The sequence below is a fragment of the Carcharodon carcharias genome, chromosome 15 (genome assembly GCF_017639515.1).
Source record: "Carcharodon carcharias isolate sCarCar2 chromosome 15, sCarCar2.pri, whole genome shotgun sequence".
NCBI classification, from domain to species: domain Eukaryota; kingdom Metazoa; phylum Chordata; class Chondrichthyes; order Lamniformes; family Lamnidae; genus Carcharodon; species Carcharodon carcharias.
Window position 1 is genome coordinate 71,137,857 of NC_054481.1, and position 288,358 is coordinate 71,426,214.

The 288,358-nt window shown below is 41.5% G+C and overlaps 3 protein-coding genes across 4 annotated transcripts; 2 read left to right on the forward strand and 1 right to left on the reverse strand.

Annotated features, from left to right (window-relative positions):
• Positions 1 to 1,696: 1,696 nt before the first annotated feature.
• Positions 1,697 to 22,223, reverse strand: ubald1a (UBA-like domain containing 1a). Its single transcript, XM_041205635.1, has 3 exons — positions 21,907 to 22,223; positions 21,746 to 21,805; positions 1,697 to 3,229 (listed from the first exon to the last, which is right to left on the reverse strand). The coding sequence occupies exons 1-3, from the start codon at positions 22,024 to 22,026 to the stop codon at positions 2,939 to 2,941; spliced, it is 471 nt and encodes a 156-aa protein (XP_041061569.1). The 5' UTR covers positions 22,027 to 22,223; the 3' UTR covers positions 1,697 to 2,938.
• Positions 22,224 to 30,310: 8,087 nt separating this feature from the next.
• On the forward strand, positions 30,311 to 224,728 carry LOC121288071 (E3 ubiquitin-protein ligase MGRN1-like). Of its 2 annotated transcripts, XM_041206368.1 has the most exons (17): positions 30,311 to 30,733; positions 72,072 to 72,190; positions 79,001 to 79,089; positions 84,844 to 84,990; positions 100,912 to 101,029; positions 137,408 to 137,474; positions 155,875 to 155,918; positions 171,804 to 171,851; positions 191,239 to 191,307; positions 192,398 to 192,557; positions 194,125 to 194,234; positions 195,932 to 196,155; positions 196,972 to 197,092; positions 200,897 to 200,942; positions 211,389 to 211,490; positions 217,021 to 217,066; positions 222,428 to 224,728. In XM_041206368.1, exons 1-16 carry the CDS (start codon positions 30,646 to 30,648, stop codon positions 217,059 to 217,061), a joined length of 1,593 nt encoding a protein of 530 aa, XP_041062302.1. In that variant the 5' UTR covers positions 30,311 to 30,645; the 3' UTR covers positions 217,062 to 217,066; positions 222,428 to 224,728. The 2 variants fall into 2 exon arrangements, with proteins under 2 accessions (XP_041062302.1, XP_041062301.1); XM_041206367.1 differs by lacking the exon at positions 217,021 to 217,066.
• A 27,664-nt stretch (positions 224,729 to 252,392) lies between these two features.
• Positions 252,393 to 279,003, forward strand: foxj1b (forkhead box J1b). The gene is made up of 3 exons (XM_041207178.1): positions 252,393 to 252,454; positions 252,938 to 253,515; positions 278,200 to 279,003. Exons 2-3 carry the CDS (start codon positions 253,000 to 253,002, stop codon positions 279,001 to 279,003), a joined length of 1,320 nt encoding a protein of 439 aa, XP_041063112.1. The 5' UTR covers positions 252,393 to 252,454; positions 252,938 to 252,999.
• Positions 279,004 to 288,358: the final 9,355 nt, after the last annotated feature.

The window sequence follows — 288,358 nt, forward strand, 5'->3', positions numbered from 1 at the left end:
CCACATTATTTGGAATATTGACATTGTCCAAACAGCTCTTGATTTGACCCAATTCATTTAAGCTCCCAAAGCAAGTGAATAACCAGTTTGAAAAAACGCCTGAAAATTCCATGTTCTAGGAGAATGGAATTATGGTTATATGTAAAGTATTTAATGACCTAAATCTCTTATAGATAGCTATTCACCATTTTAAAGAAATTAAATATTCCATGTTCACCATATTTACTCTGGGATTTGAGGCCTGAATGATAATTTTACTCAAACCAGTCCTCAAGGTCTCTGATCACTTGCATGCAGTGGAAATGCCAAAACTTTTGTAATGGCCACAAATTGTTCTATATGTCTGTAGCTCTAGTCAAATTATTTCAGAAAAATGACCATAAAAACATCTTGCTGGTGGGATTGAGGTGACTGGGTCCGATACAACTGGATATGCATGGAAGTGTGGTGAGAAAAGGATTCCCCCAGCTCTAGGAGGAAAATCCAGCTTGCCCTTTCATTACCCACTCTGTCCCAATCTATCCTCATGGGGACTGGTCTTAACAGATAACTTTACAGAGGGAAATTCAAAAATGCAAAATAGTAAACCAACAGAATTTACTGATGCCATTTCAGAATAAGTCTTTGTGGGATTGTTCCAGATTCTGAAATTAGGGAGTGGTCTGAAATCCAGAACTTTCAAACTTTTCTGTGTTGGAAGCCACGACAACAGGGAGTCCCTATCCTACCCTGTGACAGGGTCACTTTACCCAAAAGGACAAGCAATGCTACCGTCGGAGAAAATGTGTTTTAATATAGATAGCAACAGTTGCTGTTACTAAATGCTGGTAAAAGGATAAATAAAACGAAAAAAATCGGTAATTGTATGAAATGTGAAACTTCTGGGCTCATATGACAGAGTCTATGGAAATGTTTGTAAACCTATACTCTTAAAATACTTAAATTCAAACTCTCAAAAATAAATAATTCAGAATTCTGTTAACTTAAACAAGGCACCCTCAAAAGAAAATTGTTTTTCTTGTAGGTGTGCAGATGGGCAAGAGGAGGAAGATGTTGCACCGGAACTCACCTGCTGAATAAGCATTACTGGTTTATTTATAATGGATGACTACTGAGCCAACCAAAAAGCACAGAAATTATAGGCAGAGAATGCACATAAACAAGGATGCCAGTATATACTGTATTTGAGAGATAAAAATGTTTAATGTTATTTAATCATTAAGCATTTTAAAAATAATTACTTGACTATTTCCAACAATTTCACTATGTGAAATATCAAGCCACCTCCAAACCAGCTCTCCAAAGCTGCACAACTACATCACTCCCTTGCCACAGATCTCTCAGCACACAATTTGAGCGTGCATTTATTCTAGTAGGAATTGCAATAATGTTGTATCCAACTTAATGAAAATAACTTAAAAATGTCACTTTGAAAATTGCCCAATTGTACTCAATTCTTGCAGAAAAAAAATCATCAAATTGGGCTACATGAGTCACATATATCCTTTGGGCTTTAGAGTTATGCTCCAACAATACTACTTTTCAGTCTGCCATGTATCCTTTATTTAGCAGAACTAGCTTCTGCTATTGGGGGTTTGGTGTGGCGGTAGGGGTGGGGGGCTGTGGAAGCCTGCTGAAAACATATGTATGCTGCTTAAAACTAGTATAATCGAACAACTGAATCTTCAGATACACATCATTTCAATTCATATTTTATTGTGCTTCAGAATTATTAATTTTTTTAAACTGATGGCATACTTACCATCTGCTAAGGTTAAATATAAGATCAGTACAGGAGGAGTACCATTAGTACATACAATATTTAGCAACACAAAGATAAGTTAATTATTCATCAGGTACTCCACAAATATTGTGGAACAGTTACCATTAAAAAAAAATCAATCTATTCAGAACAAGCAATCCTTAAGAAGCATGAAATCTCCATTTAGAAGTAAAGGAAACAATTTGTGCAAAGATTTGTTTCGCCATCTTGGGTTTCTCTTGACCATAAAACATTCCAGAATGAGGGACATGACAGCATAGAAGGACAGCAATGAGAGGAAGTGATAAAATAGATAAAACAATTCTAGAAATAATCGGTACTCCCTGTCTGTGCATAACGTAGTACAAAAAATTTATATAGTCCAAGTTTGACAAAAAAGACAAACCTGTATCCATTGCAACTGTTGCTAAAGTGAATTTAAATTCTATCACACGGTTGTTAAGAGTAGCAAAACACATTTTTTTTGTTTTTTTTTTAAAACTTAGTTTTTTTCAAGGTTTATATTTTAATGTACAGTATCATGCAATGGCACTTTTTTTATAAAACATTAAAACCTTACTGTAGTAGTCTGTCTGCAGTCAGTCCACTATTGACTGCTTTCCTAGCTCTCCTTTTCCCCCAAAAAACCTCATTCACAAACCAAATACAAAGATAAACAATGATTCGAAAACCTAATTTGCAATCCCTGTATTAAAGTTTATTATATTTCTTTTATTGTCCGTTGTTGCAACTCCGTACACTCCCACCCTGTAATTCATTAAACAACTGCCACAATTTTACTGCAAAAAAAGTTACGGAGTAATCTTTAAAAACCATTAGTGATCTTCATGGTTGTCTCTGATATAGCAGCTAATCACTGATAGGTTCCTTTTGAAGGGTCAACGATCAAAAACAAGTTTCTTAAAGTTAACAATTCCATTTTGAAGTCAAGTTGATGGTCTTGAAAGTCTTTTAATTGTGTCACACACATGCAAACTCCAGAAACAATGCTTTGTTTTGAAAACTGCTGGACCCATAATTCTTCTGCAATGAAGTTGAATCTTGCCTATTGTATTCCTTCAGTTCAGATTAGCTGCAGCACAATACAACAGAAACTATTTCATATTGACCCATGCAAGATTTTTCCCGCTTCATCTACAAAGCTTTAACTGGGCCTCATCTTTCAGCCTCCATGGCAACATTAACCTTCTGTTCTGAGGTGGTTTGTTGAGACATTGCTCCTGGCCAGCCAGTATGTGGAGTTGGTGATGCTGGAGTCCACATGCCCTGCTGGTTTGGAGGAGACATGGGCCAGCCTGAGTTGAAGTTTACAGGAGGAGGAGATGTTGCCATCGAGGCAATCGGGCTGCTACTGTTGAAGCTTTCTGAAGCTTTCAGCCTTGAGAACATTGTAAGTGCATCCGGAAAATTAGGAGGCGTTGCAGGTGTGTTAGCTGGAGTGCACATCTGTAAAAATATAAAGACAAAAGTCAACATCCAACTCAACTAATGATAATTTAACTAAAATAAATAAAGTCACTTGAATAGTAAAGTCAGTTTTTAGCCAAGTGCACTGTAACTAAACATTTCACAACTGAGATATTTATGGGCAGCAATTACTTGGTTCAAGGATTCTTGTTAAAATAGGAAAAAGGAAAACAAGCATTGGAGGAAGTCCATGTCCATTGTTAATGTCTACTGTACACATCTTAGGAAAGCCAACCTGGTTGTATGCTATGTCAGAAACTAGGTGATCTTTAATAAACATAGCTATAGCTGGACAGAAACAAATCAGTTATAGTTACAAGTGGTCCCAAATAAAATATTATTAAAGTGAGAAATGATGGCTGTTGAAATCATTTAGCTGAAATCTGAAATAACTAGAACATAAACTGCCCTGCAATAATGTGCATGGCACTCCATGCTGGGAAAAAGGAAAATCTCATTACTATGTGTAGAAGTATTCAAATGCCTGGGCTGAACTTTCCCAATGGTTCAGAGTTAAACCTACAGCAGCTGAGCTGCAGAGTAGGGCTACCCCAGGTCGGCACTGAATTAGCTGGGGAGCTCCAACTGCCTGAAATATTTGTGGGAACCTACACCAGAAGGGCATCCACAACTTCAGTACAAGGAGAAAAGAGACACTGGGATTTTATACAACAGTCTGCCAGTTTGCTAACTACATTATGGTCATACTTTTCTATTGGTTTAAAATGAAGCAAGTAGGCATGCAAATCACCAGCATGCATATAATGGGGCAAAGAGGAGAAAGCTGGGATAGGGTAGCTTAAATGCATGAGGAATACTGTCCCAGTGAAACATTTATATCCAAAACTTTAAAATTTGCTGTGTTACCATTTACAGGTTAACCCATCACCAATCCAAAGAGGACTTTGTGTTATGCACTATACGCAATGTCATTTTCACTTTTCTAGCAGTGGTTTTGGTTTATATTTATGAATGGTTGCCAGTGACTCGATAACAAAAAATTGCTTGTATGTAAAAATGGACTCCAGTATTATTTTTCTTGTCAAAACATGAGGATGGTAAGTGCGTGCAAGGGAACTACAATTGATATCTATGGAAATTCTGGCAGGTTTTCAGAAATATACAAGATACTATTACAAGAAGCATTTTAGCAAGTGTAATTGTAATGCATGAGCATAAAATATTTTGCTACTTGGCTACAAGGCTCAGTAAGTAGATGAATCACCTGGAGATGCATTGAACAATATAGGCCGAGATGGTCCAAGATTTGATCCCTTGTACGTGGTAACAGTTTAGGGGATAGAAAGGAAAGGACAGCCAGGAATAGTTCACAAGAGTTTCTAATTTTGATCATAATCCAGACACCAGGGGTAGAAAATATGCTTCAGGTGATTTTCCCTACAATCAAATAGTTTCAAGATACTCTTGCTCTAAGCTCTTAACACGAATTACATACTGAAACAAGCCATTTTGCTCAAACATACAATGCTGGTGTTTATTCAATGTACAAACAATAGTCTTAATCCCATGTGTCTGCTCCATTTCCATATCCCTTTCCTTCAATAACTTATTCCTAAAAGTTAACTAAGTCTCCGCCTCAATCAGTGACTTCAGTAGTGTATTAAAGTCCCCTGTGTAAATGGTCACTTGGCAGAGTACTGATGTCTATGAAACTGTACTCAAATATTTATGTCACAATCTCAGAAAGGGTGAGAAGTGAAAGTATCTTCTAATTGCAGACAAAGAACTAGCGCGGGGTGAGGAGGATAATGCTCCTTGCACAGATCACTTTGAATTGAATGCAGTATATGCCATGAAACTTGCAAGGTGTAAAGTGTTATTCTGTTACCCCGATAATTCTATTCCCCGACAGAAAATTCTTCCTTTGGAAATTCTGCTTCATGATAATCACTTCTTGCAGCATAATCTACACTCCAGCATATACCTGGACTTATGTTCATTAACAAGAGTTAAAGATTGCTTGCACAATTCACAGGGCTATCCTTAAGTTTTCAGCTAATAAGTCTGAAAATAGGCAATGAAAATAAATTGTTCTGCTATAAATGAATGTTGAACTACTGATTAATTCTGTAGTTGTTCAGTAGTCTACAGATCTTTCCTAGGCTGATATGAAGATTTATGTTTGACTAAAGTGCATAACTTCCCCAAGAATTATAGTTATCGTACTTTGAAAGAAAGCATATAAAGAAGATCTTGTCCTATAAATGTATAAATCTGCAAAGCCATTCAATTTCTATAAGAAACAACCTTTTATTCTGCTTGTGATGGGAATATAGACATACCATTGCAATATAAAAGACATTGGTGGCTTTGCCAAATCTTTTGCTTGCCAATCTAGTGAACTGTGAAATTATTCAATAAGCCGAATGTAATGTTGTATTGCCTATGTACAGGTGATCCAAGGCAATTCTGGCTCTGTCCCAATCCCACCTGGAACAATTCTGAAATTTGTGAGGAATCATTCCTCCTTCAGCAGTTAACTTGTTTCCAACTTTTTATGAAAACATATAGTCAGTCAGTACCTACATTCAGATAAAGCACTTTGCATAATTTAATTTGCCAATTAAAATGTATGTGTAACAGCTACCTCCACTTAAAAAGTGGAAGAAAAAAGTATTGATATAAATAAAGGAAACAGCACATACACTATATTTTCTGAGAACACAAGAGTGCAGTTAGAACTTCAGCGATCTGGACTTTGTATCTAGTAAATTTATATTGGCAAAAGTAAAATGAGGATTTTGGCCCAATAACTTAAAGAAAATGAGCTGTTTTTGTGTACTTGGGCTTATTCAAAGCAAAAATCACCAGCATGAAAATAATGTTTATTTTATTAAACAAGTCGTCTTACAATACACAATGTTTTGGCTAGGAGAATATAATTATTGAAGCATCAGGGTTTTAGTGTCTTAAGAAGTGTTATGAAACATTTTGGTGCATAAATTTGCAATCCCAACAGATGTCTACCAGTTTTATTTTGTCTGGAAACCGCATTTCACATCTAGCTCAATCAAGTACAGTACAATATGTTCAGTGTAAAATTCACACCAACCCAGTAGGACAAATATCACGCACTAATCTCTCCTTGTTGCTGGGGCAACAACTGAAAACTGGTTGCTATCTGGACATTGTACCTATATTTACTTTTTATAGTAGAGTGCCTTATTAAAAGCCTGTTTTTAGTTTGGTTGATGTACTGATGGAAATAACAGTTCAGTGAAAGATTTTTTTTGGTGCTTTTAATAACTTGGAACAACAGTGATTTTAACAATATAAATGTCCCTCCTCCCCCCCTCTAATCATGTTGAAAAACTCTCAAAATTAGATTCTTTGTTCTAGCTTTGAACATGCAAATTTCTACATGGATTCAAAGTGGCCAAAAATGCATGAAATTTGTATTATAACCTCAGCAGTTTCTAAAACCTCTAATCCAAGTTATTGTTAACTACAGGGTATAGTTGAATAGAAAATATAAAAAAGTTCTGAGGCACTATAGCTATAGTTATCAATCTCCCCCAGTAACATGATGAGACAGAAAAAGCTGAATGCATTATACACCACCCCAAAAAAATTACATGCATGACTCAAGTGGCAACTTAAGTGGGACGTTTATTTGACCACAGCTAAACAGGAAACAGTATTGAAAATGACTGTGCCTGAGGAAATTTTTCATCTAAATTTTATGTTCTTGTTAGGGACCCCCATGCCCAGACATCAGATTCAGATTGTTTCATTCCCAGATTCTCACTCAAATGTGAATGGTGAGTCAAGGTAGAAACTTCAAACATGTGGCAATAATTATTTTCCTTTTTTTTTTGCTTTTGCTGGAGGCCACAACTTAGCAACCAAATCAATGAAAATGTTAATCAAAGAACTCATGGCATTTTTTTAAACTTTATTTTCAATGTTTTGAATTTATGGATTCACATTTATTTACAAACACATCTGCTACAGATGGCCAAGCAGCTCAGCAGGGGTGCATTGAAAGTATCATTCATTGAATTTAATCCAGCAGTTGCTGGCTAGGTTACAAGGTGGAGTACTGGTGAGAGAACTGGTGAAACTGGTTTCTTTCCAGTCATTGATAGAGCAGGTCTGTAATTGACCAAATGAAGTGTGGTGGCAACATGGAGCAGGTGGTGATGTAAACACCGGCCTTTTTTTAAAAAATGGAATTAAGTTTCCAATGTTGCTACAAACTGTAAACAATTTACAGGATTCAGCTCTAAAGTATTGCACCTTATACTATGTATGTTTTTCCCACAACACAACAAAGCCAATAATTATGAATGAAGGGCGCTGACATTGCTTTTTTCAAAAAGCGAGAAAAGAAAGAAACTAATGGGTAATCAAAAGCAGCTCACACACCTCTTGCCCTGAAGAAATGACATATGCTAAAGCATGGCACCATGGGTACTGGCAACACTTTGGTATCTTTCCACGTGGCTATTTTAACCTACAATGCCCTAAACAGTAATGGCCAGAATTTGATGGGAAAATAACAATGAGTATAATGCAAGTGCTGCTATTAGTATGTAGATCATCCAGAAACTTGAGGCAAGGAAGAGATACCCCATTAGTTGAAAGTTACCTCAAACTTTTGGAACCTTTGTGCTGCTCCACGGTCAGTCTCGTGAAAATAGCAGCGCACCATTAACTGCGCAGCGAGTTCAGAAAATGCTGCATTAATGACTAGTTAAGCTTGCCACAAAGTTATGGCTGGTACTTAAAGGCACAAGGTTAATTATGAACTTTGTGTTTCTAAGGTGCTACCCAATATCTCTGGCCCAGAGAGGGAATAACTGAGTTAGCGGAGTATTATTCCCACTGAGAGCAAATTAATCTTAAGATATTGAACAAATTGAATTAATTTTACCTTTTCTGTCAGAAAGGTGAAGGAAAAGATCTAACAGGTCTTGCTGCAAAATGTCCCACCCCAGCAAACTCTGGGCCAATGAACTGCCCAAGTGTTTCATTAGCAGGGGAGCAGGCATCACGCCAATTCCGATTGTGTTCTTTTCTGGCTCTCTCAAATATTTCCAGCAGGGGGTGTGATCTAGACCTTTGCTAATTCTCTACCCCCAAAATCTGGGTTTATTAGTGCCACATGTGATAGCATTACGTTACTCTGAATTAAATGAGCTAATCCAGCACTCGAGATTAATCCTGGGATTTCCATGGTCTGGATGGTTCAATTACTGACCAGAGCTGACTGATCAAAAGAACATTCATTTTTAGTTAAATGAAGCGATTTGGCATTGAGATTTTAAATTTTCTCAATGGTCTGTCAACTTCGGTGATATAAACGCAAATTACAGCAGATGCTGGAAATCCGAAATAAAAACATAAAAATGCTGGAAAGACTAAACATTCAATGAAAGGTGATCAACCCGAAACATTAACTGTTTCTCTCTCTACAAATGCCACTTGACCAGCTGAGTATTTCCAATATCTTCCATTTCTATTTCCGTTAATTTCAGTATTCTATGTTGTTATCTCATGAAAAAGAAGAAAGTATTTTCAAATAAATGCTGCACTTGCTTAACTGATTAAAATGGAAATCTGCCCAAATGCAGCAAGAACTGAATAACATTCAGACTTGGGCTGACAAGTTGCAAGCAACATTCTCACCACACAAGTGCCAGGCAATGACCATCTCCAACAAGAGAGAATCCAACCATCTTCCCACGACATTCAAAGGCATTACTATCGCTGAATCCCTCACTATCAACATCCTGTGGGTTACCACTGACCAGAAACTGAACTGGACTAGCCATATAACTACTGTGGCTACAAGAGTAGGACAGAGGCTGACAATTTTGTGGAGTCTAACTCATCTGATTCGCCAAAGCCTGTCTACCATCTACAAGGCACAGTCAAGCATGTGATGGAATACTCTCCACTTGCCAGATGAGTGCAACTCCAACAACACTCAAGAAACCTGATACCATCCAGAACAAAACAGTCCTTTTGGTTGGCACCCCACCCACCACCTTCAACATCCACTCGTTCCACCACGTGGAAACAGTATGTAACATCTATAAGATGCACTGCAGCAACTCACCAAGGCTCCTCTGATAGCAGTTTCCAAACCCATGACCTCCACCACCTAAAATGCCAAGGGCAGCAGATGCAAGGGGACACCACCAACTGCAAGTTCCCCTCCAAACCACTCACCATCCTGTCTTGGAACTACATCACCATTGCTTCACAGTCGCTGGGTCAAAAGCCTGGAACTCCCTCCCTAACAGCACTGTGGTGTACCTACACATGGACTGCAGTGGTTCATGGCAGCTGCTCACGATCACCTTCTCAAGGGCAACTTGGAATGGACAATGAAAATGCTGTCCCATTAAAGAATTTTTAAAAAGTTGGATTTTCTAACAAGCGGTACTAACACTGCTGGCTGGATTCAGTCACGAACTAGCAAAATACAGGCAATCACTTCCACCCAGTCTCTGTAGCAAACTCTCCCATTAAATGTTTCTATATACACTGCTCATGTTATTTACTCCCACCCAAATACAAGTGGGAACTTCATTCTTCAAACACACAAAGGGTCTGCGTTCAGCCTGCCGACGCTCTCCACATTTGGGTGGATACTTTCCCTTGTGTTATTTTTGCCCATTTAAACCCAAGTTTAAAGATAATCTGCACGATCAAGCCACACTTAACAGTCACAGGCCATTGGATGTAATTTCCCTGGTTTCTGAAACACAGCACAGAGGAAGTGTTTCTGACAGTAAACAATCATTGGCCGAATTGTCTGTTGTATCAAAAAATTCCTCGTAGTTCAATAAAACAGCACGAGGGAATCTGGAAAATGCATCCCACAATGCTAATACTCATTTCGCTTCCAAGGTGCAGGTGCAGAAAGAAGCTCTCAGCGAAACAATATTACCCTACAGATTCTATGCATTTTATCCCAATGGAGCTAGGCTTCCTAAATCTTACACTTCCTTTAGATGCTCCCCCAGTGGCAGGAGGGTGAGATGGCTGCCTGCTGGGCATCAGGAGGAACCTCTTTAGAAGGGGGGATTTTACTCCCTTCTGCTGGGTCAGAGAGCTCTGCAACTCAGCTATTGCAGTAGCTGTTTTATCATGTTTTCAGCAAAATGCCCTCATTTTAATGAGGCAGGGAAGTCACCTGGCTGTATGTATTGTTACACTAAGGGAGCAACCAGGTCCATCCCCACCCCAGTCCCCTCATTACAGCCTTGTTCCAAAGATGGACAAAAAAAGTTGCATTCAAGAGCTTTTTAAAAAAAAAAGCTTTGACAGGATGTGGGTGCCGCTGGCCAAGCTAGCATTTGTTACCCTGATTGTCCTTGGGGTGGTGGTGGTGAGCCACCTTCTTGAACATCCACATGGTATAGGTACCCCACAGTGCTGTTAGGAAGGAAGCTCCATGATTTTGATCCAGCAACAGTGAAGAAACAGTGGTGTAGTTTCAAGTCAGGATGATGTGTGGCTTGGAGGGGAACTTGGAGGTGGTATTCCCATGCACCTGTAGCCCTTGTCCTTTTAGGGGGCAGATGCCCTGAGTTTGGAATGTGCTGTCAAAGGAGCTTTGGTGAGTTGCTGCAGTGCACCTAGGAGATGGTACACACTGTTGCCACTCTGCATCAGTGGTGGAGCAAGTAAGTGTTGAGCGTGGTGGATTGGGTGCCATCAGGATTGCTTTGTCCTGGACGGTGTTGAGATTCCAGAGTGTTTTTGGAGCTGCACTCATCCATGCAAGTGGAGAATATTCCACCCTACTCCAGATTTGTGCCTTGTAGATGGTGGACTTTGGGGAGTCAGTTGTTGAGTTATGCCAATCTTCAGCAATTCAATTCACTCCACGTGATATCAAGGAACTGCTGAGGGCATTGGACACTACAAAGGCTATGGGCCCTGGCAACAGTCCCGCAGTAGTACTGAAGATGTGTGCTCCAAACCTAGCCACACATCTAGCCAAACTGTTCTAGCACATGTGGCACCTACCTAACATTGTGGTAAATTGCCCAGGTGTGCCCTGTCCATATCCAACTGGTCAATTACCACTCCATCACCCTACACTCAATCGTCACCAAACTGATGGAAAGCATTGGTGAAGTGCTATCAAGCAGCACTTGGACAGCAATGATCTGTTCACTAACGCTCAGTTTGGGCTCCACCAAGGCCACTTAGCTCCTACATGCGAACGTACGAACTAGGTGCAGGAGTAGGCCATTCACAGGATTCGGCCCTTCAAGCCTGCTCTTCCATTCAATAAAGTCATGGCTGATCTAATTGTAACCTCCTGACCTCATTACAGCCTTGGTCCAAACATGGACAAAAGAACTGAACTCCAGGGGTGAGGCAAGGGTGACTGCCCTTGACATCAGCAAAGTGGAGTTGAAACCACATTCAGATCAGCCATGATCTTATCGAAAGGTGGGGCAGATTTGAAGGGCCAAGTGGCCTCCTCCTGCTTCTAAGTGCCATGCTCCTAACACAGCCATTGACTGTGTGGCATCAAGGAGCTCTAGCAAAACTGAAGTCAAAGGAATCGGGGGAAAACTCTCTAACGCTTGGAGTCATACTCAAGACAAAGGATAACAATGGCTGTGGTTGTTGGAGGCCAATCATCTCAGTCCCAGTACATCGCTGCAGGAGTTTCTCAGGGTAGTGTCCAAGGCCCAACCATCTTCAGCTGCTTCATCAATGACCCTCTTATCATCATAAGGTCAGAAGTGGTGATGATTCACTGATGATTGCAATGTTCAGTCTCTTTCAGGCTCCTCAGGAAATGAAGCAGTCAATGTCCATATGCAGCAAGACCTGGACAACACTGAAGCTTGGGCTGATAAGTGGCAAATGACATTTGTGCCACACAAGTGCCAGGCAATAAACACTTCACCATGACATTCAACATCACTGTCATAATTTTTAAAAAAATCTGTGCTTCAGGTGAAAAGTCAATAATCTGCCATGACCATTGCTGAATCCCCTGCCATCAACATCCTGACAGAGTTACCATTAACCAGAAACTGAACTAGACTAACCATATAAATACTGTGGCTCCAAGTGCAGGTCTAGGAATCCTGCGCTGAGTAACTCACCGCTCGACTCCCCGAAGCATGTCCCCTATCTACAAGGCACATGTCAGGAGTGTGATGGAATACTCTCCATTTGCCTGGATGAGTGCAGCGCCCACAACACTCAGGAATCTCAACACTACCCAGGATAAAGCAGTCTGCTTGATCAGCACTCTACCCACCATCATGAACATTCACTCCCTCCACCACTAAGCCAGTGGCAGTAGTGTGTGGTAGTCGTGTGTATCTACAAGATGCACAACTTGCCAAGCCTCCTTCAACAGCGCCTTCCAAACCTGTGACCTCTACTGCCTAGGACAAGGGCAGATGCATGAGAAGACCACCACCATCTGCAAGTTCCTCTCCAAGTCACACAACATCCTGATTTGGAACTAGATTACTGTTCAAAAACCTGGTACTCCCTTCCTAACAGTATTGTACCTACACCACAGACTGCTGCGGGTCAAGGCGGCGGTTCACCATGACTTTCCTGAATACAATTACGAATAGGCAACAAATGCTGACTTGCCAGCACTCATTCCATAAAAAAAAGTAAAGTCTTGTTGCTAGGGATTCAATTTAGCACAGTGATCTGAATTGAAGTAAGCCAAGGGGCAAAACCCCCTGAATAATAGCTCACTCTAAAAAGTCCTCAGTATATTGAACGCAGACAAGGTAGCCTATTGTAAGCTGGACTCAAAATTAATCCAACTGGGTCTGGAACATGTATCAGTGGAAAGCTCTGCAGCCATAAGGCCCTACATACACTTCATGGTGGACTGAGGTGCCAAGAAGCCTTTGTGTGCAACTGAGACTAGTGAATTACTTCACACTATCAGCACTTGCAGGCTGTTTGGCGTGTCTATAAATGGGTGAATAAAACATTAGGGCTCATAAGTATCCTCATAAATACTGGCACCATGAAGTTTGAATCCCAGGGCTCTGCAGCTAGGGAAAGATGCAACCTGACACTCCTGCAAGTTCTCAGTGCTTCCTGATGTGCCCCATTGAAACTTACTATCTAAACTCCCAAGGTAAATGTGCTTGTGCTTGCAAGAGTAGTGAGTAAAGCAGGCTGCTCAAAGGTGTTGGTTTCTTCTGCAGCAGTGGGACTGTATATCGATTCTTGTGTGATACCTATTGGAAAGGGAGAGGAACATGAGTTACAATGCTAGCTGTGTGACATCCGTTTAAGCACTGCCTGCCCAGAGAATAAAACAACCTCAGGGACAGTATATTAATGAATAAGATCAGAAGACAAACGCAATATAGAATAATACAGAACATCTAAATAGGAAGAGGGCAAGCTAGGATAAAATGGAGCCAGAGACAGACAGGGAAAAATGCAATGGAACAATGGGTGACCTTTAAGTGAGAGATGCTTCAGGTACAGGCTAGGTAGGTTCCAACAAGGGTGAAAGGCAAGGGAGCCAAAAAACAGGGCCCCTTGGATGAGGAGGAAGATAGAGATTATGAAAGAATAAAAGGAGGGTATGATGCATGTTAGATTAATTCTTCAAGTGACAACCAGGTCAAATAGAATAAGTTGAGAGCGGAGGTGAAGAGGAAAATAAGGCTGCAAAGACAGTGTATGAAAGCAGAACAGCAGTTAACAAAAGGAACCCAAAAATCTTCTACCAACATGTAATTGGTAAACAGGTAGCAAGAGTTGGAGTGGGTCCCAAAAGGGACAAAGAGGGTGATAAATGCTTAGCAACGCAGGGCAAGGTTAGAACACTTCATGAGTTCTTTGTGTTGCTGCTTATTTGGTAAGAGGAATCTGACAAAATAATGGTAGAAGCAGAGGCAATGGATAGTATAAAAATTGAAAAAGGTGGTGGTGTTGAAAAGGCTGGCTATGCTTAGGGTAGATAAGTCATTTGGTCTGAATGGCTTCCATTCCAGATTGTTAAAGAAGTGGGGGTGGAGATGGAAGGGCTTCTTAATCTTTCAATCTTCCCTAGATATGGGGGAGGTGCCAAAGGATTGGAGAATGGAAAATGTGGCACCTCTATTCAAGAAAGGGCATAAGGACAATCCTAGCATCTGCAAGCCAGTTAGTTTAATGTCAGTGATAGGTAAGGTTTTGGAATCCATAATGGGGGGAAAAATCAATAGGCACTTGGAGAAGTTTGAGTTAATCAAGGAGAGCCAGCATGGATTTGTAAAAGGCAGTTTGTGCTCGACTAATGAAATTGATTTTTTTTGTTGAAGTAACAGAGTCGATATTGTCTATATGGACTTTAAAAAAGTTTTTGACAAAGTACCACATAAAAGGCTGGTTAACAACATTGAGTTTTATGGAATAGGAGGGTCAATATCCAATTGCATAAAAACACTGGCTTAATGACAGAAAGGACCATATCATGGTAAATGGTTGGTTTTCTGGATGGGTGGTAGACAGTGGCGTGCCCCAAGAGTCAATGTTACAACCATTGCTTTTGTTGCTAAATATAAATGACTTGGATTACTGGAATACAGAGTAAAAATGTCATAATTTGCCGATGATACTAAGTTTGGAGGAGTGCCAAACACTGAGGAAAATATGAATCACAGCAGGACATAGATAGGTTAGCAGAATGGGCAGATGTTAATTCAATTCAGAGAAATCTGAGGTGATGCTCTTTGGCAGAAGGGACAGGGGTAAGAGAGGGATTTAAATGTATAATTCTAAAGAGTATGCAGGAACAGAGGGATCTGGGGATGCAGATACATTGGTCTTTGAAGGAGGCAGCGCATATTTAGAGAGTGGTTAGCATAGCATATCGGGTCCTGGGTTTCATACATAGAGGCATTGAGTACAAAGGCAGGGAAGTTATGTTGAATCTTTATAAAGCTCTGGTTAGGTCCCACTAGAGTTGTGTCCAGTTCTGGTCATCTGACTTTAGAAAAGGTACAAAGGAGATTTACTAGAATGGTTCTAGGATTGGGGCAGGGGGTGTGGTGTTTAGTCACAAAATTAGATTAGGAAGGCTGGAATTGCTCTCCTTGGAGCAAAGGAGATTATGGGGAGATGTGTGCAAGATGAGCCTTAGATAAGGTAGACAAAGAAAATCTTTTCATTAGCTGATAGTACAAGGACTAGGGGACAAAGATTTAAAGTTTTGGGCAAGAGATGCAGGGGAAAAACGAGGAAGAACTTTCTTTTCAAGAAACATAGTGACTGTTAATGACTTAGAACTCACTGCCCATGAGGGTGGTGGATGATCAATGATTTCAAAAAGATGATGGATGGACTCTTCAAAGAAATAACTTGCAGGGCTACAGGAGTCGAGCTGGGGAGTGGGACTGATTAGACTGCTATATGGGGAGCTGGCATGGACTCAATGGCCTGAATGGCCTCTTTCTGTGCCATAAATGACTAACAACAAAGATGGTACAAACCGTGTTTGGAAAGCTTGCACAACTTCACCTTCTCAATGCCCTCTGTGCTAATGATTTCCAGTAAGGCATCTTTTCAGGTTTTTGGGCTTTGCATTACAGGTTCTTTTTGGGTGAAGCTCAGTGTGAATGCAAGTATAGCAAGAATAAATAGGTATAAGCTATTGTTGCAAACTGTGCTGTGCTGCAGAATGGGAAGCAAAGTACTGCAAGCTGGCCTGAGTGGGAAGAAAAACCTTTGGCATGCAGACATTGCCAACGTACTTGATACAAGGTCATGGTAGATATTCTTACCATAGTTGAATTGCTGTGCTCTTTAAACAACTTCTGTATTTTCAGTAAGGTCCTCTTGCCTTGTGGAAGTGACTTAAATGGGAAGCACTTTGTACCTGTACTTTTTGAGCTCACCTGAGTAGTGTCAAACAGTGCAATTTCCTCTTCCAATGCAATATGTAACTTTTCTACCATATTTTCCTGCATAGGCTATGTAAATGCAAGTTCTCTCTGTCACATTTCTTCAGCAGCACCTCTACTAACCCATTAATAAAGTGGGGCTTTTGGATATGGAGCAGAGACAAATTACAACAGTCAAACATTCAGCCATTAGAAATACCATCTCTTTTAAACAGCTGCTGTTTCTAAGTCCCTTCAGAAGCTTCCCCAAATAGGGAGCCCCAAATAACTGGTGTAATATGCATGAGGAGCTTGTTGTGAATACATAATTAGAACTGATCCAGAAAATGTTGTAAGTTTAAGCGTTTGCAAAGATTTCCCACTCAGCCTGCAATTTGTATGCTCTGATTATTTATAATGTTACAAACATGGCTGCAGGCTTTTAGGTCCATTCTATACTTAGTACAAAACAAAGTCAGTAGGTACACCAAAACCCCTGGGACAGCTTCCTAGATACGCATACAGAAAACCATTATTTGACAAGATTTTTTACAATATTACATCATACTGAATTTCCAATTGTCTCCGTAATTTTACAACTAACTTGTATTAAATGCCACAGACTTTTCCTTTTGATTTAAGATGTGAAATTTTACAACAAATCACAAGACTTGTATGACATTCTTGTCTGCAAGGCTATCTTACATTCCCAACTGGCTCCTGCTACCCTGGAAGTTACTCATTATTTTTTCCCTTGTGTGCTGTCTTGTCTCTGGATTGTTTCTGCCCTAGATACTTTTGTTGGTTTCAGGGATAAGCTTCTCTTACATTTAACCCTTCATCTTCCTCATTTCAAGTGTTTACCACCACACCGTGCACTCCTCCCCACCCCCCCGCAACAATTATGATTTCTGCCCTCTATTTTGCCTTCATCTCCAATGTGAAGAATAAATAAATAGTTAAAAAAAATTCAACGTAAATCAGGATAAACAGGACAAAAGACATCATCTCCACAATGAAGGATACTACAAGGATTTTTGAAACTACAAAACGTACAAGTTCACTAGTAATAAAACAAACATACCTGGACCTGTGGTATTAACAAAAACAAACAGAAGTGGTAGATTAGGAAAATAAATTGTTTGTGGCAACTTAGTTGACTTGAACCTATATCATTGGGGCTATACATCCCTACATCATTCAACACTTTATTCTCTGGAATTCACCCAATGTAAGTCTTCTACCAAGTTTAGTGCTGCTGTTTGTTTAAAATGTCTGCCATCACACTTCAATAGGACAAAATTTAAACACAAGGCTTGATGTTACATTATCATAAAATATACTTTCATAAAACAAAGTGCAATTTTGCAATTGTTCTGCTATCCAACATTACACATACATCGTGTGCTACTTTGAATAACAACTGTAAACCATCTTTATATACAATAATAAACGAGTTCCTCAACAGACCTGGTCATATTGCTACAAAAGGCCAATTATGCCCCTTCTCCCACTACAACTTTGCAGGTTAATGAATACCTGTTACCAAACAATACAAAGAATTCATGCTTTCAATGAACCAACTTGTGCCTTACAATACCAGTTTAACTCACGGATAACGGTATCTCATCTCCTTCAATTATCCTATTAACATGTGTCCTCTACTTGCCACCACCCCACCCAGGATCACCTAAAAATGTTGCAATCGTTGTACATCTGGATATATAAGTAGCCCATACTGCTTCATGTCATTCATCCTTGTTTGCTTTTCTCGCATGATGTGCTCCTCTCCTTGCCATTGCTGCCACCATATTATTTTTCCACTGACCTAAGGCAAAACTTAAAATTGCTGTAGAGAAGAACTGAATAGTTCTATTTTTAACTGAGGACCACTTCACTGTATCGAGTTTATCCTGCAAGAGCCCAAGGTATATAATTAGGAGAATCCAGATTTAATCCACAATTTGTGTAGAGTTAACCAGGGTGTTAGGAGCACCACAATCAGTCCCAGTGCCCAGGATAAGGAAATATTTTGTGGACATAGTGAGATTGACTGTTGCATCCACCCACCCCACCTTCCAACTCCCACCCAATTGTGGACATTCACATGCAAGACTGATTACTTGGCTGATACACCAGTAAAAATGTCACTGGATTGTACATCAGCAAGGAGTCAATGTCTTCATTTCCTATTTTCTCCCATCACCCAGCTGAAGGAGAAAATAAACTCTCAATGCCTTCTTCAGTAAAAAGTAAATAAACCTCATCATAATGCAGAAGTCACCCAAGTTAACTGCAAGCTCCCAAATATGAAATTATGGGTGTTAACAGACCAGCAATTTCAGCTCAACACTGTTTACATGGTCCGGTGAAGCACCTAAAACTTTACTTACAAATCTTTGGGAAAGTGGGTATATAGTTGACTGCATACTCAAAGCACAAAGGGCGTGCACATGCGAAGGTGAATTTTCAAATGAGTTCTGAACAATTCAAAACACACTGGAGCTTCATTAAAACTAGCACTCAAGTGAACTTTGCTATAATGTTAATGTTTCGTATTAATGCAGCTTCAGTCCAAACAGTAGGACGAAGTTATAAATTTGAAGTGGAAACATAACTCATATCTTGAGTTTTATTTCTATATATAAATTCCATGTCTCACAAATTTGTTTTCTTTTGAATTTAGTTTTCTAAGTAAAGGGGGGGGGGGGAGAGAATAAAAATCAAAAATGAAAGACAAGTGTATCTTGATTAGAATAAATGATATTCCACATCAAGGGAAAAGATCATTCCTTTTAAAAAATATGCCTGTCATTCCATTTTCCCCTTCATTATATACACTGTTCACCTTCTAAACTCTTTTTCAACAATATTTGAACATTGAAAAATCAGTAAAAACTAAACCCAAACATCTGGCTTTTTGTAAATACAGAGAGCCCTTTGTATCTACAAAACGTCTCCATAAGCATTATTTGTTTATAGTAACAGCTTCTACTTTATGCCGAACCCCATCTTTTGCCACAATTTTGATGATATATTTTTATGTCAATGAAGAGCAGCTGACGCCAATTTAACACTAAGCATGTGTTTTGCTTTTTTTCACAGCAAGAAATCTGAATGGTGATCACATCATTTCTTTCATTTTGTCAGCCTTGCAGTTAATCCACTAATGTCTGATTTCCAGCAAACTCAGGCTGCTCTGGCAGACGAGACTAGGTTGCTTGAGGTTTGGCTACATCTGATGCAATTGAAATGGCAGGTCACATCTGGTTCTCGAATAAGCACGGATATCACTTCCAGATCTAAAGCCTCTATTCATAGAAATCAGTTTTCCATTCCCAAGCCCCAAGGAGGACAAAATTCAAACACTTCCCTGCATTCTACAGAAATTCTAAGTCCTGGACAATCTCCCAATCACAGGAAGTTTTTAATTTTACCTACCTCCTTTAAGTTCTTGCTTAACAACATCATACATTTTAAGATTGCACTTTACTAGCAGGCAAAACACAACAGCAATGCTTTTTGACCACCTGCACATGAAAAGTTATTATTGAAGCTAACTGCATCACAAAGCATTGTACTTACGACTAGTATTCACATACTATAAATAATACAAAATGGAAGAAATGGCAGTCATGTAATTTTTATTTCTTTGATTCAATTACTTGGTAATTACAATGTCCATCTATCCCTACAACACTATCTTCCAGAGGCAAACTTCAAAACCTATAGAAGTGCTGTTTCAGAGGGAATCCATTTTAGTTCAACTTCCTGACAAATGGGAAATGCCTGTGTTTACATGGAGGACAGAGAGAATTGTCATGTGGGGGAAGGGAGAAAAACGGCTGGTAGGAAACAAACATGGTATCACAACACAGACACATGGTGACATTAGGGGCACATTAAAAATGCCCTGTTCTTTCCCCCAATTCTATCTTTTCATGCTGAAAATTACTAAAATCCTTAAGGCAAAACCATGTTGTTGCTCGTTGTTTTTTCTAGACAATAGCATTGTGCATAGTTACTAATGGTCCCTTGAAAGCTGTTGGAGGTGATTCAACAGAAATGAGGGGACGGCACATTATTTAGTAGCCCCATTTGTAGAATGTGTAAGGAATAAAATTCATGAGACTCCTTTAAGATTTTGTAATATATAGAAGTGTTTTAAAAAGCAAAATAAGGCACAAACATTTTACTAGAACTGTTCAGATTTTTTGTTTGAAATTTCCCTCCCTGGGGATCTTGCGCAAACTAGAAAGTGAGTGAGTAATTTGGAAATAAGGCAAATTGTACTTTGGCCTGGAAGAAAAAACAAGCTTTGTTCAAAATTTACTCATTTTCTACACAAGCTTAAATAAACAAGATTCTTGCGACAGTGATATTCATCATTTTAAATGGTTAGCCATCGATAAGATGCACGACCCACCCCACCAAAAAAACTGTCTTAGTAGTTTCCAGACTTTCAAAACATACTAGTTATCCCTTCCAACCTAAAAGGAATTCATATAACTAAAAACAATGGCGAAAACTTTACACTAGTGTGCAGATTAACAATACAATATTAACACATAAGGACTGTGCCACATGTTTGCGTATAACCAATATTTTACGTTAAAGTAGATTAGATTAAAAATGGCTGCCCCATAATCTTCGACTTTCTAAATACAATCTACATCTCTATAAAAACAAGCCAGCCTCTTCATACTACTTTACTTCATTTGTAACATGTTTGAAAATTAATATCGAAATATGTATTTTACTGCACAACCACAAAAATGAATTACATATTACGAAAATGAAAGTTACATCAGCACACAGGTAGGATACACATTTTAAAACAGACACAATGGATTATTAACTGACATCTAATACGTTAAAGCACAAGATTAGGCCAAACATACCAACAAACCCAGTGACATACATACCACACCGTCCCTTTCAAATAAAAACCCACGAAAGGGCGGCGTTGGCCACACATGAAGTAGGGGTGCAGCAACAACTTGAAAATATTTATTTCTGGGGCTCAAGATTGAGAGCAGAAAACAAAAGTGGGGAAGCAGCAGCTTCCAGAGAGAGAAAATAAATAAATTCTGGTGATCTTGAGGAGGTTTAAACGTGGCGAGCGGAAACCATAACAATACGATAACAACATAGACGGTGACAAACTCTTGCCAACAAATACATTGGCCGTCGATGGAGAAATGTGGGGGCGTGAGGGAAACATTGAGGTTATTCCAACTGGGAAAAAATGTGCTTTTTAATAATGGGGGAAGGTAAACACATTTAATAAACTCTAAAGGGGAATCTTTCTTCTCAGTGCACCCTCCCCCGTGTAGTAGATGAGTGCAAGCAATTATTGTGAGGGCTCTAATCCGGCTCGCTATGCTGAGTCGGACATGATGAGCCGGCTCTCCCTCTGTTTATTTTCTGTCCGATCCCAACATGGCGGCGCCGGCCGGCCGGCCGGCCCTCCCCCCCACCACCCCCCGGGGGGGGGGGGGGGAAGAGAGTGTGTGTAAATCCCACCCTTTACTCTCTCACCAACTCCTCTCACCAACCCCCCCCCCCCCCCACCGGGGTGATCACCTCCCTCCGCCCCAAACCCCTCTCTCCCCAACCCCACAAATAAACCGCTTACCATCTGATGGTGATGATTGTACGGAACGTTGGCTTCCTGAAAGAAGGCGCTCAGGGCCGTCTAGAGAGAGAGAGAGAGAGAGAGACAGGGTCACTCACTAGCCTGTATGAGCTGGGTCTGAATCACCCACCTGCCAGTATCACCGTCTCCCTCGGCCTTACCTCGAACTGCCAGTGCGCCGCCTGTAAGAGCTGCTTGGCCTGGTCGGCCGCACAGCCTGCGGTCAACACGAACTGATTGATCATCACTTGGTGCTTCAGCTCGTCCATATTAACGGACATCCTGCCCGCACTGCTCTGTAAAGATCTATGTGTATTGATATCAATGATGTGGGAGGGTGAGTGTCGGGCCTGCCTATCCCGCTGCTCTTGTTGTTGTTATTTTCCGCCCCGGCCCCAGCTCTAACGTGCTCCCACACACCATGGGCTCCCAAACACCAATACAAATATTTACCAAGGCGCTCAGACAGCCCGGCCCCGCCCCTCCGCCTGACTGACGCCTGACGTCACCCCAGACCGTCCCTCCGCCTGACAGACCGTAACGTCAGCCCAAACCCACTCCGCGCTTGACTGACGGAGAAGGTTAGCCTAGTCCATCCTCCTGATTGGTACGGCTCTCGCATCGGACCCGCCCCCTCCTTCTGATTGGCAGAAACCTCACCCCTGTACCACCCCTTCGCCTGACTGACAGTAACGTCTCCAGGACCCCGCCCCCTCCATCTGGTTGAGAGTAACGTCCCCCTGCCCAGCCACTCCGCCTGACTGATAGCTGACATCACCCCGGCCCCTCCTTCAGATTGGCAGCGACTTCGCCCCAGCCCGGCCCCCTCCACCTGACTGACAGCTAACGTTTCCCCGGCCCCGCCCTTCCGCCTGACGGACAACTGAAACCGTCCTGTCCCGGCCCCCCCATGACGTCAACACCCGATCTCCCAACGAACCCCGGGTGGAGGAGGGCCGCTTCAAATTAAAAATAATGCAGTTCCACTCTAGCTTCCTCCACGCAATAAGTCACGCTCTTGAATGATATAGAAACGTGTTCTGTACTCCACCCCATTCCACTGCAAGCTTTTTAAAAAAACTTTTTTGTGGGAAGAAAGAAATTAATTTTTAACGACGGGCCCCGCGCATGCTCGAAGGGCCGCTTCCCCGGGAATGGCACCATGGAGATGTTCAGCAGCTCGGTAACGGGTCGAGGCCGGCCAAAGAGTGTTTAATACGAAAAAACCGTTTCGGGAGGGAGGCAACCCGAATGAAATGTGGGGGATTTACTCGCGCTCCCAGCATTCCGCTTGCCTCTTGCGGCATTCCCAGCCCGACATGGGGATGACGCAGATTGATTGGCAGATTGGCTCCACCTATCAGGAGCTGAGTTGTGTGGGTATCTGACCATAAAAGGCAGCCTTAGAATGGAGAAGGTAAACACGGGGGCTGCACCAATAAGGATAGCCGGGAGGCGGGGCCCGGGGCCGGTTATTTTCCCTCAAAGGCAGCATCAGCCCACATGAGTCAACTGTTAATGTGCAATCCAGGGAGGGTGTGGTAACTAATTGAAATGCACTGTTGTAATTGTATTGTTTTTTGCTGTGACAGATCAATATGGTCAAACCTTAATCAAAAGATATTTACATCATGCTGCCCTTCATTTCAAGTCCCTTCATTATATACTCGTCTTCCACACCAATATTGTGAATAGGATTGTGTATACTTTCACGACCTCGGTATAGGAACTTCTGTTTTTGATCACGCTGCAGGGACTGAACCCAGCTCAGTTTCTAACTTTGAATATAGTTTCTTTGACCTTGTACTATACTCTGTACAGCAGGAGCACAGCTTGGAAAAATACTTTTGACCCACTGACATTGTCTTTGGAATTGTTTTGCCACTTACTTTCAAATAGTCATTCGACTTCCTTGGGGCACAGATTTTGGAACTGTAGGAATTTGACAAGGCCTTACAGAATTCCGGAGATCTGCATTGCCAATGGAGAATACCCTATCCATTTATAGAACTATAAGAATTGCAAATCCAAATGCAAAGGGCAACAGGCCAGAATCACTTGGAAAAAGAGCCAAATATATTGGAAATCACCTGGAAACCAACCAAAGCAATGTATAAATACGCATTAAATTGGCCCTCAGCACAAGGACATTTTTAGACATGAAAGATCATTGTCTTTCAATGTCAATTTAATGTAAAGTAAAAGAAAATATAATGAGTTTTCTTTAAATTATATGAGATTGAAGTAAAGTAAGTTTCGGGGAGGCGATGGCATAGTAGTATTGTCACTGGACTAATAATAATGCTCTGGGGACCAGGGTTCAAATCCCACAGTGGCAGATGATGATGGAATTTGAGTTCAATAAAAATCTGGAATTAAAAACCCATCTGGCTCACTAAGGAAATCTGCTGTCCTTAACTGGTCTGGCTTACATGTGACTCCAGGCTCAATGTGGTTGACTCTTAAATGCCCTCTGAACAAGGGCAATTAGGGAAGGGGAAAGAATGCTGGCCTAGACAGTGATGCCCACAAATGAGCATTTTAAAAATATTAATGCTGTTTTGGACAGTCTGAATATTGGAATTATTGTGTATGTTTCACATTAATAACTGTGATTGGATATTTGATTATCATGTAGAGTAATAGTAGAAGGGATATTCAATGATAAACATGAGATGTTTATACTAATATAAAATTAAAGCTTTAAAAAGCTTATAAACAAACCGATGCACTCTTTCTTAAAACTTATAGTAAGGGCATGCATGTGATTAGTTAAATATTAAGAGACCTATTGCTCTGAATCAGATATTAAGTTTCAGGCTCTTAACAAAAGAAGATCTTATTAATATTTATCACTTTATTACCCCCATATAAGATAATTCTAGACAAGAATACATTTAAGTTAAAATCAAATTTATTTATTTATGTTCTGTACCTAGATTTGCAAAAAGCCTTCAACAAAAAAGACACAAAAATATTGGCAAAGATTTCACTGCCTGTACTTAGGACAGATATCTGTCGTGGAGAAGAATGGGTCATTGTAAAAGCTGAAAGCGGGAGTAAATTATAGAACAGCATTTTTTTTTGTATCAGTCCAGATTTCAGTGTTTAAGGGCAATAGAGTTAGGTGTGAAACCGTAATAAAAAATGCAAAAACAATAAAGTGGTACATCACACCTAATTACTTACCAACAAAGGGAACATGTGATCTGCACTTTGGCATCTTGCAAAATCTGCTGAGAAGTGCGTAGGAATGGCCAGGATAACTCACCACCCACCTATTAATGGCCAAGTATGCGGTAATTAATCAGATACAATTTGATTCTCTTGGTGTGATTTTTTTTTAACTAGCATATGCCTATGGCATAGCAGACATGTAAAATCTCATAGACTTTGCAATTGTATTGTCTGAATATTAGCATTTGAATGTAAATTATGTAATGCCTTGACTGAACCAGAGTAAGCACAAAGAAATTTCAAGCTATTATTTGTACCATATAATTTAAAGCCACACATATTGAATCTCGTGGATTTTGATGGTCTCACAAACTCAAAAGAAAAAGTCCTGATGTGTTTTTGTATGCTATAAATATTAATTTCAACCATATAATTGCCATCAGTTACATTGTTTTTGAAATAATAATGATATTATTAGAGGTGACTGTGGTTCAAGTTGCTCCATTTAGATGAAAACTGGAGGGGGTCATTCAGAGAGCTATTCAATAAACCTTGAGAACCTGAGTCATACCTGTTGAGAAATGTGTAAATTGAAAGTATTACGGACAGGAGGGGGTTTAATTAAGAACAGCCCTGATTTCTCCACTCACTACCCATCTGTGATCTGCTTTCTCAGAAGTGATGACTTCCATAATGGAAGTAGGCAATTAGAGATGAACTATTCTTGTAAGCACAGTTAGAGAAGTTCAAATGTTCCTGTAGAACACAGTGTAGTTGAGGGCCAGGCAATTTAAATCTGGGCAGAGCTCTTTTTGTTGCTACCTGTTAGGTGGTAAATGGTCCACTGAGGCAGGCTGCTGGCCTGGAGTTCTGCTTCTCTTCAGAGGCTAAATAGTGATTGAAGATAGAATACAAAAGCTGCATAATCAAACCAATTCAAACAGCTCAAGTTTCGGTCATCTGACAGGGTGGTTTTGGGTGGAGCTATTCAGCGAACGAGCTCCCTTGTTAAAACTCATTGTGTTTTGAGCAGGTACTTGTAGAACCATTAGCACAACATTGGAGATAAGGAGTCCCAAGAGATCTGCCTTTGTCCAGCACTGGCTGGCGCAGACACCTTGTCTACTAGCCCTTTGTATTGGCTTGGCTGGAATTTTTATACAATGCAAAGAGTGTTACATTCCAAGAATTTGATGAGTTAGCCTTTGCCCATTTTTAAACTGCTCAGAAACTTCCAGAACTACCATCATGTGGTCAGCAGCAGCCATTTTATCAATCCCGCCATTTTTCCAAAAGTAATACGTTATAAAGTAGCCCGGATGATATAGATATTTTTTTTTCCTTCCTGTCTTCTGGTCATGACAAAAGGTATTGAAAAGGTATAGTCACTGTCCTTGAATAGTCAGTTTGTGATTTTTGCATACATTTTGATGGAAGGGCTGAAGTCAGATAGCTGAGGGTGTTGACAAGAAGAATAGGACATTTATTTAAGTATTAAAAAAAATCATAGCTTTTTTGGCTGTACCATTAATTGAGAATGAAAGAATAAAAGTAGACAATTTTGGCTTTATTAAACGTTTCAATCATTGCAAAGCGAATAAAATGCATGTGTCATTAGTTAGACTTGCTCTTGCTATTCAATTTTTTTGTGTGGCAAGTTGATGAAAGTGCAAGCTGATAACATCACAGCAAGGTTAACTGGACATTTGTGAACAGGTATGTTTCTCCTAAACCAATCAGATTGGAAGATTGTGAAATTAAAAGTGTAGGGACTGAGAAGGAAGTGTAAAATAGAATGAGTGAATTCAATGTCAAATCAGATTTATAAGGAGAAGGAAAGAAAGATTGAATTAAGACAGAAGAACAAAAATAAAGAAAAGTAAAATATTAAAAAAATACATTTGCCATTTAAAAAATTCCTAATAATTATTATTACTTGAAAGAAGGAGACTTTCAACAGTTAATTTTCAGGACCAGAAAGATTATTTGGCAGTAATGATCACTTACCTTGCCGTTAAAAGAGAACTTAAACTTGAAATTACTTGTCTTGACTTTACGTGATGAGTTTAGTTTGTATATACTGTGGAAATACAGCCAGTTATGTCAATGGTGAGTCAGATAGCTAATGATAGCTAACAGCGATTTATTTCCAAGTCAGGATGGTGAGTGACTTGGAGGAGAACTTCCAGGTTGTGGTGTTCCCATTTGTCTGCTGCCCCTGTCCTCTTAGATGGTAGTGGACGTGGATTAGGATCCTTTATTATTTTCCTATTTCTAAACTATCATATTGCTTGTCCTACATAGAGTACTGGATAAGAAGACTTTGTCCAACTAAATATTTGGAACTATTGTCTTTGGTTGTAGCCACAAACTCCTTTTATAAGCTCCATCGTTGGCTCTCCCTGGCAACTGTCTGAGACAACCAGACTGTTCGCAACCTCAGTGTCGTATTTGACCCTGAGATGAACATCCGACTACATATTTGTGCCATTACTAAGACCACCTATTCCCACTTCAGTAAATTTGCCCAAACCTGCCCCACCTCAGTTCATCTGCTGAAGCACTCATTCATGCCTTTGTTACATATAGACCTGACTACTCTATTGTACTCTTGATCTGTCTTCAACATTCTATCTTGCATAAATTAGAGGTCATCTAAAACATTGCTACCCATGTCCTTGCTCGCACAAAATCCTATTAGCTCATCACCCTTGTCATCGCTCAACTACACTAGCTCCCAGTCAAGCCAGGTCTTGATCTTAAAATTCACATTCTTGTTTTTAAATCCACCCATTGCCTCACTCCTCCCTACCTTTGTAATCCCCTCCAGCTCCACAACCCTCCAAGATATCTACACTAATTTAATTCTGGCCTCTTGAGCATCCCGATTTTAATCACTCTACCATTGGTGGCCATGCCTTCAGCTGCCAAAGCCCTAAGCTCTGGAATTCCCTACCTCTTTGTCTCGCTATCTTTCTTTCCTCCTTTAAGATGTTCCTTAAAACCTACTTCTATGACCGAACTTCTCACCTGACTTCATATCACCTTATGAGGCCCGATGTCAAATTTAGCTTTATCCCACTGCTGTGAAGTGCTGTGTGATGTTTTATTACATTAAAGATATGTTTTAATATAACTTGTTGTTGGTGTTGTCTGAACTTGCTGAACCAATTGTGCATATATAATGATGAGCGTCAGTAGCTTCACTGTTACTTTGATGACAAATTAGGATCCTTTATTATTTTTCCAAAGCATTCAGTAAAATGCAAATTCTTCTTAATGAAGATCAGTTTTGGTACTTGGCAGCTCTGTATTTGCAGCCCACGTTTTCAACCTCCAATCTCCATTGGCCATGTCATACACACAGTAAGAAAGTTCTATCCATGTATGAGAAACAAAACCTGAAAACATGATAAAGTTCAACCTAAGCCGCAGAGAGCATAGAATGGAAACAGGGACAATATAGTTCTCAAAGAAAGACATGCATTTATATAGAAACTTTCATGACTTCAGGGCATCCAAAAGACCTTTGCAGCCAATGAAGTGTTATCACTTTTGTAAGTAGGCAATGTGGCAGCCAATTTGTGCACAGCACAATCCCACAAACAACAATGAGATAAATGACCAGATAATCTCTCTCAGAAATGTTGGCTGAGGTATAAGTAATGCCCAGGCACCATGAAAAATGTTCTTGCTCATCATTTTCTTTTATATCCATCCGAAAAGTTCAGTTTGATATCTTATCTGAAAGATGACAGGGCAGTGGGATTAGTTTTGGATTGCTCCACCAGGACAATGAAATAAGTGACCATTTTCTGTCCTGTAAAGTTCAACAGTATTCTTTTCAGGTAGGATCATTGGGGCATTAAGGGACTAAATTTAATCTGAAACCTTGATGTTAGTTGCTTAACTTGTGTTTAAGGTGTTGCAGTATTTGTATTTGTTGTAGCAAGAACTATTATGCGCTATTTTGAAAGTAAGTTTTAATTAAGTAACCAACACAAACAAGCTATTTTTTAAGACAACAGCAAATCCTTAATTAGTAAATAACAACAAGCAGAAAGAAATGTGGGGATCCTTCTCTGCACCACTGGAGATTTGTGTGGAGGGTGTTGAACTGTGTAGTGCCATTAATATGTTGAGTCACTTCATACATACCAAGGCCACTTTACAACATCTGCACCCTGGGTGGGAAGAGCTTTTTGTGGGTCTGCTGGGTTTGGCAAAAATAATGATTCACAGGTTCTGCAGGAGGGAGGGTTCCTATGGCTGCCTGCCTCTCTTCTGCAGCTTTAGCTGTGTCTGGGGAATCCCGTGGGAACATATGAAGTTGAGGCCTTCTGTGAATGGTGGGTGCTCCAGGCCATAAACTATTTAAATCAATTATAATGTACAATAATATTATGATTTAACATCGAGATAAGTTTCTCTTAGTTTGATTGGACTAGTTATTGTGTAAGTAAGGAAGGTGCTTCCTTCTAGTTCTTTGGCCCAGCGTCATCTTTTATTCGTCTAATCAAATTAGGTCTGTTCTATTTGAAAAGTATTTATCCAAATAGATTAATAGGGAAATGTTTGCAATTTCATATTAACTTATCTCTGGTAGTAATTTTTTAAAATAAGGTTCATTTCACATAAGTCCCAACATTTACAATTAAGTCTGCCCAAGGTGTGGCAGTGCACACAATACAGTATGTGTAAACAGGGCAAAGTATCTTCCATGTAACCTTCATTGATAAGACTGTGTCCTAGGAAAGAATTGTTCCTTAATGACTCAGCAAATCGTTTCTGTTAATAACTGAGCTACATAGATGAGGACATTTTGAGTGCTGTCCAGTGACTCCTGCTGGATGTGTTGCTATAGCATCTGGCAAGCAGACTTGTGAGTTCCTACCCCTTTACTGCCCAGCAAAGTGTTAAGGCTCAGATAAGAGTAAAACAAAAACAGAATTACCTGGAAAAACTCAGCAGGTCTGGCAGTATCGGCGGAGAAGAAAAAAGTTGACGTTTCGAGTCCTCATGACCCTTCAACAGAATTGAGTGAAATTAGGAGAAGGGTGAAATATAAGTTGGTTTAAGGCGGGGGTGTGTGACATAGAGATGCGAAAGCGAGAGGTGGGGGGGGGGGGTGGGGGAGTGCTGGTGGTGGGAACATAATAAATCGTCCCACAAAGAGCTGCCAGGATTTGCAGAGCCAGTGAAGGAAGCCTCGGCAGGATGTGAGGGGCTGCAGTGCGTCCTGGGTATTGTGGTCTTTTCCGTCGCCGGCCGCGGCCACAAATCGCGGATGTGAACTACAACTCCCGTCGTCTCCTGCGCTGGAACGAAACCTCCGATCGCTTCCCCGCACTGGGGGAGGGGGGACGGGACTACAACTCCCACAATCCCCTAGCCTGGGGACAGGGACTTCCGATCGGGAAAGTTTGCGACCGTTTTATGACGGAACAGAAAATGTTCTTTTGTTGGTGTTTTTCTGGGAAGCTGAATTAGCCTTTGTTTGATGAGGGCTTTCTGTGGTTTCTGTTTTGAACAGGGAACGGCCGCCTCTCAATAGTGTCTCCCTTGTTGCTTTATTGGAGTGTGGGTTTGTCAGGATTGAAGCGGTGGCGGGGCCTGTGTGAGGGAGGCAGGCAGGCTTCACCCCGGCCGGGCGGGCGGGCAGCTTCAACCCTGTCTGCCTTCAGGCCGCACCCCCACCCCCGTTCTTCACTCAGAGGTTAATCATGGGCTCGGTGCTCAGCCGGAGGATCGCAGGAGTCGAGGATATCGACATCCAGGCCAACTCGGCTTACAGATACCCACCAAAATCCGGTAAGGGAGTTGACACCACCCGGCTGGGGATCATCTTCCCCATCGGAATCGCACTAAATGATGAATTAGATGTTTGCGTGTTTTTCTTTCCAAATTGTATGTGAACCTGCCCGAGAATTCCCAAGAAGGTAGCAAAATGTGTCTCACAACCATGTCAGTTTAATATCTTTCAATGAGAAATTACATATTTAAGTGTTTAGGACAGATGGCAACAAAGTGGCAGGTGGAGTATAATGTGGGAAAGTGTGAGGTTATTCAATTTGATAGGATAGAAGAGCAGAAAGGTGTGGAATTTGTAAACGTTGATGTGCAGAAGGACATGAGTATACCTGTATAAGGAAGACAAAGTTAGTACACAAGTACAACAAGCAATCAGGAAGGCAAATGGCATGTTAGCCTTTATGGCAAGAGATTGGAGTACAAGAATGGATAACTTTGGCTAGAATTGTACAGGGATTTGGTGAGACAGCACCTGGAAGAAGAGTCCTATCTGACTCTAAACATGAACTTTGTTTCTCAACAGATGCTGCCAGACCTGCTGAGCATTTCAAGCATTTCTCTTATTTTAGATTTCTAACATTGTAGTATTTAGCTTTTATTCTGGAATACTGTGTGCACTTTTGGCCTCCCTATCCCAGGAAGCATGTACTTGCACTGGAAGCAGTACGGTGAAAGTTCACATCCTGGGATGAGAGGGTTAACCTGTGATGAGAGGCTGAGTAAATCAGGCCCATACTCTCAAGTTTAAAAGAATGAGAGGTGATCTCATTGAAACATAGAAGTTTCTGAAGGAGTTTAATAGGGTAGGCACTGAGAGAACGCAAAAATAAAATACGTTGGATGCTGGAAACCTGAAATAAAAACAAATACTGGAAATACTCAGCTTGTCTGGCAGCATCTGTACAGAGAGAAGTAAAGTTAATATTTCGAGTCTATGACATTTCATCAGAACGCCATAGACAGTGAGAGGCTGTTTCTCCTGACTGGGGAACCTAGAGCACAAAAGAGACAGCCTCAAGATAAGGAGTCGATCATTTAGAGCTGAGATGAGAAATTTCTTCACTTAGTTGGTTTTGAACCTTTGAAATTGTCTACCCACGAGGGTTGTGTATGTTCCATCATTGAATATATTCAAGGCTGAAGAAGATGGAATTTCAGTCTCTGGAGGAATGGTGGGTTTTGGGGAGCAGATAAGAAAGTGGTGTTGAAGTAGAAGATCAGTCATTGTATTGGATGGTGGAGCAGGCTGGGCAGGCATATGGCCTACATCTCATATTTCTTATGTAATGAATTATTCACCATTTATTTTGCACAGTGAGTATTGTCTCAATTGGGATTGATATCAGATTTGGCTATTTCGGCAATTGCATTGCTCCAGTATCCATGATTCTCATCTGTTACTGACCAAATCATATTTTTCTTTTTTGATCATTTTGGAAAGAGATTTTAAATATAACCACTGAATAGTTGCTAAGTTAGACTATGTAGCCTTATAATTTTGTGTGGGGAATTTTTGCTGATTATTCTGGTGATTTAGTATCCTGTTGGGGGTTATTGAGATAATCACCTTTAAACCAGAGTAACATGATTCAGAAGCCTGGTTGGATTTATTCACAATCCTGGTAGCAATTTTTGTAGGTGCTGTTGAAAAATATCACTTCTCAAAAACACCCTTTCGAAAGTAATGGCCAGGTGATTGATTGAAATTTCTAATGGGTTTTTTTGACTGTTGCACATATGCAGAAAACACAGTTAACTTTAAAGTTGATATATATACACGTCATGTCATTTACCTAATTCATTTTATACCTTACATCTGGAAAATACTATTCATTGATTGTATCTCACATCTGTAAACATGTTTTAGATATTGCTGCAAGAGTTGATGCCCAATTTTGATTAAGCACAACAAAATCTCAGTAAGAAGAACTGATAAATTATGGCCATTTTCACTGACCTTCTAATCCTAAGTGCTTTCCGTCATAAGAATTACCTCCTTCCAGCTCAATCATTTCTTGCCTTAGCCCATCTTGCATTGAAATACTTGTACGTGCTTTTGTCACCTCCAGACTTGATTACTGTAACACTCTCTGGATTGACCACGCATCCTCCATGCACTTCAGCTCATCCAAAACTCTGATATATCTGGTATACAATCCCATACTAAGATAAAAACAAAAAAACTGCGGATGCTGGAAATCCAAAACAAAAACAAAAACAGAATTACCTGGAAAAACTCAGCAGGTCTGGCAGCATCGGCGGAGAAGAAAAGAGTTGACGTTTCGAGTCCTCATGACCCTTCGACAGAACTTCAAATCATACTAAGTCTGGCATTTCAGCACAAGGTTGCTTGATGCTGCCATGGTGTGTCAAATATAAATATTTTCTTATTGTTTTTAACACCTTCCTTCCTTCCTTTCTCTAACCTTCTCCACCCCTGGAACCCTTGTCCCCAACCAATACTTAATTAATCTGACTGCAATCTCTTGGACATCTCCTTCACTCCCCCACCTACCCCGATTGGCAGCCATGCCTTCAGCCACCTAAGATATCATTATTGATTATCTCCCTAAACTCCACCGCCATTTCCTTCTCCTTAAAATCCACCTCTTCAACCGAACTTTTAGTCATCTCTTCAATCTTTCTCTGCCTCTGTCCATTTTTCTCCTGCTTCCTCTGTTAAGGAACTTGAGATATTTTTCTGTGTTTAGGGATGGTGTATATAAATGTCATTGAGTACACAGACCAGAGACTTGATCGACTAAGTGTGTGTGTGTGCGCACGCTCCTAACCAGTGGTAACTCTTTCGAGTACAAACACGTTTCCATCTGTTTATTTCAGATGAAGTTACATTGTTTCATAGTTTGCCATTGTGAGCTTTGAACTCTTGATCTTGGGGTTACAAGCCCAGTACCATAACCACTTGGCTGTTTAGGCCAAGCCCTAAACAGTGGTACCACAACTCAACATGATCAACTAGTAATTAAGTAATGTCATGTTTATGGAAGATATGATGATTTTAAACTTGTAATGAATTTAAGTACTAAAATGTTTTTATAAAATACTCCTGAGCCCTACAGATCAGGTAATCCAAAATTCCACCCCCTAAACTCTGCTTAGTCAGCTGATTTCAATGGTGATGGTGATTGAGACATTGAGATGGTAGAGGCAGTGGTGAAGTTTGAGTTTTGATGCTTTAAGGGATGGGGAAAATCAGTCAAGGCTTCACCTCTTAATCACTCTCCAGTGCATGTTTCTGAGGATAGTTTGGCACCGGTAGAACCATACCTGACTAGGAATCAATACCTTCAGAAGATAAGAGCAGGAGAATGGAAATTAATCACAGTAAAGATAATGCACCCATTGAAAGTACGTACAATTTGTATCAGAACTGTACACTTTAAATTGTTTTAATATTACAAAGTTGCAGTCAGCATTGCTAGTTGTGCTTGTTATTTAAATAGGATATTTTGTTAACCAATTTACTTCCCTGAACTTTGGTGAGTCCCAGCAAGTGAAGTTAAGTTTTCAGGCCTCTGAATACTGGGTTGGCACCCAGCAGGTTAGTCATGTTTGGGAGTGGGATGGTATCTGGTTGTGTTTCCTGGTAGGAGGTTTGAGCCTAATAACTCACAAGGCTGTTTGCTATGGAATTATTTTTTTTTTATTCATTTATGGGATGTGGACTTGGCTGGCTATGCCAGCATTTATTGTCCATCACTAATTGCCCTTGAGAAGATGGTGGTGAGCTGCCTTCTTGAACCAATGCAGTCCCTGTGATGTAGGTACACCCAGAGTAAAAGAGGGAAAAAAAATTTCACCCCGAGTGTGGTTGGAGTCTGGAAAGAACTTCCTGAGAGGCTGGTTCGACAGAGGTTTTCAAAAGGCGATTGGATTGCCATCTGAAAGGAAAGAATGTACAAGATTATGGGGGTAAGGCAGGGGAGTGAGACTAAATGGAATGCTTTTTCAGAGAGCCAGTGCAGACTAGATGGGCTGAATGGCTTCCCTCTGCACTGTAAGGATTCTGTGATGTCCCAAAATAACCCACACTGCGATCTGCTGGTTGTAAAAAGCAGTGGAAGAAATGAGTCTGATCATGTACTACTAAGCCCAAAAGAGTAAGAATTTTGGATAAGATGTTAAACATTGAAGTCTTGTCTACTTGTTTAAGTGAATTTAAAAGTTTCCATTATGTTTTTCAGAAGCACAGGGGTGTTATTATGTTTATGGGGCCTTCCTATATGCAAATTGGCTGCTGTGTTTACCTTAAGAACACTGTTGACACTTCAGAAGTGTTTCCGTAGCTGTGAAGTCCTTTGGGACATCACAGAATCTTTACAATGCAGAAGGAGGCTATTCGGTCCATCTAGTCTGCATTGCTCTCTGAAAGAGCATTTTATACAGACCCACTCTCCTGCCTTATTCCCCTAACATTCTCTATTTTTAGATAGCAATCCAATTCCCTTTTTGAATACCTCAATCAAACCTGCCTTCAACACTCTCAGGAAGTTCATTCCTGACTCCAAACACCCTCTGGGTGAAAAAAATTTCCTTGCACCACTTTTACTCCCTTTGCCAATTATTTTGAATCTGTGCCCTCTAGTTCTTAATGCTGTCTTGTGTGGGAACAGTACCTCACTATTTATCCTGTCCATACCCTCAGGATCTTGAATACCTCTATCAAGTCTCCTCTCAGCCACCTTTTCTCCAAGAAAAATAGTCCCAACTCCTCCAATCTATCCTCATTGCTACAGTTCTTTATCCCTGGAACCATTCAAGTGAATCTCCTCTGTACTCTCGGCAATGCCTTCACATCATTTGTGGCACCCAGAGCTGAATGCAATATCCCAGATGAGGCCTGACTAGCGTATTTTACAAGTTCAACATTACCTCCTTAATCTTGTAATCAATGCCCCAACCATATGATTTATTAACTACTCTCTCAACATGCCCTACTAGCTTCAATGACTTCTGTACATTTACACTGAGGTCCCTCTGTTCCTGCACATTCTTTAGAGTTTCTCCCTTTATTTTATACCTTCTCTCCATATTCTTCCTACCAAAATGAATCACCTCTAACTTCTACATTGAAATTCATCTGCCACTTGTCTGCCCAATCCACCAAAATGGTTGTGTCCTTCTGAAGTTCAAGACTAATTTCATCACAGTTGACAATGTTTTCAGTCCTTGTATCATCTGCAAATTTTGAAATCATGCTTTGAACACCACAGCCTACATCGTTAATATTTATCAGGAAGAGCAAGGGTCCCAACACTGACCCCTGGAGAACTCCACTACAAACTTTCCTCCAATCTGAGAAACAACCATTTATCACTACTCTCTGTTTCTTTTCACTCAGCCAATTTCTTATCCAAGTGCCTACTTTTCCTTTTATCACATGACTAGAATTTTGCGCACAAGTCTGTTGTGTGATACTGTATCACATGCTTTTTGGAAATCCATATACACCGCATCAATGGTGTTGGCTTTACCAACTCTGTTACCTCAAAAAACTCCAATTAGTTAAACATGATTTTCCCTTAATGATCCTGCTGGTTTTCCTTAATTACACTTGTCTAAGTGACTATTCATTTTGTCCCAAACTACAATTTCCAGAAGTTTCCTGACCACTGAGGTCAAACTGACTGGTCTATAGTTGCTTTATCCTTGTACTCCTTTTTGAACAAGGATGTAACATTCACAATTGTCCAGTCCTCTGACACCTCTCCTGTATCTAAGGAAGACTGGAAGATTATCACTAGCGCATCTGCAATTTCCACCCTCACTTCCCTCAGTACCCTTGGATGTATCTCATCTGGTTCTGGTACCTTATCTATTTTAAATAAATATAGCCTTTCTCTTTTTCAGTTGTAAATTCTTCCAGTTGTACCAGTTACCTCCCCTCTCACTCAGCTAGAGTAGCATTTTCTTCCTTTGTAAAGACAGATGCAAAGTACTCATTTAACACTTACGCTATTTCACCTGCTTCCATGTGCAAGTGACCTTTTTTAATCCCTAATCAGCCCTACTCTTTCCTTACCACTCTTTTGTTATTTATGTGCTTATAGGAGACCTTGGGATTCTCTTTTATGTTTGCTGCCAATCTATTTTCATACTCTCGCCTTGTTTTCCTTATTAATTTCTTTACTTCTCCTCTGGTCCTTCTATATTTCACCTGATTCTCCATTGTATTTTCTACTTGACATTTGTTGTACGCACACTTCTTCCTTATCATCACCTCTATCTCTCTCATCATCCAGGGAGATCTGGATTTATTTTTCCTATCTTTCCTCTTCAAGGGAATATACCTTGACATTGTCTGCAATAACTTTTCTTTGAAGGTGGCCCATTGATCAGCCACTGTCTTTTCTTCCAACATTTAACTCCAACTCACTCGATTCAGATGCAATCTCATTCCATTGAAGTTGGCTTTCCCCCAATTAATTATCCCTGTTCTGGATTATTCCTTGTCCTTTTCCATGGCCAACCTAAACCTTATGATACAATAGTTACTGTACCCTAAATACTCTCCCAATGATAATCAATCCACTTGGACCAACTCATTTCCCAGAACCAGGTCCAACAGTGCTTTCGCTTTTGTTGGACTGGAAACATGGTGTAATTTCTTTGCAAATTTGTTTCTCTACATCCCTTCCACTAGTTGGTGGTCTATATACTATACTAATCAATGTTATTGCACCTTTTTCAATCCTTACCTCTAGCCAGAGAGATTGTCCTTGACCTCTCTGGAACATCCTCTCTCCAGTTCTGTAATGCCATCTTTAATCAATACTGCCACTCACCGTGCGGCCGCCCCCCTTCCTTTCCTGTCTCTCCTAAGCATCTTGTTCCCAGGAATATTTAATACCCAGTCCTGCCCTTCATTGTGTTATAGCAATAATATCATAATTCCATTGCCAACTTGTGCCTGTAGTTCACCATTCTTATCCTGAAGTATTGTCACACAATGTGCTGTTTTCAAGGCAATTGGCTTTCCTGAATCGGGTATTTTTAAAACAAATGGTAGTGAAATATTTATTAGCTTAATTATTGTAATCTGTATAATTGAATGTCTTGCTTCTTAATAGGACTTGTGCACACCTTACTTCTGCCAAACTTGAAAATATTGCAATAATACAAAAGCAAAATACTGCAGATACTGGAAATTTGAAATGAAAACCATAAATACTGGAAAGACTCAGTGTCTGAAAGGTCACAAACCTGAAATGTTAACACTGGTTTTTCTCTCCATAGATGCTGCCTGAACTGAGTATTTCCAACATTTTCTATTTTTCATATTGAAAATATCTCACACACATTTGAACCTAATTGGCTCAATTATCACTGATGAAGGAAAGAAATCACAGCTGGATAATTAGCCCAAGTAGTAAGCAGGTATAAAGGCTACAGTCAATAAATACCTCCCAATACAACATACGAAGAAATGAACTGATGGAATGACCAACTGTTTTTATGAGTAACTCAAGGGCATAATACTAAAAATAACATTCCTAACATAATCACGTCAAAATTGATAAACATAGCCTTAGAGTTGTCACCTTTGTGTTTGCAATCTATCCAACAGTTTTTGTCTCACGCAGTGTGACCCTATCTCAAGCCGGGAGCAATATTATAGTATTGCTAATAATGCCATTTTAATTCTGGTTTTTAGCATAAAAAAAACCTCTGCCCTACTGTGCAAAAATTTTAAATCCTATAACCTATGCGTATACAACCAAGCTGCATTATCTGTGGGACCTTAAACATTTTATATTTTTATAATTTTCCTGCAGTATTTAGTTTTTTCTATTATTTCCCCCTTCATTGCAGAAGTGGATTGATTTTGTTCAGCTTTCAACCACTGAGTCTGTCCGTGCATCATTGGTCCTTGCTATCCATGCAATTTTTGCTTCCTATTTATTGTATGTTTATTTTTGCATTTCTTGGTTCTTTCATTGTGGATTCCATTGTAAAAAGAAGCGCTTGTCTGGGGCTTTATTGCCCCCTCCCCCCATCACTCCAAAACCACTCGCTGAGAGGTAGGTGGACTCCTTTTTTATTCAGTTTTGGAGAGTGGGTGTTGCTGGCTGGGCCAGCATTTATTGCCCATCCCTAGTTGCTCTTGAGAAAGTGGTGGTGAGCTGCCTTCTTGAACTGCTGCAGTCCATGTGGTGTAGGTTAGGGAGGGAGGTCCAAGATTTTGACCCAGCGACAGTGAAGGAACGGCGATGTATTTCCAAGTCAGGATGGTGAGTGACTTGGAGGGGAACTTCCAGGTGGTAATGTTCCCATGTGTCTGCTGCCCTTGTCCTTCTAGATGGTAGCGTTGTGGGTTTGGAATGTGCTACCTAAGCAGTTTTGGTGAGTTTCTGCAGTGCATTTTGTAGATGGTATACACTGCTGTCACTGTTCGTCAGTGGTGGAGGGAGTGAATGTTTGTGGATGTGGTGCCAATCAAGCGGGCTGTTTTGTCCTGGATGGTGTTAAGCTTCTTGAGTGTTGTTGGAGCTGCACTTATCCAGGCAAGTGGAGAGTATTCCATCACATTCCTGACTCATGCCTTGTAGATGGTGGATAGGCTTTGGGGAGTCAGGAGGTGAGTTACCCATTGCAGGATTCCTAACCTCTGACCTGCTCTTGTAGTAACAGTATTTATATGAGTGGTTCAGTTTAGTTTCTGGTCCATGGTAACCCCCAGGATGTTGATAGTGGGGGATTCAGCATTGGTAATGCCATTGAATGTCAAGGGGCGATGGTTAGATTCTGTCTTGTTTGTGATGGTCATTGCCTGGCACTTATGTGGGGCAAATGTTACTTGCTACTTGTCAACCCAAGCCTGGATATTGTTGCATCCATGTATTTTAAAAGTGGTTTGAAGCTATAAAAGGAGCCTGCCATCTAGCTCAATGTAAATAATACCACATGAGAGCTGCTGGTATACTGTAAAATTGATGAAATGTGTTATATATATTTTACAAAGCTGACTATCTTAAAAGTAAACAATAAAATATTTATTTTTATCTGCATCCTCTTCAGGCTCTAGTTTCCATCACTACTCTTCAATTTCTATTTTATGGTTGTCTTTTTATTCTTTAACTTTTCTTTATACTTGCTAAACACAATTTTAGGGTACTCTTATCATTTATCCCAGAAACACCCCAAGCAGCACACGTTTTAGTGGTTTTGGCAAGGCTGCTTTATTGTTCATCATTGATTGTTTTTGAGAAGGTGGTGGTGAGTCCATGTGGTGAAAGTCCCGTAGCGAATTTCAGGAATAGGGCCCAGTGACAATGAAGGAAGGACGATACATGGCCAAGTTAGGTTGATGTGTGACATTGAGGGAAACTTGGACGAGATGATATTCCTATGCAGTTGATGCCCTTGTCCTTCTAGGTGATGGAGATTGTAGTTTTCTGATGTGCTGTCGAAGAGGCCTTGGCGTTTTGTTGCAGAGCATCTCGCAAATGGTTCACATTGCAGCCAGTGGGGGAGGTGGTTGATGATTAAGCTAGTGGAGCAGGTGCCAGTAAAGTGGACTGCTTTGTCCTGGATGGTGTTGAGTTTCTTAAGTAGTGCTGCAACTGTATCCAGCCAGGGAGTGGAAAATATTTCATCACATGACTTGTGTTAAGTAGGTCGTGGAAGGGCTTTGGGGAGTTGAAAGGTGAGTCACTTGCTGCAGAATACCCCCACAGCAAATTACTTGAAATGCAGTGATTGTTCCATCAACAAAACTGTTAAGTTTATTCATATTCCTCTTCTTCCATTAATCCACCGTTATCTTTTTGGAAGCAAGATGACTTTGCTGGAAATCTGTCTCTGGCTGAAAAAAAGCTTTTCTGTTACTCAGAGGATGGTTATTTAAATTTGCTATCTTAAAATCAAGCCTTAAAATCAGAGCGCTAGATTGAACTGCTGATGTTTTCCAGAGTTAACGTTTTGGGTTGTTGACCTTTCATTAGAAGTTCTGATGAAGGTTCATCAACCTGAAACATTAACTCGGTATTTCTCTTCACAGATGCTGCTGAGTATTTCCAGCATTTTCTGTTTTGATTTCAGATTTCCCGCACCCACAGTATTTTGCTTTTGTACTGATGTTTTCCCCCTCCTCCACTGACTGTATTACTTGAAGCTGACAATGTTGTGCATGATGTATGATGTATGTCAGCTGTGAGTCAGTTGGTAGCATTCTCTACTCTGAGTCAGAAAGTTGTAGATTCAAGTCTCACTCCAGGACATAGTGGCTGGAACTGCAGCATGGTTCTGAGGAAGTGCTGCACTGTCAGAGGTAGCATCTTTTGGATTAGACGTTATACCAAGGTGTTGTTTGCCTTCTCAGGTGGTGGTAAAAGATCCCATGAAGAAAAGAGTTGACGTTTCGAGTCCTCATGACCCTTCAACAGAATTGATCTTTCTTTACAAGAAGAGGGAAATATAAGCTGGTTTAAGGTGGGGAGTGGGGGGAGAAGTGGAGGGGGGGGTGGTGTTAGGATAGGAACAGATCATCAAAAGATGTCACAGACAAAAGAACAAAAGAACGCAGGTGTTGAAGTTGGTGATATTATCTAAACGAATGTGCTAATTAAGAATGGATGGTAGGGCACTCCAGATATAGCTCTAGTGGGGGTGGGGGAGCATAAAAGATTTAAAAATAATGGAAATAGGTGGGAAAAGAAATATCTATAAAAATTATTGGAAAAAAAAGGAAGGAGGGAGAAACAGAAAGGGGGTGGGGATGGAGGAGGGAGCTCAAGACCTAAAGTTGTTGAATTCAATATTCAGTCTGGAAGGCTGTAAAGTGCCTAGTCAGAAGATGAGGTGCTGTTCCTCCAGTTTGCGTTGGGCTTCACTGGAACAATGCAACAGGCCAAGGACAGACATGTGGGCAAGAGAGTAGGGTGGAGTGTTAAAATGGCAAGCGACAGGTAGGTTTGGGTCATTCTTGCGGACAGACCGCAGGTGTTCTACAAAGCGGTCGCCCAGTTTACGTTTGGTCTCTCCAATGTAGAGGAGACCGCATTGTGAGCAACGAATACAGTAGACTAAGTTGGGGGAAATGCAAGTGAAATGCTGCTTCACTTGAAAGGAGTGTTTGGGCCCTTGGACGGTGAGGAGAGAGGAAGTGAAGGGGCAGGTGTTACATCTTTTGTGTGGGCATGGGGAGATGCCATAGGTGGGGGTTGAGGAGTAGGGGGTGAAGGAGGAGTGGACCAGGGTGTCCCAGAGGAAACGATCCCTACGGAATGCCGACAGGGGCGGGGTGAAGGGAAGATGTATTTGGTGGTGGCATCATGCTGGAGTTGGCGGAAATGGTGGAGGATGATCCTTTGAATGCGGAGGCTGGTGGGGTGATAAGTGAGGACAAGGGGGACCCTATTATGTTTCTGGAAGGGAGGAGAAGGCGTGAGGGCGGATGCACGGGAGATGGGCCGGACACGATTGAGGGTCCTGTCAACGACTGTGGGTGGAAAACCTCGGTTAAGAAAGAAGGAAGACATGTCAGAGGAACTGTTTTTGAAGGTAGCATCATTGGAACAGATGCAACGGAGGCGAAGGAACTGAAAGAATGGGATGGAGTCCTTACAGGAAGCGGGGTGTGAGGAGCTGTAGTCGAGGTAGCTGTGGGAGTCGGTAGGCTTTTAATGGATATTGGTGGACAGTCTATCACCAGAGATTGAGACAGAGAGGTCAAGGAAGGGAAGGGAAGTGTCAGAGATAGACCACGTGAAAATGATGGAGGGATGGAGATTGCAAGCAAAATTAATAAAATTTTTCCAAGTCCCGACGAGAGCATGAAGCAGCACCGAAGTAATCATCGATGTACCGGAGAAAGAGTTGTGGAAGGGGGCCGGAGTAGGACTGGAACAAGGAATGTTCCACATACCCCATAAAGAGACAGGCATAGCTGGGGCCCATGCGGGTACCCATAGCCACACCTTTTATTCGGAGGAAGTGAGAGGAGTTGAAGGAGAAATTGTTCAGTGTGAGAACAAGTTCAGCCAGACGGAGGAGAGTAGTGGTGGATGGGGATTGTTCAGGCCTCTGTTCAAAGAAGAAGCTAAGGGCCCTCAGACCATCCTGGTGGGGGATGGAGGTGTAGAGGGATTGGAGGTCCATGGTGAAGAGGAAGCGGTTGGGGCCAGGGAACTGGAAATTGTTGATGTGACCTAAGATGTCAGAGGAATCACGGATGTAGGTGAGAAGGGACTGGACAAGGGGAGAGAGAAGGGAGTCAAGATAACGAGAAATGAGTTCCTTGGGGCAGGAGCAAGCTGACACGATCATTCTACCAGGGCAGTTCTGTTTGTGGATTTTGGGTAGGAGATAGAAGCGGGCTGTCCAAGGTTGGGCGACTATCAGGTTGGAAGCTGTGGGAGGAAGATCCCCAGAGGAGATGAGGTCAGTGACAGTCCTGGAAACAATGGCTTGATGTTCAGTGGTGGGGTCATGGTCCAGGGAGAGGTAGGAGGAAGTGTCTGCGAGTTGACGCTCAGCCTCCGCGAGGTAGAGGTCAGTGCATCAGACAAAACAGCACCACCCTTGTCAGCGGGTTTGATGACAATGTCAGGGTTGGACCTGAGAGAACGGAGTGCAGTAAGTTCAGAGAGAGAGAGATTAGAATGGGTGAGAGGAGCAGAGAAATTGAGACGACTAATGTCACGCCGACAGTTCTCAATGAAAAGATCAAGAGAAGGTAAGAATCCAGAGGGAGGGGTCCAAGTGGAGGGAGAATATTGGAGGTGAGTAAAAGGATCCGTTGAACGGGGAGAGGACTCCTGCTCACGAAGTGAGCCCGGAGACGAAGACGGTGGAAGAAGAGTTCAGCATTGTGCCGAGCCCGAAATTCATTGAGATGAGGGCGTAAGGGTTTGAAACTAAGTCCTTTGCTAAGCACTGAACGTTCAGCGTCGGAGAGTGAAAGGTCAGGGGGTATAGTGAATACACAGCTGGGGCTGGGATTGGAAGACGGGGTGGGGACGGAGGGACAGGCAGTGGTGGAGGGCCCTAGATGGGTGTTGGTGTCGATGAGTTGCTGGAGCTTGTGCTCCTTAGCACTTGAGAGAAAGAGAAGAAGTTTCTTGTTGAGGCGTCGGATGAGACGAAGAATAAAATGAAACTTGGGGCACGTGCAGCTTTGAAAAAGGGTACGGCGGTGCTGCTGTAGGGAGAGGTCAGTGTGTTCATATGGTGGCACATGGCACTGACTGTGGATCTCAGAGTGTGACCGGAACAGCAGTCCGAGAAATGTTTTATGTCCCGGAGATACCTGTAATCCTGGGTGGGTTTGAAACGTGAGGCGTGGAATTTCAGTTGAAATCCACGTGGGGTGAGTCGGAGACGGAGCCAGTCGCTGAGAAAGGAGATATGGCTGTGAAAGCGGGTTTTAGTAAACACTTTGTCAAACACCAGGAGAGAAATGGAAAGCAATGAAGGTGAGCAAGGCAAAAGAGAGATACGGAAATCTTGTCGCAGAGACGAACTGCGTGTGCCCCCAGTTTCATTTTATTCTTCGTCTCATCCGACGCCTCAACAAGAAACTTTTTCTCTTTCTCTCAAGTGCTAAGAAGCGCTAACTCATCGACACCAACACCCATCTAGGACCCTCCACCACTGCCTGTCCCTCCATCCCCACCCCGTCTTCCAATCCCAGCCCCAGCTGTGTATTCACTATACCCCCTGACCTTCCCCTCTCCGATGCTGAATGTTCAGTGCTTAGCAAAGGACTTAGTTTCATACCCTTACGCCCTCATCTCAATGAATTTCGGGCTCGGCACGATGCTGAACTCTTCTTCCACCGTCTTCGTCTCCGGGCTCACTTCTTTGGGCAGGAGTCCTCTCCCCGTTCAACGGATCCTTTTACTCACCTCCAATATTCTCCCTCCACTTGGACCCCTCCCTCTGGATTCTTACCTTCTCTTGATCTTTTCATTGAGAACTGTCGGCGTGACATTAGTCGTCTCAATTTCTCTGCTCCTCTCACCCATTCTAATCTCTCTCTCTCTGAACTTACTGCACTCCGTTCTCTCAGGTCCAACCCTGACATTGTCATCAAACCCGCTGACAAGGGTGGTGCTGTTGTTGTCTGATGCACTGACCTCTACCTCGCGGAGGCTGAGCGTCAACTCGCAGACACTTCCTCCTACTTCTCCCTGGACCATGACCCCACCACTGAACATCAGGCCATTGTTTCCAGGACTGTCACTGACCTCATCTCCTCTGGGGATCTTCCTCCCACAGCTTCCAACCTGATAGTCGCCCAACCTTGGACGGCCCGCTTCTACCTCCTACCCAAAATCCACAAACAGAGCTGCCCTGGTAGAATGATCATGTCAGCTTGCTCCTGCCCCAAGGAACTCATTTCTCGTTATCTTGACTCCCTTCTCTCTCCCCTTGTCCAGTCCCTTCTCACCTACATCCGTGATTCCTCTGACATCTTAGGTCACATCAACAATTTCCAGTTCCCTGGCCCCAACCGCTTCCTCTTCACCATGGACCTCCAATCCCTCTACACCTCCATCCCCCACCAGGATGGTCTGAGGGCCCTTAGCTTCTTCTTTGAACAGAGGCCTGAACAATCCCCATCCACCACTACTCTCCTCCGTCTGGCTGAACTTGTTCTCACACTGAACAATTTCTCCTTCAACTCCTCTCACTTCCTCCGAATAAAAGGTGTGGCTATGGGTACCCGCATGGGCCCCAGCTATGCCTGTCTCTTTATGGGGTATGTGGAACATTCCTTGTTCCAGTCCTACTCCGGCCCCCTTCCACAACTCTTTCTCCAGTACATCGATGATTACTTCGGTGCTGCTTCATGCTCTCGTCGGGACTTGGAAAAATTTTATTAATTTTGCTTCCAATCTCCATCCCTCCATCATTTTCACGTGGTCTATCTCTGACACTTCCCTTCCCTTCCTTGACCTCTCTGTCTCAATCTCTGGTGATAGACTGTCCACCAATATCCATTACAAGCCTACCGACTCCCACAGCTACCTCGACTACAGCTCCTCACACCCCGCTTCCTGTAAGGACTCCATCCCATTCTTTCAGTTCCTTCGCCTCCGTTGCATCTGTTCCAATGATGCTACCTTCAAAAACAGTTCCTCTGACATGTCTTCCTTCTTTCTTAACCGAGGTTTTCCACCCACAGTCGTTGACAGGACCCTCAACCGTGTCCGGCCCATCTCCCGTGCATCCGCCCTCACGCCTTCTCCTCCCTTCCAGAAACATAATAGGGTCCCCCTTGTCCTCACTTATCACCCCACCAGCCTCCGCATTCAAAGGATCATCCTCCACCATTTCCGCCAACTCCAGCATGATGCCACCACCAAACACATCTTCCCTTCACCCCCCCCCTGTCGGCATTCCGTAGGGATCGTTTCCTCTGGGACACCCTGGTCCACTCCTCCTTCACCCCCTACTCCTCAACCTCCACCTATGGCATCTCCCCATGCCCACACAAAAGATGTAACACCTGCCCCTTCACTTCCTCTCTCCTCACCGTTCAAGGGCCCAAACACTCCTTTCAAGTGAAGCAACATTTCACTTGCATTTCCCCCAACTTAGTCTACCGTATTCGTTGCTCCCAATGCGGTCTCCTCTACGTTGGAGAGACCAAATGTAAATTGGGCGACCGCTTTCTAGAACACCTGCGGTTGTCCGTAAGAATGACCCAAACCTACCTGTCGCTTGCCATTTTCACACTCCACCCTGCTCTCTTGCCCACATGTCTGTCCTTGGCCTGCTGCATTGTTCCATTGAAGCCCAACGCAAACTGGAGGAACAGCACCATATCTTCCGACTAGGCACTTTACAGCCTCCCCGACTGAATATTGAATTCAACAACTTTAGGTCTTGAGCTCCCTCCTCCATCCCTACCCCCCTTCTGTTTCTTCCTCCTTCCTTTTTTTTTCCAATAATTTATATAGATTTTTCTTTTCCACCTACTTCCATTATTTTTAAATCTTTTATGCTCCCCCACCCGCATTAGAGCTATACCTGGAGTGCCCTACCATCCGTTCTTAATTAGCACATTCGTTTAGATAATATCACCAACTTCAACACCTCTGTGTTCTTTTGTTCTTTTGTCTGTGACATTTTTTGATGATCTGCTCCTATCCTAACACCTCCCCCCCACCCCACCTTAAACCAGCTTATATTTCCCTCTCCTTGTAAAGAAAGATCAGTTCTGTTGAAGGGTCATGAGGACTCGAAACGTCAACTCTTTTCTTCTCCGCCGATGCTGCCAGACCTGCTGAGTTTGTCCAGGTAATTCTGTTTTTGTTTTGGATTTCCAGCATCCGCAGTTTTTTGTTTTTATAAAGATCCCATGATGCTTATTTGAAGAAGAGCTGGAGAGTTATCTTGTTTCCTACAATCAACATAAAAAGAATCAGATAATCTGATCATTATCACTAAGTTGGATTGCAAGAGCTGAGGATTTTGTTATACTGCGCTCTTTGCTGCCCCCTCTGTTGGGGAGGTGTAAACAAATTAAGTTCAATCGTGGCTGCTGGCTGAGAGTCCCTACATGTTGTTCTTTGCTCAGTGCAATACACGACAGAGAGATGAAGTTGAGGCTGGGATAGAATTCTTTCTTTATATTTCATTTGAGAAGTTAAGGACTGAAGAACATTGTCCACAATTCTGGAACTCCTGAAGTTGACTTTGAGGAAGTTTGAAAGATTGCTCCTTGACCACATAGTGTTCAGGTACACAGTAAGTCATCATGTTATGTATTTGAAAAAATGGCACTGAAGACATATTTGGGATAATGGGGGAATTTAACCCTAACAAAGAGCACTTGTGTAATTATGAATGAAAGTTATGCTTTTGGCTGAAAGCGAATAAAATAGGAGATGAGGATAAAGTAAATGTTTTCCTTACCATGATGCTTTTGAGGTGGTGTCTAATGTTGCCTGCCACACCTCATTACTGTGGACTATGGTGAAATTAATGAGATTCTGAACTCATATTATGGCATGGCTAAGAATGAGATTGCACTGAGTGTAATAAGAAGCAATTGCTAAGTGAGACTGGATTACATTCTCAAATTAAATAAACTTTTGTCATTGTGGCTATGGTGTGAACTTAGAATCGACCTCTGAGACACGTTTGTAGGAGACCTAAAGAACAGTAAAATGCAGGCCAAGCTTTTGAGCAAAGACAATAAACTGGCTTGGAAGGAGATTTGTGATGAGGCCATGACCATAGAAATGGCAGAAAAAATTGCAAATTGGAAGGGAGCCAGCAGGGGAGCTCCATTGGATTTCAACAAGATCCAGGTCATGACAGGCAAGTTCACAGTCTGAGTCAGAAATTTAAATGAGTTGACATGGTGTACACCAACCATTTAAATGCCCCCATTTCCATTCAAAGTGCTATGCCCTTTTTTATTCATTCATTCACAGGATGTGGGCATTGCTAGCTAGGCCAGAATTGTTTGCCCATTCCTAACTGCTCTTGAGAATGTGATGCTGAACTGCCTACTTGAACTGCTTTAGTCCATGTAGGTACACCACAGTGCTGTTAGGAAGGGAGTTCCAGGATTTGGAGCCAGTGGCAATGAAGGAATGGTGATTTAGTTCCAAGTCAGGATGGCATGTGGCTTGGAAGGGAACTTGCAGGCACTGGCATTCCCATGCATCTGCTGCTCTTGTCCTTCTAGGTAGTAGTGGCCGTGGGTTTGGAAGGTGCTCTCAAAGGAGCCTTGGTGAGTTGCTGCATACATCATGTGGATAGTGGCAGCAGTGTGTACCATGTGTCGGTGGTGGATGGGGTGCCAGTCAAGAGGACTACTTTGTCCTGGATGATGTCGAGCATGAGTGTTGATAGAGCTGCACTCATCCAGGCAAGTGGAGAATATTCCGTCACACTCCTGACCTGTGCCTTGTAGATGATGGACAGGCTTTGGGGAGTCAGGAGGTGAGTTACTCGCTGCAGGATTTCCAACCTCTGACCAGCTCTCATGGCCACAGTATTTATATGGCTCGTCTAGTTCAGTTTCTGGTCCATGGTAACCCTCTAGGATGTTGATAGTGGGGGATTCAGCAGTGGTAAGGCCATTGAATGTCAAAGGGAGGTGGTTGGATTCTGTCTTGTTGGAGATGGTCATTGTCTGGCACTTGTGTTAATGTTGAATGTTACTTGCCACTTATCAGCCCAAACCTGAATGTTGTCCAGCTGCTGCTTTTTAAAAAATCTTTATTCTTTCATGGGATGCTGACAAGGCCAACATTTGTTCTCCATCCTTAAATGCCCATGAACTGAGTGGTTTGGTGGACCATTTCAGAGGGCAGTTAAGAGTCACCATGTTGCTCTGGGTCTGGAGTCACATATAGGCCAGAGCAGGTAAGGACAGCAGATTTCCTTCCCTAAAGGACATTAGTGAACCAGATGTGTTTTTACAATAATCAACAATAGTTTCACAGTCACCATTACTGAGTCTAGCTTTTCAATTCCAGATTTATTAATTGAATTTAAATTCCATCAGTTGAACCCGTGCCCCCAGAGCTTTAGCCTGAGCCTTTGGAGTACTAGTCCAGTGACATTACCATTATGCCAACGTCGACATAACAGTCAGCACCATTCACAACTCTTCAATATCTGAGGAGTTGTGAATGATGCTGACTGTTGTGCAGCTATCAGCGAACATCCCCACTTTTGATCTAATGATGGAGGGAAAGTCATTGAAGCAACTGAAGATGGCTGGGCGTAGGACACTACTCTGAGGAACTCCTGCAGTGATGCCCTGGGACTGAAATAATTGACCTCCAACAATCACAACCATCTTTGTGCTTGGTATGATTCCAACCAGTGGAGAGTTTTCCCCTTGATTCCCATTGACTCCAGTTTTGCTAGGACTCTTTGATGCCACACTCTGTCAAATGCTGCCATGATGTCAAGGGCAGTAGTTCTTGCCTCACCATTTGAGTTCAGCTCTTTTGTCCTTGTTTGGACCAAAGTGGTAATGAGGTGAGGAGCTGAGTGTCCCTTGCAGAACCCAAACTGAGCAGGTTATTGCTGAGATAGCGCTGTTGACCACCTTTTCCATCGCTTTGCTGATGATTGAGAGTAGACTGATGGGGTGGTAATTGGCTCTGTTGGATTTGTCCCTTTTGTGGACAAGACTTAGCTGAGTGCTTTTCCACATTGTCGGGTAGATGCCAGTGTTGTAGCTGTATTGGAACAGCTTGACTAGAGGATGGCTAGTTCCGGAGCATGTTTTCAAGATGTTGTCAGAGCCCATAAGCTTTGCCGCATCCAGTGCCTTCAGCTGTTTCTTGATATCACAAGGAGTGAATCGAATTGCCTGAAGACTGACAGCTATGATGCTGGGATCCTCGGGAAGAGGCCAAGATGGATCATCCACAAGGCACTTCTGGCTGTAGATGGTTGCAAATGCTTCAGGCTTGTGTTGTGCACTGAGGTGCTGGGCTGCCTATGGGAATGTCAGTCGTCCAAATGGCACGCAGGAGTAGAGGAAACAGTAATGCTCCAGGTCGCAGCCATGCACTGGTTCAAGGTCGTGGTCAATCTCAAGCTAGTTCAGGAAACTGGAAATCCCCGAATGCGCACCTGAAAGATATGGCCAAACACAAAGCTTTAGCAACTGGATAAATATTGATTCCATGCCCAATAACACAAGTGCAAAAACTACTGCAGTTTTGAGAAGTGGGTTTGCAATTTATGGGTAGTCTGGCAGTCATGAAAAGTGCTATAGAAATGCATGTCTTTCTTTCTGTCTTAGCAGCCCAGGCTGGAAAATGTGTCAGTTTTTAAAGTGAAAGATTGCATCTCTGGAGCCTTGGGGATCTCATGTCCCCTGTATATTTAGTGATATTCCTCAGTGAAAGTACTACTTGGAGATATTTTGTGAATAGTCAATTGGCGCAGAACTTTCTGATATGAAATAGCACTTGGCAACTGCCCTAAATTGGAAGGAGTGGCCCTGAGTATATTTTCCATTTTGTGATGTCACTGAAGTAGAACTTCATGTGTTGAACCTGTGGCGTAGAGAGTTCTGCACCAAGTGCTTGCTTGTTGCTTTTGGTTCCATTTCCGGTTCAGTTCATAATGGGCCAGTATTCTCCCTAGCTGGGAAAATTAGCCATTCATTAGACTTGACTGCATCCATTTAATTTCTGTGACCTTTTGCACTATAAGTTACTGCAAGTTAGAGATCCAAACTATGATGCCTTCTATGGCATCTGAGATTTTTGTGAACAGGACAAACAATTGGATTGAAGAATTGCTGATGAACTGTGCAGTCTGAACTAGGAAGTGTAAATTAGAATAGTGAATGCAATGTCAAACCTGGTACAGACAGTAAAATAAAGAGAGGGAAAGAAAGATTGGATTGAGAAAAGTAAAGGAAAAGTAAAATAAATTGACATTTTAAAAAAATCTCCAAAGCCATCTGAATGAGTCTCCACAGTTGTAAAAATTAATTTTCAGCGTCAGAGAGATTCTTTATTAGCAATTAAGAGTTATCATGCCATTAGAAGCTCTTAAACTGAAATGGAGAAGCCCTAATTCCTGTGGCAAGTTTAATCCACATCGATGAACTTAACACCTTTCAATACATTTGACAAATTTATTCAAGTTTTTGGAGGATGTGACTGGTAGGGCAGATAAAGAGGAGCCAGTAGATGTAGTATGCTTGGATTTTCAAAAGGTATTCATTAATTTGGCACTCAAAAGATTAATGCACAAGGTAAGGGCTCATGGAGTTCGGAGGAATATGTCAACATGATATTTGAATAGGGAGCCAGGTGGAATGACCTTAATTTTTTTTATTCATGGGATGTGGGCGTTGCTGGTTATGCCAACATTTACGGCATATCCCTAATTGCTGTTGAGAAGGTGGTGGTGAGCCACATCCTTGAACCACTGCAGTCCATGTGGTGTAGGTACACCCACAGTGCTATTAGGGAGGGAGTTCCAGGATTTTGACCCAGTGACAGTGATATATTTCCTAGTCAGAATGGTGTGTGGCTTGGAGGGGAACTTGCAAGTGATGGTGTACCCATGTATCTGCTGCCCTTGTCCTTCTAGGTGGTACTGGTCATGGGTGTGGAATGTGCTGTCTAAGGAGCCTTGATGAGTTTCTTCAGTGCATCTTGTAGATGGTACACACTGCTGGTCCTGTGCATTGGTGGTGGAGGGAGTGAATGTTTGTGAATGTGGTGTCAATCAAGTGGGCTGCTTTGTCCTGGATGGTGTTAAGCGTCTTGAATGTTGTTGGAGCTGTGCTCATGCAGGCAAGTATTCTGTACATTCCTAACTTGTGCCTTGTAGATGGTGGCCAGGCCTTTGAGGAGTCAGGAGGTGAGTTACTCGCCACAGGATTTCTATCCTCTGATCTGCTCTTGTAGCCACAATATTCATATGGCTTGTCCAGTTCAGTTTCTGGTCAATAGTAACCACCAGGATGTTGTTAGTGGGGGATTCAGCAATGATAAGACCATTGAACATCAAGGGGCGATGGTTGGATTCTCTCTTGTTGGAGATGATCATTGCCCAACACTTGTGGGGCATGAATGTTACTTGCCACATGTTGGCCCAAGTCTGGATAATGTCCAAGTCTTGCTGCATTTGGACATTGTTTTCACGCAGCTTACTTGGTAGCAGTGTATTTGAGACAGGAGCTTCTGGATTTTTGATGTTTACTTGCCTGAAGTTGCTCTTCAATTTGTGCATGAATAACATTGTTATTAACCTCACCATTATTTCTACAGTAAATTTTTGCCAAATACTGAGAAGTACCTGAGTGACAGCAGTCAGTTTATAGCTACTGTCAATGTAAGATTTGGGTCTAAGTGATGATGCAATATTAAATTCCCCCTCCTACTCCATTGAAAGGTTAGAGCTCATAGCCAGTTGTTACTGACACCGCAACACTGAGGTTTCAACTGCTCTGCAGTATCATTCCAGTCAGCCAAGGGAGTTGGAATTAACATTTTATATATATTCCTTAAATTAGATATAAAAATAGAAAGCGCTGGGAATACTCAGCAGGTGTGGCAGCATCTGTGAGGGAGAAACCGAGTTCTTCTTAAGAAGAACCATATTCTATTCAAAATGTTAACTATGTTTCTTTCTGTGCCAGACCTGAGTATTTCCAGTGCTTTGTTTTTATTTCAGATTTCCAGTGTTAGCAGAATTTTGCTCTTAAAATGAAATGCATTATAATCATGATCAAAGTTTTGAGGCTTTGCTGTACTAAAGCTGAAATCCCACCAAGCTGAAAATATTGGCTTCCTTAGTGATGTTTGATCATAATGAATGCTCCATTGTTTGTTCTGGAGTAATTGGTCAAAGCAGTGGCTTGCAGTTAACACTTGAACACAATCTCGTCCTCTCTTTTTCTTTTGCTGGACAAAAATATCTTGCAAGGATTATTGTGAACTACTAAAATCTAGTTTCGACAAAAACTCTTGGTTTTAATTGTATTTTAGGTGAAGTAGTATAAAGTACATGATCAAATTGAAATCAAAAACTGTTCATCATGGCAAAATATTTTGGATGTTTTTTTCAGTGTTCCTAAAGCAGGGATAAAACTTAAAGGCTATTGACTTGAATCGTTAACTCTGTTTCTCTCTCCACAGATGCTGCTGGACCTGCTGAGTATTTCCAGCACGTCCTGTTTTTGTTTCAAATTTCCAGCATCTGCAGTATTTTAAGAACATAATAAATAGGAGTAGACCATACAGCCCTTCGAGCCTGCTCTACCATACAATATGATCATGGATGATCTTTGGCTTTAACTCCACTTTCCCACCCACTCCCCATATTCCTTGATTCCCTGAGACACCAAAAATCTGTCTCAGCCTTAAATGTACTCAACGATGGAGCATCCACAATCCTCTGGGGTAGAGAATTCCAAAGATTCATATCTTTTTGAGTGAAGAAATTTCTTCTCATCTCAGTCCTAAATAATTGACCCTTTATCCTGACACTGTGCCCTGGGTGTTCTCGAAGCCCGAGCGAGGGAAAACAATTTTTCAGTGCCTACCCTGTCGAGCCTCTTTAGTATATTTTATGTTTCGATGAGATCCTCTCTCATTCTTCTAAACTTGAGAGACGAGTTATGGCACATTGGATGGTAAATGCTGAGCTGCTCAAATCCCAGAGGGAAATTTGAAACAGCTGTTTTTTAATTTGTATATTTATTTCAAGATGCGTACCTTGAACTCAGTAGTAATACGACCACTGGGTCTTAGAGGATTTTTTTCAAAACTAAACGTTTATCAATAAGAAATGATTTTAAGCACATACATTGGTCTACAGATTACTACTATAATAACCCCTAAACCCGCTCATTAATCTAGCTCCCAGTTACATCTCCATTAAGGTAACAGTAAATCATCAGACCCAGGCAGAGCACACAATATGCTGGACAGCGATATTTAAAGTGAATTCTCTCAGCTTTGGTTCCTGGAGACAGTAGCTTGGTACATATAGGCTGGAGGCTTTTCACACTTGTTAGATATTAGAATTCCTTCTTCTAACACATAACCTCATCTCCTTTATACAGGTTTCTCCCATTTTAATGTAAATCCCATTTTTCCAATATGTCTTTGCAACTTTACTTTTTCCATAATATAAACCTTTCATAGTACTCATTATCAGTAATGTTTAAGTGAAAATAAACATACTGTTTGACTTAGCCTCTGTTGTCTAACACCTTACTATCTCTTTGAAATTCATGACTCTGGTTTATCTAAAAATGCAAATGTTCTTCATACCTCCCATTCTAAAACTTTAACCATGTTTAGCATTTAGCATTTCAAACCTAGTTTCCCTTCTGATACATCAAAGCACCCAGACCAGCTGTCTGTAGTGCACTTAAAACCTACACACACTAATCCAAATCCCACTATTAACCTAACTTGACAAATTGCAGTAATATTATGGAAATTATTATATTTTCATGACAAGACTTTACACACAATTTACTCAGCCTCTCACCCTAGAACAACCATGTCATCCCAGGGACCAATCTGGTGAACTTCCACTGGACTGTCTCCAATGCAAGTATGTCCTTCCGTAAGCATGGGGACCAAAACTCTACACAGTATTCCAGGTGTGGCCTCATCAAAGCCTTGTACAATTGCAGCAAGACTTCTTCATTCTTGTACTCCAACCCCTTTGCAATAAAGGCCAACATGCCATTTGCCTTTCCATTTGCTTGCTGTACCTGCTTGCTAACTTTGTGTTCCTTGCCCTAGTGCATGAATTGCAAAAGGCTAGTATGCAGGTACAGCAAGTAATTACTAAAGCTAACAGAATATTATTGTTTATTGCAAGGGGAATTGAATACAAAAGTGGGGAGGTTGTGCTTCAGTTGTATAGGGCACTGGTGAGACCACATCTGGAGTATTGTGCACAGTATTGGTCTCCTTATTGAAGGATGTAAATGTGTTCGAAGCAGCTCAGAGAAGGTTTACTAGACTAATACCAGGAATGGGTGGGTTGTCTTATAAGGAAAGGTTGGACAGGCTAGGCTTTTATCTGCTGGAGTTTTGAAGAGTAAGATGTGACTTGATTGAAACATAATCTTGAGGGGCCTTGACAGGATGGATGTAGAAAGGATGTTTCCTCTTGTGGGAGAATCTAGAATTAGGGGGTCACTTTAAAAATAACGGGTGACCCACTTAAGAGAGAGATGAGGAGAAATTTTTTTCTCTGAGGGTCGTGAGTCTTTGGAACTCTTCCTTAATAGGCAGTGGAAGCAGATTCTTTGAATATTTTTTAATGCAGAGATAGATTCTTGATAAGCAAGGGAGTGAAAGGTTATTGAAGTAGGCAGGAATGTGGAATTAAGGTAACAAATAGATCAGACGTGACCTTATTGAATTGCGAAGTGGGATAGAGTGGCCGAATGGCCATTCCTCCTAATTCGTATGTTGTATGAGTACACCCAAACTCCTCTCAACATCAAGATTTAGAAGTTTCAAGCCTTTTTTAAATAAAGAAATATTTTCTATTCTTACAGCCAAAGTGAATAATCTCACATTTCCCCACAATATACTCCGTCTGCCACCTTGTTACCCACTCACTCAAGCTGTCTATATCTCTTTGCATCCTCGGCTTACGTTCCCACTTATTGGCAAACTCAGAAATGTTATTCAACAACAAAAACAAAAATACCTGGAAAAACTCAGCAGGTCTGACAGTATCTGCGGAGAGGGATACAGTTGATGTTTCGAGTCCGTATGACCCTTCATGGAAATATTACTCTATGTCTCTTTGTTCAAGTTATTAATATAGATTGTAAATAGCTGAGGCCTGAACATGAAGCTCCACGCAAACTGGAGGAACAGCACCTCATCTTCCGACTAGGCACTTTACAGCCTTCCGGACTGAATATTGAGTTCAACAATTTTAGATCATGAACTCTCTTCTCCATCCCCACCCCCTTTCCGATTTTCACCCCTCCTTTTTGTTTTTTCCAATAATTTATATAGATTTTTCTTTTCCTACCTACTTCCATTATTTTAAAGTATATTTCCAACCATTGTTTTATCTCTACCTTTTAGCCTATTTCGATCCCTTCCCCCCCCACCCCACCCCCACTAGGGCTATCTGTACCTTGCTCGTCCTGCTTTCTACCCTTAATTAGCACATTCCTTTAGATAATATCACCAGCTTCAACACCTCTTTGTCCTTTTGTCCGTGACGTCTTTTGGTTATCTGCGCCTATCACTGGCCCTCTATCCAGCTCTTCTTGACCCACCTCCCCCCCACCTTAAACCAGCTTATATTTCGCCCCACTTCTATTTTTACTTAGTTCTGTTGAAGGGTCATTCGGACTCGAAACATTAACTGTGCTCCTATCCACAGATGCTGCCAGACCTGCTGAGTTTTTCCAGGTATTTTTGTTTTTGTTTTGTCTTTCCAGCATCCACAGTTTTTTGCTTTTATTTATTTACCTGAGCATGGATCCTTGCTGCATTCCACATCTTGCCAATTTGAAAATGACCCGATTATTCCTACTCCCTCCTTCCTGTCTGTTAATTATCCTTTATCCAGGTCAATATATTACTCCCAACTCCATGAGCCATTACCTTGCATGTTAACCTTTTGTGAGACACTTCATAAAATGCCTTTCGAAAATCCAACATCTGTTGGTTCCCCTTTATATAGCGTGTTGGTTAGATCCTAAAATTAACTCTGAATTTGGTCAAACATGATTTCCCTCTCATAAAACCATGTTGGGCTCTGTCTAATCAAACTGCTTTTCTGAGTGAGTTGTTAAGACTTCTTAATAATAGGATTCCAGCAATTTTTGGTTTTCTAAAACTTTCTCAACAAATTTACATGTGGTATTTCTCTCTTATTTATTCTAACTTCTACTGAAAAGTAGTGTAATATGACAAAGAATCATGGAACAGCATGATAGTATTGTCTAAAAAGGCTGATAGTTTTGGATACAACAATGTTACAGCCATTCCAGGAGAGGAGAACAATTTATTGACTAAATGCACAGTACAACTATATTTATGTATTTAAAATAAAATCAGAATTTGCATGTAAAATGTCTGCGTTTTGAAATTTTTGTCCAATTTTGTTGAAATGTAGCATTAATGCAAACAGGGTATGCTAAAACTTTCTATCAGTATGCTGATTTAAGGAAGCTGTTACCTTGTTTGATCATTCAAAACAATGGAACAAAACTGGTTGTGCTTTTTTTTGACAGATTTTATGTCCATGGAGTAGTAAAGCCTAAGGTTATTGTGAAGATGTAGTATTGGACTTCAGTACCTTTTTTTTAAAATAGAGAATTATGATTACCTGTAACAACCATGATATCACAGTACAGTCCTTTTAAATAATTAGACACTTATTCTAATTCAGACCACTGTCACTATCCGGTATGGCAATTTCTCCACCTGGCAGTTTTTCTGATTATCACTATTCTTTAACACTGAAACAAAAGATTAAACTGAAAGGGGCTCAAGGTAATATGTGGCTAGATTTGACTATTTATTGAAGTTTCCAACACAATCCCTCCCTCTGTCCCCCTCCGATCCGCCCTTCCTGCTCTCCGCCCCTCCTGCTCTCCGCCCCTCCTGCTCTCCGCCCCTCCTGCTCGCCGCCCCTCCTGCTCTCCGCCCCTCCTGCTCTCTGCCCCTCCTGCTCTCCCTCCCCCTGCCCCCACCCGCTCCCTCCCCCTCTCCCGTTCCCACCCGCTCCCTCCCCCTCTCCCGTTCCCACCCACTCCCTCCCCCTCTCCCGTTCCCACCCGCTCCCTCCCCCTCTCCCGTTCCCACCCGCTCTCTCCCTCTCTCCCGTTCCCACCCGCTCCCTCCCTCTCTCCTGCCCCCCCACCTGCTCCCTCCCTCTCTCCCACCCCTCATCCACTCCCTCTCTCCTGCCCCCACCCGCTTTCTCTCTCTCTCTCTCTCTCTCTCTCTCTCTCTCTCTCTCTCTCGCCCGCCCTCCCCTTCTCTGTCTCCCTCCAGCCCTCCCCTTCTCTGTCTCCCTCCAGCCCTCCCCCTCTCTGTCTCCCTCCAGTCATACAAGATCTCTGCATTCCTCCAATTCTGGCCTCTTGATCATCACTGATATTTATTGGTCCATTATTAGCAACGTATGATTAAGGCCCTAAACTCTGGAATTCCCTCTCTATCTCTTCTTTCAGACGCTCCTTAAAACTTACCTCTAATGACGTTTTTGATCATTTGTCCTGATAGTTTCTATCTGTGACAAATTTTGTTAGGTAATACTCCTGTGACGTGTCGCGGGATATTTGGTATTTACTGAGTTTTTTACTGGTAACTCTTAGAAAATTGCATGTTATAAAATGTTGGTATTGCCTACTAACCAAGATCTAGTAGTTATATCTTGGCATTTGCATCTGCTGAGGATTGGGACAATGGTATCTGCAGTGTGGTGCCATTTTACAAAAGCCTTGCAATATTTAACTTAAGTCAGGCAAACAAAATAACTTGAGGTAGCTCTTCCATAAACACTCATGCTGCCTGATGAAAATTTGTCATCAGAAATCCATAGCCACTGATTTGAATGTTCGTTATTATTGCAACTCTGGATATTGAGTTGATCATTTTTCAATTCTGATTAATTCTAAATGGTATCATGAGGCTATTATCAATGGTGACTTAAAAAAGAAAGATTTGCTTTTTATATAATGCCTTTCATAGCCACTGGACGTTTCAAGTGTTGAGAGCCAATAAAGTACTTTTGAAGTGTAGTCATTGTTGTAATGCAAGAAACGTGGCAGCCAATTTGTGCGCAGAAAACTTGCACAAACAGCAATGTGAAAATGACCAGATAATTTTTTTTAAGTGATGTTGATTGAGGGATAACTATTCAGGCCACTGGGAACAGCTGGCTTCCTTTTCTTCAAAATAGTGCCCTGAGATCTTTTATGTCCACCTGAGAGGAGCTACAGTTCAAAGTGTCATCTGAAAGACGGCACCTCCTGGGGTGTCAGCCTTGACTTTTTTTGTTCAAGTCCTTCTGACTCAGAGGTGAGGGTGCTATGAACTGAGCCACAGCTGACACCTGCTTCCTGTTGTCTAAATCTCACCAGGTGCAAAATTGAAAGAATTACCCCCCCTTTCCAGAAATATCAAGGGTGAGCACTTTATACCGAATAACAGATGTTTTGCAAGTGAATAATGAGTTTAACTGGATTACCGCTCTGAGCTGGAATTCTGGTTTTTCCTCCCCTTTCCTTGTGATTGGGGTGCCTCTAGTTTGGAAACAGTATATTGGGTGCTGGAAGTCTACCAAGCTATTCTTCCTGCAGCCTTTAGGCTTTTACAACTTAAGCTTTGTTCACCTAATTACTGCTTCTTGATTTCCTTTGAATTTTTCTTAAACCTTGATGGTTTCCAGTACCATGGGACTTGAGCAAGTGCACTTTCTCATAAGATTCCCTGGGTGACAGTTGGAAGTGAGCACTCTGTATCTCTGCATTCCATTGTAAGGATGCAGAGGCCAACCATGGCATCCCCATCATGGCTCTAAATGAGACCAATAAACACTGGTTAATGCGCCAGTCCCACAGGAGTCAGCATATTAACCCTGTGTACCATGAAGGAAGCTCTGAGATTACAGCTTTGGCATTACAAAGGTGCTTTTTAATTTTACACTGATACATTTCAAAGATGGTTTTATTTGATTTTAGGGGGAAGAATGGGACTGATGATTTATTGTTAGTAGATTCCCAGTTGCTTTGAACTGTGACAATATATAGGTTATGATCTCTAGGGAGACCATTAACTTTAAAAAGAAATTCAAACTCCCACTTATTAACAGAGAATTACACCACACATTTTAAACAGAAACTTTTACTGTACAAGAGTTAAACAAAGCAAGTATGACTAAATTTCATACTATATTTTGTAAACACTTATTCTTTAGGTCGGAAAATCTCAACAGAATGCTTCCAGTCCTCCTCTTACTTGTACCCAAGAGTTCCCCAATACTTTACAGGTTCTTGAGAATCCTTTCACTTCTCCTGGGACCAAGCCAAGGTGTACCTCAGCTCTCTTGAATTCACTTGGATTCTCCTGCTCTCTTGAATTCACTTGGATTCTCCTGAGTGTTCCTGCTATTCTTCAAGGTGTGTGATTCCTTGGGGTCTTTCCGCTAACATCTGGTACAATACCCTCCAACTCTACTTAAGCACCTCACAAAGGTGGTCACCCCAATTCAAGCATGAACCTCGCTGTTTTCTTGCTCAATTACTCCAAAATTAGAAAACATCCTTGGTTTCTGATAGCCCTTTTGCTATTGGTCTACATCTTATGGCAAATTCTCTTTCGCTGCGTCCCAAAGCTGCTTCCTGGCTCCAATTGCAACTGCCTATTTCTGTGAGAAAACATAACAGATAAAACCTAAACCCAAGAAAACCACCACCTTGCAAATCCCATGGCAACGTGGCACCCTTGAGAGGTTCCAGGTAGAGATTTCAACTCATCATCTGTTCCAAAACATTGTTTGTTCTGGGAAACCATATGAATACATTAAACTCCTTATGAAGACAACTATAGACATCTTGTCTGTACCAAGACTTGTAAGGGGCCACCCATTGTTTAGTATTTTCCCACTTCCAACTCTGACCTTATTAAATAAACGTTGGCCACCCTTTGAATTACATTCACTTTAAGTTTGCTTACCAGCCTCCTGTCAGGGGTTTTCATTTATCTTACATTTAAAACTTTAACCCCCAAACTAAAAAGTATACTCCCAAAACATATGAATCATGAAATTAGACATTTTCACTGTGCAAGATTTAATCTTTTGTACTAGCATTTTTTTATGGGAAGTATTGATACAAAAGAAATTAAATACACATTTTTGTACTAAAATAAGCAGTGTAAAAGGGTAAGTGTGGGTGGAATATGTATTCTACTGTTCAGTTTAATTGATGCAAGTGTATTAAATAGCAGACCAAGTATGTTGGTCCTCATAACGCAATGAAGATTTTTATTGCTGAAAGAGGGGATTGGATTTTAGGAATGGGGGAAGAGGTAGAGAAAGATCTGCTCAGTGATGATGTAAGTATTTCTTGATACATTCTTGGAAAATGGATAAGTAATGTTTTACATGATCCCTGCCCCCCTCATCCCTCTTGCCATGTATCAAAGCTGTACATCTTATAACAGGTGCAGCTTTAGCTGGGACATTAAATGGAGATTCTGTCCCATCTATTAATGATGTGGGATTTTATCATCAGGATCAGAAAATACCAAATTTAAGATTCCAGTAGTATTCACCTTTACTAAGAATCTGTGTAATAATATGTAATAATGTGTAATTCTGAATCTCCCTGTAAGTTTGAAGTATAGCACATTCCTACCAGAATTGAACACCTCTATTATTTGTGATGGCTTGGCATAAATTCAAGGTGCAATCAGGCAAAAATAGATGCTGAGCCAAAAGAGAAATTGGGAAGGTTGGCCAAAACCTTTATCAAAGTGGTAGATTTTACAGTGAATCTTAAAGGAGGTGAGGGGGTAAAGAAAGGATTGGGTTTAGTGGCAGGTTACTATACATAGAATTACATAGCACAGAAACAGGTCAGTTAGTGCAACGCGTTTGAAGCCTAGACACCAATGAAGGGACCAAGAGAGGGGCACTGGACAAGAGGAAGAGAAGCAGAATATTGTGGGGTGGGTAGGTGGTGGGAGGGATCCAAGTAAGGCCACAGGAGGTTGCAAAGATGGGGAAAGATGAGGCCATGAAGAAACTTAAACATGAGGATAAGAACTTTAAATTGAGGTACTTGGAGCCAATGTAGGTCAATGAGGCAGGAGTGACAGATGAGTGGGTCGTTGTACAGGATATGATACTGATTGCAGAGTTTTAGATGAGCTTAAGTTTCGAATGTGGAAGTTGGGAGGTTGGTCAGTTAGGAGACCTATGGAATGTTTGTCTGGAAGTGACAGGCATTAAGATTTGTTATAGATGGGCTGTGGCAGATCCTCAGGTGTAGTGGACGGTCTTGGGATGGAGAGAATACAGGGTCAGATATTCGTCTCCAGATCGAATTGGGTGACCGGATTGCCAGCTGTCCGATTTAACTTGAGCTGTGGCTGAGGAATGGGATGAAATCCGTGTTGAGTATATAGAGTTTGAGCTGAGGGCTAACGGTGATGGTTTTGTTTTCCCAGTATTAAGTTGGGAGGAATTTGTGGTTCATGCAAGACTGGATGTTAGACAAGCAGTCAGACAACATTGAAGCAGTGCATAGGCTGAGAGAGGTAATGGAGAGGTAGAGCTGGGTGTTATCTGTTTATGTTTGGAAGCTGACCCCATGGCTTTGAGTGATGACATAGAAGAGGTGGGGACCAAGGATAGATCCTTGGGTGACTCTGGAAGTAATAATGCTAGGGCAGGAAGAGAAGCCAAATAAAAACAGAAAATGCTGGAAATACTCAGGCCAGGTAATACCTGTGGAAAGAGGAACAGTGTTAATGTTTCAGGTTGATGACATCTCGTCAGTCATAGAAATGTCATAGAATTACTCTTCCAGTGCTGTGGCAGAGCAGAAATCTGATTGGAGAGATTCAAATAAAAGATATGGAGCTGCTGCAATCAGTTAGGATACATTGCAAAATATAAATCAGAATTAAATTATGGCAGAATTTCAATTGCAAAGTGCTATTTGTCGTAAGTAGTGTGTTGTATTTGCTAAGTAATTAAATCTCGTGATACAATAATACATAATTTTCTAGCAGCTTCCTCCCAATTGTGCTTTACCTTACTTTGAGGTTTTCCACTTATAAAAAGACCCTGCATATGCACACCAACTTATCATCTCTTTCCCCCCCACCCACCCAAAAAAAAGCCTGGGGCACAGACCAGATTTTGAACTCTCATCAGCCAGCCTGACTGAGATCAACTAACTCAAAAATAATACCAGAGAATGCTGGATATTCTCAGCAGGTCAGGTAATATAACTTAACACAGTACAGGGCTTTGAACTTGACACCTTCCCAGTTTATACAGCTGAGCTGCTTTCTGGATAAACACTGTGTGCTATTTGGGGACTGCCGTTGGTGTTTTGAGCAATTTGAAAAACACCCGCCTACTCTGCTTTTTTAAAAAAATGGCTATTCATTTCATTTTACATCAAAATCTCAAGAACTTGAGGTGTAATGACTGGCTGAATTGTTTTCAATACCATAACATAAGGAATTTTAATAAGCTGCAGTTTAATTATTAACATGGAATTTTTCATTAGCATCTGATGAAAATTACCATTGAAGGACGCAAACCGGTAATAACTAGTGTAGAGGCAAAGAAGAAATATTTGACTCCTGCTTGGAAAACTTATTTCACATTTTGTCCTATTGATCTGAAAGTGATCTCAATGCCTATTTGGTGTAAGTTGATTCAGCTGTAATACTTTTTACAATTGAGGATGGGAGATTGTGTGTCAAACGGAATGGAGAAATATACTGGAGGTAAGATATTTTCTTGTAATTTGGGGCCAGAATTAGATTCTGTGGTATTTTAGGGACAGAAGCAGTAGGGCTCGTCAGTTAAAGCACCACTGTTTCACCTCATTGTAACCAATTGAGATACTAATTTAATTGGTTTTATTTCCCCCCCCATCCATGAAGTCAAAGGAATGCTCTAAAATATTTTCAGTTCAGTGATATATGCATGTCTTCCTTTCCTTCCCTTTTTGCCCGACTGCTTTTCCACAACCTTTTCTGCTCTTTGCTTAAAATATGCAAACATTTGACCTGTATTGAACTTCAAAATACATTTCAGAAAGGTGAGTCCAATTGGCACAATCCTGCATCTGATATGTGTTGGAAGCCTATAGTAATGTGTAAAGAAAAAACTTGAGGTTACATGAAGCAGACCATTTTATTGTGGAAAGCAAGTTAGATCTGGTAATGTGCATCTTTATTATAATAATAATACATAGCTTTTGTCTGCCTGGGCTGTTTTGATTGGTCAGATGTTGATCCAGTGAAATTTTGCACCTGTGGGATGACACTTGACTAAAAAGATATTGTAAATTTTACTACACGCTAGGGGGAGGCATTGGAAAGGGGTGGAATGACACACTGAGGTTTGGAAAGGCATGTATTTTGGGGGGGTGTTGGGGGTGGGGGTTTGGCATGGGAGATGGGGATGCATTGAGGGGATGGAAGATGTGATGGAAATGATATGAGAGTGATGAAAAGAGTGGGATGGGTATGTCACGAGAGGGATGGCATGCAAAGGATGGAACAGGATGGGGATTTAAAGAAGTGCTGTCACTAAAATGACACTAAATTCACCACAATGTTTTGCAGGTCTCTGCTAGTTTTATATTAACTGTCATAAGCCAGGTTCCCCTATAGGTCATTGGGTAAATCTATTGCCCTAAGTGGATTATCTGATGTGGCATTAGGGCACATAAGCAAGTAAGATTTCAAGCTCAGTTGCTTTTCTGGGTTAGTGATCTCAGCCAGATCAGCTACCAGGGTGTGAAATGTCTTATTGACCACTGTCAGGCAAGGTGTTGGAGGCAGGGGTGGGACAGGACTTATGACAAGACTTAGAATAAACAAGTGTATTTTACTGCAAACAAATTTTATTTAGACATCAAACTAAAAGAGAAGTTATATCTATTTACAGAGTCTATTTAAAAAGATTCTCCACGACTGCAGCGAACAAATTCCTGCAAAACTGTGAACAACTTCTCCGGTTAAAAGCATGCTAAATTCTTCACCAAAATGCAGAGTAGAGGATAGTTACACACAATCATGAATAAAATTAATCCATCACTTGCGGTCAGGTGTGATTGATAGGGGAGCTCCCCCATCATCTCTACTGTGGCCAGCAAATGTCATATATGTGTAGCCATGGGGGTCCGACCAAGGAAAAACGAAGCAGCTAGAGTTTCCACTGCACTTCCATTGGCACTGAATGAGGATAGGAGGCAGCCATGATTTGAATAACTTGGCAAAATTTTGGTCTATTAAGTGTGAAATGTTAGGTTGGCCTGGTGGTGTCCACAAACCGACACAAGTCAATGTCTTCGGGGGGAATAAATTTGGAAAAGGAAGCAATACTCTCATTTTTAAAACTAAGTTGATAGAAGGAAAGGTTTTTTAAAGGTTTGAGGTTAAGAGTGTTGTTGCTGAATGCATAACTCTTGATAAAGGTTGAGCTCATCCAAAACTCTGCTGCCAGCATCCTAACTCGTATGAAATCCCATTCACCCATTACCCTTGTGCTCACTGATCTACGTTGGCTCTTGGTCTGATGCCTTATTTGAAAATTCTCATCCATGTTTTTAAATCCTTTCCTGCCCTTCCCCCTTCCTATCTCTGAATCCTCCTCCAGCCCTACAATCCTCAAGGATCTCTGCACCCTTCAATACAGGCTCTTTGCATTATCCCCAATTTTAACCATTCCACCATTGGCAGTTATGGCCTCCCTTGCCTTGGCCCCCTCTGCCTTTCCTGGTCCTCATTTAGAAAGCTCCTTGAAACCTACTTCTTTGACAAAGCTTTTGGTCACCTCCTTATGTGATGCTAGTTCAAATTTTTTTTTGATAATTGCTATGAAACTGCTTGGGGCATTTTAATAAGTATTAAAGACACTATGTAAATGGAAGCAGCTGTTGGTGTAAATGTAAGTGAACAGTTTCTGTGGTCAAAATGGCATTGAATGGAAAATCCATTGCTGCCTTTTCAGTACTGAATCTAAGCAGAAAAACCTTTGAATATTTTACTCCTAGCATTTTGACTATAGAGCTGAAAATCTTAGTACTGATGTTTGGGTTTTCTTGGTCTCCATGTTGATAGTTTTGTTTTGTTAAGTGCAAAACACAACAGTGATCTGATGTGTACAAAATCAGCTTGTTCCATTCTACTTATTGTTACATTTTCTAGTTTTCAACAAGTTGCTGTGTATCAACAGAAATATCTAGCACCTTGTTAATATAGTAGTGCTTTTCTCTCCATAAAAATATTTAACTATTTATTGTAAGAAAAATCTTAAGTGGCTGAAATAGAATAAAATGCCTACTTTCAATGATTTTTTTTTCCTTGCATGCTACGCTGAGCTGATTAATGCAGCTCATAACAGATCTTTAATTAAAAACACATGGAAACAGGGAATTGGATTTGAAATCCCGATGGCATTTACAAAAGAGATTACGATTGTTTACTGGCAATTTTTCAAGCTCTCAACAGCTCGTTCGTAGAATTGCAAAAAGAGAAAGCTGGTAAAGCATGTTAAATGTTGAATCAATGAAGCACCGTCAAAATCCACTGGTTTTCAATGTGATAAATTTGGAATTTAAGTTCTGAACATTTTTTATGGGTTGCATATTGGATTGCTGCTGCCTAAATTCAGTAGAGTTAAAATATCTCTGTGAACAGAAATTTGCACTTCCTACTTAGGTCAACAGGTTTGAAATTTTTTCTGTAAATATCAACAATCCCGAATTTCTGAAGGATGGTCCCAAATTTCTGAAGAAGGGTCATACAGACTCGAAACGTCAACTCTCTTTCTCTCTCCACAGATGCTGCCAGACCTGAGTTTTTTCAGCATTTTCTGTTTTTGTTTCAAATTTCCAGCATTCACAGTATTTTGCTTTTATCCTGAAGGATGGAGTTAGTCACCCAAAAGAAAACAGTGCAGAAATATTTTTAAATTAATAAACAGCAAAAGAAATATCTTGCACTAAGGGCTAAAATGCAGAAACTTGATCTTTGATTCCCTAGTGGGGTCTTTTAATCATCCTTTGAGTGTCATTTGAAAACCTATGATTATGGATAGGATTGCTGTAGTCCTGATTTGCTATGTTTTTCTTGAGTTTATTATACAGTTGTACTGGGCTGAAATCTTAATGTACGTTTCACATCAGTTTATTGCAGTAATCTGGTCATAATCTCTCACTATTCAAACACATAAAGACCAATATATAATTGACATTTGCATTAATCACCTTGAACTGGAAATTTGTTTTCCATTGACCTTAATTTTATGAAGTATCAATATATGTATTATATTGGTGGCTAAGCAGATATAGTTTGGATATATTATATATAATATACATTTTATGGTACAGGAGGAGGCCATTGTCCAACCTAATTCCACTTTCCAGATCCTCCTCCATAGGCTTCAGCACTTCAAGTCCATATCTAAGCATTTTTTAAGATGTGAAGATGGTTTCTGCCCCCTCTCCCCCTACCCTTTTCAGGCAATGAGTTCAAAACCCCTCTGGGTTAAAAAGTTTCTCCTCAACTTCCCTGTAATCCTTCTTCCAGTTACTGAGTCTGTCCCTGGTTATTAACCTCTCTGCTAAGGGGATATGTCCTCCCAATCCATTCTATCTACAGTCCTTATAAATTTAGACACCTCAATTAAATCTCCCCTTCTTGCCCTCTGTTCCAAAGAAAGCAACTCTGCATATTCAATCCTTCTTTATAGCTAAAGTTCTTTATTCTTGGCAAAATAGAATTATAGAATGGTTCCAGCACAGAAGGAGGCCATTCAAACTGTTGTGTCCATACCTGCTCTCTGCAAGAGCAACTAGCTAGTCTCATTCTGCATTTTTCCTGTAGATCTGTAATTCTTTTCTCTTCAAGGGCTTATCTAATTCCCTTTTAAAAACCTCAATTGAATCTGCATCACCACAGACCCTCAGGCAGCGCATTCCAGATCTTAAGCGCTTGCTGCGTTAATTTTTTTTTCTCCATGTTGCTGATGCTTCTTTTGACATTCACCTTAAATTGGTCTCTTCTGGTGCTTGACCCTTCTGCCACTGGGAACGGTTTCTCCCCATCTGCTCTGTCTAGAGCCCTTGTGATTTTCAACAATTCTATCAAATCTCCTTTCAATCTTCTCTTCTATAACGAGTACAACACTGCTGTAAAAAAAAAAACAGCATTCAATGGCACTGAGTCAAAATGCTAATTTGGAGAGCTGGTGCAGACATGATGGGCTGAACAACTTCCTTCTGTGCCGTAACAATTCTGTGATTGTGTACAGCAAGGTGCCACAAACATATGTGATAGATGAACTCCAGCTTCTCCAATTTATCCACGTAACTGAAGTCCCTCATTCCCGGAATCATTCTTATAAATTTTTCCTGCACCCTCTCTGAAGTTTTCACTTCCTTCCAAAAGTGCAGTGCCCAGAATTGGACACATTACTTCAGTTAAGGCCAAGCCACTGTTTAATAAGGGGTCATCGTAACTTTCTTGCTTTATACTTTGTGCCTCTGTTTATGAAGCCTCAGGGTCTCATTTGCCTTTTTAAACACTTTCTCAACCTGCCCTGTTGCCGTCACTGATTTATGTATATTCACCCCCAGGTCTCTCTGCTCCTGCACGTCCTTTAGAATTGTACCCATTACTTTATATTACCTCTCTTTGTTCTTCCTACCAAAATGTATCACTTTACACTTCCCTGCATTGAATTAATCTGCCACATGTCTGCCTGTTCTACCAGACTGCCTATCTCTTCTTGAAGTCAATTGGCAAATTTTGAATTTGCTCCCTATACACCCAAGTCTAGGTCTTTAATATATATCAAGAAAAGCAGTGATCCTACTACTGATGCCTGGGGATCCCCACTCTATACCTTCTTCCAGGCTGAAAAACAGCCATTCAGCATAGTAATAAAAGCCAAATGCTGGAAATTTCTAAAGAGTCGTATTCGACTCAAAACGTTAACTCTGTTTCTCTCTCCACAAATGCTCTAGACCTGCTGAGTATTTCTAGCACCTTGTTTTTATAAACTGTTCACCAATACTTCTCTTGCTGTTTTCTGTCCTTCAGCCAACTTTGTATCCATGTTACCACTGTCCCTTTTATTCCATAGGCTTCAACTTCGGTGGCACGCCTATTATGTGAAACTTCATCAGAATTCTTTTTCATGTTCACGTATACATGTCAACAACATTACCCTCATCAGCCCTCCCTGTTATCTCATCAAAAAACTTGTATCAAGCTCTTTAAACACAATTTGCCTTTAACAAATCAGTAGTGGCTTTCCTTATTGTCCAATTTATTAATTTTTCCTGGATTATTGTTTCTAAGACTTTTCCCACCACTGACTGGCCTGCAATTCCTGGGTTTTTCATTGCACCCCTTTGTAAACAAGGGTGTAGCATTTACAATTCTCCAGTCCTATGGCACAATCCCTGTATCTCCTTAACCACGATGAGTGGAAAATCTTAGTTTAAAAGCTAGAGTTTTGCTTCAGTCTGCAAAAATATGGCAGCTGTTGTTTGTGTCTGGCAGATACTTTTAAATCTGTGCAGTAATGTGTAAAATGTTTACAATCAATTCCCAGCGATATTGGAACTCCCCTGAATTGCCAGTTATTTTCCATGACAAGAGTGTTATTTTGTGTTTTAAATAACAATGGAGAATGATTGTAATTTTGTTTTGTGGCATTTCCCACCGCCCCCTCCCTCTTCCCCCCCACCCCCCAACCACTTTCCCACTGCCCCCCCCCACCCCCAACCACTGTAACTTATTTATATAACCTTATGTTGCTTTTAACTACAGCTTTGACACTGTTGCTTCAATACCTTTGCGTTGCTGCAGTGACAAATTGCAGAATGAAATGGACATAAGCACATCTTTGTTGAATGTTTTACTGGTAGTAAGACCATCTGGCAGAGCTAGTCTAACATGCGTAACTCTGTACTTGATATGAAAGAGAAGCCCAAGTGAAGTAAGCCCAAACTTTAATGTTAAAAAGTTGAAGCAAGCCCTGGCCATTGCGCTGCCATTCAGTGATTGACAAGAGCTGAGTGTACCGCCAGCTGTTTGGATTTATTAAAAACCTCATTGGAGGTCAAAAGCGAGTGTAAATCACACTGTGCATGTGTGGAACTCTCCAAATTCGCAGCAGCGTAAGCGAGCAGTGTAATTGTAGCTTGCTGTTGACTTTGAGGCTTTTCATTTTTTCTTTTTCTCCTTCCTCCTCTCTGTAGAGCTCAACAGTCCAGGAGAAATTGTATCCTTTGATGTATTTGATTAACATGCTCTGTATAACCTTCAGTGCCACCCCACACCGCAATTTATTTCTTATGTATGATGCTTTGCAGCCATTTGATATCAATTTTAATCCCTGGATTCAAATGCCTGCAGTACCTAGGAATTTTGCTATGAGAAAACCTGACAAATTATAAATTTACTTAACTCAGGCCAGTTACAATACCATTCAGTTGTTACACATTATTGCAGTGGTGAGGTGAACAGGAAAAAATCCTGAATCCTCTATCCAATTTCAGGGATTTGTTATAAATTTGGCATTGGTGCAGGAACTTTGCTTGAATGACCTCAAAAAACGGAAAGGCACAGTAGAACATGTGAGTAGTGCTGTTCGCTGATGCCAGTCATTCCATTATTATAATTAGTGGATTAGATATGTGCAGAAGGGTGACAGATCAATATTCCTCAGTTATGCATTGAGCTACTGCAAACACAAGACCAGTTATAGAATCTGAATTAACAACAGTAATAGTAAATAAAAAAAAAGGTACTGTTTTCATACTTGGCACGTAAATGAGCAGTCCTGTGACTGTGTTTTTAAAAATATTTTATATACAGTATGTATTGAATTCGGAGCTGCTCTTGTGCAATCTGGTGGAATCTTAACAAGATAACACCACAATTTAGCAATTCCCTCCTGTCTCCCATTTGGTGCATAAAGAGCTGCTTCGTGTTGTCTTAACATTTCTTGGAAATATATCAAAGAAATGAGGCATTGATATGAGTTGCAAGGCAAAAGGATCCTAAATATTGATTTCCATAATGCCTTCCAAAAGTCAAAATGCTGCTAAAACTGTGGCTAAAAGAGATGACTTGGAAAATGTAATTAATATTGGGACTGATTGCTGCACACGGGCATTTGTTGGCTTATGTGAGGATATGTTGGGCCCCCAGAGGCTGGATAGAGTTCACAATATAGAACAGAGGATGTATCTGGATACTTAATGTTTGTGGAAATGGGTGCAATGGGTGTTGAATTAGGCAATATAAGGTTTTGAAACCAAATCTCTAGGTAATTCTGGATTTTTTATACTTTTAAATTATACTGCATATTTATAGGAGAATGAAATAGGTTGTTGAGCATCCAAGTTTTTTTACTGCAATATTTTGGGCAGAACATTGCAACAGAGGAAAGTTTTGCACAAGACTTTTTGTAAATTAAAGTCTCAAATAGTTAATCAGAAAGGAGGAAAAAATGAGCTCCCAAGTAAGGAGGAGTAAAGATACTTAGCTGATTAGAGGGAAGGGAAAGAATGGCAAGCAGGCAGGATGTAAATTATAAGTTTTATTACAAAGATCAGTTGTTCTGTGGCATTGTGCATAGTAAGTGCTGACTGTTTTTTGATTGGAGCATTATACCACGTGATAGCCAATATATTCTTCTGCTGTGAAGATGCAGCTGCATTTAAGTTTGCCTATGCTCGTCAGACCATGAAGTATAATTACCGCAAATAAACAGATTGAGTTTAAACTGGTTTAATTGCTATTTAGTAAGGGATACATGCGCATCAGGGTGCTTTTTGGCTTTATCACTAAGCGGGGGGGGGGAACTATGAAATTTTTTATTAATACTTGTGATACGTCAACGTATGGCATCTGAAATTACACTCTGTGATGGATACTCCCAAACATTTTTATGGGTTAATGTTATCCTCATTTCCATAACAGCCAATCTTGTGGGCTTTGAGTGAGTCAACCAATTTATACCATAATATAGTTGATTAAATACAATTATTTCTGAATTTTATTAAATACTAGCTATCTTCACTTTCTAATATTGAAAACTACTTTTACAATATTGTTTATAACTGAGTTACTATTTGATATTCCAGGGAATTACTTTGCAAGTCATTTCTTCATGGGTGGCGAGAAATTTGATACACCACATCCTGAGGGATACCTGTTTGGTGAGAATATGGATTTGAATTTCTTGGGAAACCGCCCTGTACAGGTATTGTATCTTTTAGTACAGCCATTAATCTGGTGCAATAAGCTAACAGTGCCAAGCAAGAATTTAGTAAATTTGCAGGCCACTGTACTCACAAGAGGACATTGTTGTTTAAAAGCACTTCTCTTTTCCTCTTCTGCTACCCCACAAAGATGAAATCCCTTCCTTCTAGTTTCGTTTCAAACACATGTAAATGCAGACTCATAGTCAGCAACAAAAGCTTGCAATTGTGTAGTATCTTTACTACTATAAAACATTGCACAGTGCTCAGAGAGACAAATAGAAATAAACGCTGAGCAATTGTGGGAGAAGGCATAATTAAGAGAGGTTTTCAGAAGGCTTTTGAAGGAGGCTTTTAGGGAAAGTACCCGAATTGGGCTAAGGAAACTGTAAGTTCCATGATGGAAGATGGAACAGAGGATGATGAAAATGAAGCCAAAGCAAAAGGATAGTGGTACATGCAGGAATATGGAACTAGAGGAGGTCGCAAAGATATGGAGGGAAGAGGCCATAGAAGAACCTTTGCTCGGCAAGAATGATTTTGAGATTGATGTGTTGAAGGAGAGCTGATAAATGTCAAACAGGATGGTAATTTGAAGTTAGTGTCAGGAAAGGGTATGAGAAAGAGTTTTTGGAAGAGATGTAATTTGTTAAGGATGGACCTCATTAAGTCAAGATGGAGAGTCTAGGTGACCAAGTGGATAGGTCTTTCAGTGGCATCAATGAGTAAGGTAGAAATGAAGATGAATTGTGCTTGGAGATGGTTTTGGTGGATTTAGAGTGTGGGATTGAACAGGATGCCAAGTTTACTTATTATTGGGCTTAGCATGAATAAACTGCCAGGAACGTGGATGAAGTTGAGGAAAAGGGTTGATTTTTGGCACGAGTTGAATTGGATGGTTTTAATTATGCATACATTGACTGAAGAAAGTTTTCACTATCCAGTTGGTACATATCATCAGGATATTTGTGAAATCTAACCCCATGTCTGCAAATGATGTTTCTGAGGGACAGCATCACGACAAAGAAAGAGAAAGGCCCAGGAATGGAGCATTTGGCTACACCCATGATGATATGGATGGAATGAAAAGCTTTTATGGAAGATGTGCTGGCATCATTGGAACAAGTAGAAATGGAAAGAACCTGATGTGGCACGACAGTAACTTTTATGTTGTGGAGACAATGTGCAGCAGTAAATGAATAGTGGCAGTGCCTGACAATGAGTGTTAGTTTTGTTACTGTAGATGAATAATTGCAAGTGTTATGAACCCTTCTTAAAATTATTTCATAATAATTACTTAGTTTGAACCCTATAACGTTCTCAATGATTGGGGTGCTTTCTACAGATGTGGTGAAACTAACTCAATTTCTGTACAGAGTAGTGCAAGGGTACTTCAGCTGCTCAGTCTGACAGCAGTCATATTTGTTTGACTCCTTTGTTCCCAGCGTCAGTACATTTGCTTAGTATTGCAAGTAATGATTCTGCTCCTTTCAGAAGTCTGTTGTTACAAATGCTGAACTTTATAAGACAATTATGTTTTAAACTATGTCCTTTAATTCAAGGTAAAATGGAGTAGTTTAGAGAAGGGAGTGTGACCTCCTATGAAATATATTTGGAGCTAAACCCATGTGCCCTCACACTAAGTCTGCTCGGAGGCAAATCCATGTGACCTTGTTATGAAGACATAAACTCAAATCAAAACTTGTTGAAAGTAAATTAAAAGTTTTAACACCTTAGCACAAAGGAGGAGGCAACTGGCCTTGCTGCATACAGACTCTGACTGTCAGAGTCAGTCAGTTAGAGAGATTTGGGGAAGAAGAGCCACGACAGGTGTTGGTATGCCAGGCAGAAGAAAAGAACAGAGTGCTGGTGAGGATGAATCCCCTGTTCAAAGCATGAAACTTAAGGAGTTGCCAGAGTGCCATGCTACTGAAAGTCCATTGAAGAATGCTCAGAAGATTGAGTGAAGGAGACTTTTTTTAAAAGGACACAGGAAGATCCGCCCTGGTGGGGCAGGGAGAAGAAGCAAGAATTAAAGCCAGGAAGAACTTGAGACGTTGAACACATGACTGCTTTTCTACTGAGAGTCTGGCGTAATGTATAAACATTGCATGGGGTTTTTGGCTGTTAAGTTAATCAGGAATACCTTTTCTGTAGTTTTAGTGTATCATTTGCCTAATAAGTAACATTTAGTCAGAGTTGATTTTAGTTTGTTTGTTGCAGGATGCTGCCTGGTCTGGAGGTTATTAGCTATGAGGAGAGGTTGGAGAAACTCGGATTGTTCTCACTAGAGTGACGGAGATTGAGGGGCGACTTGATAGAAGTTTACAAAATTATGAGTGGATAGTCAGAAGCTTTTTCCCAGGGTGGAAGAGTCAATTACTAGGGGACATAATTTAAGGTGAGAGGAGAAAACTATAAAGGTGATGTGCGGGGCAAGTTTTTTACGCAGAGGATAGTGAGTGTCTGGAATTCGCTGCCAGAGGAGGTGGTGGAAGCAGATAGTGGTGTTTAAGAGGCAGCTTGACAAATACATGAATAGGATGGGAATAGAGGGATACGGACCCCGGAAGTACAAAATGTTTTAGTTGACAGGCAATATGATTGGCACAGGCTTGGAGGGCCGAAGGGCCTGTTCCTGTGCTGTACTTTTCTTTTCTTTCTTTCTTACAAGTTGTAAAATGTGAAACCTTGTCATGTGATCCTTTGCTTCAGTCACTGGGAAATTCACACTTTTAAAAAAAAATTATCGGTCTCTATGGGGATCTTAACACTTCACAATTTGAGTACTCATTGCCTGTGAGTTCAGTAGTTTTGCATGTCTACTGCCAACTACAACAGGAAGTGTTGGCAAACTCAGTGTAAAACTGACAGACATGATGAATGAGCCTCCTATTCTTATTTCCAGACAACAGCAGAATGTCATTTGTATATGAAGGGCAATTTTTTTTTTGGTTTTTGCTCTGTGATTGGATTTCAGAAGTTTATGGTCTGACTCATCATGGAAACACATTAGAAAATTCACATTTCTTTAAAAAGAGAGACAGTATCAACAGTTACTGTGCCATTTGTTTATGGCACCATTCCTTTTGTATAAACTATTTTCCTATCCATTCATTCATTTTAATGCATTTAAACAGTTGAAGTCCATTGAGGATGATTTATACTCTTTCTGCTGTTAGGAATGGGAACAACTGAGGTAATTAATAAAATTCAGATGACTTGGTACCTGTTTGTCACTACCATTTTGAGTTTTAGTAAAGTTGGAATAGACATAAATTCATGAAGTTCCAGGGAGACTGAAGTTCTTTTCAACCTTTCTGTTCTTAAGCTGCTGATTCATGCTGGTATACAGTATTACTGTTACCAGCCACACTCTGCTCCTTCACTTCAGTGACTTTTATTCAAATGTGAGCCCAGATAGTGAGTCTGTAGGGACATTGTTATGCGTCTTCACCTGATATCCATATATAAGCACTTTTCACCAGGAGTCATTTGATAGCAATCGGGAGTGGAATCCCAACTGCCTCCCCCCCCCACCCCAGTCCGGTTTGTAAAGGCCAATTCTGGTAGTTCTATTGCTAGTTCAGCTAACTCAACTCAAACCAGTGGTTGTACTTGGACTGACTAATTTGTTTAGCTCAGTTCTGAATTAAAGTGCTTGCCAGCTGAGGCATTGGAGCACAAGGAGTCTGTGCTGCCTTGTCCATTCCTGCCCTTAGTTTGCCAGAGGGAGAATCTGGAGTTATGGTGTCACCCATGGCTTAGTTGGTAGGCCTCTCACCTCTGAGTAAGGAGGTTGTAGGTTTAAGTCCCAGTCCAGAGACTGAAACACAAAATCTAGGCTGAAACTGCAGTACTGAGGGAGTCTTGAACTGTTGGAGGTGTCACCTTCCTCAGAGGAGATGTTAAACTGAGGTCTCACCTGCCCACTCAGTTGGACACAAAAGATCCGTGACATTGTTTTGGAGAAGAGAAAGGGAGTCCTTACCAAAATATATAAGACCATAAGACATAGGAGCAGAAATTGGGCCATTTGGCCCATCGAGTCTGCTCCGCCATTCAATCATGGCTGATAAGTTTCTCAATCCCATTCTCCCACCTTCTCCCAGTAACCTTCGATCTCTTTACCAATCAAGAACCTATCTATCTTGGTCTTAAATATACTCAATGACCTGGCCTCCACAGCCTTCTGTGGCAATCCCTTAATTAATATCACTAAAGCAGATTAACTGTTCATCTATCACACATCCTGTTTGTGGCACCATGCTGTACACAATCACAAAATTGTTACAGTGTAGAAGGAGGCCATTCAGGCCATCATGTCTGCACTGGTTCTCCGATTGAGTATTATGACTCCATGCCATTGAATGCTGTTTTTCTTTACAGCGGTGACTGCAATTCTTGAGTATTTCATTGACTGTAAATTGTTTTGGGACAACAATGAGCATTTTTTTCAGAATTTGGGCGATTTGATTTAACAAAATTAAAAAGCATTTTGGATTTGTCAAAATGGTGAAAAATAGTAAAATGCTAATCATTTTCAGCTTGTAAATCATTTTTATTTTGAGCTTAATTCATCATTGTCAATTTATTACACTGAGGGCAGTTACATGTAGCTTTTCATGTCAAGGCTCAAGCTGAGAGTTCTCTTCCTTGTCCCAGCTACAATGGAAAGGCTGCTGAATGGCAGCTAAACACTGAATATGAATGAGTCTATTTGCTCCGTGGTGCCATATGCATTCACATTCCACCATTACTGGTAAGGAGTAACACAATTCTATTTATTCCCTTTGCTTAGAAAAATACAGTGATCTCCCTTCTCTGAGTCCTATCATATATTTCATATATAATCTTTGATTGAACTGCTACACACTCGTAGACATTAAAAAACAGCTGAAGACACTGGATACTGCAAAGGCTATGGACCCTGACAATAGCCTCGCAGTAGAACCGAAGACTTGTGCTTCAGAACTAGCCGTGCCCTTAGCTAAGATGTTCCAGTACAGCTACAACACTGGCATCTACCCAGCAATGTGGAAATTTACCCAGGTACATCCTGTCCACAAAAAACAGGACAAAGCCAATCCAGCCAATTACTGTCACATCAATCTACTTTTGATCATCAGCAAAGTGATGGAAAATATCGACAGTGCTATCAAGTGGACTTAAACTGCAGTAACCAGCTCACTTTAGGTTCCGACAGGGCCACACATCTCCTGACCTCATTAATCTTGTCCAAGCCTGGATAAAAGAGCTGAGCTCGAGATGAGGTGAAAGTGAATGCCCTTAAAATCAAGGTAACATTTGACCGAGTGTGCTAACAAGGAGCCTGAGCAAAACTAGAGTCAACAGGAATCAGGGAGGTGGAGTAAACTCTCCACTGGTTGGAGTCATATGTAGCACAAAGGAAGATGGTTGTGGTTGTTGGAGGTCAGTCCTCTCAGTACTGGGACATTGTTTCAGGAGCTCCGTATATAAGATGCACTGCAGTGACTCGCCAAGCCTCCTTCAGCAACACCTTCCAAACCCGTGACTTCTACCACCAAAGAAGAACAAGGGCAGCTATGCATGGGGTCACCACCACCTGCAAGTTCCCCTCCAAGCTACACACCATCCTGACTTGGAAGCATATTGCTATTCCTTCACTGTCACTGGATCAAAATCTTGGAACTCCCTTTCTGACAGCACTCTGGGTACACCTGCAGGAGATGGATTGCAGCGGTTCAAGAAGGCAGCTCACCAGCAATTAGGCTGGGAACAAATGTTGGCCTTGCAAGCAACGCCCACATCCCATGAAAGAATATTATAAATCTATAGGTTTGAACAAATTACTAGCTTTTGAGTATTCAAAGATTAGGTTTTTAATTGGCTGCTCCCGTGCTCTTGCTTTTATAGAGTTCAATTTTATAAAATCATGGAATCATATAGTACAGAAGAAGGCTATTATTGTCTATGCCAGCTCTTTGAAGGAGCAGTCCAATTTGTCCTACTTCCCTGTTCCTTCCCTAGAGTAAATCAGAATTTTCTGTTAAAAAGACATCCAATTTTGTTTTGGAAGTTATTGCTGAATCTGTTTCCATCATCTTTTCAGGCCATGCATTCCAGATCAGCGTAATTTATTGTGTTTTTAAAAAAAAAATTCTCCTCATTCCACCGTTTGGTTCTTTTGCCAATTACCATACTTGGCGTCCTCTGGTTATTGACATTTCTACCATTGAACACAGTTTCTCTCTATTTATTCTGTTGATACCCCTTAAAATTTTGAGCGTTAATAAGATCAAATCTAAATTAAATTTAATCAGACTAAATCTTCCCTTAATCTTCTCTGGAAGAAAACAATCCTAGATTCTTTAATCCTCATATAACTGAAGTCCCTCATCCATTTTACCATTCTAGTAGCCTTTGCAGAAAGCAAATAATGTTGTAACATTTATTCCAAAGGGATAAGGGTGTAAGCATGAAGTCTTTGTGCAGTTGTACTAGATGTATCACACCCGAGTACTATAAAAGTTCGGTCTCCTTACCTTAGAAGGGAGATGCTTGCCTTAGTGGGAGTTTCTCACAATTTTTACATTTCTGAGTTCCATGTCAAATGTAGACTTTGCAGTTATGCCTTCCATGCCCAAGTTTATGTCATTACTATATATCATACTGAGCAGTCAGTGGTCCTTACACTGATCCCTAGGGGACAACACTGTATGCTTTCCTCCAGTCTGGAAAATAAACCTTTTTTTTATTGTCTTGAATTTTATGTTCTGCTTTAAACTATTGGGTTTGTATATTGATATGACATTTTTTAAAAATCTTAGTTTCCATACGTGACGCCAGCTGCTCACGAACCTGTGAAGACCTTGCGCAGTTTGGTAAATATTCGTAAAGACTCTCTTCGCTTGGTCAGGTCAGTACCTGCACAAAAGATTCAAAAAAAAAATTAATGCTAAATTTTTGTAATACTGTTATACTTGCATTTGTTCATGGTTGAGTTTGATTATGTCTATGTTGGTTACTTTGTGTTGTAAAACAAATTATTACACTGTTTATTCCATATTATTTGGCAAGTTGCCATAATGCTTTTGATGTCTTTTCAAATTACATATTTCTCCCCACCCCCACATTGTCCATGTAATATTCTTTCAACTGCAGCATCCTAAACTTAAAGTAGACTTCTGTCAGTATAGGTGGACAGTATAGTTGACTTAATAGTTTGTTTTCTTTGCTAACCTGACTATTTGATATTTCCCCCTGGAAAACTGGGTACGTTGGGAGCTGAAGGAGTGTAAAATTGTCCATGTGAGCTCATATTTATCATACCATGGCATTTTGCACTCCTGCTACTGCTTTTTATGAAAGCAACCTGAATATATTTTGACTGCTTATGGATGAATCACAAGACACAGGAAAAAAATAATAGAAGTGTAACTTTTATGAATAAAGTTTATCTCCCACACCATCAGTAGAGACGAAGGACAAACATGAGACATGCATTAGAATATTGGAAACAATATTACAAGGACAGATATTGAAAGCAGGGGAAAAAAGTAGTAAGACTGGTGTAGGGAGGGAGTTAGGAGTCCAGGAGGAGAGAGACTTGTATTTGAAGTATGAACTGCATGGTAAAATGGCTAGATTGGGAGAGGTCCTTTCTCCCAAGTAAATTTGTACTTTTCCGGCATCTACTCTCCTAAACCTTTTGGTCATCCTTCAAATTCCATTATATCACTCTTCTATTTCACCACCTTACCCAGATTTAAGACATATATTTCCTCTATCTTCCTGCTGAGCTACTGTTACAGCACCTGGGGGGTGCATTTTTCCACAAACCGCTAGCCCTAAGCAAGAGAAAAACCTCTGCTTTCTTTTAAATTATAAGTTGGCTTTCTTCCCCCATTTTTTTACTTAGTTCTGATTGTGATTTCAAAATTGGTTGATAATTAAAGCCAAGTCATTGCTTCTGTTATTATTAAATTAAATTAAATCAAATCAATAAATGTTATTATTGAATTAAAATTCAAGTTGTGTAAAGTCATTGAGCCAAGACCTGTAAAAATGATGATAATTATGCTAGTAAAAGTCGCAATAATCATACTTGCTGAAAAAAGAGACATGCTATTGAAGCTTTTCATCTTGCACTCATCAGGACAGCTTGTAAGACAAACCAACAGTAAAAGAAACAACAATTTGTACTTTTTATTTTAAAAAAATGCTGATTGGTTGGCAAGTGGACTCTGGTAGATTCATTGCCATGGAGAATGCAGCAGAGAACATTTAACTGCCAAGTTTTTGTTCAAATTCAAACCAGGCAGGTCGACTCTGATTGGTCAAGGCATTGCCTTGGGAAATGAACCATGGACTGGCTGTCCCCCACGCTTTTGTTTAGTTGGAAAAGACGCAATGCTTGGACATGCTCCTTTTGTCTCCAAAAGACAGGGCCCTCTGTGTGAACATATGTGGCTTCCAGCATGCATAAGTGAGCCATGCTGTGAGCCTGACTGACAATCTTAAATTGGTTTTCAGTGTAATTCTTAGCACAATCAGGATTGTTTAGCAAGTGTTGTCCAATCACGAAACCACATCCAATGTTGGACAGACTGTTTTGAGTTTTGCAAGCGAGGGCAATGCCTTGACCAAAAGACCATAAGACGTAGGAGCAGAAATAGGCCAAGGGGTCCATTGAGCCTGCTCCGCCATTCAATGAGATCATGGCTGATCTGACAATCCTCAACTCCACTTTCCTGCCTTTTCGCCATAACCCTTGATTCCCATACTGATTTAAAAATCTGCCTGTTTCAGCCTTGAATATACTTAACGATTCAGTCTTTACAGCCCTATGCGGTAAAGAATTCCACAGATTCTGTACTGTCTGAGAAAAGAAATTCCTCTTCTGGCTTAAATGGGTGACCCCTTACTCTGAGATTATGCCCCTTGGTCCTAGACTCTCCCACAAGGGGAAACAACCTCTCAGCATCTATCCTGTCAAGCCCCCAAAGAATCTTTATCTGTTTCAATAAGGTCACCTCTCATTCATCTAAACTCCAATGAGTACAGGCCCAACCTACTCAACCTCTCCTCATAAGAAAATCCCTCCATACCTAGGATCAACTTAGTGAACCTTTTCTGGACTGCCTCCGATGCCAGTATATCTTTCCTTAGAAAAGGGGACCAAAACAGTTTGCAGTATTCTAGGGGTAGCCTAACCAGTGTCTTGTATAGTTTTAGCAAGACTTTCCTATTTTTCTACTCCATTCTATTTGAAATAAAGGCCAATATTCCATTTGCCTTCCCTATTACCTGCTGAACTTGTATGTTAGCTTTTTGGGATTCATGCACGAGGACTCCCAAATCTCTGTGCTGTAGCTTTCTGCAGTCTTTCTGCATGTAAATAATATTCAGCTCCCCTATTCTTCCTGCCAAAATGCATAACCTCACATTTTCCTACATTACATTCCATTTGCCAAGTTTTTTCCCACTCACTTAACCTTTCTGTATCCCTCTGTAGACTCTTTGCGTCATCCTCAACACTTGCCTTCCCACCAATCTTTGTCACCTGCAAACTTGGCGATAGTACATTCACTTCACTCATCCAAGTCCCAATCAGAGTCTACCTGCCTAGTTTGAATTTGAACAAAAGCTTGGCAATTAATTGTTCCCTGCTGCATTCTCCATGGCAATACCTCTACCAATTGGAGTCCACTTGCCAACCAATCAGCACTCTCTTCTCATGCAGTATAAATTGTTGTTCCCTTTACTTTTGGTTTATCTTCAAGCTGTCCTGATGAGTGCCAGATGAAAAGCTTCGATAGCATGGCTCTTTGTTCAGCAATACTCAAGTTCTGAACTACCAAACGACTATAAGAATCATAATGTTAAAAGGATTGAACATAATGCTTGACAATTGATTACTGGATATCACTTTTGCTTCATTGAGCAATAAGTCAAAAATGGCAATCAAATTGATATCTGCGAACACAATTCAATTGCAGGGAAATCCAGTTTAGGGTAAAGTCAGTTTGTAAAAACTATTCAGGCAGTCCATTGGACTTTGTGGACTCTTGAATATTTCCTGTGCAATAATTAAAAATGCTACTGACCACTGTGGTAACATAAATACATTGCTGGGAGAACAAGGACCAATCTTGCTCTTGGAGAGCAGTGGACAAGTTATAACTCAAAGTATAACTGCTTATCCATCTTGCACCAAAGCTGTCAGTAGTGTAGTATAACTAACTGCCTTAAGTATTCTTGTTGATTGTTTGCACTGTTCTTTAAAAGTTTATCAATTAGTAACACTTGTTAGAGCTGTTATACCCTATTTTCCAATGTTACGTGCACTATATTAACCTGTAGCCTGTCCTGCTAAACATAATGGAAATCAACACAATGGTGTTGGCCTGTATAACCTTCTGTTGTGTGGTCAGTTTGCTCATTCTTCCTGCAGTCCCTCTTCTCGCCCACATAGGCTACAAGAACATCGAACCTGTTGGATAATTGCACGGGCTGAGACTCCTTCATTTCTACCTGGTAACTCTCCCTCCCAGATGCATCACAATGTCTGAAGCTTGGACTCAAGCTCATAAACTCTGAGCTGAAGTTCCTTGAGCTGCAGACATTTACTGCAGCTGTGGTTGTCGTGGATCTCACAGGTGTCCACCAGCTCCCATGTGTTACAGCTGCAGCACACCTCCTGTCCTGCCATCTTTTTTTATTTAACTAAATAGGTTTCAAGTTTAAGGATATCACTCAACGATTATTTGTGGTTATAAGTAGTTTATCTAGTTAAACTATAAATTTAATATAATATTTACATATTTCCCATACCAGATAAACCTGCTGCTCAGTAAATTAATGCATCTAGACCTGCTCTGTTCTTACACTCTTATTCATACACTTCCTGTTATCATCACTGATTTGAAATTGTTAATTTCTCAGCTTGAAGAGAAAAAATACTCACCAACCAATCACTTAATTATTTCTAAAACAAAAACAGAATTACCTGGAAAAACTCAGCAGGTCTGTCAGCATCGGCAGAGAAGAAAAGAGTTGACGTTTCGGGTTCTCATGACCCTTCAACAGAACTTAATTATTTCTATCTGATGTCACAGTGATTTTTTTTCAACAGTGGATAGGCAGTTCTGCACTAACTTGCAATTAGAGAAAATAAATGGTTGCATGGTCATAGAGACAAAACCTAATTTGGAGGTAGAGATAATTATTGGGTAAGATAGATCAATCTGTTGGACAGTCTTAACCTTTCCTGTGAGGATGAGATGGCATAGTCTGATGGCTTAGTTTTCTTGTGCCAAGTTCAGAAACCATCTGTGGTGGTGTATTACAGATCACTGAGTCTGAGTTGCTGTGGCAACATGCACTTTCATGTGCACGTTGTAGTCTGGAGCTATGGCTAGTGATGTAGAGACTCCAACTTTCTTTCCATCACATGGCTGATCAGGAATCTCTCCCACTCTTACCACCTGTCATTGATATGTGTTGGAAGGATTCACAGATTGATAACCAGCTGTTAAACCATCAAGTCCTGGGGTGAGACTCTAATCCAGAGCTCCTGACTTAGGGGCAGGGACACTATCCACTGTGCCACATGAACTATTTGTAACCAATGATTGAGTATTCTCCGTTGTGTGAAATTGGAGAAAATGAATAAACTAGAGGAAGTTTTTGGGTATCTTCAGACTAGGCCAATAATACTCTCTCCAGGCTTTTGATGTGTAGGTTACTTCTAGGATCCTGTTAGCCTTCTATGGAAGCTGCGTATCCTCAAGGGTTGGCAGGAAGGCTCGAGTTTTCATTGCCACTAATTAATTATATCAGAGGCTAAATTACAGGCCACAATTCTTTAGAGCTGGGCTGCCCAGTAATAGTATTTTAAATTGGGGTGTTATCTTGAATGGCAAACTGCAGACATTTAAGACAAACTGGAAAAAAAAAAGCTAGAAATATCAGTAGGTCAGGCACATCTGTGGAGAGAGAAACAGAGTTCAAGTTTTGAGTCCAATATGACTCTTCTTCAGAACACAGATGAACTGAAGCTGCTTTGCCTGTCATGAAGGAGCCAAGAGTGTCTTTTATGGTCTTAGAGTAGCTAAATTGGTGATGTAAAATGTTTTAATTAAATAACATGCTTCGCATAACTTTAGTCACGTGGTTCTAATTGTTGATTTAACCCTTTTTGTATGTTAGTAACCTACAACTAATTTGATTTATGTAGGCTCCCCCAATATGTATGTTAACGGTTTCACCATTAACATTCATAATACAATGAGCCTTTATCAAGAAGGATACCTGTCCAAAGATGAATAAAAATTTCCGTAATGATTCATTCATTATAAATATTAACCGTATATATTATGACTGAAATTTGTCATTCGTTTTCTTATCCAAAGTACACCTTCTGTTCATAATTGATTAAACAGCACAAGTAAGGTTGAGGGTAGATGGGGTTAGTATTTTATATAAACAAAGCTTCAAATTTTTAATTTTTCCCCCTAAACAAAAGTGTTGATGCTTAAACAAAATCATCCTGTTTTGAGATCGGCACAGGGCACTTAATTTGTGTCACATAATCCTTAGCTAATTGCAATGAACAGAAGTTGTTAATATCTGATGGTGTATGTATATGTTTATGTTTATTTTCTTGCAGGTATAAAGATGAAGCTGACAGTCCGAATGAAGAGAATGCAAAGCCGAAAGTGCTATACAGTGTGGAGTTCACCTTTGATGCTGATGCACGTGTTGCTATAACAATCTACTGCCAGGCAACAGAGGAATTCCAGAGTGGTATGGCAGTGTAAGTTAATAACTATTTCTAATTTTCAAATATCAGTCAAACATCTAAAATGTTATTGACTTGCAAATTTTAAAATATGAGAAACTATTGCACACTGTGTAGGGTATGAGTTAACGATATCCAATATATCAAGATCTACATTAAACCCAATTGGCACAATGCTGTGATTTGCATTTATATAGCACCTTAACATAGAAAAATATCCCAAAGCAATTCAGAGATGTAATCAGAAAAATAAACAGTTGTGGAAATCAGTATTAGGCTGACTAGAAACTTGATCAGAGAGGTGGGATTTAAGGAGAATTTCTGTAAAGATGAAAAGTGAAGTGGAGAGACAGAGGGTTTAAGTTGAGAATTATGAAGCATCATGCTAGACCAGTGGTATTCACTAGAAAAATAATGAGGGCCAATTTAAAAGATGCTTACAGCTTCACTGATATTCATTTTTTTCAGAAAAGTATTTTGAAACGTAAGACACTACACATTAGTAACTGTACACAATATAACCAAAGTTCGATGTACATTGAATGTTACTTATACACTGCACTCTTGTCTCCTGTTGGTTCTGGCAGTTCGTTTTTTTAAACTTTTGGCAACAAATGATAATCTTTACAATATTTATTTTAATCACTGGTCAGAATTGTGAAATTCTACCGATATGCTGGTTTGTGAAGGCTCTTCAAATTGCGCTCATTTTCTGAGGCGCACAGGCACTTGTCAGCATGCTTTTAAAGTTTCTTAAAATTAACAATTGTTTACTAAGAAGCTGGGCAATGTGCACCAATTAAACTTACAGTAAATGGTTTGGTGCAGTTTTTTATGCCATTTACAATGATATTAAATCAGTTACACTCAGGTGGAGGACTGGACACATTAAAATTATTCATATATGGTGATTTAAAAACTCACTGTCAGCTATATTAATAAAACTACATCAAGTTATCAGTCTTCAATAAATCAGGGAGTGTTTTTTAATGGAAAGAAAACAATAAGAAGCTATGATGTTCTATTTTGCTACCCAATCCCAACCCTCCTGCTAACCAATCCTCCCACTTGCCAATCCTCTCCCCAACTAATCCGCCTATAGGAACATAGGACTTGGGAGCAGGAATAGGTCATTCAGCCCTTTGAGCCTTCTCCACCATTCAGTGAGATCAAGGCTGATCTGGTTATAGTCTCAACTCCACTTTGCCATCTGCTCCCTTGTCTTGCAAAAATCTGTCTAACTCTGCCTTTAATAAATTCAATGACCCAGCCTCCACTGCTTTCTGGGGAACAGAATTCCACATACTAACGACCCTCAGAGAAAAACAATTCCCCTCATTTCTGTCTTAAGTGGAGACCTCTTCTTAAATTGTGTCTCCTAGTTCTAGTCTCTCCCACAAGTGGAAACATCCTCCTGGAATGAGTCGATTGAACCTTCTCTGAACTGCTTCTAATGCAAGTGTGTATTTTTTCAAATAAGGAGACCAAAGCTGGACACAGTACTCCAAGTGTGGTCTTGCCAAGGCCCTGTTCAGCTGCAGTAAAACTTCCCTACTTTTATCTTCTATTCTCCTTGCAATAAATGCCAACATTCCATTTGCTTTCCTAATTACTTCCTGTACCTGCGTCTTAACTTTTTGTGATTGATGTACAAGGACACCCAGCTCCCTCTGTACACCAAGCTCTACAATCTCTTTCCATTTAAATAGTATACTACTTTTCTATTCTTCCTGCAAAAGTGGGCAAGTTCACGTCCTCTAGCGCACTGACCCCATTTTCCTGCTCACCCCTTCCTTCCTGCTCTCCAATCCTCTCTCTTGCTTGCCGCTTCCCTCTCCTGAACCCTCACTGTGAACAAGGGCTTATGTGGTACAGCAAGAGGGAGGAGGCGAGCAAGGGAGCAAGAGAGGCTGCAAGTGGGAGGTTTGGGGAAGGAGTGGTGAGCGGGATGATTGGGGAGGGAAGCAGCGAGCAGAGGACCGACAATCGGAAGGGTCACAAGTGGCCCAAGGGTCGTGTAATGAATGCTACTGGGCTGGACAACCAGATGGGGCAGAGGGTTTGGGACTGTGAGCCTGGTAGGTTTGGAGGAAGTTACAACGACTGAGGGGTGAGGTCATGATGGGATTTAAACAGGAAGATGGACATCTTAAGTTAAGGTAGTGGGGGATCAGGAGCAAATGTACAAGAAATACTTGCATTTATATTGCACCTTTAACACAGTAAAATGTGTCATGGAGCTTCACAGGAGCGTCATCAAACAAAAGTGACACTAAGTTGCAGAAGGAAATGTTAGGGCAGGAGACCAAAAATTTGGTCAAAGAGAGAGATTTTAAAGCGCTTAATTAAAGAAAGAGAGAGAATTAGAGAAATGGAGAGGTTTAGGAAGGGAATTCCAGAGCTTAGGGTATGGTTAGTTGAAGACTCTTAGTCAGTGGGGATGATTTATAATCAAGGATTGCAACAGACCAGAATTGGAGAAGCACGGCGATCTTGGTTTTGTTGTAGGGCTGGAGGAGGTTACAGAGGAGGAGAGGTGCTGAGACAATGGAGGAATTTTAAAACTAGAATGAGAATTTTTAAAAATCAGGCTGGCAGTGTAGATTATTGAGTAGAGGAATGATGAGTGAATTGAACTTAATGTAAGTTAGGATAGGGTCAGGAAAGTGTTTTTTAAAATTCATTTATGGGATGTGGGCCTCGCTGGCTAGCCCAGCATTTATTGCCCATCCCTAATTGGCGTCAAAAGGATGTTTCCTCTTGTGGGTGAGTCCAGAACTAGGGGGCACTGTTTTAAAATTAGGGGTTGCCCTTTTAGGACAGAGATGAGAAATTTTTCCCCTGAGGGTTGTGTGACTTTGGAACCCTCTGCCTCAGAAGGTGGTGGACGCAGGGTCATTGAATATTTTTAAGACAGAGGTAGATAGTTTCTTGTTAGGCAAGGGAATCAAAGGTTATCAGGATTAGATGGGAATGTGTGTACCATCTACAAGATGCACTGCAGGAATTCACCAAGGCTCCTTAGACAGCACCTTCCAAACCCATGACCACTACCATCTAGAAGGACAAGGACAGCAGATAGATGGGGACACCACCACGTGCAAGCTCCCCTCCAAGTCACTCACCATCCTGACTTGGAAATATATCACCGTTCCTTCACTGTCGCTGGGTCAAAATCCTGGAACGCCCTTTCTAACAGCACTGTGTGTGTACCTATACCACATGGACTGCAGCGGTTCAAGAAGGCAGCTCACCACCATCTTCTCAAAGGCAACTAGGGATGGGCAGTAAATGCTGGCCCAGCTACCGAAGCCCACATCCTGTGAATGTAATTTAAAAAAAACACAGTTGGAAAGAAGCTCATTGATGAAGCAGTTGAAGTTGGTTGGGCCTAGTTTTGTATGATCTCAAGTTTATAGAGGATGGGAGGTGCAAATCTGGCCAGAAGAGCTTTGGCTTATGGAGTGTCTCGAGGTGAGAACGAAATGAATGATTATTTCAGTAAAACAGTTTGAGAGTACGGATTCAGTAAAGAATCCAGCATTTGTTTCAGAGTTAGAACTGGGTGTCATTAATGAACATACGGATGCTGACCCTATGTTTTCAGATAATGCCTCCAAGAAGCAGCAAATGGCAGAGGAAGAGGAGGGAGCCAAGCATGGATCCTAGGGTCTTCCTGAAGTGTAGCCATTTGCTGGAGATGCCTAGCTACAATCAGATAAGCAAGTGTGTAACCAAGCAAGGGCCTGCTCTGAGTGCACAAAGGATGAAGGGCATTGGGAGAGGTATAGCTGAGGCAAAGTTGCAGAGAGGATGAGGAGGGTCACTGCATTTCAGTGGATGTTATTTGTGACTTTAATTAAAACTATATTCCTGCTGTGTTGGGGCAGATGTTCAAACTGAGCTGAAAGAAAGAATGACATAGAATTTTGGAAATGCCAACACAGGACTTTGGAGAGCAAAGGGAGCTTGAAAAAGGGATAGCAGTTAGCAAGGGCTGAGTGGCTGATGATGATGAAAGGAAAATACTGTGGATACTGGAAATCTGAAATAAAAACAAAAAATATTGGAAAAGCTCATCAGGTCTGGCAGCATCTGTGGAGGGAGAAACAGAGTTAACGTTTTGAGTCCGTATAACTCTGAAGTCACAGGACTCGAACCGTTAACTCTGTGGTCGCTGATGTGCCTTTGGAAGAGTAGTTGACGACAACAGTTTTCAAAGGGAGGGGATGGAACTTGAGTAGGAAGATTTACAATGTCATCTAGCATGCTGGTCAAGAAGGAAAGTTGGCCAGCAGGCTTGATGGATCAGCTGGTCTTTTCCTGCCTATTATGTTTGTAGTTTCAGTAGGATCAATAGGATTGGAAGAGCTGGGGGTATGTTTCTTGATGGGATAAGATGAGCTGGAGAAGGCATAAGGACAGATGCCACAGAAAGTAGGGACAGATTTGGCACTATGATTAGCTAAGACCATAGGTGGGCAAGGCTAAAAAAAAACAGCAGAGATGGCTAAATGGATGGTCTTTATCTTGGATATAGAGGCTTGGATATAGAGAAAGTGCTCACTGCACTTTCTATTGAAACTGAGGGTGGAGGGGGCTGGAAGAATTTAAGGAGTTGGCTGATTGCAAAGAAAATAAGCTGGACAATCTTTGCTGTCCGGGATGACCTGAACCAGCTGTATATCAATACATTAAAACCCCTTGAACTTGAGGGAGTGAAGAGGGGCTGTATCAGAGGGAGTAACTGGGATGGGAAAGAGGTGAGGGAGTGCTTAAGTAAATTGAAAGAAATACTGCGATGAATGATTAACCAGTTGCTAGGTAGTTGGGAATTTGAAAGTGCAGTTGTGACATGGCAAGAGTTTCTTCTGGAGAGGTTGCAATGCAATGTAAGGCAGGTTAGGGGGAAGTCTAGAAGATAGCCTTGTTGGTGATTAAAACCATGGATGTAGAGAGATCATGGGAGATGGCAGTATTGTGGGGAGGTGCTGTAAGTATGGGTAGGAGAGCTTAAATAAATAAGAATAAAAGGCAGCACCACCTCCCCTTCTGCACTGAATTTTCACTTACATGAACTTCCTGACTTTAGCACTAAGTTTATGAAGCACTCTGTTTCCCAGCCACACTCTGTTCCTGTACGTTAGTAAACATTGTCTACTTATGTAGAGAGCTTATGACACGTACCCAAGTTACAACTGCTAAGTTCAGCTTTCTGCTACAGTAAATTAACATTTTTCCCGGCAACTGCTTTCAGCTGTTTGACAGTTAACTGCTACTGACGGACAGTTTATTGGTAACTAGGTATCTTAATTATCTTAATATCTTAATTAGCTTACAGTTTATTTTGCAGTTTTAAAGTTTTAAATCAACTTCTAAATGTTAACCGAAATTACTGCTTGAGAAATACTTAGCGGAGGGGGTCCCCTTAACACTAAATTCCTAATTTAACACTCAATTTATGAAGCACTCTGTTCCCCAATTGCTCTGTGTTTCACACCCTGTGTGGTTGCCTTAAATTATGCAAAACCCATGCTGGTGGAACTGTTTGCAATCAATTGAGGCAATTAATTTGATGGGTCAAAGATTTAATCTCATTCTGTACTTATTTTTATGAATTCAGGTGGAAGTGCTCTTTCTGTTGAAATTGTGTTGCAGGGCCCAGTAAGCAATTACTTTGATAAACTTAACCTATACTCTGAATTAGGAACTAACTTCCATATAGTTGTACTTGCTCAATTTGACTTTCGCTTTTGGGTATGGAGGGTAAATGTTGACTGAAATACAAGGAAAAATTGGAGGAACTTGGGTTTGTTAGTGTTGAAAGAAACTGGTGGTGAAATAAAATGCTGAGCTGTAGATTGCAGTGACTTAACCACAAATTATGTTAAATTGAAATGTTTGCACCATCCTCACTTCCCCCTCCCTACTTAATAATGGAGTGACATTTGTAATATTCCAGTCCAAAGGCATGATTCCCAAATCTAGAGAGCTTTGGAAAATTATGACAAACACATCTGAAATTTGTTCACCTATACCTTGGGGTGGAAACCATCAGGTCGTAGAGATTTATCCATCTCAAGTCCCATATTTTCTCCATTACCACTTTTTTAACTTCGTCTTTCTCCATTACTTATTTTTAGTTTCCTCTGTACTCCTGATGTTTTGTCCTCTTCCTCTACTGTGAAAACAGATACAAATTATTAATTTGTAGTCTCACCTGCATCTGTTCTTAATGGATACACTGTACCTTTACCATTTCCTTTCTCTTAATATATGGTTTCTTCACACACACCCACAGGTCCAAATTTGCAGATGATACAAAGATACACAGCATTGTAAGCAGTGTAAATGGAAGCATGAAATTACAAAGAGAAATTGATAAATTAAGCAAATGGACTAACCTGTGGCAAATGGATTTCGATTTAGGGAAATGTTAGGTTATCTGAAAAGGATAGAATAGAGTTGTTTCTAAATGGTGAAATGCTAGAAACAGTGGATGTCCAAAAGAGACTTGGGGATCCAGGTAGACAGATCATTAAAGAGTCTTGAGCAGGTCAGAATCTAACCTCAAAGGTTAATAAAGTGCTGATCTTTATACTTAGGGGACTATCATACAAAGGGTGGAAATCATGCTTCCTCTTAGGCAGTCGCTTGGGGTCAAGGATGACTTACTTCCACTCCAGGTCAATGGGTTCTGAGATGGCTGATAAGCCCAATGCATTATCTGCAGACTCTACCACATGCGGGGCAGGTGGTGCTTGAAGGGTTGTTTGGAAGTTTAGGCATTCTCTCTGATGCCTCGACTTTGCCTCTGCATGTTCCCTGGTGAAGTCTCTTGACATATTTGGTGCCTTCCCGAATAAACCTTCTCCATTTTGGTTGGTCACAAGTCAGGGACTCCCATGAGTCAGCGGGATGTTTGACCTCTTTGGAGATGCTTTCAGGGCATCTCCTAAGTGTTTCTGCTGTCTTCCTGGGAATTTCCTGCCATGACCGAGTTCCATTGGAACAGTTGTGTTAGGCATATGAACGACATCCTACCCAGTGTTTTGAGTAATTAGTACTGGGCATGTTGGCTTGAGAGAGCACCCTGCTGTTGGACCAGTTTTCTTGCCACTGAAGTATCCGAAGCATATGGGAGGGTGAGGATCACTGCTGCATGGTAAACCATGACCTTGGCCTTGGGTTGAGATCCCAGTTCTCAAATATCATTGGGTTGAGTGGAGGCTACCAAGATACGAAAAATGATCTAGCCATAATCAGCTATACAAACCCTGGTTGGATCACACCTTGAGTATTGTGACCAGTTCTGGGAATCACACTTTGGGAAGGACATGGAAAGAATGGAGTGTAGGCTTACCAGAATGTTACCTGGACTTCAAGGGTTACCTTAAAACTAGAGGTTACACAAATTTAGAAGATTAAGGGGTGAGGGGTGATTTGATATCAAGGAGAACCAATAGGGAAGATAGAAATTATTCTTGCTGGTCAGGGAGTTTGGGAAAAGCGGATATAGGCTAAAAATTAGAGCTAGACATTCCAGGAGTGAAATTAGTAAATACTTCTACTGAGAAAGGATGATAGAAGATTGAAACTCTTCCACAAATGGCAATTGATGCTAGATCAAATGTAAATTTTAAACCTGAGATTGATTTTTTTGTTATCCCAAAGCATGAAGGAATATGGGGATAAAGGTGGATATTTGGAGTTGGGTCAAAGATCAGCAATGTTCTCACTGAATGGCAGATCAGGCCCGAGGGCTAAATGCCCACTTGTGTGCTTATGCTTCTACTATGGTCAATTTATTTCTCATCTCTTTTGAAGTTTGCCTTTTGTCTTTAAGTTGCTAACTTTGCTGTCTTTGTGAAACCTATTGTCAAATTCAATCATGTTACTCCCAAGATGTTCCCTGTTATGACATGGCAGATGATGTGTGCCAGGCGGATCAAATCCACGAGGGAAACTTGATCACGCAGTCACAACTATTTTGCAATTTGTATTTTATTTCAAGATGCATGCACTGAATTCAGAAGTAATAAGACTACTGCAACTTCAGAGGTTTTTAGAAAACTAAATTAAACATTTTGTTAACAAAAGAGATTTCAATCACATACATAGGTCTACAAATTACTGCTATAACAGCTCCTAGTTAATCCAGCTTCCAATTACACCCCCATTAAGGCAACAGTAAAAACAAATGGATTTAAACGGACCCAGGCAAAGCAACACAATACCCTGGATAGGAGAATTCAAAGTGAGTTTTCTCAGTTTCGGTCCCTGTAGACGGCAACTTGATGCACGGAGGCTGGAGGCTTTTCATACTTATGTTAGATCTTTGAATGCCTTCCCCTCTGACACATATTTCTCCCTTTTTTATGCAAATTCCATTGTTCCGATATGTCATTGGAACCTTACCTTTCTCATAATAATCTTTTCATAGTGTTCATATTATCAGCCTCCTTTGGGGGAAAACACACTGTTTACACCTTCAGCTAGGTGTAACATCCTACCATCTCTTTGAAATTCAAACTACCCTAATTTATCTATAAATGCAAACGTTCCTCACACCTCACATTCTACAACTTTCAGCCATGTTTACGTATTTAGCATTTCAAACCTAGCTTCTTGTTGATTACTCAAAGCTTCTAGAACAGCTATCTCCAATTCAATTAAATCCCACACACATGCACATACACACAGAGAAACTATCCAAATCTCACCATTAACCTACCTTTACAATAATTCACAATAATAATGAGAATTATTATATTTTCATGACATTCCCTTAATATCATATTTGTTTCTTATTGGCATGGGAGGATGCTGGGATATTCTGGAAGGTGTGGGATGGGGATGAGGATGGGATGTCATGGGAGGGATGAAATGGGGGAATAACATAGGAAGAAGACGGGGATAGGGACTGGGATGAGAATGATATGAAAACGAGGAATGGAATTGGATGGGGGTGGCATGAATGGAATGGCATGGGATAAGGGTTTAAAGAAGTACGGTTGCAATAAAGATACTAATTTCACTCCAAATGTTTTGTGGATTTCTGCAAGTTGTTCCATAAAACTGTCAAGAACGCATTCTAGAAATTTGTTGCCTTTACTGGTGAGCTGTTCTGTTTCCAGCAGTCTAGGTGGAAGTTAAAATCTCCCATTATAACCACACTACATCTAATCCATCCTTCACTGATCTCTACATTTGTACAACCCTCTACTGCATCACTACTGTCAGAAGGTCTATAGCCAACTCCTGGCAGAGTCTTTACTGTTTCTTTGTTCTATACATACTGTTTTTACTACAAAATAACCATTCCTAAGTTTCTTCCTTTGACTGTTGTAATTGGGTCTTTTATCAATATAGCTGCACCTCATCCTTTCCCAATAACCCTATGCTTTTTAAAACATTATTGCCTGGAATATTTAGTTTCCAATCATGCCCAGCTTGTAGCCAGGTCTCAGTAATGGTTGCTACATTCTATCCTTTAAACTAAATTTGTGCGTGTAACTCATTTGTTTTATTTCTTATCGTAACTGCATTTGTGCCCAAAACCCTGGCTAACTGCCCCTACTTTGCCTTATGCCCTGATGTTTTTCTCTTTTTTTTGACTTATTGCACTTTTGGTTGCTGATTTCTGCTGAATTTTGCTCCTTCATTATTTCCTGTAACCCTTTTGATTCCTGGGGCACTATTATCTCTATGACTTGTATACTCTGACCTTTGGCTTTATTCCCTTTCTCTTGCCTTTAGGTGGTTGTTATTATTTCTAGGTGACCTCTTTTCCCCCCCAGTCCCCGGCCCCTCTTTGTTGGTTTAAAGTCCTTTCTATATCCAATTTATTCTTTCCAAATGGAACCTGATCCCAGTGACAACACTACCGGTTAGGAGTGATGATTGCAAGGTTTGTCAAAGATGTGGATGCACTGGACACACCAAAGATTAGGGGCACTGATATCACCCTGGAAATATGATGAAAGATCTTTGAACTGAAATGTTAACTCTGTTTCTCTCTCCACAGATGCCACCAGACCTGCTGAGTTTTTCCAGCACCTTCTACTTTAATTTCGAATTTCCAGTATTCTACTTTTCACGTCATGCTGAAGACTTATGCTCCAGAACTAGCCGCACCCCCACTAAGGCACACCCCCACTAGCCAAGCTATTACAGTACAACTGCAACACTGGCATCTACCCGGCAATGGGGAAAAATGCCCAGATGTGGTCTATCCATAGAAAGCAGGGCAATTCCAATCCGGCTCGATCAACTTACTCTCAGTTGTCAGCAAAAGGTGTTATTGACAGTGCTATCAAGTTGCACTTACTCAGCAGTAATCTGCTCACTGATGCTCAGATTGGGTTCTGCCAGGATAACTCGGCTCTAGAACTCATTACAGCCTTCGTTCGAAAATGGACGAGAGAGCTGAACTCCAGAGGTGAGATGGGAATGACTGCCCTTAACTTCAAGGCAACAGTTGACCAAGTGTGGCATCAAGAAACTCGAGTAAAATTGAAGTCAGTGGAAATTGGGGAGTGGGGTGGGGGTGGGGGTGGAGCAGGGGGAAACTCTCCTGTGTTTGGAGTTATACCTAGCAAAAAGAAAGAAAGTTGTGGTTGTTGGAGGCCAGTCATCTCAATCCCAGGACATTGCTGCAGGAATTCCTCGGGACGAAGTCTTAGACCCAAGCATCTTCAGTTATTTCATCAATGACCTTCCTTCCATTATAAGGTCAGAAATGATCGTATTGAACAGCAGAGCAGTCTCCAGGGCCATATTATTTACTCCAATTTCTCATGCTCAGATGTGGGAATATTCGCTGATGATTGCATCGTTTGGTCCCGTTCGTAACTTCTCAGATTACAAAATGATTCATGCCTGCATGCAGGAAGTCCTGGCCAACATTCAGGCTTGGGCTGAAAAGTAGCAAGTAAAATTTGTGTTGCACCACACAATTGCCAAATAATGACTATCTCCAATAAAAGAAAATCAAACCATCACCCCTCGATGTCCAATGGTATTAACATCACTGAATCCTCCACCATCAACATCCTGAGGGTTACTGACTGGACCAGCCATTTAAATACTGTGGCTGCAAGAGCAAGTCAAAAGCTTGTGCATCCCTGGTGTTAATCATTATACCAGGTAGTTGTGCTTTCAGCTGTCGAGGCCTTAAGTTCTGGAATTTCCTCCTGCAACCCCATGGGCTTTTTCTCTTCCTTTACGATGCTCTTCAAAACCTACCTCTCTGTCCAAGCTTACGGTCATCTGGCCTAATAGGTCTTTGTGTCTTGGTGCCGAATTGTGTTTGATAATGCCCCTGTGAAATGCCTTGGAATATGTTACTACACTAAAGGTGCTATATAAATGCAAGTTGTATTAACATCTGACGTTTTTATCCATGCCTTTTTAGCAGATAAGCAATAAGCAGGAATCAAGAAAGTTAAAATCACAAACCAATCAAAAAAGTACTTGTGGGTTCTCCTTTTTGTATTACTGTTTTACCATCAAACTGGCAAAGAGATTAAAATATGCATGGGCCATGTAAATATGAACATTGAGATCACATGCTTAATGACGATGTCTGTTACTTCTTTAAGGAACATTGGAACATTAGAACAGGAGTAGGTCATTTAACTCCGCCATTCAAAACGATCATGGCTGATCGTCCACTTCAATGCCTTTTTCCCCACACCCCGTTATGCCATTGATATTTAGAAATCTGTCAATCACTCCTTTAAACATACTCAATGACTGAGCTTCCATAGTTCTCTGGGGTAGAGAATTCCAAAGATTGACAACACAGAAAAAAAATTTCTCCTCATCTCGGTCTGCTTCCCCCTCTAGTTTGAAATTGTGTCCCCTGGTTCTAGGCTCCCCAACATCTTATCTGCATCTACCCTATCTATCCCTTGAAATATTTAATAGGTTTTAATGAGATCGCCTCTCACTCTTCGAAGCTCTAGAGAATACAGGCCCAGTTTCCCCAATCTCTCTTCATAAGGTAGTCCTGGGAGCAAGTTGAGTGAACCTTGTTGAGTTGCACTCCCTCTGTCAATAATATCCTCCCTAAGGTAAGGGGACCAAAACTGCACACACTACTCCAGATGCGGTCTAACCAAGTTTCTATATAATTGAAGCAAGATTTTGCTACAGTTGTACTCAAGTACTCTTGTGATAAAGGCTAACATACCATTAGCCACCTTAACTGCTTGCTGCACCTGCTTGTTAGCTTTCAGTGACTTATGAACAAGGACACCCAGCTTCCTTTGTACATCTACTTTCTAATCTCTTACCATTTAAAAAATACCCTTTCTCGAACTTCATTCGTTCCTCCTGCCAAAGTGGATAACCTCACATTTTTCCACATTGTATTCCATCAGTCATGTTCTTACCCACTCACTAAGTCTGCCCAAATCCTCTTGAAGCCACTTTACATCTTCCTTACACTGCATGTTCCCGCCTGGCTTATTATCATCCGTGAACTTGGAAATATTACATTTGGTCCCCACGTCCAAATCATTGATATATATTGTGAACAGCTGGGGCGCAATTACCCCACTAGTCACAGCCTGCCAATGTGTGAACGATCTGTTTATTCCTACTCTCTGCTTTCTGCCTGTTAGCCAATCCTTAATCCCTGCCAGTATATTACCTCCTATCTCATGCGCTTTAATTTGGCTAACCAACCTCCAGTGGGATAAGCCTTCTGAAAACCCAAGTATACTAATCCACCGACTCTCCTTTGTCAATTCTGTTAGTAAAATCCTCAAGGAAAAACTCCGAAAAGGTGCTCAAAGATGATTTCCCATTCATAAATCTGTGTTGACTATGCCCAGTCAGATCATCATTATCCAAGTTTCCATTTATCACATCCTTTATAACAGATTCTAGCATTTTTCCTACTACTGATGTAAAGCTAATAGGTCTGTAGTTCCCGGTTTTCTCTCTCCCTCCATTCTTAAATCGTGGGCTGACATTTGCTACCTTCCAATCTACAGGAACCGTTCTAGAACCTATAGAATTTTGGAAGATGATCACCCAGTGCATCCACTATTTCCATAGCTACTTCTTTCAGCATTCTGGAATGTAGAATATCAGGTCCTGGGGACTTACCCTCTTACTAACTGATTTTCTTCAATTCCTCATTTTCCCTAGTGCCTTGGATCTCTAATTCTGGGAGATTTCTTGCATCTTCCTCAGTGAAGACAGACTCAGTAATAATTTAGCTTCTCTGCCATTTCTCTATTCTCCATTATCAATTCTTCTGACTCTGCCTAACCCACATTTGTCTTCACCAAGCGTTCCTTTTTTACATACCTATAGAAGCTTTTGCAGTCCGCTTTTATGTTTTTTGCTAGTTTACATTCACTTTCTATTCTCCCTTTATCAGCTTCTTGGTCCACCTTTGATGTATTCTAAGATGATCCCAATCCTCAGTTTTACCTCTATTTCTGGCAACTTTATAGGCCTTTTCTTTGAATTGTATACAATTCTTAATTTCCTTTTTTAGCCATAGTGGACTGACTTTTCTTTTGGGGTTTTTATGCCTTGAAGGCATGTACAGTTGTTGTAAAATATGTCCTAATTCTTTAAAGACTGTCTATTGCCTGTGTACCGTCCTATCTTTTAATGTATTTCCCCAATCCGCCTCAGCCAATTTGTCCCTCATACTTTCATAACTTCCTTTGTTCAAATGTAACACCCTGGCATCAGATTGAATTACCTCACTTTCAAACATAGTGTAAAGTTCTATCATACTATGGTCACTCATTCTTAAAGGTTCTTTTATGACAGGATTATTAATTAGCCCCTTCTCGTTATGTAATGTTAGATTTAAAATAGCCTGTTGCCTAGCCGGTTTCTCAACACACTGTTCTAGAAAATATCCCTAACACACTGCTGAAACCCATCCTCCACAGCATTAGTGCTCATTAGGTTTACCTAGTCTATATGCAGATTGAATTCACCCATGATTACTGCATTACCCATGCTACGTGCTTCTCTAATCTCCTGTTAATGCCCCACATGTCCTTTTTCCTCACATAGACCAATTAAGAAAAGACAATAGATGTAAACAGGTATGATATAGTCGCAACTACGGAGACATGGCTGTAGGGTGACCAGGGATGGGAACTGTACATCCAGGAGTATTCAGTATTTAGGAAGGACAGACAAAAAGGAAAAGGCTGTAGAGTTGCATTGCTAGCTAAAGAGGAAATTAACGCAATAGTGAGGAAAGATATCGCTCCGACAATGTGGAACCTGTATGGGTAGAGCTGAGAAACACTAAGGGGCAAAAAACGTTAGTGGGGGTTGTATATAGATGCCCAAACTGTAGTGGTGATGTTGGGAATGGCATTAAACCGGAAATTAGAGATGCATGTAATAAAGGAACATCTGTAATTATGGGTGATTTTAATATGCATCTAGATTGGGCAAATCAAATTAGTAATAATACCGTAGAGGAGGAATTCCTGGAGTATATGCGGGATGTTTTTCTGGACCAGTACATTGAAGAACCAACCAGAGACTAGGCCTCCTCGACTGGGTATTGTGTAATGAGAAAGGAATAATTGACAATCTAGTTTTGCGAGGCCCCTTAGGGATGAGTGACCATAATATGATAGAATTCTTCATCAAGATGGAGAGTGATGCAGCTGATTCTGAGACTAGAGTCCTGAATCTTAATAAAGGAAACTACGATGGTATGAGGCGCGAGTTGGCTATGATGGATTGGGAACTGTTACTTCAAGGGATGAAGGTGGATAGGTAATGACAAACATTCAAAGAGCGCATGGGTGAACTGCAACAATTGTTTATTCCTGTCTGGCGCAAAAGTAAAACAGGAAAGGTGGCCAAACCATGGCTTACAAGGGAAATTAGAGTTAGTATTAGATGCAAGAAAGAGGCATACAGATTGGCCAGAAAAAACAACAGACCTGAGGATTAGGAGCAGTTTAGAATTCAGCAAAGGAGGTACTAATATGGTCTCAGAAGAATGTCCTACAGCCGCTCTGTGACATCCTTGATATTGGCGCTGGGGAGGCAACATACCATCCTGGAGTCACGTTTACCGTCACAGAAACGCATGTCTGACCCCCTGACTATTGAATTCCCTATCACTATTGCGCTTCCATGCTTCTTCCTCCCCTCGTGCAGTTGAGCCACCTGTGGTGCACTGGATTTGGTGAGGGCTGCACTCCTCTCAGGAACCATCAGCCTCACCAGTATCCAAATGGAAAACTGATTGACCTACGTTACAACAATAATTACACTTCAAAAGCACTTGATTAGCTGTAAAGTGCTTTGGGGTGTCCTATTGGCTAGTCATAACAATTACTTCACATTACTTCACTTTGTAACAACATTCGTTATAGGCTCAAATTTTTGCATCACTGGCATTTAAGTAAATATTGAATTACTTGTTTTTTATGTAAATTATTCATCTCCTCAAAGTAAAATCAATTAATGTCAAAGCTTTATGTATTTTTGTTTTTGTTTTCTCTGACTACTCTTCATTTTGCATCACTTCTATTTGCAGAAAGCTACTTATCTGTCAGCAAGTAGCCCCTTAAAAAAATGCAAATTTATATTCTTTTGGATGGCCCCATCATATGATCCCAGCTCAGGGATACTCAGTATTGACAGAGTACACAGCTGTGTCCATCTGGCATTGTGCTTTTCAACTTGTATGTCTCCCAGTTACTATCTGGGGACAGAAAGGATACTCACCAGCAGGAACTCCTGTTGAACTAATTGTTAAACAGCATTGAATTAAAAAAGGTAGCACAAACATGGAATATTGCTTCTGCTCAAAATTTCGGTACACAGTATGAAGCTAATCAATGATTGGATGTCCATATCTTTGGGTTATTTGATTGGAGAAAGCAGTTAATATGTTTTGATATATGTGCTTTTTGTTTGTTTTAGGTATACATCAAAGCATCCTTGCATGCATTCTGAGACCATCCATTACAAAAGAGGGGTGAGCCAGCAGTTCTCGCTTCCTTCTTTTAAGATTGACTTCTCCGAATGGAAGGAAGATGAGGTAAATACTTCCTTTTGTTTATTTTACCTTTTAATCAGGATTTCCTTTATTTTTTCTCCCACCACCCCCCCAAACTCCCCTCTGTCCTGAAGGCAATAACCCATCCAGGATTATGATTCCATGGGTTCTGCTGATCCTTTAGTGCCTAACTTCATGCAAACATACTTCACTTGTGAATCAGAACAGTGTGCTGTGAGTTGCTCTCCACGGAGTACAGGCCTGTCATCACTTAAAGTCAGAAACCTCTGGTTCTGGTCATTCACCCCCTAAGGGCAATTTAGGGTTGGGAATTAAATACTGGTTTTGCCAGTGATGCTCACATCGCACCAATGAGTTTTTAAAAAAAAAAGGAATTGGGGTGTGAATGATAGCTGATGCAGGCAGAGGGATCTGGGTGTACAGGTCCACAGGTCACTGACAGTGGCAACGCAGGTGGATAAGGTAGTCAGGAAAGCATATGGCATGCTTGCCTTCATCGGCAGGGGTATTGAGTATAAAAGCTGGGAAGTCATGCTGCAGCCATATAGAACCTCGGTTAGGCCACACTTGGAATATTGCGTGCAGTTCTGGTCGCCACATTACCAGAAGGATATGGAGGTGTTGGAGAGGGTGCAGAGGAGGTCTACCAGAATGCTGCCTGGTCTGGAGGTTAGTAGCTATGAGGAGAGGTTGGAGAAATTCGGATTGTTCTCACTAGAGCGACGGAGATTGAGGGGCGCCTTGATAGAAGTTTACAAAATTATGAGTGGCATGGACAGAGTAGATAGTCAGAAGCTTTTTCCCAGGTGGAAGAGTCAATTACTAGGGGACATAGATTTAAGGTGAGAGGAGAAAACTTGAGGAGATATGCGGGAGTTTTTTCCGCAGAAGGTAGTGTGTGTCTGGAATTCGCTGCCAGAGGAGGTGGTGGAAGCAGGTACGATAGTGGTGTTTAAGAGGCAGCTTGGCAAATACATGAATAGGATGGGAATAGAGGGATACGGACCCCGGAAGTGCAAAATGTTTTAGTTTGACAGGCAATATGATTGGTGCAGGCTTGGAGAGCCTTTTGCTGTGCTGTACTTTTCTTTCTTTGTTCTATGATGTTACAAATGGGGAGTCGAAACCAAGGCAGTGCACATGTCCAACAAGGTTAGAAGGTGGGAGCATAATAGGATAATATAAGAATAATAATGATGCTGGTTAATAGGTTTGGGAGCCATATGCGATGAAGAGGAGAGGTATCAAGAGGGGATGGGAGAAAGAAGGAATAAAATGGAGAGGAAGAGTAGGAGAGAAAAGCTTGGAGAGGAGGGGCATAGTGGAGGGTGGTGGGAAGGTTGGGATGGGTAACAGACGATGTTGGAGGGGAGTGGAGGAAAAGGAGGGAGCTGGCAAAGGAGGGGAGTGGCTGCAAGTGTGGAGATGCTGCTTAGCAGGTAGTATTTCTACCAGGCTTGGATTACCCTGGGGGTGCGGGTGGGTAGCAGGCTGCCAGTTTGTGCCTTGGGGAGTGGCTACAACATTGATTTAGCAGGAAGAAGGGGGGAAGGGTCCAGTAACGTTTCTAATGAAGAAGTGGAGGTGTTTATATCTTCCAAAATGTTTGAGTATTGTGATCATTTAGTCAGACAGTCCCTCTTGCTTCAAAGGATATGATTTCCTTTTAGTTTTAGATTCAGCACTGTTCTGTTCCCCAATTTCCATTACAATTAGCTTCTCTCTGATGGTTCCAAGTTCTTGTTAGTTTGTTACTACATACACGAATAGTTCATTCCAGAGCACTGAGGGCAAATGGATTTCCATGGAAAACACCTTCTGTTTTGTTCTTCCTGCTGGATTTCTCTCTGGATCAGCTGCTTTCAATGGCATGATCTCAGCTAGCTTCGTAATTAATTTGCAGGAGCAGCAAGGTTTCCCATTTCCGCCCTTAAACTCATTATGATTGGTTTTGAAATCATTGTCTAAATATAACTCTGTTCAGTTCTCTACAGAAAATTACATGCAGCTTCACCTGTACAGGTCAGATGAACTGCTGCATGCAATACTGCCAGCCCACATTAGGCTGGCTGATCAGAGACACAGAGATTTGGGTCCAAAAGCAATAGGAAAGTGGCTGACTTTCGGCTTGTAGAGTGGCAATTTGCAGAGTGGGATTGAGCAGGGAGGCCAATAATACTGTGCAGTAACACTCACCAGAGCCAGCTGTTAAGGATATTGGCGAAACCGCAGAGCTGGATTGCTGTGCAGGCAGGGTGGCCTGATTGGCTGTACATGGGGCTGAGTCAAAACACAGCCTAGCAAAAAAAGAGATGACACACAATTAAAAAATTGTTTCAAGAAAATGGTAAAGGCATGCAGGAATCCAGGACTCGGGTGACGAGTTGTCACCAAATCTGGCTGGACCAAGCTCTATCAAATGTTGTCTTATGCCAAAATTACCTGACATTCCAGGATCATTCTGGAGAGCAATGGTAACTGTTGGCACGTCTTTCCTCCACCATCACCATCTCCTTAATCTTGTTCCCCTGCACCCTTATTTCCAGTCTAAGGAGCTCATCTTTGTCACCAAGATTCTGACATACACTCAGCTGCTTCTGCTGCTCCATCTCTTCTCCTTGCTTACCAAGCCAAAACATACCCCATCCTGCAAAAAACCGAACACTAAACTTGCATCTTTCTCTACTTTTTCCCTTACCTCCCTTCATCGCCTCTCTGAATTTATCTTGTCCATGAGATCCTCCTGCTGCTTCCTTAACCTTTCTCCCAGTGAACTACTGACCACTTTAACTTCCCTTCCTGGTCTGTATGTGAGCTGACATTGTAAACTATTTCTTCTTATCAAGTATTGTTCCCTTTCAAAATTGTCGCTATCACTTTTTTCAAACAAAATATCCTGAACTCCTGTGTCCCTGCCAAATCTTCACATCTTCTCAAAGTAGTTAAAAGCTATATCTCCACCGTCAACACCCCTTTGTCCTTTTGTCTATGACATCTTTGCCTCCACCTATCACTGGCCCTCTATCCAGCTCTACCTGTCCCACACCCCCCCTCAACCAGCTTATATTTCACCTCATTTCTATATTTCTTAGTTCTGACGAATCATATGGACTCAATGTTAACTGTATACCTCTCCTCAGATGCTGTCAGACCTGCTGAGTTCTTTCAGCTATTTTTGTTTTTGTTTCAGATTTCCAGCACCCGCAGTATTTTGCTTTTACTTAAAAGACTTGTTGCCTTCTAAATTTGTGCCCTTTTGTTCTGGCAGTTCCATGTTTGAGTCACAGCTATCTGATTTTTGTCTGTCGCAGCATGAAGCAACATTAACTGAAGTCACAAATGACACTCTCTGTGATTATTATTTAAAGTCATGGAGCCAGCTTCCGTATGTGCGCTCATGACACCTAATTTTACCTCTGCACCACACTCCCAACCCGTCACCATCTCTTCATTGCCAAACAACTTTCTTATTTTGAATGAGCCACAATTTCCTCCAGTGGGAATGTTGGGACGATCAAACCCATCACCTTCACCTCTTGCCACTGTTTTAACCTTTCTCCTCGGCCATTGTCTCAAGCAGAAAAGTCTTACAGCCTTGGTACTCCGAAATGAGCTTCTGACTCCACATCCTATCCATTACAAAAAACAGCCATTTCAACATCTGTAGCACAATCCAGGTCTGTCTTACATCGACCCATCTGCTGCAGCCCATCACAATTTTGTCACCTCCATGACTATGTTACAATCCCTGTTGAGACCAATAACTTTTTAAAAGAGATGAATTTCCCAGCAACTGAATGAAAGAATCACAGACACGAATTCACACTTTAAGATTTCACCGAAATGAACAAACTAAAATCAATATAGACTAAACATTAGTTAACAGACATCTATTACACCAAACTAAAGAAAAGGTACTTCCCCATTAACTAACAAATGCAACTAAAATGATTTGATATGTTTTTACTTGATATCACACTCCCAGTAGATATGCAGCCTTGGAAGATTAAGTTCCAAACATCTCCCTGCTTTTCAGCAGGCTCCCCACACCCTGCCGCACTATGGAGAGTCTTCGTGTCCTTTGAAAATCACTTCATTCAGTCTTCTGAGTATCACCACACTAACTTCCAATAGCAAGGCCCACTTCAACTCTTTGTTCCTTAGATCTCTACAAGTACCTTCTCTTTGAGCGTAAAACCAATTCCCACCAGCATTCTGCTTGGTGGTTATGCAAAAACAGTCTCTTTCTTTGCTTTTCACATCAGCAGCTGTTTCTGACTCCTCCGTGCCTCTCTGTCTGTGCGTCTGTGTCCAGAAAACAAGCTTGCCCCACTTCTGTATCAAGGTGTGAAACTTGTCACTTGATTTTCTATAGGTTTTGGTTATAGATCACATGGACCTGTCACCAGGCAGAGTTTAGGATAATCACCATCCCCGCCGTCTTCAAGACACACTATTTCACCTTAAATTAAAAAAGACACTTTAAAACATAACCATCTTCTATAGTCCTGCATTTGTAAGAACTATTTCAGTGCTCTCCTGACTGCCTTCCTATTCTGCAACCTCTGTTAACCAAAATTATGCTGCTTGTATCCTAACCTGGAGACAAGTTCGGTTCATCCATCATCCTGTCCTTGCTGACCTATATTTGCTCTCAGTCCCACATGGCTCAAATTTAAAATTCTCATCCTGATGTTTAAATCATTCCACGGCCTTGCCTATGACTATTTCATAACCTTCTCTCACGCTACAAACATCTTACCTCTATCCCCATCCCCAGATTTCTATTCCTCTGATTCTGACCTTTTGTCCATCACCTGCCTTCAGCAGCCTCAACCTCGAGCTCCATAATTCCCTGCCTTAGACCTTCTACTTCCCTGCATCTGTCTCTTCCTTTGAGCCTGCTTATGTCTATGCCCATGCAATTGTGATCACAAGCATGATTTGTATTTCTTTGAGTTTAGAACTTTGAGAGGTGATCTGGACAAGTTATTCCAAAAACAATTAAAGGATTTAATTGGATAGATAGAGAGAAGCTATTTCCAGACAAAAGAGCATCATCCTGAAATCGGCAAACGGTTTTTCCACACAGGGTTTTGCAAATCTGGTCAATAGGAATTTTTCAAGACAGATGAATAGATTTTCTTGGGTAAGAGTGTTAAAGCAGATGGATCAACAGCAGCTAAATGGAGTTGAAATATGGACCAGTCATGATCTGATTGACTGAGGGAACAAGCCAAGGCTGAGCGCCCTACTCTTGTTCCTTTGGTTTCTATATTCCTACGGAGACTGACTAGCATTGAGAAATAAACAAGACTGGACTTGGGTAGGCAGGACACAATATCAAAATTTGCAGATGACACAAAACTTGGAAATATTGTGAACTATGAGGAGTTGGTGATAGACTTCACGAAGACATAAACAGGCAATGGAATGGTCAGACAATTGGGAGATGAATTTAATGCAGAGAAATGTGAAGTGATGCATTTTGGAAGGAAGAATGAGGAAAGGCAATATAAGATAAAGAGTACTATTCCAAAGTGGGTGTAAGAGCAGGGTGACCTGGGGTATATGTGCACAAATAGCTGAAGGTGGTAGGGCAGTTGAGAAAACAGTTAATACATCTTACTGGATTCTGGGCTTTATATATAGTTGTTCCAGTACAGCTACAAAGCTGGTGTCTACCCAGCAATGTGGAAAATTACCCAGTTGTGTCCTGTGCACAAAAAAGCACGACAAATCCAATTACTGCCCCATCAGCCTACTCTCCATCATAGTAAAGTGACGGAAGGGGTCATCAACAGTGCCATCAAGCGGCATTTGCTTATTAAAACCGGCTCACTGACATTCAACTTGGGTCCTGCCAGGGCCACTCAGCTCCAGACTTCATGACAGCCTTGGGTCAAACATGGACAAAAGAGCTGAACTACAGAGGTGAGATGAGAGTGACTGCCCTTGACATCAAGGCAGCATTTGACAGAGTGTGACTTCAAGGAGCCCCAGCAAAACTGGGGTCAGTGGGAATTGGGGAAAATTTTCTGCTGGTTGGAGTCAAGGAAGATGGTTGTGGTTGTTGGAGGTCAGTCATCTCAGTTCCAAGACATCATGGCAAGAGTTGCTCTGGGTAGTGTCCTAGACCCAACTATCTTAAGCTGCTTCATCAATGACCCTTCCATCATAAGGTCAGAAGTGGGAATGTTCGCTGATGATTGCACAATATTCAGCACCATTCACGACTTCTTAGATACTGAAGCAGTCAGGTCCAAATGCAGCAAGATCTGGACAATAATCCAGCCTTGGGCTGACAAGTGGCAAGTAACATTTGCGCCACACAAGTGCCAGGCAATGACCATTTCCAACAAGAGAGAATCTTACCATTGACCAGAAACTGAACTGGACTAGCTAAATAAACACTGGCTACAAGAGCAGGTCAGAGGCTGGGAATCCTACAGCAAGTAACTCAACTCCTGACTCCCTAAAGCCTGCCCACCATCTCCAAGGCACAAGTCAGGAGTGTGATGGGATACTCTCCACTTCCATGGATGAGTGCAGTTCCAACAACACTAAAGAAGCTTGATATCACCCTGGATAAAAGAGCCCACTTGATTGGCACCTCATCCACAAACATTCACTCCGTCCGTGACTGATGCACAGTAGCAGCAGTGTGTACCATCTACAAGACGCACTGCAAGAACTCATCAAGCCTTCCTCGATAGCACCTTCCAAACCAACAACCACTACCATCTAAACGAGTAAGGGAAAAAGGCACATGGGAACACCACCACCTGGAAGTTCCCCTCCAAGCCACTCACCATCCTGACTTGGAAATATATCTCCGTTCCTTCACTGTTGCTGGGTCAAAATCCTGGAACTCCCTCCCTAACAGTATTGTGGGTGCACCTACAATACATGGACTGCAGTGGTTCAAAAAGGCAGCTCACCACTATCTTCCCAGGGTAATTAGGGGTGGGCAATATGTGCCGGCTTAGGAGGTTAAGGTGAACATCTGTAAAACACTGGTTCAGCCTCAACTGGAGTATTTTGTCTGTGCACTGCACTTTTGGAAGGATGTGAAGACTTTAGAAAAGGTACAGAAAGATTCCTGGAATTAGGGATTTAAATTGTGTGGCTAGTTTGACCAAGCTGGGGCTGCTGTCCTTAGAGCAGGGAAGACTAAGGGGAGATTTGATGGAGGTTCGCAAAATCATGAGTGGTCTGGACAGAGTGGATGGGGAGAAACTGCTCCAATTGATGGAAGGGCTAAGAACCAGAAGTCATTAGCAAAAGGTGATTGGCAAAAGAACAACAGGCAACATGAGGAAAAACTTTTTTTTAAGTGGCAGATGGTTAGGACCTGGAATGCACTGCCTGAGAGTGTGGTGGAGGGAGGATCAATTGTGGCTTTCAAAAGAGAATTGGATAATTATCTGAAGAACAAAATTTGCAGGGCTTTGGGGAAAAGACCAGGATGTATGGGACTAGGTGAGTTGCTCTTAGAGAGGTGGCAGAGACAAAGCAGGCTGAATGGCCTGAGTTATAGCCATTCGATGAAGATAAATACAATGGGAAAACAAATTTATTAATGTGCAGAGTAAATTAATTGGGAGAACTTCTAACTATTTCACAGATGTCTGATATTGTGCCAGACAGTTCTGATGGAAGATATATATTTTAGGAAAGCAGATCAAAAAGTGCAATAAAATGTTCAATGCCTGCCATGTAGCATAATGCAAGTATCTATTATGTATTTGTTTATAGTGATATAAAGCTTCTGGTATATTGCAACACTCGTTTTAAGTGCAGTATGAAAGCTTACCTCTGAGCAATTGATTTGAAAGTGCTTTATGAAATATACTCGTCAATCATGTATAGTCTACATGTCCTATGGACAATGCAAATGGCATTTCATCGAATAAAAGAAATGTCGCTTTGGTGATTGTAACTGAACCGAGATATTCTTTATTTTGGGATGTTGGACTTGATAAATAGAGGTATACAGCACAAGAGCAAGGAAGTTAAGTTGAATCTATATAAAATGCCAGTTTGGCCCCAGCTGGAATATTGGTGCCAGTTCTGGGCATTTCATATTAGGAAGGACGTGAAGGCTTGGGAAGGATACAAAAGAGTTTTACTAAAATAGTTCCAAGGATGAGGGATTACAGTTATGTAGAGAGACTGGAGAAGCTGGGGTTCTTCTCCTTAGAGCAGAGAAGACAAAGAGGAGATTTACTAGAGGTGTTTAAAATAGATAGTCAATAAAGAGAAACTGTTTCTAATGGTTGATAACCAAAGGACAGAGATTTAAGGGATTGGCAAAAGAACCAGAACATGAAGAGAACCTTGTTCCTCGAGTGGTTAGAATTTGGACTAAGCTGCCTTAAAAAAAGAATTGTAGGGGCATGGGAGACGAGCAGGAGAGTGGAACTAACTCCCGAGTCCCTGCAGCGCTGCCCGCCACTTTTTGACAAAAGTGCCGTTTGTCAGGTAAAGCCTCGTCGTATTATTTCCTTACCTTTCTCTCCCCTCTGTAGGTCTCCCTCTGTGCATTGTATCTAAATGCCAACTGCCACCGCAGTCTTCCGTGCAGATTGTTTGCTTTTCTTCCCTCCTCTCCCTCTGTACTTTAACCAAAACATGTACAATCAGAGTCCTGGCTCTGAGCCGCTCTAATGAACCCCAATTGACAAATCAACGTGGCCATTGCTCTTCCTGACTCCAATTCAGATTGGCCTATTATCACGTGAGCCTTTTTTCCTTTCACACCTTCTCATAATTTTTGGTGAAACCCTTGAAACTTTCTCTCAGACTCCAAGAAGGCTGTAAATCCTGATTGAGGACCACCACTCTAGACATTCCAGGGGAAACCCAAGATTATGTTAGACCCCTTAATTATGTAAATGAGAAACTCATCACCCATTAAGGGACCCTGATCACTTCCAGCATGTTCCTGCAACTGCCAGTCAAGGGTAAGTTTTTGTTTCTTTTGGGAAAAAGAAGAGACCCTCTTATGGAGCCAAGAATAGCTTAGAGCTTCCCAAACCCCACAGGTATTACAACACTGCCACATGTCTCTTACCTTCTCTCCTCTTTACCCCCCTCACTACCCACTGCAACCCCACTCTAGGACTTAGCTGAGGGTTGTTGCCAGCAAAGCAGGTGGCCCGAAATTGATGCATGGGCAGATCACCCCAGTCATCCAAATGATACCTAAGGACTAATTTCAATTGAGCCTTGGTTCTCCTACTTTAGGGAATGTGCTGCCACTGCAGCACGAAGACTAGTTTCTACCCTATTGCCTCATATGTTATTCCTATCCCAGGCTATAGGCAAAGAGCAGGAAACTGAGGCCAGAACATATGGTTCCAGGATGGGAGGTGGCAGTGAGCTGCGATGGTCCTTCTCTGATTTTTATTTGATAACCAAATACAGTGTTCTACAAGGATTTTATACAATATCCTAGAAGAATTTGGGTTTATTCATACAATTAAAGAATCCAGGCTAGTTTCTCCACACTTCGACTTTGAATGGACTTGATCCAAAATGTTTCCAATCCAATATTTTGGTTAGATAATGAAGTTTAAAATTAATTTTCATAGGACAAATGGAAATATAACAGCAGGATAATCGTGATTACATCTTTGGGACATTCTGTTTAAGTACTGGGATAGGTCAGTTATAGAATCTGATTTGCAGCTGGTAGTGAGATGCATGTAGGAAAATCAAAATCTGATCACCTGTCATCAAGAGAAAGCATAGTGCTGCGTTTTAGGATCGTAGAAAAGTTATGGTGCAGAAAGAGCCCATTCAGCCCATCATGTCTGTACTGGCCATAAAAAGAGAAAAAAGAAGCTAGCGGCTCATTTTTAATCCCACTTTCCAGCATCTGGTCCGTAGCCTTGCAGGTTACGGCACTTCAGATGCAGATTCAGGTACCTTTTAAATGAGTAGAGTGTTTCAGGTTCAACCACCAGTTTAGGCAGTGAATTGCAGGGGCTCACCACCCTCTGGGTGAAAAAGATTTTCGTCATGTCCCCTCTAATCCTTTTACCAATCACCTTAAATCTATGCCCACCGGTAATTGACCCCTCAGCTAGGGGAAACAGGTTTTTACTGTCTAACTTATCTAGGCCCCTTATAATTTTGTACACCTCTACTAGGTCACTGCTCAGCCTCCTCTGCTGAAAGGAAAACAACCCTAGTCTATCCAGTCTTTCATCATACCTGCAATTTTCATGCCCTGGCAGCACTCTTGTAAATCTCCTCTGTACTCTCTCCAGAGCAATTATATCCTTCCTGTAATGTGATGACCAGAACTGTACACAATTCCAGCTGTGGCCTAACCAGTGTTTTATACAGTTCCAACATTACATCCCTGCTTTTGTATTCAATACCTCTTCCAATAAAGGAAAGTAATCCAAATACTTGTTTACCACTTTATCTACCTGACCTACCACCTTCAGGGATCTGTGGACATTCACTCCAAGGTCTGTCACTTCCTCAACCCCTCTCAATATCCTCCCAATTATTTAGTATTTCCTTGCTTTGTTTGTCCTCCCCAAATGCCTTACACTTCTCTGGATTGAATTCCATTTGCCACTTTTCTGTCCACACAACCAAACCATTGATATCATTCAAGTGGGCCAATTACCACCCCATCAGTCTAATCTCGATCATTAGTAAAGTGTTGGAAGGGGTTATCAACAGTGCTATCAAGAGGCACTTGCTTAGCAATAACTTGCTCACTGATGCCCGGTTTGGGTTCCGCCAGGGCCACTCAGCTCCTGACCTCATTACAGCCTTGGTTCAAATGTGGACAAAAGAGCTGAGCTCCCAAGGTGAGGTGAGAGTGACTGCCCTTGCCATTAAGACCGCATTTGATAGAGTGTGGCATCAAGGAGCCCTAACAAAACTAGAGTCAATGGGAATCGGAGGAAAACTCTCCTCTGGTTGGAGTCATACTGAACACAAAGGAAGATAGATGTGGTTATTGGAGGTTAGTCATCTCAGCTCCAGGACATCACTGCAGAGTTCCTCAGGGTAGTGTCCTAGGTCCAAGCATCTTCAGCTGCTTCATCAATGACCTTCCTTCCATCATATGGTCAGAAGTGAGGATGTTCAGTGATGATTGCACAATGTTCAGCACTATTGGCAACTCGTCAGATACTGAAGCAGGCCATCTCCAAATGCAGCAAGACCAGGACAATATCCAGGTTTGGGCAATGACCATCTCCAATAAGAGCGAATCTAACCATCGCACATTTACATTCAATGGCATTACCATCACTGAACTCCCCACTGTCAACATCCTGGGGATACCATTGACCAGAAACTGAACTGGACCAGCCATATAAATACTGTGGCTGCAAGAGCAGGTCAGAGACTAGGAATCCTGTGACGAGTAATTTGCTTCCTGACTCCCCAAGCCTGCTCACCATCTAAAAGGCACAAGTCAGGCGCGTGATGGAATACTCCCCACTTGCCTGGATGAGTGCAGCTCCCACAGCACTCAAGAAGCTTGACACCATCCAGGACAAAGCAGATTGGCACTCCATCCACAAACATTCACTCCCTCCACCACCGAAGCACAGGAGCAGCAAGTGTACCAGTTACAAGGTGCACTGCAGGAATTTACCAAGGCTCTTTAGACAGCAGCTTCCAAACCCACGGCCAGTACCATCTAGAAGGACAAGGGCAGCAGATGGATGGGAACACCGCCACCTGGAAGTTCCATTCCAAGTCACTCACTATCCTGACTTGGAAATATATCTCCGTTTTTTCGCTGTTGGTGGGTCAAAATCCTAGAACTCCCTTCCTAACATCACTGTGGGTGTACCTACACCACATGGATTGCATGGTTCAAGAAGGCAGCTCACCACCACCTTCTCAAAGGCAACTAGAGATGGGCAATAAATAGTGGCCCAGCCAGCGAAGCCAACATCTTGTGAATGAATAATAATTTTAAAAATGATAATTCTGGAGTCAGCAGCTATTCTCTTCGCTATCAACCATACGGCCAATTTTTGTGTCATCTGCGAATTTCCCAATCATGCCTCCCTTCTTGAATATAAAAGAAGCAGTTGTGCTGGAAAAGAACAACAAGATTTGGCTGTATCTTAAATGAAATTGCGTGAAAGCACTTGGCAACGAGGGAGTACACACTTGACATGCTACAGAAATTAAATATTTTATTCAAAGTGCAAAAATGCCACCATAAATAAGCTTTTGTAAAAGAATGTAAAGATTGGTCACTGTAATCGCTGCTGTAAAAGGGTTTAACTTTAATAAAATGTAGACTGTTGGGACTTGAAATAAAAATAGAAAACACAAATATTCAGTTGATTGGTCAGCACCTGTGGAGAAAAGGCCTCAGAACTTAACTGTTGACCTTGATGGAAACCTTGTGTTCTGATTCTTTTTTTAATCCTTTGATAGCACAACAGTACTGAATCATGTCAATTAATGATATGAGTGCACTACTCTTTTAATTTCAGCTAACACTCTTACTGACTCTAATGTAGTCTTTTGTCAAATGCCTGATGCATAGTTGTACCAACAATGAGAAATTATTTTCAGAGTGAAGCTTGTGCTGTGCAATTCCACAAGGGAGCAGTTATGTTGAAACTGATTCCCCAGATAATGATATGCCACTGTACTATATGCTTTTAACTTCGTGAGTTTGAGTCTTAAGTGCAGCTAACCCTGAAACTTCAAAGGAGCTTGTGAAAAATTTTTGAAGAACTTTGTACTATATATATATAAGCTACCCTTTGAGCTGGTAACACAGCACAATTTCATTATCAAGAGTGGAATACATCAAGGTTCTGATTACATTTTGAGTACTGATATGTGTTCCATGTAGGCAATTAATGCATCACAGCAGATTATGTAGATGCTAAAACTAATTAAATGCCGACACTGGCTGGATGTTTTAACTAGTGTAATTAAAATATAAGTACTAAAAACATTTGAAACAGCGTGTTGTATAGCTAAGCTATAAAAAAAACCCTCTATCAGATATCAAGGAAGTAATAAAACGCTACAATTAATTATTGGCAATTGTGCACTTCCGAATCTAGACATGGGTCCAGATTTTCCTTTTGAGTTGGCGAAATGCGAACTGTGCTTTTTTGCTGTTTCCGAAATGCACACCCACTCATGTTTGACTATGCCCTGCATTTTTGTTTTTTTTTTAAGAAACTGGCCCATGTGCAGTTTGCAAGCCACAATACAACGTGAAGCAGACTAGTTTGAAGGTCTGACTTGATCCTCAGGGATAGCAGCTTGACTCCCAACATCATTCTTGTGCCACCTAAGCCCTCATATCTCCCATGCCTCCCATGTGTTCTCCTTAGCCTCTAAGCCCTCCTACTTTGTGCAGTCCTCAGGAATCATGAAATAGCATGGTTGCAGGTGAAAGAAAATTAAACCTTTAACAATCTAATAAAACTCTTATTCAAACCCTTATTATTGATATTGCAAAAAAACTTTAGTCATACAGAAAAAAGTTTAATCCCTTAAGTGGTCATTAAGTTATGTAAACAAACAACCCGCGTATTCAGGAACCACATCGGAAGCAGATTATGTTATTACAACCTCTTAAAACTGTCAAACTACTCCCTGAGCAGCTGTAAGAACCTAAGTCATAGGAGCAGAAGTAGGCCATTTGGCCCATCGAGTCTGCTCTGCCATTCAATGAGGTAATGGCTAATCTGATGATCTTCAACTCCAGTTTCCTGCCTTTTCCCCCATAACCCTTGATTCCCTTACTGATTAAAAGTCTGTCTATCTCAGCTTTGAATATGCTTAACGACTCAGCCTCAGGAGCCCTCTGCGGTAAAGAATTCCACGGATTCATTACCCTCTGAAAGAAGAAATTCCTCCTCATCTCTGTTTTAAATGGGTGCCCCCTTACTCTGAGATTATGCCCCCTGGTCCTAGACTCTCCCACAAGGGGAAACAACCTCTCAGCATCTACTCTGTCAAGCCCCATAAGAATCTTGTATGTTTCAATAAGGTCGCCCCTCATTCTTCTAAACTCCAATGTGTATAGGCCCAACCTACTCAACGTCTCCTCATAAGAAAATCCGTCCATACCAGGGATCAACCTAGTGAACCTTCTCTGGGCTGCCTCCAATGCCAATATATCTTTCCTCAGATAAGGGGACCAAAACTCTTCACAGTATTTGAGGTGTTGTCTAACTAGTGCCTTGTACAGTTTTAGCAAGACTTCCCTATTTTTTATACTCCATTCCCTATGAAATAAAGGCCAGCATTCCATTTGACTTCCCTATTACCTGATGAACTTGTATGCTAGCTTTTTGTGATTCAAGCATGAGGACTCCCAAATCCTTCTGTGCTGCAGCTTTCTGCAGTCTTTCTCCATTTAAGTAATATTTAGCTCTTCTATTCTTCCTGCCAATGTGCATAACCTCACATTTTGCCACATTATGTTCCATCTGCCAAGTTTTTGCCCACTCACTTAACCTGTCTATATTCTTTTGTAGACTGTCATCCTCACCACTTGCCTTCCCACCTATTTTTGCAAACATGGTGATAGTACATTCACTTCTCTCATCTAAGTCCTTAATATATATATAGTAAATAATTGTGGCCCCAACACTGATCCCTACGGCGCTCCACTAGTTACAGGTTGCCATCCTGAAAATGCCCCTGTATCCCAACTCTCTATTAGTTAGCCAATGCTCTATCCATGCTAATATTCTACCCCTAACACCATGAACTCTTATTTTATTAAGTAGCCTTATGTGCGGTACCTTATCGAATGCCTTTTGGAAATCCAAATATATTACATCCACTGGTTCCCCTTTATCTATCCTGCTTGTTACCACCTCAAAGAATTCTAATAAATTTGTCAGGCATGATTTCCCCTTCAGAAAACCATGCTGACTCTGCTTGACTATATTATGCATTTCTAAATGCTCTGCTGTTACATCCTTTATAATAGACTAACATTTTCTCAATGACGGATGTTAAGCTAACTAGCCTATAGTTACCTGTTTTTTGTTTCCCTCCCTATTTTGAATAAGGGCATTGCATTGGCAGTTTTCCAATCTTCTGGGACTTTTCCAGAATCTAAGGATTCTTGGAAGATTACTCCCAGTGCATCTGCTATCTGTGTAGCTACTTCCTTCAATATCCTAGGATGCAACCCACCAGGTCCAAGAGACTTATCAGCCTTTAGCCCCATTAATTTCCCTAGTACTTTTTCTCTAGTGATAGTTATTGTATTTATTTCCTCCTCCCCACTTTTGCCCCTTGATTATTTAGTATTTTTGGAATGCTGTTAGTGTCTTCTACCGTGAAGACTGATGCAAAGTATTTATTCAACTCTTCTGCCATTTCCTGGTTCCCCATAATTATTTCTCCAGCCTCATTGTCATGTTCATGTTGGCCTCTCTTCCTTTTTATATATTTAAAGAAACTCTTGCTGTCTGTTTTATATTTCTTGCTAGTTTACCCTCAATAGTTTATTTTCGCCCTCATTTTTTGGTCATCTTTTGATGGTTTTAAAACTTTCCCAATCCACTGGCTTACCACTAATCTTTGCCACATTGTATGTTTTTTCTTTCATTTTGATACTATCATTAACTCCCTTGGTTAACTTACCAAGGCTTACCCCCTTCCTAGAATCCTTCTTTCTCAGTGGGCTACATCTTTGTTGTGAGTCATAAACTATTTTCTTAAATGCCCGCCATTGTTTGTCAACCATCTTTTCTGAGAAACTCCTTTCCCAGTCCACTCCCGCCAACTCTGCCCTCATTCTTTTGTAATTATCTTATTCAGGTTAAGCACAGTTGTTTCTGTCTGTCCCAAGTTTTGCATTCTCAAACTGAATGCTAAATTCTACCATATTATGGTCACTGTTTCCTGGGGGATCTTTTACTCGAGATCATTTATTAAATGTACCTCATTACACATTACCGGATTCAAAATAGCCTGACCCCTGGTTGGATCCACAACATATTGTTATAAGAAACTGTTCTGAATACACTCTATTAATTCTTGCTCGTGGCTACCTCTGCCAATTTGATTTTCCCAATCTACATGAAGATTAAAGTCACCCATGATTAATGTACTGCCTTTTTTACATGCTCTCAATATCTCCTGACCTATTCTCTGTCCTACAGTGTAGCTACTGTTAGGGGACCTATAGACTACGTCCATCAGTGTCGTCTTCCCTTGTTATTTCTTCCACCCACATGCATTCTACATGTTCCGATCCAAGATCATTTCTTGCTATCGTACTTATTCCATCTCGTACTAACAAAGCTATCCCACCATCCTTTCCTTCCTGCCTGTCCTTTTGAAAAGTCACATACCCTGAATATTTACTTCCCAGCTTTGATCGTTTTGTAACCAAGATCATACTCATAAGCCATTTATTTTGCCTTTTTACCATTTTTTCCCACTGACCCTATTTGCTGCTCTTCTTTGTTTGTATACACAGTCCCTTCCTGTTACACTCTGGGTATCATTACCTAACTAGCTGTCCTGCAATGCTGCCATATCCTTTTGCTTTGTTAGCCTACATGCACCCTCTCCAGAACACCCACCCCCGAAATTTAGTTTAATGCCCTCTCTACAGCCCTAGTTATTCACTTCGCCAGGACACTGGTCTGAGCATGGTTCAAGTGAAGCCCATCCCACCGGAACAGCTCCTTTCTACCCCAGTCCTGATGCCAGTGCCCCATTAAATGAAACCCATTTCTCCCACACCACTCCTTGAGCCACACATATAAATCCTTGATTTTATTTATCCTATGCCAGTTTGCTTGTGGCTCAGGTAGTAATCCCAACATTATTACCTTGGAGGTTCTGCTTTTTAATTTACCTCCTGACTGTTCAAATTCTTTTCTGGTCCTATCAGTGCCATTGATACCAACGTGGATGATGACAACTGCATTCCTGCCCTCGCACTCCAAGCTCCTCTCCAGCCCTGAGGAGATGTGCTTAACTTTGGCCCCAGGCAGGCAACAAAGCCTTGGAGACTCATGCTCATGGCTGCAGAGAACAGCATCTACTTATACTGTCCCCTACCACCACTACATTCCTATTTCCTCCCCCCACTTGAATGGCTCCCTGTACCATGATGCTGTGATCAGTTCGCTTATCCTCCCTGCAGTGCCCGCTCTCATCTACACTTGCAAGAACCTCGTAACTGTTGGTCAGTTGCAGGGGCCAAGGCTCCTTGAACGCTACCCCCTGGATCCCATATTTGCTTTGCCTGCAGTCACACCTTCCTGTCTCTGATCACAGACCAAATTTGAATTATCTAATCTAAGGGGTATGATCACCTCCTGGAGCAAAGTGGCCAGGTAACTTTCCCCCTCCCTGATGTGGCGCAGGCTTGGACTCCAGCTCCTTAACTCGGATCCGAAGTTTCTCAAGCTGCAAACATTTATTACAGCTGTGTTCATTCTGGAACACCTTGGTGTCCAGCAGTCCCACATGTTGCAGCAGCAACACATCACCCATCCTGCCATTGCTATTGTATTTTATTTAATTAATTAATTACCCTAGTATCTTTGCTGTTTACACTTGAAGAATCCCACGCTCTTTACATTTTAACGGTGTGTAAAAAATTTAGAATATCGATCTTTAACTTAAGCCATTTTTAAGAAAAAGAAAAAAAAGACTGGAGACCTAAACACAAACTGAAGAGCTTACTTTAAAGGCCAGAAATACTCTCCAGTGCTACTCACCAAACGGCTGTTCTCTGCCCTTTTTAGTAGTCTCTCGCATCTCCATGCTCTTTAATGGTGTCTCACTCTTCTCGTACTCTCTCACTGTTAATGGCCATGCTGCCCCTCACACAATCACTCACTGTTGATGGCCCCGCTGCTCCTCTCGCACTCTCATGGTTAAATGACATGCTACTCCTCTTGCGCTCACTCACTGTTAAAGGCCCCGCTGCTCCTCCCGCACACTTTCACTGTTAATGGCCCTGCTGCTCCTCCCACACTTTCTCACTATTAATGGCCCCGCTGCTCCTCCCGCACTCTCTCACTGTTAATGGCCATGCTGCTCCTCCTGCACTTTCTCACTATTAATGGCCCCGCTGCTCCTCCCACACTCTCTCACTGTTAATGGCCATGCTGCTCCTCCCGCACTCTCTCACTGTTAATGGTCCCCTGCTTCTCTCGCACTTTCTCATTGTTAAAGGCCCCGCTGCTCTTCTTGCACTCTCTCACTGTTAAAGGCCCCGCTGCTCTTTTCACAATCTCTCACTGTTAATGGCCCTGCTGCTCCTCTTGCACTCTTGCACTATTAATGGCCCTGCTGCTGCTCTCATTCTCTGACTGTTAAAGGCCATGCTACTCCTCTCTCAGCTACTGACTGTTAATGGCCCCGCTGCTCCTCTCGCTTTCTCAACATTAATGGACATGCTGCACCACTCACACCCATCTCAACAGAGCTGAGCACCCCAGTAGCCTTTGGAACTCAACCAAGCATTCAATGGCCACAGGTTTCAAAACATTAGCTTTCAGCTCCAGACCCTCTGAAGCTGAAAGACCAGATGGTGATTCACTTCCATTTCAAATCAGATTGCCTGTTAATCAGTGGAGTGGAACAGGCAATTAGATTTTTATTAACCTTCAACAGTTGGGCAATTTCTTTCAAAGTGAAAGATATCTATCCATTTAAATATCAGTCTAAAATATGACAGGAGAGTTTACCAGCACATTTTTCTTGAGTTTTGAATGCATTATTGCATTTTCTCCATTGGGAAAAGTACTGTAATGCATGTCAACACTTGCACAATGGCGGTCAATGTAATGGCCAACTTACCTTTGCAGGACAGAGCCCTATGATCAATCACTGCATTAAACGCACACTTACATTGCAATGCAGCATCTAATAGTGACATTTAAAAGTGTCAAGATATTTAACATTTAGCTGTCAGAATGTTCCTCAGCGGGTTTCCTGCAGTAGTCACAAAGTTCCCAAGGAAGTGAGGTTTTTTTGGGGGGATTGGGGGTTTCTGAAACACCAGCACATGAAAATGACATGGGGAGAGAGATTCAAATTTCCTGCAATCCTCGCAGTGGTGACCCTGACCTTGGAAGAGGTACGTGTGCACCTGCGAAAAGGTCAGGTAGAAATGGTGTGGAATCAGAAAAGCAGAGGAAGTTTGTTTTTGCAGCCAAAAAAAAAACAATTTCAGGTTTCCTGACTAGATTCCCACCTCTGTTGGGAGATGAAAATCTGGCCCATGGTGTTTGGGGAAGACAGCTATGGGGAAGTGCTTTCAATAAGTTTTTTCCTCTAATAGGTTATGCATTTTTAAGACATCTTTATGTTCAAAGGAAGTCAAAAATAGGGACTCCTTTGTAGAAACTACAAGTATTCAACTTTTTTAGAAGCTTGTCCTTCTGATGTCAGACAAAACACCTGTTTAAAGCTAACATCCATACTGCCTTATGGAAATTTCCGAAAGGATCACCTAATTGACCTCTGTGGGATGGATCCTCCAAATTTCCTGCAACTAAATATTGGGAAAACTGAAACCATTGCCCTCGGTCACTGCCACAAACTTCGTTTCCTAGCCACCCTCTCCATCTCTCTCCGTGACAACTCTGAGGCAGACCTGGATGGTTCACAGCCTGTCATATTTGACCTATGAGGAGCTTCTGACTATGTATTTGCTGCATCACCAAGACCATCTGTTCAACTTCTACAACTCTGCCCCTATCTCAGGTCATCTGCTGCTGAAACCCTCGTCCATGCCATTGTAACCTTGACAGTTCCAATGCTCATCTGACCAATCTCCTTGTATTGGTTCCTACTCTGGCAATGGCTCAATTTTGACATTCATATATAACAGAAAATGCTGGAAAGACTCGGCAAGTCTGGCAATATCTGTGGAGAGAGAAACAGAGTTAGCGTTTTGAGTGCGTATGACTTCTTCAGAGCTGAAGAGAGGAAGGAATGTGATGAATTTTATACTATTGAGGAGGGGGGAGGCGTGGGAGGGGGGGTGGCGTTGGTGGAGCAAAATAGAAGGCCTGGGATAGGTGGGAGCTCAGGAGAGATTTGACAAAGATGTCATTGGACACAAGACAAAGGGATTGTCAATGGTAGTGTTAAAGACTAAAAAAGGTGCTAATAGTGGCATAAAGGTAAGATAACAGAATGGATATATCCTCCTATCTTACCTTTATGCCACCATTAGCACTTATGTTTTGCTTTCACAGAGCACTGACCCTTTTTCTAAGAACAAGTTACATATGGCCTTGTGGAGGGATGGGGCTGGGGAATAAAATTTTATAAATATCAAAATGGAGTTCATGATCTGAAGTTATTGAACTCGATGCTAAGTCCAGAAGGTTAAGTGCCTAGTCAGAAGATGAGGTGCTGTTCCTCCACTTTGCGTTGGGCTTCACTGGAACATTGTAGCAGGTCAGGATGGAAATGTGGGCATGAGAGCAAGATGGTGAATTGAAATGGCATGCGACAGGAAGGCTGGGGCCGTGCTTTCAGACTGAGTGAAGGTACTCCGCAAAGTGGTCATCCAGTCTGGGTTTAGTCTCCCCAGTGTAAAAGAGACTGCATTGTGAGCAGTGAGTGCAGTGGACCAAATTGAAGGAGGTGCTAGTGAAGCACTGTTTCACCTGAAAGTAATGTTTGGGGCCTTGGATGGCGAGGAGGGAGGAGGTAAAGTGCTTCTGGGATTGCATGGGAAGGTGTGGCGGGTAGGGGATGAGATGTTGGGAGTGATGGAAGAGTGGACCAGGGTACGTAAGCATGACCTCAACCCTCCTGTCACTTGTCATTTCAATTCAGAGTCAATCTGCCTGGTTTGAATTTGAACATAGCTGGGCACCTAGTTGTTCCGTGCTGCATTCTCAGTGGCAATGCTCCACCAGTCAGAGCCCACTTGCCAACCAATCAGTACTCTCATCTCATGCAGTAGTAAGTTGTTGTTTCCCTGTTACAGTTTGGTAGTTTCTTGTGAGCTATCCTGATGAGTGCAAGACGAGAAGCTTAGATAGCAGATAGCATGTCTCTTTTTTTTCAGCAATACTCAAGTCCTGTAGTACTAAATAGCTATTTTATATATATGTTTGTCAGAAAGCAGGGGCCCATGCAGTGAGTTAAAGTAGTATATTTTTTCTGCCTTTTGGGAGTTTGGATTGAATTTAGCACTGACTAGTGAGGTGAAAGTTTCTATCTGAAAATGAGTTATTGAAGTGCTAACTAAAATAGGCTTGCACAGTCTTAACCTAATTCTTGGTGGACATAGATACACAGTATAAAACCTTTCTTGTATTGACATTAAGCTGGCAGTCTTACTCTGGCTGGCTACAAGGAAAACAAACTATCACCATGTACATAATTAAAGGAGAAATAGACTAACCTTAGCAAAGTTCCAATCCAATTTTACTTTGACATTTGAATAACAGAGGTTACTTTTAAATTTGGATTTAAATCCTGTTTTAATTACTTTCCAAACAATGGAGAAACAATGTAACAATTCAGTGTTTTAATGTATTTTAAATAATTAGAAATAGGTACTCTCTTAATTTGTTTTCATTTTGAACCTGTTAAGGGATGGAGAATTTCAGATATTTTCAGTATATAAGTACCATGTCACCTCAAACCATTCTGGCCATCTTCAGCTACTTCATCAGGGACTTTCCCTGAATTGTAAGGTCAGAAGTTGGAATGTTTGCTGATTGCACAATGTTCAGCATTCGTGACTCCTCAGACACTGGAGCAGTCCATGTCCATATGCAGTGAAACCTGGACAACATTCAACCTTGGGCTAGTAAATGGCAAGTAACATTCGTGCCACGCAGTGCTAGGCAATGACCATTTCCAACAAAAGGGAATCTAACCATCTCCCCATGACATTCAGTGACATTACATCACTGAATCCCCCACTATAGCAACATCCTGGGGGTTACCATTGACCAGAGACAGAAATGGACCAGCCATATAAATACATGTGGCTACAAGAGCGGGTCAGAGGCTAGTAATTATGGGCTGAGTAACTCACCCCCTAACTGTACAAAGCTCGAATGTGCACTAGTGACATGTTGTCAGGTTGGAGCTGTTGATGCTGTTGTCTTTTGCCATTGCCCTCTTTGTTATTGTGCTTTTATTGATAAGTGATCCTGCCCTGTTGTATTGCAATTTCAAAAACTAACCAACTGCGAATGATAAGTACAAAATATGAAAGAGATTGTAGACTGAATAATGATAAATAGAAATGAATTTTAGGGAAGGCTGCTGAAATTTATTGGGGTGAAGGGTTATGGTAGTGGGTGGTGTGCTTTAGATGAATGTTAGGGTTGGATAAGAGGTAAGCAGGACCTGGAAACATACATTAAAAGGAACAATTGACTCATACTGCGGCAGTTTATTTTAACAAAAAGTTGTCAGCAGCTAGTATACAAGGTTGGTTGCATTGTCTGGCTGAGAAGGCTCTAAATCGGCATAATAGGTTGTGAGGGACTGAAGCTCCATCTAATGGTATAGTTGAGGATCTGTGATAGCTGACATAATATTGGGAAACCCTATTCATGTGCCACATAGGAGCATGACAGGAAATGATGATGCACAAAAAGTAGTGTGGAACATTTATTGAATTATAGCTGCACAATCATGTTTTTTTTACTCGAGGAGAAAAATGGTACGGTTTTTAGTTAAGATGTTTTAGAACCTATTTTAATTATGTACCATTTATTTTGGGAACTGACTGTCTGAAAGGGTGTTGGAGACAGAAGCCCTCATACCATTTTAAAAAATACTTGGATGTACACTTAGTGCTGTAACCTACAAGGTTACAGACCAAGAACCAAAAGTGGGAATAGACTGTATGGCTCTTTGTCACTTGTGTTATGCGATGGACCAAATGGTGGTCTCCTGTGCTCTGTTTCTGCGGCCTGAATCTTCTGGTCGACGTTTGGGGGTGGGCCCTGCTTGCCAACGTGTATAATGATGCGTGGTGACATAGGGCATGCATCCCGACGTCACGTGTGTCACTCTGCTCCCAGTTCGGCAGGTGCGCACCAGAGTCGGCTGCGTGCCCGCCGAACTGTCAAAGGCCTATTAAGGCCATTTTAAAACTAAAACAAAAACAGAATTACCTGGAAAAACTCAGCAGGTCTGGCAGCATCGGCGGAGAAGAAAAGAGTTGACGTTTCGAGTCCTCATGACCCTTCGACAGAAGTTCTGTCGAAGGGTCATGAGGACTCGAAACGTCAACTCTTTTCTTCTCTGCCGATGCTGCCAGACCTGCTGAGTTTTTCCAGGTAATTCTGTTTTTGCTTTGGATTTCCAGCATCCGCAGTTTTTTTGTTTTTATCTCTGCATTTAAAAACTAGTTGAAATAATTAACAAGGCGCCCAACCTTAAGGTTGGCGGACAGGCGAAGGGCCCAGGTGGCCTTCGCATTTTTCATGGAACCTCATCCACAGACGGGATGCGGTTTCGTGAAGGTTGTATAAATATAATAAAAATTTTTAGTGAAATTCATTGACATGTCCTAGCTCATGTGACACTGTCACATGAGGGGACATGTCCAAATAATTTTTAAAAATCTTCTTTTCAGTTTTTCACAATGCAATTAAACTCCCTAAGGCAACTCTGTGCCTTAGGGAGATTTCTGCACTTTTTTGCACACATGCGCACAAAAGAGCGCAGACCCTGACTCCCTCCACCCACTGCCCGCACAGGTAGTGATGAGTGCTTCTGGGTGCGCGTCATGCTGGGTGGGCCTTAATTGGTCCGCCCACGTAAAATGGTGGCACGCAACTGATTGAGAAAATTTCCACCTATGATTCACTTTGTATGGTATTCCGTTGTTTTAGACTTTTCGGTGTTGGTAAAGAGAAACAAAATGATTTTTAAGAAAGTAACTAAATTCAAACTATTCCTAATATCTGAGCATCATAGAATTGTGGTTTATAACTTTTATTTTCATAAAATATTTTGAAGAGAACATCCATCTTTTTGTTTTTTAACGTTACGTTAGTTCCCAAACTAATGTGAATTTGGAACAATTTCTGGAATAAACTGATTTTTTTTTAGTCTGTCCAGAACTGTGCAATTTTAGAGTTAGTTGCAGTGAGCTGTAACAACTGTATAGCACAAGATAATTACATTTATTCTGCATTCATTGTTAGCATTTTTTTTGCTTTATAGCCTTTGAATGGTAACTCTGGGAAGAACTGCAGTATACTGAATTTTGTTCTTGTGACCTTTACTCATTTGTGTTTGTTGATACTTGAGCTACATGTTTATGTAATTTTTCAAATACTTATAATTTCAATTGAAAACTGAGCATGTATAAAAGCACAACTGCCTTTTGATGTTAAAAATAGTAAATTCTTTTGTACACTTATATATACTAGATTCAAAACAATGGAGTATTCAGAATCTCTGCAATACTCTTGACCCTTTAAACTATAAAGGTCTTGATGTTCTGTAATGTTGATTGCCCAATCTGTTCCCATCAGCTGTTTAAAAATATTTTGCTTTGATGAAAATAGTTTACTGCGCAGAACAAAGAAGTTAGTGGCCACAAATGCGGACATTAGAGGCGGAGTGCAATTTTGTTTGTGAAATTGGCAATAAGCTATCTAAATTCTTTTTTTTATGTGTCTGTCATCTTGCTCACCTATAGTGCTGTAAATTACACATCACAATCCTTTAATCATAATAACTGAAAACGCTCTATTAGATTTTAGCCCGACTCAGAGTTAAATTACTTGTGATTTTTTTTTTGAAATTGGGCATTTTGAGACATGTCGAATCTACACGAACATCAAAACATATTGAGTACCTTTTTATTGCCTTGACTTGCATTTGTTATAAGCCAGGCACGTGGAAAAGAGTGAATTTTCAAATGTACATTGTGTCCGTGCCCTTTCTTTCAGGTGGTATTGAGATGGAATTCCAGAATTAATTGCAACTGCTAGGCCAACCTTCTATCTGTATCAGTTCTTGAGGTTAGACATTGTGTACAGGTCGTTTACTGCAAAATTATAGCATTGGATTTAAGCTCCCTTACATGCTATTGGCTCTGTTGTTTCTGAGTTCCACAGGTGCTGGTGCAGTTCAAGTGCTAATACTTGACCACGTTTTATAAAAAGATGGGTGAGAATAGCCAAGCCCAAGCTCCCCATAAATATCTCTGGATGCGTTTGCATTGTTCAGTTGCTGCAACCCATAATTTAATATTTTGTTTATAATATTGTGTATGAATATGAGCCATGACATATCTCTGTTACTTGTTCCATTGTTCATAATAAAATATCAGCAGAGGTTTTTCTTTAACTAAATTTCAAATCTAGTCTACAGGTTGGTGTTATAATTTATTTTAATTGTTTCACATTTGATGCAGTTTAGATTATTAATTTAGACTTTAATTGTTGTATTTTAAATTATACTGTTTAGACCTGGGAAAACTGAAAGTGATGGAAATATTCAGACGTCTGGCACCATCTGTGGAGAGTGAAACAGAGTTAACATTTCAGGCCATGACCTTTTATCAGAAGCTTCTGATGAAAGGCCACTACCTGAAACGTTAACTCTCCTTCTCTCTCCATAGATGCTGCCAGACCTATTGATTATTTCCCGCATTTTCATCTTTAATTTGGGATTTTTTTTTCAAGGCAATCAGGCAGAGTCAATATGGCTTTGTAAAAGGGAAATCGTGTTTAACCAATTTATTGGAGTTCTTTGAAGGAGTCAATGTGCTGTGGATAAAGGGTGGACTAAGTACAAAACTTAGATTTCCAGAAGGCATTTGATAAAGTGCCACATCAAAGCTTATTGCAGAAAATAAAAGCTCATGGTATAGGGGGTAACATACTGGCATGGATAGAAGATTGGTTAACAGAGTTGACATAAATGGGTCTTTTTCTGGTTGGCAGGATGTGACGAGTGGTGTGCCATAGGGATCAGTGCTGGGGCCTCAACTTTTCACAATTTGTATAAATGACTTGGATGAAGGGACCGAAGGAATGGTGGCTAAATTTGCTGATGACACAAAGATAGGTTGGAAAGTAAATTGTGAAAAGGATGTAAGGAGGCTACAAAATGACATTCATAGGTTAAGTGAGTGGGCAAAGATCTGGCAAATGGAGTATAATGTGGGAAAATATGAAACCATTCATTTTGCAGGAAGAATAAAAAGGAAGCTTATTACCTAAATGGTGAGAGATTGCAGAGCTCCGAGATTCAGAAGGATCTGGGTGTCCTAATGCATGAATCACAAAAGGTTAGTCTGCAGGTACAGAAAGTAATTAGAAAAGCTAATAGAATGTTATCATTTATTGTGTGGGGAATTGAGTACAAAAGTAGGGAGGTTATGCTTCAGTTAAAACAGGGCATTGGTGAGACCACATCTGGAGTATTTTGTACAGTTCTGGTCTCCTTATTTAAAGGAAGACGTAAATGTGTTAGAAGCAGTTCAGAGAAGGTTTACTAGACTAATACCACGAAAGGGTGCGTTACCTAATGTTGAAAGGCTGGACCGGTCAGGCTTGTATCCACTGGAATTTAGAAAAACAAGAGGTGACTTAATTGAAACCTTTAAGATCATGAGGGGTGTTGACAGGGTGGATGTGGAGAAGATGTTTCCTCTTGTGGGAGAATCTAGAACGAAGGGTCACTTTTTGAAAATAAGGGGTCGCTCATTTCAGACAAAGAGATTATTTTTCTCTGAGGGTTGAGAATCTTTGGAACTCTCTTCCTCAAAAGGCGGTGGAAGCAGAGTCTTTGAATATTTTTAAGGCAGAGCTAGACAGATTCCTGATTAACAAGGGGGTGAAAGGTTATCAGGGGTAGGCAGGAATGTGGAGTTGAGGTGACATTCAGATCAGCCATGATCTTATTGAGTGGCGGAGCAGGCTTGAGGGGCTGAGTGGCCTTTTCCTGCTCCTAATTCATATGTTCATATGTATGTTTGTATGATTTCCAATGTCAGTATTTTGCTTTTACACCAGTAATAGTGACCCATTCCTGCCGCACTGAATGAACTGTTTCTATAATTGCACAATTATTAATTGTAACCACAGTTGGACAAATCTGTTTGTAATTATATCCCTGATTTCTTTCTAAAGGCTCTTGTCCCAGTCTATAGATTTTATTTAGATGTTACTTGTATATATGTGTGTATATATTATATATATGTTTGAATTTCGCAATGTTGCTATTTGAAATGATAATGGCCTGGCATTTGTGGAGAGTTGGATAGCAAACTCTCAATGTTTGCTGTTATAATGCTCTGATCTGACCATGACTCAGGATTCACTACAAGCACAGATTATCACTGAAGTCCTGAATTTGCAGCCAATCATTCACTGCTCTGCCACTTGATGCGCTGTGAATATTCTCCCTCCAGAGCCAGCAATCAGCAAAATCAATTGAGCTGGCAAAAATTTCCCCTTTTGTGCTCGAATATCACTGTTGGAGACCCCATGAAAAGTTGAGCTTTGTTCATAGAAGTGTAGATCTGAGTAATAACTATGGCTGTACAGCCAATTTGGCCCTGAAAAATAATTTTACATTTGTGGAATGTTTTTCAATGTCTCAATTATGATTAATTACTAGATTTTTAAAATTAGATTTTTAAATTCATGTATTTAAAGTTTGTTTATGATATTTCAGCTACCATAACCCCATGTTCATGTCCTAATCTTTATTATGTTGTCAGTAAAAATTTTAAGAGGAGAAGTGATTTGATTATTAGTGTGTTTCATTTCCTGGCTGGTTGCCTGAGAATTCTTTAATGCGATTGGCCACTTAGCTCAATGACATCGCTGCAGCTCAGCGCTGGAAACCCCAATTAAACTGTTTTACAGTCAATTGCACGTGGAAGGAACACTAGATCTCTCAGCTCTGCTTTCTTCGAGGTTGGCAGTGAATACCCTTGCTTTGGTACTAACTGCAAAATCCAGGCCACTATTTCCATTTATATAGCATATCAAAGTGCTTCACAAAAAAATTATTTTTAAATCATGTGACAGTTGCTGTGTAGACAGTTTTAGCAGAATAACTGTATAAAATGTCATTAATGTATAGTAATGCTGTGTTTCTGCCCAAATCAAATGTACAGCATGTACAAATACTGTAGAGAACAAGTAGAATTATTTTTGTAAATTCTAATGTTTTAATTTCACACACTGTTTCCCAAATGTGTGATGAAGCTGTGAAGTACATTTTCATAATAAGTGCAATATGTTCTCAATAGAATTCTTAATCTAAAACTTATGAAAATTATTAATAGTTGACCATATGTTAAATTTTAAATAATTAAGCTGAATTTCTGATGACAATGAACTTCATGACTTGGAGCATTTTTATTTATTTGGCTGTAATTAAAAAATCAAAGTATAGTAAAGCTGTCTAACAAAGTGAATTTTAGATAGCCAGTTAAGTTTAACTGAAATTTAAAGAAAAGTTTCCATTTGCATGTAAAATTTCAGTGTGTACTATTACTATCAGCATATTTAATATCTTAAGAATATAGAAAATTCCCTTCTTAACTGATAATTGCCCTGCCAGACTCATTCTTAATTTACCACAAAGCCGCCTCCTTTTCCTCTTTTAGCCTGTGCACTGAGCAACTTATCAACCTCATTTGCCCAGGCTTTAATGTAGTTATGATGATGAAACAATCAGCTTTCACTACCGTTACTCCTCTGAAATTGACAGTAGCTTCCGCAGTCCGCACGTGCACAGTTAAAATTGGAAATCCAGAAGTCGTTGTCAGTGATTCTAGGCAACCTTTCCATTGGGTGTGCCGTTGAGTCCTCCCAAGACTGCAATTAATTAGAAATCAATGAACTGATGAGAACTTCTTGTGCTCTTGTGCTCTTCGTCTCACTGTAAAAGCCCTTGAAAAGTTGCATTACATTGAATGAGGTGTGATTGGGTTCTTAATGGCGTACTAAGTTTATAATTACTGCTAAATAGCCTCACTGGCTCTGAAAGAGTAAGTTTAAATTTGTTGATTCTGAATGTCCTCATTCATCCCAAAATGTATTCCATATTTAAAAAATTTTTTTGAAAAGTTTATTTGATATTTTAGCTTCTTCATAAATCCCACCGGTTATGCCCCAATCGTTTCACTACCTGTAAAATTTAAAAATTAAAAGTAAAATAATTCAGTAGTTTTTACCTCCTGGTTTTCCGTCTGAGAGAATACTTCAGCGTGATTGGTTGTTTATTCTGCTTAATGACATCACTGTTGGTGGGTGCCTAGCGATCCCCTGGACTTGGCACCAGAAACAAATATCAGAAAAGGGAAGGTCTACACCAGGGAGATTGCTAGATCCTTGTGGGCAGCTTTCTTTGAGGCTAGCAGTGAACAGCCTTACTGCACCGCTGACAGCGAAATCCAGTCCAAATTTTTCATACTCCATCTTGACTTTCTTTCCCTGTCTCTTCTGAATTTGCTGTATCTGTTGCCCTGCCTAAATCTCTTCCCATATGTAAACACTGCTACCTACATTTGCCTCAGCCACTCTTCAAGGTAGTAGTTTCCACATTCTCACCATTCAGAGTAAAGAGAAAAATTCCTTTCTTCACATCGCTGAGTGCCTTTTCATTTAGGATTTTTTTCGTTAAATATATGGCTCCAAGTTTACCAACATTAAATTCTATATGCAATTTGATTTTTATTTATATAATTCATGCCTTGTTTTACCAACATCCCAAATGCTTTTGGTCTTTTAACAAACTAACAATGCTACTGATTTTAGTATAATTTTGCAAATTTCACATCAGCCTCTCAATGACTAAATCCAAATTATCAATTTACATATTGAACAGGCCTTTGACATGATTCCTGTAGGACATCCCTGCCCACTTCCACCCACAATGGAAAAGTTCCCCTTAATTCCTCCTCTGTTTTCTTCCTTCGAATCAATTTGCTATGCTTGCCCTAATTAACTTTCCTCAGTAAGTCCACATGTGGCACCTCGACAAAAGCTTTCTTATGTGGCAGATGGAGTATAATGTGGGAAAATATGATGTGATTCACTTTTGGTAGGTGGAATAGAAAAGCAGAATTTTTTTTAAATGGTGAAGAGCCTTTGAATGTTGATGTTCAGAGAGATTTGGGTGTCCTCGAACAAAAAGACACAAAGTTAGTGTGCAGGTACGTCAAGCAATTAGGAAGTCAAATGGCATGTAAGGAGACTGGAGCACAAGTGTAAAGAAATCTTGCTACAATTGAAAGGTCTTTGGGACCATGCCTGGAGCATTGTGGACAGTTTTGGTTTCCATATTTAAGGAAGGATATATTTGTATTGGAGGTGGTGCAGTGAAAATTCACTGGATTGGTCCCTGGGGTGAGTAGTATACTAATTTCAAGATAGTCGAGAGTTATCACGATTTAATCAACCAGAATCGGGAGCAACCAATATAGTGAGATGTTGAACTTAGTCAGAGTTTAAGATAGAATATGACAGTGACTAGCAGCAAGAACCGGTCAAGATTGGGTAGGACGCATGGCAAGTGCGAACAACTCTTCTTCTTCTTCCACTTCTCCTTTTGGTGCCCCAAGTCTTCTCTACCTCTTGAACTGCTCAGGAGTGCTGAGCTGGAGTCTTTCTTCAGTGTCCACTTCCACCACCTACTGCACTGAGCCCTCCCAAAATCTCTCACTCTATATCCTTTCAGAGGTGGATACCTGGATGGATTATTTTCGTGATCTTTTCACCCTATAGAGTTTTACTTTATTTTAATATACCCTATAAAATGTCGAGTTCTTTGCCTGAACCCTTGGGTTGAGAATCTTGCCTTTAATGCCATTCACCTGCCATTGGGTTTTTGAACTTTCACACCTAACTCTGGCCTTGATCAATCGCTCTTGCCTCATTATTTCCTCGCAAGCTGTTCGCTCTGTCCAGTTTTATCCTTTCAGTAACATTCCATCTCCAGCATCAAACAAACTCCCAAAGACTTCATTATTGATACCTATTCCACTATTAGCTCTTTATGTCTAAGGTTGTTCATAAGGCATGTAACAAGGTGTTCACAGTGGCTGAAAAGCAGTATACTGTGAATGCTGGAAATACTCAGCAGTTTATGGAAGCGTCGGTGGAGAGAAACAGAGTTAATGCCTCAGGGTTGCGACCTTGCATCAGAACTGGGAAAAGTTAGAGATGCAATAGGTTTTGAGCAAGGGAAGGTTGGGACAAGGACAAAAGGAGAGTTTGTGATAGTGTGAAAGACAGGAGAGATTGTTCGTTCGGTCCTGGAGTATGCAAGTGGTTGGGATCCTTATATGGTGAGAGATATAGATAAAATTGAAATGATCCAAAGACACTGCACGAATCAGTACAAGAAATATACCAGTGCCCTTGATCAAAGATTTGGAATGAGAATCACTACAGAAAAGGAGGGAGAAAAATCAACTGACCGTCTTCTACAAAATATGGAATGGACTGGGGGAAATTGACAGAAGCAAATACCTGGTGCCCCTTGGTAATGTCAAAACACAAGGTAGTCATCCCCACAAACTACAAAGACCATTTGTTTCAAATGCAGTGTATTAACAACCTTTATTCCCAAGAGCAATCCCACAATGGAATCAGCTGCCAAAGGAAATAGTCATACCCCCATCACTTGAAATCTCCAAGATCTGTCTTTACATTTATTATTTCTTTTTATAAGTTTTCATTGTCAGCAGGTCTTGCCTGGTTTAGCTAGCAGCATCCATATTAATGTTTAGGAATATGGATATTAGTCTGTGATGCTAACACAACTGAAGCCGCAGCAGATATAAGTGTTAGTATTACAGGGCTGGAGGTAATGGTGATGGGGCAAGTAAAGAAACATGTGCCTAGAGGAGGTGTGCTGCTGTCTGGAAAAATAACTAACAAACAAAACCTGCAAAGGAAAGGAAACAAAATAGAGCACAGATTATGGTCTGAAATTGATGAACTTAGTGTTAAGTCCGGAAGGTTGTAAAGTGCCTAATGAAAAGATGAGGTGCTGTTCCTCAGACTTATGTTGAGCTTCACTGGAACAGTGCAGCAGACCAAGGGCAGAGATATCAGCATGAGAGCAAAATAGAGAATTACAATGACAGGCCACAGTCATGTTTGTGGACTGAACGGCGATGTTCCACAAAGCAGTCATCCGATCTGTGTTTGCCTCCCTGATGTAGAGGAAGCCTCATTGTGAGCAGTGAATACAGTACGCTAGATTGAAAGGAGCGCACGCAAATTGCTGCTTCACCTGGAAGAAGTGTTTGGGGCCTTGGATGGTGAGGAGAGTGGAGGTAAAAGATCAAGTTCTATGTCTCCTGCACTTGCATGGAAAGATGCCGTGGGAAAGGGGTAAGGTGTTGGAGGTGACTAAGGAGTGGACCAGGGTATCAAGAAGGGACGATCTCTTTGGAATACTGAAAGGGGAGGGGAAGGGAAGATGTGCTTGGTGGTGGCATCACATGATGTATGGTGGAAAATGATCTGTTGAATATGGTGGCTGGTGGGGTGGAAGGTAAGGACAAGAGGAACCCTATCGTGGTTCTGAGAGGGAAAGATTTGAGAGCAGAAGTGTGAAAAGTGTGGTGGACGTGGTCGAGCGTCATGTCAACCATGGTAGTGGGGTTGGGGGGAATCCTCAGTTGAGCAAAAAATAAGACATCTCAGAAACGCTGTTGTGGATGGTTGCATTATTAGATTAGATTAGATTCGATGGCAACGGAGGAACTGGGAGAATGAAATGGAGTCCTTACAGGGTATAGGGTGTGAGGAGATGTAGTCAGGGTAGCTGTGGGAGTCAGTGGGCTTATAATGAGCATTAGTTGATAGTCTTTTGCCAGAAATGGAGACAGAGAAGTCAATGAAGGGAAGAGAAGAGTCAGAGATGGCCCTTGTGAAACTGAGAGAGGGGTGGAATTTGGAAGCAAAGTTGAAGAAGTTTACCAATTCAGGGCGGGAGCAGGACACTACACCGATACAGTCATCAATGTACTGGAAAAAGAGTTGAGGGAGAGGGCCCCAGGTAGGAATGGAACAAGAATTGTTCGACATATCCTTCAAAAAGCTAGGCTTAGCTAGAACCCATACAGGTACCCATAGCAACACCTAATTTGACAAAAGTGGTATGCATTGAAGGAGAAATTGTTCAGTGAGGGAACAAGTTCAGGCAGGCAGAGGAGGGTGTTGGTTGATGGAAACTGGTTGGGCTTCCATTCAAGGAAGAAGCAAAGAGCTCGAGACTATTCTGGTGGGGGATGGAGTTGTGGAGAGATTGGATATCCATGACAAAGCGATGTTTAGAGCCATGAAATTGGAAACTGTTAAAGTGACAGAGGGCATCGGAAGAGTCGTGAATGTTGATTGGGGGAGACTGGACAAGGGGACAAAAAATAGAGTCAAGGAAGGAAGAAATCAGCTGAGTGGACTGGGAACAGGCTGAAACGATGGGTTGACCAGGGTAGTGCTGCTTATGGATCTTGGGAAGAAGGTAGAAGTGAGTTATGTGGGGTTGGAGGACTGAGATGGGAAGCCGTGGAGGGAAGATCACCGGAGGAGATGACGTCATTGACTGTTCTGGAAACAACGGCTTGATGTTTGGTGGTGAGATCATGGTTCAGGGGGAGTTTGGAGGAAGTTTTGGTGAGTTAGCATTCGGCTTCTGTAAGGTAGAGTTTTCTACACAGCAGCAGTACTACTCTTGTCAGTAGGTTTGTTGACCGTGTTAGGGTTGGACCTGAGGGAACGGAGTGCAGAAAATTCAGAGGGAAGCTTGTTAGAGTGAGTGAGGGGAGCAGAGAAATTGAGACAGCCGATGTCACACCAGCAGTTCTCAATGAAAAGATCAAGAGTGGGGAAGAAGCCAGAGAATGGGGTCCAGATGGAGGGAGAATACTGGAAACGGGTGAAAAGGTCCACTGGTTGGGGTAGGACTCCTGTCCAAAGAAGTGGGCATGGAGGTGAAGGCAACTGAAGAAGAGCTCAGCATCATGCCAAGCTCAAAATTCATTCATTTGGGGTGTAAGGGGATAAGTCCGAGTCCTTTGCTAAGAGCCCATGTTTCAGTGTCAGAGAGAGAGGAACGTCGGAGGGTATACATAATGGTCATTCGGTTCAGCTTTTCTTATTCCTTATCAGGCTGTTGAACCATAGTGCTATTCACTAAAATAATTTCTGCTTCCACACACTGATGAATTCATGTACTTCAGCAAGCATCTTAATTAAGCAAGATTAAATGAAAAGCCCAGCACAGTTTTGTACGATGGTTATCTATTTTTCCAACTATGGGTCCTTTGTTCAAGCTAACTAACATTACCTAAGAACAATTATCACACTAGCCTTGATTCTTTGGAAATTACTTAAGCAATTTCTAGTAAAAAAGAGCTTACAGCTCCTTTCCCTATTTTAAGCCGGTTATATAAACATATTCTAACCCTATTTCTAATTTCTAACCAAGGGTTGTCCTATGTTGTGAGGTTGACTAGATTGGGCCTATACTCTCTGGAGTTCAAAAGAATGAGAGGTGATCTCATTGAAATTTAAAATTCTGAGGGGGTTTGGTTGAGTAGACGCTGGGTATTTCCCCCTGGCTGGAGAGTGCAATCAAGAGAGTACAGTCTCAGCATAAGGGGCCACTCATTTAAGGCTGAGACAAGAAGGAATTTCTTCACTGAGGGTTGTGAATCTTCGGAACCTTTCTACCTCGGAGGACTATGAATGCTCAGTTCTTGAGTGTATTCAAAGCTGAGATTGATGGATTTTTGGATTCTCGAGGGATGCGAGGATCGAGCAGCAAAGTGAAATTGGATCAAAGATCAGCCATGATCTTATTGATCATTGGAATAGGCTTGAGGGGCCATATGGCCTATGTTTGCTGTTATATTTTTTGTTCTTTTATGAAGTACATGACAACTAGAATTCTGTTACACTTGATATCTCTTCAAAGAACTGAGAGGCTTGCCAAACACCATTGTCCTTTTTGAAATTGGTACTGGATACTTCTATCTGTTTTTTTTAATCCAGATATATAGTAATTAATCCAGATATACAGTAACTTTATCCTTAGCTAGAGATTGTCAAATTTTCCCTAATACAGAGGTTAAACTAACTGGCCTGTAATTATCCAGATTTGCTCTACCATTGGACCATAGTGCTCTGTCATCCTTTAATGTTTAATGTTAGTTAGCTTAAACAAAGGGCCCATAGTTGGACAAATGCATGAATAGATAACTATCCTTTAACCTAACTAATTTAACCATAATTTTCCTTTCAGGCATTAAAATGCTGCCCATCTCAACCACTTAAGAATAACAAAGAGAAATTGTATTCTTTTGCAAAACACCTATTAGATGTAAAAGCAAAATATTGTGGATGCTGGAAGTCTGAAATAAAAACAGGGAGTGCTGGAAATGCTCATCAGGCCTGGCAACGTCTGTGGAGAGAGAAACGGAGTTAATGTTTCAGGTCCAACCTGGAGTCAGCATTTTCCTGGCTTTATTTCTGATTCCCAGCATCTTCAATATTTTATTTTTGTATTCATCTCAATATATACTTGCTTATGGTTAGTAAAGGAGAAAATATCACGAGAAGGGAGTTTTCTTATAGTTAAGTAGCAAAAAATAAAAGCAATTTGTTCAGTAGATGTACTTGGAGCATTGAATGATCCAGGCTGAATTGTTGAGAAATGAAAAATTGAGCACAATGGTGGCATGTTTATATAGGTAGTTTCTATTTTGTATATAAACACACAAACTTACAATGGTAAAAAATGACTGTCAGGAAGCAAGATTTTGCGGATAGAAAGTATAGGCACAAGATTGTTAATGTTGTTTCTTAATAAAAACACCTTGCTGTTGCTCTGCAGCCCTGTGTGCCAGTGTTTCCTTCCACCTCACCTTACCTAGCTTTCTCTGTCTTTCCAAAATTTGCCCTAATCCATTCTGGTTTTCTGTTTAGTTATCTGCTAAACTCATGTTTAATTTCTAAACCTTTGATTACAGTTAGCTTTTAATATAAAGACGTGACTTTTATAAATCACTAGTTGGTCTCCTATGGTATTGCTCATAGCTGGAGGAAATTTTAGCTGACTCACCTGAATTTATCGCACCATCTCTGGAGCAAACATTGCCAGGTAGTGTTGCAGCATTATCTATTGAATTCAATAGACTGGGAATGATACAACTTTACCCATTAATTTACATGTAGTAAGTGTTACATTGACAAACTTTAAAAAAAAACTTAAGGATTTTTATCTGTTAAATAGATTTCATTTTGTAGTAAATATGGGATGTTTATCTTGGAAATATGCAGAAAATGCATTATAAGTATAGTTTTTTGACATTTTAAGTTTTGCAGGACTTTGAAAAGTTTTATTTGAAACTTAAAAATTATTTTTATCTTAGTTTTTGACTTCTTTTCTTTTACCTTTTAGTTAAACTTTGATCTAGAGAAAGGAGTCTTTCCTTTAGTCATTCGGGCAGTGGTCGATGAAGTGGATGGTGAGTAGCACTGTTTCATACACAAATATTCTGAAGAAAATTGAGATAGTGTGGTGGTAGATTGGTGTATTGTGCTGGAGTTATTATACCATGGGTTTAGGTTTGCAATGGTGAGTGCCTCATGCACATCCAGTCATTTAGATTTGAATAATTTTTTAGAGCATGTGCTATGCCCACTATTTATTGTGGCTGTTAGCACAATTAGTCCACTGATTGGACTAATGCCTAGTACAAAGGACGATGGTTGTGGTTCTTCGTCAATCATCTCAGTTCCAGAACATCACTGCATTTTTTCTTCAGGGTAGTGTCCTAGGCCCAACCATCATCAACTGCTTCATCAAATGCAACAAAACCTGGAAAATGTCCAGGCTTGGGCTGACAAGTGGCAAGTAACATTCGCACAACACAAGTGACTGTCTCGTACATGGTACACACTGCTGCCACTGTGCGTTGGTGGTGGAGGGAGAGAATGTTTGTGGAAGGGGTGCCAGTCAAGCGGACTGCTTTGTCCTAGATGCTGTTGAGCTTCTTGAGTGTTTTTGGAGCTGCAGTCATCCAGGCAAGTGGAGAGTATCCCATCAGACTCCTGACCTGTGCCTTGTAGATGTTGGACAAGCTTTGGGGAGTTAGGAGGTGAATTACTCGCCACACGATTCTTAGCTTCTGACCTGCTCTTGTAGCCACAGTATTTATATGGCTAGTCCAGTTCAGTTTCCAGTCAATGGTAACCCCCCAGGATGTTGATAGTAGGAGATTCAGCAATGGTAATGCCATTGAATGTCAAGGGGCGATGGTTAGATTCTGTCTTGTTGGAAATGGTCATTGTCTTCCACTTGTGTGGAGCAAATGTTACTTGCCACTTGTCAGCCCAAGCCTGGATATTGTCCAGGTCTTGCTGCATTTGGACGTGGACTGCTTCAGTAACTGAGGAGTTGCGAATGGTGCTGAACATTGCGCAATCATCAGCGAACATCCCCACTCCTGACCTTATGATGGAAGTAAGGTCATTGATGAAGCAGCTGAAGATGGCTGGGCCTAGGACACTTTCCTGAGGAACACCTGCAGTGATGTGCTGGAACTGAGATGACTGACCTCCAACAACCACAACCATCTTCCTTTGTGCTAGGTATGACTCCAACCAGCAGAGAGTTTTCCCTCTGATTCCCATTGACTCCAGTTTTGCTTGGGCTCCTTGATGCCACACTCTCAAATGTTGCCTTGACGTCAAGGGCAGTCACTCTCACCTCACCTCTGGAGTTCAGCTCTTTTGTCCACCTTTGAACCAAGGCTGTAACGAGGTCAGGAACTGAGTGGCCCTGCTGGAACCCAAACTGAGCATCAGTGAGCAGGTTATTGCTAAGCAAGTGCCACTTGATAGCACTGTTGACGACCCCTTCCATCACTGTGCTGATGATTGTTGTGGTGGTAATTGGCCGGGTTGGATTTGTCCTGTTTTTTGTGTGCAGGACATACCTGGGCAATTTTCCACATAGCCGGGTAGATGCCAGTGTTGTAGCTGCACTGTGAATACAAATAGAAAATATCTGTTTAATGTCCCTGCCATTTTCTTAGTCCGCATTATAGTTTCACCTGTTTCAGCTTCTAAGAGACCCACATTAATTTTTGCTACTCTCTTCCTTTCTATATACTTGTAGAAACCCTTACAATCTCTTTTTGCTTCTTGCTAGCATATTCTCACATTCTTTTTTTCTCCTTCTGTCAATTTTTGTTCAGCCTTCACGGGCACCTAAAATTCTCCCAATCCTCAGACTTATATTCTTGACAGCATTAATTTAAATTCTTTAACACTCTACTTAACCTCTTTAGTTAGCCACGAATGGTGCACTCTGGTCCATCAGTTTTGATGAAGAGTCACATGGACTCGAAACGTTAACTCTGTCTTTCTCTCCACAGATGCTGTCAGACCTGCTGAGTTTTTCCAGCAATTTTTGTTTTTGTGTCTAAAATAGCCAGTTGTCTGGTTGGTTCCATGACGCATTGTTCTAGGAAGCTGTTTTGAATTCCATGAACTCGTTCTCCAAACTACTTCTGCCAATTTGATTTGCCCAGTCTATATGAAAATTCAAGTCCCCCATGATTATTGCATTACCTTTGTTACAAACTCCTCTTATTTCATGGTGAATACTCTGTCCAGCGTTATATCTACTATTAGAGGGCCTATAAACCAATCTCAGAAGTGTTTTTTGCCTCTATTATTTTTAATCAACACCCATAATGATTCTACTTTGTGATCTTCAAAACCAAGATCCTTCCCCTACTACTTTTCCATTTTGTCTGTCTGTTGAACATATCCCCTGGAATGCCCTGGAATATTTAGTACCCAGCCTTGTTTACCATGCAACCATGTCTCTGTAATACAGCAGTTATTAGAATAAAACTTGTATCTCTATTGAAGTCATTAATTCATCTATCGTGTTATAAATGCTTTGTGTATTCAGATAAATTTCTCACCATTTTTCCCCTATTTGACTTTATTTACTGATGCACTATTTACTAAGCTTGCTGTCCCTTCCTGCCAGCCTTTGATTATCTTGCTCAAATTCCTACACTTGTGCTCTTTACTCTTCTCTTTAGATTTATAAATTCCCTCTCCCTGAACCATTCCTGCTGTTACTTGAATATTGTGTCTAATTGTATGCAGGTGGTGGGCATTAATTGGGGATTCACTTGTGCTCCTAAATAGGAACAGAGGCTTGGCCTAAAGAGCCAAGTGGTTATGGTACTGGGTTTGTAACCCTGAGATCAAGATTTCAAATCTCACAATGGCAAACTATGAAACAATGTAACTTCATCTGAAACAGATGGAAACAGGTTTACTCAAAAAGAGTATCAAGATTTCAAATCTCACAATGTCAAGAGTTCAAATCTCACAATGGCAAACTATGAAACAATGTAACTTCATCTGAAACAGATGGAAACGGGTTTGTACTCGAAAGAGTTAAATAGGAACAGAGTGAAACTGTGCTGGCTAGTTAGGATGTGTGAATTTGTAATGTGTAATTCTGTAAATAAAGTTTATAAAAGTGTGTGAATATTGGCACTTATTCTATCTTTCACCAACCGGCTTCCTGGAATAGAATATCGTAACAGAAGATGCCTATTGATGAAGGTTAGAGTTTAAGGGAAAAAATTCAGACAGTAAACTAAAATTCTAGTGGCCATGGCGGAAAATGGCAGAAAGCAAATGTAAATTGTTGGGGTATGATTACTCGCCGATGTTCTTGGGGTCTGAACCATTTGACCAGTGGAAAAGTGAAGCAGATATGTGGACAGGCTTACACCCATCCCAAACGAGAGCAAGATATAGCCTTGGTGTTGTCGCTTCCTACAAGAAGTACAGTTGAAAGTCAAATATTTTCTGAGATGGATGCCTGTCAATTGGATAGTGATGAAGCTTGGACCTTCTATTAGAGTTCTTGGCTGAAATCTGCAAGAAAGATGATTTGTTAAATGCTCCTGAGGCATGGTCAGACTTCGATAGATTTTGTCAAACAGACAATCATTCCATGGAAGAATATATCATGGACTTCAACAGATTTTTTAAAAGATTGACAAAATTCAGTTTAGGGATCCCTGTATTGGCACTAGCATTTAAATTACTGGATTGTTCTAAGATGTCTCATAGACAGGCAACTATTTCTAACTGGTGTGCAATTCTCAGAGATGGTGACCCTGCTGGATCAGATGTCTCTTACCTTAAAAAAAAATTCTGGGGAAATGGTCATTCCCTTCATTGAACAATTCAGACATTCCATGGTGACACAAAGAATAGAAGACTCACTGCCAGATTTCAAAGTGGTCCAGATGCTCAATGCAGGCATCAATACAATGGAAAGATTAAAGACAGGCAGCGTGAGGATGAAAGTACTTTTAACAGACTTGGCTATTACAACATTGAAACAGAAATAATGGGTGAATGAATCTCAAGCATTCCCAGGCAACAGTTAATGGGCATTTGAGGTGTGACTTGATCTATCATTTTGGTGAACTGCCCATAGAGAAGAGAAAAGGCCCTTGAAATGACACATCACAAAGAGTTCTAAGGAAGAGAATGAAAATAATGATGATTCTGAGGAAATTATTCTAAGCATAAGGAGTTTTAGTCCTGTGATGAATGTGTTAATCATGGACTCCTTTAACGGTACAGTCATAGCACAGAAGGAAGCTAGTCAGCCTGTTGAGCCTGCACCAGCTCCCTGCAAGAGCAATTTAGCTAATCCTGCAACTTGCCCTTTTCCCATAATCCTGCATATTTATTATCTTTAGGTGTTTATTCAATTACCTTTTGAAAACCACAATTGAATCTGCTGTCAACACATCGTCAGGCAGTGCTTTCCAGATCCTAAACACTTGCTGTGTAAAAAGTTTTCCCTATGTCGCTGTTGCTTCTTTTTGGCCTTCAACTTAAATCAATGGCTTCTTGTTCTCCATCCCCCTGCCAAAGGCAACAAACAGTTTCTGCCTATCTACTTTGCCTTGACCCTTCATGCTTTCGAATATCTCTATCAAATCTCCTCTCAACCTTCTCTTCTCTAAGGAGAACAACCCCAGCTTCTCGAATCTATCCAATTAACTGAACTCCTTTATCTCTGGAACCATTCTCATCAATTTTCTTATATCCTGCCTAAAGCCTTCATGCCCTTCCTAAAGTGCAGTGCACAGAATGGATGCATTACACCAATTTTTTCTTATTCATTCACAGGATGTGGGCTTTGCTGGCTGGACCAGCATTTATTCCCATCCCTAGTTGCCTTGAGAAGGTGATGGTGAGCTGCCTTCTTGAACCGCTGCAATGCATGTGGTGTAGGTGCACCCACAGTGCTCTTAGGGAGGGAGTTCCAGGATTTTGATCCAGCAACAGTGAAGGAACGGTGATATATTTCCAAGTTAGGATGGTGAGTGACTCGGAGGGGAACTTCCAGGTGGTGGTGTTCCCATCTATCTGCTGCCCTTGTCCTTCCAAATGGAAGTGGTTGTTGGTTTGGAAAGCACTGTCGACGGAGCCTTGGTGAATTCCTGCAGCGCATCGTGTAGACGGTACACACAGCTGATGTTATGCATCGGTGGTGGAGGGAGTGAATGTTTGTGGATGTGGTGCCAATCAAGCGGGCTGCTTTGTCCTGGATGGTGTCAAGCTTCTTGAGTGTTGTGGGAGCTGCACTCATCCAGGCAAGTGGGGAGTATTCCATCACACTCCTGACTTATGCCTTTTAGGTGGTGGATAGGCTTTGGGGAGTCAGGAGGTGAGTTACTTGCCTTAGAATTCCTAGCCTCCAAACTGCATTTGTAGGCACAGTATTTATATGGCTAGTCCAGTTCAGTTTCTGATCCATGGTAATCCCCAGGATATTGATAGTGGGGGATTCAGTGATGGTAATGCCATTGAACGTCAGGTTGTGATGGTTCGATTCTCTCCTTGTTAGAGATGGTCATTGCCTGGCACTCATGTGGTGCGAATGTTACTTACCACTTGTCAGCCCAAGCCTGGATATTGTCTAGGTCTTGCTGCATTTGGTCATGGACTGCTTCAGTATCTGAGGAGCTGTGAATGGTGCTGAACATTGTGCAATCATCAGCGAACATCCCACTTCTGACCTTATGATGGTGGGAAGGTCATTGAATGAAGCTGCTGAAGAAGGTTGGACCTTCCCTGAAGGACTCCTGCAGTGATATCCTGGAACTGAGATGATTGATCTCCCAACAATCATAACCATCTTCCTTTGTGTTAGGTATGACTCCAACCAGTGGAGAGTTTTCCCCCTGATACCCATTGACTCCAGCTTTGCTATGGCTCCTTGATGCCACACTCAGTCAAATGTGGCCATGCTGTCAAGGACAGTCACTGTCATCTCACCTCGGGATTTGAGCTCTTTTATCCATGTTTGAACCAAGGCTGTAATGAGGTCACGATCTGAGTGGCCCTGGCGGAACCCAAACTGAGAGTCAGGGAGCAGGTAGTTGCTAAGCAAATGCCGCTATATAACACTGTTGATGACCCCTTCCACCACTTTATTGAAGATCGAGAGTTGACTGATGGGGAGGTAATTGGCCGGGTTGGACTTGTCCTGTTTTGTGTGTATAGGACATACCAAGGCAATTTTTCACATAACCGGGTAGATGCCAGTGTTGCAAATACACTGGAACAGCTTGGCATATGCGAAAGAGCGTACTCCCGGCTCAGGGAATCCCCCCCGCTTGCATAGGGAGCGCATGGCGCTTCTTGGCGGGCGTCATGCTGGCGGGCCCTAATTGGCCCACCCATGTAAAATAGCAGTACCGGGGGTGCTGATCTGGAACCTGCTCCCACACATCCCCCCGACAGGGGGAAAATGTTGCCCAGTGAGTTTTTTAATTATCCACCATTCATGACTGGATATGGCAGGACTCCAGAGCTTAGTTCTTCTCCATTGGTTGTAGAATCACTTGGCTCGATCTACCACTTGTGTGCCAAACAGCATAAGCAGCAAGTAGTTTTGTGTTATTGCTTCATCAGGTTGACATTTCATTTTTAGGGTATGTCTGGTGCTGCTCCTGGCATGCCCTCCTGCACTCTTCATTGAGCCAGGGTTGATCCCCTGGCTTAGTGCAAATGGTAGACCAGGAGGTATGCTGGGCCTTGAGGTTACAGATTGTGTTTGAGTACAATTCTGCTGCTGCTGATGGCCCACAAGGTCTTATGGATGCCCAGCTTTGTGTTGCTGGATCTGTTCGAAATCTATTCTATTTATTATGGTGGTAGTGCCACACAACATGATGGAGGGTATCCTCAGTGTTAAGGCAGGACTTCGTTTCCACAATGACTGTGCAGTGGTCACTCCTACCGACATTGTGATGGATGCATCTGCGGCAGGCAGGTTGGTGAGGATGAGGTCAAGTATGTTTTTCCCTCTTGTTGGTTCCCTCACCACCTGTCGCAGACCCAGTCTAGCAGCTATGTTGTTTAGGACTTGGCCAGCTTGGTCAGTAGTGGTGCTACCGAGCCACTCTTGGTGTGGGACATTGAAGTCCCACACCCAGAGTACATTCTGCTCCCTTGCGTGCGTTCTCCAATTGGTCTTCAACATAGAGGAGCATTGATACATCAGCGGAGGGGTGGGGATGGTACATGGTAATCAGCAGGAGGTTTCCTTGCCCATTGACCTGATGCCTTGCGATGTTGAGGGCTCCCAAGGCAACTCTTTCCTGACTGTAAACCACTGTGCAGCCACCTCTGCTGGGTCTGTCCTGCTGGTGAGATGGTGATGGTAGTGTATGTAAGATATAATGCGGTGAGGATAACTATGTCAGGCTGTTGCTTGATTAGTCTGTGAGACAGCTCTCCCAATTTTGGCACAAGCGCCCAGATGTTAGGGCTGACAGGGCTTAGTTTGCCAGTGTCGTTTCTGGTGCCTAGGTTGATGCCAGGTGCTCCGTCCGGTTTGATTCCTTTTTTGAGGCTTTGCAGCAGTTTGATATAACTGAGTGGCTTGCTAGGCCATTTCAGAGGGCAGTTAAGAGTCAACCACATCGCTGGAATGTCAACAAACGCACCCCTAGAGGATTTGCCTTTGAGGGGGCTGCTGCATTTGTGATTGTGTCCTTCTGTGAAATGCCAGAATGTGCTGCAAACAGCAAAGATGAAACTTGTTGAACTTCCTTTCTTGAAAGCATTAAGTCCCCGAAGCTTCTCGACCATCTACAAGGCACAAGTCAGGAGTGTGGCGGAATACTCTGCAGTTGCCTCGATCAGTGCAGGTCCAACAGCACTCAAGTAACACCGCCACCCGTAGGTTCCCCTCCAAGCCACTCAACATCTTGACTTGGAACAATATCATGATTCCTTCACTATCACCAGCTCCAAATCCAGGAACTTCTTTCCTAACAGCACTGTGAGTGTACCTACATCACATGGACTGCAGCAATCCAACAAGGTGGCTAACCACCACCTTCTCAAGGGCAGTTAAAGATGGGCAATAAATGCTGGCCTTGCCAGCAATGCCTACATCCCATGAATGAATGAAAATAAACCATCCATGTTTCATAGCGAAATAACATGTTGCTGAGAACACAGGCCTCATAAACCAGCATCTTGGTCATAAGAGTCAGCTTGATATTATTCTATGCACATTTTGTGAGTCAGCCAAAGGTGGTAGCTGCTTTCCCTATGCAGGTATCGGGTCCTGCATTAAGACACAGAATGTCTGTCACCATGGACCCAAGGTAGCAGATTTGCTAACCAGCAGGGTGTTGTTTAATGTGATCAAGAGTGGAGATGTGGCACGTAGTCCTACAACCACTTTTTTTGATACTGATACTAAGGGAGAGCAAGTTACAGGTCACTAATATATATATATATATAATATATATATATATATCAAGAAAAGCAGAGAGGAACACCACTGTGTGCTTCCTCCAGTCAGAAAAACAACCCTTTACCACTACTATTTCCTCTCTCTCAGCAAACTTTGTACCATGCTGCCACTGCCCCTTTTATTCCATGGGTCTCAACTTTGCTGATATGTCTGTTATTTCACTTTATCAAATGACTTTTGGAAGTCTATGTACATCACATCAACCACATAACCTTCGTCAACTGCATTTCCTTCACCAACCGCATTACCTTCATCAACCCTCTGTTACCTCATCAAAAACTCAATCAAGTTAATAAAGCACGATTTGCATTTAAAAAATTCATGCTGGCTTTCCTTAATTAACCCACACTTGTCCAAGTGACTGTTCATTTTGCTCGGGTTATTGTTAGTAAAAGCTTTCTCACAACCAAAATTAAACTGACTGTCCTGTAGTTCAGGGTTTATCCTTGAACCCTTTCCTGAGCAAGCATTCACAGTTCCCAAGTCCTCTGGCACCATCAATGTCCCTGGAAAATTGGAACATTATGACCAATACCTCTTCAGTTTTCACCTTTGCTTCACTCAGCACCCTCAGATGCATCCGATCTGGTCCTGATGACTTATCAACTTGAAATATAGCCAGCCTTTCTAACACCTACTCTTTATCAATTTTTAGCCCATCCAATATCTCAATTACCTTCTCTTTCACTAGACTTTGGCAGCATCTTCTTCCTTGGTAGCCCATCCATTACCTCAATTATCTTTGAGCTTCTACTTATTAATTTGGACTCAATCTCCTTAAATTCCATGGAGCATCATTCCTAGTCCTTCTAATATCATTGGTTCTTACATTCTCCATGATAGCTAGGTCCTTGCCCTCATGCTCCAAGTTCTTTTATAGTCATCAAGAGATATCCTTAAATCTGGCTTCAGGTCATGGCTGCAGGGAGCAGTATCTGTTCCCCCAACTGCACTATCCCTAACCAATACCACATTCCTTATTCATGCAGACAAGTGCAGTTGATTGAATACAAGTCACTCAAAATAAACCTAGCCACATATAGAATCTAGTGGTTAGAAGAAGTGCTAAACAGTTGTGTTTAATTCAGTGCAGCTGCTTTATTGTGAGAGTTTATAAGTACAAGAGTAGTAGCAGGAGTTAAGCATTTGCCATTGACTTCTTTCCTTCCCTCCCCCTTTGCTTACTGAGGTGCAGATCCACAGATGCCAGGGGCCCAAATGGTTATTCTTGAAGGTGAATGTCAGAAGATTGATCAAGCATGGCTAGGGAAAATTACAGCTATGCATGGTCCCTTATGTGTATAACCATGTACTTGTACTTCCAGCAGGGGTTGCTGCAAAGGGACCATTGGAATCTTCCCCCGCCTTGCTAATGCAAGATCACTGAGTTCACTTGTAATGTCAATGATGCTGCCTCAACAGCAATCAGCTAATTCAGTACAAACCAGGAATTGAATCTGAGGTTTTGCTGGTCTGTATGGCCAAGTTATCTACAAGCTTATCCATTCAAGCTCTTGGGGAACTTAGATCCATATGTCAAGTTAAAAAACATGTTCATTCTTGTTTATTGATCAAGAATCATTGATTCTTATGAACGCAAATGTCAGTACTAGCTAATTTAATGTTTTATTGTGAGGATGACCTTCAGCTAAACTAAACTAGTGAGAGCTCACTGCATATATTAACACTATCTCAAGGTGAAGCAGAGAAATAAAAGCATTAACAAAAGTAAATCAGTTGTACTTTTATCTCTGTTGATAATTGAGATCAGGACCAGATGCAACTTTAATTTGGGAAGCATATGCAGAGCAGAGTAAATATTGCATACTAATACTTAAGAATTCAAAACAAATTCTGTAATTAAATTAAATCAGTGGAATTGACTGCAATTTAAGTTACAGGTTTCCATAGCCCCTCCAAATGAATTCTTGAGTTTTGTTGAAGGCTATAATCATGGTTAATTTCAATGGCTATTATCCTCGTGGAGATGTAAAAGTTTCAGGGTAACTTAAGAAGTTCTCGGAAGCTGTTATCATAGGAGCATAGGAACAGGAGTAGGCCTCTATCTCCTCCAGCTTGTTTCACCATTCAGTGAGATCATGGCTGATCTGAGATCCAACTCAACATAGCTGTCTTTGTCCCATATCCCTATATGGGACTAGAGTCAGGAGACACTCAAATTTCATTGGGAAATGTTCTGGCATTTGTTTCCAAGGGAAGAGCCTAGGGGAAAGGGAGACAATCTAAAAATTAGAGACAGACCTTTCATTAATGACTTAGATGATGGGATAGAAAACCACATATCTAAATTTGCCAATGGCACAAAGATAGGCACCACTGTATCCGGTGTATATGGAGGCATAAAATTGTGGTGCTATTGATTGAAAAATAGATTTCATTCACTTACTCTCAGTTTTGCCCAATGTAGACAAACCAAGGCTTTGTATAGCTGTAGCATGACTTCTATCCAAACTTATATTCTTGTCCTCCAGAGATAAGGTCCTCAGACACTCCACTGTCTCTAGCTTTCCACCATTTAGAAAGTACTCTATTCTTTTAATTTTAGTCCAGAGTGGATGACCTCATGTTTGTCTACATTGGGCAAAACTGAGAGTAAGTGAATGAAATCTATTTTTCAATCAATAGCACCACAATTTTATGCCTCCATGTACACCGGATACAGTGGTGCCTATCTTTGTGCCATTGGCAAATTTAGATATGTGGTTTTCTATCCCATCATCTAAGTCATTAATGAATACAGTGAATAATTGAGGGCCCAGCACAGATCCTGGCTGGCCACTGCACCTTTTGAATGACCCCTCTCTGCATTGTGTGCCTATTTTCCCAGCAATTTGAGGATGGCGAGGTCAGCTATATTCAACCTTCCTTTTTGCCGATCCTGACCCACTATCTGAGGTGATGCTTCTGTCATTGCAGTTGCCCAGTGTTTACATTACCATCTTTCCAAGTTTACATCATTTTGATCACTGGGGGATGGCAATGGGCAGTGATCTCTTCAGTGTACTTGTTCACTGTGTCTTGAGGTCCTCCTGCTTAGAGGTGTACCATCTCTAAAATGCTCAATGTTGAGACCTTGGCAATGTTTCATGTTCACCTTGCCAGAACACACAAAGTAATTGAAGCGCTTCCATTACTAGACCCAAGTCTTGCTAACAACAGTGCGGTTGCTGATCTCTCCGGTGATTTCTAGCAATGCCTCCTTTGTTTGCCTGGCTGGCCTTCTCATGCCGTTCTCAGGAAACAAAATGTGGTGCCTGGCTCACACCATCTCTAACGTAACTTCCAGCGAGATGTTAGAGAACCTTGGAGCCGCCCTGCCAGGTCTGACTGTCATGTCCCTTCTCTATTTTATTGTCCCCTCAGTGCTGCTTCTCTCTGCTCGCATCCACTTTGAAAACTGATGAGCACCCTTTAACTGGGCCCTGTCACTTCCAGCTCCCGCTTCCTACTCACACCCACTCTGTGTAATTGACTGGATACTGGGAAGTGACTCTCTAATTGTTGCCTTCCACAAAGTACTGATGATCAGAGAACTCCGACCTCCAGCGGGGTTGGGACCCGGAAATGCTCCTGACATCGGGGTACTGCTAAGATTGGGAAAATCCAGTCCACTAAGTCCAATATTTTTGTCCTCACCAGCTCAATCTGATTCTTAAAACGGTATATCAGTAAATGAATCAGTAAAACAATTTTTAGTAAATTAATCAATTATGCCTGCGGTGCCTGAAGTTACTCTACTTGCTTCCCTTTCGTTCAGTTTCAAACTATTACTTATACTACCTTTTCTGTTTGAGCCTTCACTCCAATTACTTGTTTAAAGCCCTTGTGCCCGCCCTATTTATCCTTTCCTCTAGGGCCAGTTCGGATGTAACCTACTCCAACAGCACTGTTCCTTCTTACCCCAATAATGGTGCCAGTGTCCCATGAAGTGCAACCTGTCTCTCCCACACCACTACTTCTGCCACACATTTACCTCCCTAGTCTGCTTATCTTTACACCAATTTGCACATGGCTCGGATAATAATCCAGAGATTATAAACTCTTAAAGTCTTGAATGGGCTCCTCCATTTTCCTCACAAGGAATCTTAAGGGGCAAGAATGTGGGACTAGCTGAGTTGTTTTTGCAGAAAGCAGCATTTATATGATTGGTCAAATAGCCTACTTTTGTGCTAGAACCACTCAATGATCCTTCCCTATAGGCAGAATTTTTCCATTGATGGGTGGGGGGGGGGGTGGGTGGGACCCGCACACCGATGTGTAATATGACGCATGTTGATGTCGGACGCGCATCTCGACGTCATCACGATATTTCGGTGGGCAGGCGCGCGATGATGTCCGTTGCGCGACCACCATGAATTAACAGGCCACTTAAGGAACTTGAATTAACAGGCCACTTAAGGCCCTTGAGGCTCCAATTGACCTGGATTTTAAGGCGCCCTTGCAATCTTCAGCTTGTCGCATGGGCAGGCGAGTATTAGAAATTTTCATGAAGCTCATCCACGGACGGGAGAAGAGGCTCAGTGGGTTCACAAATCCAGATACTGAAAAGTTACTGCTCAGAAGTTAGTGAAACTTTCCTGTGTGAGGTGGAAAAGTTGCAAACGCATAGCAGCTGCTTGGATTGGACTCATAACCTTCAGTTCAGCACTTTTCAGTGAGGATTTGTTTTGGGGCCTGTAAGTTTCAGGAAGCCTCTCTGAGCCTGGCAATGGGAGGTGATCTCTCCACCGGACGCACCTCATCTGAGGAGGAACGGGGGGGGGGCTAGAAGGGGGAGGAGGCCAGGAGTGCACATTCAGCCTGCAGGGGAGCCACCTTTGGGAAGACAGGCGCAGGCACAAGGGGTGCAGGGCCAAGGGTAGTCCAAGGCACAAGGGGCCGCAGAAGACGGCACTATCCTGCTGCCAGGGTATACAGGTGGTGAACCAGCTACCTCAATATGTCTGAGGTGCAATGCCGAAGGAGGCGCCGTCTGCCAAGGGAGACAGTCAACAGTATCTGTCAGATGATTGATCCAGAAATCTCAGCTAACTGTGTGGGTGGACACCCCATGCCCGCTGCACTCAACTTCTAAGCCTCCGGCTCTTTCCAGGGGTCGGTGGGTGATCTTTGCGGCATCTTGCAATAAGCTGTCCATGCTTGTGTCAAGTAGGTCACAAACGCGCTGTTCAGGCGTGCATTGACCTTCATCCACTACCGCTGGGACGAGGCCAGCTAGACAGAGCGAGCCAGTGGCTCTGCAGTGATTGCTGGCTTCCCCCACATCCAGGGTGCCATCGACTGCCCACGTGGCCATCAAGGCGCCAGCAGGTGAGCCCTGTGCCTTCGTCAACAGGAAGGGCCTCCACTCCATGAATGTGCAGATAGTGTGTGATCACAGGATGCAGATTCTACAAGTCTGTGCAAGGTACCCAGGCAATTCCTACAACGCCTACATCCTCAGACATTTGAAGGTTCCAGGGCTCTTCAGTGCTCCAGCCTGTCTGGATGGATGGCTGCTGGGTGACAAGGGCTATCTCTTCAGAAGGTGGCTCATGATGCCTCTTCGCCATCCAAGGACAGAGGCTGAGCAGCGGTATAATCGAAGTCATGCCTCCACAATGGCTGGGGTGGAGAGAGCCATCAGTCTTCTCAAAATGCGCTTCAGATGTCTGGATTGTACTGGGGCGCACTACAATACCCCCAGATCAAGTGTCCCTGATAGTGGTTTCAAGCTGCACTCCCCACAATCTTGCGCTGCAAAGCGGGTACGCAGTGGATGATGAAGACGTTGATGCAGTGGCTACGGCTGCACATGATGAGTCCAGCAGTGAGTCTGAGGATGAGCATGCACAGGGAAATGATGAGGGGGCACATGCTCACCCGGGCATACTCCAGGGAGGCAGGGACACCCAGGAAGCTCTAATCCAAGGAACCTTTAGCTAGCACAGCACATATGGATTTCCAACACAAGCCTGGCCTATAGCCTCCATCCTGGAGATCTTAGTGCAAAATCTGTCTGGATAGGAGCATTGACGATGGGCCCAGCCAGTAAATGTAAATGACACACAAATCACTCGTCAAATCTCAGGAATCCATGCACCTGCCCAAGAAAACAGGCACCCCCAGCCATTTCAGGTGACATAAATTTAATGCTGTAACAAAAGTCTCTTGACAACAGAAATAAAATGGTGTTGCACTTCACACACAATCGGAAGAAACTCATAGGGGGGCCAACAAAAAACCTCCAGTCATGAACCCAGGGTGTGCCTTAAGTGCCTTCATTTTACGTTTGCGGGTGCTACGTCTTTGTAGTGCACCCTCGCTGGCACTGGCATCTGAGACAGCCTGCTCTCTCTGCTGTCCTGTTGGCCTCGACCTTGGTGGTCGTCCCCTGGCCCATCGACACAGCCTCATTGGGTGCCGCAGTCACAGGCAGAAGGGCGGAGGATCTGTCAGCCTCATCCGGTGTGCCCTGAGAGGCACCAGCAGAGACGACAGGCAGCTGCTCCACCGACGTGAGGTCCATTTGACCCTCCCTGCTCACCGTAGATGGATGGGCACCGAGCTGAGATACCTGGTGCCCAAACTACTGCCCACATGGTCACTGACCACATGAGGTCAGTGTCCCTGTGAGGGATTGCAGGTCTGAGCTCAACCCCAAGAACCCCTGATCCTGTCCCTGGAGCTGCCTCTCCATGAAAGTCGCCACTCTCTCCATGGAGGAAGCTTGGTGCTCAGCCATGAGGCTCATTGCATTGGCTATGGTCTGCATAGACACTTCCACCACTGACACCAAGCCAAGCATAGCCTCATGTATCTCCACCAGATGGTCCCGCACACCCGGCCACATCTCATCAATTGGCTGCATCGCTTATGACTCCAGAGGTTCATCATCAGTGTTGGACTGAGCATGTGCCTTGGCCCCTGCAGTCCTCCGACTGCAGGCGCCATTGGCACTCTCTGTCTCCGCCATCTCTTCCAGGGATTGTGAAGTGCCATCACGGCTGTGACCCGGGACACTAGCCGAAGATATGATGCCCACCAAGGTGCAATATCTGCGCTGGTGCCCCTCCGGTGTCAGAGGGGGCCCTGCTGCTCTGGGTCCTGGCCCTGCACTGCTGAAGCTGAAAGGAAGAGTAAGGAAATTCGATCAGTTAGCCTGCGGGCAATGTCAGTGTACATGCCTGTCCCCTGGATCATCATGCGCTCATCATTCCACATGCAATGGGCAAGCCATGTTGGTTACGTCACTCACTCAACAATCAGCACTGCCATGGATTTTGGGAGACTGCTGGTGACGTGAGTGCTAGCCATACATATCTGCCCATGGAACCCCAGCCTCTCTGGCTCCAGTGGACCTGGGCACTTCGAGCTTCTCTCGGTCGAGGGCCTCCTGTTCAAAATGGCTCAGCAGCAAAATCTGACCTGGCCTACCGCCAGCCCTCAGCTGCTCGGTGTTCTTATGAGAATTCTTCTCCTGGAAATGAAAAAATAGTATTGATAAGTGATACTTGTACTGTCAATCTCCTGGTGGCCGGCCCACCCCAAGCCCAGTTGCCCATTGCAGGGATGCAGTGCGTCCTTCCCCCAGCAGATTTATCTGTGCCACACCATCTTGAACAACCCCTCCCACCATGTCATCACCCTGACTTCGACATGTCCTGGAGTTCGAGCACTGCACCTGGGTGCAGATCCTCTAGGTTGCCCCCACCACAGTCATGTCGATGTCTGTCCACCACATGCTGCGGGTGCAGAACCCATCTCATCACAACTCTCTCAGGCTAACGAATGCATAGGGAACATCTGCTGAGACGCCCAGCTAAGGACATATGCCATCAATGACTCATTGCACTCAGACCACTCAGACAAGGGGTGCCAGCGGGGGAGAAGCTTACACGATGGGTGAACTGAACGGTGCCAACATGCTACTCATGCTTCCTGTGCGCAGCAGGTCGTTGAACTGCTTGCAGCACTGGGTCCATGAGTGCCGCACCATGTCGTGGGAGCTCACAACCTCCACTACCTCCTCTCACACACACTTGGTCAAGTGGGGTGGCCTCCTCCTCCCATCCTCGGGGACAAGCACCTCCTGCCATGCTGCCACCTCCTCGAGGAGGGCAGCAAGGCACTCTTCTGAAAACCTGGGCACACAGTGACCACCCGCCCTACCCTCCTGAATGGCTAGCCTCGATGTGCCTTGGCCCTGACCTCTGGTCATGTACAGCAGCCTTGGAGCGGCTGCAGCTTGGCCTTTAAACAGGCCGCTGGGTCGCCATTTGACCCGGCGGTGATTGCCGATCCGCCTCCGCCCGCCCACTCCTGTTGTTCCCAGGAGTCGCCAAACATGTTGGGCGGGCCTTGATTGGCCTGCCTACGTAAAATGGTGGCGTGGTCGCGATCGCTTGTGGCGATCGGGACCGCGCATGCCAGCACCCGCACCCACACTCCCCACCTGATACGGGGAAAATTCTCCCCTATGTTGTTGGTCTCAGCATGGATCAAAAAGCCTGGATCCTCATCCTCCCTGTCCAGTGTCCTTTCAAGCTGGTTCGACATGTCCCTCACTCTGACAGATGACATAACAAGTGGGTTCTTGATCCTGCTTACAAAGGATACAATCCATTTTCCGAATAATTGAATTCCCTACAAGTATCACATTGCCCATCCTCCCCCTTTTGGATAGCCTCCTGCTCCAAAATGCCATGATCAGCGTTTGAGCTGTCCTTTTGACAGTCTTCATCCGTGTCCTCACAGGTAGCAAGCACACTTTACCTGTTGAATAGAATCAGTTTCCGCAGATCCTCATCTTGTGCCTCGCCTTGGTTCCTCGTACTCTGCTCACTATCAGTCATACCAATCCTGTTTGGAACTTGTACCTCTTTACGAGCTATCACTAACATCCAGAGCAAACTGTCCAGATACTTCTCCCCTACCCATGTGTCCCAACTCAATGACACTGAGCTGTAAAGATTTGAGACAGAGACATCTACTGTAGATTTGTTTTCTCTGGACAGCCTTGCAGTCCAGACAGAATCTGCTATGCCATATCCTAATCCAGATTATTTTTAGTATTTATATCTACTTTTTACTGTGTAAGTTTTTCATTTTCTTTTACTACACACTAAGTTCCACTAAATACTAGAAGACTGGGAGAAAAATGAAATAATTACTGCCCCAGATTTACATGAAGCACTACGAATATTGGAGGCAAAAACACTCCCCGTACCCTCTGCTCCCCCTCTCCCCCACTCCATCTTCCCCCCTGCTTTCCCTACATTCCCCCTTATCAAATAAAAAAAGTAACAAATATTTCACATTTTCTGTCCCATCTTGTAAATGATAGTGTTTTCACCATATATATTGATAACAATAAATTCTGCAACTTTAATTTTAAACTATGTGCAATAATTTTGGCATAGCTTCATCTGGTTAAAGCAACGAATAGCTGAGTTACAAAAACTAGGAAGGTCCAAGGTTCTTTGTCAATGCTGATTTAGTTGATCTTAGCCAGGGTGTTTGGGTTTCCATCCACTGGCCCCTGCTGGAATTGTGTGTGGAATTTGGAGGGCAGAATTAGGCTTAGCTGTGTTATCCACTATGATTAAAGAGCCTTCAGCCAGTTGCTGCTTAAGTTTGTGCATAAAGGCTAAATTGATCAAGGAGTTAGTGCCTTCAGGGAATGCAATGAGGGGAGAAAACTGGCAGAAAGGGATAGATTTTTTAAAAATACAGGTTAAGCAGTGGTTTAAGATTTCTGAATGAATTCAAGATTTATTGATTTTACATTGCAGTGTATAATCTCAAATATATTTTATATTCAATTCCCCATCAGGCTGACTTTAGATTTAGATTGTAAAAATGACAATTGTGATTAGAATGACTTCCACAGTGAAATTAATTTATATTTAACTCTTTTTGAAATGTGGATTTATATTTCTTAAAAAGAAACTGCCTTTTCAAAGTTTTAAATCTGCTAATTGTTATAATTCAATATAAAGCACAATAAGTCTGAATTTCTATTACAGAATACTCTGGGCATGCCCATATTCTTTTGGCTGCAATGGAAAAAGTAAGTAATATTGACTTTGTATCCAACATTGACCCGGTCGTTCTGAATTTAGTGTAATCTTAATACTTCCATCTGGTGAATCAAGAACTGATGAAATTTTGGATGAATTCAAGTGACATTTATTCTAAGAAATTGTACCTGAAACCATGCTAATGCCCTGAAGCATTGCCTACAAACAGTATTTTTCCACCCTTACAGAGGCTTATCATTAATGGTAGCCTTCATTAATTTGCAATTACTATGTCCAGAAGAAACTTCACACTTGTTACATTGCAATATTGGGGTTTAAAACAGGTGAACAATCCTACAATATGTGAAAAATACTGAATTTATTTTATAGTGATGACACCAGTTATTTTGATTTATATAAGATGAGCTCCTGAAACATAGTGATCGCAGTATCAGTCCAGGTAGTGAAATTGAGAAGTGTGATGCAGTATATTATTTCATGGTGATAATAATGGGAGACACAACCATTTTTAATTTAAACTATAGTGATAATCATTTTTTTTCATTTCTAGAAGCAGATTACCTATTTATATCACATAACATTAAAATATTGGCTGAGTTTTATTGCTCTGTAAGAGTAGTGGCAAAGCACTGACTGTGGAAACTTTTCTAAAAGTTTCAATGTCAGTAGCCTATAGAAACCAATCAAAAAAACAGAGTCGTGAAAGTGGGAAATTAATAAGATAAAATTGGGCTGCAGTATTTTGAACAATTTGGGTTTGGAACTTTATGGCAAAACAGTCACAAATGCATTATAAAGATTAAGCAATAGCACATGTTAAATAATGGAGGTTATACTGGATCTTTGTTTGAGGCATCTGAAGTCGCAACATTCTGTTTGCATGGTTTGCCTTATTTTATTACAACATCAAAATGGCAGACTGATGAAGGCCTGCAGTATTTTGTTTCAAGTAATAAACCTCTTAACAATTTCAGTAGAATCTGGCACATAAAAGGCTTTAATACAATTATATTCATGATAATTGTTTCCAGAACGTGAAGACATATGCAATGTTTTTAAAACTATTTTGTTTCTGGCTGAGATATGGTGTACATTTGAGGAATTTGCAGATAAATGTTTTCTGTAATGTTGAGTGCAGAATGATTGTAGGCAGGGTCTTTATTAGCCTAATGGACCTCATTAAAATTAAACAGTGCAGTCTGGTGTGTGTATTACAAAAAAATAAGTATACAGTGATAGCTCTAAAACTATGAACAAGTCTGATATTGTACTAGTTATGCCATGTTAGCTGTTCACATACTCAGTATAATTGTTTTTCAGAATTAATCTCAGAACTGTCCAATATTGCACTTACCAACTTTTGACACATCATTTCTATCTCCTCCATAAATATTTAATATCTGTTTCACTACCAGTTTCCAAGACAAAATGGTGTCCATCATCTGTGAAAATAATGGAGGACCCTTTTGCAGCAATTTTCACATGCAACATATTTAACATGCACCTGCTTCCTGTCCGATTTTCAAGTGAAAGTTCTGCTCACTGAGAGTTTAAAAATACAAATTACAATTTATAGTTTTGAACTGTAAGATGATAACGCTTCTTGTCAGAGATCACAGAAATGCATCAGTTTGAATGATAGAGGGTTTGTTAGATGTCACATTTTATTTATAAAGTTATTTATGCCTTTATTAATTACAAGTTTGTTCTGGAAACACACTAGGTAGACAGCTGATTTCAGCAAAGTTGATGCAGAAAATATTTCAGTTTGGCTGTTGTTTCTGCAGTTGCCGTGTCTTTTGGCAGTTAGCATTTAAAGCTTTAAATAGGGAGACCAACATGGCTGCCTTGCTATTTGGTTTCTCACAGCTCACTTCCAAATGGTGTTGGCTTGAGTTGATTAGCCACAACCTGGGCATTCACCCTTGGGTTTGAGACAATCACTGTTTTTGTTTCAGAACAACCCATTCGAGTCAGGCAATACCTTTTTGGATGGTTTCATGATATTGGCAGTGACATCTCTAGTCTGGAATGTGTCCTTTTTGTCCTTTCAAGGCAGTGTGGCATTTTTCTAAAGCTATCAGTTCCAGAAGTTTCAGTTAACCCCCAGCATTTAACGGGGATGGACACATACAGAGACACAATGACGAGGAAGGGACCACAGGCAAGAGTCAGGTGACCCTTGGCGGCCATCATTGCCCATTTTAAAAAGAAAAGTCAGTTCTAGAAGATTCCACACTGAGTTTAGTTTATCTTTTAAAACTTATCAATATGGTGTGCCTTTACAGGACATGACAATTGGAATAGCCCAATCTAACAAATAACTTATAAATTTATGTAATATAATGAATGTGGGTTGAAACAAGGAATATGCTCTCATTTTTAAAGAGTACAACTGTAATTTTTCTAGTCTCTCCCTTCAGCTGAAATCCTTCATCCTTAGTTTAATTCTAGTAGATTCTCTCTGCATCCTGAGGCCTTGACACCCTTCTTAAAGTGTGGTGCCAAGAATCAACCATAGTGCTCCCAGCTGAAGCTTAACCAGTGTTTATAAAGGCTAAGTATAATTTCCTTGCTTTTGCATTCTACACTTCTATGAATAAAGCCAATGATCCTTTAAGCCATTTAATGTCCTTCTTCGCACCTAAAGCGCTCCACATCTCTACCCCTCTCCTCCTAAGATTCTCTCTAAAAACTACCTTTTTGAGTAAGCATTTGGCTATCTGCCCGAATATCTCCTATATGGCTCAGTGTCTGATTTTGTTTCATAACACTCCTGTAAAGCCTCTTGCAATGTTTTTCTACATTAAAGGCACTATCCAAATGCAAGTTGTTGTTATATACATATTTATTTACAGTGCACCAACAGCTGCTTACTCTCATTACTGCCATTGGTATGGATTCTGATTGTCAGTCCTTGGTGGCACTTTTAAATGACAGGAAGATCTACCACAGTTAATTACAAAACTTGCAAGTTTTCAGTTTTCTGCTGTAGTAAGGTTTCAGTTATTGGTTTCATTTACTTAAAAGATCAAATGGTTTGTTTCCTCTCCAAAAGGGTTGTTTCTCTTTCATGTGGAAGAAACTGATACCTTTTTGTTTAATCAATGTAGACAAGTGAAATTATCTTTTGAGATATGCCTCATTGCATTGGTGACGCCTCAGTGCATTGGTGACATTGGTTTCAGTTTCTGTAATTTTTTTGGTATACGTAAGTATTGTTGACTGAAAACTTCTACTCCAAAGGGTTAATAGTGTCGTTTTTAACACCAAAACAATTAAAAGCAGCAATTTGAAACAGGATCAAAATTCTTCCAAAATCTGTTTTTAAGCACAAGCAACAACTTAAGATTTAGAATCTACTTGAGGATACGTTAGGATAAGATTTGCACAAAACAGGCTAAGTTTGCTTTTCATTTTTCTGTCTGAATCTGCAGCTCTTATTAAGGATAATTGGCTCATTACAGACTGTCTTGTTGCATGCAGGTTTAATGTACTTGCAATACGCTAGGGAAGGTAAAATTCTGGATCACAGGAGTCTAGGTTTGTATGTAGGAACTGCAGTTGACTTTTGAGAGACGTTTTGTTGGAAACCTAACATCATGAAATACAAATGAAATTGCCTTGTAACTTAGGAGTAAAATGTTTCTAACTATAAAAAGCATCCAAGTATTGAAATAGTGTAGGAACAACCTAATAGTTGAGGGTGATATCTTGGTGTAGATAATTTTCATTTCATTAGAATGCAGTTTGTTTACATGGACCGTCACTAATTTGTTGCATTTTGATGCTTAGTTATCAATTTGCTCCCTCTTCTTCACCACCACCGCCACCCCCTCACCCACCAATCCGAAACAAAATCGTAAGCATGTAATTGACTGTTGAAAAAATAAAGTTTAGTTTATCGCAAGGACTTCACTGTCAAATGTAAATGTTTTTGCTTCAAATATTGCATGCAACGTCTGCTTAATAAAGTGTCATGCTTGGAACTTCAGCCTTAGTCTTAACCCTTTTGGATCCCTGTCTATATGCAACCAACTTAAGAGTATGAATTGTTCTTTGTTGCTGGATAGTGATAGCTTTGTGTGCAGTGTTTAATGTTCTACTCTGCCTCCATTCTCAGGAAAATAACAATATAGCTGTCTCCAGCAGTTTCTTTAAATAGATTTATTCTGAAACAAAGGTGTTGGGGGTGGTGAAATGTTTCGACTGTAATAACCTATAGTTTGCTTAGTGATTAGTCAGAGGCAGGAAGCATGTCGTTATCGATAAAGGAAAGGTTTCTCTAACATCTGGTGAAATCCAGCACAGCATACAATAATAGCTAAAAACAGAACGAGGACTTAAATGCAACAGCTGGTGACCAAGCTGCCAAATCAGCATTACCTGTGGTGAAACACTGTGCAGTACAATGATTGAAAGATAAAACTATTAAAATAAGTGGTTAAAGGATAATCATAGAATGATGCAAACTTGTGCCTATGATTTGCTATATAATCAGCTTCGTATTATTTGGCTGAGTGAAGGATGGTCAAATTCCCACAGGGAAAATATATTGGAAAATGGACCACCTCCTATCATTCCTGGTTATCTTTTGAAGATTACGTTGCAGCACATTAGTTGAGGCCTTGTGAGCCAGGTTCTCAACTCAGCCTTTTAGTCGGATAATTGATTTGTCAATAACTGCAGCTGCTATGATATGTTTATACCTAAGAACATAAGAAATAGTAGCAGAAATAGACCAAGCCTTTCCTCGATAGGAGGTCCCTCCTTAAAGGACCTCTGGGCCCACCAGAGGATATCCCAAGGTGTTAGCAACACCACCCCCCCCACCCCGGTTCCCCTGCCACATGACTTTTCAAACCTCAGCCCACCATATTCCTTACCCCTGCCCCCACTCTCTCCCTTGCCAGGGCCTGCCAGCTGGGTACCTAATGAGACCCCCAAACACTGACCCAAATCCTGATCCAACACCGCATGCCTCTGTCCTGAAACGATGGAGAGTGGCCGGCTTCTGATTGGCAGGAAGTTCTCTGAAGCAGGATTTCCTGATCCAGGAGGGTGGCAAACTTGCCCCCAGTATAGTAAGCGCAGGGCAGCCTGTGCTCCCCTCAGCAGGCTTCCCCCCAACTTTTGAGTGGGGACACGGGGAATCCGGTATCTTGTATAATTCAGTCTGTAGTCGCTGTTGTAATGTGTGAAATTAGCGCACAGCAAGATCCCACACAGCAAGATCCCACACAGCAGTGTTATAATGACTAGATCACCTGATTTAGTTGGAGTGGTTGAGGGGTAAATATTAGCCAGGACTGTTAAAGCTATTGGGGAGAACCTCCTTGCTCTTCTTTGAAATGGTGCCCAGGGATATCCAGCTGAGAGGGCGGACATGGCCTTAGCTTAACATCTCATCCGAAGGACAGAACCTCTGACAATGCAGCAATCCATCGGTGCTGCAGTGAAGTGTCAACCTTGAATTTCTGCTCAAGTGCCTGGGGTGGATCTTGAATCTTCACTCTTCTAACTCAGGCAAGAGCCACAGCTAATCCTTGTATGCACAATTGTATCCTCTTAGAAACAATAAGAATTGCTTCATATACAATGAATTAGTTTGAAGTAACTTATTATGTAGGCAAATACAGCAGTCACACAGGTGCACATTATGCACAGGAAGATCCCATAGACAGCTGTAAGATAAATGGCCGGGTGATTTGGTTAAGTGAAGGATGTTGGTCAGGAGACTAGGAGAACTTCTGACTTTTCTCCAAATTGTGCCTAAGGATCTTTAAGGCCCACTAGAACAATGAGCTGGAACCATGCTTGAAGAACCTGCTTGAAGTATTCCAGTTATTTACTTACTGAAAACATTACTTTTTGTGTGAGAATGTATTTGAAATGATGTAGTTAGTGCCAGGCTGAACAGGAAGACAGGCTTCCCAATCCTGCTTAACCTCTGAGAAAACACTTTTAAAAAAAATTTTTATTTTATATTTTTAATTAGCATGGCACTATTGACTCACAACGCATTGGTCATAGGCAGTCAATGCAAACTCCCGTCTCTGAATTGCCTAACCTACCTAGTTCCACTTTTTTGGGAATATCGGTATAAGACCATAAGACATAGGAGCAGAAATTTGGCCATTCTGCCCATCGAGTCTGCTCCGCCATTCAATCATGGCCGCTAAGTTTCTCAACCCCATTCTCCCCGTAATCTTTGATCCCCATACCAATCAAGAACCTATCTATCTCGGTCTTAAATACACTCAATGACCTGGCCTGTATTGCCTTCTGTGGCAGTGAATTCTATAGATTCACCACTCTCTGGCTAAAGAAGTTTCTCCTCATCTCTGTTCTAAAAGCTTTTCCCTTTACTCTCAGGCTGTGCCCTCGGGTCCTAGTCTCTCCTACTAATGGAAACATCTTCCCCACGTCCACTCTATCCAGGCCTTTCAGTATTCTGTAAGTTTCAATCAGATCCCCCCCCTCATCCTTCTAAACTCCATCAAGTTTAGAAACCTGAGGAGAATCCTCAAACTTTCCTCATATGTAATGCTGTCAGACTATATTTCCATACAGTATCCTAGGCTTTATTAAAAGGGGCATAGAGTACAAGAGCAAAGGGATTATGTTGAAGGCAAAATACTGCAGATGCTGGAAATCTGAAACAAAAACAAAAAATGCTGAAAAACTCAGCAGGTCTGACAGCATCTGTGGAGAGAAAGACAGAATTAACAGACAGAGTCAATATGACTCTTCTTCAGAGCTAAAGGGAGGTAGAAATGTGGTGAAATATATACTGTTTAAGGGGGGGGTGGAATGGGTGAAGCTGGAATGAAGGCCAGCAATAGGTGGGGGCAAAGGAAAGATTGCAAAAGATGTCATAAACAAAAGGTCAAAGGGTTAATAGTGGTGGTACTAGCTAAAGGAGGTGCTAATGGTGACATAAAGAGTGGAAAGCAGGATGTGATAATGGTAGGACCAGGGTAAGCCCTCTGGAAAGTGACAGATGGCCCTGCTGGGGTGGGGGGAGGGGACGGTGGTGGGAAAAAAGACCAAAAAAGCTAAAACAATGAATAGAAATGGAAATAAATATAAAAAATAATAATAATGAAAGTAAGTGAGAAAATAAATAAAAATGGTCCACCCCTTCATCATCCCCAACACCTCAACCCCCTCCCATGGCACCTTCCCGTGCAACCACAGAAGGTGCAACACCTGCCCCTTTACTTACCCCCTCCTCACCATCCAAGGGCCCAAACACTCCTTTCAAGTGAAGCAGCATTTCACTTGCACTTCCCTCAATTTAGTCTACTGCATTCGCTGCTCCCAATGCGGTCTCCTCTACTTTGGAGAGACCAAACGCAGACTGGGTGACCGCTTCGCGGAACACCTTCAGTCTGCCCGCAAGCATGACCCAGACCTTCCTGTCGCTTGCCATTTCAACACACCATCCTGTTCTCATGCCTAGATGTCCGTCGTTGGCCTGCTGCAATGTTCTAGTGAAGCTCAACGGAAAGCTCTGCTTTCCACTCTTAATGTCACCATTAGCACCTCCTTTAGCCAGTACCACTGCTATTAACAACCCTTTGACCTTTTGTTAATGACATCTTTTGCAATCTCTCCTTTGCCTCCACCTATTGCTGGCCTTCTGTCCAGCTTCACCCATTCCACCCCCCCTTAAACAGTATATATTTCACCAAATTTCTACCTCCCTTTAGCTCTGAAGAAGAGTCATATTGACTCCATCTGTTAACTCTGTCTTTCTCTCCACAGATGCTGTCAGACCTGCTGAGTTTTTCCAGTGTATTTTGTTTTTGTCCTAGCTCACCCAATCTTTCCTCATTGCTGCAGTTTTCAAGCCCTGGCAACAAGCTTGTAAATCTCCTCTACTGTACACTCTCCAGAGCAAATATGTTACCTGTAATGTGGTGACCAGAACTGTGTACAAAATTCCAGCTGTGGCCTAACCAATGGTTTATACAGTTCCAGCAATATATCTCTGCTTTTGTATTCTATACCTCATCCCATAAAGGAAAGCATTCCATTTGCCTTTTTTACCACCTTATCTATCTGTCTTGCCATCTTGAGGGACCTGTGAGCATGCACTTCAAGGTCTTTTGCTTCTTCTACCCATCTCAACATCCTCCCATTTATTGTGTATTCCCTGGATTTGCTTGTCCTCCCAAAGTGCATTACCTCCCACTTCTCCTGATTGAATTCTATTTGCCACTTTTCCGCCCACTCAACCAAGCCATTGATCTCATTCGAGCCCGCTCCACCATTCAATAAGATCATGGCTGATCTGGTTGTGGTCTCAACTCCACTTTCCTTTCTGCTCCCAATAACCCTTGACTCCGTTGTCTGTTGAAAAGCTGTCTAAATCAGCTTTGAATAAATTCAATGACTCAGCCTGCACTGCTCTCTTGGGAAGAGAAATCCACATACTAACGATCCTCTGAGAGGGAAAAAAAAATTCTCCTCATCCTTATCTCATAAGAGAGATCTCTCATTCTTAAGCTGTGTCCTCTGGTTCTAGTCTCCCCCACAAGTGGAAATATCCTCCTGCTATCTACCCTATTCTCAGGATCTTATATGTTTCAGTCAGATCACCTCACATTCTTCCCAACTCCAATGAGTATTAGCCCAAAAGGTTCAGTCTTTTTTCATAAGATAAGCCCTTCATTCCAGGAATAAGTCAAGTGAATCTTCTCTGAACTGCTTCTAATGCAGTTATCTTTTTTCAAATAAGGAGACCAAAACTGTACACAGCATTCCAGATGTGGTCTCACCAATGCCCTGTACAGCTGCAGTAAAACTTCCCCAGTTGTATATTCCATTCTCCTTGCAGCAAATGCCAGCTTCCATTTGCTTTCCTAATCACTTGCTGTACCTACAAACTAACTTTTTGCGATTCATGCACCAGGACACCCTGATCCCTCTGTACCACTGAGTTTTGTAATCTCTCTCCATTTAAATGGTATACTGCTTTGCTATTCTTCCTACCAAAGTGGACAAGTTCACATTTTCCCACATTATAATCCATCTGCCAATTTTCTGTCCACTCACTTAACCTGCTTATATACCTTTGCAGATGCTCTACCCCCACTTGACAACTTCCCCCCTTTCTTGAATAGCAGTATTACATTAACTATTTTCCAATCCATTGGGACCCTTCCAGAATCTAAGGAATTTTGGAAGATTATAACCATTACATCTACTACCTCAGCAGCCACTTGTTTTAAGACTCTAAGATGCAGACCATTTGGTACTGGGGACTTGTTAGCCTTTAGGTCTAATAGTTTTCCCAGCACTTTTTCCCTAGTGATGATGATTGTTTTAAGTTCCTCCCTCCCATTCACCTCTTGATTTTCAAGTCTTCTACAGTGAAGACAGACACAAAATACCTGTTCAACATCTCTGTCATTTCCTTGTTTTCCATTATCGATTCCCATGACACTCTCTCTAGAGGACCAACACTTGTAAAAGCAGAAAGTACTGGAAAAACTCAGCAGGTCAAGCAGCACCAATGGAGAGAAACAAGAGTTAATGTTTCAAATTCAATGACTCTTCAGGATTCAATATAGTTTTAGTTTACTAGCTTTAGATTCTCTTTTCCTACTTAAATACCTGTAGAAATTTTTCTCATACTCTGCTTTTTCCTTCTTAATTTTTTGAGTCATTCATTGCCGGTTCTTAAAATCTGACCAATCTTTTGACCTACCACTAATCTTTGTAGATTTGTATAGTGTTTCTTTCAATTTGATATGATTCTTCACTTCTTTATTCAGCCACTGACAATGCATCCTTTTCTAAGAATCTTTCCTTCTTACTGGGATAAATCTTTGCTGAGAGTTAAGTATCTTCTTAAAGGTTTTAAAAGTGAACGTGCACGGCGATGGCGATGGAGAGCAGCGTGTTTGTCGCATCAGCAGATGTCTGAAAAATGGCAGCCGAGCTCCAGCTGGAGTGAGCAAGCCCTTGTCAGTTCATGTGTGTGTTGGTGGATAAGTGTGTTAGGCCTGAGGCCTAGTGGCGCCCGAAAGTAGAGGAGAACTGAAGAGAAGCTGGGGCCCAACCCACTGTTCTGCTAGCAAGCAAGAATGCTAGATTACATTCGAGGTTATAAGTGTGTGAATGTGAGTTGCTTCTGTCCTGTGACCCAGGCAGGAATGATGCCACAGGAGTGCAAGTTCGGACTCTGATTATCTCTCTCGATGTTGACCTACAAGCTAGCTGGATTGTGGGCCCCCAGGATAGGAAGGTTTAGGGCCACATGTGTGTGTGTTCACTCTCGTCTGCCCAGTGGAACCTGGCCTCCAATCATCTCAGCTATCCCTGCCATTGGACAAAGACTTTGCTCTGTCAGGACCTTGTGGTAGTTGGTATATAACGGCCGTCTCACGTTCAAAGAATTCATGCACAGGCATCTTCTGTCCCTTCAAAATTAATTCTATGACCTAGAACATTAGGACTCTCATGGACAACTCCAGCAGAGACAGACCAGAACCTCACGCCACTATAGTAGCCCTGGCGCTATGACATCAATATCGCTGCCTTGTTTGAGAAACCATGGACTGGAGAAGGCCAGCTCAAAGGACAAGGTAATAAAATCAAAAAATGCTGAAAAAACTCAGCAGACCTGGCTATATCTTTGGAGTGAGAAAAGAAGTTAATGTTTTGAGTCCGTATGGCTTCTTCAACCTTAAAAGCAACAGCTGAGGCCAAAGAGGAATTCTACACCAGTCTTGATCACTTGTTATCCTGTATCCCAAAGGGAGATAAGCTCTCCAGAATCGGGAGGGGGACAAACCTCTGGGGAAGGCCTGATTAACAAGGAAGGTGTAGGGAAAGCTAACACCAACAGAGTTCTCCTTTTGACAAAATACTTAGAACATGGCCTATTTCATCAGAGGTACAAATACACAACCTCATGGCAACACCCTCGCTCCAAATGTTGGCACCTGCTTGACTACCCCGTCATCCGGGTGAGGAACCACAAGGATACTCTCACTGCCTGTGCCATGACAGGAGCTGACAGCTGGATTGACCATCGCCTAGTCCAGGCCACTATCTCCATCAACCTGTCCCAAAAGTGCTGGGGCAGGAAAGTCAATGTCGATGGACTCGAGTACTCTGCAGAGAAAGACCCACTCAGACAGCACTTCACAAGCAACCTGGCAACGCTCAGCAGACAGGAACCACAGAATCTCCACAGTACCTGGTCTGCTCTTAAATCTATCATTATCAGCACCTGCAAGGATTCTCTAGGTTTCTCCATCAGGAAATAAGAAGATTGGTTTGATGAGAATGACCAGGAGATCCAGGAGCTACTAAATACTAAGCACAAGGTGTTTCTGAACTGGAAGGACCACCAAAATTTGAGGGAAAGAAAGCAGATCTATATGTAGGCCATGGTCCAACAAAAAGCCCATGATCTAAAGAACAGGTGGTGGGTGGAAAGAGTGCAGGAAATACAGCAACTCGCCAACAGCCACGACATGCATGGATTATTCAGTGAGTTATTTACGACCTAAGCACCCAAGGACCTACCCCATTGAGAGTTAAGAATGGAGTGGTACTCATCAAGGGCACAGGCAGCAAGTGCTCATTGGAAGGAGCACTTCAAGGATCTCCTCAACTGAGACTCAGTCCTCGACATGAGTTCCCTCGACTACATCCCACAGCCTGCTACCTGCCACCACCTCAACAAAATCCCAGCCTGACATGAAGTTGAAAAGGCCATTCAACAGCTAAGAACCAAGGCTGCTGGTGCACATGGAATCTCTGCTGAAGTACTAAAATACAGCTGAGAAGTACTCTTGACACAAATGCATGTCCTCATCTCCCTTATCTGGAAGGAGGAGAGCATACCAGAGGATCTCTGAGACACTGTAATTGTGACCACCTTCAAAAAAGGAGACAAGACCACAGTAACTACTGTGATCTCTGCTGTCTGCCACAGGGAAGGTCATTGCAACAGTTCTTCTCCATCATCTCCTCCCTGTGGCTGAAGAACCCCTACCAGAGTCACAATGCGGATTCCATCCATCAAAAGGCACAGTGGGCATGATCTTCAATGCAAGACAAGTCACAAGAAAAATGCAAGGAGCAGCAGCAACCTCTATTCATGGCCTTTTTTGACCGCACAAAGGTCTTTGACTCTTATCAACCTGGAGGGACTGTGGAGTGCCTCCTCAAGTTTGGCTACCCACAATAATTCGTCACCATCCTCCACCTGCTGCAAGATGACATGTGGGAAAACCTGTTTACAAATAAGCAGATGTATCAAAACCAAGCACAAGCCCCAAGTTAAAGTCCACTTTCATACATGTTGCAAACAAATTGTTCCCCTTTTAACACTAGCTTCCTGTCAGCCTTAAATGTGCCCTATCCTGATCACCTGTTTTATATGGTGGCCTGAGTGCAATGCACATTCTCGAATTGCACTGTTTCCATCTTATGAGCATTTATTCTCACATAAAGATTAACATCTTGTATAACTTATGTGAGAACATTTTTGTGCCAGTTCAAAGGTTGTGTGCTGCAGAGTGGAGGCTCTTCCTCTGATTTGTTTACTCCAATTTACCCATCCCTGTGCTATTAGCCATGTTGATCAGTAATCAGCTCTGGCATATTCCACCGATGCTGTTCAGCCTTTTAAGCCCTTTAATGATATGATAAAGTTCCTGTTCCTGAGGGACTTGCATGGCGACCAATATATGTAAATGATGAAGGAATGATTGCAAGAAGGATCTAGAACTTTCCATCCATGTCAAGTATTTGGGATTCCTTATTGACATCAGTCCTAGCTAGAACATTCACATGGCATCATCTACATTTAAGACAGATTTGAAGACAACCTTGTGTGCTAACTTCACTAGGTGAAAGCTGCAGATATTCGAAGATAGTTGATACCTTCTCACCAGATCCTGTAATGGAACAACACTGTTCGTGAAGCTCTTCCTTGACTTTAGGCGGCTGGGTGTAGGTGTATGACCATGTAGAAGGTGCCTCTCATCTGATGTTTGACGGAGTCGCTCTTTCTTGCTGGCTACTGTTCTTCGTATATCAGGGGGAGCGATACCCGCCAGGATACATAGGCTGTTGGTGTTTGTTGGTTTTAAACAACCTGTGATAAGTTGGCAGCTTGCATTCAGAATGGCATCCATCTTCTTAGCATGAGTAGATCTTTCCCTTGCAAGGCAGCATATTCGGCAGTGGAATAGCAAAGAGCAAGTGCATTGGTTCGCAATGTTTTTGAGCTTGCTCCCCATTGTGTGTTAGTGAGCTTATTCAGGATGTTGTTACGTGCGCTCACTTTTGTCTTTGTCTTTTCGATGTGGTTCTTGAAGGTGAGGCATCTGTCAAGGGTGACTCCTAAGTAGATAGGGTGCTCGCAATGCGTCAGTGTTGCTCCACACCAGATTACTTTAAGCTGGCATTTGGCTTCACAGTTTCTGAAGTGGAATGCACAAACTTGAGTCTTTGATGGGTTTGCGTGAAGGTGGTTTTCTTCATAGTAGGATGTTAGTCCCTCCAAGGCCTTAGAAAGCGTTTTCTCCACGATGTTAAAATCAATGCTTTGGGCAGTGACACATAAGTCATCAACATATATAAAACGGTGTGTGACACCGTCTATAGGTTGTTCATTCGTGTAGATGTTGTACAGCAGTGGTGCAAGCATGCTTCCCTGAGGAAGACCATTCTTCTGAATACGCCACCTGCTGCACTTCCCACCTAGTTCAACATAGAACCGGCGATTCTGAAGCACACTTTCTAACAGCTCTGTTAAGTGAATATCTTTTGTCATCTCTAGGATCTTGCAGAGGAGATGTCTATGGTTCACTGTATCGTATGCTGCTGACAAGTCTAAAGAACAGCTCCTATTACCATCCCTTGCTCAAAACCATCTTCGATATGTTATGTGAGGTTGAGCAGTTGGCTTGTTGTTGATTTGCCGGGGCAGAAACCTGCTTGCACTGGAATGATCTTCTCATCTACAGTTGGTGCTATCCTATTGAGTATCAGGCGTTCAAGCAGCTTATTGGTGTGGCAAAGCAGTGAAATTAGCCGAAAACTCTTAGGATTTGAGGGATCTTTTCTGGACTTTAATAGTGATATTACATGTGCCTTCTGCCAAATATTAGGTAGCTTGTGTGTTGCCAGACAGTGGTTGAACAATTGTAGGAGCCATTTCTTTGCTTGCTGTCCAAAATGCTTTATCTGCTCCGTTGTTATGTTGTCAAGACCAATTGCTTTCCCGTGTTTTAGACTAGATATACCAGTTTCCAGCTCTTCCATGGTGAGTGGTCCAGTGATGCCAGGGTCATCGCTGTACTTCTTCCTATCTGGTTGTGCTCTTGGTTGTTTCTTGTTGAATTTTCCATTTAGGAGCAACTGGTGTGCAACTTGGTTAGCAGACACATTTGGATGTTGGGCAGCTTTCTTGGGATCGCCTCCAAGTTTGTGTATGAAAGACCATGCCTTCTTGCTGTTTTTTGTAAGATCTGTTGTCTCTGTCAAGGTGTCCCAGGTGTTTTGACACTCTTGAGAGATACTTAACATCACCCTCTCACCGGTATATATTGTTTCCCCTGAGAAGGGGTCAGATTCAAACATTGAGACATAATCCCAGTAGAGTTCAGCATTCTCCTTGGTGAGACCAGAGATGTAGTGCGCTCTACAGCCTCAGGGGATCTTCCTTCTGGCTGTTTTCTGGGCAGCTTTTGCAAACAGGTTGTAGTGTTCAGGTAGTGGTTTAATGCGCTTAACCTTACGATCAAGTGCTTATGTGAACCCGTTCCAATCGGCCTTCTTGAAGTTGAAGCGCCTTTTGAATGATACCTTAGGACTGGAGTAGGTCGTTCAAAGGTGTCACTAAGCAAATGGGGATCTAGAACCAGCCCAAAAACTTGTGAATGTGGAACTGAGCCACAGGCTATGCAACATCTCCTGCAATGCCTATCGTTAGAGGAACCCTGCACTGTTGCAGATCTTGCCGAATTCAACAAGGCGCAAAAATGTGTCTAGTTCTGGCTGGGCCATGTATAGACTGTCTGTGGACACGATAAAAAAAAACATGAAAAAAAATTAAAAAAAAACAGATCCTGAAGCTATATTCAAAAGGCTTCCTCAGAATGATGATGGAGTCAGTCTTGGTCATTTCAGATGTTAAACATTTTAAGATTCTCTGATGGAATCTGCTGCCAGCATAGTTATTGACCTTGATAGTCTGTGAGATAGTTCATTTTATCGTAAATGCTGAGATCTACCTATTTGACCTCTGCCACTAGCTAGTTTTTTAATCTCTCTCATCTCCCAGCATCCAGGAATGGGACCTCCCAATTCCAACAAACTCATACCAAAATTATACCTGTAGCCTGCCAGAATCACAGTGGATTTTTGTGGCCACTTTTTTTTCCTCCCATGTCTTGATTAATTTTGAGTGGATTTTTATTTAATCTGTACAAGATTTGCACGGGTAGAAAAATAGAGCTAATGTTGGGGCATGTGTCATATTGTTACAAACTTAGAACTAGGTTTTCTGTTTCACTGAAGTTTTAGTAAGTTATTCATTGTATGAATATTACCATACAAAAAATATCAAAATGATTAGGGAAAAACAATACCAACATCAGGAAGTTTATGTATCCCTTCTGGTGTTATACTAAATATCCATTCCTGAGTTAATAATATCCAGCTGTCTGTGGAATCACTTACTAAATTTGTACATGCATCTGTAGACTTGTCTGGGAAGAGAATAGTTTACATTGTGATACTTTGAGTCATTCTACATGAATATATAAGGTGGTTCAAAAAATCTTCCATATTGTTATTTATATCCTATCTAGAATTTTAACTGGTATTAGCATGTTTTTTCTCTGGCTTGCTGATGACTTCATTCATTTATTTTACAGCATGTCGATGGAAGTTTTTCTGTGAAGCCGTTAAAGCAAAAGCAGATTGTAAGTAACCTGTAAACTTCATTGCATCGGAATGATGACGAGCAAGATTATTGAACTATTCCTGAGTTAATTTATGTGTAGGTGTAGGAGTTCTCCTCCCAGCTCCACAGCAATTATGAAAATTGGTTCTTAAATGCCTTCTTCCCTCCGTCTGATTTCCCCCTCCCAAGACCCATCTGAGGACCATCATCAAGCGTGGAAGCAGCTTACCTCTGGATGTGCAGTTCTCTGGTGATATGCTGGTGAGGTCCAAGACCTAATTTTAGGTATACCTTCACCTTCTGGCATGTGCCTATGCCTATGTCAGGCCTATAAACAAGCCAGAATGATTTTTCCATGCTATCCATCCTTCATTCAACTCAGGGATTTTTCATAGAATGGTTACAGCACTGAAGGAGGCCATTCAGCCTGTTGTGTCCATGCCAGCTCTCTGAAAGAGTACTTTGGCAAGCCCCAATCCCCTGTCATTTCCCCATAGCCGTGCAATTTTTTTCTCTTTTGGTACTTATCCAATTCCCTTTTGAAAGCCACGATTGAATCTGCCTCCACCACGCTTTCAGGCAGTGCATTCCAGATCCTGACCACTTGCTTAGTTTAAAAAAATGTTTTTCCTCATGACGTTATTTTTGCCAATTGCCTTAAATCAGTCCTTTGGTTTTCAACCCTTCTGCCAATGAAAACAGTATCGCTCTATCTACTCTGTCAAAACCCCTCATGATTTTGAGCACCTCTATCAAATTCATTCTCAACCTTTTCTTCTCTGAGGAGAACAAACCCTGCTTCTTCTGTCTATCCATGTAACTGAAGTCCCTGGAATGATTATCATAAATCTTTCCAGCACCCCTCTAAATTCTTCACACTGTTCCTAAAGTATAGTGCCCAGAATTGGATATATTACTTCAGTTGAGGCTGAAAGAAGAGTCATCATAACTTGCTTCCTTTTGTACTCTATACCTCTATTTATGAACCCAGGATCCCTTATGCCTTTTTAACCACTTTCTCTGTGCACGTGTATTCTGTGATGATCTCTATGTTGGGATACCCGTGTATTTTCTTTACTGCAATGCCCTCTTGAAGACCAAAGTGGACTGGGGACTATTCTGAAAGGGAGTTAATTGGTTTCCTGATTATAGCATCATTAGATTCCAAGAAATCTCCATTGACTTGAGGTTGCCGTAGGGACAAAGAGCTAAAAAGGGAGGGGGGGCGGGGGGGTGCGGTGCCACTCGCTGCACTAGCAAGGACACATTGACAGCTGCAGCTGTGAATCAGTCTGTGACTTTATCATTTACTACTAGCCAGGTGGCCTAAAGTAAGTGTTCAAATGCAAACTGAAACATGGTATTACTAAGTAAATTAAAACAGGATCGTGTTAGGATTGACTGTTCCTCAAAATGTCCAATTCATTCTTCAGTCATTATTATTAAAATTCTCTTCAAAAATGGTGCAGGAGATTGGTTTTTGAACAGGACTTATTGTAGATGCTATCAAAAAGATTTATTCTGTTTTCTATAAATTAGTGTGTTCTTTGGTAAATAAAAAATAAACAAGATTTAGTAAAAGAAAATCATCACCCAATGTGGGATTTGAGGCCATAACTTTAGACTTAAGAGCCCCATTAACTACCAACTGAGCTAGTTGGGAATTGTCTTCACAAAGCCTTCCCAAGTTGCTTCAGAGTCAGTTACTTAAACCTTCAATCACTGTTTCCATTTTTCATAACTGTGATGCACTCCAAATTCAGCAAGTTTATTCGCAGTAATAAAGCAGAAATCTGAAGTGGAATTTGATGCTCTGCAGCCACATGCGCACTTCTGATGCTCCATCCACCAACCGAAAAGATGTCAGGATCAGTTGTTATGCTTGTACCGGTGACACAGTGCAGGCTGAGTGCACATGTACGACCATTCCTGATGCCTTTCCAGTCAGCGACAGGGATTATTGTGAAATAAAAAACGAATTGCAGTGGCATTCGGTTTTTTGGTCTGTCTTTGTGGCAGACAGTTCAGAACAATAAGAACTCGGTTGAGGGAAAACGAGCAAGGTTCTCTCCAAACTGTTTGACTGTTTTTGAAGAAAACCTCATGTTAAAGAACAAGAACAAAGAAAAGTACACCACAGGAAAAGGCCCTTCGGCCCTCCAAGCCTGCGCCGATCATATTGCCTGTCAAACTAAAACATTTTACACTTCCGTGGTCCGTATCCCTCTATTCCCATCCTATTCATGTATTTGTCAAGCTGCCTCTTAAACACCACTATTGTACCTGCTTCCACCACCTCCTCTGGCAGCGCATTCCAGACACTCACTACCCTCTGTGTAAAAAAACTTGCCCCGCACATCTCCTCTAAAGTTTTCTCCTCTCACCTTAAATCTATGTCCCCTAGTAATTGACTCTTCCACCTGGGAAAAAGCTTCTGACTATCTACTCTGTCCATGCCACTCATAATTTTGTAAATTTCTATCAAGTCGCCCCTTAACCTCCATCGTTCTAGTGAGAACAATCCGAGTTTCTCCAACCTCTCCTCATAGCTAATAACCTCCAGACCAGGCAGCATCCTGGTAAACTTCCTCTGCACCCTCTCCAATGCCTCCATATCCTTCTCGTAATGTGGCGACCAGAATTGCACGCAATATTCCAAGTGTGGCCTAACGAAGGTTCTATACAGCTGCAGTATGACTTCCCAGCTTTTATACTCAATACCCCTGCTGATGAAGGCAAGCATGCCATATGCCTTCCTGACTACCTTATCCACCTGCGTTGCCACTTTCAGTGACCTGTGGACCTGTACACCCAGATCCCTCTGCCCATCAATGCAATTAAGTGTTCTGCCATTTGCTGTATAATTCCTACTGTATTAGACCTTCCAAAATGCATTACTTCACATTTGTCCGGATTAAACTCCATCTGCCATTTCTCCGCCCAAGTCTCTAACTGATCTATATCCCATTGAATCCTTTGACAGTCCTCTTCACTATCTGCAACTCCTCCAACCTTAGTGTTGTCTGCAAACTTACTAATAGCCCAGTTACATTTTCCTCCAAATCATTTATGTATACTACAAACAGCAAAGGTCCCAGCACTGATCCCTGCGGAACACCACTAGTCACAGCTCTCCATTCAGAAAAGCACCCTTCCACTGCTACCCTCTGTCTTCTATGACCGAGCCAATTCTGTATCCATCTTGCCAGCTCACCTCTGATCCCGTGCAACTTTACCTTCTGTACCCTTCTGCCATGAGGGACCTTGTCAAAGGCCTTACTGAAATCCATGTATATAACATCCACTGCCCTTCCATCATCGATCATCTTTGTCACTTCCTCGAAAAACTCGATCAAGTTAGTGAGACACGATCTCCCCTTCACAAAATCATGCTGCTGCTCACTAATATGCCCATTTGCTTCCAAATGGTAGTAAATCCTGTCACAAAGAATCTTCTCCAATAATTTCCCTATCACTGACGTAAGGCTCACCGGCCTTTAATTTCCTGGATTATCCTTGCTACCCTTCTTAAACAATAGAACAACATTGGCTATTCTCCAGTCGTCCGGGACCTCACCTGTAGCCAGTGAGGATACAAAGATTTCTGTCAAGGCCCCAGCAACCCCCTCCCTTGCCTCCCTCAGTACTCTGGTGTAGATCCCATCTGGCCCGGGGGACTTATCCACCTTAATATTCTTCAAGACGTCTAACACTTCCTCCTTTTTGATGTCAACATGATCCAGGGTATCTACACACTCTTCCTAGACAAATCGACCGCTAAGTCCTTCTCTTTGGTGAATACTGATGAGAAGTACTCATTTAGTATCTCTCCCATTTCTTCTGGTTCCACACACACATTCCCGCCTCTGTCCCTGAGTGGGCCTACCCTTTCCCTGGCTACCCTCTTGCTTTTTACATATGTATAAAAGGCCTTGGGATTTTACTTAATCCTGGTTGCCGATGATTTTTCACGACCCCTTTTAGCCCTCCTGACTCCTTGCTTAAGTTTCTTCCTACTTTCTTTATATTCTCCACGTGTTTCATCTGTTCCCAGCCTGCTAGCCCTTACGAATGCTTCCCTTTTCTTTTTGACTAATCTCACAATATCCTTAGTTATCCAAGGTTCCTGAAACTTGCCATACTTATCCTTCATCCTAGCAGGAACATGCCGGTCAAACTGACGATTGAAAGCCCCCCCACTTGTCAGTTGTTGATTTGCCCTCAAACATCCGCCTCCAGTCTAGATTCCTCAGTTCCTGCCTAATATTGTTATAATTAGCCTTCCCCCAATTAAGCACCTTAACCCGAGGACTCCTGTTATCCTTATCCACCAGTACCTTGAAACTTAATGAATTATGTTCACTTTTCCCGAAATGCTCCCCTACTGAAACTTCGACCACCTGGCCGGGTTCATTCCCTAATACCAGATCCAGTATTGCCCCTTACCTAGTTGGACTATTTACATATTGTCTCATGAAGCCCTCCTGGATGCACCTTACAAATTCTGCACTATCCAAACCCCTAGCACTAAGTGATTCCCAGTCAATATAGGGAAAGTTAAAATCACCCACCACAACAACCCAATTGCTTTTACATCTTTCCAAAATCTGCCTACATAACTTCCTCAATCTCCCACCGGCAATTGGGAGGCCTTTAGTAAACCCCCAACACTGTGACTGCACTCTTCCTATTCTGGAGCTCTATCCATATTGCCTCACTGCGTGAGCCCACTGAGGTGTCCTCCTGTCGTACAGCTGTTATATTCCCCTTAACTAGCAGTGCAACTCCCCCACCTTTTCTACATCCCTCTCTATCCTGCCTGAAACATCTAAATCCTGGAACGTTTATCTGCCAATCCTGTTCATCCTTCAATCAAGTCTCTGTAATAGCAATAACATCTTGGTCCCACGTACTAATTCAAGCTCTAAGCTCATCTGCCTTGCCTGTTATACTCCTCGCATTGAAACAAATGCATTTCAGACGCCCAGTGCCACTGTGTTCAGTAATTTCTCTCTGCCTGCTCTTCCTCTTAGCCCTACTGGCCACATTCACTAGTTCCCAATCATTTATTTGACCTGCTGACCTATTGCTCTGGTTCCCAACCCCTCTCCCTACTAGTTTAAACCCTCCCGAGTGACACTAGCAAACCGTAAGAATGGAGCAAGATGCCAAAAACAGAGGTCTTGGCCAGTGCTGGAAAACCAGTGCGGGCCCTGAGTCACCTTTTTTTGTGAAGGCCCGCCTCATTTTGTTCCACTTAGGCATTGGACAGGCCAGTGGCGGGCCTTCCACCAGCACCAAGGACCCTGGGGGCAGAAGCCCTGCCCACCAAGAGCTGCCAGCTACATGAGGTTGGCAGCTCTGCTCTGTTGAACGGCAGCATGACTGGGAGGTGCAACACCCATCTGAGGTCTAGTATTGTTGCTGGATGAGCATGATGGCAGGTGGGGGAATCATGGATTCGGGATCATGAAGGAGGAAGTGATGGGGGTCAGCAACAAGAGGAGGGAGGTGGCTCTCGTGGGGTCCCCCTCCCACCCTTTTTCTCGTTGCCGGATCCCTTGACCAGGCACTGAATGCTTTTGAATGAGGGGCAACCCCCTGCCCTCAAAGCCTGCAAGTGAGCCCAGGGAAGTTTTTTTGCCGTGCTTCCCGTATAGCTAATACCAATAGAGGCAGGATGAAGCCTTTAAGTGGGCTTTAAATGCCTTTAAGTGGGCTTTAAAGGCTTCAATTGGCAGCGGGGTGGGAAGGCTATCCACAAGAGGCCAAGGTTCAGGCTATAATAGACTTTATTATCCCTAAGACAAAGATTCCTGGGAATGTGTGAGTTCTACAGGTCATTCGTCCCTAATTTCAGCACACTGGGACCCCTGAATGAATTGTTGAAGAGAAAGGTGAGATTCGACTGGTCAGAGTCCTGTCAGATGGCCTTCGAGAAGTTAAAGACTGTTTGTTAAAGTAAAAGTTTTAAAAAGTGAAATCTTGTCCATCAGCTTTCTTTCCTTTGACTTTGTGGGGGCTACTTTCTTTTCAAAGTTATCAGTCTCTACAGGGATTATAACAACCCACAGATCTCTTTGTTCTTGCCCCTTTAGAATTGTATGCTTTGTTTTAAATTGCCTTTTCTCTTTCGTCCTACCAAACTGTATCACTTCACATTGCTCTACATTAAATTTCATCTGCCATGTGTCCTCCATTCTGCCAGCCTGTCTATGTCCCCTTGAAATCTATCACCATCCTCCTCACAGTTCACAATATTTCCAAGTCTTCTGTCTTCTGTGAATTTTGAAATTGTCATTGATACATATCAAAGAAAAGCAGTGGCCCTACCAGCAACCCCCTGGGGAACCCTCCTATATACCTCACTCCACTCTGAAAAATAACTGTTCACCACTACTCCCTGTTTCCCGTCACACAGTCAACTTCTAATCCATGCTGCCACTGTCCCTTTTGTATTGCTAAAAGAAGAGACATATCAAAGCTTTTCATCTTGCGCTCATCAGGACACTTTGCAAGAATACCAAGATAAGGGGAAAACAACAATTTATACTGTATGAGAAGAAAATGCTGATTGGTTATCAAGTGGACTCTGATTGGTAGAGGTGTTGCGATGGAGAATGCACCAGTGATGGTGACTGACAGTTAACTGCTAAGCATTGTTTGAAATTTAAGCCAGGCAACTTGACCTGATTGGTCAAGGCATTGCCCTGAGGAATGAGTCAGCGAATGGCTGTCACTTATTTTGTTTAGCTGAAACAGGTGCAATTTGTGTACATGTTCTTTCTGTCTGCAAAGAACAAGGCCTTAGTGTAATAATATATGTAGCTTCCAGACATATAAATGCACCACCATACAAATGTCTGCCACTGAACCTCTACTGACCTATCCCTTAACCTCATTTGCCAGTTCACTTTAGCTAGCTCTGCTTTTATGCCTTCATAATTGTCCTTATTTAAGTTTAAAATGCTAGTTTTGGATGCACTCATTTCTCCCTCAAAATGAGTGTAAATTTCAATCATGCTATTCCAGTGTATAATAGGATGGTTAAAGTCTATCACCTCTCTGTAACTTCCCTGAAAATTTGCTCCTCTATTTCTTTCGTGCTAGTGGTAGCATATAGAATGCACCCAGTAGCGTAATGGTACCTCTTGTGTTTCTTAATTCTAACCAAAATAGGTTCTGTCCTTTATCCCACTAGGATAGAAAGGCTTACTTTCCGTCTTTACATTGCTAGCTAGCTTTCTTTTGTATTCCAATTATATTCTCCTAATTAACCTTTTAGTCATCCTTTGCTGTTCTTTATTTTCTTTCCAATCTTCTGACCTGCCACCCATCTTTGCACAATAATATGCTTTTTCTTTAAGTTGATACTTTCTCTCTCTCCAGCACTGTAATATCCTCCTCAATCCTGCTAGCATGGACACAATGGGACTAATGACCTCCTCCTCTGCTGTAGTAATTCTTATGACTCTAATCAATACTGCCATGTTCTTTCATTTCCTTCCTTTTCTTTACTGAACACCTTGGGCTTGATTTTGTGGTTCTGTTTCAGGACAACACAGAGTCGAGAATTAGAAAAATATGGCCGCCACGGCAAAAGCGGATGTCCTCCTTTCATTTCTGTTTCTGGCTATTTTCAATGGAGTGGGAAAGGGGGCAGGTCGGGAACCCCACACAGTGCTGGTTAGAAGTTGCCAACACTATCCTGGAAATGGGCATTTTAGGACTTATGCAATTTTCAGCAAGGCGACATGTTTTTGGAAGCCTTCCTGATCACACCTGCAGAGTGGAGGCATGAACCATGAATTGGAGGAGGGAGGAGTGCATGGGGTACCTTAAGTTCCCTGTTGCTTTCTCTGTGGCAACACCTCAGCCAGTCAGAGCCAACTTGCCAACCAATTAGCACCCCTTTTCTCCAGTAATATAAATTGTTGTGATTGTTTGAAATTTGGCATTCTTGCATTTGTCCTGATGATTGCAAGATGAAAAGCTTTGGCAGTATGTATCCTTTTTCAGCAATATTCAAGTACAACTGTTAATAAAAGTAATGAAATAACAGGGTGATTCAGACAGAGCAGATCAAATACCTTCTGATTGACCGTTTAGCCGCTTGCTTACACTTACTTGCTGGCCATCTGATTCCCTGCCTGCTCCACTTTGCAAGGCAATGGCAAGCCCTGTCATGGCAGCTGCAATCTAGAAGCAGTTCTCACCTGCATGCAGTACCCTGGGACAGCTCGCCTCTGGCCCACTTATGAGCTTTCCTTTTCATCAATGAATTGTATCAGTGAAGCAGCAGTGGTGCAGGGTCGGGACCCGGAAATGATTCAGCTGTCGGGTTCCCGACCCCAGATTGCAGATAAAGCTCATGGTGTCTTTCACTCAGAGCTATGCCTTCATTGTAAGCCAGTTCCAATGTATAATTTGGAAAAACACTTATAAGGCTCCTGTATGATATTGCAGGATATTACGATTTGGATTTAGAAGTGAAGAGCTCATTTATTTTAACACTTGAGTGGACAAGAAATTTGGATTCAGATTTCAAAATTCCTCAATTCCTCACCCAATGGTGTTACTTAGTTAAAACCGTGAGGTGTGTGAAGAATAGGAAAGTAAGTTGATTGTATTTTGCTATGTTTTTTCATTCTTTTGATTGAAGCTACCTTCTTCATACCAAATTACTTTTAACTTACTCAGTTCTCCTTTCTAGAAATCTGGATGTTGTTGTGAAAAAATTGCAATTTTTGTTTATTGGTGATTGCCATAATAAGTTACTCTTTGTTTTGGGTGAAGAAATAGAAACAGTGAATCAAGGATTAATGAATTAATTATTAATTAATTTCATTTGTTACAAGAAAATAACATTGATTAATGTGACTTTTAAAATGTTTCTAATTACTAGAATAAAATAAAACACGTTTTGAAAGGATTGAATGTAATGGTAATAATAATATGAAAACTATAGTGATAACTGTGGAGAGGCTCTCAGTCCAATTTGTCCCATCCTTTTCGCATAATGCAGGAAAAAAATTACAGGGTAAAGCAGTTATATGGAGATCCTAATTCAAGAAAGCAATGGTGAATTCAGTTAATAACTTCCTTGTTATTCAATTGCTCAGACAACACATAAGTTTTAAAAATATCTGTCTGAGGCTGTGGAGCTAATGACAGAAATTCCATCATAGCAATGGGGAGTATTATTTCTAGTGTCAGTTGGTCTCTGCCAGCAGTGGGAGACTTGTATTAGGGAACAAAATAGTAAATTGAGACTTAAATTTCTAAGCTTCTATTGCCTGTATTTTTTTGGATAACCTTGACACACTTCCTCTTGTCAGAGACTTGTACATTTATAATGGTGCGTGTGTTATGGGGCAACCACACCTTGGGCCCTATGTGCTTTTTAAAAAATGCTTTTAGGGGCCATTGTCCCTGTCGCACAATATTCTCCCTGTTACACACCTTTGGTTGCCAAAGACCATGCTATCTGGTTGGAATATACAATTCTGTACTAAGAACTAATAAAAATGTACAACTAGACCAAAAATTTCAAGTTATAGTCTGCAAGGTTGGCAATATCAAATGCCATAGTGTTCTTCATTATGTTTTGGGAAGTGTGTTTGTATAATTGTTTTATTCTAAAAGTATTGGATGCTTCAATAGATTTGAGGAAGTTTGCCCTTTATTGGTAAAATGTGCTGTAAAACTCTGCACATTTAATTACATTTGTATATGAAAAAATATTAACTAACTTCAAGTAGAGTAATGTATGTTCAACTTGAATTCATCTACATTAAATAAGGAAAACATCACAGGACTTAGCGCAAGATATAAAGCTAAAGAGCAACAAAATGGAACTCAAGTATGTATCGTAATAAAAGAAGCACTGGAAAAGCTCAACATCTATGGAGAGAGAAACAGAGTTGATGTTTCGAGTCCAACATAACTCTTCTTCTTTGACCTGCTGAGTTTTTCCAGCACTTCCTGTTTTTATTTCAGATTTCCAGTATCCGCAGTATTTTGCTTTTATTTTAGGTATCTTATCACCTCTTCGTTTTACCCATCAAAATGATCATAGTGTGGGAACAGCTTTTTTTGAAGTTCTCTACCCAAACGCAGTTGCTTGTTGATTATTCGCTGAACAACAGCAAAGTGCTGTGATTTCTTTTGCTACAGGTAGGTCATGGAGGCAGGCCCCAAGCCTCCCTCAGCCAGAATGAGGATCAGACTCTGTGCTGTTAGCATTAATTTGATCCACACACTAGCCATCTAGCCAACTAAACGAACAGGCCTTCCAGTATGGGAATTACAAGATGATTAAACTCCAAATTATTGTTTAAAAGTAAACAATTTTTATTTTAGGCAGAGCAGAGAATGTTATAGAAATAGTGAAGGGCAAGGTTATAGAGAGAATTAAAGACAAGAATTAGAATTTTAAATTTGAGGAGCCAAAATAGGTCAGCAGGGTCAGAGGGGATGCGTGAAAGGACCTAGTCTGGTATGGAATTCAGGTAGTAATGATTTAGATAAATTGTAGTTTAAGGAGATTGAGGACAGTGAGGTAGAAGTAGGCAGTTCTTTGAAGAAGCTATGGGGTCAGAATGGGCTCACGGTAGCACAGGATGCTGAGCTTACAAACAATACAATGGAGACTTGGATCCACAAATCCCAACCCACTATTCCTTTTTGTACTGTGTAGTTCTAACTAATTCTGTCCATGGCCTTTCTCATCACTGTGCATGAATTTGAAGACTGTTTTTAGTGTTCAGAATACACATTATCTAAAACATCTAGTGGTGTAGTGTGAGCATGCAAGTTGACCAATTCAGAGTATCCCTCTTTAGATGTATCCCCTGTTGGGGTTGGCATTTTACCATCAAACCAGATTTTCCATTATTTTGACCATTAAAAGATCAAAAATAATAATCATTGTTAAACAATCTGTACCATGCTATAGAGCTCTGATACCTTAGGCTCGGTCATGCTACTTATGACCTCAGTTACTGCTGCGCTCAGCACTGTCACTGGAGAGAGGAGAGTAGTGATGATCAATCTGGAATTTGTGAACATAAGTAATGAAAATAAACTCCGAATTGAATTTGTTTCAACTCTCAGACTGCTGGAATGCCCAGGGAAACAGCAATCCCCTTGGGCATGCTTGACTACATTCTTAACTTGCTCATTGACGCTTAAATAAGCAAACTGTATTTCTGCAACCAACACTGATATTACTGTAATAAAGCTACTATATGCGAGGAGTAATGTCATTACAATACTATCAATGCAGTCTACAAAAATAAACACATAAAATGTAGTGTTAAATAAAAATTAAACCATTAAACAGTTTAATTCTGATAAAAGCAAAATACTGCAGATGCTGGAAATCTGAAACAAAAACAGAAAATGCTGGAAAAGCTCAGCAGGTCTGGCAGCATCTGTGGAGAGAAAAACAGTTAATGTTTCGAGTCCGTATGAGTCCTTCATCAGAGCTAAAGAGGAGTAGAAACGTGATAAAATTTAAAACAAAAACAAAAATAGCTGGAAAAACTCAGCAGGTGATGAAATTTATACTGTTTGGGGGGTGGGTGGAGCAAGTGAAGCAAGATAGAAGGTCAGCAATAGGTCGGGGCTAAGGAGAGATTGACAAAATGTATTTGACTCAAGTTTAATTCTGATGTTTGCATTACACTTTGACTATGCCCTAATTTAACCCGTTTTCAGCAACCATTGAGAGTTTAACTATTTGTCACCTTCTGCACCAAGGTGCAACCATTTACAGAAACTAGTTCTTTTTAAGTTATAAACTTAAAATCCCTCAATTTAAAGCTTAAATTTTTGGAGTAATTTAATGTTTCAGGCTACACCCCTCTTTCTAGACAGGTTTACAGTTATACAAAGTTAAATTATATTAAATCAACAAGACCCAAGTCTTACTCGTTATAAAAACAAAAAAACTGCGGATGCTGGAAATCCAAAACAAAAACAGAATTACCTGGAAAAACTCAGCAGGTCTGGCAGCATCGGCGGAGAAGAAAAGAGTTGACGTTTCGAGTCCTCATGACCCTTCGACAGAACTTGCGTTCGAGTCCAAGAAAGAGTTGAAATATAAGCTGGTTTAAGGTGTGTGTGTGGGGGGCGGAGAGATAGAGAGACAAAGAGGTGGAGGGGGGGGTGGGGGGGTGTGATTGTAGGGACAAACAAGCAGTGATAGAAGCAGATCATCAAAAGATGTCAACGACAATAGTACAATAGAACACATAGGTGTTAAAATTAAAGTTGGTGATATTATCTAAACGAATGTGCTAATTAAGAATGGATGGTAGGGCACTCAAGGTATAGCTCTAGTGGGTTTTTTTTATATAAAATGGAAATAGGTGGGAAAAGGAAAATCTTTATAATTTATTGGAAAAAAAAGGGGAAGCGGGAAACAGAAAGGGGGTGGGGATGGGGGAGGGAGCTTACGACCTAAAGTTGTTGAATTCAATATTCAGTCCAGAAGGCTGTAAAGTCCCTAGTCGGAAGATGAGGTGTTGGAGAGACCAAACGTAAACTGGGCGACCGCTTTGCAGAACACCTGCGGTCTGTCCGCAAGAATGACCCAAACCTCCCTGTCGCTTGCCATTTCAACACTCCACCCTGCTCTCTTGCCCACATGTCAGTCCTTGGCTTGCTGCATTGTTCCAGTGAAGCCCAACGCAAACTGGAGGAACAACACCTCATCTTCCGACTAGGGACTTTACAGCCTTCTGGACTGAATATTGAATTCAACAACTTTAGGTCGTAAGCTCCCTCCCCCATCCCCACCCCCTTTCTGTTTCCCCCTTCCCCTTTTTTTTCCAATAAATTATAAAGATTTTCCTTTTCCCACCTATTTCCATTATATAAAAAAAAACCCACTAGAGCTATACCTTGAGTGCCCTCCCATCCATTCTTAATTAGCACATTCGTTTAGATAATATCACCAACTTTAATTTTAACACCTATGTGTTCTATTGTACTATTGTCGTTGACATCTTTTGATGATCTGCTTCTATCACTGCTTGTTTGTCCCTACAATCACACCCCCCCACCCCCCCCCTCCACCTCTTTGTCTCTCTATCTCTCCGCCCCCCACACACACACCTTAAACCAGCTTATATTTCAACTCTTTCTTGGACTCGAACGCAAGTTCTGTCGAAGGGTCATGAGGACTCGAAACGTCAACTCTTTTCTTCTCCGCCGATGCTGCCAGACCTGCTGAGTTTTTCCAGGTAATTCTGTTTTTGTTCTTACTCGTTATACTTGTTTTCAAAACAATGGGAGATTATTAGCCCATCTTAAACCTTTCATCTTTTAATTGAAAAATGCAAACTATAGACAGGTTTGTAGATAAAACAAATAAATAAGTTATTAGAGAAAGACTTCAGTGCTAAATGCCTCAAGTATTTGCAGAGCAGTACTTTACAAATAGAATTTGATAAAAGAGAGCAAACGAGAGGATACAAGGTCTTGAATGGGACGCTGTTCCACTGATTTCTTTACCCTTGCACTGCCACCCCACATGCTGAATCTGCCTTAAGATATGTGGAAGTAAGCTTGAGATCATTCAGACTGATCATGACTGATTTGTACCTCAACTCCATTTACCTACATTTGTTCCATGTCCTCTAACATCATTACTTAACAAAGATCTATCCATCCCCAGTCTTGAAAATTTCAATTGTCCCAGTATCATGGCAGAAATGTTTACTTTGTGTGTGGTGAGATTCCCCTGGTTATGTACTGTAACATCTGAAGCCTGGTGTGATTCTGCCATCTGCTGTCAAAACATGTAAATGCTCATGATTATTCCTAAAAAGCAAATGCTGCTTGTGCCAAAACTAAGCATGTTCGCCGTTTATCATGAATGAGATACCCTCTTCAAGTTATATTAACATGCTTTAATTGCTTACCATTAATGTCCAACCACAAAATCCAAGCTTTTGTCTTGTGGCAAAATAATCCAACTCCAGTAGTTGAAGCAAGTTCTGGCTTTTCTGTAGAAATATTCAACAAAAACAGAAAATGCGGGTGACATTCAACATTCCAGGTAGCATTTGTATATAGAACAGACAAGTTAATTTCAGGTTTAACTTTTTAATCAGAACTAGTAATAATTACAGGTGAACAACATTCACAAAGTGAGACAATAAAAGGAAGATGAAAAACGCAGTTACTGACACATATACAGTAAATTACTTAAATGTAGAACATGTAAAACAGGCAATAGGAAGAAGAATAACCTTTTTTTAAATAAAATTAAAGACATTGAAGCAAAAGAAAATGTGCAGCTCTCTGGTGGTTGGGTAAGGCAGACCTGAAGTGGGATCAGAAGTTTGCAAAATGGCTGAAGTTCAAGTCTGGTTATTAAAGTCAATAGTAAGGTTAGAAGACTTCAAAATGTCTAGTAGAAAAGTGCTGTTCGTTGACCTTGGAACAGTGTTGAAGGGAAAAGGTTGGAGTGGGAATGGAATAGTGAATAAAAATAGCAAATGTCAGGCAGCTCAGGGTAGCAGTTGTAGACAGAACACTTTTTTTTTGAAAAACCAGCCACCTCCTGTAGCTTGATGTCAAATTTTGTTTGATAATCATTCCTATGAAGTACCTTGAGACATTTTACTTCGGTAAAGTTGCTATGTAAGTGCAAGTTGTTGTTGTAGGGGCTCTGAACAATGTTATGGAGTGCAGTGAATGGATAGGAGATGCATCTTCTGTGCTTTTTTAAAAATTCATTCATGGGATGTGGGCTTCGCTGGCTGGGCCAGCATTTATTGCCCATCCCTAGTTGCCTTTGAGAAGGTGGTGGTGAGTTGTCTCCTTGAACGTCTGTGGTCCATGTGGTGTAAGTACCCCCATGGTGCTGTTAGGATAGGAGTTCCAGGATTTTGACCCAGCGACAATGAAGGAACGGCGATATATTTCCAAGTCAGGATGGTGAGTGGCTTGGAGGGGAACTTCCAGGGTTTGGTGCTCCCATCTATCTGCTGCCCTTGTCCTTCCAGATGGTAGTGGTTGTGAGTTTGGAAGGTGCTGCCTAAAGAGCCTTGGTGAATTCCTGCAGTACATCTTGTTGATGGTACACACTGCTGCTACTGTGCGACGATGGTGGAGGGAGCAAATGTTTGTGGATGTGGTGTTAATCATGTGGACTGCTTTGTCCTGGATGGTGTCCAGCTTCTTGAGTGTTTTGGGAGCAGCAGTCATACAGGCAAGTGGGGGGTATTCCGTTACACTCCTGACTTGTGCCTTGTAGATGGTGGATAGGCTTTGGGGAATCAGGAGGTGAGTTCCTCGTCACATGATTCCTAGCCTCTGACCTGCTCTTTTAGCCACAGTATTTATATGGCTATTCCAGTTCAGTTTCTTGTCAATGGTCACCCCCAGGATGTTGATAGTGGGGGATTCAGTGATGGTAATGCCATTGAACATCAAGGAGCGATGGTTGGATTCTCTCTTGCTGGAGATGGTCATTGCCTGACACTTGTGTGGTGCGAATGTTACTTGCCATTTGTCATCCCAATCCTGGATATTGTCCAGCTCTTGCTGCATTTGGATATGGACTGCTTCAGTATCTGAGGAGTCATGAATGGTGCTGAACATTGTGCTATCATCAGTGAACATCCCCATTTCTGACTTTATGATGGAAGGAAGGTCATTGATGAAGCAGCTGAAGATAGTTGGGCCTAGGACACTACCCTGAGGAACTCCTGCAGTGATGTCCTGGAACTGAGATGACCGACATCCAACAACCACAACCATCTTTCTTTGTGCTAGGTGTGACTCCAATCAGCAGAGAGTTTTTCTCCTGATTCCCATTGACTCCAGTTTTGCTAGGGCCCCTTGATGCCACACTCGGTCAAATGCTGCCTTGATGTCAAGGGCAGTCACTCGTACCTCACCTTGGGAATTCAGCTCTTTTGTCCATGTTTGAACCAGGGCTGTAATGAGGTCAGGAGCTGACTGGCTCTGGCGGAATCCAAACTGGGCATCAGTGAGCAGATTACTGTAAGGCACTGCTGCTTGATATGAACTGTTGATGATCCCTTCCATTACTTTACTGATTATTGAGAGTAGATTGATGGGGCAGTAATTGGTTGGGTTGGATTTGTCCTGCTTTTTGTGTACAGAATGTACCTGGGCAATTTTCCACATAGCCGGGTAGATGCCAGTGTTGTAGCTGTACTGGAACAGTTTGGCTAGGGGCGTGGCAAGTTCTGAAGCACACGTCTTCAGTACTACTGCTGGAACATTTTCAGGGCCAATAGCCTTTGCAGTATCCATTGCCATCAGCCATTTCTTGATATCATGTGGAGTGAATTGAATTGGTTGAAGGCTGGCATCTGTGATGCTAGGAACCTCTGGAGGAGGCCAAGATGGATCATCCACTCAGCACTTCTGGCTGAAGATTATTGTGAATGCTTCAGCCTTATCTTTTGCACTGTTGTGCTGGGCTCCTCCATCATTGAGGAAGGGGAAATTTGTGGAGCCTCCTCGTCCAGTGAGTTGTTTAATTGCCCACTGCCACTCACGACTGGATGTGGCAGGACTGCAGAGCTTAGATCTGATCCAGTGGTTGTGGGACCGCTTAGCTCTGTCTATCACTTGCTGCATATGCTGTTTGGCACGCAAGTAGCCCTGTGTTATAGCTTCACCAGGTTGACACCTCATTCTTAGATATGCCTGGTGCTGCTCCTGGCATGCCCTCCTCACTCTTCATTGAACCAGGGTTGATCCCCTGGCTTATTGGTAATGGTAGAGTGGAAGATATGCCGGACCATGAGGTTACAGATTGAATTCGAGTACAATTCTGCTGCTGTTGATGGCCCACAACACCTGGGACACCCAGTCTTGAGTTGCTAGCTCTGTTCGAAATCTATCCCATTTAGCACACTGATAGTGCCACACAACACAATGGTGGTAGACATTGAAGTCCCCCACCCAGAGTACGTTCTGCGCCCTTGCCACCCTCAATGCTTTCTCCAACATGGAGGAGCACTGATTCATCATCTGAGGGAGGGCGGTACGTGGTAAATAGCAGGAGGTTTCCTTGCCCATGTTTGACCTGGTGCCATGAGACTTCATGGGGATATTGAGGACTTCCAGAACAACTCCCTCCAGACTGTATACCACTGTGCCGCCATCTCTGCTGGATCTGTCCTGCCAGTGGGACAGGACATACTCAGGGATGGTGATGGTGGAGTCTGGGACATTATCTGTAAGGTATGATTCCATGAGGATGACTGTGTCAGGCTGTTGCTTGGTTAGTCTGTGAGACAGCTCTCCCAATTTCAGCACTAGCCCTCAGATGTTAGTAGGGAGGACTTTGCAGGATCGACAGAGCTGCAATTGCTGTTGTTGTGTCCGGTGCCTAGGTCGATGCCAGGTGGTCTCTCTGGTTTCATTCCTCTTGTATTGGTTTGTTACAACTGAGTGGCTTGCTGGGCCATTTCAGAGGGCATTTAAAAGTCTAGAGTCACATGTAGGCCAGACCAGGCAAGGACGACAGATGTTTTTTTACAGCAATCAACGATAGTTCCATGGTCATCATTAGACTTTTAATTCTAGATTTTTATTGAATTCAAATTCCACCATCTGCTGTAATGGGATTCAAACCCAGGTCCCCAGAGCATTACCCTGGGTCTCTGGATTACTAGTCCAGCGACAATACCAATACACCATCGCATCCCCTGCATGAAAAGCTACTAGGATGGTGGAAGAGTAACCACTATCATCATTCTGGGGGATACCATTGACCAGAAACTGAACTGGACCAGCTATATAAATTTTGTGGCTACAAGAGCAGGTCAGCGGCTGGGAATTCTGCGTGAGTAACTCATTTGACTCCCCAAACCCTGTCCACCATTTGCAAGGCACAAGTCAGGAGTGTGATGGAATACTCTCCACTTGCCTGGTTGAGTGTAGCCCTAATAACACTCTGGAAGTTTGACACCATCCAGGACAAAGCAGCCTGCTTGACTAGCACCCCATCCACCACCTTAAACATTCACTCCCTCTACCACAGACACACAGTAGCAGCAGTGTGTACCATCTATAAGATGCACTGCAGCAACTCGCCAAGACTCCTTCGACAGCACCTTCCAAACCCACGACCTCTATCAGTTAGGACATAGGCAGTAGACACGGGAATATCAACATCTGCAAGTTCCCCTCTTAGCCACATAATATCCTGACTTGGAACTATATCGTTGTTGCTTCATTGTCAATGGGTCAAAATCCTGGAACTCCCTACCTAACAACACTGTGAATGTCCCTACACCACATGGATACAGCGGTTCAAGAAGGCAGCTCATCACCACCTCCTCAAGGGCAGTTTTTGAAAAATATATTCTTTCATGCGCAGTGGGCTTTGATGGCTAAGCCAGTTTTATTCTTGACCCCTACTTGCTAAATAGGGATGGGCAACACATACTGGCCTAGCTAGTGACACCTATATCATGTGAAAGAATTTTTAAAAAAATTGTTGATTGAACGGGCATTCGGAAAGTGTAGAGGAAGGCAAGGGAGGTTAATTTTTGTGGAGGGATTATGTTGTAAGTGACAGAAGATTGACAAATGCGGAGGTTAGTGGGATGAAAATGAGGACAAAGGTGGGTCCTATCATAGTTGTGGTTGGGGTGTGAAGGAGTAAGAATAGAGGCCTGAGAGAAATCTGTCCCTCTCTCTACCATGGCTATGGGAAGTCCTTTGTGAAGGGAATGGTTGGCATTTCAGAAGCTCTGGTCTGAAGGTGACATCGTCAGATGCTAAAGCTGGAAGCAAGGAATAGACTCTTTATGGGAAGTGAGAAATAAAGCAGAGCAATTGAGGTAATCAATGATCTTGTAATAAATGTCATTTTCCAGAGGTTCTGTTTAACATTTCTAATGCTGAATTCATCTTGGCTTCTGTCATAACACTTATCAATGGAAGTTAACCAATCCTGGCCAAGTAGTATATTAATCTTTTTGGGGTGAAATTTTAGACACAGATTCAAAGCTTCTGGGCAAGGAATGCAGAGGGAATGTGAGGAAAAGCTTTTTTTATACAGCGAGTGGTAATGACCTGGAACTTGCTACCTACGAGGGTGGAGGAAGCGGAGACCAGCAATGATTTAAAAAGGAAATTGGATAGGTGCTTGAAAATAAGCTTGCAGGGCTTTGAGAATAGACTATGGAATTGACTGACTGAATTGTTCTACAGAAAGCTGACATGGATTGGACAGCTGAATGGCCACCCCCTGTACCATAATGAAGCTGTGACTGTATTTTGCATAACTTTGGGGCCTCTTCCAGAATTCTATTCAAGAGTCACAGGATATTTCACTTCAGGAAATAAATAATTCTCTGACCTCATCCCATCAGTTGCCTTTCTGTTGGTCTCTCCTGTAGGTCGACCGAGTCAGCTATTTACTACAAGAAATATACGGCATTGAAAATAAGAATAACCAAGAAACAAAGGTACCTATTTCCTGATGACTTCAATTTGAGTTTGAATTTCGTAACTGCACTGGATGAAGTCTGGTATTAGATTTTTAATATTATAAAATCTGTAAGTTTTCTTCTTCTAGTTTGTGGTATTTTTATTTAAAAGGTCTCTTTTCAGTACTTACAAAAATCCAAATGCAGTTAACAACAACCGAAGTTATATTCTCCATGGTAAAAGCAGTGGAACGATTGCTTAAAAAACTTAAAACATATATTGGTGTTGATTATTAAGTAGGACCTAAGAACAAATTAACTGATAATTTTGTTAAATATTGATGGGGGTTATACATTTGTTTCTTGTGTCCTGGCAGAACATGTAAGACTAAATCTAAAATTCTGTCGGGTGGAATTGAATGCCCCCCACCCTCCTTCATGGGAATTTTCTGCGCTGTATAATGTGGCAGAAAGGCTTGGGGTGGAGATCCTGTTACCTTCCCGACTCCCCTCAATTAAGTGCCGGGCAGGAATGGTCAAGGGTGGGCATCCCACCCAGAGGTCAATTGAGATCCATAAGTGGCCAATTAAGGGCCTCACAGGCAGGGGCCACACCATGTGGGCAAACCGTGGTCGGCATGCCTGCATCCTGGTTGGAGGTCCCTCCTGTATACTGGCCACTTCTCAAAATAAAGCCAGGACTTGCCTGACTGGCCCTGGGGACTCACCTGCACTCTGGAGCTCCAGCAAGAGTCCTGCAGCCTGTGCCTCTTGCAGCACCGGCAGTCGCGCTTCTGGTACTGGAGAGCTACCAGCCTATGATTGGCCGGCAGCTCTCAAAGGCAAGAAATTCCCCCTGCAGGATCCAGGAGCCCCAATGCCTGATTGCCTTTTGATCGCAACTGTGAACCAGGAATGGTTGCAGTGGGGTTGCCACTGGCTCTCCAGCCAGTGGAAGATCAACTGCCTTAAGAAGTAGACCTATCTCGCAGTTTCTGCCAGCACTATGTAATTGAGAAGGGAATGACCTTATGGAGCAAAACGTGCTTGATAAGTGAAAAATATTCAGTTGTAAGCAGTATGAAAGCAATGAGTTTCTTCTTTATTTGTCAAATCTCTTTCTTTATAGCCTTCAGATGATGAGAACAGTGACAACAGCAATGAATGTGTTGTGTGCTTGTCTGACCTCCGTGATACTTTAATCCTTCCCTGCAGACATCTGTGCTTATGCAGCACCTGTGCAGATACACTACGGTACCAGGCTAATAACTGTCCTATCTGCAGATTGCGTAAGTACTACAGCATGCTCATAATCACAAATCAAACATGAAGATTGTTGAAGGTCAATGAACAGGAATTTACAAATAAAATTTACTATGCTTATTTGTATATTTATTTTTAAAACTAGTACAGGTAGAGTATCTCAAAACCGGCAACCTCGGGATCTAGTCCATGCCGAGTTTCAGTTCTTGCTGGTTTTCGAAAAAAAATCTTCAGAACCTTATTTCAATGAATAAGGAACACATGAAATCAAGGGAATAAATTCCTTTAGAATACATGTTGAAGTGTTTTCTATCCATCTGCGTATCTAGCCTTTCAAGAACACCTTCTTGCTACAATCTCAGATATCTGTATAATGTAATTCCGGCCTCTTAAACATCCCCATTTTAATTGCTTCACTATTACTGGCCGTGCCTAGGCCCCAAGCTCTGGAATCCCCTCCTTACACCTCGTCTCTCTAACTTGTTTTCCTCACTTAAGACATTGCTTAAAACTAACCTCTTTGGCCAAACGTTTTGACCATCTGCCCTAATATTACCTTGGTGTCAAATTTTGCTTTAACATAACTGTGAAACAATTTGGGATGTTTTATTACATTAAAGGTACTATATAAATACATGTTGTTGTAGGAGCTTTACATATATAATCTACATTTCACTACCTAGAGCAGATATTTAGCTAACTCTGTAGTTATTAACTAATACTTGGTTAATTAGATAGCAACTAGCGCAAGTGGCCAATTTTCATGTACGAGCCAAGCATTTAACAGTTATTTGATTGTGAAGAAGGGAGCAAGGGGCAAAGGAGAGCGGGCAGTATCATAGCCAAACACAGTCTTGTCTGTATCTAGCACCCTCACTTATGTGTTTGTAATCCAGGAAACTCTGTTGGCAAACAGGTATAGAAATCTCGTTCCTTTTTAAACTTTTCTCAATTCGTGGGCACTGAAGCCAATGCTGTACCTTCACTGCTGCCCCGTCAGAGATGGGCTAACATTGTAAAGAACAGGCACTGAACCTTCAACCTTCCTATTGGATGTAGCTTAGCACCTTGTCATGCAGCACATTTAGCACAACCATTTTCTATCCTTTCATTTATGATGTTCAAAACTGTTTCCCTATAAAATGCTTTAAATGTACAAAAACAGGTAAACTTATACATTGGGTACTTCAGACAGAATAACTAAAAAAATAGGCAATTTGACACTGAGGGTGAAATAGTCCCAGATTTGCCACACCTGCCAGGTGCATATCGCTTATGTGCCATTGTGAAACACGTAGGCGTGTTTTCCCGCCAATGTGGGCGGATGGTCTGGCTGGCTAGCCTTATAATGATATGTTGATATATTACAATTAGGTTCCCGACATCCGATGGCGGGAAACGCAGCATGCCATCGGTGGGCCGAATGGACGATCGCAATCTGGTTTCACGCAGTCGGTGGCGTGAGCACCATATTGTCCGCCCGTGCCACCGAGCACATCCAACTCCGGAGGGCATGGAAAATCCCGTCCAGTTAATTTCTGTTGTCGGCCAGGTTTCTTTCCTTAAATTCAAGAAAAACTTTTCTCTCACTAGCATTTCGAGCATTGTTGCAGATCCGAGCTGTGAGGAAAAAGCCTGGGGCCTTGTCACCAGTTTCATTTAGTCCTGTCTTAGCACAGACAGTGGACCATGATGACCATTCAGTAAGTCCATCAGGTTATTTACTTGTTTATTCATCTTTATTTTTACTTTAAATTTAAAATAAATTTTTAAAAGAACTAATGCGTGTCAATCGTTGATACCCATTTTATAGTCATGGTTTTCCTGACAGCTTATTAATATTATAAAAACTAGGTACATTAACGTATTATGCATGTTACCTGTTGATTCCTTATCAAAATACCATCATCTTGGTATACTCTAAGTTATGCATTCAGGTAAGAAAAAATAATTTAATGAGCTCAACTATTACTTTCCTTGCATTCCACCTCAGGAAAGTGTTTGCACAGACAGTTTACTGTTTAACTGGCAGTAGCAAGCTTTTGGCAAAGTTATAGTGATCAATTGGAAGGTCGATTTTACTGTTGTACATTTAAAATGTATCCAGAAGTTTTTAATACTGGAATGATTAAGTGCAGTGAATTAAATTCCAGATCAAATCCTGTACACAGTTCTAACAAAACATGAATGTAACATTGGAGTAACGTTATTACTGTAACATAAGTGTTTATTTTAGTGTTTATAGTGTGCAAACTGAAATCAAACAAGATCAGTCTTCTCAGGGAGACAGGAATTCCCTGACTTTTGTTAGCCTGAGGGGCCAATAGATCTAATTACATCCACCAATTTGGCTAATTATTGTTTCTGTTTTTTCTAAGAAAAGTATGTTGTTTGCTGCTAATGCCTCTATTTCAAAATTAATTCCTAGGTTTCAAATCCCTGTTTGCTTTTGACCCACTTTATCCCCAACTTGTACACCCAATTTGCCTTAACTGCTGGAAGAGCCTTTATCCACCTCAGCTCTCTGGAACTCCCTCTCTGAACCCTTCCAGCTCTCGTCCTGTGTTAGGTTAAGGAATCTACTTCCCCTCCATCTTTCAGAAGTTATGGTTTTCCCTCCTTTAGCAGAATTAGGCCTCACATGATGAGCAGCCTCTGGTTAATGTAATCTGAGTCACCTTGTGCTTTATAAAATCAAATGGAGCACTTCAGTGAATCTACTACTGGTTTAACCAATGTGCAGCAACTTTACCTCATCAACTGTAAGTTTAAATAATTTAGGTATCTACACTGTTTCTTAAGTTGTTTACTATCCTTTCATGGGGTGTGGGCGTCACTGGCAAAGCCCATCCCTAATTGCCCTTGAACTGAGTGGCTTGCTAGACCATTTCAGAGGGCAGTTAAAAGTCAACCACATTGCTGTTAGTCTGGAGTTACAGGTAGGGCAGACCGGGGAAGAGTGGCAGTTTTATTTCCCTCAAGAAAATAAGTGAACCAGATTGATTTTTACAACAATCGATAGTTGTTTCATGGTCACCATTATTAAGTCTAACTTTTAATTCCAGATTTTTATTAATTAATTAATTGAATTTTAATTTGAACTCCTGTTCCTAGGGCATTAGCCTTAGCCTCTGCTTCACTAGTTCAGTGACATTACCAGCATGGGAATCAAAGGTTGAAAACAAAAGGTTGGACTAAGCATAACATATATTTTAGGCCAATTTTTTTTCTCAGTTTGCAGAAGTAAAACTTTTAGATCAGTTGCTTGGCAAATAATTACCTTAAAGAAAGTTAGATTATATCTTTTTGCACATCAAATGCTTTTGTTTGCTTCATCCTATCTTAGTTTCCAAGTTTATGAGAGCAATTCTTTGCTAACATGATTCTCCTATACCTTTAGACATCTGAGCACATTCCTCCCGGATTTGAGCCAGTTTCCCTACTGGAAGCTTTAAATGGACTTCGATCGCTTTCTCCATCTATCCCTTCTGCTCCCCTATATGAAGAAATCAACTATTCTGGGATTGGGGATGGCTTGTCTCCATCAGGCAGGCAGCTGTCAGCAATAGACAAGATGGTAGATAATTGTCCCCAAAAACCCAAACTGAGCAAATCCTCAGAAAGGTAAGTGTCCAAGAACCCTCTCCTCAGTTTGACCTTGATTATCATGACAAAATTCTGAATCTCTTAACAGTTTAAATGGGTTCTACTGGTTTATGGAACTTGTGTGCACCTATTTTGGCATTTTAAACCCCCGTGATGCCTGTTTTCAATTTTATGTAGATTTGCAATAGAAACATTCAATAAATGAGGCTACTGCTGATGTTAATATTGTATATGATTTACTAAAATTATTCAAAAAATCCTCAGGCAAGTTACACATTTTAAAATGAAAACTTATCTTTTTTAAATAAATCTTGGCTGATATTTTAAAATAATGGATTGTCTGACTGATGGTAGCCAAAATAAACATTGACAGGATTGCATCCAATTTTGTTACAAGATTGGAGATGGGAGGAGTAAGTAAAATAGGACAAGTGAGGAGAGAAATACTGGAAAGGAGGGAGACTTTGAAAAATGAGTGTTGTATTGTTGCTCACATAATATTGACATAACTAGCAAGATATCCAGATTGCTTGAGCATCATTAGAGAACCTAACGGGCAATAAATCATATATATTAAAATTGTATGCTTAGATCAAAACATCTCAGCTTTATCATACCTGTTTGTATGTTCCCATTTTTGTGTAAGGGAAAAAAAGCAGAGAAATAAACTACCTAATACACCGAAAAACCCTGACATGAACAGAAAAGTTTATGTATTTAGCCCTGACTGGTCAAATTGGCCTGATGGAATTTAATAAAAAACTTATACCCAGATCTATATTGTTTACATTTGATAATGAAGTGTGTCTGATTTAAAATTGTATAATAATTTAGCAGTCTGCGGTCGCCATCTTCTCCGATACAAGAAGAGGATGAAGAAAAGCTTTCAGAAGATTTCGATGTCCTGTTGCAAAAGAATGGACCACAACGGCAAAATGAATCAAGCTCACTAGAAGTAAGTTGCAAAGGCAAACAGTTGGGATCAGCTAAAAGAAAAATTAATTTAAAGAAGTTATTTAGACAAGGAAGTTTTGATTATAATTATTAGATAATTAAAAAAATAAGGATCATTCCATGACCTAGTTTGCAAACTTTTTAATTAATTAACTTATATACTTTAAAACTCAGTTACAGATTGCAACAGTTGGTGGTTGTACCTGATTATTAATTGACCATTACAAATAAGCAAGTGGAAGAAATTTCCCATTTCAGCTCCTCAATGAATAAAAGGAATTGAGCTAATATTAATGTTTTCAAGTTAAGATCGTTATCTGACTTTTTTTCTTGCCCCTTTCTCATCCCATCAAATAGAAATCAAGTAGGACTTAGATTATCTATCATGATAGCTCTTGATTTCCAAGATAATAGCAGTACCATGCAAGGAAAGGTTTTTTTCATTTGGGGCTGAATCTTGCCCTTGTCTGTCGGACGGGCGTGGCGGGGGCGGTGGGCAAGCTGAAAAATTTCTTTCAATTAACTTTTTAATGGCCTTAATAGGTCTTTTAATTGTCAGTGGGCATGCTGCCGACTCTGGCGCACGCCCGGCGACTGAAATATTGTGCAAGTGCGTGATGACTTCGGGACACGTTTTATTTTACACTCGGTCAGGTCAGTCGCGCGTCCTCCCAAAGAGCTAAAAGTTTTGCCCTTGGTCTGGGGGTGTTACACCACTGGCAAGGCCCGCATTTGTTGCACATCCCTAAATGTCCTTGAACTGAGTTGTTTCAGAGCGCAGTTAAGAGCTAACCACATTACTTGAGTTTGGAGTTGCAGGTAGGCCTGACCGGGAAAGAATAGCAGATTTCCTCCCCTGAAAGACATTAGTCAACCAATCCATTAGCTTCATGATTATTATTAATGAGACTATCATTTTATTCCAGTTTTATTAATTACGCATATTTATATTCCCCGCGCTGCCATGGTGGGATTTGAATTTATGTCTCCAGAGCATTAGTCTGGACCTCCGGATTATTAGTCCAGTAATGTCTGGATTGCTAGTCCAGTAACCTAAACACTATGCTACCATCCTCCTCAAGGATAACTAATGTAGAATGGTAAGGCTAGATAGTTTTCCAGAATTTTGCTGATAAGAGGCCTGCTATTGTTAGCAAGACTAATTAAACTCTGAAGGAATGAGACTCCACACTTGTAGAAGTAAATTTTAAGTGATAGAACCAGTGATTAGGACTTGTCAAACTGTTTTAAAAAATCAAACCTACTCTTGAATGGAGAAGTATTAAATTTGTTTGATTATTGGGTATTTGTTAGGCGAGTATATAACTGCACGCCCTGTGTTTTAATGTGCAGCCTATTGGTGAGGTAGCAATGTAGCAAAGCTTATGGCAGAACAAGACAAATCAACCTTTCCGATTTCCATGTTTAAGTGCACATGTGTGACGTCTGAAGTTGCTATCTAATTTACTCCAAAAAATAGTGATTGCTGATAACATCACCATTATTCTTACCCCAAACTTTGAACCAAATTTTACCATTGTAGATACAAATAGAAACGTTGCCTGCGATGAAAGTGTTCCATCTTTATTCGCTGCCTGGTCCTAAGCAAAGCAGGTTTAGGCTGTTTCCAGGGATGAGAAATTTCTGTCATTTAGCAGAATTTTGACTTTTACGTCATGGAATTCCACCCTTTTGATTTTTTTTTGATCACTGCCTGGTCCTGGGAATTGTCAATCAGTCCCCCTCTCTTTTATCTGCTGCCACCCAAGACCATCTTACTGATGGAACAAGCAGGCCCCAACCCAACTGCTGCCCTCTACACAGTTCCAGCTTCTGGCTTCAGGATGGTGGGAGCAAGATAAATTCTAGCTGGCCACAGTCTCAGCCATATCCCACTTTAGCAGCAGTCTTTGCTCAGCCTACTCAAAACTTCAATGCTACCCAACCACCCACAGATAGAAGAGGCTGCGTTCCCTGGCCTTCCAGGATCTGAAACCCCGGGACCTAAGCTCCTATCCCCTGGGGAGGTGGCTCTTGGTGGGGAGGGAGGGAAGGGTTGAGTGAGTGGGTCTGGAGGGGCAGGGATTGAAGGGGGTTGGTGGGGAGTGAGGGCATGAATGTTGGGCTGGGTTGGGAGAGAGGGGATGAGGGGGAAGGGGTTTGGAAAGAGAGGCTGTTGAGTGTGGGGGAAGGGGGTTGGGAAGAGGTGTGTATGTGTGTGAGTGGGAAGGGGAGCTAATTATAATCTGTGTAGGTGGGAAGAGAGAGGTTTCAATGAGTATTCTGTCACAATGGATAGTGGAGAGCTTGGCTGAAGCTGACATGAGTACATAAAATAACATTTTTGCATAGTACTTTAAAAAAGATTTTTATATTTATATATGTTGATCTACCAAATACAAGCTTTAATAATAACGTACTGAAGGTTACTATGTTGCTTTATTATTTTGTTTTTGCTGACTCCTGGGACCAGGTGAATTTTTAAGAGTTTTTTTTCACATATATCAATTCATGGGATGTGGGTATCACTGGAAAGGCCAGCATTTATTTCCCATCCCTAATTGCCCTCGAGAAGGTGGTGGTGATTTAAAATAGGGTCACATTGGAAAATAGTTTGTGAAGCACTGTCGCCGCCCTTTGCTGCTCTTCTCATATACATAATCCAGCTAGGTCATGTGCTGTTGTTAGTATGGTCTTCACCTGTATTACATGCACTAACTGAACTGAATGCTGAAATGTTGAAGTCACTTTGGTGCTTTTATACAAATGCATTGGCCCACAGTCTTGACAGTAAACTAAGGGAAAACTAATGGGTAAAATTTTACAGTCTTCTGCCGGCAGGTTTGCAGGTGGGGGGGGAGGCGGGGAGGGTGTGGGTGGTGAATGTTGTTCCACCAACTAACACTTCTCAGGTTGTTAAATGGCTGCGGGGCAGCCAGTTTCAGTGGGTATGTGTTCCCCACTGAGTCGTCAGGTGGCAGGGCAGGAAACCCCACCATCCAAAAAATCCTGCCCAATCTTTCTACGCACTGAAGTCCAAAAATTCTACCTGCTTGAAGTGACCTAGAAACATTTGCATTTCACTACAGATCATAAAAAGTGCTGTAATTACATGATTCCTTGTCAAAATTTCAGTTCTTTTTGCTTTTGGCTGCTCTCACCCCTGCAGGACCTGATGGGCTAAGATCTACAGCAGAAAAGTGTCCATTATTCAGCACTATTTATGAGTATTACTCAAACTAAAAAGTTTACAATTGTTGGAAATAAAACTGTTACATTTGATTCCTGGATGCTGGTTTGAGGGTGGATTTAAGTTGTAATTTTTTGTAAAGAGGAGGGACGCTTGTATCTGTGCTTTACCTGAACCTGATTTGTTTTATATTTTTTGTACTTATAAAGTATTATGCGAGTATGCCTACACCTAAAGAAAAGATGAGTTGATACATTAAACCTGTTGTTCTTAAAAAGTGTGGATGTAACCTGTAGCTCATGTATAGCCACCACAGGTTTTTTGTTCTTCAACAGAATAATTTGGTGGAGCAAGTGAGTGAAAGTTACTTCAGATTTTATGTTATTGGAAAGTTTAAAAGAATAGTCACTTTGTGCTCAATCAAATAAAGTATATGCAAGCTTCCATTTAAAGTCAAAATATATTTCACAAAGGAAGTTACCAAGATTCTGTAATTTGCTTATTTATCAGTATTGTCATGAGATTAGAAAGTATGGGAATGTGGTATTCAGTAAATTCTGTTGAAGCTCTAACTTGTAAACTGTATGACAACCAATATGGATTTCTGTTTTTCAGAGTACCGCACTTGCAGAACCGTCAGAAATATGCACACAAAATCAAGGTGAGATCATAGAATGACAAAACAACAACAGCAACAACATGTATTTATATAGCACCTTTTAACATAATAAAACTCCCTAGGACACTTATGGCATTGAAGGTGGCTATTGTGTCTGTCCCTGTGTCTGCACTTTGAAAGAGCTATTCAATTAGTCTCAGTCCCCTGACATTGCAAATACTTGCCCTTCCAGCATTTTTTGCAGTTCTCTTTTGAAAATTGTTATTGCTTCCAGCACCCTTTCAGGCAACATATTCCAGACCATCATAACTCACTGCATAAAAAAAACCTCATGTTGCCTCTTTTTTTTGCGAATTATCTTATAAATCTGTTTCCTCCTGCTCGAGGGACTGAATGGCCTGCTCCTAATTTGTATGGTCATATGTATCTTATCAACTCTTCTGCCACTGGAAACAGTTTTCCTTCTTTACTCAGTAAAAACCCTTCAAGATTTTGAGCACCTCTATCAAATCTCCCCTTAATCTTCCCTGCTCTAAAGAGAACAATGCAGGCTTCTCCAGTCTCTGCACATAATTGAAGTCCTTCACCTCTGGTACCATTTCAGTGAATCTCCTCTGCACCCTCTCCAAGGCTTTAAAGCTGTTTCTAAAGTGTGGTACCCAAAATTGGCTACTATAACCCATTATAATCGATGTTTTATAGATGTTCAGCATAAATCCATTGCTTTGTACTCTATGCCTCTATTTAGAACAATAGAACCATAGAAAAGTTACAGCACAGAAGGAGGCCATTCGGCCCATCTTGTCCATGGCAGCCCGAGGACACCCAGGTGCCCTTTCTAATCTCACCTTCCTGCACCTGGCCCATAGCCCTGCAGCTTACAGCACTTAAGGTGCAGATCCAGGTACTTTTTAAAAGAGTTTAGAGTTTCTGCCTCTACTACCAACTTGAGCAGCGAATTCCAGACACCCACTACCCTCTGTGTAAAAAAGTTCTTCCTCATGTCCCCCCTACACCTTCTGCCACTTATCTTGAATCCATGTCCATGGATTTTAGCAAGGCATTTGACAAGGTCCCACATGGCACATTCGTCAAGAAAGTAAAAGCCCATGGGATTCAGGGTAATGTGGCAAACTGCATAAAAGGTTGGCTTTGTAACAGGAAACAAAAGGTAATGGTCAATGGATGCCCTTGCAAATGGAAAGTTGTCTCAAGTGGTGTTCCACAGGGCTCGGTGTCGGGACCCTTGCTGTTTGTGTTACATATTAACGATTTGGACGTGAACGTGGGGGGCACGATTGGGAAATTTGCAGATGACACAAAGATTGGCCGAGTAGTCGATAGTGTAGAGGATAGCCATAATCTCCAAAACGATATAAATGGGTTGGTGGAGTGGGTGGTTCTAGAATTCTCCACCAAGGGAAATAATTTTATCCTGTCCACTCTATCTATTCCCCTCATAATTTTGTGCACCTCAATCAAGTCACCTCTCAGCCTTCTTTGTTCCAAGGAAAATAACCCCAACCTATCCAATCTCTCCTCGTAGCTACACTTTTCTAACCCTGGCAACATTCTTGTAAACCTCCTCTGCACCCTCTCCAGAGCTATTATGTCTTTCCTGTAATGTGACCAGAACTGCACACAATACTCCACTTGTGGCCTCACCAGTGTTTTATACAATTCCAACATTATATCCTTTTATATTCTATACCTCTGCCAATGAAGGAGAGCATTCCATACGCCTTCTTTACAACCTTGTCTACTTGAACTGCTGCCTTCAGGGACCTGTGTACTTGTACGCCAAGATCTCTTACTTCATCTATCCCTCTTAGTATATTCCCATTTATTGTGTAATCCCTGTAACTGTTTGGCCTCCCTAAATGTATGACCTCACACTTCTCAATGTTAAAATCCATCTGTCATTTTACCACCCACTCCACCAACCCATTTATATCGTTTTGGAGATTATGGCTATCCTCTACACTATCTACTACTCGGCCAATCTTTGTGTCATCTGCAAATTTCCCAATCGTGCCCCCCACGTTCACGTCCAAATCGTTAATATGTAACACAAACAGCAAGGGTCCCGACACCGAGCCCTGTGGAACACCACTTGAGACAACTTTCCATTTGCAAGGGCATCCATTGACCATTACCTTTTGTTTCCTGTTACAAAGCCAACCTTTTATGCAGTTTGCCACATTACCCTGAATCCCATGGGCTTTTACTTTCTTGACGAATGTGCCATGTGGGACCTTGTCAAATGCCTTGCTAAAATCCATGTACACAACATTCACTGCACTACCTTCATCAACCCTTCTTGTCACTTCCTCAAAGAATTCAATCAAACTTGTGAGGGAAGACCTTTCTTTAACAAATCCATGCTGACCATGCCTTTCCACATGACAGTTAATCCTATCTCTCAGGATTGATCCTACTAATTTTCTCACCATCGATGTAAGACTAACTGGCCTATAATTGTTTGGCATTTCCTTTGATCAACTTTTTAAACAATGGAACTACGTTTGCATTTCTCCAGTCCTCCGGTACCTCCCCTGTATCTATTGAAGATTGGAAAATCATCCTCAGAGCATCTGCTCTCCTCCCTGACTTCCTTCAGCAGCCTCGGAAACAATCCATTTGGCCTTGGTGACTTATCAACTTTCAAGGATTTCAACCCTTCGAGTACTCCCTCTCTCTTAATGACTATCCCGCCCAATATCTCATAGTGTTTCTCCTGGACTACTATATCTGCATCCTCCCTTTCCTTTGTAAACACAGAAACAAAATATTCATTCAAAACCCTTCCCACAACCTCTGCATCTATACACAAGTTTCCATCTTCATCTCTGATAGGTCCCACTTTTTCCTTAACTAACCTTTTAGCATGAATGTTTTGGTAAAACATTTTTGGGTTATCTTTAACTTTACTTGTTAATCTTTTTTCATGCCCTCTCTTTGATTTCCTTATTTCCTTTTTTACTTCGTCCCTGCACTTCCTATATTCGACTAGGCTATCTGCAGTGCTTATTTCTTTGTGCCTATCATACGCTTTCTTTTTCTGTTTGATCTTCCCTTGTATTCCTCTAGACAACCAGAGGGGTCTAGATTTGGCAGTCCCACTCTTATTTTTGTAGGGGACATGTCTACTTTGTACAATTAGGATCTCACTTTTTAGCGCTTCCCACTGGTTTTCCACTGTTTTATCCCTCCAGCAGTGCTGTCCAGTCCACCTCAGCCAAGTCCCTTCTCATTTCTGCAAAATTTGCCTTCCCCCAGTTCAAGACTTTTACTCCTGCCTTATCTCTGTCCTTTTCAATGGTAATGCTAAATCTAACTGAATTGTGATCACTGTCCCCGATATGGTCGCCAACTGTCACTTCACCCACTTGCCCTTCTTCATTCTCCAAGACTAGGTCTAGAATTGCATCTCCTCTTGTTTGGTTTGTCACTAATTGGTTGAAAAAGTTTTCCTGTACACACTGCATGAATTTTTGCCCCTTATATTGTTTGAACCCAGTTGATATTAGGATAGTTGAAGTCTCCTACTATTATTGCCTCTTGTTCTTACAAGCAGAAATTTGCCTACATATTTGATCTTCTATCTCCCTTTCACTATTTGGGGGTCTGTAGTATACTCCCAGTAGTGTGACTGCGCCTTTTTTATTTCTAAGCTCAATCCATAAAGCCTCGTTTGTTGACCCATTTAGTATATCATCCCTTCTCCCAACTGGAATTGATTCTTTAACCATTAGTGCTACCCTCCCTCTTTTTTTTATCTCCTACTCTATCATGTCTGAAGACTATAACCAGGGACATTAAGCTGCCAGTTTTGTCCCTCCTTTAGCCAGGTCTCAGTTATAGCAATGACATCCTGCTGCCATGTGTCTATCCGCCCCCTTAACTCATCTATCTTGTTTGTAATACTCCTTGCATTGAAGTATAAACAGTTTAACCCTGTCAATTTTCCTTGCTGGATACCTTGTAAACTTTGCTTCTCATGTAACTCCATGTCTATCACAACGTTCCACCTCCTAGCTAATGTTCTACCTCCATTTTTCTGATCTTGATCTAACCTATCTGATCCTACTCCTGGGATCCCATCCCCCTGCCACACTAGTTTAAATACTCCCCAACAGAACCAGCAAAGCCCCCACAAGGACACTGGCCCCGCTCTGCCTGGGTGCAACCCGTCCGGTTTGTACAGGTCCCACCTTCCCCAGAACCGGTTCCAGTGCCTCAAGAATCTGAATCTCTCCCGGCTACACCATCTCTCCAGCCATGTGTTCATTGGTCTATCCTCTTATTCCTGCTTTCGCTAGCACGTGGAACTATTTATAAAATCAAGAACCGCTTAAGCATTTTTTCAGCCTTCGCAACTTGTCTTGCTATCTTCAAAAATTTGTATACATACACATTCCCCAGACTCGCCCTCCCAGCACCTTCTTTAAAATTGATCCCTCTGTATTTTCACACAGAGTGATTAACATGAGCCCACACAAAATGATTGTTCTTTTCAATTAATAAGTATCTGCCCATGTAAAATCGCTTTGTATTGTTACTCTTAAAGGATCTTGATCTGTCACTTGTATTTTAACTTTTCACCTTTGTGTACTTGAATCTTATTTTTTAAGCACACACACCCACACACACACTTCCCTGTTCAGTCAGCTACCAAAAGATAGCTCATTCTCTGATTTCATTCTTCTCTGCAGGAAAGCACTTCACCAGTGCTCGTCTCTATACCTAGTGCAAGAATCTTTGTATGACCACAGTACAATAATGCCAGTTTGCTTTCATGTAACAGTTAGAACATTGGTTTAATTCAGTGAGCATTGCTATATTTATAGATCTTATTAAAAAATGTCCATTATCTAATAATCCCGTCTTTGTGTTTGTGATATATCTGTAGGAGCTTTCTGTTTTTGCCTAGGTCTTACAAACTACAAGATAACCATGAACCGTTGGGATGCTGGAATTGATTCATGCTAAACAGATCTCTGCAAGGCAGCCAATTATTTCAGTTTTTTACTTTTACACTGAAATTGTAAGACGAGGGCAAATTGGCATGTGGCCACAAATTAGTAAACACTTTCATCTTTTTGGTTAAAACCCCTCATATAATGTAGTAACCCAATCCTGTGAGACCTGTTTCACTTAGTCATGACCATTAGTAGTCTTTTAAATCAGTTAAAATCCAGTGATGCCACCAAATTATGCTTACCCCAGAATGATTGTTCCCACCTAAGAGCACATGAGAGTGCAACCTTGGGACAGTCAGCAGTACCTCGAGGAGAGTGTGAGAGGAGGACCCTGGGACAGGCAGTCAGCATTACCTAGAGGAGAGTGCGAGAGGAGGACCCTGGTACAGACAGTCAGCAGCACCTAGAGGAGTAGAGAGTGTGACAGTAGGATCCTGGGATAGGCAGTCAGCAGTACCTAGAGCAGAGTGTGAGAGGAGGTCCCTGGGATAGGCAGTCAGCAGCACTGAGAGGAGTAGAGGAGAGTGCGAGAGGAGGACCATGGGACAAGCAGTCATAAGCACCTAGAGGAGAGTGCGAGAGGAGGATCCTGGGACAGGCAGTCAGTGGCATCTAGAGGAGAGTGCGAGAGGAGGACCCTGGGACAGACAGTCAGCAGTACCTAGAGGAAGATGTGAAAGGAGGACCTTGGATCAGGCAGTCAGCAGCACCTAGAGGAGAGTGCGAGAGGAGGACCCTGGGACAGGCAGTCAGCAGCATCTAGAGGAGAGTGCAAGAGGAGGACCCTGGGACAGGCAGTCAGCAGCACCTAGAGGACTAAAGGAGAGTGCGAGAGGAGGACCCTGGGACAAGCAGTCATAAGCACCTAGAGGAGAGTGTGAGAGGAGGACCCTGGGACAGGCAGTCAGCAGCATCTAGAGGAGAATGCGAGAGGAGGTCCCTAGGACAGGCAGTCAGCAGCACCTAGAGGATCTAGTCTATCTAGAGGATCTAGCATCTAGTCTACACTCAAGTAGGAGTAAGGGTTAAATAAAAGCAGGGGTTCATATTCTATTCAGTTAAGATATGTTTGGGGAGCTCAGTCCCATGATTTGCACATCCTGCACTATGTGGGAAATCCTAGATGTTCCTGGCAGTCTGGATGACCACGTGTGCAGGAGGTGCCTCTGACTGGAGCAACTGGAACTCCGGGTTTTGGAGCTTGAGTGGCAGCTGGGGGCACTATGGTACATTCACGAAGCTGAGAGGTTCGTGGATAGTACATTTCAGGACGTGGTCACCCCGCAGTTTAAGGAAGTACAAACAGAGAGGGAATGGGTGACTGCCAGACAGAAGAAGGGAACCAGGCAGGTAGTGAGGGAATCCTCCGAGTGCATCTCACTTGCAAACTATTTTTTGGCCTTGGAAAACGGTGAGAGTGATGGTTCCTCTGTGGAGACCAACTAGAGCCAAGGCCGTGGCACTGTGGGTGGTCCAGCTGCTCAAGGCTGGAGGAAGAAGTGTGAAAGGGTAATAGTTGCAAAGGATTTGTTAGTGAGGGGAGTAGTCAGGCGCTTTTGTGGCTGTAGATGTGACTCCAGAATGGTTTGTTGCCTCCCAGGTGCCAGGGTCAAGGTTGCAGGACATTCTGAAGGGGGAGGGTGAACAGCCAGAGGTCATGGTCCATGTTGGGACCAATGACATAGGAAGAAAGAGAAATGAAGCCCTGCAAGCAGACTTTAGGGAGTTAGGTAGGAAATTGAAAAACAGGACTTCAAAGTAGTAATACCCGGATTATTCCCTGTGCCACGCAGCAGTGAGTATAGGATCAGAAGGATAAAGCAGATGAATGCGTGGCTGGAGAGATGGTGCAAGGGGGAGGCTTTAGATTCCTGGGGCGTTGGGACTGTTTCTGCGGGAGGTGGGACCTGTACAAGTTGGATGGGTTACATCTGAACAGGAATGGGACCAACATCCTTGCGGGGAGGTTTGCCAATGCTGTTGGGGCGGATTTAAACTAAATTGGCAGGGGGATGAGATCCTAAAAAGTAGCTCAGAGGGGAGAGAAGCTGAGATGGAATTAGAAGTTAAAACACTAGTAAGTGAGTCTGGAAGGCAGAGGAAACAAACTGGATAAAAAAGACAAAAACAGAATTACCTGGAAAAACTCAGCAGGTCTGGCAGCATCGGCGGAGAAGAAAAGAGTTGACGTTTTAATGTCAACTCTTTTCTTCTCCGCCGATGCTGCCAGACCTGCTGAGTTTTTCCAGGTAATTCTGTTTTTGTTTTTGTTTTGGATTTCCAGCATCCGCAGTTTTTTTGTTTTTATCTCTGTGGATAAAAAAGAAGTGAGTTTAGCAAGGCTAAATGGAATATATTTTAATGCAAGGAGCCTGAGGAATAAGACAGATGAGCTGAGGACACAGATAGGCATGTGGGTGTATGATATCATAGCTATGACCAAGACTTGGCTAAAAAGGGCAGGATTGGCAATCAACATTCCTGGTTATGATAAGTTGAGATAAAGACAGGGATAGAAGAGGAGAGGGTGTTGCAATATTGATCAAGGAATCAGTGAGGAGGGATGATATATTGAAAGGATCATCAAATGAAGCCACATGGTTAGAAGTAAAAAGCACAAAAGGGGCAAACACGGTGTTCGGGTGTACTATAGCCCCCCAAAACAGTCAGGGAGAGGTAGAGGATCAAATATGTAATCAAATTTCAGAGGAGTGTAAGAATAATAGGGCAGTAATAGTAGGAATAGCAGGGGATTTTAACTACCCTGATATTAACTGGGATAGTTTTAGTGTGCAAGACAGAGAGGGAGCAAAATTCTTTAGTTGCATCCAGGAGAACTTTTTTAGCCAGTACATAGACAGCCCAACAAGGCAGGGGGAAGTTCTGGACCTAATATTTGGGAATGAGCCCGGGAAGGTGTATCAGTAGGGAAGCATTTTGGAGATAGTGACCATAACTCAGTTAGAATTAGGATAGTTATGGAAAATGATAAGGTTGGGCTGGGAACAAAAGTTCTAAACTGGAGAAAGGCTAATTTTGTTAAGGTGATATGTGATTTGGTCCAAGTTGCCTGGGAGCAGCTACTTGCAGATAGAACTGTGTGAGAGCAGTGGGAGGCATTCAAGGAGGAAATAGTGAGAGTACAGGTCCAAAATGTTCCCGTAAAGACAAAGTGGGGGACCAAATCTGGAGAACCATGGATGTCATAAGGGACATAAAGGTTAGGATTAAGGAAAAAAGAGAAGCTAATGGCAGACACCGAGGGCTCAATATGGCAGAGTTCTTAGAAAAGTATAAAGAGTGCAGAGGGGAACCTAAAAAGGAAATTAGGAAAGTTGAGAATGCATGAGAAAGCATTGTTGCGTAGGATAAAGGAAAACCCAGTGGATTTTTTCAAATAGTTAAAGATGGAGAGAATAACTAGAGAAAGAGTAGGGCCAATTAGGGACCATAGAGGTAATCTGTGTGTGGATCTGGAAGACGTGGGTGCAATCCTCAATGAATACTTTGTGTCAGTCTTCACAATGGAAGAGGACGACACAGGTATAGACATCAGGGTGGAGGATTATGAAATATTAGAGGAAATTAACATAGAGCGTAGGTACTAGCGGGTTTAGTGGCCTTAAAAGTGGATAAATCCACAGGCCCGGATGAGATGTATCCCAGGCTGTTGAGGGAGGCAAGGGAAGAGATATCAGAGACCCTGACAGTAATTTTCAAATCCTATCTTGTCGCAGGTGAGGTGCCAGAGGACTGGAGGACTGCTAATGTGTCCCATTATTAAAAAAAGGAGCAAGGGATACACCAGGAAATTACATGCCAGTCAGTCTAACCCCGGTGGTGGGGAAGTTACCAGAAAGAATTCTGAGGGACAGAATATTTCTGCACTCAGAGAGACATGGATTCATCAGGGATAGTCAGCATGGACTTGTTAAAGGAAGGTCATGTTTGACAAATTTGATCAAATTTTTTGAGGTAACCAGGAGTGTTGATGAGGGTAATGCATTTGATGTGGTCTACATGGACTTTAGCAAGGCTTTTGATAAGGTCCATCAGTGCAGACTGGTCAAGAAAGTAAGAGCCCATGGGATCCAAAATTGGCTAAGAGGCAGGAAGCAGAGGGAGATGGTAGAGAGATGTTTCTGTGACTGGAAGTCTGTTTCCAGTGGGGTTCCGCAGGGGCCCTTGCTGTTTGTGGTGTACATAAATGATTTGGACTTAAATGTCGGAAAAATGCTCAAGAAGTTTGCGGATGACACGAAAATTGGTAGGGTAGTAAATAGTGAGGAAGATAGCCATAAACTGCAGGAGGATATCAATGGACTGGTCAGGTGGACAGAGTAGTGGCAAATGGAATTCAACCTGGAAAAATGTGAGGAAATGCACTTGGGGAGGGCTAACAAGGCAAGGGATTGCACTATGAATGGTGGGACCCTGGAAAGTACTGAAGACCAGAGGGACCTTGGTGTGCATATCCACAGATCCCTGAAGATAGCAGGGCAAGTAGGTAAAGTGGTTAAGAAAGTATATGAGAATACTTGCCTTTATTAGCCAAGGCATAGAATACAAGAGCAGGGAGGTTATGCTGGGACTGTATAAAATGCTGGTTAGGCCACAACTGGAGTACTGCGTGCAGTTCTGGTCATCACATTATAGAAAGGATGTGCTTGCACTGGAGAGGGTGCAGAGTAGATTTACCAGGATGCTGCTTTGGCTGGAGAGCCTGAGCTTTGAGGAAAGATTGGATAGGCTGGGGTTGTTTTTCTTGGAGCAATGGAGTTTGAGCAGGGACCTGATAGAGGTGTATAAGATTATGAGCGGCATAGATAGGGTGGATAGGAAACCACATTTTCCAGTAGCAGAGGGGTCAATAACCAGGGGGCATAAGGTAAGAGATAGTAGTCTAAGAGGGGAGTTGAGGAGAAATATTTTCACCCAGAGGGTGAAAAGGTGGTTGAGTCAGAAACTCTTGTAATGTTTAAGGGCTATGGGCCAAGTGCTGGAAAATGGGATTAGCGTAGTAAGACCTTTATTGACCAGCATGGACACAATGGGCCGAATGGTGGCCTCCTATGCTGTAGATGTCTATGAGTCTATGAATATTAGCAGCTCCAGTATGCTAACGTATCCCCTTATGAGCTACTGTACAAAATGTAGGAGGACGTGACATAATATATTCCATTCTGCAGTAAAAATTAAAATTGCAATTTTCTTTTAAAGCTGTACCATTAAGAGCCTGGCTTTAAAGTTCTAGGAACAATATTTAAAAATAGCATCATTTCTGTAAAGAAGAGGAAAGACAGGAGAGTTAATATTGACTTTGGACCTTGTAAGTGAATAAACTGAGTAGGGAGGTCTAACGGGCAGCCAATCCAATATTACCTATTTTGTATTATTGCCCAAAGTCAAGTCAAAATTACTCACAGATGTCAGAACTTGGTTTTCAATGTGACTGTATGGATCTAGATTATTTTAGAATGATTCCTATCTGCTTATTAACTTCCAGTTGAGCGAACCCGCTCTGAGGAAATTGTACAAGATAGCAACAATGAGCATGGCAGCCATGCTAAAGAAGATGGTGATAATCCTCTAGAGATGACTCTGCCAGGTACTTTAGCTTTCTTTCAATAATTGTATTTCCTCCATCTGTACTCGGGATTTAAGATGTTGCTTTACTTGATTATGTAATGGGACTGAATGTGTGGTACACCTACAATCCTGTCTCTTCACCAAATATGAAGTTTTTTTACAGCTTAAGTGAATGGATTTATTTGGTAAGTAACAATGTAAAATAGGTTGTTGTAATAGCAATTTCTTACGTATAACAATCATTGTGTTTCATTGTGCTGTTAGTTGTTCATGAGAGATGTTCTAAAGCTCCATAATAGTGCAAGTCTCAGTGTCTCTCTCTCTGTGTCATTGTCCCCTTTTTTTTCTCTCTCTCTCCCCCTCCCCCATTGGAAGTTACTCAATGAGCTATACAGAGTCGAAAGGTCTTCCTACTGTTGACCCCTGGCCTGTGGTAAGGGCATTGCAGTTGGCCACAGTCTCCTTGGGTTAAAGAGAGGAAAATCAATCAGGGTTCCGAGCAGTTTTCAGCAATCTGCGTGGTCAGTATTGTGCTCGACTGTAGTGCCTCCCCTCCTCTGATTGAATAGCCTGCTAACACTCACTGGGATGAGGTATGGGAGGGTAACTGGTGCCTGTGGCACTGTACACCTGTATAGCATCAATACAATCCAAAAGAAACGAATAGTTGGAAAATTGACAAGTGTAGCCTCGACTTGCTAATCTTCCAGTGATCACTGAGCAAATGCAGTGGTATGAGAAAGCTCAAAATCCATTAACTTATTGCTGTGGTAATCCTGTTACATTTTCTTTTATCCTTTAACAACACGAATACACCCAACAGCTATAAGATGTGTTAAGTGTTTGTATGCCTGCTTGAATGCTGTCAGCCTAAAAATCTGTAATAGAACGCACTTTCCTATCTAAAATGCAATTTTTCTGGCTTCCACAAATGCTGCCGTGCTGTATGTCATTTAGTTTATGCATTGTTACAAGCCTTTGATCAGAAGTTTATTATTTAATTTCTCACATGATATGTGGGTTCAAAGAAAGGATCAGAAATTCATAATTCCATGGTTGTTAGACATGAAATGCCTTACCAGAAACAGTGCTGGAAGCAGAATCCAAAATAGCTTTTCAAAGGAGAGTGGGTAAATATTTGATGAAGAAAAATCTATGAGAGTATAAGTAAAGGTCACCATATTGGAAATGGAACTAAGTGAATATTACTTTGAGGGTTGTCAGAGACACAACTGGTCACTTTCGACTTTGTAAAATTCTATTATACAGCCTTTACAAATTCATTCCTTCTTAAGCGAAAGTCTAGATTACTTTGAAAAAGATTTAAGGACTCTGCTTCATCATTGCTTTATGAGCGAAATTCCACAATTTTAACTGTCCTGAGAAAGCTTCTAACCTCCTTTTAATTCATTTTGTGATCATTTTAATTTGTGTCCAAGGCTGATCAATAGAAACAATCTTTCACAATTTACTTTATTTATAATCCTATCTTTTAATATCTGCATATGTGCAACCTCTCAATCTTTTCACAACTTCAATTCTTTATCTTTGATGATGTTGCACCTTGTTTACTTTCACAACCCTCCATAATGAAGTGCCCAAGCCTGCATGCAATATTTTAATTGCAAGCCAGCTAACTAACTCTTCTGCATGTTCTGTTTCATCAGGTCCTGAAGACTTGTCTTAAAGTTTGAGTTAATTTGTTTCAGCACCATGTCTCTCTCTGAATAAATACCACATGAGGTGGATCCATTTAGGTGGTTCTAAATTTCTATCCATTTCTTCTATGAACATGATGGCAAAGTATTTAGTTAATATCTCTGCCAATTCCTCAATCTTCACTATAAACTTGCTGCCTTCCCCTCTTATTAGGCCTACCCCAGTCTCCTGCTATCCTCTTGTTGCTAATTTATTTAAGAAAAGCCTTTTCTCTCCTCACCCCTTTTCTGCTCATTTTTCCTCATTTTTTTTCTTGGCCTTCCTAATATTCTTTTTGTAAATTTTCTACAAATGTTTTGCATTTATTCTTTGCTTCTTTATTTTTTTATCTGATCTGTGAAGAGATTTTTTTTTGTTTCAAATTTGGTCGTATCTTTTTTTATTCATCCATGTAACTTCAACCTTGGTATACTAAGTTTTCCTTATGAGGACATACTTAATTTGTGCACTTTCAATTTCCTCTATCTTTCATTACTTATCGACGTTTTTTTGCACTAATATTTTCTTCCATTTAATCTGACAAAGGCCTCTTTTTACCTTTCTGTATTTTATACAGTTTGTTCCACTTGAACGAAAACCTCTTGAATGTTTAATTGAAAGTAAATTGAAAATCTCAGATCACTTTCTGCTACCACCTATTTTATTCCTGTTAACTGTCCGTCACAAATCCTTATTAGTAGAATATACGGCACAGAAACAGGCCATTCAACCCAACCAGTTCATACTGGCATTTATGCTTCACTTCCATCCTTCCTCATCCAACTCTATAAGTATAAATTACTGTATCCCTCTCCCTCATATGCTTACCCAGCTTCCCCTTAAATATTATTCACCTCAGTTACTCAATGTGATAGTGAGTACCACATTTCTACCACTCTCTGAGTAAAGAACTTCCTTTTGAATTTCCTGTTGGATTTCTTGGTGACTATTTTATGCTGATGGCCTTTATTTTTGCTGTACGTCATAAGTAAAACTCACTCTGGCTCAGATTTTGCCTCCCAGATCGGGTGCACACAGGGAAGAGGTGTGTGAGAGCAGGATGCAGGGTGCAGAGACGGGCTGGGTGGACAGCCTGTCTTGGGAATCCAGCACTGTGTCCAGAGTTTAAAAATAAAGATTAAAACATGAAACATTCCTCCAGCCCTCACCCTCCATACACACTCCATGCCATATCTATGCCACCTGATGTCTCCACCCATCCCATAACCCCTCGTACCTTCCATGCCAACCTATGCCCCTCCATCCGGCCCCATGGCCCCTTATACACTCCACCCTGCACCCACCCCCATGACTCTTTATGACCTCTACGCCAATGTAGTGCCAACTCAGCCCACCCTGTGACCCCACCCACAACTCTTTGCTGTTACACCTACCATGCCAGCTCACCTAGTAGCTGCTATGGATAGACATCAGGACCTATGCAGAGATTAGATAAAATAAAATTCTAAGTGTCTATTGCAGACTTCATTATATTGAAACCAACACTCTCATAAGAACCCATTTACTATATTTACATCCCTTCAAGTACATTAACCCTTATAAGAACACACATATCATTCAAGTGCACAATACCTGATAACAAGCATTGGAATTTATAGTCCTACCATCAAAGAGTCTGTTACCACTTGTAGCTGGCAATCAAATGGTGAAACTGGCAGACACCTTGCTGTGACAAGGGATGGTTGTGAAATCAACCATGCAGCACTAATCCAGTAATGGAAACCCTCAGGCTTCTGGCAATAGACAGAGTAATAGAAGGCATGAATTTATTTAACAATCCAGACAATTTTTTTCAAAGATTTAAAGGGCAGGGCTTTTACATGTCTTAACAACTTGACAGCTCCTTTTGACAGGTGCTTTTGACAATTTTGACAGTTGATTTTGACAGGTGCTCCTGACATTTCCAATGAGTTTGACAGTAATGGGTTAATGCACTTTTTACACACACCTATGCCTATTTTTAACAATTCCAAAGGGCACCTGACCTACCCCAAAGGGCACCTTATCAGGACACCTGGGACCATATCCAAAGAGTAGCCTGGCTATCCAAACGGATCCACGAAGTTCAGACCTGCTCTTACCTGGTCTAACCTGCATACTTGGGGTTTCACACTCCTGGCCTACCGAAATCCCACTTCAGTGGGGGCAGCTGATGATTTAAATGGCCAGCTGCATCCCTAAATCGCGGGTGTGTGAACTCCAGCCGGAGTCCATCTCCACCCCCATGAAAATGGGAAGGGTCTCTCCGTTGTGGCAAAATCTTTCATAATGCATCAAAATCTTTCATAAAGGCATCTATTAGGTCACCCCTCAGCTTTCTCTTTTTAAATGAAGACCCTGGCCTGTTCATCTTTTTCTGATAAGTAGTCTCACATTTTTGGTATCGTTCCTGTAAATCTTTTATACATCTCTCCAGTTCCTCTATACTCTTTTTTAAAATGGTAACCAGAACTGTCCACATTACTTCACGTGTGGCCTAACCAAGGTTTGATACAGGTTTAGTGTAACTTATCTACTTTTCAATTCTACCCTCTAGAAATAAACTCCAGTGCTTGGTTTGCTTTCTTTATGGTCTCTTTAACCTGCATCATGACTTTGTGATTTGTGTATTAGTCCCAGATTGTGTGACCATCTTAATTTTCTTACTGAAACGTAAAACCCCACCCACAGCTATGTTGAAACTCATTTGCCATTTATTTGCCCATTCTGCAGATTTATTTTGTTGCAGTTCTTCTCAGTGTTAACTGTCCCCTGAATTTGGTGTCTCCACAAATTTAGAATTTGTCTTTTTAATCCAAAGTCTAAAGTGTTGATGTAAATTGTGAACAACCATGGTCCCAGCCCTGCTTCTTGTGGGACCCACTTCCTGCTTTCTGCTATTTTGAATAGCTACCCTTTACCCCTACTCTCCGCTTTATGTTTTGCAGTCAGCTCTCTACCCATTGCTACTTGTTCCCTGACTCTGCATACTCTGACCTTATTCATTGGTCTATTATCTTATTGAAGGCCCTTTGGAAATCTAGTTATAATACTTCCATTGCATTACATTTTTATTTTAAATAAAAATTAAAAATCTCCCACACAGTGAACCATCTAAAGGAATATTAGTATCTTTCACCTTGATTCTGCAGGTTCAAATTTAAACTTGAGCTGAGGGAATTGATGACTCTTAAAAAATTTAAAGGCAAGAACTACACAATCTTTCCTCCTTAGGAAATTCCGGTCTTAGAAAAAACCTTTACTGTGCCAATTTGAATATTCCTGTTCCTCACACCAGTTAACTCTATGGCCAATTGACTGATTTGAACACAACATTCAGAGAGACAACAATAACACGTTAAGCACAACTGCCCTCACATTGCTTGATTTTTATTGCTTTTGCCCACTACAAATTCAGATTAACAGCATGAAACTTAGCAATCATAAAGTCCTCCGTTACGTTTAAGCTTGAAAGATATTGCTAACAGAAAATGGCTAGTACATTTCATTCAGATTTCCTGATACCTGAAGATCATATTGTGATAAGCAGGTTATTTACGTAATTTGAATTGGCCCATATTTGCACAACAACTGAATTGAAAAAATAAAACTGTATTGTGACAAGCTTTAATAAAACCAAATCATTTGATGTTTTGTCACCCATTATTGCCTAGCAACATTCAACAGCTTAACCAAAATGCATCCCAACAAATTTTTCAAAAATGTTACTTTTGCATGACATTTACAAGGATTTTTTACGTTCCATTTTTGTGTGTTCTTTGTTGACTTACTTCCATGACCTATCTAATATATCCTTACCTTTCTATCCATAATTTTGCTGATTTGGGCAGCTCTGGGTCCTGATTCCTGCTCAATTGGTATAGAAGAGTAATTCTGGTATGTTAACACTCTTTATTGTTTTCCCTTTGTATGAATTTGAGTGTAAGTCAGCTATTGTGTTTTCATTTGTGTGCATAAAAATGGTTTAAAAACTTCAGGCTGTCCCACTTGGCCCCTTCAAGGCTGTGGCCCCAAAACCTCCCCCAGTCTCCCAACTGTTCCAACCTTGAAACCTTGTCACTTTACAATTGCTCCCTTCTGCCTTGTCTAAACCTAACTTTTCCGCAAGACCAACCTGCTGTCGCTTTTGCACTCTTCAGTTCCCTCCTGACCTCTTAGCCTCCCTTTCAAAACAATGTTTCCCCTCCACCGCCACCCATCATAAACTCTAACTTGCCCAAAACGTGGCTGTCCTCATTTTCACTTGTCCATCATTCCCATTCTCATTGCCCTATGTTATTTCCAACTGTTTACAATGCAATATAAAAACCTTGCCCTCAAATCCCTCCATGACTTTGCTGCTCCATACGCCTACCACATATACATCCCCTTCTCCCTTTGCATCGGCATTGGCTGAAAGAACCATCAGTCATTTTGGCCCTGCTCTCCAGAAATCCTTTACAAGATTCTTCAAAAGCCTTTCAGCCTACCCTTCTATTTCTCCCTTGTTGTAGTTTTTGTGGATTAGACATCTTTGAGCTGGAGGCCCTGCTTGCAGTCCTCTCCTAAGCTTCTGCTTAGCCAGTTCTTGAGGACATGTAAATGGCTCCCATTTTTCCTACTTGCAAGTGCAGAAGTTCTTGACTTCTGCTGAGCTCCATTTCAAAGCAGTGTCATGCTGCTCAACCAGAGTTAAACTTCAACCCACAACCTGTCCATCACCAAGCCCACTTATCTCCATCTCTGCTACATCACTTGAATTACCCCCTCCTGCCACAGAAACCCATTGCCCATGTGTTTGCCAATTTTAAGCTTCATTGCCTCTGTGTCCTCCTTGCCAGCCTCCCAAAATACACTCTCCATAAACTCCAACTTGTTCATATCTCAGCTGCCTGTGTATTGTCCTACACTAAGTGCTACTTTGCCATTAGCCCCATCCTTGCTGACCTACACTGCCTCCATATCCCTCAGTACATTGAATTAAAAATACTCACACACCTTTAAATCTTCCCGTGGCCTTGTCCCATTGTATCACTGGAACCTCTTTCAGCCATATACCCACTCCCACTTCCAAATCTGGCTCTTTTCACTTCACCCTGCTGTTTGAAGAAGGACCTTCAGGAGCCTTGGCCCTACTCTTTGGTATTCTCTCCCTTATTTCCCATGTGTCTCCACTTTTCTTTTCAACATTTAAAAAATTTCTACAAAAATCATCTCTTGCACCGTGAATTGTAGTCCATTCCCACCCCAACCCCCAAATGTAAAAGCTCCTTGGGATATTTTCAACATCGAAGGAGAATCCACATTCTATGCTGTCCCTGACTTCACGCTTTTAGCATTTTTCTATGTTTGATTTTCACTTGATAATCCAATCTAAATTTTAAATTAGAATGTCCTAAACATTCACTGTATATGATGCACATTTTGAACTGATTTGCCCCAAGCAATACTCTGTGTGCTGCAGTATTTACGTGTTCTGCTATTCCAAATTATGCTTTCATAGAAACAAAACAATTAAAATCAGCAACAGTTTAAAAAGTATGATGGACTAATGTCTTCTGATATTTATGAAATGTAGTTTTTCTGAATTAATATTTTAAATCCTTTTTACTCTGACGGAAGTGAAGAAATTTAGTATCCACAAGATGAGGAATTTTCAGTTTGCCTTTAGAAAGGCTTCACCAACTACACTTCAAAAATAATCAAACTTTATATCTGCTTACCATGCTTATTGGGTTCCTTTTAACAATTGAGGCCAAACTTATCCAGAGCTTAACTGAACCATAGAGATCAGGAAGTTGCTGGTTTTGATCCCAACTCTGCACTGATTTACTTATTTTGAGTCAGGGAGCAATAAAACTCGTCAATAAAAGCACAATACCATGGATGGTGGAAACCTAACAATAACTGAAAATGCTGGAAAAACTCAACAACTCTGAAGAAGAGCCATAAGGACTCGAAACGTTAACTCTGTTTTTGTCTCCACAGATGTAGTTAGACCTGCTGAGTTTTTCCAGCATTTTCTGTTTTTGTGTAATAAAACTTGTCAATTGGTTTCAGTACATGGGTGAATGAAAGCCAATATCAGCCTATTGCTACTCAGAAACCCCTGCTAGAAGGATGTGCTTGTGCAGATCTTAAGCAAAGACAGGATGAGTTCATATGTGATGCCCTCCATAATCATATAATCTGTTGATATTCATTGTCCAGGTTGGGCTGGGCACGGGAGTGTTACTGGCAGCTGTGTAACTCCAGTTTAGTTCAGCACAAGGTCACTGGTCCCTATATAACAGTAGCATATCAGAGGAAGACTGATTCCAATGTAAATACTCCAGCACAAGGAGTATGTAACTGCCTGCAAGTGCCTATATCACTGTAACGATGGTACACCAGTGTCTGTGTGATTGTACCCCAGCACAGGTAGTGCATTGGACCCTATGCAACTACCTCCCAAGATAAATGGATCACTATTGAATGTGTAGCAATACTTTGGTACAGGAGGGCTGCTGCCTGTGAAAATGTACACAGTATGGGAGAACCTGTGAAACAATCCCAGGCACTGAGGAGAGGTTAAACTTGAAAACATAAAGAAAACTAAACCATTTTTATTTTCTGACTGTTATATATGCTACTTGTTACAGGTTCAGTCATTCTCAAATGACTTATGCAGTCTATTGATGATCCTTGAAAGCCCACATTTCTGATTATTAAATTAAAGTGTTCTTGAGTATACTGAAGAACTTAGATCCTGTATTTTAGAATAGATGTTGTTTAAGGACTTTACACTTCCACCCAGGGAGACACCTTCTCACATTTTACAGATTTCTTCTGTGCTCTCTGTACAATCTGCTCTAATGTTCAGTTCAGCCTATGAAGCTTAGATCAGAATTTTCCGAACACAGGACCATATTGTGGGCTCAGAGCACGCATGGGAGTCCAGCGGGAACCTGGCTACAACCTTCCTGTTGGCAGCTAATTAAGAGGCCGCTGCCAGGCCTGTTGTCAAATAAAGGACAACGAGCTGGCTCTGCATAATGCTGGCCGAATCAGAGGACCAGCAGTTCTGCAGCCTCAGCAGGAGCAACAAGAGAGATGGTCGCTGCTGAGGCTATAAGGAGAACAATGGGGCACCTTCATTTTGAAGCGCACTTGAAGGAGAGGACGACAAATGAATTTTTCGTTGGGGCCAGGCATTCAGGCCCCAGCAATCAGAGGGGTAACCCCTCCAGTGATAGCTTTGCTGCTGCAGGAGCAGTCGTTGTCAGTGGGGCCCTCCTCCTTGAGCCATGGAGCCTCCAGAAAAAAAGGTCCCGCTGGGAAGTCACTGAGAAGTCATTCACATGCAGCTGGCAGCGTCTCCACATTGCTGGAGATAGGGGTGTGCGCTGCTCCAGGAAAATGGCCCTCAGTTAGGCCTTAAGAATGCAAATTGGCCATCCGCCTCCAACTGGTGGGTGGCCAAGCCCTTGCTGTTGCCAATAAAAAGCCCTGGCGGAAGGGCTATATTGGATAATCCTCCTAATGTGGTTCCCCAGCATTTTACCAATCCACCTGCTTCCCTGGGTAAAATCGGCAAAATCCCAGCCTTAGTGGTAGAATTTGAAGTAGTGTGCAGTCAATATTAGCAAGAATCTAGCACTGCATTAAAGAAACCCAGTAAGTAGGACAGGGATGAACTATTGGATAATTCACTTAATGGGTTTGAAAGCATGAAATTGTGGTTGTGAAGACTATCATACAATAATTAAACACCTATCTAACACAACCTTTGATCAATAAGTTATTTCTCAGCCAATTATTGTTTACTTTTGTCCAGGACTATTCAGCTTCGGAAATTAATCAACAATTCTGCAAAAAACACTTATAGAAATTGAATTTCAATAAACTACATGGTGAAATTTTGGATAACTATCACCATTTCAATCAATCACTTTTTTATGATTTGCAAACTGAGATTGACTGTTGAAGTTATGACAGTTTCTGACTTAGTTAAAGGAATACTCAAGGGACCATTGAAAAAATGCTGTACTTATTGATTCTAAATGTCCTTTTTTTAAACTAAAATATTTTAATTGTTTCAAACTCAAACTGTCATTTTTATTTTACCACCATTTGTTCTCCATGTATCAAGCTGTGGTACTATTTTCCATTAATTCTTTCTCAAATTTGCAATTTACTTCGATGCTTAAATTTGACTAACGATGATATATAATGCTTAGGTTCTATGTAAACGCTTGATTATCTAGTGTGCTGAGCCTAGTGTTCACCTTGTGCTGAAACAATCAAAATGTGCATCATCATTCAAAATATACCCAAGTAACATTAACCCATCTTTGATATTCTGGTACTACCCTTAAAGGTAATAACCACAGCTTTGCTGCTACTTTATCCACATTTGTTTACATATTAAAAATTTTCTGAAGCAGCCTCGGTTTTCCATAAGTCCCCTTCTTTGTGCAAAGCCTCACCAGTGCTGTGGAGTCTGGGTGAGTTCTACACAATAACTATTTCCTCTAACAGGTGGAGGGAAAAGATTGTCTTCATGTAAAGGTTCAGGAAATGGAGTACCTTTGCTTTGTGATTTCTATCTCCAGTTATTACTCATAAGTGGACAAATCCATCTTATTACCCCTTCCACCTACCCCAAACAAAAGATTTTTGATATCAATCAGACATTAAAAGCATATGCAGTTTAAGTCATGGATGCTTTCGCTCTCTCAGAATGTTTTCAGTGTATTTGCATACAAACACTTAAATGAGGTTAAAGTAACAGCGGGGCTATGGTTATTAACTACAGGGACAGTACCAGGATTTTCCAATCAATCAGTAAACCTTAATACCCTTGGCATTGCCTTGGAATAATTTTGGTTAAATTATTTTTCTTGAGGATTATTCAAGGATGCAGCTTAACTAAGTATGATCAATTTCTCTAACGAGTTAAGCGATGAGATCAAGATTGACTATTTTGGGACAGATAGCAAATGTTGTTTTAAAGGGGCACTACTTCAAGAAAAAACTGTTTCAATCTTTTTGTTTCCTTACAAACATAAAATGCAGTAACATATATCATGTTATCATGCCACCTACCTATGATAAAATGGCAACTAGCTCTTTATCTTCCCAAAGAGAATGAATGTTTGTCAAGCATTTAAATCAAAACTGTAGCCTTATATTATGAATGTGAAGCATCATAGCCACTTGGCTAAATTGTGTTCACTTGAAAAGTGAGATATTTCTCAGTTGTGTATTTTTCTGCAGGAACCTCAGACTCGACTGAAAGCCTGAAAAGCCAGAGCACCAACAGTTCATCTCAGCCTCTTCTTGCTGCCTCCAGTTCTGTTCATATAGAGGATGAGAACCAGGTCCTTTGAGAATTTGAACCAACAACAGAATGACCAATTGCATGTGCCATGTAAGCTCCACTATTCCTGTGTCACAGACATGTCTTTATGACGCACTTAACTGTCTTGTTTTGTAGCAGTTCACCATGCTTCATGGTGCGCTAATTTGACATTTGCCCCGTATATTTTTAAAAGAGACATGTGACTCAAAACTTGTCCTATATATCCATTGACTTTAGCAGTTTGGCTAATCTATTCCAAACAATGTTCAGACTTCTAATTTACAATGGTTATTGTTCAGTTACATCTTTCAAAACACATTTTGCAGTAATAGAAAACACTAAATAGACACTTTAAACTTAATTTCATTCTACTAATTACAGAGAAAACCAAGACAGCTCAGGTTTTCATTTTTTTAAGAAAACAATATTAACACTTGGCAGTTTAGCTGAGAAATTCAATTAGACAAGGCTAAAATATAATATCCAAGACATTTATTTATTCATGATTCCACTTAATATACATTGAAGCTCTTTTGGATTTTTGCAGCATAGGAACTAACATTTAGTAATGCATGATTGGTTTAAAGAAACTTGCATTTATAAAACAGTATCACACATGTCCTGAGTTTATACTTTGGACAGCATCTACTTTATCACCTGTGCAGAATGATTTTTTTTTCTTGCTCTAGTTCCTTTTTAAAATTTTGCATCTTTCCAAAACATGCTGGACTGCCTGGCTTTACTCTTCCATGTATGTCTCATGGAAACGAAACCATGTTTTAGAATATTGCATACTCTTAGACCAATGTTCCAGGCCCTTGAAGTGTGTGCAGTTGATTATTTTCCATTGCAACTTGTAGAGTAGATAGTTTCTTCTGACTACCTTCATGGACATTAAAAATGTTAAGCATAATCTGCAGTAGTACTTTAATGCATAGTTTGTGATATCTTGTTTATCTGTCTACCATTGTGGTATTTACTGCACTAACATACACATGAATATGGCGGTAGAGTATTGAAGATTTGCAGCAAATATGGCCTATAATTTTACTCGATGTTGGAGCAGCTGTAGCTCTCGCCTTCAATATGCCATTGCCTGGGTTTTACATTGCACCAAACCAATCTAACTGCATGAGATTTTACTCGATCGATTCTCTAATCTGATTTTCAAAGAAGTTATTTATAAGTGATAACTTTTAATTTTATCAGAGTTTAATTTGGCCTTTTGCTTAAAATCTTCACTACAGCTGCATAGATTTAACTGCTGAGATTTAATGCTATTGCTACCATATGTCTAAGCATTGAATTTCTCCCCTAAAATATTTTCACATTAATTGTTGTTTGTTGATTTCCCTTCTGTAAAAGAGATTGTACTCCTTTTATAGCTCATTCTATTTCTTCTTAACCATTTAACCAGTTTTCCATTAGATTTTTATGAAGGGCAACATTGATGTCAAAGCAAATGGTAAACATATGCAGGTGAATTAGAGCACAGAAAAATATTTGTAATAGCAAAAATGTTTTAATGTTCTTTATTCAGCATACACCTCTGATAGATTAAATATGCTGTCTCTGATTATACCCATGGTCTCTTCCCAACTCCATTCAGCTGTACAAAAGAGAAATGATTAGCATATGTTTAAGGTTTATCCACACTCAGCAAAATGTGTGTGTTACCGTTTGCTGTATTCACATTATTCTTGAATGTTTACGAGTTTTGGTCAGGCTTAAGACTATTCAGGTGATGTTAATACAGTATATTCATTCAGCTCCATCTGCTGACATGGTGTCTTTACTCTGTGCCTTGTACCTGATCTTATGATGAAAGTATTTCTAAAAAAAAATCTTGTCATTTGATCTGGTGATTGTGATTCAGCAAAATCTGGAATTTCAAACTGTTTTGGATGAGAATACAAATTTTCTATATGCTGTACTGTAAATAGATGCTTAGTTGAATGTATTGTGAAATGACATTGAAAACATACATGAAAAGCATAAAGTGGGTTATCCTTCAGAATCACGTTGAAGTTTGTCTATTGTAGATTTTACTATTTAGTCACTCACTTCCATAGAGCTTCATTGTTGCATTTATTAAAGAATGTATCAAGTGCATCCTTTTAAAAGATTGAAGATTTTCACTGTAATTTCATATAAATGTGATTTTGCATTTGTTTGTAGTATAATGTATTGTAATAAAACGTAGCAAGCAACACTAATCAGGTTTTTAAGTCTATCTTTTACTACATGTTGAAAAGTATTAGGTGGGCTATTCCTAAAATACAGCACCTGATCATTGTATACGCAGAGTATTTCAGTATTTAAATAATCTGTTGCACTTTTTATCATGTTAGTAAACCCTATGACCAAATAATGGCAATGGATACTGTGAATGAGCCCTCTCACTTGGAGAGAGAAAATTAACTGAGCTGCAGCATTGTTATGGCTGGATAATTTTTCTGGTTAAATGTTTAACCTATCCTAAATCACTTTGTGGTTCTTCTGGTCTAAGGTCATATCCACTTAAGTTTTTAATCCAGCAGGTTTGTTTGCATTTGTACAATTGGAATTACTCCAGTAAGACTAAAACCACACAAGCAAAGGTTTTAAATGTAAAAAATATTGGGTATGAAACACTGAGGGTAGTTGAACTGCTTTGTGATGTCACAGGATGTGGCTGTGACATCAGTACAGTTATTCTGACATAACCAATGATATCTTCACAATAGAATGTGGGATCCCAAATATTAATACCTACTGTTATTATACATGGAAGCTAGGATTTTCCCTTAGCCAGCCTAAATCTCCAAAGTATCTTTGGTCTAATCATAAGAGACATAAATAAGCAAGAGCCAAATATCTGTTAGAGTTTCCCGTGACATCCTGCTGCCAACCCACTCCTTAATGAATAGAAAAAAGTATTCACAGAAAGGTAAGGAATTGCTAGATTTTGTTGTATACTTTTGAGGTTTAGCCTTTCTTCCTTATACTCCTGCCTATGTTATCCTAAAAGTAAAACACCACTTGTAGATATTTCTGTCATGCCTGTGTAGGATTCTTCAAGCTAACATCTCAGAATTATGTGAGAGAACCATAATAGAGGCACATTCAGTGAAGAAGTAAATACAGTACAAGACACACAATGGGTTGGTTTCTGCATGGATGATTGGCCCATTGTAAGCTGCTGCTGATTATGTCTGGAAGTATCAGCATTGCTTATAAAATATTGCAGAGTGGTATGTTCCTTAGCAAGTGCATGATTTTAAAAATATTGTAGAAATTCCCAATGGAGCCATGAATTGCCTGTTGAAATACATTCAGTACCACTACATATTGAATTTAAGTGGCTGCTAAAGAACTAACAGATTCTGTTAAGTGGTGTATTTTAAAAAGAAAGTTGTGGCTGCATTGACATCCTGTAATATAGAGCAGCAGAACTTTTGATACGTGCTAGCTAAGGAATTTCTGCTTATACAGTTAAAAGTGTTTAAAATTGAAAGATTTAAGTTGCAGAAGCCACTGGTTTAGGTTGTGAGGATTTGTCTAAATTTTATACATTGCTACATCAGCATTCATTTTAAATGCAGCCAACTCTATTTCCAAGTACTATTCAGTTCAGAAATCGGCCCAGGAGATTATGTTGGAAGAATGGAAGAGCCCATTCTCTCATTTATTCCAGAGAATAATTCTCTCAAATTACTCATGCATGTGTAACAAATTTGGAGCAGGTGACTTTGGACCATGGTTCCCAAAACTCTCCACTACCGGGGTTCCTGAAGTTCTCCACTACCAGGGTTTCCTCACCTTGTTTCTGGATTTGTTGTAGACTAATGGATAAAGATTGGTTTCCACGTTTAACCAACTCCCATTATGTAACTATTAGGATGGTAGAAAGTGAACTAGATGGGCCTTGGTATTATGTCATCTCGCAATTCCTGCATTCCTGTTCTCAATACCATGGGAAATCAAGTAGTGGTTTACAATATAGCTATGAAATAATGGGTAATGTATATCTTACCAGGGAATAAAATGTGAAGAATGTTCTTTGTAGAGCACCAGACCTTCAGCTGTTGTAGGATTAAATCATATTTTATTCCTTATAGTATCCTATCTAGCACATTCGTTTTTGTAGGTTATTTTCTTTATAATATTTTAATGGACTGTGATATTAACTTCATAATGGTTGGTCATTGAATAGTATTGTGAGAAACTATTAAAAGATTTAGAGCTATAACTGCATGAGTAATTAAATGTTTCTAATGTTAATGTTGGGCCCACGGACTCAAAGGGAGCTGTTTATTGCAGAGAATACTATAAACTAATAGTTATTGCATAATTCAAATACTTTTTTTGTCTAGTAATTAAGCTTGAGATGCATTTATACTGGTATTAACCCCTCCAATAAACAGCTACTACATTTATTGTGTCGAGTGAACATATCCAGAATGAGGAAAAATGGTTGAGCCAGCTTGGTAAAAATCATCAAGAATTTCTTGCTTTCACCTCAGGGAGATATATAGAGTGCAATGTGGAGAAATTAGGGTGTAGGTGCCGGTAAACTATGCAATCGTTCTCATTAAAGTAGAAAAGGCTAAGAGTTGATTTCATAGAAGTATTCAAAATCTTGACTGGTTTTGATAAAGCTGATAAGGAGAAATGTTTCCCTGGCAGGAGAGTCAGTTACCAAAGAATACAGATTTTAGATAATTATCAAAAGTGCCAGCAGGGATTTTTTTATTATTATTCAGTGAATTATGATCTGGAATGGAGTTCCTGAAATGGTAGTGGAAGTAGATTCAATGGTAATTTTCAAAATATATTTGGATAAACATTTGAAGGGAGAAGATTGTGCAAATAATGGGAAAGAGCAGAGGACTAGGACTAATTGAATAGCTCTTTGAGAGCCAGTGGGGTGAATGACCTACTTCAGTGATTACAAGATTTTATGGGCGCTACATTGGAGAGAAATTGGGGATGGTGACATGTCATTAAACGCACCACTGTCTTCATCTATTGTATGATTGCTGCGTGTAGCCAGTGCTAAACATGCTATTCAGTGGCTGTACACTGCAGCAAAGGGGCCAAATTCACTCAAGGCTTAAAGGTGCATTCTGGCTGGAGCAGTTGCTCTTCTAAAAGGGAGGGAAACAGAAAGTGGGAAACTACAGGCCAGTTAGCTTAACATCTGTTGTAGGGAAAATGTTAGAAGCTATTATTAATGAACTTGGATAAGTTCAAGGTCATCAGGCAGAGTCAATATGATTTTGTGAAAGGGAAATCATGTTTAACCAACTTATTTGAGTTCTTGGAGGAAGTAACATGTGTTGTAGATAAAGGGGATGTACTGCACTTAGATTTCCAGAATGCATTTGATAAAGTGCCATATCAAAGGTTATTGCAGGAAATGAAAGCTCATGGTATAGGAGGTAACATATTGGTACGGATAAAAGATTGGCTGGCTAACAGGAAGCAGAGAGTAGGCATAAATGGGTCTTTTTCAGGTTGGCAAGATGTAACGATTGGTGTGCCACAGGGATCAGTGCTGGGGCCTCAACTGTTTACAATTTATATAAATGACTTGGATGAAGGGATTGAAGAGATGTTTGCCAAATTTGCTGATGACACAAAGGTAGGAAAGTAAGTTGTGAAGAGGGCATAAGAGGCTACAAAAAGATATAGATAGGTTAAGTGAGTGGGCAAAGACCTGGCAAATGTAGTATATTGTGGGAAAATGTGAAATGGTCCATTTTGGCAGGAAGAATAAAAGAGAAGCATGTTATCTAAATGGTGAGAGATTGCAGAGCTCTGAGATGCAGAGGGATCTGGATATCCTGGTGCATGAATCACAAAAGGCTAGTATGCAAATACAACAAGTAATTAGGAAAGCTGATAGAATATTATCATTTATTGCAAGTGGAATTGAATACAAAAGTAGGGAGGTTATCCTTCAGTTGTACGGGACACTAGTGAGAACACATTTGCAGTACTGTGTATAGTATTAGTCACCTTATGTAATGAAAGATGTAAATGAGTTGGAAGCAGTTCAGAGAAGGTTTACCAGACTAATACCTGGAATGGGTGGGTTGTTTTATGAGGAAAAGTTGGACAGACTAGGCTGGAGTTTGCAAGGGTAAGAGGCGACTTGATTGCAACATATAAGATCCTGAGGGGTCTTGACAGGGTGGATATGGAGAGGATGTTTCCTCTTGTGGAAGAATCTAGAACTAGGGGTCACTGTTTAAAATAAGGGGTCTCCCATTTAAAATGGAGATGAGGTGAAATTTTTTCACTCAGACGGTCATGAGTCTTTAGAACTCTCTACCTCAAAAGGTGGTGGAAGCAGAGTCTTTGAATGTTTCTAAGACAGAGGTGAATAGATTCTTGGTAAGCAAGGGGGCGATGGGTTATCAGGGGTAGGTAGGATGCAGATTTCAGGTTACTATCAGATTACCCATGATCTTATTAAATAGCGGAGCAGCCTCGAGGGGCTAAATAGCCTACTTCTGCACTTTGCTCGTATGTAACTATTTGTGGAAAAGGGTCTGAGGAAGAAGAACAATCATTGATGGTGCAAGAGGAGAGAGTGTGCTCCAAAGTTCTCTGACAATGCCCTGGATGCCATGGTGGTGGCGGAGATGAGATATGAGCTGCGCATAGGAGGCCCTTCAGACAGACTTTGCAAAGGAAGTGGGATCAGATAGTTGGATGGGCAAAACCAGGAGCCTAGCCCCATGGACCTGAACGCTGTGCCTCAAAAAGTTCAATAACTTCTCATGAGTGGTCATGGACAGTACATGCATCTTCAAATGCCATAAGCCATCAACTGCAGCACTAACCTCAGGCACTACTCCAATCACATGGCTGTAAGGAGCTTACAGGAGACCAGTAACAACTTGCATGGCGTTATGCACAGAGCTTGGAATCTAGCCTTTCCAGTGTGGCCACTAGAATTAGCACAATTGCAGAGCCAACCATAGTGTAGTGTCTGATGGCCAATGTCTTGGCTTCCATTACAGCACAAGCAGAAACCACCAAGGTCTGAATGCTGTGGTGGAAGCTCAGACTGATGCCATTATGACTGTGGATCTCACTGTTCGAAAGGGCTTGCAGCACATCATAGCAGTCGCAATTTTTCCTCCCAACAGATTAGCAGGACCACTGCCCTGCGGGAGTGGCAGTGGTTCCATGGAGCATGAACCTACTTTACTCTTAGGATCACAGCATTTGCCCTCCCACCACTGCCACTCTGCCAGTAACCTTGCTGTTACCATGGCTTTTTGGAGCAGTTTGTGGTGGAGCCCACTAGGGAACAGGCAATTCTAGATTTAGTGATGTGTAATGAGGCAGATTTGATAAGGGACCTTAAGGTGAAGGAACCCTTAGGAGGAAGTGACCATAATATGATAGAATTTACCCTGCAATTTGAGAGGCAAAAGCTGGAATCAGATGTAACGGTATTACAGTTGAATAAAGGCGACTACAGAGGCATGAGGGAGGAGCTGGCCAGGATTGACTGGGAGATGAGCCTAGCAGGAAAGACAGTGGAACAGCAATGGCAGGAGTTTCTGGGAGTAATTTGGGAGACACAGCAAAAATTCATCCCTGTGAAGAAGAAGCATAGTAAAGGGAGGATGAGGCAACCATGGCTGACAAGGGAAATCAGGGACAGCATAAAAGCTAAAGAGAAAGCATACAATGCGGCGAAGAGCAGTGGGAAACCAGGGGATTGGGAAGCCTACAAAGACCAACAGAGGACAACTAGAAAATAAATAAGGAGGGAAATGATTAAATATGAGGGAAAACTAGCCAGTAATATAAAAGAAAATTGCAAGAGTTTTTTTTGATATATAAAGGGTAAGAGAGAGGCAAAAGTGGACATTGGGCCGCTGGAAAATGAGGCTGGAGAAGTAGTAGTGGGGAACAAAGAAATGGTGGAGGAACTGAATAGGTACTTTGCATCAGTCTTCACGGTGGAAGACACGAGTGACATCCCCAAAGTTCAAGAGAGTCGGGGGGCAGAGGTGAGTATGGTGGCCATTACCAAGGAGAAGGTGCTGGGAAAACTGAAAAGTCTGAAGGTGGATAAATAACCTGGACCAGATGGATTACACCCCAGAGTTCTGAAGGAGATAGCTGAAGAGATAGTGGAGGCGTTAGTGGTGATCTTTCAGGAGTCAGGGAGGGTTCTAGAGGATTGGAAAATTGCTAATGTAACTCCCCCCCCACTCCCCCCCGCTTAAGAAGGGAGTGAGGTAAAAGACGGGAAATTACAGGCCGATTAGCCTGACCTCGGTTGTTGGTAAGGTTTTAGAGTCCATTATTAAGGATGAGATTTCAGAATACTTGGAAGCGCATGGTAAAATAGGGCAAAGTCAGCATGGTTTCATCAAGGGGAGGTCATTTCTGACAAATCTGTTAGAATTCTTTGAGGAGGTAACAAGTAGGTTAGACAAAGGAGAGCCAATGGATGTTATCTACTTGGACTTCCAGAAGGCCTTTGACAAGGTGCCGCATAGGAGGCTGCTCAGTAAGATAAGAGCCCATAGTGTTAGAGGCAAGGTACTAGCATGGATAGAAGATTGGCTGTCTGGCAGAAGGCAACAAGTGGGGATAAGAGGGTCCTTCTCAGGATGGTGGCCGGTGACTAGTAGAGTTCCGCAGGGGTCAGTGTTGGGACCACAACTTTTCACTTTATACATTAATGATCTAGATGAAGGAACTGAGGGCATCCTGGCTAAGTTTGCAGATGATACAAAGATAGGTGGAGGGACAGGTAGTATTGAGGAGGCAGGGAGGTTGCAGAAGGATTTGGACAAGTTAGGAGAATGGGCAAAGAAGTGGCAGATGGAATACAACGTGGGGAAGTGTGAGGTCATGCACTTTGGTAGGAAGAATAGAGGCATAGACTATTTTCTAAATGGGGAGAGAATTCAGAAATCTGGAGTGCAAAGGGACTTCTCTTAAGGTTAACTTGTAGGTTGAGTTGGCAGTTAGGAAGGCAAATGCAATGTTGGCATTTATTTCGAGAGGACTAGAATATAAAAACAGGGATGTGCTGCTGAGGCTTTATAAGGCTCTGGTCAGACCTCATTTAGAATATTGTGAGCAATTTTGGGCCCTGTATCTCAGGAAGGATGTTCTGGCCCTGGAGAGGGTCCAGAGGAGGTTCACGAGAACAATCCCAGGAATGAAAGGCTTAACATATGAGGAACGTTTGAGGACTCTGGGTCTATACTCAATGGAGCTTAGAAGGATGAGGGGGGATCTGATTGAAACTTACAGAATACTGAAAGGCCTGGATAGAGTGGACGTCGGGAAGATGTTTCCATTAGTAGGAGAGCCCATGACCCAAGGGCACAACCTCAGTAAAGTGAAGACCTTTTAGAACAGAGATGAGGAGAAACTTCTTTAGCCAGAGTGGTGAATCTATGGAATTCATTGCCACAGAAGGCTGTGGAGGCCAGGTCATTGAGTGTATTTAAGACCGAGATAGATAGGTTCTTGACTGGTAAGGGGATCAAAGGTTACGGGGAGAAGGCTGAAGAATGGGTTTGAGAAACTTATCAGCCATGATTGAATGGCAGAGCAGACTCGATGGGCCGAATGGCCTAATTTCTGCTCCATGTCTTATGGTCTTATGGTCTTACCTCTCAGCCAGTCAGCCCAGACTCCTGCTGCCCTACTTAGATGGTGAAACCCAAAGCTGAGCCTTCCAGGACCAGATTTGCTCCAGGGTGTTCTGCAAGGCCATCTGCAATCTCCCCAAAAGAAAGTCAGCTGCCTTCCACCATAATTACTACAGCCATTAGGGAAGCACTGTGTAGGAGCCTACCAATAATAGACATTTAAGGAATGCACAAGGGTGAATAGTTGATTATTATGCAGTATGGCATAATTTCATTTATAAATTTGGTTTGGAATGTTTATCTTGTTGGCTTTTATTTTTGCATTGTGCCCAAACATCAAGTTCAGTATAATTGGGAAGGTAAAGGTTTTGTACTAGTGGTTAATTGAGGCTGTGTTTACCGCTACCACAGTCGGGCAAGGCAATCACAGCGAACCTGGTTAGAAAGTGACCTTGTTGGTTGCCTCCTCCCCTTCTCTTCCTCCAGCTTCTCTTCTTTCTCCCCTGCCTCCTCTTTTTCTTCCGCTTCCACTTGTGCCTCAGTTGGTTGCCATATGTCTGTTGGCAAAGGCCGTCACCTCATGAAGGCGAGGTTGTGCAGCACACAACAGACCACTGTGAAACTTACCTGAGCTCTGCTAAGTATGCAGGGCTCTTCCAGAATGGTGCAGGTAGTAGAAGCATTGTTTCAGCACACCAATCGCATACACACACTATCACATTTCACGCAACCCTTAATGTCACCCTGGACCATGGGGAAGCCCACAATCTTCATAAAGCCATGTGCTCACTCTGCCTGCTTTTCCCTAACAACAGTGAATAAAATATATTCAGCTGTCTTGGAATACAGGGTCTCAACCACCTCCCTTATGTAATGGTGGATGGCAAACTAGACGATGTTGCAAATGTTGCCGGCTCCAGCCTGGAAGGAACCTGACACATTAAAGTTCATTGCCCCGGCAATGCTGCCCTCGCCCTACTCTCAGCTGCAGTTGTCGCTGCATCAGGTAGCAGATTTCAGTGAGAGTGACCTTACTGAAGTGGAGAGGTCCCTTAACACCCTGGATGGACATGGACTTCTCCTGAGAGCCCTTCGACCACCCTCCTTCCTCCAGCCTCTTACAACAACAATTTGCATTATACAGCACCTTTAACGTAATAAAATGCCCCAAGGTGTCTTACAGGAGAGTTGTCAAACAAGATTAGATGCCAAACCATGTAAGGAGCTATTAAGCTAGGTAGCCAAAAGCTTGGTCAAAGAGGGAAGTTTTAATAAGCGTCTTAGAAGAGGAAAGAAAAGTGGAGAGATTTAGGGAGGGAATTCCAGAGCTTCAGACCTTGACAGCTCAAGATACAGCTACAAATAACGGAGTGATTAAAATCAGGAATGCTGAACAGGCCAAAATTGGCAGAGCATAGATACCTCAGAGAATTGTGGGACTAGAGGAGATTACAGCAATAGAGGAATTTGAGAACCAGGATGTGAATTTTTAAATTACAGCATTGCTTAACTGGGAGCCATTGTAGATCCACAAGCAAAAGAAAGATGGGCAAATGAGATTTGGTGCAAGATAGGACATGAAAATCAGAGTTTTCAATGCCTTCAATTTAATGGAGTGTCGAACAAGGGAGGCCAAGAAGGCATAGGGATGGCCAAGTCTAGAGAAAACAAAGGCATTGATGAGAGTTTCAGCAATAGATGAGCTTGGGCAAGGATGGAGCCAGGTGACATTTGTTGCAATTCCCATTTAGGCTGCTAACTTTTAAAAGAAAGGAATCTCCATGAAGGTAATAGAAAGAAAACAGCTGGACAAGATTTCACTTTTTATTACTTTTACTGCAAACCAATTAAAATCAAGTTAAAAGCAAAATACTGTGGACGCTGGAAATCTGAAACAAAAACAGAAAATGCTGGAAAAACTCAGCAGGTCTAACAGAATCTGTGGGGAGAAAAACAGGAGACTTTTCTGCTCTGAAGAAGAGTCATAAGGACTCGAAACATTAACTCTGATTTTTCTCTTTCCGTAGATGCTGTTAGACCTGCTGAGTTTTTCCAGCATTTTCTGTTTTTGTTTCAACTAAAATCAATATAATTCAAACATTAATTAGTATGTGAAGGATATTTTAAACACAAATAAATTTCACTTTAAATAGTCAATGCAACAAAGATACCTCATATATAAAAACAAAAAACTGCAGATGCTGGAAATCCAAAACAAAAACAGAATTACCTGGAAAAACTCGGCAGGTCTGGCAGCATTGGTGGAGAAGAAAAGAGTTGACGTTTTGAGTTCTGTTGAAGGGTCATGAGGACTCAAAACGTCAACTCTTTTCTTCTCCGCCGATGCTACCAAAGATACAAGCACTCTCATTGCTTCCAGCACAAATGTGGAACCGTATGAAATCTCTGTCTTTACAACTCAACCTCTGCTATGAAGGGTGTCTCGTTTCCCAATCAATCATTTCAGCCCGTGAGTCGCTTTCATTAGCAGCCGTATTCCATTTGAAGTCCCTGGACACAGTTAATACCGATAAGGTGCACAACCACAAACCATCTCTTACTCGGGTCATGAAAGTCCTGACGGCACGGAACCCCAGAGGTTGCCTTATCTGTTCCAAGTGAGCAATCTGTTGGGTTCTGGCAACATTGAAATAGCAGCAATGGATCTTGTCCAAACCATAGTCCCTTGCCCTTCCCGTCTTCAGGTCTCTGCTCTTTCCAACTATATAACACAAACGGTCTCTGCTCTGTTCTCACAGACTTGCTTTAACACCAGGATCTGTTCAAAAACTGGCAAACAGAAAACTTCCATTCGGAGGGAACCTTGCTTGTGTTTTTTCTCTTGCAAATTGTGTGTAATCTGAACTACCACACAGAAAACACAGGCTGACCCAACCCCACTGCAATTAGCTTTCTGTTTACTCATTACTTCTTAGTTGTTTATCCCCATGGCCATTTCATGTCACGTGGGAATTTCTTGAAACCTGATGATATCACAATCAGGAAACCAATTAACCCTCTTTCAGCATACTCCCTAGTTCACCTTGGTGTTAAAGGGGCATCACACAAAAAGAAAATACATGCTTTTCCCAAAGCACATGGGTCATCACATGTTACAGAGGTGGAAGTAGGTACTCTTAATAATGGTCTGGATATGTGATAAGCTCATCTCAAAGTTAATGTCAAGGTTGCAAATAGTCTGGTTGAGCTACAGACAGTTTCCATGGAGGAGCGTGGAGTCTGTGGCAAGGGAATGATATTTATAATGGGGGCTAAAGACAATGGCCTGAATTTTCCCATTGGCAATTTGGGGGCTGGGCCCGCTCGCCGACCGGAAAATGATGCGGGATGATGTCGGGAGGAACCCCCGACATCATCCTGCTCCCTTTAAATTTTTAGGAAGGCGGGTGGACAGTGAAATCAGCTGTCCGCCCGCCGACCAGTCAATGGCCAATTGAGGCCATTGACAGAGTAATTAAGATAATTAAAGACCCTGCTTGTCCAACCTTAAGGCTGGCTGGGCAGGCAGGTCAGGAGCCCCAATGGGCTTCTGATAATACATGAAACCTCATCCATTGGTGGGATGAGGTTTCATGTCCGTTTTTAAAAACTTTAATACATTTTATGTGATATTTATTAATATGTCCCATCTTGTGTGACATTGTCACATGAGGGGGACATGTTAATAATTTTTTAATTTTTCCATTTTTAAAGTTTTTTGGACTGTCAGTAATCTCCCTGAGACAGCATTTTGACAGCTGGGAATTCCCTCCTCCCCCGCACAGGAAACGCATAGCCGGTAGGGCCCACATGCCCAGCAAGGGCAAAATTCTGTCCAATAGCTTTTGTCTTCCCAATACTTAGTTGGAAGAAATTTCCGCTCGTCCAGTACTAGATGTTGGACAAGCTGTCTGACACTTTAGAGAGTGGAGGTGTCCAGCGAGGTGGAAATGAAACAGAGCTGGGTGTCATCAGTTACATATAATCAGTGCATTGCAAATGGGCAATGTTCAACTCTGAACACTTGACCAATGAATGTCGAGTGCTAGGAATAAACTTTTGGAAGTGGTTGACCTCCATTTTTACTTCTTATTGGGAAGTATTGCCTTGGATAATTTCGCAAACCACACACAATTCTGTTATGAAGGATATATATCTCCATATGCGTGTGTGTGAATCTGTGTGTTAATCTGTGCGAATCGAGTACAAAGGTTTGTACTTCACAATCTAAGTAAGAGGCAAAAACTCCAAATCTCAAGGTTTTATCAGTAATGAACAGAAGGGAGAGACAGCCACACATTTTCTGTGAGATAATTTTTTTAAAGAGGTTATTTTTATGGTTTTTCTTTAATCTTTTATTTTTACATTGTTACTTTTATATCTTTTCATTTGCTTCCATTGATTCTTTTTATTTAATACTACTGAATCACCAATTTTTAGGTTTAGATTTGATGGGAAAAAACTTTCTACCATATATAAATCTAATTATTATTTTGGAATGCTTGTACAAGATCCCCGACTGGTTTAACTTTTTACTTTTACTTTTTACCACAAAGGTACCACCAGGTGGAACTCTTCAACCAGATAATCAAAAAGACAGACAAGTTGACTTGATCTTGTCTGTTTATTTAATTTTTTTAAATAGCCTCCTCAGAGACATAAGTATGATGGCATATTTCTTATCTCTCCCAAAAGATTTCCTCTGTCAACCAAAGGGGTAATCAGAGGAGCAAAAAGAGACCTTAATAAAAACATAGCTTTAGGCACAAATGTAATAGTAACTGGTCAGAGAAATGGTGAGAACCTTAAAAGATACAAATAGATGCAAAACACATGAGAAGTACATGACATTTTCTCCTAATACTCAGAAGGTAAAAAATGAACAAACTGAATTATCGAGACATTATGTAAAAGGTAAAATACTTAGATGGGCTAAAAGAGCTGAGAAACAAATCCATTGGTATTGAAGGAATGTAATTTAAGTTTCAGCCGTGGATCTATGACTAGCATTCACTCCTCTGCACCAACAGATTGTCCCACTCTAGGACTTAACCACAAAATCTAGCCTGACACTCCAGTACTGAGGGGAAGCTGCACTGTTGAGATGCCATCCTTTGAATGAGATGTTCTCAGGTGGATAGAAATGATTCCAGTGCAAGAGGAGGACCCTGGGACAGGCAGTCAGCAGCATCTAGAGGAGAGTGTGAGAGGAGAACCCTGGGATAGGCAGTCAGCAGCATCTAGAGGAGTGTGCGAGAGGAGGACCCTGGGACAGACAGTCAGCAGCACCTAGAGGAGAGTGCGAGAGGAGGACCCTGGGATAGGCAGTCAGCAGCACCTAGAGGAGAATGTGAGAGGAGGACCCTGGGACAGGTTATTGAGAGAGGTTGAGAAAGTGAGAGATCTTGGAGTGCATGTCTTGAAGGTGGCAAGACAGGTGGACAAGGTAGTAATAAAAGCATATGGGCCAGAATCTTAGGGTCAGTGAGCGGGAGTGGGGTCAGTTGACGGGGGTGGGCCCCGCTCGCCAATGCGTAAAATGATGCGTGGTGACATTGACTGCGCATCCCAACATCACCGTATGTTATTCTGATCCTCAGTTTGGCGGGCGGCAATGGAGTCAGTCAAAGGCCTATTAAGGACATTTAAAAACTAGTTAAAGTGATTAACTGAGCTACCCGTCCAGCCTTAAGGTTGGCGGGCGGGCGAAGAGCCCAAACGGGAGTTCTCCCAGTGTCCTTGCCAATATTTACCCCTCAATCCACATCACAAAGAAACAGATGATCTGGCCATTTCCATAATGCTGTTTATGAGCTTACTGTGCATAAGTTGGCTGTTGCATTTTCTACATTACAACACTTGCAAAGTATTTAATTGGCTGTAAAGCACTTTAGTTCATATGGTGGTCATGAAAGACATGATAATGCACATTTTTTTAAATCCCAGAATGCTAAATGAGAATGGGGAGTAGGGGCACTAATCATTAAAAGGGGTTCAGTGGGCACTGTATTGATGCTAATAAGTTGGAAGCAGGTGAATGTGGTGCCCACAGTCAAAAAAGCTGACAACCCAGAAATGGGCAATTGCAATTGTACTTCAATTCTATGTAAATTAAAAAAATTGATTATTGGGTAAGCTTGAAGGTTATCTTTTCAGTAGTAACTAGGTAAATAGTGGTCCACATGAAAACTCCCACCTTACTAACCCTGACATCTTTGAGAAAGTGACATCCCAAAGTGGATTCTGGTAAATGGTACGAGAACAGTCGTAGGCAAAAGACAGGAGGAAAATAACCTAGAAAAAGTTAAAAACCAATCAGTTTCAACAAAGGAAGAACTTGAATGTGATTCTCTATGGATGGCTGGGATAAAATTGCCAAAATACAAAAACCACATTTTACTCTTGGTTGACTGAGTCACTGCCTTTGAAAAACACCAACATTGAAAAAGTAAATATATTGAACTTGTTTTCATAAATTGGGGGAGGGAATCCCAAGACAGTAGGTGGTTCATTTTCTCATAACCCATGCCCTTCCTCAAAACTTGTGTGGTGTTTCTACCCATGAAAAAAAATTACAACTACTAAGTTGTTCGTCAGCTATAGCACGTTCACCACTTAGTTAGAAGATTGTGGGTTCAAGTTAGAATGTTGAGATTTGAGCATCTGATCCTGGCTAACACTTCAGTGCAGTATTGAGGGAGTTTCCCTGGTGTCCTCGTTGACATTTATCCCTCAACCAACAACAGTAAAACAGATTATCTGGTCAATATTGCTAAAAGCAAGTCCTGTATGAAGACTTCATTAACCTGCCTAAAAATTGTTGAATTTAAGTGAAACAATAAATAAAGAAGGATGAATGGATGTAGAGCTGAACAAGGAAAAATAATGCTGGCTATCTGGCTTTAGTATCTGGTGATTTCCTTAAATGCTTTGTTATTTATCTGTGATTAAGTACAAGACCAATACTGAAATCTCATCATCCAATTGCATTAGAAGTAACAAAGCGCAAATTCTTGAATGGAATGAACTGTTTCAATTTGCATAAATGTGCAAACTGCCCTAATCACAGTAATTCTATATAAATCAAAAATACTTCAATCCCCTAAAAGTAGCTGTTTTTCTTCTGCTAAATGTGCATCAGTTATTGTAGCATCTTGTTAAAAGGGACTCAGATCCCAGTGTTTCAATAAAGCCCACTACCTTAATGCATGTCTTTGTGTAGCTCCTTGTCTTTGATGGATCACAATCATTATTTATGGAGAAGCACAGATGAGCCAATTGTAACAGGTGGTTGTGCAGTAGTTTCCCCTTCAAGTGGCTGCAGAATGGGTTCAGAATGAATTGGGTGCAAGGTTCTTGGGTGGGCTGGTAGGCTACAGGACTTAATAGGAACTGTGAATTTCACACGCATGACGGGTTTCAGAATGCAAACTCCAAACTTTGGGTAAGCTCAGAGGCTCCATACTAAATATTCTGACTTGTTTGAGCTTTTTTGAGATGGTTGCTCACCCTTTAATCAAAATATGACTGCAGGAGAATGATACGAATGAAACCTGGGCATGCAGTTAGCTTGTGGCAATTAATTGTCTCAGGAAAAGTGGCACCAAGGCCATCCATTGTACAAAAAAGTGAGTTCAAAACAAAACGTAAAATATTTTACCAGTACTATAATAAGAGGGAAGTCAGGGAGGAGGCTAAAATACCCAAATGGAGTTGAAAGCAAGGGAAAAAGGAGGATGTTAACATTCCAATGATTGCTTCTTGGAGGTCCACACTAAGAAGGTTGCGTACGCCATGCAATATCCTGTGGCCTTCAGTATTGGAGTTAATAAACAGAGCTTCTAGATAGCTCAACAGCTGAAAACTAATAAAATCCCCCAATAGATTAACCATACCCTAGGGTGCTTACAGAGACAAGCGAGAAGATTTGTAAAGCACTGACAGTCATGTCAGGGAGGCTAATTCTGATGTACTGGAAACTGGGATATGGAATTTCCATACCGACAGGGTGACACATCACTCTCTCTCCCCATTATTATAAAATTAGTATAAATATGTAGTGCCAACAGACAAAGAATGTAATGATGAGGACCATATGGTACATTAATACATAAAGCACATATAATAAAAATATATCTTTGAACATAATTAGGTGAACGATGTGACTGGGGAAACACTAATTTTTGATTTAAAATAAAATGAGCGATTTCTCCCTTCTCCCAACTTACACCTAATTAACCAAAGGTTGTTAGCAAAATTAATCCATAGAGTTTAAGAAATCTTTAAGGTTGTTGTCACATAGAAATGGAGCAAGCAACAATAAACTTTTTGCATCCTTGATGAGAGATTTTTGAATAGAGAAAGCAAAAGTACAGCTTTCTTAGTCCATTGTACTATCCAAACTCAGTAAAATACTTGGATTGTTTCAAAGACTGGAAGAGCCCCAAACAGTAAATCTCACCCTTAGAAACAATGATTTACCATGCTAGCAAATAATCCTAGCTTCAATACTTAGAGATAATGGAACGCAAACTGTTTTGGAAATAGAAATTAAAAATTAATTCTTGCTATTTTTGAACCATCATCTGAAGTTGTTACTTAAACTAATAATTCCCCAATGAACAGTAAAAACTGTCAGCGTTATTACGCCATCCACGCCAGCAGTTACCATGGCAACTGTGAGCTGGAGGCAATGCCATGGTGTTTTTCTTCCTTCATTGCAAGACTCCTTGGCCTATTTACCAGGGGCCTGCTTTTTAGCAATGAGTACTACTTAAAGCCTCCACGTTGAGAGCCAATATTATAAGTTATGAAACATCATGATGTGATGCTTGATCATGTTAAAACTATCTCATGTAGAGAATTTCACAGCAGCTTGGGGGTCTCCTTATAGCTGCAGGATTTGAAAAACTGGTCAAACTTACTTTAAGAACAACCACTGAGATAATGGAATATTGCTCTTAAAGTTTTCCTCGAAGTTCTGCTCCACCTCCCCTGCTGCTTAAAAATCTAGAGAGCCCTTTGATGTGGATGTTGGAGAATGAGTAATCACTGCATAAAGGTGGTCCCTCCTGATACCCGAGGGCCATTAGTTTGCTCAGTGCAAATTGTAACATTGTTTATTTTACTGCACCCTGTAAAATTTATTTCAAAAATCAGGAAAATCATTTTCATTTGTGATTCTTAAGTAACAGCTTCTGTTTTATAGCAACAATCTCTATTCCACAACTTTCAATGTTAATTAAGGGACAGGAATGCAAAATATTTTCTCATTTAGGTTGTTCATCTACCCCAAATAGCTTTGTCAATGTGTATATATCACTCACTCACTCACTCTCACTTTTCCAGAACTGCTTAATCCAATTCAGAGACGCAGGGAGTGGGAACCTATCCCGACAGGCAATGGGTGCTAGGCGGAGATGTATATATATCAATATAAATATAGAGAAAGAGAGAGAGACAGATGTACAAATGCACCTTATTATACAATCCAAAATGGTTCTATTGATGATTCGTCACATAAATGATGTAAAACATAATGCCATATTTATGTTTTAAATTTGTAGATATTTGTGTGGAAAATGACCTATAAAGTTTTACTTCCAGTCTGTTGAATAAGTCCACTGGTAAACTCTGTTCTTCTCTTATTAACCTAGCAAAACTGATACACTGAAACACACGTAGGCAGCTGACAAAGCAAAGAGTACAAGAATAAAGTAAAAGTATTAACAAGAGTCAAACACTAACTCCAGGGGTATGTTATGCATTGTCTCAAATGCAACCACATCATCCATCTTCAGTACATTCCAGAATTTCACAACTGCAAAGTAAGAAATGTTTTATGTATGATATTTTTCTCATCACTGCAAGTTCCTCATTTGACAAATATACATAACAACTTACTTATTAGAAATGATTATTTTTCTGCTGCTCCATTTTTTTTTCATTTACTTTTCTTTTTTCCTCTCTTATAGTTGCTCTTAGCCCATGCTCCTTTCCCCACTTTGAACTACTTCAGTGTGTCTCAGTGCAAATGTGTAAATCATTCTTTGGAGGCAAATAAGGTTACTATGGAGTCACTATGGGGTGAGATGTACTCTATATCCCTTCATTCTTATAAGATTGATATGCTTAAGGATTTGAGCATGTTCTGTCAACACATCCTGGAATCCTTTTTGGTCTCTCTATTTCTCCTGAAGATGCAACTGATGACAATTGCCACATTTCACTACTGCAATGCTAACAGGCTTTCTCCAGGTGTGAATTTAAACAGTGAGTGTAGATTAGCTAATTGACTGAAAAGCTTCAGAGTCAAGCACAATCCTACCCCCCATGCAGATTTTCCAGCAGAGTTCACTGGCTAGCAGTTTAGGAATGGGAACCCTGGCTGACTCCTTTTCCCTTTCTAGCTAGCTAACTCGACACAGACTGAGTAAAGCCTTAACAAAAACAGAATTACCTGGAAAAACTCAGCAGGTCTGGCAGCATCGGCGGAGAAGAACAAAGTTGACGTTTCGAGTCCTCATGACCCTTCAACAGAACTGAGTAAAAATAGGAGAGGGGTGAAATATAAGCTGGTTTAAGGTGGGGGGGGAGAGAAGTTGGGTGGGGGGGGTCTTGTTGTAGGGACAAGCAAGCAGTGATAGGAGCAGATAATCAAAAGATGCTTCTCTCCGCCCCCACCCCATCTTAAACCAGCTTATATTTCACCCCTCTCCTATTTTTACTCAGTTCTGTTGAAGGGTCATGAGGACTCGAAACGTCAACTCTTTTCTTCTCCGCCGATGCTGCCAGACCTGCTGAGTTTTTTCAGGTAATTCTGTTCTTGTTTTGGATTTCCAGCATCCACAGTTTTTTGTTTTTATCACTGGGTAAAGCCTTGCCTGGTATATTATCAAATCTTCCTGAGTTACTAGTATACCAAGAAAAGCCTTTTACCTGTTAGACGGCATAAACTTATCTTTGGCACAATGGACAAAATCATGAAGAACCGTAAACAACTTTGATATTTTTGGACTATAATATATCAGAAATGATAAGGCAGATTATTGTGGGAACATTGAACTTGTCAGTCCTTTTGTTAAAGCATGATGTACACAATCTTTCGAGGTCATGCTAACCTTCACCATGGGGGCAGTGGGAATGACTCCTTTTGGTCTAAGTCTCAGATGAGTTTCTAATTTACTGTCCTATTATTTGTCATTCAGGCTCATATAAACTCCTACAGGTAGTATTTTTTATGGAGTGTTTGCCCCCAAGAAGCCTGGTTATAAATTTCACCAATCTGATGCCAACACAGCTCATATATTTCAGTCTGACGCTGCAGTTGTGATGGGCTTTATATTACTGCCCTAATTCTCATATTTTTAGCACACCAACTATTCAATCACCTGCCTTACACAACTGATGGTTCTGTAGGACCATGTTAGGTGTTTTGATGTCTTTGTTAATTATGGTTTTCCCTTAGAAGTTGTTGACAATACAATGTGGCATGGAGGTAATGTCACTGGTCCTAGTAATCCAGTGGCCCAGGCTAATGCTCTGGGGACATGGGTTCAAATCCCACCATTGCAAATGGTGGAATTTAAATTCAATGAATTAAGAATTCTTTAATTGAAAATGAGTCTCAGTAATAGTGATCATGAACCCATTGTTGGTTGTTGTAAAAATCCATCAGGTTTAATAATGTTTAGGGAAGGGAAAATGCCATCCTTACCTGGTCTGGCCTACATGTGATACCACACCCACAGCAAAAAGCAGAAGTTTTTTTTTGATGAGGGTAATACAGTTAATGTGGTGTACATGGATTTCCAAAAGGCTTCTGATAGAGTGCTGCACAGATCCTTGTTGAGATCATAGAATAAAAGGGCTGAGTGACCAGAAACAGAGGAATGATTAATTGATGTTTTTCAGACTGGAGGAAGGATTATAGTGGAGTTCCCCAGGGGTCGGTGTTAGGACCCCTGCTCTCCCTGATATATATTAATGACCTGGCCCTTGGTTCACAGAGCACTATTTCAAAATTTGCAGATGATACAAAACTTGGAAGTATTGTGAACTGTGAGGAGGATAGTGTAGAACTTCAAAAGAACATGGACAGATTGGTGGAATGTGCGGACAAGTGATAGATGATATTTAATGCACAGAATTGTGAAGTGATTTATTTTGATAGGAAGAATGTGGAGAGGCAGTATAAAATAAAGGGTACAATCCTAAAGGGGATGCAGGAGCAAAGGGGATGGACATGTGCAAAAATCATCAAAGGAGGCAAGATAGGTTGAGGGAGTAGTTAATAATACATTTGGCATCCTGGGCTTTATCAAGGAAATATAAAAGCAAGGAAGTTATATTAAACTTGTATAAAACATTGGTTTGGCCTCAGCTGGAGTATTGAGTCCAGTTCTGGGCACTACACTTTAGGATGGATGTGAAGGTATCAGAAAAGGTGCAGAAAATATTTATGAGAATGGTTCCAAGGATGAGGAACTTCATTTACGTGGATAGATTGGAGAGGTTGGGACTGTTCTCTTTGAAGAGAAGTTTGAGAGAAGATTTGATAGAGATATTCAAAATCATGAGGAGTCTGGACAGAGTAGATAGGGATAAACTATTCCCATTAGTGGAAGGCTGGAGAACCAGGTAGGGTAATCAGCAAAAGAAGCATGGAGACATGAGGAAAAACTTTTTCACATAGCGAGTGGTTAGGATCTGAAATGCACTGCCTGAGAGTGTGTGGGGGCTGGTTCAAGAGAGAATTGGAATATTATCTGAAAAGGAAGAATGTGCAGGGCTATGGGGAATAGGCAGTGGCAATAGGTCAATTGCTCCTTCAGAGGACCAGCACAGACACAATGGGCTAAGTGCTGTAACCATTCTATGATTCGTTCAATTTAGTATACTGTATTCATCACTGCTCACAAAGTGGTCTCCTCTACACTGAGGAGCCCGAATGCAGATTGGGTGACTGTTTTGCAGGTCTCCTTCATTCAGTACACAAGCTTTCAATGGCCTGTCATTTTAATTTTCCACCTCATTCCCACTCTGCCATCTCTCTCCTCAGTCTCCTACACTGTTCCAATGAAACACCACATAACTTTGAGGAACAGCTCCTCATCTTCCAGACTCAGCACTGAGTTCAACCACTGCCCACATTTTTGACAACAGCTGTTCTTGAAGATCCTGCAGTTTCCCATTTACTCCTCCTTCAGACCCAGCTTTCATTTTTTTACTTGTCCTATCTTCTTTTGCCTTGCACCATCATCCATTTTGCCACTTCATTCGCACTATCACAGACCTTCCCTTTTCATTCTTCTTCCCTAGCCCCTTTCCCTGCCTCTGTACTTGTTTAAAGCCTGTTAGAGTTTCCTGATAAAATGGAAAATTGCCCAGATTCATCCTGCTCACAAAAAGCAGGACCATTCCAATTGGCCAATTACCACTCCATCAGCCCCCTTTCAATCATCAGCAAAGTGATGGAAGATGTCGTCAACAAATGGCACTTACTCAGCAATAACCTGCACACTCGTGCTCAGGTTGGGTTACACCAGGGCCAATAGGCGCCTGACTCATTATAACCTTGGTCCAAATATTGACAAAAGTGCTGAACTTCAGAAATGAGGTGAGAGTGACTACCCTTGACATCAAGGTTGCATTTGACTGAGGGTGGCATCAAGGTGACCTAGCAAAACTGGAGCCAATGGGAATTGTGGAAAACTCTCCACTGGCTGGCATCATACCTAGCACAAAGGAAGGTGTTTGTGGTTGTTGGAGGTCAATCATCTCAGATCCAACACATTTCTGCAATAGTTCCTCAGGGTAGTGTCCTCTGTCAGAAGTTGGGATGTTACCTGATGATTGCACAATGTTTAGCAATGTTCACAGCACCTCAGATATTTTAGCAGTCTATGTCCATATGCAGCAGACCTGGAAAACATTCAGGCCTGAAGCAGCAAGCAATATTTGTACCACGCAAGTGCCAGGCAATAATCATCTCCAACAATAGAGAATCTCCATTGAAATTCAATGGCATTACCATTGCTGAATCCCCACTATCAACATTCAGGGGTTACCATTAACCAGAAAATTAACTGGACTAGCCATATAAATACTGTGGCTACAAGAGCAGGTCAGAGACTAGGAATCTTGCAGTGAGTAACTCACCTCCTAACTCCCCAGAGCCTGTCCACCATCCACAAGGCACAAGTTAGGAGTGTGATGGAATATTCTCCACTTGTCTGGATGAGTGCAGCTCCAACAACACTCAAGAAGCTCGACACTATCCAGGACAAAGCAGCCCTCTTCATTCACACCCCATCCACCACCTTAAACATTCACTCCCTCCACTACTGATAAGGCAGCAATATGTACCACCTACAAGATGCACTGCAGCAACTTGCCTAAGTTCCTTTGACAGCACCTCCTAAACACTCTACTATCTCGAAGGACAAGGGCAACAGACATATGGGAACACCACGCCCTGGAAGTTCCCCTCCAAGCCACTCACCATCCTGACTTGGAAATATATCACAGTTCCTTCACTGCGGCTGGATTAAAATCCTGGAACTGCCTTCCTAACAGCGCTGTGGACTGTGGGTATACTTATAACACATGGACTGCAGTGATTCAAAAAGGCTCACCACCACCTCCTTCGAGATGGGCAACAAATGCTGGCCTAGCCAGCGACACCCACATCCAGTGAAAGAATAAAAAGAATCTCTAACTTTTTCCAGTTCTGATATAAGATAATTAACTTGAAGTGTTTATTCTATCTCTCTCTCCATGGGATGCTGAGTACTTCCAATATTTTCTGTGTTTATTTCACATTTATTTAACACTGGGCTAGGTAACACATATTGAGATATGAGTATCATGTTTGAGCCAATTTTTGACCAATAGTAATCATATGACCATGATATTGGTTTCTAGCAATCTTACTGGATAGTTATGCTACATTCTCTGATAATGATTTGCCCTACTAACCATGTGATCAGCAATTCCCTGGTGGTTATAATCTGGATCATTATAACTGTGCAACATATGTCATATACACACACTGATATGTCACCCACTGGCCTGAGGTATCAGCTGTCAGACTTGTGCTGGCCTTTGTGGAAGTGCATGTCATTGGAGTGACCTTGCATTCTCTGGCTGTGTACTGGGATCCTTATATTCTGTTTATGCTGCTCTGATATAAATGTGACATGAGTAAGTGTAATAACTGTATGTATGTAACATTTGGGATTTCTTGGCAAGCCAATGATCAATTTTACAATGATCAATTCCTTCAGCCAATTTCCTGGAATATCATTCGTGCTCCATTAGTTAACTGTGGTGAAATTTTATAGAAACAAGTTCAATCCAAAGGCATTGCTCACAGACAGAAACTTTTTATCATTCAGATTGAGTTGGTGTCAGCAGTTGACATTTGATTGAACTTGTTCATATTATATTGAGTCCCAGACTAAGTCAGGCTCAGCCTACAACTAAGTTAAAATTTAAGTTAAAATGTTTATTTTTGAAGTTCAACTTTCAAATTTTGTTAGAAGTGTAATATTGCTGAAAGAATTATGTGTTGCTGAAACTTCTCGTCTGATTGACATTTCACGCTGCCCCTATGCAGTGGTGATGTGAGTGGTATTTCCCACTAATAGGGTGCTACTGTCAGTCCAAAAATATGTCCTGCCTATCACATCATGTAAGAACTTCAGTGCTGGTGCAATGTCAGGTAGGCCATATGTCCAAATAGTTGGCTGATTGAACCAAACAACATATTCCTCTGGCTGTTTGTAATGGGCAGAGTTACAGACCATACTCAACCATCCTGCAAGACCCAAAACAAAATGTCTATTGTTAGATGCAGTTCCGTGATCGGACAGCACTTGCTGAACAAGCCTGAGTTTGTTAATAGCTACACTAATGACCAATTTTAAGTTAATCAGTTGAGCTCGTATCACGGCTCATTTACATTTGCTAGAAGAGATAGAAATTCACATGCAGGGACCAAGTCTTTGCAAACAAAAGGAATATGTTCAAGCCTTGTACCTTTTTTGAATTACTCTGGATCATGAGGAGCCTGTAGTTTCCACTTGCTTTCTCCATGGCAATGCTTTGGCCAATCAGAGTGGACTTGCCAGCCAATCATCACATCTTTTCCCCTGTAGTATAAATTGTTGTGATTGTTTGAAATTTGGAACTGTTGCATTTGTCCTGATGAATGCAAGATTAAAAAGCTTCAGCGACATGACTCTCTTTTCAGCAATGTTCAAGATCTGTACTATTTTGACCATTTAATTGGTTAGAATCCTATCAACATATGTAAATTGTTCACTTTTTGATCTGGATGTGTGTTGATTCTGTGTTTGTTCTGAATATGAATTCTTGCATCTGGTCCTTGCTAACCACATGACCAATAATATCATGGAATCAACACAAAGTCTTAACCAAACAATCTGAAGTACCATGTTCAGCCAGAAACAAGGATAACATAGGGAGACATATGTAAGTAGACATTTAAAATATTTTTACACTGACTTTCTAACCAATTTCGGCTTAAACTATAAATTATGTTGTCAAAACTGCAAAGTAAAACTTTTGCACTATTGATTTCCTGCTTATTCCAGATGAGAAATGAATTGGGAAGTGGCTGTTGGCCTGTGGGAAATCAGGTGGCTCTTATCCAGCTGCTGGCATTCAGTTAGGTGCAGGGCAGGCTGTTCCAGGACATCTCATGTTGGGAGAGGGAGGAGTGCCTGAGGTCAGGATGCCTAACCTTTCCTCGTCTTCCTCCTCCTCCAGGCCTCACAAAGAGAAGAAAACCTACCTGTTTGCTTCCTTTCACATCCTGGTCCTCCACAGTGGATTCCTTGCTCAGGTCTGAGTTAAAATTGCAGACTTGCAGAAGGTGTCGACCATCTCCGCACAAGTGACTTAGCTGCCCATCCAATAGCCTATATATAAGGTCTAATAGCATCTGTGGAGAGAAAGACAGAATTAACAGCATCTGTGGAGTCTGAAGAAGAATCATATGGACTCGAAACTTTAACTCTGTCTTTCCCTCCACAGATGCTGTCAGACCTGCTGAGCTTTTCCAGCTTTTACTGTTTTTGTTTCAGATTTCCAGCATCCGCAGTATTTTTGCTTTTAAGTCCTGGTCAGCAAGATCCAGGGGGCTGAAGGATTATTAATAAACTGGAAGTTTTTAACTGCCTAGCCACCAGGATTCCATCAGCTGGGAAGGGTTAAAATCATCCCCCCGATTACTAAAAAGTGTTCTGATGCCAAACATTATAAACATCTTGTTTCCAGAAGGTGGCAGCCTAGACAGCGTTGCCTGTGTTATTCTGCTGTAGCTTTTCCTGCAAACAGGAAACATTTCAAATGGCAACAATAATGAGGATTTTAAATAGTTTGTAAAAACCTTCTTGAAATGTAACATGTTGGTTACCTTGATATAAACTTTGAAATGTCTAAATAACAATGGATTAATGGTATCTTTTCTCTGTTTTCGCACACTGCCGTTCTCCTGAAGTGATTGCTGCAAACACTTTTTAATTTATTTACATGCGACCCAATTGTGATCAAACTGACACTTGGCTTTTTCCTTCCAAAATAAAGGAACAATTCGTAAAATAAATTTTCATGAACCCACTGGCCTTTAAACTTATCGCTTGACTGATTTTAAGATCTGACCTGATTTAGCGGCTGGACATTTTGGTGACCTCCAAGGTAAAGAGAAGAGAATGAGCCACTGTCTGAAATATTGTGCAGACTTGTGGAAAGGAGGCTTGGAATTGTAAAAGTTATTTTGAACATAAAGACATTTAGAAAGTATCAATGAACATAAAAAGCTGGAAAACACATCACGTTTTTCCAAGCAATTTTGATGAAAGATCTACACACGAAATGTTAATCAGTATTTTCTATTGACAGGCGTTGGCCAATCTGTTGTGTAATTGCAACATTAGAGTCTGGGCCTTTGCAGTTTATTTTTCTTTTTATCATATTATATAAATATTTTAGGGAGATTTGTTTAAAATCAAAAAATTAAAATCTTTTTCATTTCAGATTAATTTCACTGTTATATTTGAGTAGACCTAGATGTCTATTTTGTTAAGAGGCCTACATGCATGTGCGTTATTCCTTAAATGTGCCTGACATTTGCCAAATGTTTGTGTCAGTTATGTTTTTCTAATAGTTTCTCACAAATTTGAGACAATCCAAAACATATCCCATTTCATATTTCAAAGTTTATAATAATAAATAAATAAAATCCCATTCATATCCTCTCTCAATAAAGTTGGAACCCGAAAATGCCTTTATCCTTTAGCAAACGCCAATGAGCAATGCTATGAGAGAGAGCTTATAATGGAATAAATAATCCATATGTAACCAACCAGTTGTGGCTCAGTTGGTAGCATTCTTGTCTCTGAGTTTCTGGATCCAAGCCTCACTCCAGGAATAGAGTAAAAAATCAAGGCTAACACTCCAGTGCTGCACCAAGGGAGTGCTGCACTGTTGGAGGTTTTCTCTTTCAGCTGAGCCATTAAACTAAGGTCCCCATCTACCTGCTTGAGTAGATATAAAAAAAATCCCATGACACTATTTTGAAAAGAGGAGGGGATTTATCTCTGGTGTCCTGGTCAATATTTAAAAAACAGATTACCTTGTCATCATATTGTTGTTTGTGGGAGCTTGCTGTGTGAAAAATTAGCAGTGTGTTTCCCGCATTACAATAGTGACTACATTTATAAGTGCTTTTTAATTCATTCATTTACAGATTGTGGGCATCGCTAGCTAGGCCAGCATTTATTGCCCATCTCTTATTGCCCTTGAGAAGGTGGTGGTGAGCTGCCTTCTTGAACTGCTGCAGTCCAGGTGTGGGTACACCCACAGGAGGGAGTTCCAGGATTTTGACCCAGTGACAGTGAAGGAACGGCGATATATTTCCAAGTCAGGATGGTGAGTGACTTGGAGGGGAACTTCCAGGAGGTGGTGTTCGCAACTATCTGCTGCCCTTGTCCTTCTAGATGGTAGTGATCATGTGTTTGGAATGTGCTGTTGAAGGAGCCTGGGCGAATTCCTGCAGTGCATCTTGTAGAAGGTGCACACTGCTGCTGTGTGTCGGTGGTGGAGGAAGTGAATGTTTAAGGTGGTGGATGGGTTGTGAAGAGGGCTGCTTTGCCCTCAAGCTTCTTGAGTGTTGTGGGAGCTACACTCATCCAGGCAAGTGGAGAATATTCCATCAAACTCCTGACTTGAGCTTTGCAGATGGTGGACAGGCTTTGGAGAGTCAGGAGCTGAGTTACTCGCTGTAGGGTTCCTAGTCTCTGACCTGCACTTGTAACCACAGTATTTATATGGCTAGTCAGTTCAGTTTCTGGTCAATGGTAACCCCCAGAATGTTGATAGTGGGGAATTCGGTGATGGTAATGCTATTGAATATCAAGGGGAGATGGTTAGATTCTCCCTTGTTGGAGATGGCCATTGTCTGGCATTTGTGTGGCATGAATGTTACTTATTGATGTAAAACAGAAACACCTGGTTGTTGTGCAAATCAATGTCAGTTCAAGTACTTCTTTTCTTTTGATATTTGATGGTGCAATCTGACTTGTGTGCTCCAGGTGAATCTGACTGCTAATATTGGAGCCATGTACATTTATTTGGGAGGTGTACAGTGATTAGTTGGTAATGTGCATTTTTGAGATGATATCAGACGCAGTTGGTTTGCCTGGTAACATGTAGATGGGAATGGGTGTCAGGGATAGTTTGTTGGTGGTGTGAATTTGGTTGGGGGTGTCTAAACAGAAACACATACCAAGGGTAGATTGGTCCTGCACGTTGGAAAGGTTTCCGAGAAGAAGTTCATTTGAAGGATTGTGATATGCACTTGAGGGAGGATGGCACATTGAGTTCTCTGGTTGGCAGTGTGCAGTTTGGCGACGGTCCCTGAGCTGCTGCTCTGCCTCGCGTCATTGGGAGTAGTGAAAGGTGAAACCTGGAAACGGGCGGCCAATCAGCTGCCCCCGATCTGTTTAAAGGCTTATAAAGTGAGAGAGCAGCCGTGTGAAAGGAGAGGTGACACTCACTGCGACCCTGCTTTTTTATACCCCTGCAAACTGTGCAAATGTAAAACCCGTTTGATCAAATCATTAGGGGTGTGAAGCAGGCTGTAAGCACGGGTTTTGATGCCAGTTCAATCCCAGGCATCAAGAAACAATTTTTTAAAAAAACAACAAATCGAAGAACATTTGCTCTGAATTCTAGATCTTTCTTTTGCGGAGTTTGTGTTTATTCAAGGATTTCCTAGTACAACAGCGTCAGGTGAGAGGACTCGAACCCTTATCCTAAACGCAACAGGTTCTCGGTAAGAAAGAGTAACTGAGCCCAGGCTGCAAACTCCAGCAGGTTTGGAGAGAGCCTCAGACACTTTGAATAATTGAGCGAATGTCCTGGTTTACAAAGATCATGTTTGATGATGTTGAAGAAATGAAATGTTAATTATTTTAATAAAATCCTGACTAGCTTCTTGCCCCTCTGCAGTTAGCCACAGGATTTAATTCTCTGCTACATTTTATCCTGTAGAAAATATTCTTTGTATTTGAAATATGGATGAAGACACAGTGGCAAATTTTACTGCAAAGTTTAGCGCCTTTTGTAGCATTTATTTCATCTTATTTTACACGGGCTCGTTTGCATTCTGAATCCTGTATTGAATGCTTCCATTTTGCATGTTTAGAATTCGGCATTATTTTTTTTCTTTTAATTTTTCTGCATAATTACTAACTAATCCTTTCGATTTCACAGTTTTAAAGAGGGAGCGAGTGAGTGAAATCACTCGTTTCTGTTTGAGAGCCTGACTGTAAACGATGCCTGTTCTGACCACACCAGAAATCGCCACGAAATTTAAGGAGAACTGGATGATGCTCCATCCGGAGGACCAGGAGAATGTGAACGGGGCCGTGAACCTGGATGATAGTTTGACGAGTCTCCAGTGGCTGCAGGATTTCTCTATCCTGAGTGCAAACCTGGAGAAGCCCCCCAGTGCTCAGCATCACTGTAAGCAGCATGTGCCAGGCTCGGATGCCCCTGCCTCCCCTCCAGCCGGGGACACGGCGGCCACCGGGATGCCACTCAGCCTGGGCAAGCCCATCTCGGCAGTGACCGGCACCAAGACCTTGATCCAGGCTCATCCTCCTTCCCAGAGCCCAGTCGAGGATGTAGACTACAAGACGAACCCCCATGTCAAACCGCCCTACTCCTACGCCACTCTCATCTGCATGGCCATGCAAGCTAGCAAGAAGACTAAAATCACCTTGTCCGCTATCTACAACTGGATCACCGACAATTTCTGCTATTACAGGAACGCAGACCCCAGCTGGCAGGTATGTTGGGCAGTAAATGACTTTAAATTTCAAATCATTGTTCCTGTTTACTTGAATTAGTCCAACTTTTCCTATTATATACTGTTTAACATATATTAATTATTTTATACTTAAAAGAGTAACTAGAATGTAAACATACGTTTAATAGCATATTTATATACATTTAGAAACATATTTACATACAATTTCTAGATATTCACATCCTATTTATATACTATTGTATACACGTTTATATACATACTTACATACTATATATACATATTCATATACTATTTATATACTATTGTATACATACTTATAAATATATTTACATGCTATATATACATATTCATATACTATTTATATACTATTGTATACATATTTATATACATATTTACATACTAAATATATTCATATACTATTTATATACAATTGTATACTTATTTATATACTATTTATATATATATATACTTACATACTATATATACATATTCATATACTAGTTCTATACTATTGTGTACATACTTATATATTATTCCCTATGTCTATATTTCCAATTTTTTAACCTGAATTATAATGGGTTGAAGGGTGCAGCAACAGATCCATGATGAAAATGGTATGATCTGTGGACGGTCCCACATTCAGGTTGGTGCTTCAGCCTCATTTCGACCTTACCTGAGGATATCCAAAAGTCACATTGGATAAAAGTCACAGGGCAGAACTCAGACAGTGATTCAGCAGCCCAGTGCTGCTGCTGTTGCTGCTGCTGTTTCTCACCACGGGAAACCATAACTGCTAAATTCTTCAAAATTGTGAATAATAATTAACATGCACTTTGGTGGAAACCCAACAGGTAATTAATGGATGAAGACGGTGGTCGAGCACTCCTCAGCTCCCTGGCTCAATACATAAATTAATCATTTTTTTCAGTATTGTGTGCGGATTCAGTAAAATGGCAGGTTGCTGGAAACTGCTAAGGATCAAATGCAGATATTTTTTGGCATAGGCAAGCCACCTGATGTGATACACTGATGTGTTGCTCAGTGTTAGTTTTTTTTGGAATAGTTTTTGCGCTTGTTTTGACTGATGATGAATGTGAAAGAATCACATTAGCATACTTGGCACCCTTTCCTCAGGGAAAGTCAGCAGGGGGGGAAAATCTCAGCATGCAATGCCATGACATCATGGTGTTTGTCTACTGCTGAGTTTACTGATTGGTCCATTAGCAGGACTATATCACCCTTAGTTCCCCCATTAGTAATGGGAATAAAATGTGAAAAGAAGATTTATCCTACATCATCCAACTGATTAAAATGTAAACACAGTGGTCTTCCTTAAAGAATATTGATTGGGAAAGTAAGTTAGCCAGAGCATTGTAAAATTCCTACCGCTCGAATTGGTAAAGCTAATAACTGGCAAATGATGTCAAAAATTGGTTTAATTGGAATTATCTTAGGCAACAGAGTTGTATATACTTTATATTTCTAGCTTCTTAATTGGAGAGAACAAAATTGAAGAAATCAATATAATATAGTCAGCAGTAAATTCATCAAGAATTCAGGAGAAACTTCCTTTACCAAGGGAATGGTTGGAATGTGGAACTTTCTACCACAAAGAGTGATTGAGGCAAATGGCATAGATGCACGTAAGGAAAGCCAAGATAAACACAGGAGAGGAAAATAAATAAAACAATAGAGCATAGAAGGAGGCCAGTCAGCCCATCAAACCTGTGTTGGCTCTTTGGTACATCTATCCAATTAGATCAGTTCCCCTGGTCTTTCCTCATTGCGATACATTTCCCCTTCAAGTATTGATCCAATTCCTTTTTGAAGGTTATTACTGAATCTCTGCATTCCAGATCAGATCTTACTGCGTATTTATTTTTCCCCTCATGCCCCCTCTTTTCTTTTTGCCAATTACTTTCAGTCTGTGTCCTCTAGTTACTGAGTCTTCTCCCGTTGGAAGTAGTTTCTCCTCAGTTGCTCTGGCACAACCCTTAATGATTTTGAACACCTCTATTAAATCTCCCTTTAACCTTCTCAGCTCTGAGGACAACCGCTGTTTCTTTAGTCTCTGCATGTAACTGAGTTATAGATTCATTACAGCACAGAAATAGGTCATTCAGCCCACCGAGCCCATGCCAGCTCTCTGTGGAGTAATCCAGTCAGTCCCAAGTTCATTTCCCTTAAATGCCCATCCCATTTCCTTTTGAAAACATTGAACATGTTCACTTCCACCATCCTCCTAGGCAGCGAGTTCTAGTCAATATCACTTGCTGCATGAAAATATTTTTCCTCACATGCTTTCCCCCACCCCCCCGACCCCCCGCATATCTCTTACCCAAAACATTAAATCTGTGTCCTCTGGTCCTTCTACCATCATCCCTGGTGCATTCTAATAAGTCTCCTCAGTACCATCTCTAGGACTTTGACTTCTCAGAATTGGTGTCCAGAATTGGCCACCATACTCCAGCTGGGACCTTTATAAAGGTTTAGCATAACCTCTCTTTTGTTCTCTGTGCCTCATTTGTTAAGACTAAGGATCCTGTACACCTTTTTAACAGCCTTGTTAACTTGTCCTCAAAGATTTATCTATGTACTGTCCCAGGTCTCTCTATTCCTGCACATCCTATAAAATTATATAATTTAGTTTACATTGCCTCCTTTTTCTTCCTACCAAAATTAATCACTTCACACTTTGCTTTGTCATATTTCAACTGCCACCTGTCTGCCCATTTCACCAGTCTATGCCCTTCTGAAGTCTGTTACTACTCTCCTCATTGTTGACTATATTTCCAAGTTTCATGTCATCTTTGAAATTATGCCCTGTATACCCTAGCCAGATCATTGATATATATCAAAAATATGTTTCGCACTGACCCCTGGAGGATACCATGGTGCACATCCCTCTAATCTGAAAGACAACCATTCCCATTACTCCCTGTTTCTGTCCCTTAACCAATTTCATATCCAGCTATCGCTGCCCCTTTAATCCCATGATCTTCAGTTTTGTAAGAAGTCTAATTACCTTTTGAAAGCCCATATATACAACATCAACCACACTACCCTCATCAGCACTCTTGTTGTTTCATCAAATAACTCAGTCAGCGAATAGAGGATTATGATGACAATGTTCAATGAAGATAAGTGGGAGGAGGCTGGTATGGAGCATAAACTGACATAGACCAAATGGACCGAATGGCCCGTTTCTGTGTTATGCATTCTGCAGAATACTTGTTTCTCCTTTTCCCCTCTCTGTCACCTTAGTATAAAAATGGCCATAAGCTCAAGTTAATGCTTTGGTGACGCAAGGAGTTTTAAAGTTGACCTGTATCCAGTTTCTGTGTAGGATTTGCAAAACTCTAGATAAAAAGTTAAAATGAATTCTCTTCCTTGTTAAATTAGCCATGCTGTTTTTAAGTTGTTTGTGAGTTATCAGATCAAGTCATGAACAGGAGGAATATCATAGGATGTTGACCTGTGGGCAGATCCACCCTGCACTTGTGTACAGTGCAAGAACAATTAAGTTGTACTGAATAAAAACAGTGCATAATGGGCTCCATATCACCTAAGCTCAGAGTCTAGCAACCAATAACAAATGTAAATGGTAATGAAAACTGCCAGTTAATTATACTTGTGTGTACTAACTTCTTATGATTCAGTACTTCCATTCCTAACTATATTATCCGGCACCCTCCAGTTACACAATAGTAATAGAGCTCGTGGATTGTAAAGTGATATGGAAGAGAGTGCTCCTTTCACATAGTGGCAACCTAACCATTCCTGGAGCATAAGTGCTTTTACCTATAATTGTTTCCCAATTACAAGCTGTTTTGTTTCTGGATAGAGAAGAACAGGAAACATTTATCCTGAAAATTATCCATTTTCCTTTTCTCCTATTCAAAATGTACCTGACTTGTTCTTCTGGATCATCTCATAACTGTTTGCACCAAGAGAGTGGTTCCACCCAGGCCTCTGCCAGCATCATTCTTTAACTGACCATTTGGAAATACAGTGTTATACAAAGGACTACTTGACTTTCAATGATAGACCAATCCATGAACTCTCAGCCATACCACTCCCAAGATTTAACTTAAAATTGAGCTTTGTAAGGTTTATGTTTAGAAAGCGTTGACTTAATTAAAAAAACATTCAGAACCGAGGAAAGCATTCATGTTGTTTCTCACTGGAGGAGAAAATTGCAATTTAAAGCAATTTGGATTTGATCCAGACTTCATTTTATGGACAGTAATTGCACCTATCCTTAATTGAGAGGCTCCTATTACGAAGGGCTAGTTGCTAAGAAATCATGCTTGGTGTTTCCTGTTTGATCTCTTGTGTTTTTCCAGAACTTTTATTTTATTGAATTTGCTCCATGTCTGTAATTCATGCGTCAATACTCAAACATTGTTGCCTCATTGTGTGCATGAGTAAAGAGAGCATCACAGACTGAAGTAGAAATTTTACAGGATTCAGAAGATAATAGGGATCAGTTCTGTTTTCCCCAAGATGTTTGTTAAATATATAATTTTTCTAGAGTAACCTTTTAATAATCTGAAGCTCTGATTTTGTAAATAGAAATTATCAGGAATATTAAAACAGCAATCTAAATCCAAAATCTTGGCAGCTGTCCTGCTGCAGGGTAATTTAACAATCTGAAACAGCATGGGTAAGCAGCATTATCATGCATATGTATCTATAACTGGACTTATTCCAGGGTTGCAGTTGTGATTTTGCATTTTAGCTTTGCTGCTTCTCTGTTGTAGCCTGCTTGCTGGATGGATGCTGTTAGTTCTGAATGATAAATCAAGCAATTCCAAACAGTACAACTCTAACATCATTTCATTTTTCTGGTGACCATTATGCTTCTTTGGGGCGAAGGATTAGAACAATAATGAGGAAGAGCCCTAATGGGGAGTTAATTGTGCTCTAATGGAGAAAGTTTCTCAAAGGTTTGGAACCACATAATTGGACTATAGTGAAGACATGCCACCAACACTGATACTTTCTAGGTTATTACAAGTGATTCTGCTTAAGTTCAATTGATTTTATTTTTTGTTTTTTGTTTTTCCCACAATTTCCCCCCACCCCAACAAATTTCACCCCCCCCCCCCCTCCCCTTGCATGATGAGGTATCGTTCCTCTAGCATTGATTATCTGCTGGCACCATATCCAAGTGGCTATTACTCATCCGTACGACTCAGCAGGGGCGATTAAGCTATAGCAATCCAGTCATGTTCTTAGATGAGGACAACGGAAGATGAAAATGATGACTGGACAGTTATCAAGAACAGGGGCCCTAGCTGAATTTCACTCCGCAGGGAGATTTCAAAATCTGTCCCCACCGCCCCCTCCACGAGCCTGCATGCTGCACTCTGGGCCAGCTGACACCGTGTTCTGATGCCTGAGCCTCGGCCGCAGTCACCAGAGGCCCAGGCTGTAGGGAGAGGGCAAGGCCCAAGATTCAGGAGGAGGAGCGCAGGGCAGGGACGGGAAGTCACTGGCTGCTGACAGGGTGGTGAAGTGTGAGTAGCCCGGGGTGGGGGAGAAAGGGAGCAGGACGCCCAGGACAGAGAGAGAGAGAATGGGAAAGGAAAGCAAGCAAAATGTTGAGCTGAATTTCAGGAGCACTGTGATCGAGACACCAACGCTGTCTACTCATTAAGGTAAAGGAAACTCAGCCATTGCATTAAAGCATTGGGTGAGTTGAAAGCTTCTGCATTCCCTCTTAGAACAAAATTAATTAAGTTGGTTTTTATGTGTGCGTGTGGTCTGCGACTGATTTTGTCTGTGTGAATGGTTCTTGAAAAGAAAAAGGTTCCTCATTCCTGTGTTAAAGGACGAATAAGTGTTATATTCCATCCTGTTTCTCTAGTTTCTCATTATAATCTAGTGGTATCCACTTCATTGGCTCTAGTGACTAGTTGTCCATGGTATTAATGACCTTATGATCTGACATTAGATTTTTGAGCCATTTAATGCTTGTGTGCCTTGATGTTGGAGGACAACAATGAGGCATGCGGGTGGGATTGGGAGGGGATAGAGGGATAAAGTAGGGGGTAGGGTTGAAAGGATGGGGTTGGAGGGGTTGATGGAGGGTTGCGGGCAGGGACTATGGTGTGGGATGGGTCTGGAAGGATGGGGTGAGGAGGGGATGAGGATCGGGTTTATGGTGTGGGATAGGATTGTAGAATTATGGGGTGGCATTGGGTTATCAGGTTATGGAGTGGCTTGGGGTTGGTGGGATTGGGTGGAGTTGGAGTTAATGTTTTGGGGGTATGAAGCGAAGCTGTAAGTGTGGGGTTAGGGTTACGAGGTGGGATTGGATAGATGGGACAGAGGTTGGGAGGATGTGGTGAGGATGGGAGCAGATTATGGGAGTGGGGTTGGGGGTGAGGTAGGGGTTGGATGGTTAGAGAAGGTGTTGCAGGGATGTGGCCTGAAAAGGTTGGGTGGAAGTGATTTGGAATGATTTGAATTTGGGGGCTCGTTGTCAAATCTGAAGTCGGAATGATCAGAATGCTGAGAATGTTCATGAGCTCTGGGAGTCTTGTGTTTGAAGCCAAAGCAGTTTAGTTTTATTTGTTTTTATTTGTTTGTTTGTCCTGTTAGAATTTCATACACATGAAGGTTTAGAAACGGTTGTTCTTCACAATCCTGACACACTGATGGACAAATCCTACATCATAACAGCAAGATCTGTTAATATCAGCAACTCCAAACTTGTGAAAATTAATGGGAACATGGGTTTACACTTCATGCTGCTCCCTGGTGTATATCTATGTAGCAGGTTGAAGGCAAGAAGCTTCACTGCCTCCAATACACTTGACTGATTATCTGTTTTTGAGCTTGTGTTATCATAGAGTCACCTACAGCACAGCAGGAGGCCATTCAGCACATCGAGTCCATGACTGTAGTCTGTGGAGCAATCCAGTCAGTCCCATTCCTCTGCTCGATCCCCATAGCCCTGAATGTTTATTTCCCTCAAATGTCCATCCAATTTCCTTTTGAAATCATTGCTTGTTTTCACTTCCACCACCCTGGTAGGAAGCAAGTTCCAGGACATTACCACTTTCTGTGTAAAAAAGTTCTCCCTCACATCCCCTTTGTATCTCTTGCCCAAAACCTTAAATCTGTGCCTCCTGGTACTATTGGCTAATGGAAATACTTTTTCTTTGTCTACCTTATCTAAACTTGTCATAATCTTGTACACCTCTATCAAATCTCCCCTCAATCTCCTTTGCTCCAAGGAGAACAACCCCAGCTTCTCCAACCTAGCCTTGGAGCTCAAATCCCCCATTCCTGGAACCATTCTGGTAAACCTGCTCTGCACCCTCTCAAGGACCTTCACATCCTTCCTAAAGTGTATGACCAGAACCGGATGCAATACTGTAGTTGTGATCAGAACAGAGCTTTATAAGTGTTCAGCATAACTTCCCTACTTTTGTACTCAGTTCTTCTATTTACAAAGCACAAGATCCCATATGCTTTGCTAACCATTTCCTCAATATGTTCTGCCTTCTTCAAAGATCAATGCACATAAACCCCAGGTCCCTCTGTCCCTGAACACTCTTTAGAATTGTGCTATTAAGTCTATTTTGCCTCTTCCTTTCTGTTATGATCCCTGTAGAGACCAATAACTTTAAAAGGAAAGGAATCCCCACAATGCCAGCGTAAAGAAAACCACTGGGCAGGGTTTCACTGTTCAAAACTTTTACTCTAACAAGTCAACTAAAATCAACATCATTCAAACATTAATTAACAGATATTTCAAATAAAAAGGTAAATTTTGTTTTGGTAGTTGATACAACAAAGATACGTAATTGTCACGTGGTCACAAGCACTCACGTTACTTCCCGCACAAATGCGAAACCACATGCAACCTTACACTCTTTCCAACTCGGCCTCCACCATGTAGGAACTCTCACTCCCCCCTCAATCCACTCAATTCTAGAGCTGCGTTCATAAGTAGCCTTATTCCACCTGAAGTCACTGGTCAGCGTTACCACCAACAAGGTACATGTCTATGAATCCTCTCTCACTCAGGTCACAACATATCTGATGGCGCAGAATCTCCAGAGACCCCCTTATCTGAACCAAAATCCATTATCTCTCACTTCTCCAGATTGAATTCTATTTGCCACTTTTCTGCCCGTCTGACCAGCCCATTGATATCTTCCTGCAGTCTACAGATTTCGCCCTCACTATCGATCACATGGCCAATTTTCATATCATCTGCAAACCTCTTGCCCAGGCCCCTACACTTGAGTCTAAATTGTTGATATATATGACGAACAGTATGAAACTCAGTGCTGTACCCTGCAAAACCTCAGTGCTGAACCCTGCAAAACCCCAATGGAAACAGCTTTCCAATCACAAACACACCTGTCGACCATTACTCTTTGCTTCCTGCTATAGAACCAACTTTGAATCCTGCTGGCCACTTTTCCTCAAGTCCCATGGACTTTTACTTTTCTGACCAGTCTGTCATGTGTGACCATGTCAAAAAAAAGCCTTGCTAAAACCCATCTAGACTACACTAAATGCCTTACCCTTGTTGACCCCCTTTATCCTCCTTAAAAGATTCAATCAAGTTAGTCAGACATGAACTGCCCTTACCAAATTTATGCTGATTGTCCTTGATTAATAAATAATGATTGATTAAATAAATCCTTTTGAAAATAATGATTAATACTGCTCCTTAGAATTTTTTTCTGATAATTTGGAGAGGTGGTGGCATAATGATATTGTCACTGGACTAGCATTCCAGAGAAATTCTCTGGGGACCTGGGTTTGAATCCCAGCATGGCAGATGGTGAAATTTGAATTCAATAAAAAATCTGGAATTAAAAGTCTAATGATGACCATGAAACCGTTGTTGATTGTCATAAAAAGCCATCTGGTTCACCAGTGTCCTTTAGGGAAGGAAACCTGGCCTGGCCTAAATGTGATTTCAGACCCAAAACAATGTGGTTGATTCTTAAATGCCCTCTGAAATGGCCTAGCAAGTCACTCAGTTCTCAAGGGCAAACAGGGATGGGCAATAAGTGCTGGCCCACCCACATCCCATGAACAAATAAAAAAAGTTCACTTACTAATGAGGTTAGGGGGACTGGTCTGTAATTATTTGATCAAACCCTTTCTACCATTTAAACAATGGTACAATGCTAGCAGTCCTCCACACCAGGCTTATAGCCAGAGAGAACTGGAAAATATTGATCAGCGAATTCACTATTTCCTCCCTTGCTTCTCATAACAACCTGCAATATCTTTCATCTGAACCCAGCGAATCATCCACTTTCAGAGATGCTAAGCCCCTTGATATTGTCACTGGACTAGTATTTCCTCTCTTACTATCCCATTCAATGTTTTGCACTTCCCCTTAACTAGAATGTCCACATCATGCCCGTCTTTTGTGAAGACAGATGCAAAGTATTCATAAAGAACCACGTCTATGTCTTCTGCCTCCACACACAGGCTACCTTTTTGGTCTCCAATAGTTATACATTGATACTTCATGTTTTTATAAAACACCATTCAATGTCTTCAAATTACACTATTAAAGCAAACTGTAAAATTAATTTGCTGATGATTGCTTTAAATGCTAGTAAAAATATTTCTAAATCAAATGATTTGGGGCGTTGACATACAATTGGACAAAATTATTGTAAAGAAAGTACTTTATGTGTGTCATTCGGTCCAGTAATAAACAGTACCAAACATGGTATTCTACCAATAGCAAGCACTGGTGGGACCCTCATAAGGATTAAATTTGTCATTATGCCAGAAAAATTCTGGTTTAGTAAAAGTGACTAGCAGCTCACTCCTTAGTTGCATTTGTCGTTGGACACTTTCATTAGCAATTCTGTTTGTGTTCTGCATCAATTATTGTAGTTTCAACTATTTAATTATTCTTTGACTATGGAAAAAATTGATATCAGGTGGTAGGAATTTGGGCCAAGGGTGTCTTATAGAACAGCTGACAATTAACCGATTGTATTCAGAAGGATTGTATTGAGCAGTGTAACGGGATACAGTAACATGACACGTGGTTTGGTAATGAATCTTGCCAATAACAGAAGACAAGGATTCCGCTACCAGGGTGATTGTCTTTCTATTATCGTGACATAATTCCAGCTCCCCTTTACAGTAATGTTGACTGAACAATGAAACAAATGGCTGCAGGCCTGCATTAAACATGTGGAGACACAAACCTAGTCTAAAATAACTGTTATCATGACTGGACATGACACAACAGTTTAGCTCTCCGCCCCACATTTGATGTTATCCCTGTTGTATTCTTTTTTTGTCTTACAGTTTGATGTGGTGAAATTGGCCCACAGCTGGTGTAATTTTTCTTCTCATAGTAGAACAAAGAATGTCAGCAGCATGCCATAGCTTGTGATACATAAAGTTCAATGGGTGTGGGGGGCACAGCTGATTAAGAATTGATTGAATAATGCAACAGAAAATGTGTGCACCATCCTGTCAAGCCAAGGATAGGTTGAAGAATGGTGCATTTGTCTATTACTATCAAATGTTAACCTTCTTGATTCTTTCCAATTCTAATTAGTATTGTTAAATGGTACACAAACATACCACTCAACAATTCATTTTTAATTTGCTGTTGACTTTTGTTCAGATACCAAACTGTTATATAGTTTTGTGTCTTTTTCTTGAAATAAATCGGAAGTTTTGATCTTTGGAAACAATGTCCATACATCTTTTGCAGTTTTTTTATATATATATACATATATAAACACACATATATATAATATAATACTTATAATGTAATGTGTATATATATATATAAAAAATCACCATTTATTTAATTATATAAATTGTAGATAGTCCATAGAATTACCATAAGGCTATGATGCATTTGCTGTGCAAATACCTGTCATTGTATCATACTTGTCACTTCAATGTCCCTCTGTTACTGATATCTGGTCCAGTTGTATAAATATCAAATCACATTGGTGCTTCTAGATTATTCCATCCATTCAAGGACAGATGCTGGTAGACTGACTAAAGTTGAGGTGATTGAATATATTTTAAGTGATATTATAGTGGAAATGAGGTGTTAGGGCAAGCCAAAAGCTGCGGGAAATGCTGTATAAAAAGCCAACTTAGTATTTTATTTTAAACCTGACATGAATGTTGCACGTGTAGGATTTTTGACAGTGACTGACATAACCAGAAGTAATTGTTACGATTACATTATGTGAATATTTTTGCCACAAAACATCTCCTCATTTGCATGTTCTATTTGTGAAAGCACTTATGAATGTTAGCAATTTCAGCATTTTAAAATATTAACATTTTTTTCTAGCATCTGTAGTCAGGGGAGACGGAGGTCTAGTAATCCAGAGGCACAGGCTAATGCTGTAGGGACATGGATTCAAATCCCACCATGGCAGCTGGTGGAATTTAAATCCAATTAACAAAAAAAAAATTGAATTGAAAGCTAGTCTCAGTAATGGTGACCGTGAAGCTATCAGCGATTTGTTGTAAAAAAGCACGTGGTTCATTAATGTCCTTTAGGGAAGGAAATCTGCCATCCTTATCTGGTCTGGCCTACATGTGTGACTCCAGACCCACAGCAATGTGGTTGTCCCTTAACTGCCCTCTAAAATTGCCTAGCAAGCCACTCGGTTCAAGGGTAATTAGGAATGGGCAACAAATGCTGTCCTTGCCACATCCCGTGACAGAGTAGGTAAAAAAAAAAAATTCCACAGAGGTTGTGCAGTTTCAGATTCTGCTCACTGATGCAGTGTAATAGTGCTGAATACTGCTAGGTTCTAGAGTGCCTCAGGCATACAGTGGTGTAGGCTCCCTTTCAAACTACACTGACGTGTAACAGGCTGATTAGGACGTTTGCCCCAAGATTTTATCAAGATGCTGCTGGTAGACGTCAGGATATTGATCTATATAGTACCAGCCTTTCAGTACCTTGCACAGGTGGCCAGAGTCTTGCTGTGCTGGCTGACTCTAAGCTCAGTGGTAGAACAGGCTTTTTAATTGAGGGCATCAAAGTAAAACCTGCCACCGACGTACCTACACCTTCTAATATGGGTACCAGATGGTGGAATATTAGCAACACTGGCTATTTCTCTTCCTATTCCTATCGCAGGATGTCCAAGGCCAATTGTAGGAGCCTAACTTGTGCCCTGGCTGCAATGAGGATTAAAAGCTGGTCAGCGTAGCTACCCACTGAGCCATTAATAATTTAATTAAACAACACCTAATGGATTAGTATGTTTGCCATTTGACCAGACTGAGATTCAGCTAAAGATTTTCTTCTTATGCTTTACTCTTCCAGATGATTTCAATTTAATAAGATGGATACAAACACATTGTATCATCAACTCCAGAATGGAACCTAGACTAATGTGTCAGTGAGTTTTTGCTGCATGGACCATTTGGAATCAGTCTTGCTATTTTTTGAAGTGAATGGATGATGATGACACAATTTGTCAACTTGCCATTGAAGTGTTTATAATAATACTGTTAAAATTGAACAGAATCCATAAATTGAGAACTAAAATGGGAATCGGCTAAATTGCAAGATTACAGTAAATTATGGCTGAAACACTGGTAACCCCCCAGTTCTCTGACACCCTTCATTGCTTTATTACTGCTTTAATCTGTAATCACCTTTCCCAGTCGACCTGTACTAGTTTTTCATCAGTTCAGCATTTTTACCATCAATATATTCTGACCTCTTTCCTAATTACATCAGACCAAATTATGTTGTGGGCACATTAGCATTAGCGAGATGATCTCCTCCCCCACATCATTTCCCAGAACTAGATCCAACACTGCTTCCTCTCTTGTTGGATTGGCAATGTATTGGTCTATAATACATATTGCATATACATATCAGAAGCTTCCCTACCCTTAACTCTATGTTTCTCCCAAGTCTATGTTAAGGTAATTAAAATCTCCTAATATTATTACTGCACTTTGAAATTTGCTAACAAGTTTGCTCATCTATCTTCTTCTCCTGTTCAGAGTTCTATGAAAAAAACTTACAGCAATATATACCAGTTGCCCCTATGTTTCTCAACTCGAGCCAATAGATTTGGTCCTAGAACCACTGAGTAAATCCTTTCATTTGGAACTGTAACATCCTTGATCAGTACTGCCCCAACCCCTCCTCTCTTTCCTTCTCTATCATTCCTCAGTACTTGGTAACCAGGACTACTAAGAGCCCATTCCTATCCCTTGCTTGAGCCATGGGGGGAGTTTTAACTTGCCAGGTATCAATGGTTGAGGGAGGTTAAAAGAGCAGAAACTGCCGGTGTGTTGGGACCTCTGTACTTAACCCGAGCTCGTTCGTTAGTGTGCAGGAAACCAGCATGGGACAGGTGAGTATGACGTTTAAATAGGTTAAAAGGTCATTCACTGCGGTTTTAACCCTGGGTTTTGCCTTTAGCTCCAAGCACATGGTTTCCCAGAATTCCTGGAACTTGCCAGGTAAAATGAGTTGAGAGAACAGTGGGATTTAATGGGATTGAGCAATAGGCAGGCAAGAAGGACTTCAAATATTGCGATATGACAGCTGCTTCCTTATCAAAGTGAAAGATTTTTGCTCACAGGACTTGGTTTGAGTGTGTGTTTTCGCAGTTTTGGAGGGGATTTCCAAGACCTGGGAGTTCATTTCTGCTACCGTGGAGTTTATTTGCCTTTGATTGTCACTTCCCAGTTGTCAGCCATCTTAGCAACACGGGAGTTGCTGACACAGCTCTACCTTGGACCCTTGGTGAGAAAGAAGAGGAGATGCAGGATCAACACCAACAGCAGCATCCTTCTCTTCCACCACCTGATGCTCCAGAGGATGGGTGCAGAGCTCCAGCTCACAGCAAGAGATACCTCCAACACACGGTTTTCAGGGAGAAGATTAGTTTTCTGGATATGACTGAGCACCAGTGATTCAGGAGGCTCAGAATTTCTTGTCAGGTGATTGCTGACGCACATAGCCTCAAGGAAGAAGACCACCTTCTGGTGGGCTGGATGAATACACATTGCCAGCAGTGTCAAGGTCACCACAACCCTTAATTTCTTCACCCCTGGCTTCTTCCCATTTGTCCAGTCTCACAATCTGCTGTCTGCAAGTGCATCTTCCAGGGGACGGAAGTCATGTTGGCCAGGGTTGGCACTTGTGCCCATGCTATTACTGATGAGGCCAGCCAGGATGAGAGGGCTGTGGTCTGGCTGGGTTTCCACAGGTCCAGGGAGTCATAGGTTGCACACATGTGACAATCGAGATGTCTTCGGATCACCCAGCTCAGCTGTCGACAAATGTAATTGAAGAGATTTCACAGATGCATTCTCCACACACTTAAAGTTCTTAAATACCTAGCCAAGATTCTCTCTGATATTCTTCCTCTGCAGTGAGTTAAGAGTAGACAAACTTTCCATATAGCTCAGCTCACTATTTTCAGGAATCCACCTCACTGTGCTCATTTTTAAACAGTTCATATTGGGTGGGACCAGTACAATACCATACTTTGTCTGATGGGGTTAAACCAACTTCTTGTTACTCTGAAAGACTGTATGGTTCCTTGATGTAAAGCAAGAGGCAAGGTTGATTATGTATTACAGGAAAGATATTGTTGGCCCCCTGTCCTTATACCTCCCAGTTTGCTGGCAAAAATGTTTTTCTTTGTACTGGACTTCTTAAGTACCTGAGGACAGTTTGCGACATTAAAGACGCTATGTAAATGTATGCTGTTGTAGTTGTATTATGCTGTGGTCAGTGTACAGTCACTGAAGAATCCACCTCCCGAGAATTGTACAGGAAAGGGTCATAAAACTAATCCCTAGTGTCAGAGAACTGAGTTGGGAGGAAGGGTTAGCAAAGGTTCCCATCTAGAAAGGAGCCAAACTAAAAACTTTGTAAGGTATTAAGTGGGATGGAAATGCTTGATCCACTGCAGCATTTCAATTTCAATCAGAACTGTAAGACAAATGGACACAAATTGATAAAACACTCTTTACAATAAGAGTGATAAACAGCTGATATTCTGAGTGTGCAGTGGGAACAAATACTCTGGAATTAGTTGTGATGAAGGAACTGGGCCACATTTACACATGGAGAGTCATGTAGCTGAGCTCCAGAGCCTTCCTTTTCTTTGTGAAGACTTGACAGTTTAAACTCTTCCCCAAATCATTGTTTTCACTAATACAAAGCTTCGATCACTCACTATCTAACTTGCAACAATACTACCCCAGTTTTCCACATGTGCATAGAAAAATGAGCCCCATTTAATCCCCTCCCTACCCCACTGTTGTGATCAATGAGAATGAAGAAGATTAAAATCCATGCAGTGACCTACTGTCTGACCCTCGCTGGCCTTGTGCCACATAGCAGGTGTATTCTGATCTCACATCAGAATGGTAGAATTCAAATGTTGGCAACAGATGATGTACTTTAGACGTGAATATATTTTAACCTCGGGCAACCACATTTGGTGTCTGCTGCCAGCTTTATCAGTAGCACCAAGCACAAAGGAATGGCAAGCCCAGAAGAGGATTGAAAAGGTTAAGTTAAAATTTATTTTGGAAAATATTTTTGCGGGTCAGGAAGATAGGATTGATTTTCCAGACCCTGAAAAGAAACTTCATACCTCAAGCGCTTGTAATTGCCTACCAACACGTTCCCCCACCGCACCCCCCTCTTCCCCCAACCATTTGGCTCATGGTTGGGGGCCATTCCTGTGGGTCACTGGCTGTGACCTCCTTTTATGCTCATCAGGCTTAGCTGTCCTCTGAAATTGCCTAGCAACCCACTCAGTGTAAGGGCAATTAGGAATGGGCAACAAATGCTGGCCTTGCCAGGGATTTCCACATCCCATGAAAATTTTTTTAAAAACCAACAATGGACAGGATTTTCTGGCTCTGCACACTACCGGGATCGTCCGGTCCTACCAAAAGTTAATGGGCTCCTGGGTGGGCCGCCAAATTCCACCCCCCCGCAAGGTCCCACTACGACAGGGCCAGAAAATCCCGGCCAATGTCTATTAATCATTTTTATGCAATTGAAATGAGGCCTAGAAATTGGAATATACAAAGCTTCATGTCAGCAATCCTCACCCTCTGGCCTCACCTTGTCTGAGTTAAAATTGGGGCTATGATGTACTACAAATATTTTGTGTGCTGAGAGGAGCACAGTTAATAGAGTATTCATTTAGCTTGGTTCTGCTTTTGCCTCAATTGCTCCAATACATTTGTCACTAGCCACATGTAGCTAACTGGGAATGCAAACATGATTAATTGCATAAAAATGAGTAATAATCATTGTTGGGCATTTTTCTTTATTCTTTCATGGGATGTGGGCATCACTTGCAAGGCCAGCATTTGTTGCCCATCCCTAATTGCCCTTAAATTGAATGGCTTGCTGGGCTATTTCAGAGGGCAGTTAAGAGACAACCACATTCCTGTGGGTCTGGCATCACATGTAGGCCAGATTAGGTAAGGATGGCAGATTTCCTTCCCTAAAGGATATTAGTGAACCAGATGGGTTTTTATAACAATTGACAATGGTTTCATGGTCATTACTGAGACTAGATTTTCAATTCCAGATTAGTAACACCAGCTGCTGTGGTGGGATTTGAACCTGTGCCCCCAGATCATTACTCTGGATTACTAGCCCAGTGACATTACCTATATGCCACTGTCTACTGTGTGGGCTAGAATTTCATCGTAATTAAATATAACCTGAGTTTATCAAGGCATTAAAGAGGAAATTAGGAAAATTTGTAGCAAAGTATTGAAAGGGTATGAAGAAAAAGTAGATGAATAGAATTATAATAGGTAGTTCTGATGCGCCCCAGCACCATTATAGACATAATGGGCTCCTTCTGTACTGAAATTTCTATAAAGCTTGTCAAATATGCAGTAATGGTCATAACTAGGTTCCAATGCCATAGGCTAATTTTACCTGAGTACACCATTTTTTTTTACTCATTCATGGGATGCGGGCTTCGCTGGCTGGGCCAAGCATTTATTGCCCATCCTTAATTGCCCTTGAGAAGGTGGTGATGAGCTGCCTTCTTGAGCCACTGCAATCCATGTGGTGTGGGTACACCCACAGTGCTGTTGGGGAGGGAGTTCCAGGATTTTGACAGTAAAGGAACAGCGATATATTTCCAAGTCAGGATGGTGAGTGACTTGGAGGGTAACTTCCAGGTGGTGGTGTTCCCATCTATCTGCTGCCCTTGTCCTTCTAGATGGTAGTGGTCGTAGGTTTGGAAGATGCTGTCTAAGGAGCCTTGGTGAATTCCTGCAGTGCATCTTGTAGATGGTACACACTGTGTGTCGGTGGTGGAGGAAGTGAATGCTTGTGGCTGTGGTTCCAATCAGGTGGGCTGCTTTGTCCTGGACGGTGTCAAGTGTCTTGGGTATTGTTGGAACTGCACTCATCCAGGCAAGTGGGGAGTATTCCATCACACTCCTGACTTGTGCCTTGCAGATGATGGACAGACTCTGGGGAGTCAGGAGGTGAGTTACTCACCGCAGGATTCCTAGCCTCTGACCTCATCTCCATTTTGTCACTTTAAGTACAATTTGATGGTAAGAGCAATTAGTTAGAAGTAGACATGAATTAGATATGAATTGGGAGCAGGAGTAAGCCATTCAGCCCCTCAAGCCTGCTCTGCCATTCAATAGGATCATGGCTGATGTGATGTGATGTGGCTCCAACTCCACATTCTCACCCCTGATAACCTTGTTAGTGAAGAAGCTATCTATCTCTGCCTTAGAAATATTCAACAACCCTGTCTTCAGACAGCAGTTAAAGCAAAGATCTGAATAATTAGTAAATGGTGGATTCACGGCAAACAGTAATGGTGCTTTGATTGCAACAAAACACTGTCCTCACCAGCTGTTATCCATTGCTGCTTCTGCCCTGCTCCCTGAGATGATTCTTGCTGCCTCTCCTGGTTCTTTCCTGGAGTTGATATAGGGCCGGTCTCTGCCATACAGCATGAGCAATAATTCCCAATATTAGGATAATAGCATGTTTCAGACAGACCTGGATTCATCTGTCACAGTGAGAGCCCACTGGCTACAATAAAAGTCTGCACTTAGATGTACCTCTTCTGACACTTATCATGTCTCCTCAGAGTTTGGGAACATCTGGCCAAGCATGAACTATATGGCTGGATTTTCTCCACAAATACTTAGATATGTTCTCTGACCAAACAAATTACCTTTTAGAAGTTAACTTATAGCAAACAAGTGCAATATATGCATATAAAACAAATCTCAGATCTAAAAATATTTGCCCTTCATCACATAAAGCCATATTTGTTTTTACTGTGGAGTCAGTACAAACTTTTGACTTTTTTCCCCACATATTTATGTTTTCCTAAAATGCATTAAATTAGTTTTCCTAACTGAGTTAGGATTTTAGTTATGTTTTGAAAAAATCTGTAGAAGATTGCTTAGAATGAGAAGAACTTTGCGATGGAGACAGGGTTAGGACCATTTTAGGCTTTTGTCATAAAGTGCCAATAATTGGCATCCAGTTGAAAGCAAATTTTGAGCTTAATATAATGATTTAAAGTGTTTTCAACATTGCATTGACACAGAATCTAAAGTTTGACACCAGCGTAAGACACCTTACAAGAAATGATTGGAAATTACCTTGAAGAGCTGGGTTCCCAGTGCTCAGTAATGTAGAACTGTTAAGCAAAATTCCCAAACAATAAATTTTGAAGAAGTTGACCAATTAAATTAATATTAAAATTGTTAGCAGAATTTGGATGTTAATTAGCGGGGCACACGTGCTGAATTTTGCTTTGACTGAGTTGGTGTTGAGCCAACACTTTCATCTTGCACTATTTTTTCTGAGCTCGCAACAGAAACATTCATTTCCTGTTGCAGAACAGCTACATCAATAAAAGATGGCAGTTAAATAATGATTCTAGCTAGTTAGTAATCTCTTCAACAATCATGACACACTAGATTTATTATTCTGATTATGTTTGGGTGTTAGTAAGACAATAATCATTGAAATTTCAATACATTAAGATTATGCAATACCTCAAAGGGATGCTCATCACCTGCTTACCATATCCTAACTTGCACCAAGCCCTATTCACCTATCACCCCACCAGAGCTCACTGACCTACATTGGCACCTGGTCTGGCAACATCCTGATTTTTAAATTTTTATCTTTGTTTTTGAATCCTTCCATCAACCATCCCTCTCTCTGTAACCTCCTTGAACTCTGGAATCCTGCAAGATCTCTGCATTCACATAATCTGAAAGCCATCACATTAAACAATAGAGTACCCCCTCTCAATACTGCATGGAAATATTAACCTGAAATTTGAACTCAAGTGCTAGGGTGGAGCTTGACACTACTATCTTCTAACTCAGAGGTAAGTATACTAAGACTGAGCTGACACAGAGTAGAGTACATGGTGGTGTCACTGTATGAAATAGAACCTTGTATTCATTGCTTCCAGAAGATTCCCAATAAGCTATAGTTGTTCTTTGAACACTTACATTGAAATTCACTTTGCTGAAGTTATACAAATTATGTAGTATTTACCTAAGAAATGAATGGGGTATTTTTGGTAGGAGGAGAATAAAAACTGCTGTAGTTAGACCATTGCAACATGAAAGACGTTAAGAGATTTTTCACTAGTGCAAAGTATGAAACCATAATGATGGTGGCCAAAACAGTGGCTGGGGTTTTCTGTGCCTGCCAGCATCGGGCATCTTCGGTGTCCACCTTCCCTCTTTTTTGGGTGCCAGGAACCTCATTGTAGTAAATCAGCATTTCATTATTAGGCCAACCTGCCGAATTGTCCCCCCTCCTGGATCATCCGCCCACGTCGGCAGGATAATACGCCGACATGTTTCACAACAGCACATAAGCAAGGTGCACTTAGCAAGCTGCACTTTGCTCGGGATTTTGAGGTTTGTTTGCCTACCTTGCTTCAGGCAGCACTCGCAGTCATCAGCAACAGGCTTCGCAGACAGCATCACATTACTTTTAGGGGGCTCATAGGTGGTACTCTACCTACCAGACCAGACATATGTGGGTGGCTTTTCAATGGCTGCAGGGCTAGGGCTTGCTTGGGAAAGGGGGAGAAGTGGCCTCAGGCAAGAGGCTGCAGGGTGAGGGCTGCACTGGGGAATGAGGGTATCCCAGGGTGTGTGTGGGGCACATGTTGATCTATGCAAGTGGCCTCAAGATGATGAGGGCTGAGGAGGCAGTCTCCAGAGGAGATGAGGCCAGATGTTGATGTGAGGGTGTGTGTGAGAGAATGTGTGGTGATGTCCCTTGAGTTGGCTGTGAGTGAGATGCCAGTGAATGTGTGATGGACTTGAGTGTGAGAGTTTAGAGTGATGAGATGGTTGCCATGCCCTGGCTGCACAGATGTGATCATTCATCCTCTTATCTGCATTGGATGGCCAACCTCTTCTGTGCAGCATTGGCACCGCCCACAACTGCCATCGCCTACCAAGCTGTAACGTTGCTGCCCCTCCTGCAACCAGAACAGGGGTAGAGGACATCACAATGGGCTTCCACAGAGTCCAAAAGGTGCTCGAGGGCTGCAGCCTTCTTGCCTTTCAGGGCCATGTTTCCTTTGCTGCAGTCCTGGCCTGGAAGCACTGAGTGTAGCTGGACTTTAAATGTGGTACCTGGCGTGAAGAAGCGATGAGGTAATGGCATGGCAGGTGAATCAGAGCCCGCCCGCCATGGAAAAGGCATGTTTCCCAGGAATGCATAAATAATGTGATGGCTTTGGGATGATAAGCTGTGAAAACCTGCTATCACAGCCGGCCCGCTACTGATTTGCTTTGCACTGTGTGTGAGTGAGTGTAGGTGAGTTGTGTATGAGTGTGTGCGTGTGTGAGAGTGTGTGTGTGTGAGAGTGAGTGTGTATGTATGTGAGAGTGAGTGTTGTGTGTGTGTGTGTGTCTGAGTGAATTTGTGTGTGTGAGAGTGAGTGTTTTGTGTGTGTGTGTGTGTGTGTTGGAATTTACATTTAATTAATAAATTTGCAATATAAAGCTAGTCTCAGTAATGGTGACCGTGAAACTATCATTGATTGCTGGTGTTTACAATCCATCTGGTTCACTAAGACCTTCAGGAAAGGAAATCTGCCATCCTTGCCTGGTCTGGCCTACTTGTGACTTCGGACATCTGAAATGGCCTAGCAAACCACTCAGTTGTACCAAAACTGCTACTTATACCAAATTGACTGCAGCAGTTCAAGAAGGCAGCTCACCACCACATTCTCAAGGGCAATTAGGGATGGGCAATAAACATTGGTCATGAAAGAATTTAAAAAAATATTTGTTGAAGACATTATATAGCACAAAGCATATTAAATGGAATAATAGCATAAATACCATGGAAGAAATATTGGTAAGACAAGTACATTTCTTTTTCATGATTAAGTGCAATGTAAAATAATTGCTTTAAATTGAAAGTTGATGGCAATGATGGTAGAAGATCTTTAATGTGCAAGGATAGAACAGCAAAGATAATCACAGGACAGAAAAAATAAGATATTAGCAGACAGATAGCAATTCTTTCAGTAAAGCTTTGCTGCAGTTATCAAAATTATAAAATATCAATATTGGAATTCTAAAAAATAAACTGATGAATCCATGCTTTTATGTCTTGCTCTTGGTTAAGATTAATGGCTAAGAAGGAAGAGAATGTTAAATTTAGGGCAACTAGTTAGTCCAAGGGCAGTTATAGCAAACAGTTGAAATCCATAATCCAAGATAGAATTATTGAGCATTTAGAAATGAATAGATTAATCATGGACAGCCTTGACAGTTAAAGGCAAGTATATAAAGAGAATGTAGTAAATGAAATCAATATGGAATTACAGAAGGTATTTGGTAAGGGAAGTCTCAGAAGAGACTGATTAGTGAAAGCCAGGTGTATGATATAAGAGAAAATATTGCAACAAAAATAGTCAAGCTGGCTGACAGGAAACAGCGGATTTGGTCAAATGAATGTTACATGATAGACAAGGTTTGGAAGTGTCTACATAGGTTCAGTGCAGGGTCTACTTTTGTTGTCAGTATAGATAGATGATTTGGTCTTAGGTATAGAAGACACATCTTAAGATGACAGGAGGTTTGTCAAAAGGAGGATTGTAAAGAAAGGTGTGGGTAGAATTTAATGCCCCTCCCCTGAGGTGAGTTGGTGGTGGGATATGGGATTTAATCAGGTGGGAGGAAGGCTGGTGGGGACCCCAATGCCGTCCCACCTCTGCCCAATTAAATCCATGGAGGAGAGGCTCATGGGCGGCCTTCCCCAGCTCCCACTGTCAATTGAGGCTCTTAATTGAGGCCTCAGCTTGCCGCCATTGGTATTAACCCAGTGCCAGGTGGGGGATTCACCATTGTTATGACCGGGATGGGAGGAGTGCACAGTTGGACTAGCTCCACTACTCCACAGGTTGTACCATTAATTTAAAAGTTTAATTTACTCACCAATGTGGCCAATTGTTTACCTTCACTAGTGATACCCTGAATAAAAGAGACTTTAACCAGCTTCTTTCAATAAACACCAAACTTATTAGTTTATTATAAAACCAGCCTTGTCTAACAGAAAGGCAAAGCTTATCAACATACAGTATGGAATATGAAATTATACTAATTACTCTTATGAGATACCCTAACATACACACACACACACACACAGACGCGTGCACAAACACACAGACGCGCGCACACAAAAAACAATGAAAATAAAATAGAAATGGAGGAATTCAGCCAAAGGTTAAAAGTCAATGGTTCAAAAGTAAAGGATAGGCGGTGGACTTCCTGAAATGGCATCCGGGTTATATGATTGGCCTCTCAGCGTTGATCTGTGAAACAATTACTGAATCTGGCACTGCTTTCCAGATGGACTTATGGAATACTCGAAGGTACTCTTTTCCAGCACGTAGAGCATGTCAGGAGCAGCTTATATTCATTTCCGGCTGTGGACTGGCTCTGCACTGCAAAAAGGCTGCTGTCTTCCTTCTCAAGCTGTTGGCCCTTCTCTTCTTAAAGCAAAACCAAAATCCACTTTTAAAACACAGCCTTCCAGGCATTTCTTTTTCAGAGTCATAAAACCCATGTGATCCCCTTTGTACATAGTTCACCCGGGTCAGGAGGTTGACATTTTTTTCCACTGCTTAATTACCCTTTCTTGTAAAAAGATGTTTTTTCCAGGAACAGCGATCAGTCCTGCATTAGCCCTTTAAGGTATAGTGTCTTCTAAAACACAAATTCTTCCAGAATGTCCTAAGTTCTTGGAGATGAACCATTTTCTGTGATTAAAGTGTTCGTGATACTGTGCAGGAAGAACGAAAGACAAACCCTGTCATGTGTGCTTGTGGGCTTCCAGGGGCTGGGCCCCTCATTCAAAGGCAAACTGCTGGAGCTGATATGACTTAGAAGATTTAATAGCGCCTGATGAGGAACCCGGCATCAGGAAGGCGGGTGCCCTTTAAGAGCCACTTCCCAGCCCATGCTGCCAAACCCTTTCACTTCACAACCCCAACTCTGCAAACCCCCCACAACCACCCTCTACTGACCTGTGGTCTGGCTCCCTTGGAATCCTGGGCCTTGTGCGGGTGCATTACCGACAGCAAGCACCACCTCTCCAGTGCTGCTGGCGAGGAATGAACAGCTGCTGACCTCTGATTGACTGGTCGCTGGTCGGACTAAGGGTCCTTGCCATTACCCAGTTAAATGCCTGATTGGCTCTTAATTTTGAAGGGGCCTTTCTGAAAAGAGGCAATGTGGGGCACTCACCATTGCCTACGTTCAATTTAGTCCATAGATATGTTAGCAGAATGGACAGACATGTGGTAGCTGCAATATGGATAAATGGATAAATAAATGGATAAATAGTCAACAGTGCATCTTAAAGAAAAAGCAAAAAATAGAAGTTTCCACTTAATGGAAAAGCACAGAAAGCTATAGGTCTGCAGATAAATAATGGGGATTGGGTGTAGGGAGATAAAGCTAATAACCGCTAATAGAATTTTGGTTTCACAAATAGGAACACAAAGTACAGAAGTAAAGATTCAAACAATTTATGCAGAATGTTAGTTAGTCTCCAGAGAGAGAACTTTGTGCTGTTTTGGGAATCCAATTTTAGAAAGAAGATTGGAGTCATCGAGAGCGATTGGCCAAGATGGCTCCAAGGATGGGAAGCAAGAGCTAACATAGAGGGACTGCTGCTAGAGCAGGAATGACTGAGGAGATTTAGTAATGATTTGAAAAAGTTTTGTTAGAATAATAGAGAAACTCCTAATCTTGGAGTAGGGAGTGCTTTACCACTGGGAGTAGTTCATGAAGGGACAGTTGCATCTTCTAAAGAAAGAATAAATAAATACTTGAAGGAAAGGAAGATAGAAGGATGTAGGAAGAGAACAGAACAGTGAGATTCATTCTGGATTACTTTGGCTATGGAATAATGAGCCAAGCAGCTTTCAACTTCTATGGTTAGCCTAGATTTGACTGAATTTAATATTTAAGACTAGATTATTCCTACTAAATGAGGAATGAAGTATTGTTGTAAAGAAATAGTTTGCATTTTTTATATATATGGATGTACCTTCAGCACCACTTTTATAGGTCTGGTTAGGTAACAATAATTTATTTTATAGTTTTTGTATAGAAGATTATGCCATATTAATACTTCTTTTTTCTATCTTATTTACAGAATTCTATTCGTCATAACCTCTCTTTAAATAAATGCTTCATGAAAGTGCCAAGACAGAAGGATGAACCTGGTAAAGGGGGTTTCTGGCAGATCGATCCACAGTATGCTGATATGTTTGTTAATGGTGTGTTCAAAAGGAGGCGGATGCCTGCAACCCATTTTAGCACTCTCAAACAAAATAAACTACCGTCTGTATCTACATCTGAAGTCTCATTAAATCCATCAACTCCATCTTTTCTGTCTTACTCTGGGCCTGGACACACATCTATGCGGTACATGGAAAATACTCATAGTAATCAAATTTTCAACTCCTCAGACAACCAACGAACTGCAAGCAAACGCAAGCAAGCCTTGCCAAAGCGAACAATGAAGATGGCCAGAACTTCCAAATCTCCACTACTGGCTCATGACGATAGAGAATCCGAATCTCTCAAGGGAGACTTTGACTGGGCCTCAGTCTTTGATGATGTCTTCAATGCAAACGGGAGCAATTTTGAGGATCTAGACATCAATGCGGCGTTGAACTCACTGGGTACAGAGCTGGATCTTACTGTCCAAGGAAGGCACATTAGCCCACAGTCTAAATGGTGCTCTATGGGAATGGACCAAGTTCTTGCAGAAACCACCAGCCAGACTTCCCAGTTTGAAGATTTTACTTTCTTCTCAGATGCTCAAAGGCATCCATGGGAGGAGATGAAGGAAGAGTTCCAAGTGACCCCTTTGGATATAGATCAAGGCTTCAACTTCTATGAAGGATTCTTCAATGAACTGCATCAGTGGGAAAGAGGAGACACCTTTCTGTGACAAGACTATATTCCCCAAATGATCAATCTTGAACCATTTGCTACATTAGCATTAATGCTCTTGATTATTGGAAATGTACAGCTTACATGAAGTTCCTTTATACTGTTGAAAAATGACCCGTTTGTTATTTTTTATTGTTTATAATTTTTACACTGGAATACCATTTAAGAGATTTCTGTCATGGTTAAAAGAAAACAGTCTGAAATTCTTAATAGTTTAAGATTATACCATCTGATTACATAACAGATTGTACCACTAGAGGTGCACAATGCTACAATATTTCGAAGGGATGTGTCATCAAAAGCTATTTGCCATTTCAGATTCTTTCTTTGTTCAAAAACCGAAAATTGCTCAATTGCACTTGACACTTTGGAAGACCATGTTGCTGAAGTGAAAATATTAAGCCAATAGTCAAGTCAAGCAAGCGTACAACAAATGGAACTGTGATGGCACTATTTGCATACAGTCAATTAGGAGCTAGCTAATTCTTAACTGAAATGGTTCTTAAGAGCGTATTCTTGCTAGTTGATCCAAAAATTGTACATTGAAGTATATTGCACTTAAAAACTTTACTCTGAAAAATGACTAACCCTAACTTGTGTTAAAATTGATTTCCATTTTTATTCACTTGCAGTTGCAGTGTTTTGCCATATGAACTTGAGTTGGAAAGACAGGGCTAAACTAGAGGTCATTTCAAGTTAATTTTCTACTTTTCTTGACTTGGCTATTGAATGAATGTTAAGCTTTGGTTCAACGGCTTCACAGAATCAACACTCTTTACAGGATGTAAGGCACAGTTTTGACCATATATTTTTCCATAAAGTACTTATTTTACTCAGATGTATTAGTGTTAAAAGTGTAGTTTTGTGGAATTGATTTGGTGACTAACCTGAGTGAAATTCTCAAACAGAAGGGATGTGGGTAAGATTTGATACAATTATTTTTTGGAACTGCCCTTAATCATGACAAACTGGAAGCCTAAATGATTGGACACTACAAAGGGCAATTGTACTTGCTACATATCTTACAGTGAAGCAAGCATCTTGGGCTGTCTCCATTAGCATGGATCTTTCAAAAATGCGTAATCAAGTCATCATGACTCTATGCAGAACTCCTTTCCTCATTGTGTTGGAACTGCTACATTTGCAATGAAGTTATGGAGGGTTTCCGCTCTGTGACTTTTGCAAAGAGCTGCTATGTAATTCAGAAGATGAAGTGAACAACGTCCACTGAACTGTATAACTTTGCCAATCTCTTTAATTCATGAATGCAGACTAGAGAAAAACACATCAATATTTGAGCTGAATGGATAAGTAGTCACTGTTAGATGCTTGTTTTGTAACAAGATAAGTGTGTTTGCTTGGGTCACTCTGTTAACTGACCAATGGAGCAAATCACCCATGTGTGCAATCTCCCATTTTCTATTCTGGTTAAATGCTATTTGCCTCACTGCAATAAAAATTGTGGGGTTTAAAGCACATATTCTGGAGTTTTATTTTAATAACAATTATTGCCCTTCATTTTTATGATTAGAAACAGATGCTATTTTGTAATTTCAGTTTCACAAAGAACATGTGATAATTTGGATAAGGTGGATAATATAGATAAGCCATAATAGCATATATATGTAAGTGCAGGATGGAAATTTGAAGCTATTTGAAATGAATCAGGCCTGGATCCACCATAGCGCTAGAATTCTCCACTGAAATACTTACAGAAATATCTAATGATAAGATTATTTTACTTACGGTTGTATTAATGTTAAAAATATAGTTTTGTGCAGTAGATTTGATCACCACCATGAGTGATCTATGTTAAATAGAAAGGATATGAGTATGATTTGGAATAATTATATTTGGAACTGCTTTTAGCCAAGAGAAGTCCAAGTGGATGTGCGAAAGGGCAATTTTATTTATCTTAGACTAAAGCAAATATCTTGGGGTCTGCTGCCATGTGTAATCTCTCAGATTTGCACAATTCAATGAGATGGGGAGATTATTTTGAGCTGCACCCTGGTGACAAGTTCTCATTAGGTGGCATCTGCAGTTTTTAACAGATAGCGATTTGAATAGACTTTGAGAAAACACTTTAATAGACCCAATGCATCCTAACCTCTCGCCAAGTGCGGGAAAGTGCTAGGATTCTTACTTATGTTGTCACCTTAATTAAATGTCCTCAGCAATGGCTTGTAGGTTTAGCCAAGCATTGGAAAGAATCAGCAATTCTTTTGAGAATTAAATGTACAATGTATTGGTGAGGATAACATCAGGATTGAGGTTACTCCTATTGCATGATGCACAGGCTCAAATAAGCTGTGAGTTCTTGCACTGACTGTGAATACTGCAATGTATTTAACTTTTCCTTGAAAATTTGGCTGGCTGCATAGGTTTGAGACTCTTAATAAAAAATGACTTAAGAGTGTTAGCCCAGCTATTTAAATACAGATTTTGATCTCTTTAAAGCAAAACATTCAAAGCATTTTAGGGAGAGTGCATGAATTGTACAATTTCAGTCCTTCAATAGAGAAGTCTGAGTGAGTGAATTGCAAAAAATATGGGTTACATCCCCCTTTGAAGAAGAAACTTTGAATTAATCAAGGAAGAAGGGTCTTTTGTAAAACGGGTTAACTCATCACAGGCAGGAAATCAAACCTGGAACTTTGCTTTTTGGTATAACTCACTACTGTTAACAAATTGGAGGCTGTCTTCAAGATGTGTGGCATTTTCTGCTGAGCCATTTGGGGAGCAAGTCTTAGCAATTTTCCTACATCTTTGGAAGTAATCAAACATTAAAGGTTCTCAAATATCTGCATGGCTATGTACTTACCATGCACAATTTTATTCTTTTATTAGAGAAAATGTCCCTGTTTGTACTTGTAATTTCAACAAAGGTAACGATGACGCAAAGCTATCAACAATATAAAAACAGCTGAACTCAAAAAATTACCTCAGGCATGTTACTGTTTTCTTTTCAAAAGACCATTTCTAGATTTGCAACAAGTTAATCAGAATCTATTTTACCAAATAAAGTGACATGCCTTCTAAGTGTGTATTACAGATATACCATTCATTTTCATGAACCATGTTCTTTGGATTCATATTAGCCCATAACCTGCCTGGTGGAAAAGGAGTTGAGCAAATAAAAAAGCTGATCTTTTCCCAAACATGATCATTCTTTTAAATATTAAAATTACTCTCTTCTATAATTATTATGTTGAATGTAAAGGATGGAAGCTACGCTGAATTGAATTATAAGACAGTAATGAAATGCAAATAAGGAAACAATCAGTTAGAAAATGTAGGTAGAAGTCATTAGAGCAAATCTAATCCATCAGAAGAACAAATAGAATTTTATTAGGCAGCTATTTAATGGCAGATCTTGGTATTTTATTAATTTTATGTATTGCTCAGTTAACGATTTAATTAATCAGGGAGGAGGGGATGAGTCTGGCTGGCAGTAATGATTAAAAAGGAGGGGAAGATGAACTTATTATTTGAGTATATTTCACTAATTTCTACAATGATTTCAGCTCCCTGTACCCTAAACCCCCACTGTTAGACTGCTTGGACCTGCCTTAGGTATTTGTTCAGGTTCAGCAGCATTGTTTGCACCTAGAATTGCAACAAGAGAGACCTCATGTCCCCAATATTTACTAGGGCCAGTGAAGTGGGGGTTGGTCATCATGGCTGAGGATACAGGCTTGAAACCATTCCTGCCCCTCCCAGTCTGCAGATGTAAATGCGCCAACCTTATGGATCCAATCTTTCTCATCGTTTACTTGGCAAAGCTCAGTGAGCTCCAGGAAACCTTGCTGACATTAGTTAAAAAGAATAAAAGCAGTAAAAATAGAAGCATACAACCACCTTTAAAGAATTTCAGACCTCGACCCGCAGATTGGTCACCTGCCTGTCTTTGTTAAATCTAGAGCTGTAGAATGGTTGGTTGGGCTTAGAAGTGAAATTTTAAGAATTTTTGCTTCCCACCCAACTCAAACCTACCTGTTCTTGGGGTTAAAGTTAAACACCCAGGTCTCTTACATCACAGGAATTTACAGCCTTCAGTACTACAGCTGGGATGTTGTCAGTGCTCATAGCCTTTGCTGTGTCCAGTGGGCTCCACTGTTTCATGATATCACATGGAGTGAATAGAATTGGCTGGAGACTGGTATCTGTGATGATGGGGACCTCCAGAGGAGGTCGAGATGGATCATCCACTCGGCACTTCTGGCTGAAGATGGTTGTAGACAGTTCAGCTTTTTTTCGCACTAACTTGGTGCACTCTGCCATCATTGAGGATGGAGATGTTCATAGAACTTCATCCTTCAGTTGTTAAATTGTCCACCACCATTCATGACTGGATGTGGCAGGACTGTGAAGCTTTGAACAGATCTATTGGTTGTGTGATTGCTTAGCTTTGTCTATCACATCCTGCTTCTGCTGTTTAGTATGCATATAGTCCTGTGTTGTAGCTTTATCAGGTTGGCACCTATTTTTAAGTATACCTGGTGCTGCTCCTGGCATGCTCATCCACACTCTGCATTGGTTCCAGCTTTCACTCTTTCCAGGTGTTGGCCAGCAGAGCTCCCAGAGCAGATGTTCAGGCTACCCTGGCAACTGCCCCTGCTGAGCTGAATTGAGAAATACTATCCTAGCTATAATAGATATGTCTTTCTTATTGGGAGAATGACTCCCTTTATTGGTCCTGATGCTAAGGATTTCAACATGAATGGTTTTGGGCCATCCTAATTGACTACACAACCCTTTTACAGCCTTAATTGAAAAATAGCCATTGGGCAGAATTTTGACCTCGTCGGGCACAGCGGGCAGGCTCAGGGCTCATGCAACTGTCCACCGTCCGCGATCAAGCCCCGACTGCGATTTCATGCTGACTGGCTGTTTAATGACCAGCCAGCGTGAAACGCACGCTGCTAACCTCAGCAGTGCCTAGGTGGGGGCAGGAAGAGCACAAGCGCTGAAGGGTGTGCACATGCGCAGGGGTGAGCTCAGTGAAAGCTCCCTGAAGGCAGAGAGCTGCCTCAGGGAGCTGAAGATTTTAAACCTGAAAAATAAAGAATTCAAAAATAAGGAAAACATGCCCCCTCATGTGACTCTGTCACATGAACAGGGACGTATGAAAAATGAGTTTTAAAAATTTTTATTGGTTTTTTGGTCACTCTCTGAAACCTCATCCTGCCCATGGATGAGGTTTCGTTAAAAATGCAAAGGCCGCCTGGCGTATTCACCTCCCTGCCAACCGAACAGTTGGGTTGGCAGTGAAAAATTTGATTTAATTAATTGATTAAGGGCCTTAATAGGCCTCTATATTGTCGGCGGGTGCGCTACCACCTCTCGCGCTTGCCCTCCAAGTGAAATATCTCGAGAGTGCACGATGATGCTGGGACGCTTGCCCAATCTCATCAAGCGCTACTGCGCTCCTGTTCAGGTCAGGTATGTGGGAAAAATTCTGCCCATACGCTAACCATTGAGCCTACTGAGCTAAAAGGGTGCATCCAGGCTCCCCCACAAAACCCTGTGCACTTCTCTCATTGCCCTATGGGAACATACACTCCCACCTCCTAATGCTCCCTAGCTTAGAGCCCTCCACTCACCAATAAGATAACCTCTTCTGGGGCAGAATTTTCAAGGGCCCATAGAGGTAGGTCTGAAGACAGGGGGTTGGTCAGGTGAGTGGGCTGGGGTGGGGTGGAGTGGCAGGGGTGCGGGTGTGGTGGCCACCTGAAAACGGTAAGGAAATCTTGTCAGACTGGCTCCATGGCATGTTCCTGTTCTGACCAGATTCTGTAGGATACAGAATGATGGTAAGATTGAGTTATTCACCCAGCCACAGCAACTAGACAAATTAAGCCCTCTGAGGTCTAGATTTTCCAACTGGCATTTGGGTACCAGTCACATGAAATGTTGACAGCCTCCCAGCGGCAGGCTAGGTCACTGTCACACCTATAGGGTACGTTCAATGGTGAAGACGTGTATTATAAATGGCCACAACTGCAGCAGTGCCCTTTAGTTGGGGGGGGGGGGAGGGGGGGCTTTCCCCTCCTTTCCACCACCCTTTTGGCCCCTCTTCTTGACGGTGGGGGAGGCAACTGGGAATGGAGGTGTTCTTGTGCCTCCCTATATACGCCAGCAGCACTCACCTGACAGTGGGGCTGCCAAGCTCTCAGCCTTGGATGACCTCCAATTGGTCCTCTGGAATCATGAGCCTGCCCACCATCCTTAATGGGGTGGGGCTCCCAAAGGGGAGCACTTACTTGGCCACCTCCTCAAAAATGCCAGGGTCCCATCACTGGCATTTGAGGAATCCCAATCCACATTTCATCCCAATGGGATTGGGACCCTGGAATGAAACTTCTGCCCCTGGAATCTAATGCACTTTGTGCCCCTTATGCATGAGAGAGGTAGGAGCCTGCAGCACAGGGAGTGCCAGCCCCAGCTCCAGCACCGCTTTTCTGATTTCCTTTTAGTGTATCCAGGTCCAGTTCTGTATCTTTCTGCCTGACACCCACCAGATTTACAGTTGGAACTACTGAGCAAATTTGGCACCATAACAAGGTACCACATCAAAACTGCGCAAAATAAGAGCTCATTGTGTAGGGGGTAACCTATTAGCACGGAGAGAGGATTGGTTAGCTAACAGGAATCAGACAGTAGGTGTAAATTGATCATTTTTAGGTTGGCAAGATGTGATGAGTGGAGTGCCACAGGGGTCTGTGATGGACCCTCAACTATTTACAATTTTTATCAAAGATTTGGATAAAGGGACCAAATATACGGTTGCTAAATTTGCCGATGACACAAAGATAGATAGGAAAGTAAATTGTGAAGGTGACACAGAGACAGATAGGTTAGGAGAATCTGCAAAAAGTTGGCAGATGGAAAATGTAAGCTTTGACAGGAAGAATGGAAAGGCAGCATATTATTTAAATGGAGAGAGATTGCAGAACTCTGAGGTACAGAGAGACCTGGGTGTCCTGGTACATGAATCACAAAAAGTTACAATGCAGGTGCAGCAAGTGATTAGGAAGGCAAATGGGATATTGTTGCTTATTGCAAGGGCCACAATCGGATCAGCCATGATCTTATTGCATGCTGGGCTTGAGGGGCTGAATGGCCTACCTCTGCTCCATATGTTTGTACATATGTTTGGATAGCCTTTTGTGCAAACATTTTTCATCAGCAGATGAACATAATTAACTCACAAACCTTCTAGATGATGACATACATATATGCAAAGTGGACAGATTGTGATGACAGTTAGCTTTTAATGTTGATTCAACACACAGCCTGATATTTTATCTCACATCGCTCCAGTTAATATTCTCTCTTAAACACATGGCTGGACACTCATTCAGTACTATCAGGAAGTGCTGCTCCACCCCAACAACTGTAGGGCTGTTTAAAGTCATCACAATCCAACTTTCAGTGTAGTTGCTAACTACTTGCCATTGCAGCATCATTGGACATACCGGGTTGTTGGTGGAATCGTGAAGAGTTGCTAAAGGAGAGGTGCCGAATGTTTGGGAAGGCATTGTATGTTCCTGAAAGATCTCCGAGTAAACTGCTTGCTCCCATTCATTGGCTGGAATTTTCCAGTCCCATCAACATTGGGCAGCATTGCGGGGGTGGGGGTGGGGGAGGGGGGGGGGGGGGGGGGAGGCGACAATATGGCAAGAAGGCCAAAAACTGGTTTCACACTGTTGTGAAACCAATCTGAAATTGTCCACTCCACCCGTCAATGGCGGGCTGCGTTTCCCTCCACCGCATATCAGGAACCTCATTTCAACACTTTACCATCTCAATATAATCCCTGACAGCCGGAAATATCCCCCCCCCGCCCCACCACGCTGGATCACCTGGGCATCACACCCACATATTTCACAACTGAACATAAGCAACGTGCGCTGGGGTGAGCTGCACTTCACTTGGGACTTCGAGGTTTGCCTATCTTGCCTCGGGCAGCACTCGCAGTCATCAACACCAGGCTTCACAGGCAGAACCACATCACTTTTAGGGGGGCCCAGGGGCAGGTCTCTGCCTACCAGACCAGCTGTAAGGTGGGGGTAGTTTTTCAACAGCTGTAGAGCCAGGGCTTGCTTGGGGAAGGGGGAGAAGTGGCCTCAGGCAAGAGAAGAGGCTGCAGGACGAGGGTTGCACTGGGGAAGGAGGCTATCCCAGGCTGTGTGTGGGGCACATGTTGATCTGTGCAAGCGGCCTCAAGATGGTGAGGGCTGAGGAGGCGGTCTCCAGAGGAGATGAGGCCAGAAAGAGATGTGAGGGTATGTATGTGAGAGAGTGGGTGGTGATGTCCCTTGAGCTGGCAGTGAGTGAAGTGTCAGTGAATGAGTGCTGGCCTTGTGAATGTGTGAGTTTAGAATGATGAGATGGTTGCCTCACCCTAGTGGCACAGATGTGATCATTCATCCATTTTCTACACTGGATGGCCAACCTTTTGTGTGCAGCATCACCACCTCTGCCACTACCTCCCAAGTTGGAGTGGTGAGGCTCATGGGCCTCCTGTGGCCAGAGCGGGGGTAGAGGACATCTTGATGGGCCTCCATGGCATCCTGAAGGTGTCCTAGGAATGCGTCATTAAATCGGGGGGCTGCACTCTTCTTGGCTTTTGGGGCCATGTCTTCACCGGTGCTCTCCTGGGCTATAAGCATTGAGAAGTGTGCGCAGAGCTGCAGATTGAAGACTGCCCGCCAGTGAGACAGAGCGTTTCCTGTGGCTGCATAATTATTGAGGTTTGAATGGGACAATGCAATGCAAAAACACACCATTGCAGCTGGCAGGTAAAATGACTTTTCCTGCCCACTACCGTACTTTGTGCAAATCTGAGATGATTCCGCCCATGGTTGCAATTCATCCTGGGCTATGGCATTAGAAGGAAATGTAGCAGAGGGGCAGCAGAGAAGAGGAGCTACTTTCAGGGGGAGGAGGAGGTCAGAGTGACAGCAAGGTGGAGAATTAAAATGGCGGTTGTCTGAAAGCTTGGGGGTCAAACTTGGAGAGTGAACAGAGGTGTTCAACAAACTCCATTTGGTCTCCCAGTGTAAATGAGGCTAAATGGTGAGCAATGAGTTTCATATATTAAATTGACAGAAGCACAAGGAAATCACTGTGATACTTGGAAAGCTGGACTATCTTGGTACAGGTGGCAGCAGTCTGCGATGTCTGGTTGAGAGGGAACGGCAGGGCATACTGGCAGTGTGGCAATGATGGGAGCATGAATCCCGTTATCCTGAGAAAGGCAGCAGGTTAAAACTGCACAGAACCACTGCCACTCCTACTGCCTGACACCTCAGCATTCCTGAAGCACAGACTGGTTTAGTGAGAGC

What these genes read in the sequence shown, in the direction of transcription:
- ubald1a (XM_041205635.1), bottom strand. Translation starts at nt 22,026, where the DNA reads ATGTCCGTTAATATGGACGAGCTGAAGCACCAAGTGATGATCAATCAG. An exon ending in CGGCGCACTGGCAGTTCGAG is followed by an intron (nt 21,806 to 21,906) that starts GTAAGGCCGAGG and finishes CTCTCTCTCTAG; the next exon opens with ACGGCCCTGAGCGCCTTCTT. An exon ending in ACAATCATCACCATCAGATG is followed by an intron (nt 3,230 to 21,745) that starts GTAAGCGGTTTA and finishes ATATTTTTACAG; the next exon opens with ATGTGCACTCCAGCTAACAC.
- LOC121288071 (XM_041206367.1), top strand. Translation starts at nt 30,646, where the DNA reads ATGGGCTCGGTGCTCAGCCGGAGGATCGCAGGAGTCGAGGATATCGAC. An exon ending in TGGGAAACCGCCCTGTACAG is followed by an intron (nt 72,191 to 79,000) that starts GTATTGTATCTT and finishes TAAAAATCTTAG; the next exon opens with TTTCCATACGTGACGCCAGC. An exon ending in TCTAGAGATGACTCTGCCAG is followed by an intron (nt 211,491 to 222,427) that starts GTACTTTAGCTT and finishes ATTTTTCTGCAG; the next exon opens with GAACCTCAGACTCGACTGAA.
- foxj1b (XM_041207178.1), top strand. Translation starts at nt 253,000, where the DNA reads ATGCCTGTTCTGACCACACCAGAAATCGCCACGAAATTTAAGGAGAAC. An exon ending in ACGCAGACCCCAGCTGGCAG is followed by an intron (nt 253,516 to 278,199) that starts GTATGTTGGGCA and finishes TCTTATTTACAG; the next exon opens with AATTCTATTCGTCATAACCT.